This window comes from Semicossyphus pulcher, unplaced genomic scaffold (genome assembly GCF_022749685.1).
Source record: "Semicossyphus pulcher isolate SPU_LCO1_2020_fin unplaced genomic scaffold, fSemPul1.0.p SCAF_8, whole genome shotgun sequence".
In the NCBI taxonomy this organism is placed as follows: Eukaryota; Metazoa; Chordata; class Actinopteri; order Labriformes; family Labridae; genus Semicossyphus; species Semicossyphus pulcher.
This window is the reverse complement of record NW_027211759.1, coordinates 22,117,245-22,359,985: the sequence shown is the minus strand read 5'-3', so window position 1 is coordinate 22,359,985 and position 242,741 is coordinate 22,117,245. Positions and strand designations below refer to the sequence as shown.

General features: G+C 42.3%; 10 protein-coding genes across 18 annotated transcripts; 7 read left to right on the top strand and 3 right to left on the bottom strand.

Annotated features, from left to right (window-relative positions):
* Positions 1–4,396: 4,396 nt before the first annotated feature.
* LOC138613467 (tyrosine-protein phosphatase non-receptor type 5-like) lies at positions 4,397–32,557 on the bottom strand. 2 transcript variants are annotated; one of them, XM_069687151.1, is made up of 15 exons: positions 32,486–32,557; positions 19,436–19,542; positions 14,893–15,001; positions 13,278–13,554; positions 12,687–12,809; positions 12,490–12,585; positions 12,017–12,273; positions 11,116–11,308; positions 9,322–9,406; positions 8,927–9,006; positions 8,689–8,826; positions 8,465–8,575; positions 7,645–7,805; positions 7,354–7,467; positions 4,397–6,677 (listed from the first exon to the last, which is right to left on the bottom strand). In XM_069687151.1, exons 4-15 carry the CDS (start codon positions 13,545–13,547, stop codon positions 6,584–6,586), a joined length of 1,722 nt encoding a protein of 573 aa, XP_069543252.1. In that variant the 5' UTR covers positions 13,548–13,554; positions 14,893–15,001; positions 19,436–19,542; positions 32,486–32,557; the 3' UTR covers positions 4,397–6,583. The 2 variants fall into 2 exon arrangements, with proteins under 2 accessions (XP_069543252.1, XP_069543251.1); XM_069687150.1 differs by lacking the exon at positions 32,486–32,557 and having other exon boundaries at positions 19,436–19,704.
* A 2,541-nt stretch (positions 32,558–35,098) lies between these two features.
* Positions 35,099–55,497, top strand: LOC138612708 (receptor-type tyrosine-protein phosphatase eta-like). The gene is made up of 7 exons (XM_069686110.1): positions 35,099–35,173; positions 52,580–52,601; positions 52,748–52,942; positions 53,487–53,744; positions 54,568–54,828; positions 55,008–55,105; positions 55,489–55,497. The coding sequence occupies exons 1-7, from the start codon at positions 35,132–35,134 to the stop codon at positions 55,495–55,497; spliced, it is 885 nt and encodes a 294-aa protein (XP_069542211.1). The 5' UTR covers positions 35,099–35,131.
* A 1,880-nt stretch (positions 55,498–57,377) lies between these two features.
* Positions 57,378–67,620, top strand: LOC138612707 (receptor-type tyrosine-protein phosphatase eta-like). Its single transcript, XM_069686109.1, has 8 exons — positions 57,378–57,381; positions 57,494–57,591; positions 58,119–58,194; positions 65,228–65,488; positions 65,668–65,928; positions 66,691–66,951; positions 67,131–67,228; positions 67,612–67,620. Exons 1-8 carry the CDS (start codon positions 57,378–57,380, stop codon positions 67,618–67,620), a joined length of 1,068 nt encoding a protein of 355 aa, XP_069542210.1.
* LOC138612604 (receptor-type tyrosine-protein phosphatase eta-like) lies at positions 58,894–62,603 on the top strand. The gene is made up of 5 exons (XM_069685963.1): positions 58,894–59,636; positions 59,816–60,076; positions 60,839–61,099; positions 61,279–61,539; positions 62,302–62,603. Exons 1-5 carry the CDS (start codon positions 59,435–59,437, stop codon positions 62,601–62,603), a joined length of 1,287 nt encoding a protein of 428 aa, XP_069542064.1. The 5' UTR covers positions 58,894–59,434.
* A 1,534-nt stretch (positions 67,621–69,154) lies between the features above and the next one.
* ptprjb.2 (protein tyrosine phosphatase receptor type Jb, tandem duplicate 2) lies at positions 69,155–92,611 on the top strand. 3 transcript variants are annotated; one of them, XM_069687141.1, is made up of 35 exons: positions 69,155–69,273; positions 70,036–70,296; positions 70,476–70,736; positions 71,629–71,889; positions 72,054–72,314; positions 73,207–73,467; positions 73,632–73,892; positions 74,785–75,045; positions 75,210–75,470; positions 75,659–75,913; positions 76,669–76,929; positions 77,363–77,635; positions 77,824–78,090; positions 78,225–78,488; positions 79,093–79,356; positions 79,438–79,692; positions 79,984–80,241; positions 80,470–80,733; positions 80,827–81,081; positions 82,504–82,773; positions 82,863–83,111; positions 83,204–83,470; positions 85,123–85,272; positions 85,418–85,619; positions 85,744–85,859; positions 85,971–86,058; positions 86,144–86,188; positions 86,428–86,512; positions 87,154–87,244; positions 87,397–87,470; positions 87,619–87,753; positions 90,030–90,146; positions 90,393–90,553; positions 90,665–90,800; positions 90,881–92,611. In XM_069687141.1, exons 2-35 carry the CDS (start codon positions 70,095–70,097, stop codon positions 91,019–91,021), a joined length of 6,972 nt encoding a protein of 2,323 aa, XP_069543242.1. In that variant the 5' UTR covers positions 69,155–69,273; positions 70,036–70,094; the 3' UTR covers positions 91,022–92,611. The 3 variants fall into 3 exon arrangements, with proteins under 3 accessions (XP_069543242.1, XP_069543243.1, XP_069543244.1); XM_069687142.1 differs by lacking the exons at positions 69,155–69,273; positions 87,397–87,470; positions 90,393–90,553; positions 90,665–90,800; positions 90,881–92,611 and having other exon boundaries at positions 69,878–70,296; positions 90,030–90,119; XM_069687143.1 differs by lacking the exons at positions 69,155–69,273; positions 86,428–86,512; positions 87,154–87,244; ... (4 more) ...; positions 90,665–90,800; positions 90,881–92,611 and adding an exon at positions 86,281–86,332 and having other exon boundaries at positions 69,878–70,296.
* Positions 92,612–94,454: 1,843 nt separating this feature from the next.
* osbpl5 (oxysterol binding protein-like 5) lies at positions 94,455–138,739 on the top strand. Of its 2 annotated transcripts, XM_069686219.1 has the most exons (23): positions 94,455–94,620; positions 106,136–106,197; positions 121,173–121,328; positions 121,561–121,634; positions 122,847–122,927; positions 123,235–123,336; positions 123,556–123,759; positions 125,580–125,664; positions 125,775–125,937; positions 131,322–131,535; positions 131,687–131,871; positions 132,006–132,087; positions 133,479–133,577; positions 133,794–133,890; positions 134,074–134,172; positions 135,028–135,125; positions 135,243–135,332; positions 135,568–135,704; positions 135,898–136,077; positions 136,192–136,321; positions 136,582–136,696; positions 136,788–136,890; positions 137,010–138,739. In XM_069686219.1, exons 3-23 carry the CDS (start codon positions 121,193–121,195, stop codon positions 137,143–137,145), a joined length of 2,610 nt encoding a protein of 869 aa, XP_069542320.1. In that variant the 5' UTR covers positions 94,455–94,620; positions 106,136–106,197; positions 121,173–121,192; the 3' UTR covers positions 137,146–138,739. The 2 variants fall into 2 exon arrangements, with proteins under 2 accessions (XP_069542320.1, XP_069542321.1); XM_069686220.1 differs by lacking the exon at positions 121,561–121,634.
* Positions 138,740–157,845: 19,106 nt separating this feature from the next.
* Positions 157,846–158,852, bottom strand: phlda2 (pleckstrin homology-like domain, family A, member 2). Its single transcript, XM_069686620.1, has 2 exons — positions 158,310–158,852; positions 157,846–158,186 (listed from the first exon to the last, which is right to left on the bottom strand). The coding sequence occupies exon 1, from the start codon at positions 158,762–158,764 to the stop codon at positions 158,348–158,350; it is 417 nt and encodes a 138-aa protein (XP_069542721.1). The 5' UTR covers positions 158,765–158,852; the 3' UTR covers positions 157,846–158,186; positions 158,310–158,347.
* Positions 158,853–172,667: 13,815 nt separating this feature from the next.
* On the bottom strand, positions 172,668–184,305 carry nap1l4a (nucleosome assembly protein 1-like 4a). 5 transcript variants are annotated; one of them, XM_069686335.1, is made up of 15 exons: positions 184,259–184,305; positions 182,946–182,995; positions 182,724–182,799; positions 181,401–181,545; positions 180,750–180,836; positions 180,148–180,282; positions 179,990–180,061; positions 179,753–179,892; positions 179,374–179,519; positions 176,913–176,932; positions 176,664–176,783; positions 176,490–176,525; positions 176,252–176,305; positions 174,767–174,801; positions 172,668–174,402 (listed from the first exon to the last, which is right to left on the bottom strand). In XM_069686335.1, exons 2-14 carry the CDS (start codon positions 182,971–182,973, stop codon positions 174,796–174,798), a joined length of 1,065 nt encoding a protein of 354 aa, XP_069542436.1. In that variant the 5' UTR covers positions 182,974–182,995; positions 184,259–184,305; the 3' UTR covers positions 172,668–174,402; positions 174,767–174,795. The 5 variants fall into 5 exon arrangements, with proteins under 5 accessions (XP_069542436.1, XP_069542431.1, XP_069542434.1 ...); XM_069686330.1 differs by lacking the exon at positions 174,767–174,801; XM_069686333.1 differs by lacking the exon at positions 174,767–174,801 and having other exon boundaries at positions 182,958–182,995.
* Positions 184,306–198,952: 14,647 nt separating this feature from the next.
* th (tyrosine hydroxylase) lies at positions 198,953–205,375 on the top strand. Its single transcript, XM_069685952.1, has 13 exons — positions 198,953–199,036; positions 199,439–199,642; positions 200,416–200,590; positions 200,684–200,772; positions 200,879–200,946; positions 201,047–201,097; positions 201,391–201,536; positions 201,630–201,765; positions 202,309–202,378; positions 202,472–202,528; positions 203,328–203,423; positions 203,542–203,675; positions 205,216–205,375. The coding sequence occupies exons 1-13, from the start codon at positions 198,953–198,955 to the stop codon at positions 205,373–205,375; spliced, it is 1,470 nt and encodes a 489-aa protein (XP_069542053.1).
* Positions 205,376–207,509: 2,134 nt separating this feature from the next.
* igf2b (insulin-like growth factor 2b) lies at positions 207,510–214,088 on the top strand. The gene is made up of 4 exons (XM_069685712.1): positions 207,510–207,696; positions 208,579–208,733; positions 210,179–210,359; positions 211,718–214,088. The coding sequence occupies exons 1-4, from the start codon at positions 207,622–207,624 to the stop codon at positions 211,955–211,957; spliced, it is 651 nt and encodes a 216-aa protein (XP_069541813.1). The 5' UTR covers positions 207,510–207,621; the 3' UTR covers positions 211,958–214,088.
* Positions 214,089–242,741: the final 28,653 nt, after the last annotated feature.

The window sequence follows — 242,741 nt, the reverse complement described above, 5'->3', positions numbered from 1 at the left end:
TTGAGCCTGTGGATGAATGCTGTGTGCTCCACATTAAACTCCAATCAGCATGTGATATTTCTACCATTATATATTTTTTCCTATTTCAGGCATTCTCATTAGATATTAAATGGACTTCAGTGTAATTTGGTTCTGCCATTTGGGGTCCCTTTTAGCTGTTGCCACATATATATTGTACTACATCTTATACCTTATACCTCATATTATACTGTATTATCTCATACTGTTTCAATGCTGCTGCTATCACCCTTGCCATGCCACTTTATCTCGTAACTGTCACTTTAACTTGGCACTTACTCCTACTTGTATAACAGTCATTTAAACCTCTTATTTTTATTTTATCCATTTAACATATTCTTATTTCTTTATTGTATTTACTTACTTGCTGTTTTGTCTTTGTGCTGCTGCAACACTCGAATTTCCGCTCTGGGGATCAATAAAGGATTATATTATTTTATCTTGTCTCATCTTGAAGTTCTGCAATTGTTTTTAAGTTGACAGACGGACTTATTACATATTAAATGGATTTCTGCTATTTTGGGCCCCTGAAATTCTTGTGGCCTCAGCTGTAATTTGTGTTTAGTTCTTATTAGCAAACAAGAATGGTGAACAATTAAATCAGCATGTTAGCTTGCTGATGTTAGCATTAAGCTCAAAGCTCTAAACTGAGTGCAGCCTCACAGAGCATCTAACATGTCTGCTCCCTCTCGTAACCTTTTGACCTCAACATAAAATTTGCAACATAAGTATCACTTCATATGTAAACACATCTTAACCACCTATTTATGTAAGACGGTAATCAGTCTATTCAACTGCAACAACAGTTTTATTTGGCTAAATCACATGACAACATAAAACAAAGTGCAGAAGAACATTAAAAAAGGGATTTGAGGATGCCGCAGCAGCTCCTCAATTGCAACAGTCGTTCTGCTGGGAGGCATGGCTGGCTTGTCTCGCCTTGAAGGAGGTCCATCGGGCGTACTGCTCCTCAGCCTTGAGCTTTTTCTTCTCCTCTTTTTTCTCTCTATGGTCCCGGTATTTGTCCACCCAGTACCCAACCTTCAGTTTGTCTGGCAGCCGTGACATTGGCTCGCTGGGTTTGGGTGTTTCTGTATTTTCTTAAGACAAAGGAGATATAAGTTTCAGTTTGACATACAAGACACACCTAAGGACTTTATATGTTCAGAATTAAAAAAACGGAAAGTATGTTGATAATATCAGGAAATATGACCTGAATACAAACCTTCAGTCTTTGGGACTTCTCTTGCAGTAAAGAGGAGGTAGGTGGAGCTGTTTGGCAGCGGCTTCTGCACTCGAACCCAGTTGTTGATCAGGGTTTCCTTTTTGCCCTGCTGCTTGTCAGCCTTCAGGTCAGAGGTCATGCGATCATCGCTGGCTTTGTCTTCCACTTTTGGCAGACAACAGTGCTCAGCCTCCTCTCGCCTCCTCTGCTGCTCCTCTTTCAGAGCCATGATGGTGTACCTGGACCTTTGCACAGACTCCTCCTCCACCTGCATCACTTCTTTCCAGTGAAGCCTCTCGTGCTTCAGCTGGTTTGTTCTGCTTTCTGCTGGGCCTGTAGCTCTTTGGCCTTCCTCTCCTCATCCTCTCTTTGTTCGGCCTCCTTCAGCCTCCTCTCCTTCAGATGTTTTTCTCTCTGTCATCTCAGACCTTCTTCCACTTTTTCTCTCTCCTCTCTTTCCCTCTTGGGGTTCTTCATGAACTCACAAGCGACTCTTTCTCTGCGCTCCATCTCCACGCCTCTCAGCTCATCATACATTACTCTCCTGGCCTCCTTCTTTCTTTCTTCAGGGGTCAGTTGTACAAAGCTTTTCACAAGCTCCATTTGAGTAAAGAGGGTTCTGTTTTGTCTTGAAGACATCTTTGTTGGTTCTTCTTCTACTTCGTATCTGTTTGCTAACTGTGAACTGAGATGTGATCTCTTCAACAGGTTTGCGCGAAATGTTCTTCTCAGGCTGAAGAGTTCTGTAACTGCTAATGGAACAGTCAGTCATCACAATTAGCATCTTAATGTAGAACATTTGAACTGAATAGAGTTTAATGGAACTCCAGGAGGCAACACACTGTAGTGTACTGTATTATACTTTAGCTTCATGTTGTTAGCCCTGTTAGCAGCATGGCTCTAGTGAAGGAAATGTTCGTCCTTCAGTTGGTGAATCACTTTGGCCAACACTGAAACATGTCACTATCTGCTGAATGGACTGACATGAACACTTTGTGCAGATAATTCAACTTCCCCATAAACCCTACTGACTATAGCAAATCTATTCAACATGCAGCGTATTGGCCAAATGTGGCGCTTTAACAACCACAATAGGGCCCTTAAGTCAATTATAAAAATATATAATATACTAATAATAATAATATAGTGCACAAAGTGAAACAAACAAAAAGTTATATCATTTCAGTTCTTTCATTTAAACAAGCTGCTAAAACTTCATATTTAGTTTATGGGGGTAACATTGTAAGATCATTAGAGGTGTAACTAAATTCACTCATTCATTAGTTTGGTCTATTGTTTGGTTCAGAAATACACATCTTATTCAATAATATTAGAACAACAACCGACCCTTAAGATGAAAGGGGCTTTGATAACACATTCCTGGCTTTACAGGTCAGATAGAGAAAAAAGTAATAGGCCTTGAATATGGTGACCACCTGACCTGCCCTCTAGTAAGATTTTAATGTTAAGAGGTTGTCATTTTGGGCTTTAAATGTTATGTCTTGATAACTATTGAATTTGGTACATATAGTATATCAATGGTGGAAGGGAGATGAATCCCAGTGGCCTACAGTTTTCCTTTAGTGCCACCAGCTGGTCAACGCTTCCTGTTAAACAATTAAGTAAACATTTGAAATCATGTCAGTTGGGGGCCAAAACAAAGGTAATAGTCGTCCTTTTCTTCTATGCCGTTCCTTTTTCATATATTACGTTGAACCACAAATTGTTGCATTACATAAGGATATGACAGCACAAAGAAGTTCTGAGCGCATGGGGCAGGGTGGTTCTGAGACCCCAGAGCTAACTGTTGAGCCTCCCCGAGGTGTCGTGGGGCTAACTTGGTGCCCACTTGATAACCCTGTGGCTCTCGCTTCCCGTCTAAGTTTGAGAGGTGGGGGTCAATAGAAGCTATGTGGTGGAGTAGGTAGTATGTCAATACCTGGAGCTCTCATGAACCGAGCCTGGGTTTGTTGAAGGTGGCAGGGATGCTTGGGTTGTGGTGACCCCTATGGGTCATGTGGTAGGTTAATTATAAGTATTGGGTTGAGGGCACAAGGGGAAGGGTATTATGCAAATAAGCTTTCTTGTAGAGTTTTTTGTAGCATTTTTACTGTAGGAAAATAAATATCCTAAAATAATTTGATAAAAAAGCTATTTGAGAATCACTCTTTGTTTCAACAATTTGCAACCTGAGACTCATGCTGATCAACATGTCAACTTGTCATTTAAAGGCCCTGCACACCCACATAGGTGTTTCCAATTAGCCTGACTGATTACACCTCTAATCAGGTGGCAGTTTGAGTGAAGTCCTGCTGGGACATGTATGACCATCCATCCATCCATTATCTATACCGCTTATCCTGTTCAGGGTTGCAAGGGGGGCTGGAGCCTATCAGCTGTCATTGGGTGAGAGGCGGGGTGCGCCCCAAAACTGATTGCCACTCACACCTCCTGGCAATTTTAGAGTCACCAATGAACCTAACGATGCATGCACTGGGAGAACATGCAAACTCCACACAGAAAGGTCCTCTTCTTCCGAACCAGGAACCTTCTAGCTGTGAGGCAACAAGGCTAACCACTGCACCACCATGCAGCCAGAGTAGGATCAATGAGCCATACCTTGTGAGTATTGAGGTGAGATGTCAATCAAATAAACAAAGTACAGCTCGGCCCTTAATCATAAATGAACAGTGATATATCCGCATAGCATTCTTGCTAACCACAGAATAAATCAGCTGTAATAAGTGGCTGTTGGGTGTCAGTATCATGAAGTCTCTTTTGTTCGACTGAAAGCCTTTGTTCTGTTGCTCTGCCGTCTAAATGTGCTGGTGAGAAAGCAGATGAATGCAGGCTGATGGCGCTATTGGAGGCTATGTGCAATTACATTGTAAATACTGACACCTAGTGGTGCAGTCATTAAACTGCATTTTATTGTGAAAGAATTTCTAATGTGAACGAAAGCCCAATTTTGGCTTTGACACATTCCCTTGAGCTTTGAATCTCCAATCTAGCTCATCATTGTCACCTTTCTTTCAAAATAAAAGCTCTGTCTGGTTCAGTGTAACAAGATTTACTGATGCTCTGGTTTTAAAAGTGTGTGCGTGTTTAAAAGATAGAAAATCAGGCACAGACTGCGACACAGATTCATGAAAATCTACCTTTATTTGGATGCAAAAACTCACAACTGAAAGCGGTACTGTAGCAGAGGAGAGGAATACTGATTGCTGGTTGGTTGTATGTCTGACTGTTTGGCTATTTCATCGTCCCCGTTCTGATCATCAGAAAACGACCAGGTAAGCATTGAAACAAGCACTTTAAATAAAAGCCTTTCAGTCCAGTACGATGGACCTTATCAGAGGATTTAAAAGTCCGACAATAATGTTATCTTTTCTTACCAATCTTAGTCCTATTTCCTGTAAAAATTAATGTGGCAGTTTAATTTGCTAGTTGATTTGATGTGGATAAATTGGTCCGAGCCCTCACAGGTGATTCCCTCCTCTGATAATGTCCATGACTGCTGATCTGAAGTCAAGACAGAAGTGTTTTGAGTTTTGATACATAGAAAACTGTCTTCACTGTTTTAGCTGCCTTTACACATAGCTATTATATCTCACGTTGTCAACTGAGAGTGGCCTAAAAGTCACAGATGGAATCGAGAGGGGACTGCGTAAAAAGTCAGTCTGAGGTAAAATTCTCCAATAAAAACGATAAAAACGTACACAGGAAGCAAAGCATATTAAAGCAAAGCCTAAAGGCAGAAAGTAATGATACCGAAGACTGAACATAATCTATTTATTCTCTGTACTGTAAGGTAACTTAGGTAGTTGTCACATTTTGTTCTGTCAAATCTCGCGATAAAAACCGATGGTTTGATCCACAGTATGAGCTACATTCCATCATGGTGTAAACGGAAATATACACAAGGCATCTACTCGAAAGGATTGTATCAAAATGTTCTAAAAATATCTCTGGTTGGTTTCACAAAAGCAAACTGTATCAAAAGCATTGGCCGAGAGCAAGCAATATAATATAACGGGCTTCAAACCCTTTTACACAACAAAAAGCAGGACAACCAATCACGTCGCTTTGATTGTGGACCTATGGAGTCCCATACAGCACATGCAATCCATTAAACTCAACACAATCAAAACACAATACGGAAAAGAAGAGAACTGTTACGGCTGAACATCAGAGACAACCTTAGTTGGTCTATTGTGCTTCATACAGATTAGGCCTGGCCTGTCTATACAACAATCATGGGCTTCGTACTTCACGGATGTGTTCAAGCTACTGTTGAAAGCAGAGGCGTCACAGAGCGTGTAACTCAGAGGGCGACGAAACTCAAGATAAATACGGGAATCTACAGCTCTGATTGTTGTTTGCATTGATTTTTCCGATCATTCGACTCTATTTCTGGCCTCTGTCCCCTCAGCGCCTCCGGCTCTGTGACGCCTCCGCGTGTGTGTCTATGTGGCCTTAATGCAGTTGAGGTGTTTACTGTAAACATCATGGGGCCATGAGGACTGCACAGGCAGCGTGGTAAAACTGTAATACTGTAGATTGCACAGAAATCCTAATTAGTTAATTAATAACCTAACTGTAATACATTCCTATGTTCCATAACATTGCACATGCCTTTAATGAACACTTAGCACCATGCAACCTGAAGATGAGGTGGCTCCTGAATGCATCACAAGTAGAAACAGGCCGTCTGTGATGATGTCTTTTTACATTAAAAGTGAAATTCAATGAGAGTCAATGAGAAAAAATGTTGGTTAACTTATGTTATGTTAAGTTTAAAATCTGTGGATTCTTTAGTATTAGGCTGGCATTTGATCGTTCATGTAGATTGACATTATGCTGGCACTCATCCTGTAAAAGGCCCTTAATATTAACGCTAACTTTGGGAAACTGAGCTTGAATTTCCTCTGTGCAGCTAGCTGACACAGCTGCAGGTGATCTGATTATATTTCAGCTCCAGTTTAACCTTTAGATAACTGAATATACAGTATAAGAGGGGGCTATTTTAGTTAAGGTACTAAATGAGGCCTTGATGATTAAGACTCGTGTTCAGTAACTTGATATAAACCTCAGCAGTGCAAATGATAAGTCAGGAATGCGGGCTTCACTTTCACAGACTGTGTGGATCTCCTTTCTCCTTTGTTCTGCTTAAAGATAAACAATAAGCAAAGCTTTGCTGTCTGGGGTGAAGAGATAAACATGGTCAGAACGTGTTAAAGGGTGAGATTGAGATGATGCTAGGTACAGTGGTGCGTACCACCAGAGGCGGTACAGTGTACAGTGGTGTGTCTCGGTCTGGGTGCATCTGTCGCGCTCACTCTACTCCTCAGCCGTGTGAGACAGCTGCTTCTCGTACAGGCTGAGGACGTGATGCACAAACTGGTACTGCTCGCTCGTCTGGATCATCCCACCCCTGAAATACACACACAAGCAGGATAATTCAGAGAGGGCAAAACGGTTAGAATTATTTTAAGCTAGCTAGTAGTGTTGCTCTGTATGGCACGCTAAAATAAGATGCATCAAGGCTGTGTTTTGATTATATAAAGATGGCTAAACATCATACCTGTCTTACATCAGCATGCTAGCATTTTGTTTGCGAGCATGTTAGCATTTAGCTAAAACCTTCACAGTTGCTAAGTGCTTCCTCACAGAGCTAGCCGTGTGGTTGTAGACTCTTATTCTTGTTTAGATAGGGTGTAAAGTATGCTTGATTTTTGCTAGCTTCTATTAAAAGCCCTTTCAACATGTGTCTGTATACAGAGCAGATTTTTTATTGCTCTTAAAATGTAGCAGCATTTGTAGCTGCTTATTTCAGCTTGAGTCATAACTGCACTGAACTGAAGTAGGCAATTGAATTAGCCCTCATTTCAGCTTTATCTTTTATTAAAGTAAAGTTTATGTTGGTGACCTTTGTGGCGTATGACACCGGTTGTCACACAGGGGTTTTTTTCCTGGTAAACAATCTGAACTTAAGCTCACAGCGACTTTCTGTAGCTCGTGATTTGGAACGAGATCATCTGAATCTTAAGTCATGATGCCAGGGACTAAAGATAGTCACAAGCATGGATAAAGAGCTGAGAATGGCTCACCTGTCCAGACGGAGCTGGCAGGTGGTTCTCAGGATGTCAACCACACCCTCAGTCCTCAGCTGCTTGCACAGGATGGAGGTGGCGATGAAGCAGCCGGTTCGACCAATTCCAGCACTGCGGATAAAAAAATGAAGATGTAGAGGGATGGAGGAGGAGAAAAATGTATGGATCAGTAAATGATTCAAGCATTAAAATAGTTCCTCTAATATGAAACAGGGCAATTTCTACTATAGGCTTTCGTATTATTTATATTGTTTTACAAAGGGTCTTGTGGCTCATCGACTTTTGTACCTGCAGTGGACGGTTGTAGGGCCGCTGGAGGGCGGGGCTTCCTCTCGGGCTCGTTCCACTTCCTGCACCAACTCCAGCAGAGGTGGAGCCTTGTCTGGGGTCTTCTGATCCGGCCACGAGGTGTACCAGTACTGCCGCAGACTGCGCTCCTCTCCCTCACACTGGTACACACACACACATTAACACACAGATGGGCGGTCAGGGTTATCAAACAGAGCTTTTTCTGTGTTTCCTATGCGGTAATATAATCAGATCCATCAGCTGCCTGTATTCCCTGAGGGTCTGACAGCGATCATTATTCCAACAGATAGACAACATTAACCAGAGGGGTTGAATAAACAACAAGCTTTTAACTCACAGCACAGTTATATAATGATCCCTGGTGATTAGTAATCAGATTCAGGCTGCATTTACTGAATGATCATGTTTGGTTTGCTCAGTGCCACCAAGACCTCAATTACATACAAAACATCCATCAGGAACATGTGTCGTGAGCCAATCCATGACAGTGTGATAAAAACATTTACTTTGGCAAAAGGAAAACTTGGGCACTGTTTGTCTGGTTTGTTGAGAACAGGATCACAATCTGGTGTGAAGGCAGACAAGTCAACACTACAGTGCTGCTTGTTTTTATTACATGGTGTAATATTAGTCTGCAGATCAGAAGTTTGGACAAAGTGTTAATTTCATCGTCGCAGAGTCGATGGTTTGGCAAAGTCCTGCAACAGAAATTGTTTTCATAAATATAACCCTTCAACATATTCTGTAGCAATGTTATGTTTACCCTTTGTGACACATTAACAGTCTCTCTGCGTCTCACCTTCAAAGTAAACACCCTCAGACTGTAGTCATCCTCCTGGGTTACCGTGACAACAGTGATCTCAATACCCTCGTGGGTCACAGTGTCCTCGGGCCAGTACTCCGCACATTTCTGCAAGACATCATGGACACTCAAGCGGATATTCTATTTAAGTTTGATCTGTCCATTCATACATAAAAGCATCCATCATCATCATCATCATCGTCATCATCATCCACACTCACCTCGTTCTTCTCCTCCAGGTTGGTGATCATCACGATGATCGGGCTCCTCTCCTGCCACACCATCCTCCAGAAGTCCCCCACAGTGTTCACAGTGGGACCCTGGGTGGCAATATATGCTCGCTCCTCACCCCCATAACCCTGCAAACACACACACACACAGATCAAACAAGAACAGGTAGAATATAGTCGCCACATCACACTGTAGACTTTGCTCATAAACGCTCACGATTTCACTCACTTTGAGATAATTAGCATTGATGTAGGTGGTGAGGAAATCCTCTTCATCCAGTGAGTGTAAGATCACTCTGCTGTGTGTGTCTGCGCGTGGACAGGAGGAGAATATGAGAAACAGATGGTTGAGGTTGTTACTCAAAGAGATGAAAGCAGCAGCAGAAGAAGAAGGGAAATAATATTTATGCATACACAGTTTTATTACTCGGCTGTGTGTTATTGTGTGCCATGTCTCTATCTATATTCTTGGGCACAGAAACAGACCTTTTATTAAAATATAGGAGTAAAGTAGTGATATTAAAATAGCGGCAGCATTAACAGCAGCCTTTACAACACAAAATAAAAATAAAACTGCATAATCTCATATTTAGCTGTTCTTAATCTTGTTGCGGCCGTACTCACTGGGTAGGATGGTTTTGTAACGGTTCTTTCTCACCAGCCCCGGGTAATTGTACTCCTTAGGGTCCACAAAGTTCATGGGAGTTTCCTGCCGATGGACACAGAACAAAGCAATTAGGCCTTCTAAATCTGTGTTTCCACCAAAAGTACCCGGGACCCGTTAGTCCCAGGAGGTACTTTTCAGGGGATTAAAAGGTTCCTCCAGCCTATTAGTGTCTGTGATTCCACGAAAGTCTAAAGACCCGAGAAAACTAGACAACTAAGTCTGCTCACGTGTGTGTGCTGGACCAATCAGAAAAGGTCAACCCTGCAAGTCCCAACCATTAGCTGTGTCCCAATCCAGAGGCTGCAGCCTTCGAAAGCCGTATTTGAAGGCCAATTGCGTCACAGCGGCGTGTCGAAGGCTGTCCCAATTCAAAGCCTGCTTCAGACGCAGCCGACAAATGCGTGCTCCGTTTCCCGGGCCGCGAAGGATCCATCGGGTGCATCCTTCACGGCCCACCGTATCCCGAGATGCATTGTGCGCCAATTCAAACGAAATGGCAGACTTTTATGCGGCCCGACGAATACACTTTAAAATGTAAAAGTTTTTGGTTTCAACTCAATCGAATAGCTAGCGTTACACATGTTTAGGAAGAAGAGCTTACTCAATGTTAGTTGTTCAAGCTAGTTAGCCCGCTAGCTACCTGTTGCTATGCGACAGGAGCGGTGTTTGGTGACGCATGGGTAGACCAGACCGTTTCATTTCCATTCAGCTTTAACGGTGTACGCAGACAATGAATGGAGCGTCCTCCGTGGACCGCCTCCTTCGAAGGCTTCAACCCCTGGATTGGGACGCAGCTATAGACTGTATAAAAAGATGGACGACATGACAGCTCCCAAAAAGTGAAGCCACCCTGCTGACTGGCTGCAGTACAGGTGATAAAGCCCGCCTCCTCCATGTTAACAGATGGGAGATTTTATTCGATAAAAAGAGGTACAAAAGTCATGACTGACAGCTCTGTTGACAAATACGGCTTCTGCAGCCGACCTGTTGCTGTTCTGATGTTGACTGTGCCGACAGGCGGGATCTTTGCCGTTTTGTCAGAAACTTAAATGTGTGTCTTGGTTAGATGAAGAGGCGGTACGTCAATACTGCGGCTCCACCAGCCGATCTCTGCTGCACAGACTCTGGCTTCCAATGACGTCATCAGAGCAAGACTGCAGCGCCCGTCTCAGGGGTATTTTGGCTTCACTTTTATACAACGAGAGGAGGTGGAGATGCATTGATCGGCTCCACCCTAAAGTTATTTTATAAAGTATTACCCTCCTAGCAGGAACCTGTTGGAGGGTTAAATAGACCCTTTTCCATGCATCCTAAGTACCCCCTAAAGTCCCTAGTTCCTGTGTAAAGTTCCTGCAGTGGAAACATTTAGAATCTAATATCCAACATTACGTCAATCACTGCACTTTACTCTAAACCGTTGCTGTCCAATTGTACGTGATTGAAATTCAATGGGTAATTTATTAATGATGTTGAACGCTCATCTCTCTGCCTAGCAGACACCAGAATCCTCAGTGGGGTTTTGTATGCAAATATGCCTGCATCCATCCTGCCTCCGCCCACTAACAGACAGTGAAAAAGCTTACGGGTGTGTGCAGTGCTCCGCTGGGTGTGTGTGTGGGTGAGTGCATTTCTGCCTCTGTCTGTCTGTGTGTGTTTGTGTGTGTGTCAGTGAACGTCTCTTCCGGTGAGTCTCTGTTCATCCCTGTAAATCTAAAGCGTGTAGGTGTTGGAGCTGCTGTAGCTGCACTCACATAAAACTCTGCCTGCAGGCTCTGGTCGTCCATGGCCCGTGTGTGTAACATAGCCGGGGTCAGGGTGTGCGTTCCCTGTCGGAGGTACTCCTTGGCCGACTGGTCTCGCGGGGAGAGCTGGGCTCCGTAGCCATAGGGCTCAGTGCAGCCCGGTGTACACATGTCCAAGGTCAGGGAGACGTTGGAGCCCCTCCTGTGTGATACATATTAAATCATTCAAAAGTATGTAGACGTGCTGTATGTGCGTACCAATCTGCTAGGTGCAAACATGCCTTCAGATTGCTGAATGAGTAGGTAAGTGAGTCAGTATGGGTTTATTTATATAGCACTATTAAAAACACACGGTTACAAAGTTCCTCACGAACACAGGGAACTAAATCACAGAACAAAACACAAGACGCAGATGGAGATCTACAAGAAGGCTTGTCTTTACAGATGATTTTTCAGAAGCCTCTTGTAGCAGTCCAAAGATTTAGCAGATCTGATCTATTTGTGGATGACGATTTCAAAGGTTGGGGCCAAAAGAGCAAAGGTGCGTTCACCTTTTGTTTTGCAGTTTGAGCGTGGGATGGAAAGAAGGCCGAGATTAGATGATCGGAGAGGAAGAGAAGAGGAAGAACGGAAATGTATCGGTCATGCAGGAAGCCGATGGAGGTTGCAAGAACAGGGGAGATGTGCCTAGTTCTCGTTAACAATGTGGCACTACAATATTACAATGATTTAGACCGGAGGAAAGAAAAGCAGGAATAATAGTTTGAGATCTGTAGAGAACAAGATTGTTCAGATTTTCTAAGCTGAAGGAATCACAAATGGACATGCTAAACTGCATGATGATCAAGTAGTAGATGCCTTCCTGCAGATCCATATAACTACATTTAGTTCATCTGCAGCCCATTCTCACCTCTCCTGGAGCCCCACAGGTGTGACAGTGAGGGTGGCTGCGTCTGCCTCCATCCTGGTCTCAATGCCCAGGTCAAAGACCGGCGTCTCGGGCACAGGGTCCATGTCCAGCAGATCCTCCTGAGCATCCGTCCACTCAGACAGCGTGAAGGACGGCTGGCGGCTCACAGACTGACGCCGGTCACCAACGTCCCGCAAAACTGGTACTGGCGCCAACATGCCAGAGCCGGTGCGCCACTTCCACACCATGTGGACGACCTGAGGAGAGACGAGTGGGAGTTAGGACGCTGTGTATGGAATGAACTATCCAATCTGCACACAAAGACATCAATGATCTAGTCAGTCGAGTTGCTTTCAAAGACTATGGTGTTCCTTCAGGCTAATTTACAATAATGCAACATCCACAATAATCTCACATTCATGCAGAAAAGCAATCAGTTTTTCAGGAATGGAATGGTCCGTCCAGTGTTTTACCATGATAACACAGATGGCCACACCGACGCCTGCAGTTCCATGCACGATCCAGTTGTGCTGTGTGGAATTCGTCACCTCCGTCATCAACACCGTGGACTGCAGAGAGAGAGAGAAATGGGAAGACAACACTAGATTCAGCATATCTACGAGGTTTTTTTTTGCAGCGTCCATAAAAACAAGCGTCTTACGTCACTTACGTCCGTTCCAAAAATGGGGTGACAGGGTAAGACGAAGCTAAGGTAGAAATCGATGACCTGCAGGGCTTTGTAGATGGAAGAGAGCGGTCCATTTCCCTCCAGCACGAAAAACACCCAGTACCCCTGGGAGGAGAGAGGGAGGGGAGGCAGATTGTCACAGTGCTCTCTCGGCTCATTCATGCTGCAGCAATCAGGCGAAAAGCAGGTGAAACGCGAACAGAGAAGAAAAGAAGACGGCCTACTCTGCAGGCATAGAAAATATGTAAATTGAGGACATGCAATCAATGCTGCATTTAAAAGCTTTTTCTTTTTGTTGCATATGGTTACGTTGCACCTGTCCTTTTTTTCTTGAATGAAGTCAACAGAGACGGCAACGGGAAGAGAGAATGATTTCTAAAGAGGTGTCCTATTTTATCCCCCAAATTTCGCCTGAATAAAATACACAGCCTTTAGAAGGACGACGCATGAGTCCACACATTATATTCTGATCTGGAAACCAAAGCTTGTGCAGGGAGTTCATTTTCACTTAAAACATTAAAAATCTACAAACAATTAACCCACTTTACTCGATCTTTCTGGTTTCAAACTGACCGTGACTTGGGAGACGACCAGCAGTGCGGCCCAGCAGTGGATCTCGATCACCAGCGTGTACACCTTGTGCAGGAACACTTCCTCTCTCTGTGGGCTCTGGCATCCCGCAGGTCCATCTTTGCAGTTTGGGAGCAAGTCTTTTTTAAGGTTTCTGTCGCCTGTTTTTTCAGCCTTTGTGGGCTCATCCAGCCAGACAGGGTCCTCGTCGGGCCTCAGGAAGATGGAGTCCTCGGTGTGGGATCGGGTCGAGCTGCTCAGTCGGCGGGTCATGATTTCCCTGTTAAATGAGGATTCTTTGTGTTAGAGGTATTTGATCATCACGCTTCTTTCTGACCCTGGGTCCCTGTTCTGACATTTAGTTACCTATTATTTGTAAGTCTAACAAAATATTGAAAGATTAAGAGCCTGTGATTATGAAGAATGTTCAAATAAGAGAGGAAATATGAAATAAGCACAGTGTGTGCTTTTTTCTCAAGGCACAACCTTTTGAACAACATTTAATCTAATTTAATCAAATAAAGTTTTAACATGCAGGCATACTTCAAACTCCTACAAAATAAAGGTTGAACCTTTATGCATACTTCAGACTCCTACAAAATAAAGGTTGAACCTTTATGCATACTTCAAACTCCTACAATATAAAGGTTTAACATGCAGGCATACTCCGAACTCCTACAAAATAAAGGTTTAACATGCAAGCATACTTCAAACTCCTACAAAATAAAGGTTTAACATGCAGGCATACTAAAAACATTTTTCAAAATAAAGGTTTTTCTTGGTAATTAATCACATCTCCACTTTTTGTATGTTTCTCTATTGATCATACACATAATAAAATTTAACACAACTACACACTGCTATCCAGAGCAATTAAGTGCTGGCTGTGTTTGTGTGTGTTGTGTGTTTTTAAATGAGCGTGTATATGACAGAAAGGGCTGCGTTTATTCCACAGGCCTATTCAGATGTATAGCTAAGCGGCTTGGAGAGGCTCTCATCTCCGGATCCTCTTGTCTCCCTCAGATTGGACTCTATTGTGTGAATGCGTGTGTGTGTTTGTGTGTGTGTGTGTGCGTGTGTGTGTGTGTGTGTGTGTGTGTGTGAGAGAGAGAAAGAGAGAGAGAGAGAGAGAGAGAGAGAGAGAGAGAGAGAGAGAGAGAGGCTCTATTGTGGAGAGATGAGTCAGGGGTAGCGTGTTTACAGCCCCGTCCGTTGCCTTGGCGACAGAGTGGCTCTCATCTCTCTCATCCGTCCTGAGCATTATCATCTACACACACACACGCACACACACAGCCCCTGTATCAGTCAGCAGTGTATTCAGAGCCCTTTTCCGCCCTGGTCTTTTGTCCTTCAACCATTAATAAAGGTGTTTTGTACATTTGGCTGATTACCGCCACGTGGTCGGTGGCAATGTGTGAAAGCGGGGGCTGCGCAGTGTTTGTGTGCCGTTTGCGCACATATCACTTTATCTGAATGTGTTGCTGATTTCTAAATTGGTTCCAAGTGAGTTTGGAACAAGTTTTCATCAATGACTACCGACCAACAAAGCGGAAGAAGATCATTTCCCAGTTGGCTCTCTCGAAAAACAAATATATGGACAGCCGGTCACATGACTCACCTATGAAAGATGGCGGGAAGAGGGGGAGGGAGTCAGATCACATGATCAAGTAAAATCCTGTATCCTGGGGCAACCAACCGTTGTCAGCCATTGTAAGGCAGAGTGGAATCTGAAGGACAGAAAAGACATAAAGCTACATCTCATGTGATGAAGATCAAAAACAAAGAGAGGAACAAAAAAAAGGTCATCAAACACAATCCCAACTGTTTTCCAAAAGGTCACTATATGAAGCGTAAAGCAGAGACACCACTGACTCCAACAGGTTTGGTCATCAGGGCCCAGTAGTTGAAAATGTTTCATTTGGATCAGACGATCTGAAAATAAAAAATGTTTGCTATCCAGGATCAGCTAATCCATCTTAGCTTCGTCCTGGTTTTTCAAAATAGAAACTGGATTTGATCAACGTGATCCAGATACAGAGTTTTTAAGATGCAAGGTGCACGGTGGTGCTGTCGCCTCACAGCTAGAAGGCTCCTGGTTCAAATCCCAGTTTGGACGTAGTGGGCCTTTCTGTGTGGAGTTTGCATGTATTCCCCGAGCATGTGCATGTTCCCTCCGGGTACTCAGGCTTTCTCCCACAGTCCAAAGACATGCTCGTTAGAACTACACCCGTAGGTGTGAATGTGAATGGTTGTGTGTCTCTATGTGTCAGCCCCGTGATTGACAGTCCAGGGTGAACCCCACCTCTCGCCCAATGACAGCCCCCTGTGACCCTGAACAGGATAAGCGGTATAGATAATGTATGGATTTATGGGGCTAGATACATGCTTTGTCCAGAGGGGGCGCCAAATCCACACAAAATTAAAAATTCCTTACAGTTGCTTTAAATTAATAGATTTTTTGATTATTTAATGGGGTGAAAATACTAAAAAATGTCTACACTATAAACTACATTGTATAAATGTTGTGTTAGTTCACCAATTTAAAAGTTTAATTACATTTTGTTCGAATCCAGCCCGAATCCACCCCTCTGCTGGGCTCAGGCTGATCCTGATTTTGGGATCAAAGTTATTCCACTGCAACTCAAAAAGTTTAAAACTCATGCAGGAGGTTTTATCCAGATAAAAACCTAATCTAGATTACCTGATCTAATCCGATTTCAGAATCTTTTTATCTTTTTAACAACCTACAGTCAAGATTTGATCCAATCCAATCAGACTACTTATCAACAACTGGGTCCTCGTCTTAAGTAGAGCTGGATCAGAGTAGCACCCTGTTAGCTCCCAGCCGTGCGGAGGATGGTGATGTAAGGTGACACAGAAAACTGTCAATATTTCTCCCCCCTCTCTCTCCCTCCCGCTCTAAGAAGGGAGGGATGATTGGAGCCAGACGCCCTCAGAAATACATTCAGATTGCTCCCGTCACATCAGTATGCATGAAGTCAACACTCCTCTCTCTCCTCCTCCTCCTCCTCCTCCTCTTCTCCTCCTCCTGTGCCACTGGACCCTGTTGAACTAACGAGGTGAGCTCAGCGGAATATGAGACCACACCAGAGTCAGGAGCTGTGCGTGTGTGTGTGTGTTTGCTTCGAAGGTGGTTTTGAAGTGATGACGCCAGCGAGACGCTCCGTAGTCATAGCAATGTGCATACATACAATGTACACACACATCTAAAGTTCACACACACACACACACACACACACACACACACACACACACGGATTGTGTTGTATAAGAGAAGCTGCTTCCGTTCTGAAACAATAGCTGACAGGTAGATGAGCGGATGGAGGGATGAATGGGAGGAAGAGCAGCTCTTTTTTTGTGTGTGTGAAGGTTTTCTGAAGCAGTGACGCAGTGAGGTTGGCGTTTCTGTAACTGTGGCAACATACTGTAGCGTGCCGTACACACACAGACACTTGAGGTGAGATGAAAAAACACAAACACACATCTGCACTGGGAGAGCGGGGACAATATTCAGGTTTGTCTAAAAGATGCTGCCTCTCTTTGCTCTCAGTCTTTGTTTTTCTGTCTCTTCTTCGGCTGCTGAGGTTGTTGGTGATTGTCTGGAACATTAAACCAGCGCTGTAGCTCTGGTGTTGGATTTACTGCTGTCAATAGTCCCCCCATCCTAAGGAAAGTCTGACCAGAGATAAAAAATAACCATTTACCATTAGAGTTCATTGAATACAGTGCCTCATTGCCTTATTTTATTAGCAGATCATACCACAGGATTACATATCATTTGACCAGTGGATCCACATGTCGTCCATCCATCCATTATATACACCGCTTATCCTGTTCAGGGTCATGGGGGGTACACCCTGGACTGATTACCAGTCAATCACAGGGCTGACACAGAGACAGACAACTTTTCACACTCACGTTCACACCTACGGACAATTTAGAGTCACCAATGAACCTAACGAGCATGTCTTTGCACTGTAGGAGGAAGTCGGAGGGAACCTACACGTGCATGAGGACAACATGCAAACTCTGGGATTCAAACCAGGAACTTTCTAGCTTCCAGCAGCCCCCTCTGCTTAATCACTGTTTGATGAGTTTGCATGTTCTCCCCGGCTTCCTCCCACAGTCCATAGACATGCTCGTTAGGTTCATTGGTGACTCCAAACTTCCTGCAAGCCTGTGTGTGAACGTTTGTCCGTATGCGTCAGTCCCATGATTGACTGGCGATCAGTCCAGGGTGTACCGCCTCTCACCCAATGACAGCTGGGATAGGCTCCAGCCCCCCCCCTGACCCAGGATCAGCGGTATAGATAATGGATGCACGGATGGGTGGATGCTGCAGTCTTGCAGGACTCCCTTAAAAAAAGGTTAAAACACAAATAAAAATTATCTGTACTTTATTGCTGCGTCAAAGTATTTTGTCACTGCAAGGAATTCTGGGTAGGGAAATACATTTGTATTCATAGCTAGCAGGGATTATATTTTGTAGTACAGAAAATACTGCAACACAAATGGTGGTGTCCCATGAGGACACGACGTACGAGTCCTCGTGGGCATGTACGCCCCTGCATTTAACCATTTAATTAACCCTTTCTCTCCCTTTAGATACATTAAATCACCTAATTTCACACTGTGTCAGTTTCCTGTGTATTCCGCCTCAGCTTGCTCACTCAGTCTGATAATTAATGAAATCAAATTAGCGTTAGCATCACTGTGTAAACAGAGAAAAATGAACAGCATGGCCGGTTGTAGTCATGCCGTGTAAGTCAAACCTGACAGCTGATTCAGCCTCACTCCCCGCTGTTTGTCTTTAAATAGCGTATATGTTAAGTGTTTCCATCGATCTGACTCCATTTAAATCACCAATTTCAAGCTAGCTGACGCTAAACAGAGCCATATATAATAATAGGTCTGCGGCCTGTGTCCCAGGGGAACCACAAGAGGAGTGTAACAAACAGAGGATAATTAATGTGGTCCCTTTTTTTTCTTATAGTGACAGCTGGCCCGTGTTTTAATGGACACCCCCGATGGCCCCATGTGTCGCCGTCTGGACAAATAATGTGTTTAAATCTGCTCTATTTTTAACATATGTCAGGATGTGTTAAATCCCAGCAGCATTTCCAGTTTCCAGGTGGATCCGAAGTATCGAGCGCGCTGTTGCTGAAGTGCTGAATGTGATGGGCGACGAGGCGAGAGGAAGCTCTTGTTGAAAGTGATGATGCGATGGTAACGTGAGATGAAGTCACGAGGGCCTCGGCCTGCCTCATCAACCTTTCTTTGTCACACAAACACACACACACACTTTCACAGATTAACTCTTGATTTTAAAGCGCACATGATTTCACGATGACCTTAGATTTAAATACCCAGAAGGCCCGCAGCTTCCTCCTGTACATCACACAGACACATAATCAATCAGCCCTTCTGTTTACATACACTCCTACAATCTCCTGCAGCAGCTCCAGGGGCATTTCAAAGAGAAATTTCATCAGCACACGTATAAACTTACACTTCAGCCGCAGCTTTACCGCATGAATTATTAAAATGTGCAGCTCAGAGAATTGATCACATTCTGATTTCCTGGTGACAAAAAGACTGAGTTACATGATTGCACTGCATCAAAACATCAGCAGCGCAGGATCGGCTCTCTCTGGCAGTCATTCATGCTAAGACAAAACATCATTCATATCACGTACACGGCTACGGTGAGCCAGAGCGACCACACAGTGCAGAGCTGCATGGATTAGTAATGAATCACCCGGGGAGGTGGACTGTTGCATCTCTCTGGTAACTCCCACATTGTCACATAGACAAGAGAGGAAATCAAGCTTTGGATGGTAAAAGATTAAAGAGGAAACACACAGAAATAAACCATCGAAGGACAACCTGTTGGCTCGTTATCATGTTTAAATAAGGTTTAAAATAAATACTGAGGCTCTATCACAGATCCCTACCTTTTCACAGCCAGGAGAGCGCAGCAGCCATATGCACCGTTGGGGCTTTGCTGAGGAATTGGTATTCACCTCATGTCGCACAGGAGAGAGGGAGAGACAGAGGGAGTAGAGGAGGAGGAGGAGGAGGAGGTGCTGGAACAGTCACTCACCCACAGCCTTAAGTCTGGTTAGGATAAGTCCTCTTACCTGGCTGAGCCCGTCTTCACATCGCCATCTGCCGCTCGGCTCCCTCCGAGCCAAGGACCAGGAGCCAAACACCAACAACCACGCCAATCCCTTTACTGCTCCTCTGTCTGCGAGGAGAGGAAAGGAGGAGTGTGTGTGTGCGTGGAGGAAGGAGACAGACGGACAGTGAGAGGAAGAGGATGTTAGTGATGATCTGTGAACGTGTGTGTGAAAGAGAGCAGGAGGTATAAAAGTCTGCTGGGTTTTTCTTTTGTTTGTATCCTGGAGGAGAGAGCGATCCACAGGCGGCAGCTTCGTCTAGGTATATGCAGCAAGAGGCTGTGCGGTAGCCTTGGCAACAGAGCCAGAATGAGGAAGAGCGAGCGAGAGAGAGAGAGAGAGACTCTGTGTATGTGTGTGTGTGTGTGTGTGTGTGTGTGTATTAATCACATTGTGGGCACATAAATCCGTTCATGCAGGGACATTACAGGGACCAAGAGATGGTTCCCACTTCCCACATGGTGAAACATTACACTTAAAGGTTAACAGATAACAATGTTCTAAAGAAAACACTGCACAGAAAATAAATAAAAAACAACAAGAAATCTATCTTACTGACAATAATTGCGTCACCAAAGCCTCATATAGCTTCTTCCCCTGTGGAGAGACCTCGCTTGTTGCCTTAAAAGTATAAAAAACACACTAAAGAGCGACGATGCGGTCGCTTATTTCAGTCATTCCCACATCCTGATGTCCTAAATACTCACTAGAGCATTGAATGCATATTATTCCACCGCTGAAAATAGACCCCAATGAATTCACAATTTCCTCCTGTTTGAGAAATATTTGCAACAAATTGCAGTGTTACGTTGTTTCAGTAAATTATTCAGCCTGTTTAAAAAATTATAACATGAATTTATTTCTGTTTTTTGAAGGTTTATGAGAGTCGCAGAAGGAGAACGTAAGACTGACAGCATTAGAGGTGGAATAAAACAGGAACGCAAATCTTCTCCTTTTTCTGTTAATGAATGTAAGTCAATCCGATGTCCTCCTAAATACCAAAAACGTGTTCTATTGTGTAAGTGTGTGTCTGTGTGTGTGTGTCAGATCATAACACATCACTGAGCACGTCCCCCACTGTCACCTCCTCTGCTTCTCACTCGTCTTACTCTTCTTCCGGTGTCCATCGCTTTTTGTCGCTGCTCTCGCTCATCCTCTCTTGCTTCCTACGCTCTCCCCTCCTCCCCTCTGTTACTCTCTCTCTCTCTCTTTCCTTACTACCTCCTGTCATTTCATGTCCCCCCCCTTCAGTGTGCTGCTCTCTCTCCCTCTCTCCCTCCTTCCTGTCTGGCCATATGGTAGCCCTCAGCCTGTCAGCTCTCTGAACTCACCAGCAGGAAACAGCCACTATCAGATCAACATGAATACTACATCAGATTCTTTTAATTTTCTGTAAATTTGCTTTATTGGCATCAGTAAAATCATTTTCTGTAAGCTCTACAATTGTAATATAATTATTCTTGAGGAAAAAGACAACACAACACATTGCATGCATGCACATGTATTCTACAAGTGTGCATTTTGCAGTATATGAAGTTACTGTAATGCGATACTCAATATGTGCAAACAAATTATTTAAGGCTGAATTAAGGCACTTGATAAATTATCACCATTTGAGTTAATATGCCAGACAATTGCTTATATTTACCCATGATATTAAAATTTAGGAAGTTGCAGAGCAACATTAATACTCAGTTGGAGTTGCTGGGTTAGGGTTAGTTATTGGTGCGAGCTGTGTCAAAACAAGGCTGATTAAAGCAGTCAGAGGAATGACACATTAATGTTTTTCAGCTGTGACTTCAAAACAATGAGCATAAAGACGCTTGAAAGTTCAGGTTCATAAGGGGGTACTTTCAAAAGCACTTTCTAAAAGCTCTTGGCAGAGGATTGGAAGACCCATCTATCACTTCCTGTCCCAGGCTAGCTTCAACAAGTCAGATCAACAAACCTTAGTAAGACGTCATTCATTGAACAAATACTCCCCTATTAAGATGTAATCTTAGAGTGTAAATTAGAAGTGGATGTAACCTTTTGGTTTCAAACGTGAAACCAGTGTGTAACAGCCTTAAACCTGCACTCTTTCTAAAGCCCAGCAGGATGCAGCTCCTTATCCTTATCAAATTAAAGTCCCAATGGCAAGTTTAATGGGTTCTTCAACACAGCATGTTGTTCATTTTTTAAATGATGGTCCCATTTAGAGTACAGTATACAATAGCAGTGTATGCTTTTTGGTGATGCCAAATGAGATTGAGAACCATGGCAATCTGTGCACCAGGATTGAGGCACAGTAGTGTGAATCCACCCTGTTGCCCAAATATGGTCACTTCTGGTTCCAAAAAACCAAGTGGTGTGTGAACAGGAATTCACAAACCACTAGCTGACGTCACAGTGGCTACATGTACTTCTCCATACAGCCTGTAGATATAACTGATGCTATAGTAGCATTTATGCTAAAGGAAGCTCATTTCTTGTAGTCTGGCAACATGGATTCTCTCATGGACTCTTGTTTACAGCTATCTTTGTAAGGCAAGAGTCTGTAGTAACTCACAAAATGTTTAAATGCAATTTAGCACTGTGCAAACAATAACAAATGTGCAGATAATCTGGGCAATGCGAGTGACACAAAGACTAAACACAGACTGACTGTTGAGGGTGGACACAGAAAAGCTTCCAACAAGAGGTAGACAGAGCACACCTTTCTCCTACACTATGGACTGTATAAAGGCAGAGCAGCCACGTTCACTGTAAAAATAAAACGTACACATCAAACATTTAACATGGTTTATGCACTGGCCTCCACAAATAAATCAAGGCATGACAAACACTGAAAGAGCTAACAAGTTATTTGTCTGATATTTGAATGAACATTTTTTTTAAAAGGCACTGACAACACAAACGTGGGCTCGAGGTTAAAGCTACTGTGAGGGACTTTCGATTTGTGTCGATTTTGGCGCCCCCTGTGGACAAAGCCACACCTCTTATCTCAGCTTATTTTGTCCTGTACATACAAGTTGTGGTTTTTAACAAAAAATCTCACCCTGCTTTCTTTAACAGTCATATGTATCACTCACTTTACATTTTAGGTCTGGAAAATGTAAACAAAGGCAGCGTGCAGTTAATCGCTTCATCTGACACCTACAACAGTTTCAGGCATTACAAAACAACTGTATAGAAATAATCAATCTTGTCGCTGATGGTCTGCTTTGCATTTGTAGCTTATACAGAATAATCAGAGTTAATCTCTTACCTGTCACTCAAAGCAGCAAAGCACTAATTATGCATAACTTTAAATCTTCATATAATTAAACTGACCTCACCAGTTGTCATGAATTAAACATTTCAGCAATAGAGACCAAAACTTTTTTGCAACAGGACTCATTAGGGCCTAATGGGGATTGACTCACTTTTGGAGTCAGCCTCAAGTGGCCATTTGATGAACTGCAGTTTTTGGCTCTTCGCAGCCACACTGAAACATCAAACTATTATTTCCTCCGATTCTCTTGCTTTTATACAAATTGACTCTGCATTCTCTGAAGCCATTTACTATAAATTGCAGATTTATTTTTTTTTATCCTAAATTCGTAAGTTTCAGAGAGGGAGGCAACAGCAGTTTGAATACACTGAGCTTCTGGGAAATTAAGTTATAAGGATACAGAACCTTCACAGTTATGACAATGTCAGCAACCCTATTTTTTAGAGTAAAAATTACAATAATGGATCATAAAAAAGTCTCAGTGTATGTGACTGACACTTCAGGCAAGAAGCATTCAACTGGTAACAAATGGAGGCATCTAGTGGTCTGAATAGCTCACTGCTGGTGTCTTTAGGAATGACTCGTCCACAGCTGAGTCTCTCTCCTTACACATTATTGTAAGGATGTAATACTTCATGTGGTGAGTTTAGACAGGCTCATTCTGCTAAAAGCTATTCTGTCAGTTAATAAACTAATGCTGATCTCAGGTGTGACTGTGACTCATCATATCACACCCTGACGAGGATGCCAGCTTCCAGTCTGCCTATCTGGAGCCATAAAACACCGTGTGACAGGCCGGCTTATCTCATTGGATATTTGCATTGGTGGGAATCAGGGAGCTGTTAAGTGTTCATCTAATGACCGCAGGCCTCAGTAGTCAGCTTGTTTCCTGTAGACGCACTGTGATACAGAGCTTTCGATCATGGGAAACAGTATGAGCTGCAATGCTAAATGAAATATGATGAGACATATTCAGTCACAGGTTCAAGTAAAACACGTATCAGGCGTCAAATAAAGGGAAAGAGCTACTTATTTATGCAATGGTGACAATATAAAGTACACAAGTATCATTGTAGTCTACTCAATACAAAGAAATTAGGAACTTTTAAAAGAGGAAATAGTTTAACACGTAAAGATCAGGTCTGATTGTAGGAAGTACTGCTGAGGCAGGGAAACAGTCATATTGTCCCACTGCAATGGAGCAAACTTTTCCTTTTTTAAATCTGAGACTATAAACACCATGTGTATCTAAATTTGGGCCTGAAGACCACATATTTTTAATAAGGCTTTTAAATTATGGTGAAAACTTTAAGCAATGTGTGCATGTGCTTTATGGGAAATGTAGGATCCACCATTATTGACACTTTACATCCATATAAGGATTAAATCTAGGAAATGTTGCCTCTGCTGCACTGATGTCTATTCCAAATAAGTCTCTTGTGAGTCCTCTTTTTTATGTAAAGTGTATACGACAATTCTTGTGTACCCCTTTAAGGAAAAGCTGACTGGTACTTCCAAAATAACTGATCATGTGTTTTATTTCTGAGGGTAGCAGATGACCATTTGAATGTGTGTGAATAACTACTGTAGTTATTGTTTAAAGGTGTACGTGTACGTAATGCTGATTCACATTAGACACGCTGAGTAACTGAGACAGTATTGTGCTATTAAAGCTCCTGTAAGGAGTTTTCATTTGGGTATGAAAGAGACTTTAATTAATACTGACGTCTCTATATGAACTACAAAAGCAGACAAGAACATGAGTGACAGGAGCGACTACTTCTGTTTTAATTTTAACTGCCTGTGACTGCTGCCTGCGGGTCCGTGTCAGACGAGGTGATTAAAAGCACGCACAAAGATTCACAGTGAGTGACTGGTTTGACTCTTAAAAGACAGCAGGAGCGATTTTTTGTCAGAAAACTATTTATGCATGTGCAGGACAAGAGCAGCAAAGAGATAAGACATAGGCTACCGCTTCGTCCACAGAAGCAGGGGGCGGATCCAGACTTTTTTGACTGGGGTGGCCCAACCGTGGCACTGACTTATGCGGGGGTGACATGAAAAATATGTTGTAAACATTAAAGTATCTAAAAGATGTTATATCCTGTGTATTTTTTTGACCTTACAAAGTGGCACAACAGAGTGGCATCATATACATCTTCTGAGCTTAATTCTTTAAGGACTCCAAAAGAGGAAGAATGACCAGTGTGACCATTTAAAGTACGAACAAAAGAAAATGTGCCACATTGAAAAGCAAAGAAAGCTACTAGCAGCAAATTGCAACACAGCCCGAATAGTTTTAGCCAAGAAAAACTATTAGGCCAAATTTGTACATGAATAGCCAATCATAGTTTAGAAATTTGGGGTGGCCAATCAGATTTCAAGGAGGGCCTTGGCCACCCCTCTGGATCCGCTCCTGCACAGCACACAGGTCGCCAACATCGACACAAACTGAAAGTTCCTCACAGTAGCCTTGAGTAACATTCAGTACAATAACTGTATGCAGTGTTATTCAATCACTTTGGCACTATTTGTTTTCATCTGTTAACAGTTAGCTACTAATTTATTCCTCGCTCACTTCTGGGTAACCACTTCCCCAGGGAAAAATGTCACTTTTTTAAAAGCAAATCTTTTATTTTTTACTTGGAAAAAAATAAATTCTTAAGGTTTAGCATTCTGTTCTTGAACTAAAATGACAGTAAGGCCTTAATATTTGTAAGTAAATGTAAGTGAGTCAATAAAACAAGACTAGGTCAAAACCTAGTATGTGGCTGACCACATCAGGTCAATGTGCGCTTTTGTGGCCAATGTGTTACAAGGACTGTCCTTATGAGGCCGATGACAACCGGTGTGTCCAAGACCGCATACTATCATACTAACCGTGACGTAAAATTGAGTATGTCATGCGTTCCCATCTCATAGTATGCAATTTTGTGTAAGCGAGAAATGCCCGGATGTATACTAGATCGGCCCGGATATTTGAGTATGAGACGGGAGCTCACTGGTTGTACTCACCCGTCCCAAAATGCATTGCGGCTATTCAGCTTCTACTATGGCAGAGATGGACCGGAGATCAGACCGGACACACGTAAATGATTAAGTCACGTGATACGGAGAAGACGGCTCTGAGTATGATGCCAACGGCATCCTAATAGTCAAGTTAGTAGGCAGTATGCAGTACATACTGTTTGAGTATGTAGTAGGCAGTACGTTAGTATGCGGTTTCGGACACAGCAAACGTGTTTAAAAGCAGGTGCGCGCTGTGGACGTAGGTGAGGAGCGGAGGAGCAGTGGAGGAGCTGAAAGTGAAAGTACCGTCGCTCACTCAGTCAGTCAGCCACATACAGACCCATGTGTAGGGCTGTGTAGGTCTGCCAAAAATCAGGACCACATGTGAACTTTATTGGGGAAAAAGTGCTACAGCTTAACCTATAGTATAATTAAATTTGTAGTTATGTACTAAACTATCACAGGGAGAAGTACAGAAACAATTAGCAACTGTGTTACCCAATACTGTTGTGATACATGCGATACAATGAAAGCTGGAACAAAGGTTGAACGAGTGTGTGTGATGACATGAGTGGAAAAGTGACAGCATCTTAGTTTGTCAGTGTTCATGTGCTGCTGTGCTGGAAAGGACGCAACAGGGAGTTAGTGTTATCCTGTGTGCACTTTCAACCAAGAGTCTGTTTGTGGAGTGTGGGAAATTTGTGGGAACTATTTTATGTATCCAGCAGAAATTACTGAGAAATCAAATGTCTTTAATAGAGTAAAATTGTGCAGCGATAATGTCTTCTCAGAGCATCTCCGCCCACAGTGACCTCTTTTCAACATAGTGACATCCCACTGGAGAGATATGACTTCAGCCGGGACAATTTGAAACGCTAGATTAGAAGTCCCTGTTTACTCCAAAGTTGAAATCTAAACAACAATGAAAACACGCATGTTCATGGGTCATAGCAGCAATTATGACCATTTGCGGAACATAAACAAAGAGATGAGAGAGAGTTATGCAGATGGAGCGATGGAGAGCAGAGTTACAGTAGGAATATCCTGCTCTGATGATGTTTTCCCCAAATGTAAACACAAATTTAAAGGGTTTGTTGTGATACAGAGGGAGTGTGATCCTGTAAAATATGAAGCCTCTGTGGTACTGTGATATGAAGAGTTGGAGTTGCATGTTTAGGTGGTTGTAATATGGAGAGAACATAAGAATATTTATTGCAAATGGAGTATTAACATTACTGATGTGGCAGTAGAAACATAGATAATGTAGAGTGCTGTTTAAATGTGTCTTAAGAAAGATGGTTGCTAATATGAGGCAAACTGACACCACAGAGTTTGTCGGTGATGTGACGTTGGTGATGTTGAAGTCTTACAGACTAACGTTGACTTTTTACATCTTTATAGAAATGGTTTTCATATGTGAGATGACTTTGCTGAACAAAGTGTGCTAGTATCTTTTACTCTTGTTCACCACAGAGCTTTGTTTCTTCTATAGCCCAAAATCCAATGAAAAAATCACATTGACAAGAAAACCAGGGCGATGTTTACCCAGTGAGCAACAAACGGAATTTCAAGAAGAAATTCAATGTTTTCACTCTGTTATTAGAAACACGCTACCCATACATAGGCCTGAAATACACACATGCATGTGGATTCTATGGACAGGCATTAATGGAGAGATGTCAGAGTAAGGGGGCTGCACGTGGACATGCACCCCGAGCAGTTGGGGATTCGGTGCCTTGCTCGAGGACGCCTCCACAGTGCCCAGGAAAGGATCTGGCACCTCTCCAGCTACCAGCCCCAATTCCACACTTGGTCCGTACCGTGACTTGAACCAGCCACCCGGAGGTCTACTGTTAGCTACTGTCTACATTGAAATTTTGATAATTTGTTCATTGTAACAATAAAGGGTGACGAAAGTGATGATTGTAGCAGCATTTCTCCAAAAATCATTTTGCAGCGGTTGGTGAAATCTGGTCTACACAAAGGCAATTTCAACACATACATTTTTCTTCCATTGTGGTGAAAACGTTGAAAGCTTACTGTATTATTTTTTATACAAACATCATAATCACAGCGCTTTCTGGGCTGTGTGATGTGAACAAGGTTCAGAGACATCATAAAGGGAGCAGTTTTAAACATTCACCACAGAAGAAGAAAAAAGAAGGCATGCGCATGCCCAGGTACTTTAGTGCAGCTCTGACTGCGAAGGCACAATGACCCCTGGATGCTCACGTAGTTCACCTGATGGGATGCCGCTCCCTCCGAGACCTCGGTGGTCGACATGATCATTGCTGGACTTGAATGCAGCTCTTGTGAGATAAAATCCAACTCCACTGGTGTTCGCAATAATTTATTTGACTGGCGACTGTGATGCACTGCTCACTTACAATCATTTTGGCCGCCATGAGATGCGACATGAATCTTGTGACAGAAGCAGATTTCTTTGTGAAATCTGGTCTAAACATAAACGTCTTTTCAATGGAAAAATCCTCACTGGGTACTTTCGTGTCGGCCTTCAAAAATACATCATGCAGGAAGTTATAAAAAGTCGTCCTTGAAATGACCTTCTTCTTTTTGTCATTATTCAATTTATCTTGTTATCTCAGAAAACAGGACCAATTTCACAACACAGAGACATTTGAATACAGAATGATGCTGATAATTGCTCCAGTTATGGGTTACTTACCCTCAGTTTAGGACTTGTACTTGAATGAAAACAGTAGAGTATGTAATTTAAATGAAGACAGACGATTAATTTGGTATTTCCTGGGTGTGTCCCTTGGAACAGTTCTCAACTGGCAGCAGATTGTGTGCACAAACTTCAAACACTGAGTTTATCTATGTTTTTGTTAATTCCTGTAAGTTCAGGTCCATTTTCAAAGGCAGGGATTTATCATATCAGAGAATTGTCGTTTTGTCACACAAATAGAGGAAAAGGTGTGGCTCACTTGGATTGGAACCATCTAAAACAGGGGTCAGGACACGACAACGAATGTGAAAGATATGGCTTCATATTTTAATGTGTATGTAACCTTTAACATCCCAAACTATCAGCAGTCATTTCTACGTCTAATACAGAGTTTTTAACTGGAAAACGTCTTTATCTCTGAGTCACCTCCAGTTTGAGTTTATGGATGCCAGCCAGTGTATGTAACCTCCTTGACTTAATTAGGAAGTTCCTCCATTGTCTTCGTTATTTGGTCTGGAAGACGAAAAAGCTTTCCTTTCTTTCCTGCTTATAACTTCTTTCAGGCAGAACAAATATTCAAAGGATCGCCTTTTGAGACTGATGTTTGAACTCAGACCAGGTCACTTTGTGTCTGTCGTGCTGTTCTTTGAAGCTCTTCCCAGCTTCTCTGATTAAATGTGTAATCGAAATACTCTGTCAATCATCATAAAGGCACCATCTCTTGTAATCACGCTCCTTTTCTTTTCCATTCTTTCCCTTTTACTTGTTCTTTGATTATTGCCTACATGCCTATCATGCTGTGTCATGCTTCAGTGTCTAGTCAACAGTATAAATGACATTGCGATGTTTTGAGTTACCTGAAAACACAATTTACATAAAAAACTGGATCTTGTCTCCTCATGGAAATAATATGACTCGAACTAGTTTGCATTCCGTCTATTTGAGAATACGTTAACGTCACACATTAGAGACAACTCTTCACTTTATTTGCTGATAATAACGGAGACTCATTCATGTCAAATACAGAAAACGTTTATGTCGTATTTGCGTCATTAATACTGGCATGAGAAACGGTACACCCTTTCCAGATAAAACAGTCACGCACACATTACAGCTGTAAAGCTTTACAACTGAGCGCTAAAGAGAGAGTTCAGCATTTTCGGAAATACATTAGCTTCACTTGTTTTCTTGATGCAGAGAGTAAAATAGATTGAAGCAGACTAGCTGTATCTCCTATTCCCAATCTTTATTCTACACTTATCTAACCTTGCTGTAGTTTTATATTCAGAAGCTCTGACTTTGTGATCATTTCAAGTGGCCACAAGGCAAATTTTGGAAGTAAGGCAGACTAGTGATGTCGTATCCAGATATGGACATACTTTCATTTATAAAATACGAGGGTGGGATCAATTTTCTCATGCAGTTTATTTCCCAAAATGTCAAACTTGTACTTTAACATTGCTGGTACTTTTCTATTTTAACCATTGCTAGTGGTTAGCATTTTGGTTAGCAAAACTGTCCCCACAAGCCTCTGCTGTACACTGCGTTTAATGAAGATTTGCAAATATAAGCATGCTAACATGTTCAACCAAGATGGTTGACATGGTAAAGATACCAGTATTACTTCAGCTTTTTTGGCATGTTTAGCATTTGCGCGAAACCACCACTCAAAGAGCTGAGCAGCTCTATGGTCATATGCTAGTGCTAGCAATGACCATATTCACACAGTGGCCATGTTGATCGCTGAGTCCCTGGTCATACCTTATCAAGGTGCATTGTGTAAAATTCTGGATATGTTACAAGTGAAAACAACATATTTCAAGACTCATTAACTACGGCAGACAACAGCTACTGTTAGCATTCAGCCACTTGCTAGTGACGTTAGCCAGGAAGTGGTTGAAAGCTAATATAAGCCTTTGCTAGCGTACCAGTACAGTACAATAAGGGTGCATACATTTAAAGCTTGTGTTAGATGTGGACAAATAACTAGCCAACGTACCTCCTAGCTAACAAAGAGTTAGCTAACGAAAAGTTAGCAAGGAAGTGCCAATGGAGGGAATTGTAAAACCGTATTATAATTCTGCTTCATTTAAAGAACTATTACTTAATTTTATGACATAATACATCGCTACACATACTTGTTTATATATTTAAAATAGATTTGCAGTTTTGGTTAATTTAAATGGTTTGAAATGGCAGATGTTTATACTGGCACTTCAACATGACATGAAGCAATGTATGACTGCCAGTTCACTAATTCCGCATGAAGACTGCATATCTATGCAACAGCTAATATAAACCGCCGAGGACAAAGAGGGAATGAGACTGATTAGAGGGATTTAAGTGAGGATAAAATGCCAACAGGATAAGTGGAGTTCTGGATGGGGCAATTACAAATGATGCTCTACATTATCTGAACAGGATCGTTGACATTTTGAAGAGTACTGTTAAAACACGAGCGGACAGATCTTGAAAGTGAAGCAGACAGAAAGAGCGGGCCTCTTAGCCTATTTCTGCAAATATTCAAGAGGTCAACCAAAGCAAACCAGGTGAGGGTTTGAAGGGTTTGTCTCAAGTTCTTTCATAGAAACTTGCAAAACCAAACCTGACACCCTCAAAAACATAGTTTCAGTTATAATTTGATGTGTCTTCTCCCTGTTATTACGTGAGAAGTTAATTGTTCTGACAAGTTACATTTCACATTAATTGCATAGTAAGTTATGACATTATGGGGTGAAAAATGTCACATTTTTACAAGATAAATAGTGCGTTTCTATCCAATAAAACGTTTTCTTTTGGTGTTAGTGAAGTGACGCTTTGATGTCGTAATAACATAAAAAACACATTCCTCTAAGTCCCTCTGCCTGCGCACTATCTTCATCATCTCACATATGAAACTACTTCACTCTTGATCTCTTGACAGATCAAAGTGGGAAGATGGCCCAGACAAATGTATACTGTATATGGCAACAACAGCACAAATGAAGAGAGCAAGGTTGCAGAAAAAACAAACAGACAAACACGCTGCAACAATCCCCAAAGGATTACATAACATTTCCTTGGGAATGGTGGGTCACAGTGACCACTTTGCATCAGCTCTATCTCCATTAGCCATCAGCGGCAGCAGCCAGCAGGCCTCTTACGACAGCCAATATGAAAGTGTCTGTCACAAAGCAGTGGCGACTTTGGCTCCCAGTGCACTTTTTAAATCACCCACTCAGCACCCAACACATCTTTGAGAAAGCAACACAAGAATTAAGAAGTGTTAATGTTGCATGAACACTTCATAGTAATTCACTTGCTATATAAGCTGTTATGAAGTACTGCTACATACAGTGGCCTACAGCTAACAGCTCGGAGTCTCTACTTTTATTTTGTTGAGGAAATGAAAGCAATTTAAAATTGCCTCGTACATTTTTTGACCCCCTCAGTATGAAAGTAACTTTAGAAGCAAATTGTTTTACAGTACTATCCAAGGTGACCTCCGAGGCCTAATTCCAAATGTATTTCATTAAAGACCAGCTTCAGTCCCGTTTTAAGACATATAAACTGCTCTGCTTGAAATAATAATTGTTTTTCTAATTCTGCAAAATACGTTTAATTACCTTGTAAAAATCCTCCCAAGGCATCTCCTCCTTCACCTTCATTAAAAATTCCCCAATCTGCAGTCCTCGCCCACTATGCAAATTTCCGACCGCCCCCTCCGTCGCGACAAAAAAAACATGTCTCTGCCATCGTTCAGTGGCAATTAGTAGTAGTAACGTTAACATTAAGTGGTTGCCAAAGGTAACACATAATGATATGTAATGGGACAGCTAACGGGATTGGCTCCTTAGGTTCGTGACAACTCAAACCTGCCAATCTGAACACGTGTTGTTCAGCCTGTCCTTGGTACACTGCGGTTTAAAAGCAGACAGGCCCAGCCATTGAGATGACTGCTTATGCTGTCCCTGATATGTCTTGTAGCACATGAACACCACATGGAGATGTTTACAATGTTAAACACTTGATTTTCACTGGAGGGGGTCTTTAATAAATAAAAAATAGAACTATCACGTACCTGTTTATGAGAATGATTGCAAATTCAGGATCTGTTTTGACAAAGGTTCTCTTGTTCTCTCACTGTCCAGTTCTTCAGTCAATTCTCTGCTTTTATTTTTCTTTACCGATCCTGCCCTGAATGTTGGTTAACATCTTCTAAAGAATAATATCCCCCTGCTTCCTTTTAAGATACTACCCACTGGAAACTTTTCTGTGAAAATATAAATAACGGCTCATCAGTCAGATGACGTAAATTTGCTTATCAGAATTCAACATGCTGACAGTGGTGACGAGCGTTAAGAGGAATTGCTTATAATAGTCAGTCTAGTAGCTGTTGGTCTGGTCTGCTTTTTTAGTTGATACAGAGGCATCAGTTTTAAACTGAGACTGTAGTTAAAAACTCCTCACATTAGGTTTAAAGGTTTTAACACTCAAAGGAAGGTTTGATGCTGAAACGTCTGTGTTTTTAAGATCTACATCAAACAAGAGTGTGCCTTTTAGTTCCAATGTGATTTGATGTCTACGTGTATCCTTCACGCAGCTAAAACTATCTCATTTTGAAAGTCATGTCAAAGGTCTCTCATCAGGTAGTGTCTACGAAATGTATTAAACCCTTGAATCCTGATTGCTCGGAAATGTCGTCCACTCCAAAGCAAAGGGAATTGAAACCGGTGAAAACACTGAACAAGTCAGTAAGCAGCAAAAACGAATTTGACTGACAAAATTCTGACTCTGTGTAAGTTTTAAATATCACCACAGTTTCTTAAAATTGCCTTTTTTTTCTTCTCTTGGTGTTTCAAAGTCAGCCATCCACACGAACGGGCTGTAACTTCCTGTACAGCAGTCTGTGTCAAAGCTGATAAAAACGCTCTATAAATAATCTTAACATGACCAGCCCCTATTATGCACACATTATTACAGTGAACAGAAAGGAGGTGCAGACACAGAGGAGGTAAAGTCTCTTTATTTTGTATTACTTTTATTTTGAAATAAAGCTTGACAAAATATGAAATATCGCAAAGAACAGAACAAGTTGGAAAAGCAAAATTAAAATCCAATAAGCAGTTGAACAAAAATATCTTCCCAGAATAAACAGTTACAGTATCTCGCATGATGAATAGTAATGACCCAGTACTTTGATTGGACAAGAGGCATTCCATGAGCACTGATAAAGAGTATAACAGCACTTGGACTTTTAGCTATGTGTATCACGCTGTCTCATTTGTTCTGAATACTGTTAATTAACATTACAGTCAATTGTTTTTGTCAAGATCAAGCTGGTACCGCATAGTCACAGGCCACCATCAACTGTTGACGGATTGTTATTTTACTGAGTGCAGGACAAATGGAAACAAGCAACAAAACATTTACATAAAGTAAATAAGTAGCTGGTCTGCAGTAAAGTGTAGACACAAAGACACAGTGTCTGGTGTCAAGGAAAAGGTTTACATGATGCTTGGCAACAGTTTGGTTCTAGTCACGTTGCAGCACTAGTTGTGTTGGTGGAGTCAAATGAATGACTAAATTCTTTATTATTTGCTACTATGTTAGTTGTTATTATTGTTAACTAATAAATGCCTATTTTTGAACTGTTAAAAGCAATGTCCCACTTAAGGTTGTGCTGTTGTCCTGAATATCAGCACAGGTTTGATGATCTTTGACTGCATCCCAGCCATGCTGATATTCAGTACAACAGAACTCCCTCTTATGTGATATTACTTAAATAAAAACTTACTTTCCGAGGCCGATGCTCTGCTCCTACTACTAATACTATTACTAATTACTTACTAATAATCTGGTGATTTTAAATTTAAACAATGTTATTTATTGGTGTTAGCATCTTTGGGCTCTTGATGTCTTACAAACAAGTAAAAAAGACACTGCTGGGTTACTTTTTCATTGTAAGGTGTACATAGTGTATATATTTATTATTAATATTATCATTGCATTTTATTTTATTTTCGTCTTGCCTTTTTTTTTTATTCAACACTTGTTTTACCCTGTCCTTTACTTGAGCTGTATTGTGATGCTAGCCTGAGTGGCAAGGGATGATTAGTCAGAGTCTCTTTGGGCGTCACATGACAAGCACCGAGACACCATTTGTCCCCCCCTACGCAGTAACCCATAATTCCTTGCTACGGGACTGCTCATCGCTAAAGTCACCTGTTGGAAGCAGTGAAACAAGGTCAGTTAACTTCAGCGAACTTCCCTAAAAACATCGTCTGCTCGTCTTTGTGCGGTGTTAATAGAGAGATCCACCACGGAAGCATTCCTTAACCGTGTGTGTCCAAGTTATGGTAAGAATGTAGGGGGACTTTTTCTCTCTTCTGCTTGACCGGGCAGCCCTCTCCTCTCAGTCCACACACCAGACTGAAGCTGTGACACATCGGTGTATAACGGTGGAAAACACTGTTTAAAATGGGCTGAATCAGAGGGGGGTGATGCAGTGATGAGAGGAGTGGCAGACTTGTCTTAAAACTTCCCTGATCGACGCGCCGGGCAGCCGCTCCTCCCCGTTAACAGCGAGAGAGAAAGTTTCCTCCTCTTGACTTTTAACTCTCCTGATGTAGCGAAAGTTTGACGGAGCACTTTCAGAGAAGTTTGGACATGAAGGCACTCAAGTGGTAGAAAAGTGACTTGAAACTTTCCCCAACCGTGCGGCATCATGACGCAACACGCTCTGTTGGTCTTCTGCGCTCTCCTGAAGGTAAGACAGCTTACTTTAATTTAAATTTGGGACAGAAATAAAGGAGGCAGGATTGCTTTATGCGTGTGAAACTATAAGAGTGCACTTTGTGTGGATGCTGAAGGTCAGGTCTTACCGAACAACACGGGAGTGAGTGCACCTGTTGCGCAGGTAGCTGCTGTTAGCTAACTCACGTCACTGTGGTAATTTGGTGAAGTTTAGCATTAAATAAAGATAACGTTTATGAGGAAAAATATCTACAGTTACAAAAATGTTTCATCCAGGTGTCAGCACAAGGTTTGGTGACCACTTTGAGATGAATGGTGGTGCTTTGAGAGTTTTAATTTTGGATTCAAATTTATGTCAGAAACTTTACAAAGGTTTAAAAATGGAGGAATATTTATTGGAAGACGTGGCGAGAATATAAAGGTCTAACAATGTTGCATTTTGGGAATATGCGTTTTTCAGTTCTTTTTTGTAATAATGACACTATTTCACTATGACGACTGTAGTATCTTAATTGGTCAGTTATTTGCAGGATTGCACACCTCAGATTCCACCGATCTGACCTGTGATGTGAAATGTGTGAGAAATGCATCCCTCCCCACAAAGCTTACATAACACAACGTCCAGCAGCCACAGACCCACCTGTCCTCGTCGCACTGGTCTTTCAGGAGAGAGAGAGAGAGAGAGAGGGTGAGAGAGGTTGAGAATGGCATGTGAGGATGTGTGTGGCCAACACAAAGGGGTCAGGAATGGAATGAGGTGCAGCCCAGTGTCCCTGTCACTCCCGCAGATCTCTAATAGTCTATACAGCAGGGACTCGCACTAACATATCAGTTTAAAGCTGTTGAGTGAGGGTCTGATGTACTCAGGCAATTTTGAAGATTTTCATTAGTGGAGGTGGTTCATCAGACTTTATTGATATAGAGTACAAAAAAGTTCACATGACAGGTCTGCAAGAGGCCCGATTCTGAGCTTTCACACCACTAATAACCTTTTTTATGTTGTAGTCAGGAGGTTGTTCCTTGGATGCACAGGTCCACTTCAAATACACCTCTACTAGGTATCTCTTTACCGCAAAACTCACCTCATTGTGTCGGACACATTGGCTGTGTTGCGGTGGTGGATAAAGGACCTGAAAGCCACACTTGAGTAAGGCGCAGATATGATAACAGAAAATGACGTGAAAGTCAGCTATTTTATTATCACTCAAGTAAAAGTCTTAAAGTATCAGTTATTTACTGTAATTAAGTATCAAAAGTTTATATATATAAAATTAATATGTAGGCCTACTAGATACTACAGTATCTAGTAGGCCTACAAATTAGTTGTACTTCAGTATTGAAAGTGAAAGTACAAGTAAATGACAAAAATAGGCCTCAACAACAGTCAAACCAAACCAAGTCAAGAGGGCAAAACTCAATCAAAATGTGTATAAATATATATGTGTGTATATATATACACTACCAGTCAAAAGTTTGGACACATTTTCTCATACAAGTGAATGGGAAAGTGTGTCCAAACTTTTGACTGGTAGTGTACACATATATACACACACACATATTTAGCTGTGAACCACTTTGAAAAAGAAGCCACTTGGTCACTTGAAAAAAGACAATGTCTTCACATCTTAAAGGGCATTCGTTGACCCGTCCATCTTCGTCACTACAGCCACCACCGGCATTACCCCACTGGTAGATTGGCAGTATTGGCATTGATTGGTACAAGTTGTTTAGTAAATATTCTTGATTGATTTCCAATTCACTCTGCTCTACTCACAAGCCCAAAACACCCAAAACACTATATTTTTTTCTTTTAAGGCCATGAGTGTCCGCTGTCAAAGCAAAGGCAGAAGTGGCGAGACGGTTTAATACCACAAAAACAAATTGAGTTGATAATGATGCAAAATGTGCAAGTGTGACACCAGAGGCTGCGTTTCGAGAAACTTCTCTTGTGAAGAGTCAGCACGACTTCCTTTTACATTAACCACAATTTGTGGCACCCTTTACTGAGAACTTCATCAAAGAGCTCCACAGAGTCCTGACCAGCATCCTAAACGTGCTTTTGGGTATGACGACTTGTTAATGATGTAATGTCTTAACGTCTTTCAATCATGCAGAGGAGCTTGACTATAACAGGCCCGCTACCCAAATCCTTTTCAGAAATCTACCAATTAAATCCCGGTATGAGCAAAGTGTGCAGCTTTATATCTATAAGTTGTTTAAATGTAGTGTTATTGTGAAACACTCCTTTATTCTGTAACCAAATGGCATGACAAGGGCATTTGTTTTAAAGAGGAAGTAAAGGTGCACTGGCCCATAAATTAAAACAATTTCTATGAAGAGTACACACATTGAGCAGAGATGAACACGTCCATGGTCCGTATGCAAATGTCACTCCTCCCTGAAACAGCTGTTTTGAGCACAAAGACAGATTCTAAAGGTTTTTCATACGTTTTTACTGCACAGTTAAAGATGAAAGACAATTTTCAGACACTTTAGAGACATAAGAGTCTGGACTTCCCCATTTAGAGACACAACCTGCTGCTCCCACAGCATCTTTGATAACAGGAGCGATTAGAGGCCTTAACTTCTCCTTTGCAGCCTGAGGGCACCTGAAGTGTGCCCTGTAGGATGTTAGATAAGCGACCTGCCTGTTGTTAGTACATTTTAAACACCTTATGTGCTAATTTGAATGTTTAGCCTGTTTGTGATAACATCTCCAGTTTTTGCTGCCCTGAAAATCTTTTACTGGGTCCAGGAGTCGCTCACACTCAAATGAAGGAGCAGTTAAAAGAAATTTAAGGACAACAGCATTTTGTCTTCATCTGGGTTAACCATCAGAATGTATTAGATGTTAGATCTAGTTTCTAACAGTCTGATGAAAAAAAAAAAGTATTTTGATGCTTGTTATGGGTAAATGCAAAAAGGAACTTGCAGTAGAAAAAGGAGAAATAATGTTGTTCTCCTAAAGGACATTTTTTGCACACTGACATTTTCCATACTGTACATGTATTATTTCAAAAAGCAAAAGCGTCTGTACATGAACTACCTGTTTCAAGTGAATGTTTCTGGTGAGGCGTCGTCTCCACTTGTCCAAGTTTCAGTTCCCCTTTAAGATGTTTTTTCAGAGGGCAACAAGCTTTTCTGCAACTTGACTGTCTTTAGTCTGCATCTTAAAGGCAGACTGTTGAACACCCTCACTTCTACAGCTCATGATGCTGTCTGAACAGTGTAAATGCTTTTGTGTTATTTTAGTTTCTTAGGTGTCAGAGTGTAATATGTAGTTTACTCCTATCTTTTTAGACATTAAGTTAAACTTAATGAACTCATTGTCAGTTTACCTAAATTTAAAGGGCCTTGTAGTATATTCATTATAACAATTTATAAATGTTTATTATTATGACAAGGTATAATAAGTAGGATTTTTGCATTTTGTGAACACCACAATGTTACAATCTTATTAACCAGACGCTTTTGTCCAAAGCGACGTACATCTGAGAGTAAATACAACACAAGCAACGATTAAGACAGGAGGGAACGAAGTCAGTAAGAGCCAACAAACAGCTACAAGTGCGACAACACATTCAACACCGACAGCATCGCGGTTAGCTTTGCGCTAACTGTCCGTTAGCTTGTCCTACCCGGTTTGAGGCACCTACCTGTCGAACAGAAGGAAGGCCAACTCTGCATCGCACTTTCGCCATGTTCGCCCGTCTGAATGGGGCCCAGTTGCTAATTTGAACCACTCTTACACTCACCTATACGCTGTGATTGGCTCAGGGAGCCACAAAAGTGCCCCTCCTGAAAACGTGCAAAGCAAAAACACAGAATAGATGCAGAGGGAAGGGCCTCACAAGGGTCTGCACACACACTCACCAACGCACATGTATAGAGGCCCATAAGTGATGATTTTTATTATATTATATTTGGAAAAGTCTACATTCTAATTTTTCTAGGAAAATCCTACTTATTATACCTTTAACTTAATTTTCAAGGAGAAACGTTTTTTTAAACAATGAACTCTTGGTTGATATAAAAATTGATACTTTGCTCACGCCTTTCTTTTTACATCGTACAAAGTATAGTTTTAAGATGGACACTTCTATCAACTTTTTTTTACAGGGACAACACAATTGTTTCTATTGTATTTAACTGATTAATCTGTTACCTGTTCAATCAAATATTCAATATCATTGCTTATTACATGGCTGTGTTAAATACTTGATTCTGATTGGTTATGGATTACGAGGTCTGCTATGTCTCCATAACAGACTGTTGCTATGAATAACAGACCGTTACTAGGGATGCAGCTCAAATCACACAATCTGGAGGACTAACTGTAATAATATTAATTCGCTGGAAGAAGTCCGGTAATAATTAATTCAGAATTAATTGATTTTGTAAGTAAAAAGCTGTGTAATAAACGGGATAATGTATAGTGAGCGGGTTGTTATCCTGGAATGGAACTCCGACAGGGTGAGCAGGTGTTATCTCACCCCGAACGGGTTCCTCTGCGATAACAACCTGCTCACAATACATGATCCCCTACATAATGAAATGACAGACCCTGTGGGGACCATTAAAGTTTGTTATATAAGGCTTTCATAATAAATGTGTTAATAAGTTTAAGTTCTGATTTGTTTTAGGATTCTGTCCCTCCTCGAAGCCTCACATTCAGTCGAGACATATAGCTCTTCTACTTGAAATTACCCATCCTGGTGAGCACAATATGCTCACCATGTTTCATTGCCTTTTTTCAAGACTTTTGTGTAACACCTTCATTACATAACACTAGAAATCAGTTTGAAATGAGATTGAAAATAGGTTAAAAAGCGTGCTGTGTAAGTCCAGATGATAGAAATTGCGTGCAAAGTCACAGCTCGACCCTCCGCGTAACTGACCCAGGAAAAGAACATCACTTTGCATGAGTTTGTCATGGTATTGAACCTCTCTCTGTTCCCAGCCTCTGTGTCTGTTTCTCTTTCTCTGTCTGCGGCCTCCTGCACACATGAGAGAGCGCGGTGACGTTGCTATCTGTGGGAAACATCTTGGAACAAGGAAATGTGGCGTTTTCTATCCCTTACAGGAGCAGGATTTCTATTCTGATGCCTTGCAATATAATGAAATATATACAATGACGAGTGAGGAGATGATGACGTCTGACATAGATCTGAACACAAGTGTCTCTCTCCAAATTAGAAAGCATAAGCCTCCTTATACTCTGCATCTCATTATTGATCTAAAGAGCAAAAGTCACGGGTCAAGTCCTCCTTTGTTGGAGGCTGCCCCCTCCTCCCACTCCTGACCCTCCTTTTACTGTATCGAGACAGTCCAGTTCCAAATTATCGTCCCCAAACATGCTGCCTTCGACCATGGCTGCGACTGGAAGCGTGTACAAGCTGAGCTACAAAGAGTCACAGTTCCCCAGTGCATGTAAATGAGACCCAGGCTCCTCTCTGGGCCTCAAAGGCCTTATTGTCAACAGACAGCTATCGTTTTACCAGCGGCCTCTGAGCGAGACGGGGCTGGGCAAGGCTGTAGAGGGGAATGAAAATTAATATTTTTCACATTTGCACAGGCCTCTGTATCAGTCAGTGATACTGCTTCTTCAGATTGACTTGTGACGAGCTATCTGTGACAATTTGAATGTATTATTGCTCATAACGCATGAGAACTAGTTGCTGAGGTTCTTGTTTAAAAAAAGGCACCTTTCTAAATTTCCGAAGTTTTTAACCCTCTTAAGACGGAGCAAAACGTACGATCCTTTGAAAGCCTCGTCTATCAGAGGGGAAAACTTATATCTTATAATATCTGAAGCTAGCTAGTGAGCTGCAGGTCTCACAGTCAACAGACTGCGCACCAGTCTAAGCCCACAGCATGTCGACAATGTGCTATGTCCTCACCAAAACCAGCAGACAAACTCCTACATAATAAGGACAGGTGTAGGCCTGGCCTTTTTATTTTAAGTTTCCATGGCCTGTTGTTAACGTGTTGACTGTTTTTGAGCAGAAACGAAACTTAACATTTACGCATGAGGCACAGCCGCGTAACTCAATGTACCCCATTGCTTTATGAGCTCTTGTGACTCTTTCCAAATGTATAATTTGTAATAAAATTCCTCAACAGCTATTGACTGATTGGCGGATATTCGATAGATATTCATGTTCCCCTTCAGGTAAAACTGATCTGGTTGTGCAGGGTCACATTGGGCAGGAACCTTTCACAGCGTACATTGTTCCTCATAGTCTGAACATCAAAAGAAAAGTGATATGTTTAGTCATGATAATTTAAAGGCTGTAGTTACACCGTTGAATGCGGCACAAAGAAGCTAAAAGTACTAAACGTACAGCCTCCATTCTCTGCTCATACATCCCCACAGATGACACACATCACACCCAACGCTTCACTTTCACACATTTCAAACATCACGCTGACCACACTTCTATGTTCATTTTCCTCTTCTTTCACGCCCGGCAGTATAAGGAGGAAGTTCTAATGGTAAGTGCATTGTACTCAGATGGGTATCTGCTCCTGCAGCTCAGCCCTCTGCACAGCACTGTAGCACTACGTCACTCATTTCCATAGTCTGTGATGTGGCCCGTGATAGCGGCAGCAGGACTGTGGTGTGGGAGGCGGATACTGTACCTGGAGACAAACACACTCAGAGCTGAAGCCGTGTTGCGCTGGGACTATTTGGAGGCAGTGGATATATTTAGACCCGGCTTTCAACCTTTTCTATGATTCATGTTCCTATAGTATTCTACAGGAGGAGACGAGGAGTTTTGTGCCACTCTTCTGAACCTCAAATGCTATAAAATAAATTATACAGATAATAATGCATTAAACAAAGACACCTAAAAGGGGTCCTTGCATGTAAAGAGAGTTATCTGTGTCTCTTGCACTCTTTAACCAACGAGAATACTCGCTAAAGTAGTTGCCTACGTCATTCGTAAAACAGTCGCAGACACATTGATATGATCTCTAATAAATGGATGGGCACATTTTGATCTTAAAGGGTGGTGAAACATTTGGAGGAATTAGAAATACAGGACAACAGTGGGGGGAGTAAAGCTGTGTTCACAAAAAGGAATGCAAATATTCCCCATGATTATTTGGACCGTGGGATCATTCGTGTAATTCCCGTTCGGTTTTACACACCCCATGTAAATTGGCCCCTCATGATACGTGCTTTCATGAGGCCCTTCTCAAGGAACAGTGTCTGGATTAACTTTACTGCTGCTTTCAGCTACTTGAGGCTGAAGAAGTACCAGTTTGATGTCCTGTTAGTTAGGTCAGGCTCAGATTGGCTAGATATAAGGATTTCTCAGAGCCAGATAGCCCATTTGAGCTGCGTACGCCTGCTCATCTGACTGCGATGAGTAGCATTTTCACCCCAGCTAGTGAGTCAGAGGAGGCGCTGTCTTACTACAGCGGTTTGAAGCACAATTAGACAGATTTTCTTTTCATTTAATAGTAATAAATTGGGTTAAAAACTGCTGAAATAACTACATAATGATACAGAAATGCACTTTCATGCTTTGTTGGGTCTGTCTGCATCAGGACATAAGAGGATAAATATCTTTTAATTTGCTTTGTGTGGTCTGGTGTGCGGAGCTCACATCCTTGTAACTTCAGTGAGGTCAGAGGTCAAATGTTAGGCTGACATTCTGAGTAAATCAAATCAAAGGATTGTAATGTTTAATTTGACACATGATCAAGTATGGTAATGTAACTCTTCAGTTAAAATCAAGTGTAATAAATAAACCGTCTGAATTTTAATAACAGAACAGGGGGTTAAGCTTTGTGCTTTGGGGAAAAGAGATGTTGCTGACAATGGAAAAAAACAGAAAGGTACAGACTGGCGTGAGAGAATTACATATCACACGCTGCAAAGGAAGGAACAGTACAGTTTGTCAAGTGATGTTTTGGCAACAGCAAAGCTCTTAGACAGGTGTTGATTTATTAGCCAATATTGTGTGACTTTTTCTTCCTTTATTTGACCTTAATGAGCTGGAGGTATGAAGTTAATCTCAAGAGCGCTGTATATTGTTTCAATGTGTTATCAGGGGTCTCTGGGTGGGCTCAGGAAGTGCCAGGAAGTTCTGTTAGAACAGAAACAATTGAGCCGCTAAGGTAGTGAACTTAAAATAGAGAACAAGCTGCCAAGAGTTGGATCTTTCACAACCATGAGAGACCAGAAGAGAAGAAATGTTAGTTGAAAATATTCAATATGTCGTGTATGTGAGAGTCTTAAGTCTTTTTACGTCTCACTTGGTTGGGTTTTTTTTTTCCCAAATTGTATTTTAACTCAGGTTCAACACAGGATGGAACGCCAGCTAATAATACAGTGGTAAATTGTATAACGTGAGGATTCAGTATTCACACTCAAGCAGCGGACCGTTCCCTAATTTTTATTTGAATGCATCCTTTACATTATAACTATACAGTTTATATTTTAAGGCATTATGCTGATTTCAAGCTTCCTATTTCAATCTGTGATACCTGTAGAGTGCCTTAGCATCATCATCATCAACATTTTTCTCACACTGGTGCTCTGTGCAGGCCCTCATACAGCCTCTGCCTGAAATGACTTTGGCCATGTCTACACGTACACAGGTATTTTTCAAAACACAGTGAGAGCTGTGACCGAACCCTCGGCACAAAGCCAAACACGTTCCCGGTGCGTGTTGGCCTCTGCCAGGGTTGTCCCTTGTCACCGATTCAGTTTGTGATTTTCATGGACAGGATCTCTAGGCGCAGCCGGGTAGAGGAGGGTTTTCAGTTTGGGGACCTCAGAATTTCATCTCTGCTTTTTGCAGATGATGTTGTCCTGTTGGCTTCATCAAGCTGTGACCTCCAGCAGGCATTGGGGCGGTTTGCAGCCGAGTGTGACGCGGTTGGGATGAGAGTCAGCACCTTCAAGTCTAGGGCCATGGTTCTCAGTTGGAAAAAAAAGGATTGCCTCCTCTGGGTGGGGAGTGAGTTTCTGCCTCAAGTGAAGAAGTTTAAGTATTTTGGGGTCTTGTTCACGAGTGAGGGTGAAATGGATCATGAAATTGACAGGCGGATCGGTGCAGCATCAGCAGCACCGGACGGTTGTGGTGAAGAGGGAGCCTGGAGGTAAAGCTTTCGATTTACCAGTTGATCTACGTTCCAACATTCACCTGTGGTCACGAGCTGTGTGTAGTGACCGGAAGAATGAGATCGCAGATACAAGTGGCCGAAACGAGTTTCCTTAGGAGGGTGTCTGGGCTCAGCCTTTGAGATATAGGGTAAGGAGCTCTGAGATCCAGGGGGAGCTTGGAATAGAGCCGCTTCTCCTCTGCATCGAAGGAGCCAGTTGAGGTTGTTTGGGCATCTGGTAAGGATGCCTCCTGGGCGCCTCCCTTTGGAGGTTTTCCGGGCAAGTCCAACTCGGAGGAGACCCCGGGGTAGACCCAGAGCCCGCTTGAGGGATTATATATCCCATCTGGCCTGGGAATGCCTCGGTATCCCCCAGGAGGAACTGAAAAATGTTGCTGGGGAGAGGGACGCCTGGGTCACCAAGCTGAGCCTGCTGCCACCGCAACCTGGCCCAGGATAAGCGTAAGATAACGGATGGATGGACAGTGTTTCCCTTCTTCCTTTAAAAAAACCCAAAAAACAGTCTTTTACAAAAGATCTGTTTCAGTGACCTAAAACTGCGTCAGTGTGTGGACGAAGGCCAAAATGCAGAGAAAAAGCTACGTTTTGACATATGGACAAGTCTTTTTACTTTGCCACATGGTGTCACACCTAATTCATCAGCTTGGTCAGCAGCCCTACACTTTGCAATTTTTGTACCTCTGTTTGGTTCCGTTTACGCTCAAAAACTGCTTGGTTTGGTTTAGGCATTAACAGTGAATAGTTTGGGTTCGACATTCTAATTATTGTTACTTCACAACTAAAACACATAGACGGCGGAAGGCGCCCAGTCTAAAGCTGAGTGGCATGGCGCTAAGTGATTTAGGGTGTGTCTGACGCACTTTTGCTATTTAGACGGCGCACAATCTGGGCGCAAACCAAGGCGCAAAGAGGTTGGCTTAAGACCCTGGATTTACGCTCGAGGCACAGCATTAATGATTTAAGTCTCCAGACGGACAGGATCTTATGTTTATCAAAGTTCTGCTTACTGACCATCAAAGAAAGGTAGGCTTTAAATGTTTATTTATTTGTTGTTGCTGCTGGATCACACGGCTGTATTCTGTCTGTGCGTAATGGACACTGGACAGTGTTTAATATCTGTGGGCACAATTGTCGGTGCCACAGGTAGTTATGTTTGAGTATGGTTATTAATTTACCTCCTAGTTGCGTGTGTGTGTGTGTCTCGGTTTCTGCTGTATTATAGCGCGCATTATGGAGAGCTTTGTGTCGGTCTCAGTAGTTTTTGGCCTGTGCGTCAGGAATCTCCCTGAGATGAAGCAGGGGTGTGTGGAGGAGAGCTTGTCCACGTCTTCCTGTACGTCCCTTAAACAACGTTTTTTATCACTGTATCTGTAAACACACTGCTTTGTGTGAGTAGAAGCACTGCTGTGCGTCCCAGTGTGAGTGACAAGCAGACTCATGTTGTGAACTCGCCAATTTATGTCCATAATGCGCCCTCTAAATAGCAAACAAAGATTGCGCCATAGACTCCAGACTATAGACTGGGTTTTTGTTGGTCTAAGGCGCAGTCGCTTTCTGCGTCCTCTAGATAGCAATGCGCCACTGGTTTGCCTGGCCACACTTCATATCAAAACCAACACGCCCACAGGCGCTAGCGGTGGCGAAAGATCAATTGCTATTTGTACAGCATGGGTGCTTGGTGGAAGATAGCAATGACACTTGTGCTGCGGGCTTTGGCGCTTTGCGCCAGGTGGACGATAGGGCCCCTAATGTTACTTATGTCCGTGTTTTAAGTACCTTACGTGCCTTACGAAACTTAAAAAGAAGTCAACTTCTTAGAAGGAGTGAGAACGGACTCAGTATCCAACACTCAAGGCTCATGAAACTTCATCTCTGCCGCACAGACTGACTTCCTTTTGCCAAAAAATAAAAAACAACTTCTCTTGTGCTGTTATCCACGACAACAAAATCTATTCAAGGACAGGACACTAAAAGACACAATTACAGCAAGAGGAAACAACAAAGCAGAACGTAAAATGTCATTGGCAATGACATGTTCTAAAAAAGCATCTACTAAAGACCTAAAAAGGTCAAATACAAAAAACAAGAAAGAAGAATAAATAACAGAAATAAACAATACAAACTATGTACATCTATTATGAACAACTTCTGTTTTCCCTATCTTACTCATCAAACTTGAAATTTTTTGTGCTGCTTATCAAGACACACACTTGAACATGCGCACAGTGTTTTATGTGGTTTGAGTCAGATAACGTGATTCTGCAGAAACTCCAGTTCTAGGGGAATCGGCTTTCTCCACTCAGCAAGTCAACAAGGGCACCACGACCGGCCCCGCTTTGTGCAACCTGGTGTAATTCAAGAAGCAGAAATGGTTTTTTTCAGATTATGAGGAGCTAAGGTTAAACGGGCTGATCCCTGAGCAAACAGCTTTTAACCTGATTTCTTGATTGTTTTGGGTCTGGGAGTGTTATTATGGAGGAAGGAACCGGGGTGTTATCATGAGGCAGACTGCGAGGAATGAAAGGGAATTGAGAGAGAGGCGGGCTGCCTTTAGGGTTGATGTAATGTTTATATAGTGGTCAGTACAGCCATTTCCTCCTCCTCCTCCTGCAGACAGGGCCAGTCAAAGGGCACTGATTCAGAACACAGGGCAAAGGGGTCACTTGTGGAGTCCCAGCCAAGTATGATTCACCATGAACATTAAAGAACACATATTTTATAATTTTCTTCTGTTTGATGTGATGTTCTGATGGCCATAAGAAGAGATGTTTTATGGTTGTAAGTACTTAAAAATCTTAGTATAGTTCTCCATCTCCTCTTTCTGGAGTCTGAACTTAAACAAAAATACTCTTTTACCACTGTTTAAGGGCCTGTGTCCACTAACCTTATTTTTGCGCTAGCAGTGCCTATTGCAGTTTAGCGTTTTCAGCACACAGTGTCCTAAGCGCAAAAAACGCCCTTGGCGTCGTGCAGCTCACACCACTCTGAGTTGAGAACAGTTAAACTTTTGGAACAGTGCAGCGCTCATCAAAGTTACTTCTCCCTCACCGACCAATCAAAATCAAGAAGGGGAGGGTAGAAGAAGACAAGCTTATACTTTTGTCTTTTGTGAGGGTACAATTTCCAGGTGTAGAGCTGCTGCTAATGTCAGGACACTTTCCATTGTTTTCTTTGCAAAATTTCCTTGAATAAAAGCAAATATTAAGCATACAGAGCAATTTATAACAGACTCTACCATCACTATCAAGGGAAGCGGAAGTGCTGCGAGACATCTGTCGTAACCTAGCAACAGTTAGCATCAGTGGGAAGCACTCTGAAATTGAGGTCAGGGGCGCAACCAGCGCAAAATATGCCGTAGGTGGACACAGGCCCTAAATGTCCCACTGCTATATGGGACACTTAAAAAAATGCTCCTCATGCGTTAAGGGAAAGTGTAATGGCAGCTTTTACACAAACACCAGCACCATATCATGATCATTAAGGCTGGAGCTAATGGTCAGAGCAGAGAGGGAGGATGTACAGATGGGTGGAGCTCAGTCTCAGTGGATATATGTTAAAACAATTACGTCAATTATTTGAGCTCCAGTATTTCTGGGGCAGCATTTCCCAAATGGGACTTTTATCTCGGGTTATTTCTGCTCACTGAGTCACTGCCAAGGCATAATAGCTTGAGACGTTGTTTTGTTTATTTAGTCCGCAGAAAATAAGTGATACTTAGGAAGAGCGCCAAGGGAAATAGAACATTTTAGATTCATAGCTCAGAGAAGTCACAGGCCCTTAGGTCAGTTTAACATGAATATTTGTATAAAAAAACACGAGGTTGTCATAGTATTAAAACTCAGCTTTCATGTACTGGTATTTGACCTTCACCACATTGTTTTGAAGCTGAAAGAGGTCAAGTTTGTCAGATTCTGTGAGCAGTTTTGTATTGGGATCCAGCAACAGCTCTTCTCTAGTTCAAGCTTGGTCTAGTTGTTATGTGTTCACCCAGATTATGTAGCACTAAATTAAATGTCTTTCACCACACAAGCTAGTTAAAATAGAGCTTACTAAATATAAATACCAAATCTGTTGTTGTGGTTTGAAGTTCATTCTTGACCTCGCACACAGCGGATGAGGAAACAGTCTCACCACCAGGTTGTATTGGTAGCTCTTGTGATCATAGTACATGATCTTTATAGATTTACTTTAACCAGTTGATGTTTAATTTATTTTTAAAGATTGTCAACACTTTAAGGACTCCTCATACACGTTAGCTTAAAAGCTGAGGCTCAAAGTTAAAAGAATCTGTTGTTTTCTGTGCAAACAAGATAAAATGTCTGTGTGAAAATGGTATTTTATTCCCCTTTTAGCAAACATTTGCCTCTATATATCTAGTTAACACTGTGAAATATAACCATTCATTTTGAGTCATGTTTTTATCCAGTTTTTTGGCCTACACCAACTTCTGAGCTGCTAGTTTTACATGCTAGCTAGCTTGTCTAAGTTTGGTGCTGGACATTTAGTTCATAATAGTGTGTTTATAAAAGATTAAAGCTAAAAATAGCTTGTTACTTTAGCTCCATTGTAAAAGTAGTTGAAGAGAGATGAGACTGAGCCATATAAATTGTAGCATTAAAACCCAAATAAAGCCAATGACTGGGTTGGCTAGCTAAAACTAGCCAGCGCTGCAGAGATTGGGGATTCTCTGTTGGTTTATTAAAGACAAAGCTATCTGTTGCATGTAGCTACACCGATTTTATCCATTTTAAACTCTCTCTATTAAACATGTTATATTTCGGAAGTTTATTTAGGTGCTCATGGTTTACAGTTCGACTAGCAACCTGAGAAGCGAGAATGTAGTTAAAGTTTCATACTTAAAAACCTTATACTTTGGTTGTACTATTTTGGTCTATTTGGTATAGTAGTATAAGTAGGTGTCGGGAATTCAGAACTGTAGGCTTTATAAAACATGTTGACACACCCTGTCAGGGTGTTAGTGTGAAGCTAATGCTAACACCCTGCACACACTTCCTCATACAGGCTGTTCATCCCCACTCAAAGTGACCATTATTTTGTCATACTACATGGTAAATGGTAAATGGACTGTACTTATATAGCGCTTTTCTAGTCTTTGCGACCTTTTACACTACATATCACATTCACCCATTCACACACTGATGGAAGAGGCTGCTACGTAAAGTGCCCAACTGTCAATCAGATATCACATTCATACCCGTTGGCTATGCCACCGGGAGCAATTTGGGGTTCAGTGTCTTGCCCAAGGACACTTTGACATGTAGCCTGACGGAGCTGGGGATCGAACCTCCGACCTTCCGATTGAAAGACGACCGACTCTACCACTGGGCCACCGTGATATTTTACATGATATTTTGGTTTATATTTGAGCTTTCATGAAGTCTTTCCAATACTGACTAGTAAAAGACAGACCCTCACATATGAGTAATAATTAATTTAACTGCATTGTCTTACTGACCCTCTCGTACACTATGTAAAAACCCCTCTGCAGATCCTCAAAGAGTAATGAACCCTTGAACTCCTCAGGCTCAGCTGTGTGGCACCACTGCACTTCAAAAAGAATAGAGTCCCAGAGGGCCGGCAGGAAGGGAAGGGTCACTGCTGTGAATAGAAAAGAAAAGCTAAGGAGAGGACACCCGTCTCAGGGGACGGGTTGGTGAAAGGGACAACATCTAATACAAAGTCGACCTTTTTTTCCCTGGTTTCCTGGTCTGACCACCAACTGTCACACCTATTCTAATTTTTTAGTATTACAATTTTCTTCATAAACATAACAGTTATAAGGAACAGTATTGTCAACACATGCTGTAAAGATCAAAGGCGTACAGTCTAATGCACATCACTGCATAGGACACAATTATGAAAGACGAATAGTTGCAAACAAAATGTTTCAACCAACAAAACGAAAAAATTAACACTCTGCTTATACTGTATATGATATATATAAATAAAGGTACACCTTGCTAAAGCTAATGATAAACCTTCATAACAAGCTATTTGTAATTGGAGCTGGAAAGAATAATTGACAAGTCAATTTTCAGCGACTTTCAGGACCAGTTTCAACAAAAACTAAAACATTATTACTTCATATTTATTGCAGAATTGTTGTAATGTATTAGTTTTATTAGTGTGACTCAAATAGACGCCACGATTCACCTGTCTTTTCTGTTTCATAATCTCTGAGAGTTATCTGTTATAATGATCGAGAACTGCATGTGCCCTGTCATATTATTGTCCTGTACAGCCCAACATTTTCATAATCCATCAATTTCCAAGTATAAACCTGATTAGATCTTATGTAATGCGGGACTGATATGAAGTCTTTCCATTGTAAGCAGGAGTCAATGATTGACTGTCTGTGCTCTGTGTGGGGGAGAGAACTATGCAGGTTTGAGCAATGATGCCATGTGTTTAATGTTTAGCTGTGTGGCAAACACACTGAAAAGAACATGTCACACTTTCTCTGGACTGTTTAAGTTTTGGCTAATGAGTAATATGTGATCAGGGCTGTTTGTTTAGTCCTGACATCAGGACATACAGATGATAACAACAGTGGAAATACAGAGCTGGAGTTGTATGTTTCCATGTATACGTGAATGCATTCACATACTAATTTAACCCTCCTGTCGTGTTCAGCTTGATTTACAACTTTCATTAGTCCTAAATATTGTGTTTTACAGTTGATTGCCTCAAGATCTTATGATATCCTCCACACTAGGCATTTGAACACATTCAATTGCTGATCACCACTTTCATTGATATTTCAGTGGTTTAGTCAACTTTGTAACACCTGTGGTGTTCTCGGTATGTTCATCCATCAGACGGAAAACGTCCCCATTCACACCCACACGTTCCCCCCTACATGACCCAACAATTGGACCGATTTTTTGAACCAGATGAAGAGGAGATTAAAGTTGAACCAGAGATAGAGGAGGATGTCTCAGAAATGGAAGACAACAACGATGGATTTTTGAACATATTTCAGTGTCTATTCTTTGTATATTCACTGCAGTTATTCGGGTTAAACGATGGTCTTAGACATTGTTTACAGCTTAAAAAGGTGTTTGGTGATGATTAATGGTTTTTGTGTTCATGTAACAGCGGTTAAAACAGACCAGTGAAATTTGAGCGGGAACACCAAAGTAAGGGGGGAGAAACAAACACTTTAGGAGGGTTAAGCCCTTTTGGAGCATGAGTGATGATGTGTTTATATGTAATCCTACAATGAGGAAGTACAGTATTTTCAATAGCAGTTCCCATTATTTAAAAGAACCAAACACCGCACAATGATTACCGATGGTTGGGTATAACCAGGGTGTACTTTTTTTTCCATTAACTAGCACGCAAACAGGATCTTTTTATTAACAGACAATGGGACTTTATCCTGTTATACTGCACCTTGGTGTGTACATATGCAAAACGACAAGGAAGTGTCCTGGTGAAACTAACCAAAGCTTTTTTTTCTCTTTATGGATCTATGAATGCAAAGTTTATTATAAGCTACATGCGGAGGTTATTTTACAGGTGGATTAAAGTATGTATTTGGGCCAACACATGGAACGAAAAAGGACTAGATATCAATATCTGTACTTGTGTCTTTTTAGGAAATTAAGTTTCACATTTCATATACGTTTGACTTAAGTAAACAAGTAACAAAAGCAAATTTAACTTCTTCATAAAAAATGTGCCCTAAATAAAAACATAAGCCCATGAGCCTGTGAGTTTCATAATTTGTCCAACCTTTGATGGTTCACATGGCTGACAATTGATGCGCTCCGAATATATTAATGTTGTTATGTGGCTGGAAGGACAATAAAGTTACACTTAGACCCTCACTTGCCAGATTGAATGGAATATAAGAGGTTGCAGTGGAGTCTAAGTCTTTGACAATGTAGTTATATTGACTTGCTTTTTCAGAGCAAAGATTTGGCTGCTATAGATTTGTATCGCAACACTTACAAAGCTGGTTGTCCTCCTATAGTATGCATCACATGTAGTTTGACTGGAGGAAGCAGAGCCCACCGCATGAATGATACAGGGTTACAAACCTTACCAACAGTGATATTCTCGTCAGTTGCAAATTAGGTACTTTTAGTTCAGCTGTTTTTTACTGTCAGATGTTGCTCTATTGACTGATGCACTGTGACATTGAGAAGGTGGTTTGGACCCTGGCTGTGGTTTGAAGCTGTTTTTAATTCAATGCTGACCTCTGCTGGTGCCCCATAATTCACTTTGCTTGTCTTTGTCGTCCTCTCCACAGATCTCTCAAACAAACTGTGACAGTAAGTATGTGTTGTTTAGTTAGATTATTAAATGTTCAACTTTTATGTTGTCTCTGTATATTTTAACTTTAAGTCTCTCACAAAGCTGTATGTTGTGTTTTTTAAAGTCCTTTTTTGGTCATTTCTGATTGTTTTTCTTCTCTTAGATAATGAATGTACCAGCAAGGACACAGCTACATTAACGACTAACACAACAGCTGTCAAGTTCGAACCACAACCAAACTGTACCTTATCCATTGGGAATGACAGCTCTGGACAAGGATTGATAACTGGTTTGACTCCTGGAGCAATCTATCCGATCTTCCTCAGATGTTTGAACTGCTGCAAAGAGGTCACAACCAGTAAGTCTTTCATTTTGTGAAATAACTTAAACTCCGGCGGTTGCCTCACAGCTAGAAGGTTCTTCATACGAATTCCAGCGGAGACAAAGTGGGCCTTTTTGCATGTTCTCCCCGTGCATGGGTTCTCTCTCCGGGTACTCCGGCTTCCTCCCACAGTCCAAAGACATGCTCGTTAGGTTCGTTGGTGATTCTAAATTGCCTTTAGGTGTGGCTGCGAGCGTGAAAGGTTGTCTGTCTCCTTGTGTCAGCCCTGTGATTGACTAGCCATCAGTTCATGGTGTTTCCCGACTCTTGCCCAATGACAGCTGGGGTAGGCTCCTGCTGCCCTGCGACCCTGAACAGGGTAAGCCATATAGATAATGGATGGATGGATGGAACTTAAATTCCAACTCTACAACAATGAGTTTACATACTATAGTACCAACAGCAAGCTGCAGATTCAGCATATCGTAAAACACAGATATCAGATAGATTTGTGAGAACACTAAGTAACACTAATGTTGAGTGATGTAAACAAAAAGTGCCCTCTCTCTTTCACTCACAGAGCCTGAAGCTGTCAGTATTCTCCGTGTCACTGAAACCACAACCTCCTTGTATTTGACATGGACTGAACCAGTGGGAAACAGCTCCCTCTACAGAGTTCAGTGGACTGATGGAAAAGAGAATAAGACTGCAGAAACGACTGAGACATCTAAAAACATCACTGGCCTGACTCCTGGGGTCAAGTACACCTTATATGTCACTGCAGTGGCAGATGATAGCAGTACCGAAGGAGAGAAAGGCTATATTTCTTGGTACACAAGTAAGTACATGTTTAATTTTGGCTTACATAGTCAAACTAAATATGAGATGTTAGTTAAAAGAGATCATCTGTGCAGTGAAAGTCAATATATATATATATTTTTTTGGCACAGTTCTGTTTTTGTTAATCAGCTTTGGCCAAGTCTGTCCACGTAAAGCCCCTTTCACACGTGCACTCCTGACAATTTCCAGAAGATTTCCAGACAGTCTGCCCCTCACATTTTCCGGAGTTGTCCTTTCACACATGTCCCGACAGCGGGAGATTTTCCCTGTCGGATGTTGGGGGTCTCATAAAGCAGGACATGACGTAAAAAGTAGGCTGCAGAAGTATGGAGCAGCGTAGTTATTTGGTCATTGGAAAAATTTTGGCATCAGCCTTCACAGCCAAAAACTCCTGAATCTCTTAAGCGCTGCAATTTACAGACATCTTTGTTATTGTCGTCTTATAAATGATCCTTCTTCTTCAACCTCGGATGTGTTTCATTCATCCTGTTATGTGTCGCTCTTTTGGTTTCACACTGGCCGCATGATATCACCTTCATCACCCCCGCACACTTGCTCACGGTAAATGTACTTGACTACTACCTGCTGCATTCACACATTGGCCCAACCAGACTTCTTACATTTTTCTAGGAGGCTGGCAGGAAAAAAGTCTGCATAAAGTCAGGGTGATAAATTTTGACTGATTGCGTTCACACATGCAGCCCACCCTGACAATATCGTGTGTGAAAGGGGCTTAAGATTAAGCAGTTAGAACAAGGTAAAACGGAACAAGGTATGGATGCATTTTTAAAAATTAACATATAACACCTTTTCCGTACCAGAGCCTGATGTAGTCAGGAACCTCACTGTCGGCCAAGTCACAACCTCGTCCATCTCTCTGATGTGGGCTGAACCAGAGGGAGAGAGCTCCTTCTACAGAGTACAGTGGACTAATGGAAGAACTAACTGGAACATCAGTGTCACTGAAACAAACATAAATATCACTGAGCTGACGGCTGGAGTGCAGTACAATTTTACTGTGATAGCAGTGGCTGGAGATAACACCACAGAAAGTGCAATGGCTGAGACTTTTCACTTTACCAGTAAGATGATGGATTACCTTTTTCATTATAACAGTGCTTAGAGTCAATTATTGTGCCACATCTTAGTCTGATGTTGTTCCTCTTCTATATATATTTCTACTTGCCACAGTCAATAGTTTTTTCCATTGGTTCTATCTGATTTTCTACTTCCTCATCCTGCATTCATCCTGCACTCACAGAGCCTCAAGTAGTCAGCAATCTCTCTGTCCTTAATGTCACAACATCCTCAATGTTTCTGACCTGGACTGAACCAGAAGGACAGAGATCCTTGTTTACAGTACAGTGGACTCATGGAGAAATACACGGGACTGTAAATGTGAAACAACCACATATTGACATTACTAACCTGACTGCTGGTGTCCAGTATGAAATAACTGTTACTGCAGTAGCAGATGATCAAAGTACTGAAGGACAGAGTACCACTGTTTCCCAATTCACAAGTAAGTAATCATCTAAATGTGGTTCATACGGTCAGGTAGTGAGAGTCTGAAGAAGATACCCTTTAGAGCAGACTGTCTGCAGTGATCACAGGCAGGATGATACTCAGGGTCACTGTAAGAATGATCTCTATAAATAGTTAGCTGCATGTGAATGAAGAGTCTGTTGGTGAGGGACAAGATTTTGGCGTCAGTTCTGTTTGGTTTTGGTTTGTGTTTGTAGTGCGAGTAGCATTGACCAATTCTGTTTGAGCAGGCTTTGGTTGCATCCAGGAAAACAATCGGTGTAGAAAGCAAAAGTCTGCGTTATTTTTAGGTCCGGTTGTGTTTTTGTAAATCAGCTTTGGACACAAACCCTGGTTGGGACAAGAATGAGGTTGTTACTCAGCAGTTGGAAAAGGTTTCCCAACAAGCTGGCTTGCCTCAGCTTTCATTGTAGTGTGAGAGGCTCAGTGATTCATGGAACGGTTCACATCAACCTGTAGTTACTCGCTCATATCAGAAGTCAGATGAGGTGCTCAAGATGACTTTGGGTGTCTTTGTTAAGAAGTGTGGAAACATGAAGAACTGAAAGTGGATCCCATGACACAAAGAAGCTGGATGAACTTCCAGCAGCAGGGAAGCAGCTCAACAATGTAGCTGGGGCATCATGGGTCTAGTTGCAGTGTTGCTGTTGTGACTTTGACTGAAATAAAAATTGGATAGATTGTAAATATGGGTGCATTTCAACACGTTTCCCCCCATAAAACACCTTCTCCCTCACAGAGCCTGAAGTAGTCAGGAACCTCACTGTCGGCCAAGTCACAACCTCGTCCATCTCTCTGATGTGGGCTGAACCAGAGGGAGAGAGCTCCTTCTACAGAGTACAGTGGACTAATGGAAGAAATAACAGGAACATCAGTGTCACTGAAACAAACAAAAATATCACTGAGCTGACGGCTGGAGTGCAGTACAATTTTACTGTGATAGCAGTGGCTGGAGATAACACCACAGAAAGTGCAATGGCTGAGACTTTTCACTTTACCAGTAAGATGATGGATTACCTTTTTCATTATAACAGTGCTTAGAGTCAATTATTGTGCCACATCTTAGTCTGATGTTGTTCCTCTTCTATATATATTTCTACTTGCCACAGTCAATAGTTTTTTCCATTGGTTCTATCTGATTTTCTACTTCCTCATCCTGCATTCATCCTGCACTCACAGAGCCTCAAGTAGTCAGGAATCTCTCTGTCCTTAATGCCACAACATCCTCAATGTTTCTGACCTGGACTGAACCAGAAGGACAGAGATCCTTCTATAAAGTACAGTGGACTCATGGAGAAATACACGGGACTGTAAATGTGAAACAAACACATATTGACATTACTAACCTGACTGCTGGTGTCCAGTATGAAATAACTGTTACTGCAGTAGCAGGTGATCAGAGTACTGAAGGACAGAGTACCACTGTTTCCCAATTCACAAGTAAGTAATCATCTAAATGTGGTTCATACGGTCAGGTAGTGAGAGTCTGAAGAAGATACCCTTTAGAGCAGACTGTCTGCAGTGATCACAGGCAGGATGATACTCAGGGTCACTGTAAGAATGATCTCTATAAATAGTTAGCTGCATGTGAATGAAGAGTCTGTTGGTGAGGGACAAGATTTTGGCGTCAGTTCTGTTTGGTTTTGGTTTGTGTTTGTAGTGCGAGTAGCATTGACCAATTCTGTTTGAGCAGGCTTTGGTTGCATCCAGGAAAACAATCGGTGTAGAAAGCAAAAGTCTGCGTTATTTTTAGGTCCGGTTGTGTTTTTGTAAATCAGCTTTGGACACAAACCCTGGTTGGGACAAGAATGAGGTTGTTACTCAGCAGTTGGAAAAGGTTTCCCAACAAGCTGGCTTGCCTCAGCTTTCATTGTAGTGTGAGAGGCTCAGTGATTCATGGAACGGTTCACATCAACCTGTAGTTACTCGCTCATATCAGAAGTCAGATGAGGTGCTCAAGATGACTTTGGGTGTCTTTGTTAAGAAGTGTGGAAACATGAAGAACTGAAAGTGGATCCCATGACACAAAGAAGCTGGATGAACTTCCAGCAGCAGGGAAGCAGCTCAACAATGTAGCTGGGGCATCATGGGTCTAGTTGCAGTGTTGCTGTTGTGACTTTGACTGAAATAAAAATTGGATAGATTGTAAATATGGGTGCATTTCAACACGTTTCCCCCCATAAAACACCTTCTCCCTCACAGAGCCTGAAGTAGTCAGGAAGCTCACTGTCGGCCAAGTCACAACCTCGTCCATCTCTCTGATGTGGGCTGAACCAGAGGGAGAGAGCTCCTTCTACAGAGTACAGTGGACTAATGGAAGAACTAACTGGAACATCAGTGTCACTGAAACAAACAAAAATATCACTGAGCTGACGGCTGGAGTGCAGTACAATTTTACTGTGATAGCAGTGGCTGGAGATAACACCACAGAAAGTGCAATGGCTGAGACTTTTCACTTTACCAGTAAGATGATGGATTACCTTTTTCATTATAACAGTGCTTAGAGTCAATTATTGTGCCACATCTTAGTCTGATGTTGTTCCTCTTCTATATATATTTCTACTTGCCACAGTCAATAGTTTTTTCCATTGGTTCTATCTGATTTTCTACTTCCTCATCCTGCATTCATCCTGCACTCACAGAGCCTCAAGTAGTCAGGAATCTCTCTGTCCTTAATGCCACAACATCCTCAATGTTTCTGACCTGGACTGAACCAGAAGGACAGAGATCCTTGTTTACAGTACAGTGGACTCATGGAGAAATACACGGGACTGTGAATGTGAAACAACCACATATTGACATTACTAACCTGACTGCTGGTGTCCAGTATGAAATAACTGTTACTGCAGTAGCAGATGATCAAAGTACTGAAGGACAGAGTACCACTGTTTCCAAATACACAAGTAAGTAATCATCTAAATGTGGTTCATACGGTCAGGTAGTGAGAGTCTGAAGAAGATACCCTTTAGAGCAGACTGTCTGCAGTGATCACAGGCAGGATGATACTCAGGGTCACTGTAAGAATGATCTCTATAAATAGTTAGCTGCATGTGAATGAAGAGTCTGTTGGTGAGGGACAAGATTTTGGCGTCAGTTCTGTTTGGTTTTGGTTTGTGTTTGTAGTGCGAGTAGCATTGACCAATTCTGTTTGAGCAGGCTTTGGTTGCATCCAGGAAAACAATCGGTGTAGAAAGCAAAAGAGGAAGAACGCATTGGTGGATTTGCAATCTCGGAAAGTCGTTCGTATCTTCTGAGGAAGATAGAGCTTTTACTCAATCTCTATGAACAGATGTCTACTTCTATATGACGGTTACTTGTGAAACAATCCAGTTGCAGATGTTTCCTCTCAACTGGAACGTCCATTTCCGTGTCTCACGTTTCTGGTCGGACTGTGAACAAGCATGATTAAGAGAAAGTCTGGGCTTGGATATCTGGATAACTGATATCTGCTGGTAACATTGTCACCAGAAGAAAGCCATGATGATTGCCAGATTGATGCAAGAAGAAGGTTCAGAAGCAGAATAACAAGTTCTCTTGTGGTTGTTGACTGCAGCCACAGTTATGCTGCTGTTTTACTGGACAATGGTGATGACAAGAGCGATAACCTGTGTAGTAAAAGTCAGCATTGATTTTTGGTCCAGTTTTGTTTTTGTAAATCAGCTTTGGACACAAACCCTGGTTGGGACAAGAATGAGGTTGTTACTCAGCAGTTGGAAAAGGTTTCCCAACAAGCTGGCATGTCTCAGCTTTCATTGTAGTGTGAGAGGCTCAGTGATTCATGGAACGGTTCACATCAACCTGTAGTTACTCGCTCATATCAGGAGTCAGATGAGGTGCTCAAGATAACTTTGGGTGTCTTTGTTAAGAAGTGTGGAAACATGAAGAACTGAAAGTGGATCCCATGACACAAAGAAGCTGGATGAACTTCCAGCAGCAGGGAAGCAGCTCAACAATGTAGCTGGGGCATCATGGGTCTAGTTGCAGTGTTGCTGTTGTGACTTTGACTGAAATAAAAATTGGATAGATTGTAAATATGGGTGCATTTCAACACGTTTCCCCCCATAAAACACCTTCTCCCTCACAGAGCCTGAAGTAGTCAGGAACCTCACTGTCGGCCAAGTCACAACCTCGTCCATCTCTCTGATGTGGGCTGAACCAGAGGGAGAGAGCTCCTTCTACAGAGTACAGTGGACTAATGGAAGAACTAACAGGAACATCAGTGTCACTGAAACAAACATAAATATCACTGAGCTGACGGCTGGAGTGCAGTACAATTTTACTGTGATAGCAGTGGCTGGAGATAACACCACAGAAAGTGCAATGGCTGAGACTTTTCACTTTACCAGTAAGATGATGGATTACCTTTTTCATTATAACAGTGCTTAGAGTCAATTATTGTGCCACATCTTAGTCTGATGTTGTTCCTCTTCTATATATATTTCTACTTGCCACAGTCAATAGTTTTTTCCATTGGTTCTATCTGATTTTCTACTTCCTCATCCTGCATTCATCCTGCACTCACAGAGCCTCAAGTAGTCAGGAATCTCTCTGTCCTTAATGCCACAACATCCTCAATGTTTCTGACCTGGACTGAACCAGAAGGACAGAGATCCTTCTATAAAGTACAGTGGACTCATGGAGAAATACACGGGACTGTAAATGTGAAACAAACAAATATTGACATTACTAACCTGACTGCTGGTGTCCAGTATGAAATAACTGTTACTGCAGTAGCAGGTGGTCAGAGTACTGAAGGACAGAGTACCACTGTTTCCCAATTCACAAGTAAGTAATCATCTAAATGTGGTTCATACGGTCAGGTAGTGAGAGTCTGAAGAAGATACCCTTTAGAGCAGACTGTCTGCAGTGATCACAGGCAGGATGATACTCAGGGTCACTGTAAGAATGATCTCTATAAATAGTTAGCTGCATGTGAATGAAGAGTCTGTTGGTGAGGGACAAGATTTTGGCGTCAGTTCTGTTTGGTTTTGGTTTGTGTTTGTAGTGCGAGTAGCATTGACCAATTCTGTTTGAGCAGGCTTTGGTTGCATCCAGGAAAACAATCGGTGTAGAAAGCAAAAGTCTGCGTTATTTTTAGGTCCGGTTGTGTTTTTGTAAATCAGCTTTGGACACAAACCCTGGTTGGGACAAGAATGAGGTTGTTACTCAGCAGTTGGAAAAGGTTTCCCAACAAGCTGGCTTGCCTCAGCTTTTATTGTAGTGTGAGAGGCTCAGTGATTCATGGAACGGTTCACATCAACCTGTAGTTACTCGCTCATATCAGGAGTCAGATGAGGTGCTCAAGATAACTTTGGGTGTCTTTGTTAAGAAGTGTGGAAACATTAAGAACTGAAAGTGGATCCCATGACACAAAGAAGCTGGATGAACTTCCAGCAGCAGGGAAGCAGCTCAACAATGTAGCTGGGGCATCATGGGTCTAGTTGCAGTGTTGCTGTTGTGACTTTGACTGAAATAAAAATTGGATAGATTGTAAATATGGGTGCATTTCAACACGTTTCCCCCCATAAAACACCTTCTCCCTCACAGAGCCTGAAGTAGTCAGGAACCTCACTGTCGGCCAAGTCACAACCTCGTCCATCTCTCTGATGTGGGCTGAACCAGAGGGAGAGAGCTCCTTCTACAGAGTACAGTGGACTAATGGAAGAAATAACTGGAACATCAGTGTCACTGAAACAAACAAAAATATCACTGAGCTGACGGCTGGAGTGCAGTACAATTTTACTGTGATAGCAGTGGCTGGAGATAACACCACAGAAAGTGCAATGGCTGAGACTTTTCACTTTACCAGTAAGATGATGGATTACCTTTTTCATTATAACAGTGCTTAGAGTCAATTATTGTGCCACATCTTAGTCTGATGTTGTTCCTCTTCTATATATATTTCTACTTGCCACAGTCAATAGTTTTTTCCATTGGTTCTATCTGATTTTCTACTTCCTCATCCTGCATTCATCCTGCACTCACAGAGCCTCAAGTAGTCAGGAATCTCTCTGTCCTTAATGCCACAACATCCTCAATGTTTCTGACCTGGACTGAACCAGAAGGACAGAGATCCTTCTATAAAGTACAGTGGACTCATGGAGAAATACACGGGACTGTAAATGTGAAACAAACAAATATTGACATTACTAACCTGACTGCTGGTGTCCAGTATGAAATAACTGTTACTGCAGTAGCAGGTGATCAGAGTACTGAAGGACAGAGTACCACTGTTTCCCAATTCACAAGTAAGTAATCATCTAAATGTGGTTCATACGGTCAGGTAGTGAGAGTCTGAAGAAGATACCCTTTAGAGCAGACTGTCTGCAGTGATCACAGGCAGGATGATATTCAGGGTCACTGTAAGAATGATCTCTATAAATAGTTAGCTGCATGTGAATGAAGAGTCTGTTGGTGAGGGACAAGATTTTGGCGTCAGTTCTGTTTGGTTTTGGTTTGTGTTTGTAGTGCGAGTAGCATTGACCAATTCTGTTTGAGCAGGCTTTGGTTGCATCCAGGAAAACAATCGGTGTAGAAAGCAAAAGTCTGCGTTATTTTTAGGTCCGGTTGTGTTTTTGTAAATCAGCTTTGGACACAAACCCTGGTTGGGACAAGAATGAGGTTGTTACTCAGCAGTTGGAAAAGGTTTCCCAACAAGCTGGCTTGCCTCAGCTTTCATTGTAGTGTGAGAGGCTCAGTGATTCATGGAACGGTTCACATCAACCTGTAGTTACTCGCTCATATCAGAAGTCAGATGAGGTGCTCAAGATGACTTTGGGTGTCTTTGTTAAGAAGTGTGGAAACATGAAGAACTGAAAGTGGATCCCATGACACAAAGAAGCTGGATGAACTTCCAGCAGCAGGGAAGCAGCTCAACAATGTAGCTGGGGCATCATGGGTCTAGTTGCAGTGTTGCTGTTGTGACTTTGACTGAAATAAAAATTGGATAGATTGTAAATATGGGTGCATTTCAACACGTTTCCCCCCATAAAACACCTTCTCCCTCACAGAGCCTGAAGTAGTCAGGAACCTCACTGTCGGCCAAGTCACAACCTCGTCCATCTCTCTGATGTGGGCTGAACCAGAGGGAGAGAGCTCCTTCTACAGAGTACAGTGGACTAATGGAAGAAATAACAGGAACATCAGTGTCACTGAAACAAACAAAAATATCACTGAGCTGACGGCTGGAGTGCAGTACAATTTTACTGTGATAGCAGTGGCTGGAGATAACACCACAGAAAGTGTAATGGCTGAGACTTTTCACTTTACCAGTAAGATGATGGATTACCTTTTTCATTATAACAGTGCTTAGAGTCAATTATTGTGCCACATCTTAGTCTGATGTTGTTCCTCTTCTATATATATTTCTACTTGCCACAGTCAATAGTTTTTTCCATTGGTTCTATCTGATTTTCTACTTCCTCATCCTGCATTCATCCTGCACTCACAGAGCCTCAAGTAGTCAGGAATCTCTCTGTCCTTAATGTCACAACATCCTCAATGTTTCTGACCTGGACTGAACCAGAAGGACAGAGATCCTTCTATAAAGTACAGTGGACTCATGGAGAAATACACGGGACTGTAAATGTGAAACAAACACATATTGACATTACTAACCTGACTGCTGGTGTCCAGTATGAAATAACTGTTACTGCAGTAGCAGGTGATCAGAGTACTGAAGGACAGAGTACCACTGTTTCCCAATTCACAAGTAAGTAATCATCTAAATGTGGTTCATACGGTCAGGTAGTGAGAGTCTGAAGAAGATACCCTTTAGAGCAGACTGTCTGCAGTGATCACAGGCAGGATGATACTCAGGGTCACTGTAAGAATGATCTCTATAAATAGTTAGCTGCATGTGAATGAAGAGTCTGTTGGTGAGGGACAAGATTTTGGCGTCAGTTCTGTTTGGTTTTGGTTTGTGTTTGTAGTGCGAGTAGCATTGACCAATTCTGTTTGAGCAGGCTTTGGTTGCATCCAGGAAAACAATCGGTGTAGAAAGCAAAAGTCTGCGTTATTTTTAGGTCCGGTTGTGTTTTTGTAAATCAGCTTTGGACACAAACCCTGGTTGGGACAAGAATGAGGTTGTTACTCAGCAGTTGGAAAAGGTTTCCCAACAAGCTGGCTTGCCTCAGCTTTCATTGTAGTGTGAGAGGCTCAGTGATTCATGGAACGGTTCACATCAACCTGTAGTTACTCGCTCATATCAGGAGTCAGATGAGGTACTCAAGATGACTTTGGGTGTCTTTGTTAAGAAGTGTGGAAACATGAAGAACTGAAAGTGGATCCCATGACACAAAGAAGCTGGATGAACTTCCAGCAGCAGGGAAGCAGCTCAACAATGTAGCTGGGGCATCATGGGTCTAGTTGCAGTGTTGCTGTTGTGACTTTGACTGAAATAAAAATTGGATAGATTGTAAATATGGGTGCATTTCAACACGTTTCCCCCCATAAAACACCTTCTCCCTCACAGAGCCTGAAGTAGTCAGGAACCTCACTGTCGGCCAAGTCACAACCTCGTCCATCTCTCTGATGTGGGCTGAACCAGAGGGAGAGAGCTCCTTCTACAGAGTACAGTGGACTAATGGAAGAACTAACAGGAACATCAGTGTCACTGAAACAAACATAAATATCACTGAGCTGACGGCTGGAGTGCAGTACAATTTTACTGTGATAGCAGTGGCTGGAGATAACACCACAGAAAGTGCAATGGCTGAGACTTTTCACTTTACCAGTAAGATGATGGATTACCTTTTTCATTATAACAGTGCTTAGAGTCAATTATTGTGCCACATCTTAGTCTGATGTTGTTCCTCTTCTATATATATTTCTACTTGCCACAGTCAATAGTTTTTTCCATTGGTTCTATCTGATTTTCTACTTCCTCATCCTGCATTCATCCTGCACTCACAGAACCTCAAGTAGTCAGGAATCTCTCTGTCCTTAATGCCACAACATCCTCAATGTTTCTGACCTGGACTGAACCAGAAGGACAGAGATCCTTCTATAAAGTACAGTGGACTCATGGAGAAATACACGGGACTGTAAATGTGAAACAAACAAATATTGACATTACTAACCTGACTGCTGGTGTCCAGTATGAAATAACTGTTACTGCAGTAGCAGGTGATCAGAGTACTGAAGGACAGAGTACCACTGTTTCCCAATTCACAAGTAAGTAATCATCTAAATGTGGTTCATACGGTCAGGTAGTGAGAGTCTGAAGAAGATACCCTTTAGAGCAGACTGTCTGCAGTGATCACAGGCAGGATGATACTCAGGGTCACTGTAAGAATGATCTCTATAAATAGTTAGCTGCATGTGAATGAAGAGTCTGTTGGTGAGGTACAAGATTTTGGCGTCAGTTCTGTTTGGTTTTGGTTTGTGTTTGTAGTGCGAGTAGCATTGACCAATTCTGTTTGAGCAGGCTTTGGTTGCGTCCAGGAAAACAATCGGTGTAGAAAGCAAAAGTCTGCGTTATTTTTAGGTCCGGTTGTGTTTTTGTAAATCAGCTTTGGACACAAACCCTGGTTGGGACAAGAATGAGGTTGTTACTCAGCAGTTGGAAAAGGTTTCCCAACAAGCTGGCTTGCCTCAGCTTTCATTGTAGTGTGAGAGGCTCAGTGATTCATGGAACGGTTCACATCAACCTGTAGTTACTCGCTCATATCAGAAGTCAGATGAGGTGCTCAAGATGACTTTGGGTGTCTTTGTTAAGAAGTGTGGAAACATGAAGAACTGAAAGTGGATCCCATGACACAAAGAAGCTGGATGAACTTCCAGCAGCAGGGAAGCAGCTCAACAATGTAGCTGGGGCATCATGGGTCTAGTTGCAGTGTTGCTGTTGTGACTTTGACTGAAATAAAAATTGGATAGATTGTAAATATGGGTGCATTTCAACACGTTTCCCCCCATAAAACACCTTCTCCCTCACAGAGCCTGAAGTAGTCAGGAAGCTCACTGTCGGCCAAGTCACAACCTCGTCCATCTCTCTGATGTGGGCTGAACCAGAGGGAGAGAGCTCCTTCTACAGAGTACAGTGGACTAATGGAAGAACTAACAGGAACATCAGTGTCACTGAAACAAACATAAATATCACTGAGCTGACGGCTGGAGTGCAGTACAATTTTACTGTGATAGCAGTGGCTGGAGATAACACCACAGAAAGTGCAATGGCTGAGACTTTTCACTTTACCAGTAAGATGATGGATTACCTTTTTCATTATAACAGTGCTTAGAGTCAATTATTGTGCCACATCTTAGTCTGATGTTGTTCCTCTTCTATATATATTTCTACTTGCCACAGTCAATAGTTTTTTCCATTGGTTCTATCTGATTTTCTACTTCCTCATCCTGCATTCATCCTGCACTCACAGAGCCTCAAGTAGTCAGGAATCTCTCTGTCCTTAATGCCACAACATCCTCAATGTTTCTGACCTGGACTGAACCAGAAGGACAGAGCTCCTTCTATAAAGTACAGTGGACTCATGGAGAAATACACGGGACTGTAAATGTGAAACAAACAAATATTGACATTACTAACCTGACTGCTGGTGTCCAGTATGAAATAACTGTTACTGCAGTAGCAGGTGATCAGAGTACTGAAGGACAGAGTACCACTGTTTCCCAATTCACAAGTAAGTAATCATCTAAATGTGGTTCATACGGTCAGGTAGTGAGAGTCTGAAGAAGATACCCTTTAGAGCAGACTGTCTGCAGTGATCACAGGCAGGATGATACTCAGGGTCACTGTAAGAATGATCTCTATAAATAGTTAGCTGCATGTGAATGAAGAGTCTGTTGGTGAGGGACAAGATTTTGGCGTCAGTTCTGTTTGGTTTTGGTTTGTGTTTGTAGTGCGAGTAGCATTGACCAATTCTGTTTGAGCAGGCTTTGGTTGCATCCAGGAAAACAATCGGTGTAGAAAGCAAAAGTCTGCGTTATTTTTAGGTCCGGTTGTGTTTTTGTAAATCAGCTTTGGACACAAACCCTGGTTGGGACAAGAATGAGGTTGTTACTCAGCAGTTGGAAAAGGTTTCCCAACAAGCTGGCTTGCCTCAGCTTTCATTGTAGTGTGAGAGGCTCAGTGATTCATGGAACGGTTCACATCAACCTGTAGTTACTCGCTCATATCAGAAGTCAGATGAGGTGCTCAAGATGACTTTGGATGTCTTTGTTAAGAAGTGTGGAAACATGAAGAACTGAAAGTGGATCCCATGACACAAAGAAGCTGGATGAACTTCCAGCAGCAGGGAAGCAGCTCAACAATGTAGCTGGGGCATCATGGGTCTAGTTGCAGTGTTGCTGTTGTGACTTTGACTGAAATAAAAATTGGATAGATTGTAAATATGGGTGCATTTCAACACGTTTCCCCCCATAAAACACCTTCTCCCTCACAGAGCCTGAAGTAGTCAGGAAGCTCACTGTCGGCCAAGTCACAACCTCGTCCATCTCTCTGATGTGGGCTGAACCAGAGGGAGAGAGCTCCTTCTACAGAGTACAGTGGACTAATGGAGGAACTAACAGGAACATCAGTGTCACTGAAACAAACAAAAATATCACTGAGCTGACGGCTGGAGTGCAGTACAATTTTACTGTGATAGCAGTGGCTGGAGATAACACCACAGAAAGTGCAATGGCTGAGACTTTTCACTTTACCAGTAAGATGATGGATTACCTTTTTCATTATAACAGTGCTTAGAGTCAATTATTGTGCCACATCTTAGTCTGATGTTGTTCCTCTTCTATATATATTTCTACTTGCCACAGTCAATAGTTTTTTCCATTGGTTCTATCTGATTTTCTACTTCCTCATCCTGCATTCATCCTGCACTCACAGAGCCTCAAGTAGTCAGGAATCTCTCTGTCCTTAATGCCACAACATCCTCAATGTTTCTGACCTGGACTGAACCAGAAGGACAGAGATCCTTGTTTACAGTACAGTGGACTCATGGAGAAATACACGGGACTGTGAATGTGAAACAACCACATATTGACATTACTAACCTGACTGCTGGTGTCCAGTATGAAATAACTGTTACTGCAGTAGCAGATGATCAAAGTACTGAAGGACAGAGTACCACTGTTTCCAAATACACAAGTAAGTAGTCATCTAAATGTGGTTCATACAGTCAGGTAGTGAGAGTCTGAAGAAGATACCCTTTAGAGCAGACTGTCTGCAGTGATCACAGGCAGGATGATACTCAGGGTCACTGTAAGAATGATCTCTATAAATAGTTAGCTGCATGTGAATGAAGAGTCTGTTGGTGAGGGACAAGATTTTGGCGTCAGTTCTGTTTGGTTTTGGTTTGTGTTTGTAGTGCGAGTAGCATTGACCAATTCTGTTTGAGCAGGCTTTGGTTGCATCCAGGAAAACAATCGGTGTAGAAAGCAAAAGAGGAAGAACGCATTGGTGGATTTGCAATCTCGGAAAGTCGTTCGTATCTTCTGAGGAAGATACAGCTTTTACTCAATCTCTATGAACAGATGTCTACTTCTATATGACGGTTACTTGTGAAACAATCCAGTTGCAGATGTTTCCTCTCAACTTGAACGTCCATTTCCGTGTCTCACGTTTCTGGTCGGACTGTGAACAAGCATGATTAAGAGAAAGTCTGGGCTTGGATATCTGGATAACTGATATCTGCTGGTAACATTGTCACCAGAAGAAAGCCATGATGATTGCCAGATTGATGCAAGAAGAAGGTTCAGAAGCAGAATAACAAGTTCTCTTGTGGTTGTTGACTGCAGCCACAGTTATGCTGCTGTTTTACTGGACAATGGTGATGACAAGAGCGATAACCTGTGTAGTAAAAGTCAGCATTGATTTTTGGTCCAGTTTTGTTTTTGTAAATCAGCTTTGGACACAAACACTGGTTGGGACAAGAATGAGGTTGTTACTCAGCAGTTGGAAAAGGTTTCCCAACAAGCTGGCATGTCTCAGCTTTTATTGTAGTGTGAAAGGCTCAGTGATTCAGGGAACGGTTCACATCAACCTGTAGTTACTCGCTCATATCAGGAGTCAGATGAGGTGCTCAAGATAACTTTGGGTGTCTTTGTTAAGAAGTGTGGAAACATGAAGAACTGAAAGTGGATCCCATGACACAAAGAAGCTGGATGAACTTCCAGCAGCAGGGAAGCAGCTCAACAATGTAGCTGGGGCATCATGGGTCTAGTTGCAGTGTTGCTGTTGTGACTTTGACTGAAATAAAAATTGGATAGATTGTAAATATGGGTGCATTTCAACACGTTTCCCCCCATAAAACACCTTCTCCCTCACAGAGCCTGAAGTAGTCAGGAAGCTCACTGTCGGCCAAGTCACAACCTCGTCCATCTCTCTGATGTGGGCTGAACCAGAGGGAGAGAGCTCCTTCTACAGAGTACAGTGGACTAATGGAAGAAATAACTGGAACATCAGTGTCACTGAAACAAACAAAAATATCACTGAGCTGACGGCTGGAGTGCAGTACAATTTTACTGTGATAGCAGTGGCTGGAGATAACACCACAGAAAGTGCAATGGCTGAGACTTTTCACTTTACCAGTAAGATGATGGATTACCTTTTTCATTATAACAGTGCTTAGAGTCAATTATTGTGCCACATCTTAGTCTGATGTTGTTCCTCTTCTATATATATTTCTACTTGCCACAGTCAATAGTTTTTTCCATTGGTTCTATCTGATTTTCTACTTCCTCATCCTGCATTCATCCTGCACTCACAGAGCCTCAAGTAGTCAGCAATCTCTCTGTCCTTAATGTCACAACATCCTCAATGTTTCTGACCTGGACTGAACCAGAAGGACAGAGATCCTTGTTTACAGTACAGTGGACTCATGGAGAAATACACGGGACTGGAAATGTGAAACAAACAAATATTGACATTACTAACCTGACTGCTGGTGTCCAGTATGAAATAACTGTTACTGCAGTAGCAGGTGATCAGAGTACTGAAGGACAGAGTACCACTGTTTCCCAATTCACAAGTAAGTAATCATCTAAATGTGGTTCATACGGTCAGGTAGTGAGAGTCTGAAGAAGATACCCTTTAGAGCAGACTGTCTGCAGTGATCACAGGCAGGATGATACTCAGGGTCACTGTAAGAATGATCTCTATAAATAGTTAGCTGCATGTGAATGAAGAGTCTGTTGGTGAGGGACAAGATTTTGGCGTCAGTTCTGTTTGGTTTTGGTTTGTGTTTGTAGTGCGAGTAGCATTGACCAATTCTGTTTGAGCAGGCTTTGGTTGCGTCCAGGAAAACAATCGGTGTAGAAAGCAAAAGTCTGCGTTATTTTTAGGTCCGGTTGTGTTTTTGTAAATCAGCTTTGGACACAAACCCTGGTTGGGACAAGAATGAGGTTGTTACTCAGCAGTTGGAAAAGGTTTCCCAACAAGCTGGCTTGCCTCAGCTTTCATTGTAGTGTGAGAGGCTCAGTGATTCATGGAACGGTTCACATCAACCTGTAGTTACTCGCTCATATCAGAAGTCAGATGAGGTGCTCAAGATGACTTTGGGTGTCTTTGTTAAGAAGTGTGGAAACATGAAGAACTGAAAGTTGATCCCATGACACAAAGAAGCTGGATGAACTTCCAGCAGCAGGGAAGCAGCTCAACAATGTAGCTGGGGCATCATGGGTCTAGTTGCAGTGTTGCTGTTGTGACTTTGACTGAAATAAAAATTGGATAGATTGTAAATATGGGTGCATTTCAACACGTTTCCCCCCATAAAACACCTTCTCCCTCACAGAGCCTGAAGTAGTCAGGAACCTCACTGTCGGCCAAGTCACAACCTCGTCCATCTCTCTGATGTGGGCTGAACCAGAGGGAGAGAGCTCCTTCTACAGAGTACAGTGGACTAATGGAAGAACTAACTGGAACATCAGTGTCACTGAAACAAACATAAATATCACTGAGCTGACGGCTGGAGTGCAGTACAATTTTACTGTGATAGCAGTGGCTGGAGATAACACCACAGAAAGTGCAATGGCTGAGACTTTTCACTTTACCAGTAAGATGATGGATTACCTTTTTCATTATAACAGTGCTTAGAGTCAATTATTGTGCCACATCTTAGTCTGATGTTGTTCCTCTTCTATATATATTTCTACTTGCCACAGTCAATAGTTTTTTCCATTGGTTCTATCTGATTTTCTACTTCCTCATCCTGCATTCATCCTGCACTCACAGAGCCTCAAGTAGTCAGGAATCTCACTGTCCTTAATGTCACAACATCCTCAATGTTTCTGACCTGGACTGAACCAGAAGGACAGAGATCCTTCTATAAAGTACAGTGGACTCATGGAGAAATACACGGGACTGTAAATGTGAAACAAACACATATTGACATTACTAACCTGACTGCTGGTGTCCAGTATGAAATAACTGTTACTGCAGTAGCAGGGGATGGCCTTACTGAAGGACAGAATACCATTGTTTCCAAATACACAAGTAAGTAGTCATTTAAATGTGGTATATACTTTCAGGTAGTGAGGTGTTAAGTGTGTCAGAGGTTAAACTCCATAAGCATGTGTGGTCACAGCATCCACTGTGTTCCTGAGCTGGACTGAACCAGAAGGAAAGATGTGTCAATTTTCCCATCTCAAGTTTCTAGTCAGGCTCTAAACAACTTTCAGTGCAGGGAGGAGGAATGGTAAAAGGACTGTACTTATATAGCGCTTTTCTTGCGACCACTCAACTGCTTTTACACTGCATGTCACATTGACCCATTCACACACTCATTCACACGTTGATGGCAGAGGCCTAAGTCAATCTCCAATCAGATCAATGCCCATTCTTACCCTACGGTTATGCCACGGGGAGCAATTCAGGGTTCAGTGTCTTGCCCAAGGACACTTTGACATGTGACTTTAGCAGTCGGGGATTGAACCCCCAGCCTTCCGATTGAGAGATGACCGATTCTACCACTGAGCCACAGCTGCCCCCAGGAAGGCTTGGCATGAATGTGTGACATCCGCTGGCTGCATCCGAAGCCTTACAATATTGGCCACTGTCCCCAGAGGGTTAATTGTTGTCAGACAGTAGGCTGATGAGTTCTGAGGTGGCTATAAAAATGCTCCAGATGCAAAATAACAAGCTGTGTTGACATTGTCGACTGCAGCTACAGTGTTGCTGCTGTGGTAATGACAAGAAAGATCACCTGTGCAGCTGAAAGTGGCTCCCATGACACAAAGATGCCAGATGAACTTCCAGCTGCAGTGAAGCAGCTTGAAGTTGTTGCTGGGGACATTTGGATCTCCTGCTCTGTCACTGTTTTGATTTTGACTAAAAGCTGAATTCACTGTTACTGTCATGTCCCCATAAAACACCTTCTCCCTCACAGAGCCTGAAGTAGTCAGGAACCTCACTGTCGGCCAAGTCACAACCTCGTCCATCTCTCTGATGTGGGCTGAACCAGAGGGAGAGAGCTCCTTCTACAGAGTACAGTGGACTAATAGAGGAACTAACAGGAACATCAGTGTCACTGAAACAAACATAAATATCACTGAGCTGACGGCTGGAGTGCAGTACAATTTTACTGTGATAGCAGTGGCTGGAGATAACACCACAGAAAGTGCAATGGCTGAGACTTTTCACTTTACCAGTAAGATGATGGATTACATTTTTCATTATAACAGTGCTTAGAGTCAATTGTTGTCTAATGTTCCTCTTCTAGATATGTTTTTAATTGACACAGTCAATAGTTTTTTCCATTGGTTCTAACCTTTTTTTTTTTTTCATCATCCTGCATTCATCCTGCACTCACAGAGCCTCAAGTAGTCAGGAATCTCTCTGTCCTTAATGTCACAACATCCTCAATGTTTCTGACCTGGACTGAACCAGAAGGACAGAGCTCCTTCTATAAAGTACAGTGGACTAAAGAAGGACTACATGAGACTGTAAATGTGGATGAAACACATATTGACATTACTAACCTGACTGCTGGTGTCCAGTATGAAATAACTGTTACTGCAGTAGCAGGGGATGGCCTTACTGAAGGACAGAATACCATTGTTTCCAAATACACAAGTAAGTAGTCATTTAAATGTGGTATATACTTTCAGGTAGTGAGGTGTTAAGTGTGTCAGAGGTTAAACTCCATAAGCATGTGTGGTCACAGCATCCACTGTGTTCCTGAGCTGGACTGAACCAGAAGGAAAGATGTGTCAATTTTCCCATCTCAAGTTTCTAGTCAGGCTCTAAACAACTTTCAGTGCAGGGAGGAGGAATGGTAAAAGGACTGTACTTATATAGCGCTTTTCTTGCGACCACTCAGCTGCTTTTACACTGCATGTCACATTGACCCATTCACACACTCATTCACACGTTGATGGCAGAGGCCTAAGTCAATCTCCAATCAGATCAATGCCCATTCTTACCCTACGGTTATGCCACGGGGAGCAATTCAGGGTTCAGTGTCTTGCCCAAGGACACTTTGACATGTGACTTTAGCAGTCGGGGATTGAACCCCCAGCCTTCCGATTGAGAGACGACCGATTCTACCACTGAGCCACAGCTGCCCCCAGGAAGGCTTGGCATGAATGTGTGACATCCGCTGGCTGCATCCGAAGCCTTACAATATTGGCCACTGTCCCCAGAGGGTTAATTGTTGTCAGACAGTAGGCTGATGAGTTCTGAGGTGGCTATAAAAATGCTCCAGATGCAAAATAACAAGCTGTGTTGACATTGTCGACTGCAGCTACAGTGTTGCTGCTGTGGTAATGACAAGAAAGATCACCTGTGCAGCTGAAAGTGGCTCCCATGACACAAAGATGCCAGATGAACTTCCAGCTGCAGTGAAGCAGCTTGAAGTTGTTGCTGGGGACATTTGGATCTCCTGCTCTGTCACTGTTTTGATTTTGACTAAAAGCTGAATTCACTGTTACTGTCATGTCCCCATAAAACACCTTCTCCCTCACAGAGCCTGAAGTAGTCAGGAACCTCACTGTCGGCCAAGTCACAACCTCGTCCATCTCTCTGATGTGGGCTGAACCAGAGGGAGAGAGCTCCTTCTACAGAGTACAGTGGACTAATAGAGGAACTAACAGGAACATCAGTGTCACTGAAACAAACATAAATATCACTGAGCTGACGGCTGGAGTGCAGTACAATTTTACTGTGATAGCAGTGGCTGGAGATAACACCACAGAAAGTGCAATGGCTGAGACTTTTCACTTTACCAGTAAGATGATGGATTACATTTTTCATTATAACAGTGCTTAGAGTCAATTGTTGTCTAATGTTCCTCTTCTAGATATGTTTTTAATTGACACAGTCAATAGTTTTTTCCATTGGTTCTAACCTTTTTTTTTTTTTCATCATCCTGCATTCATCCTGCACTCACAGAGCCTCAAGTAGTCAGGAATCTCTCTGTCCTTAATGTCACAACATCCTCAATGTTTCTGACCTGGACTGAACCAGAAGGACAGAGCTCCTTCTATAAAGTACAGTGGACTAAAGAAGGACTACATGAGACTGTAAATGTGGATGAAACACATATTGACATTACTAACCTGACTGCTGGTGTCCAGTATGAAATAACTGTTACTGCAGTAGCAGGGGATGGCCTTACTGAAGGACAGAATACCATTGTTTCCAAATACACAAGTAAGTAGTCATTTAAATGTGGTATATACTTTCAGGTAGTGAGGTGTTAAGTGTGTCAGAGGTTAAACTCCATAAGCATGTGTGGTCACAGCATCCACTGTGTTCCTGAGCTGGACTGAACCAGAAGGAAAGATGTGTCAATTTTCCCATCTCAAGTTTCTAGTCAGGCTCTAAACAACTTTCAGTGCAGGGAGGAGGAATGGTAAAAGGACTGTACTTATATAGCGCTTTTCTTGCGACCACTCAGCTGCTTTTACACTGCATGTCACATTGACCCATTCACACACTCATTCACACGTTGATGGCAGAGGCCTAAGTCAATCTCCAATCAGATCAATGCCCATTCTTACCCTACGGTTATGCCACGGGGAGCAATTCAGGGTTCAGTGTCTTGCCCAAGGACACTTTGACATGTGACTTTAGCAGTCGGGGATTGAACCCCCAGCCTTCCGATTGAGAGACGACCGATTCTACCACTGAGCCACAGCTGCCCCCAGGAAGGCTTGGCATGAATGTGTGACATCCGCTGGCTGCATCCGAAGCCTTACAATATTGGCCACTGTCCCCAGAGGGTTAATTGTTGTCAGACAGTAGGCTGATGAGTTCTGAGGTGGCTATAAAAATGCTCCAGATGCAAAATAACAAGCTGTGTTGACATTGTCGACTGCAGCTACAGTGTTGCTGCTGTGGTAATGACAAGAAAGATCACCTGTGCAGCTGAAAGTGGCTCCCATGACACAAAGATGCCAGATGAACTTCCAGCTGCAGTGAAGCAGCTTGAAGTTGTTGCTGGGGACATTTGGATCTCCTGCTCTGTCACTGTTTTGATTTTGACTAAAAGCTGAATTCACTGTTACTGTCATGTCCCCATAAAACACCTTCTCCCTCACAGAGCCTGAAGTAGTCAGGAACCTCACTGTCGGCCAAGTCACAACCTCGTCCATCTCTCTGATGTGGGCTGAACCAGAGGGAGAGAGCTCCTTCTACAGAGTACAGTGGACTAATAGAGGAACTAACAGGAACATCAGTGTCACTGAAACAAACATAAATATCACTGAGCTGACGGCTGGAGTGCAGTACAATTTTACTGTGATAGCAGTGGCTGGAGATAACACCACAGAAAGTGCAATGGCTGAGACTTTTCACTTTACCAGTAAGATGATGGATTACATTTTTCATTATAACAGTGCTTAGAGTCAATTGTTGTCTAATGTTCCTCTTCTAGATATGTTTTTAATTGACACAGTCAATAGTTTTTTCCATTGGTTCTAACCTTTTTTTTTTTTTCATCATCCTGCATTCATCCTGCACTCACAGAGCCTCAAGTAGTCAGGAATCTCTCTGTCCTTAATGTCACAACATCCTCAATGTTTCTGACCTGGACTGAACCAGAAGGACAGAGCTCCTTCTATAAAGTACAGTGGACTAAAGAAGGACGACATGAGACTGTAAATGTGGATGAAACACATGTCAACATTACTAACCTGACTGCTGGTGTCCAGTATGAAATAACTGTTACTGCAGTAGCAGGGGATGGCCTTACTGAAGGACAGGATACCATTGTTTCCAAATACACAAGTGAGTAAGCATTTCACTGTGCGGTGAGCACCTGGTGGATAAGACTGCAATGATTTCAAGTCTCACCACTGAGGTGTATCGGCTGGATCTGAGTTCTGAGTGTTGATGATGTTGCCTACCTTACGTGTGGATTGTCTTCATATTTGTGTCCTTATTTTAATATTTTTTCTTTCTTCTCTCCTCTTTAGAACCTGGTATAATTGAAAATCCTGTCATGTCCACAACCAACTCCTCCATTTCTGTGAACTGGACACCACCTCCCGGTGAGGTGTTCAGGTACAGGGTGGAATGGCATGATGGTGGAACGGTGATGTCCAACTACACAAACACTGCCTTTGCTGTGCTATCAGACCTGATCCCTGGTACTACCTACACAATCAGCATCACTGCCGTTAATGGAGATAATGTCACAGGAGAGCCTTACACATTCACTTCCGTCACAAGTAAGCCACTCGTTCAGTATTGATATAACAAAGCTAGTTAAAAACGCACAATTTCTTATTCATTAAGTCGTTCTCGTTTACAGGTGAGCTATAATCAACATTTTTATGTATGTGCATTCACAGGACCAGTACCACAGTAACTAAAAAGTATAAAGTGCGTCTCCACATGGTGTGAATGACACGAGCAGGAGCTGTAATCGCTGTCAATAAATGTTTATATTACTCTTAAATGTGGCTCTGACACTTAAACCTAGTCATTTAAGAGGGTTACAAACATTTATGAGTTGGTTATCCACAACATATAACTGATTATTAGAAGGACTTTAGGTGTTGCTGTTTTGTTGAACCTGTAATTGCATCATTAGATTTGTGGGAAATAAAATGTCAATAAAATGCAGCTTAAAACATAATTATTAACAAACAGGTATGATGCATGTAGAGTTGCACCAATTCGTTGATTTATCAATTATTTAATTAACGGAAACTTAACTTTCAACTTTTTTGATAATACGTGTTTTATTTAACATTTTGGACTCACTATGTTCTGTATTTTTAAAATAGGTGATATAGATTGACAATTTGGAGTATGGATTAATTACATATATGCTCACCTTGTTCTTTGTTAATAAAGTTGGCTTTTAGAGCAAATACATGTACTTTATTTCTGTGTTTCCATTTCAAATTGTGACACAACATAAATAGATGTTTTTTTTCCACAAAAGAACTTAATAACCTTTTCTAATCTTTGTGTTTAGGGCCTGTGAAGCCTGTGAACATTACCTTGGGATCTCGGGGAACTGATAACCTGAAAATCAGCTGGACTTTGCCTGAAGGAAGGTTTGATCAGTACATGGTGAAAATCGTAAATGACAAACTGATGTATTCGAATAGCAGTACAACAACAGACACCACCTTCCACTTCACTGGTTTACATCCCGGGAGAGTCTTTGTCATCACGGTGAGCGCTGTGGCCGGAGGCTTCAATGAGACGTCTGATCAGTCTTCACTCGCCACTGGTGAGTTCAACAACTTATGCTGATTTTATAAAGCTCAAAATGGGGGTTAAGCTTCTAATGTTTGTAAATTGTAGAGTTAAGTTTATTTGGATTATTTTTTGTGCTTATTGTGCATATTAAAAATATGTTTAAACCATCAAAACTGGGACTTTATTTACAAGCTTTATGTTTGATAAATCAGATTGTGCGATCGTCAAACACCTGATGCGTTTATGCAAATCTGTACCAGAAATCCTCAAGTATTGAATAGTGGCAATGTTTTTGAATGTGTGTTTGATCTCCTCTCTTGCAACATAGGCATGTCAGCAGAATGAGATCAGTCAGAATGTGGACTTAAAAATGTTTTCTTTTTTAATATTTGTGCACATTTGTTGTCTTGTCTGACTCATTATTAAGTGTCCTTAATAATGTACTTGTTCTTCATACTTTTTAGATCCCACTCCTCCTGGTCTCGTCAGCGTCAGTCTCAGGACAAACTCTTCATTAAATCTTGCATGGGCGACTCCAGCTTTGATGGAGAATGCTCCGGACATCAGCTACCACATCGCCTACTACACGTCTGGGAGTGACGTAAAAGATAAAACTGCCACTGTCAATAACACAGAGCTGTCATTGCTTTTATCTGGAACTCAATACAATATAACTGTACGGACAGTTGGACCCCAAAATTTATTCAGCTCGGCTGTCAGTATTTCTCCTTTCACCTGTAAGTACATCCAGGAGACAATATTGTAGTTTTTGCGTTATTTAATAATGTCCCATTGTTTTTTTTTGGTCACCTTTCAAAGTGTGTTACATAAAATACAAATATTTTAAATGTCATATTTGTCTGTGAAATATCTTCTTTTAAATTTACGTTTTAATTAAATGTTCCATCATTTGTCTTCTTTCTAGTGCCCAACCCTGTGTTGAACCTGGTAGCCAGCCCTAACTCCACCACCTCTGTGGAAGTGCGTTGGTCATCGCCGCAGGGAGCCCAGGATCATTACTCATACTTGGTTCAAACCTACAGTACTACAGGAACGCTAATAAACAAAACAGTCAGCAGTAACAGCGCTGTTTTGTCGGAACTGGAGCCGGGAACTAGATACAATATCAGCGTCAGGACGAGAGCAGCACCTGGAAGTGAATCAGCGGATGAATTTACACTGAGTTACACATGTAAGGCCTACTTTTTAAACACTTAGACTCTTTCTATCATATATACTCTAAACATTTTACACTCTAAAAATGTAAAATACCTCTTTCTCCTGTGGTCTGTGGTCTTACTTAACCCTCTGCTGTGTTTTCTGCAGTGTCTAAAGCAGTGACAAACCTCACAGTGGAAAATGTGACCACAACCACCATCCAGGTGTCGTGGTCCAGGCAGAGTGATCATAAGCACTCCTACTCGTACCGGGTGATGGTGCTCCGGGGTGCCATGGAGGTTTACAATAATTCAACAGAGAAAGAGACTTACACCTTCTTCGATCTATGCCCTGGAACTCTTTACACCTTAAAAGTGATCACAGTTGTAGATGTGGTCGAGTCGTCAGCGGCGACCACTTCGAGCTACACAAGTATGTCTTACAAGTTTCTTATGTGTTCATATTCGATTTTTAAATGGCTAGAAAGATGACCGAATCTAAATAACATTAATTTTGCATTTTGCATTTTGATTTGGCTGTTTGTATGTAAAGATAGTTTGATTCATTATTGAGTAAAACTATTTCTAGGAGACAAACCTTTTGATATGTCAAAATGGGCTTAGTTGGGTGCCAGTGCAACATTATTTTTACTCTCTGCAGATTAACTTCAAAATCCAAATCGGTGCGCTGGTGAAGCTCAGTCGGCAGAACAAGCGCCCCATATATAGATGCTACAGTCCTCTACATTTCTATGTAGAATCTGTAAATAGAGATTACTGCATGCATAATAAAAGTGGTAAAAATTGCAGGTTTAGAATCTGTTCTTAAGGATTTGTCTGTGCTGTAATACTATCTAATGTAACTTCTGTCAGAATGCGCTTTAATTTTGACAGAACTTAGACTAATGTTACTGTTATTTTGTTACAACCCAACCCTGTATATTAACTTAATTTGATGTATAATCATTAGCTCAGGCACAGCTAAACGAAGGATTTTCTAAATGTATTAAACATTAAATATAAATCTTTATTTACAGAGCCTGCAGCTGTCTCAGACATCTCAGCCACAGGGAACACCACCAGCCTGTCAGTGAGCTGGACTCCAGCAGTTTGTCAGGTTGACTCGTACACTGTCCAGCTGCACAGAGACGGGGAGCTGGTGGGGAAAGACACAGATCTGAGTAACATCACTGTATACAGACTGTTTGGGAACCTGAAAGCAGGAGTGCTGTACTGTGTGCTGGTGATCACTAACAGTGGACCTTTTAAAAATGAAAGTTCAAGAGTTTGCAACGCAACATGTGAGTTAGATCGCTGATATTCGATATTTCAGATATGCCTGTAATGTTTGATAATAACTAAGTTTTCCTCTTCCTGTTCAGTCCCTAACCCTCCTGGTCCCATCACGGTGGAGTCTCAGACTGTGGAGTCCATCAACTTTACCTGGCCCATACCTGAGGACATGGACCACAAGCAGTATAACTTCAGTGTGTCCAGCTATAAAGGCTCCTTTCTGACCGAGAACAACTGGTTCCTGCTGGACAAGCTGCAGTCTGGGAGTCTGAACAACATCTCTGTTGTTACTGTAGGCGTGCTGAACTATGAGAGCACGGCAGAGATGGCAGAAAACTACACCAGTGAGTGTGACAAACACACGTTATTACACCAGGGTTATGTGGATGTAAATGGATATACTACACATTTTTTTCTTGTCTTTCTAGTTTTAAAGTGGGTTTCTTATTTATTGTTCTTTTTTTTTTTTAAAGAAAGAGATGTTTGGGCTTTCTGGTGACATGTAAGGGACAGCAGAGACAAGAGTCCTGCTCACCCTGTCGGGGTTCCATTCTGCAATAACAGCCTGCTCACTAGTTTTCATTATTCTGACACACCTCTGTATATCCACTGTGTTTCCTCTGTCTCTTCATCAGGACCACATCCTGTAACCCTGCTGGCAGAAAAGACAGAAATCACCACAGACTCAGTGACCTTGGTTTGGGAACAGCAAGAGAGCAAATCTCACTACTCATACGTGGTTCAGGCCTCCAACAACGCTCCCTCTGATACAGTCCTCGACACCACAAAGAAGATCAGTGGTCTTCTCTCTGGGAGCAACTACAGCTTCACTGTCATTACACAGACAGCAGATGGCACTCAGGCAGCTCCTGTGACTGTGTCCTACTTCACACGTATGTATATACAGCATGCTGAAGCTAAAGGAGCAAATCAACTACATTTTTTTCCGGTTTTTAACATTAAGTATTCAGCAAACTTAACATGAGCTGTGTAAATGGTATGCTCCACCACTGACAGATGTTGTGCTAATCGCGTTTTGAGTTTGTGACTACAGATCGGACAAACCGATGTAAGTGGTTGTATAAAAGCATGATAAGAAACTCTTTCTGTTGTGTTTGCAGGACCATACAGTGCCAGACACCTGGAGGCTGAAACCTTAAACACAACTGCTGTTAGTCTGTTTTGGACTGAACCACTGGAGTACAAGCTGGAATACACATACAGGGTTGAGACAAAAGGCTGTGACTCCTACAGAAACAAAACCCTCACAGGGAACATCACAAAGATCTCCCAGCTCACCCCCGGGACTGAATGCACCTTCTGTGTTGCTGTAAGGGCAGCGGATGGCATCGAAGGGGAAGCAAACTGCACCTCTCAGTACACTAGTAAGACTCAAACTCTTGATTCTCAACTCCTTCTTTCAAACACTAAAGTTGTTTATCAGATGTAACCCTTCTTTCTATTCCACACATTAACAGAGCCAGAGAAAGTGCAGCCCAGCATCTCCAGTCAGGGCTCCAACAGTTCAGTCTTGGTGTCGTGGACAGCACCTCCTGGGAAAGTGGAGCACTATAAGGTTCATCTAAACGGCACCTCAGAGTCGTCAGTGCTGAACCCCAGCGACACCTCCTTCATGTTTGAGGGCCTGTCTGCTGGAAGGATTTACACTGCCTGGGTAACCACATGTAGCGGCCCCTTTAATGCACCGTCTGGATTTGTTACTAATGCAACATGTAAGTACGATAAAGTTGTTTTCAGTGAGTTTATATTCAGGAGTTCTCAGCTTATGTATCAAGCAGGTGGTTTGGCTCACTATTCCCAATCACGACTTCCTATGAAGTTTTCCAAAGCATACTGTGAAGTGTGTAATCGTAATTAAACGAAGCAATTAACTGCACGCTGCCTTTGTTTATATTTTCAGGTCAAAGATTTTAAGTGAGTGATACATATGACTGTTAAAGAAAACAAGATGATATTTTTTTTGTTAAAAACACCACTTAAGCATGTACAGGACAAAATCAGCAAAGAGATAAGAGGTACGGCTCTGTCCACAGGGGGCGCCAAAATCAACACAAACCGAAAGTTCCTTTAGCTTTAATGAACTTAACATTTTTTGTCAGTTAAAGACCAGTTATATAGCACCTTTAATACATACAAGCATGCAATCCAAAGGACCAGGTACCCAAAGGAACCAACAGACAGAAAATGAGAGCAGAAATTGACAATGTATAACATTTTAAAAGAGAAAAAAAAGAAATGAAAAAATGAATAAATAAATGAATAAATCACTAAAGTAAAAACAATAAAATTTTAGAAATCAATTAATACAAATCTGATCAATGTAAGTAATAAAATGAATACCAGAGATAAAGCTTTGTAAAAAACAAACAAAAAACAAAATTGCTCCAAAAGCCAGATTAAAGGCAAGGCAGGGCAAATTTAGTTATCGCGCACCATTCATGCAAAAAGCAATTCAAAGTGCTTTACACAACCAAAAACAGAGCTTTAAAAACATTCAAATAAATGTGACAATGAGCTAAAATTATAATATATAATAATATAATAATATAATATATATAATAATAATTTGATTAAAAGAGTCGAGTACAAATTTACATAATAACTTTCTGGAGTGCAGCAGTACAAAAAACTAAATTAACAGGACAGTGTGACGCTTTGATCATTTGAATAATGTCACTCTTCAGCATCCATCAACTTATTATTAAATCCACATGTCGTAGCTTTGCCTGAAAGCTAGTTCAGGCAGGTAACTCGAGCTGCATTCATTTCGACATGCGTCATTCTCCACAATCACCTGACAAACACTTCACCTCACAATTCAGCGGTCTACTTGAGCTTTAAGATTCCCTCTCTCTCCCCTCTACTCTGTCATCGCCACCGCTGCCCTGCACCAGTACTGCGCTCATACTTTCAGCCCCACCACCACCCCAGCATCCACCTGTAGGCTCCAGCTAGGGCGAGTTTACGATATTATCTCATCACTCCTCAAATCTCTCCATGTAAAATAAATCTGAGGAGTGATGAGGTCTGAGCCGAGACGCCAAACACAAGCTGAGCAATTAGAGAATTTCTACAATTTTTATAACCATATTACTCTGATTGTTAAAGTTCACTTTCTGCATCCCTCCCTCCAGTCCCCAACCCTCCTGGGCCGATTGAGATCCTGTCAAAGACGACCGGCTCCATTCACATCAAGTGGGATGAAGCTCCTCAGATGACTGGTGCTTCATTCTCCTACCAGCTGACCAACATATCAGCAGAGGGAGGGGACTACATCTCTACCAACAACATCAGTCATAACTTCACCTCCCTGCTGTCTGGGACCTCCTACAACATCTCTGTGCTAACAGTGGGCGTGATGGGTTTTAAAAGTGAGAAGGTTCAGATCCACATGGTCACCACAAGTAAGACAAGTATTTCTTTAGCCAAGCATTGTGCAAGCTTTCCTGATCTGGCTCTGCTAAGCTTGACTTCCTTTCTTTCACACCATCAGGACCGTTCAGTGTGAAGTCTCTCAGTGCTTCTGAAGATGAGGAGAGCATCAGAGTCGCATGGGACAAGCCTGACCAATACAAGGAAAGCTATCGTTTCATACTGACCCAGCACAGCCTCTTTATTGACACTACAAATACTACATTTACATTTGATAAGCTGGATCCTGGCACCAACTACACTATAAGTGTCACCACAAAGACCTCTGATGGAACGAAGGGTGATCCAAGACCGGCGTCTAAATGCACAAGTATGTTCATTACACTGTTTCATTTGTGTCTGACTTTTTTCATTCATTCATGGATTATCCTTAATTTTTTCCATTTCTGTTTGACGCTTCAGGGGCGAGCCCTGTGACAAAAATTACATGCCATAGTCCAAACGACCCAGAAGCTGAAGTCAACCTGTCCTGGACCTGTCCCAAAGGGCGACACTCCGGCTTCCACGTCACCGTAAACAATAGCGATCCCATCATCTCAACAAGCACCGACTGTAATTACACTGTGCCCAAGCTGCGTCACCATACTCAATACAATCTGACTGTGGAGACTCAGAGCTGTGGACGAGCCAGCACTCCTGTGTCTGTGCTCTGCTGGACCGGCATCACAAGTATGAAATATGAAACTGATTTTATACTTAAATGCTAAAGTTTTCATACCGAAAGCTCTTATGTATGTCGAGTTCTTTTCTGCTTTAATGTCTACTTCAACTTGAAAATGGCTTAAATGACACAGAGGACATGTACAAATCAACCCTCCTCTTCCTTCAACTCTTCTTCTTACTGAAGGTTTTCCACATGTCATACAAGTGCAATACATTTGGTTGAGGTCTGTCAGGTTAAAAATGTGAAGTTAAAATATAGGGAGAAAAAGAAAACTGACTATGTTTAAAAAGTACATCCTGGATTTGTTGTTTTTCTGGCGTCTCCACTTCCGCTGACCACAACACACACTTAACTTAGGAAAAAAACGTCAGAGATTCCGCACGTCGGAGTGTTTAACAGCAGAACAGCTTCTTTGTGTTGGTCTGAAGCAGACGTTCACAGATATGGAAACTTCAATGACTGTAGTGATTGTTTTAGTTACGTTTCCTCTCGCTCGTTCCTCCTCTACTCTGCTAATCTGGAACAGATCGGCTGCAGGAGCCGTATTTGTCAATCATCCTTTTGACAGCCTCAAGTAACTAATTTAAAATAAACTTGTCAGAAAAATGAACACTTGGACGTAAATCAGTATGATAAGAACTAACTATTATGACAGAAACCATGTTTGAGAAACATTTATTTGGTGTGTGTTTTGATTTCATAGTTTGACTCATGTCTCATCTGTTAACATGGAGGAGGCAGGCTTTATGACCTATACTGCAGCCAGTCAGCAGGGGGTGCTCGAAATGTTCTATGGAGCTGTCATGTCGTCCATCTTTTTTATCCAGTCTATCGTCCGAACTGGGACTCAACCTAGGAACCTTCTAATCTGACATGTTATCGGTAATTCTAAGGAAAAATAAAAGTAGTTTTTTATATGATTATGTTTTTGTCATGACATTATGCATATTAAACCCTGTTTAAAGTGATGCTACCTTAAAGCCCCTGTGAGGAGTTTTTACCCGGTTATGAAACGGAGTGAAATTAATACTGATGCCTCAATATGAGCGACCATCAGCAACAAGATTGATTATATCTTTTAGTTATTTTTAATGCCTGTAACATCTCCCGTGGGGTTGCTGTCAGACGAGGCGATTCACTTCTCGCTGCCAGATCTGCCTGTTTTATTTTCCACTGCAAAGATTCACAGCGAGTGATTCGTTTGACTGTTAAAAGAAAGCAGGATGTTATGCTTACATATGTACAGGACAAGATCAGCAAATAGATAAGAGATGGGACTTTCTTCACAGGGGTCGCTAAAATCGACACAAACCGAAAGTTCCTCATCGGCGCTTTAAAGCAGCAGGGTTTTTCCTCACACCAGTTCATACCATTACACTACACCACCAAACAGAAATACAAAAACAAATTATATTTGAAAAGAGATAAATTACCACTTTTAAATATTGTCCTTTGAATTTTGTCTTAACATTACATCTGGTACCAATGAATATCTTTTTTTTTCTAATTCTGCTCAAAGACGTCCCTTCATTTCATTTTATTCCCATTCTGTATCTTTGGCAGTTTCTTTGATGATTTGTTGTTCATTGAACACGAACAACAGGTTGCCATTTGCCATTTCTTTAACGTAATCTTTCTCTGTCGTATCTGTTCAAAGATCCACCCCCTCCAGAGGACTATAAATCACTGGTGACAGTTAAGGAAACTGAACATTACAGGTTCTTGCTTCAGATTGAATCCAGCCAGCTGAACAGCACCAACGGGCCCATCACACATATTGGGGTGCTGGTGACGGATAAAAACATAGGTGGGTTTTTCTCTTCTGAATGTCAGGAAGTGCTCGATTTAACCATTTCACTGCATGTATGCCCAGTCCACGTGTTTTGTACAGTTCATGATTTTTCTGTACAGCGGCTCATCACTGCTTTCTGTAATTCCTGTCTTTCCACCAGACACCTCTGATTTTAAAAATTACCTGGGGAAGACTTACAATCAGTGGACTGCGGGGGAAACTCTAGCATACCTGGCAACAGTCAAAGAGATTAACCCTTCCCAGTCACGCAGTGCGGCGACCCATCTGAGCCTAGAAGTGGGAGACGATACCAGATGGGAGGGCTACACTAACGGTGTTCTGCAGGCCAAAGGGAAATACCAGTAAGAACTGGAGCCATATAATCTGCAAATAGATGTGCAGAATCAGATGATTAAATCATTAGTACCGTACAAATATGTGCAAATAAACTACGATTGTTTAAGTCTTATTTGTTTAATCCTGCAGATTTGCTGTTGTGTTGTTCACCAGTCTGAGTCTGCATAACGGCCTTGTGGACATTAATCTGTCACTGGTCTCAACAACACAATTATCTGACGTCCTCAGTCTTCCACAGAACCCAGGTACCAACCACATCACAGCAGTGATTCATTATGAAATGTGTCTATAATGTGAGAAAATGCTCACGAATCTCATTCTTTGTCTTTCTTTCATAATCTGCGCCAACATGTTAGTTGTGATTGGCCTCGCTGTCGGAGTAACTTTGGGCATCTTTTGCATTCTCTTCCTCGTCCTCATCGGCTTCATTATCTACTGGAAAAGGTGAGTCATAGCCGTCATTGATAAAAGAAAATAAAGTCACTGCAAAGGGGATTCATTTTAAACTCACCTATTATGTGGCCTGTAGGATGTCCAACAAAGAATCACCAGACATCCAGATTCATTCAATGAGGTAAGGATTTCATTTTGACCGTGCTGACAGTTTAAACTATTGTTTCTACAACTGTTGATCAACGTTGCTTTTTCCTCTTCTTATTTTTCCAGAGCCAAATCGTAAGTATTAATTCTTTAAAATTCTGTCGTATAGTTTGTCAAATGTTACACTTTATGATAGAAACAGACCAGTCTAAAATCCAGGCACATCACAGTGTCTCAGATTAAAACTCTCATGTCTGACCTCCTGTGCCTCAGTGTGGCTGTGAGCGTTGAGGACTTCGAGGCGTACTACAGGAAGCAGAAAGCAGACTCCAACTGTGGCTTCGCTGAAGAGTTTGAGGTGAAACATTAGCTTCAATTTGCATGGCTCCAACTCCTCATAGCAGGAAATCAAAGCAAAAATATGTCATCATCATTTGGACCAATATAAATTTATAATTTTTATTTGTATTTTTACTTATTTTTGAAGTTGTATCTGTAGTCATCGATCTTTTCTTTGTTTGTTCAGCCATAGTAGATTACTGTTTACTCGCAACACTTGCAGAGACCGGAAAAGCAGCCACTTAGCTCCGCCTACCCTCTCTGGCAGACCAACCACTTGTGGGTGATGGAAAACGCGTCACTAACTGGGCGCTGCTTGTGATTTTTTCATGAATGTCGCCACAGACACCCAGTCTGTAATTCTGCTAAATATGCAAAAGCTTTCATCAGTGGGCCATAGGCTCAATCACCATTGTGTTACCTCATTCAGCGAAAGATGCTGACTTAACAGACATTTATTTACATGAACATTTTTGAGATTATATCTTTATGGACAGTTAGACATAAAGCAGTCTTTTACAAGGACTTTAATTTGTTCAAACTAACAGTACGGCTGTTTTTTAATACCCCTAACTGTTACAGATAACCATACACCACATTTTTGGCATAATGTGAACCATCCAATCATCAATTACCTTTTTCCTTCTTCTTTCGTTAAAGGACCTGAAAGTTGTCGGTACAGGACAGTCGAAAATAAACGCCCTGAATGTGGACAACAAGCCCAAGAACCGCTACAACAACGTGCTTCCCTGTGAGTCACCTTCACAAACCCTCCTCTACTGCTTTCAGCAATAACAACCGTCACTCTTTAAACCATATCATGCTTATCATACTGTTACCATCATCCCATTTCCATTCAATCTAAACTATCATACATCTAAAACAATTGTTCTCACCTCCTAGATGACTCCTCTAGAGTGAAACTCTCTGTCCATGGGAGTCCATATGACGACTACATCAATGCTAACTACATGCCGGTGCGTACTGACAACATCAATGCTAATTCTTTTGCTTAATGCTACTTCAACTACTCCATCTTCTACATCGAAGTTTGATACACTTGAGAATCTCCTACAAAACTGAGCAGGATGTACTTTTATGTTCTGGGGCTGTTTTATTTTGAAGGGTTACAACTCCAGGAAGGAGTTTATTGCAGCTCAGGGTCCTCTGCCGCACACAGTCAAAGATTTCTGGAGGATGATCTGGGAGAAGAACGTGCATACGCTGGTCATGCTGACACGCTGCAATGAACAGGGACGAGTGAGTGTGAACACAAACATGTTTATGTCTTTAAGTGTTAGCTGTGATTACTGTATTGTACATATTTCATCCTAAATGCAATCAGAACAATTGTGCTCGAGCTTGAACATTATATACCGATTCTCTTTTTTACTTTACGCTTCTCACTGTACAAAAGTGAGGCCGAAATACCACCTAGACGGGCGCTGCCATCTTGCACTGGTGACATTATTTGAAGCCATAGACTGCGCAGTATAGCGATGGCCCATCCCTTCCTCTAACCATAACACATACTTAACTTACCACAAAAAACCGCAAGGATTCCGTACGTCGGCGTATTAACAGCTTCTTTGTGTTGGTCTGAGGTTAACGTTCACAGATATGGAAACTTCAATGACTGAAGTGATTGTTTTAGTTGTGTCTCCTCTCACCATTCCTCTTCTACTCTGCTCACCTGGAACTAATTGGCTGCAGGAGCCGTATTTGTCGACAGAGCTGTCAATCATCCTTTTTACAGCATCAGATAACTAATTAAAACTAAACTTGTCAGAAAAATGAACACTGGGATGTAAATCAGCATGATAAGGACTAACTATAATGACAGAAACCATGTTTGAGAAACATTTATTTGGCGTGTATTTTGATTTTATAGTTTGACTTATGTCCCATCTGTTAACATGGAGGAGGCGGGCTTTATGACCTATACTGCAGCCAGTCAGCAGGGGGCGCTCCAAATGTTTTGGTTTGACTTTTAGGGAGCAGTCATCTTTTTATACAGTCTATGTTTTACGCTTGTCAACCTCCTGTAAGTAAAGATGGTCTGGACAGTTGCTGCTTATCATTACTTGTTTTATCAACGGTCCAGTTGTTCATCTACTGATGCAGGGGTTTATAGAACTACAAAACGTGTGTGTGATTTATGACCTGACCACCAAAACGGTTAAATTAGAAAATAAAAGAGAAAATTATATCAAAGATTAATACATTTCTACATCTTAAGAAATCCTGTTGCAACCTTGGTAGAAAAATAAAAACAGATCAGTATCACTTTACAATGTGAAATAATTAATATTGTAAAAAAGTTGTTTTTTAAGTAGTAAGACATTTTCATGTTATTACTACATACAGAATTATTTTAATTATGTGCTAAGGTTGTGTGTTTTTTGTAATAATGTGAAGATATCTTGTAAAAAAAAAGAAACTAAAAAAGAAACTTTTAACTTTATAAATTGATTTGATTGACATTAAAGTATTCTTTAACATGTTGTTATGGTTGAGGGGGAAACAAGCCAAGTCAATGCATTGGCAGAGCATGTCTCAACAAAAAAAACCTATTTCCTGTTAGCTGATTAACACCAGCTTCTTTATAATGCATATCAACCACTATAAAACGCGCTGGTTTAGCGCAGTTGGTAGAGCAGGCGCCCCATGTATAGAGGCTACAGTCCTTGACACACTGATCACAGGTTCGGCTCCCGGTCTGCCGATCATTTGGTGCATGTCATCCCCCACTCTCTACTCCCCACACGTCCTGTCAAAGGCAAAAGCCATATATATAGAATACCTCAGTGGTCTGAAGACAGACACTGCTCTCAGAGTACGTGGTTCACCCTTATGTATATATAACTCATGATTCAGCTTCTAATCCACCTCCTGCTGCACTCTACAGCAACCATATGTTAAGATCACCTGGAGGAGGTGTAGTCTCTAGGTGTATCTAAATTTAACATTACTATCGATCATTTCTATATTCTAAGAATTAAAGGTATCATAAGTAGGATTTTCCTAGAAAAGTAAAATATAGACTTTTACATATATGACATAAATAATCACTTATGGGCCTCTATACATGTGCGTTGGTGAGTGTGTGTGCAGACCCTTCCCTCTGCATCTATTCTGTTGTTTTGCTTTGCACGGGACGTTTTCAGGAGGGGCGCTGTTGTGGCTCCATGAGCCAATCACAGCGTATAGGTGAGTGTGGGAGTGGTTCAAATTAGCAGCTGGGCCCCATTCAGACCGGAAGAACGATACAGAGTTGGCCTTCTTTCTGTTGGACAGGTAGGTGCCTCAAACCGGGTAGGACAAGCTAACTGGCGGTTAGCATGCTAGAGCAAAGGTAACTGTGATGCCGTCGGTGTTAGCTCGGCGGGGTGGGCGTGTCCTCGCACGAGAGAGTGAGAGTGAGCTGCTGGTGACGAAGGAGGGGCCCAGTTTGAATGTGTTGACAAAATGCAAGGAAAAATTACTTATTATACCTTTAATTCTGAGTACCTGGAGTGTGTTTATGACTTTTCCAGGTAAAATGTGAGCAGTACTGGGACAATGGCACCAAGCACTATGAAAACATCATTGTGACAACAACCTCTGAAATACCACTTAAAGACTGGACCATCAGGGACTTCGACGTTAAAAATGTAAGTGGCAAGATATAACAAGAGAAGCATCTTTTTAGGATGCTTGTGTCATAACCTAAAGTTTGGACTACTTGTCCCACAGCCATAAGCCAAAATCTTAAGCCACTAGTTACCTTCTGAGCAAAGGAACTTTCACCTAACTTGTAGTCTGTTTCCTGTGTCTGTGATTTAATACAAAATACAGTCTGTATGCTTTCGATTTCTCAGTTATAACTATTTTGAGTTTGTGTGGTGTTTGACCTTCAGGTGAAAACTGCAGAGACCCGCTCTCTGCGTCACTTCCACTTCACAGCCTGGCCGGATCACGGGGTGCCGGAGACCACCGAGCTCCTGATCAGCTTCAGACATTTAGTCAGAGAGCACATGGACCAGTACTCCACACATTCTCCTGCTGTGGTCCACTGCAGGTCTGACACCACAGGCACACAAACACACACACACACACACACACACACACACACATAATCTCGTCTTCAAATGAATCTAATATTCTGTCTGTGCGTCTACGTTCTCTGCAGTGCTGGTGTTGGACGAACTGGCACCTTGATAGCCATCGACCGTCTGATCATCCAGATTGAAAGGGAAAACACTGTGGATGTGTTCGGCATCGTCCACGATCTGCGCATGCACAGGCCCCTCATGGTGCAGACAGAGGTAGGACACTGTGGTTTTGTCTTACTCTACATTTAATCATAAGTGTGTTGCAGCTCAGTGATCGTTTGTTCTCCCTGCAGGACCAGTATGTGTTCTTAAACCAGTGTGCGATGGACATCATCCGATCAAGAACTGGAAACAACGTGGATCTAATCTACCAAAACACGGCTGCGCTCTCGATTTACGAGAATGTGGACAGAAAAGGGTACTACAATGCATAGAGCTGAGACACCTCTCTGCTCTTCTTCTTCTATCTTTACTTTCTGCAAGAAGCTGAGCGGACATTTGTAAAAGGGAACACCCGTAACAGATTGTGCTGTATTTGTTTCTTATAAGTGTCGCACTTCTGTTAAGCATATTATTAATTTCAGGATTTAAACCTCTATTTTGTGGTATTTATTTGTTCAAAATGTTGAATGTTTGATAAAAAAGGGAAGTGTGTATAGAGATATAAAAGTGGACATAATCACTGACCAAAAATATTCGGAATAGATGTAATCTTTCTCTCTTGTTTCTGCAGATTTTAGTATCAATCAGCTGTTTATATTTTCTACATTTTGCCTTTTTACTACTGTATGTGTCTTACTGATGATTACTGTTTATGCTCAGGTAATATGCTGGATGCTGTATAGGTATTATTACGGACACTTTTGAAGAAGAAATACTCTTGTTGCCTTGTATAAAAAGATTTACTGTTGTGAACACTGCCTGTATGCTTTGTTACCACTTGGTGGCACTCTATGAGTTTTAAACTGAAAACAGGCTGTTATTATCTTAATTCAGGAACCTTAAGATGAAGTTTCTTGGTATATCGTGTTTTATTTCATGTTTGTACTAATCATATGGCCGCTATTTTTGCACCTATTAAGCCAGTTTGAACTGTGCAATGCTTTTTAATGAAGGAGTTGTGTTGTTGGTTCTAAAAATGTTTGTATGTGTATGCACTGAAGCAAATAATGCACTGGATGCATTTGTCTTTCTACACTGTCCACTTTTTAAACTTTAGAGATGCATTTTTTACGAGTAGCGTTTATTACAATTTGGCAAGTGCTTTGTGGAACTGTTAGGAACATTATGCTTTCTTCCTTACATTTAATTTTTTACAGTTTTACTGTGATTATGCTTTTAAGAATAAAGAGAAGGTTCACATGAAACAAAAACTCAGGAAGTCAAACTATGAAAACAAAGCATTTTACTGAATCCAGTGTGTAGTGTACTTTAAGAGGCCACATTCATTGTTTTTGTTTTGTTGATTTCCTTTTTTCCTACCCTGTACATTCCTCAAAGACACAGTCTTTTGCTGCTGCATATCTATGTCCATATATGGACATTTCCTGTGATGTTCAACTCGCCAGAGCACAGGCTTTATTTTCAGCTTCTAAAGGGCAGAAGTTTCCATGAGGAAGGTACGTTTAAGATCATGGATACGTGTGGTCTGCCAGTAGTAGTTTTATTGTATCATCAAGTACAGAGGCCCTAAAGGTAAAAAAAAAAAAAAAACATTTCACAAAAAACATTTCAGATTTCAAAATGTTGACTTGTGAAATATTGTGGTGTTTTGTGAAACGTTTTGTTTTTCCCAGAAATGTTGACTTTTGACCTTCAGGGCCACCATAATACTGTACTAAATGATGGAAAGCACTTTTGTTTTTGATGAAAACAAGCAGCCGTTAGTCACAACACTGAGGAGGTTCTTGAAATGCTTAAAGATATGCTTGCTGGTACAATGCAAAAATATAATAGCAGCAATAATTTCATATTATACTACCTGTAAATGAAAAAAATGGGATTAAAGATGCTATTACACCTTTGCCCCACATTTGTGTATGGTTATGTGTGCTTTGAATCAGTCTGTGAGAAAGTGCAGCCGCAAGCCCAACAGCTTACAGCTATTTACTCAGCTGTACTGATTTCAGTTACAATCATGAGTTTTGTCACAAATCTTCAAACTGTTGTGACGTAGAATGTGTTTTTTAACATTAAACAAGCCTGTGTCATTAAAAAATACATTGCACAGTCTATGTGACAGCTACTTTAGACACTGAACTGCTGTTTATACCAGAAAATGCTGATTTGTTTCCGTCTAATCAAGAGATCAAAAGGAGCAAACAACAGAATATACTGCATGGTACAGAGGAGGACCGAGCTGGTACACCTCTGCATTATTCAGAGCAACTTTGAGGGTGCATGTAGCTAAGTGCGCCCTCAAAGGATGAATAAATAATGCCATTTCTTCACGAGGGAAAGCTTTTACACAGAGACTTCAAAAAGTTCTAATTTTACAGCTTACATCAGGCCTACACCTAAGGGATTTTGCACGACATGGAGGTGTTTTAAGGGCAGTCATTTCCACACAGTACAGGGGGCAGTCCTGGCAGGGTGAAAATATCAGAATTTGTTGGCATGTCAGCTTCAATAAACCTTATATTTCTCACGTCTTATACAGTTTGCCCTCCACCCACCCCCACTTCCTCCATCTCTGCCCTCCACCCCTCCTCCTCCTCGTTTTTATTTCATGTCTCAGATGCAAACGTTGGATCTAAAAAAAGATTTTGCATTTGAACGCCTCTCTCCAGTCTCCTATGTTTCAATAAACAGTGCACAGAAAGCTGGAGCTTGTGAGAGCAAGCCAACCTGCAAATACAAATTAAAATAGGACAAAAGATAACTCGGTGATCCAAATTTAATGATGAGCTTATGTGATGGTAAATCCACCATAATGGATTACACCGGGGTATTTCAGCTGCTGATGGAAGCCACATTAGTTGTTTTTTTAGCTGTCTAAAAAAATATATAAAACCGTCTACAATGAGGATTTGTGCCGCACTATTCTTAGCTTTGGGGGGGTCATGCCTTGACCTTTGGTTAGTACCTGTAAAGTTGTCAGACTTGACACTTAAAGCCTACTTTTAGCTGTTAATGCCTGGCCTGGGGTGCAAAATACTTGTGCCATTACACAGCTCTCACTGAGCTGAACATCATTTGAAAACTATGTTTAGATCAGTAAAGCTATGGGCATTTAGCTTGTGTGCAACAGGAAAAATACTCACCATCGCACTGCTAACAACAGAAAGGGTGAAGAAGATCCAAATAATGAAATCACTTGGTAAAAAAAATATGAGTAAGTAAGTTATTTAAGTAATTTTGACAAGCTGTAAATGCCTGATTAGTTCTCTGTAAACAAAAGGGCTCATATTAGGTATGCACGATATTGGATTTTTTGCCGATATCCGATATGCCGATATTTTCCAACCCCTTTTTGATTTCGATACCGATATATTCGGCACGTTTTTTTCCACCTAATTGCAGAGAACATTAAGTCTCCCCTGTAGTGGAATTGATATCATGTCTGGTCTTATTGTAGTGGCCCATTGGCAGATGCAGAAATGTATAAATATAAAAACTGAGAATAATTAAATACTGAAAAGTAAAAGAGATGTATTAAGGGCAGCAAATATAAGAGTCAATCAAGTGAGACAAAAAAATATTTTGCTGTTAAAAAAAAGTAGTTTCCTATCTGCAGCACAGTACCATGCAGCAGGTGTTGTACGCTGCTGCGGCCACAGGTGTCGCCTGGGCTGCGCGTGCAGCAGCAGCAGCAGCAGCAACCAGATGAACCGCAGCAGGAGGATCCAGTCCGCTCCACACTCTCCATGTTGAAACGGAGGAACTTCTCCTTCAGCCGACTCTTACCGTCCGCCACTGCCCGCGTGCTGCTCCTCGTCACCCCGCTGTCTCTCCACTCAGCACCGTGCTATGATGCTGGACTGGGAAGTAAGCTCGGAAACAACTGTATGAGCTCCTCGCTGGTCGACACAGAGTAAGTTTACATTTTTCTGCTGTCTTACTACACCACGCCAACACGGCGAGGAAGATAAGTTGCTATTTTTAGCGAACGTTTCTTCAACTAGAGTATTTTTTAAATGTGCTAACTTACGCTAACAGCTAGCGAAGCTCACGTAGCTTTAACTGGAGGAATGAACAGGATTTGATTTTTACAGACGGTGTTTTTTGAGCATTGAAACGTCACAATAATTGAAGGAATTTGGTCAGTGGTGGTGTTAACGTTATCTGTGTCTGTTTGGTGTGGCGTCTGGCTGGGTAGTGGCTAACGTTTCAAGCTAGCTACATAAAGTAAACCCTCATCTCCACGTTAGCAGACCGTGCCCCATGCGGCGGCTGCGGCTTGGCTGTCACTGGTTTGCATGGCAACCATGGAGCTAGCCGATGTGTAGGGTGTTGACAAGCAGCCCTTTTACCTCTGTGTGATCGATTGCCTTCCTGCTGTCACGTACTTCAAGTTCAACAATGAATTGGATTCAATAAAAATGGATTACCTTTTTTTATAACAGCGCATGGGGCAGAGCTGTCACTGGGGGAATAACCAAAGCGATAAATAGTACTTACTGTACAAACGACCTCCATTACTCCAATGAATCATGATGCTAATGCAGAGTCCTACTGACATACAGGGCACGACATGTTGCATGCGATATGTAACCTTAAGACAAAATGCAGTGTACAGTTATGAATAATTCAAAGGTAATGTTAAATATCTAGCGTGCAGTGCACCAACCCTTAGCATGCTTCAACTCCAGTGTTGCTGGTGTAAAGCCAAAGCTCTAACCTTTGGCATGTGTTCACACCCAGAAAATTATGACTGTCAACAGCAGCCTCCTCTGCAGAGAGAGATATTTTTGTAACAGATGAAACAAAAACAAGCTGAGTATTTTTCTTTTAATGACACAGGGTTTATAATGTGATTAAAATGTTCTTCAAACATTTTGTGCGCTTGTGCTGAGAACTAGTCCGATAAATCTTCCTATATTTGCTACTTACAGCAATCACAAGTATCACAATATGTGTCGGTAGCTAAACAACAGATTTGGAGTACAGAAATCCTTAAATCTTTTCAGTTAATTAATAAATAGTGTCACCATTACAGTACATAGCTCATCAACCAGAGAGAACAGAAAAGTTAAGTCTTGCTCCATAAATATGTAGGTCAGTGACATTGGAAAATGCCAATAGAAGGGATCCTTCACTCTAAAACTGACATTTGTATCCGCATGAGAAGTCCAGTATGGGTCGGTCTGTTCTTGTGATATTTGATCTTGATGACTAAATGTGAAGTTTGTACAGTGCCACTTTGCGCCACCCATCCCTTCCTGTTCCCACTGCAGACAAAGATAGAAGAGCTCATCATCTTTAATCATTGTGGTATTATGTTGAGTCGGAGAATAGCGCAGAAGTGCACTTTAGTTAATGGTTAAAAGGGTTACTGGAATGTGTCGCTCCAAACGTTGGGAAAAAAAAAAAAATCTCAACAGAATGTGATGTGAGCACAAGAGGAAATGATTACCAGAGAGCTAGAAGTGAAAGTCGGCTGATATTTTGGAGAGAGAAAAGATAGTTTCACTGTCTGTCTGTTGTTCCTCACTTTCTCTTTTTTTTCTCAAAGCCCTGCAAAGTCCTGCTGTCCTTAGTTTTTCCGTGATCTGTCTTCACTTTCTCTTGACTCCACCCTTCTAACTGGGTTATACTAAATATTAAAGGTCTGTTATCCTCTGTGCAGATTCTCTATCAGCTGGCACTGCACTAAAATTGATCTCATATTGAGTGACCGCAAAATGTCTGGCTGCAAGTGGTGTCAGCGGCAGGGATGGTAACATATAGGCATTTGAAGGTCATTGATAGTGCGTGGCCGCTGGAAATAGGTCATGAGATCAATAACAACAGACACCACTCTGACGGTGCATCTCTGCTTTTAATCAGTCTGTGCTGCTTTAAAAATACCTTTCCAATGGCCTTCATTAGATTGAGCCTTAATCCTCAGTAATCAAACAAATCAACATCTATTCCATGCTCTCCTTTTTAGTTAGTTTTTAAGCTTTTTTAATGATGGGAGGCTTTCAGTGCTGATTGGTTAACACCCAAAGTCAGTTCGTGCCATGTGACAGTCTACCTTGCACTAATCAGGTGGGGATATTTAATGGTGTTGGTTTTAAGCCTATCAACTAGAACTGTGGCTTTGCTCTGCCCTGAATGACACATCAGAGAGAGTAGTCGAGGAAAAAGGGAGAGAGAAAACGGTGGTGAGAATGTGAAGAGCTGTTTGAGTTGTTTATGTGGGTGGTTAGTGGCGTTTCTTTTTTTTTCTTCTTTTTAATCGCTGCTTTTTCTAGCAGGAAGACTCAGCAACAGATGTCCCAACTTTCATGCTGTGCTGTGGAAAAAGACTCATGTACAACCACATGACCCCATAGGACAAGCCCCCCAAAGGAGTCCTGGTGACCTACTGTAGGGGTTTAAGATTAAATTGCAGTGTGCCCGGTTTGAATCCAGCTGGGGACTTAAGTAAGACTGCATCTCTCCCCTCGTGTCCAGTCTAATCTCTTACGATTCACTATGAGAATACAGGGCTCCCCCCAGAAAAGATGTTAGACCTGTTGGCAACAATCTTTAGACACCAAAAACGTCAAAATGGTCAAAAGCTATCTCCATTTTCCAGCACTTACTAAGCGCCATCCAGCGATCAATTGTAAATGGGAAATGGGCTGCACTTTTACAGCGACTTTTCTATTCTTCCGATCACTCAGAGCACTTTACGCTACATGTCACACTTATCCCACTCAAACACACATGTACACAATGATGGCAAAGGCTGTCATCAAGGTGCCAACCTGCCCATTAGGATCTTCACACACCAATAGCTGTGCCTTCGGTAGAACCAAAGGGTTCAGTATCTTGCCCAAGAATACTTCTACACGCAGACTGCGGAGCCGGGGAGCTACCACTCTCTCCGTATTAGTGGCTGACCTGCGCTAACTCTGAGCCACAGTCACCCCCAAATCACCAAGCCAAAAAGTGCTTCAGGCTTTTAAATATTAATAACACCACCAGGCGTATAAAAAGCACCGCTCCCTTTTATTTAGATACCTGGTGGTGTCATCAAAGGTCGGAGATCAGTTTAGCTTTTTGGACCTTGTGATAGTTCAAGTGGCAATTCTGAAACTTAATTCTACCCACCGTAACGGTAAAGAGCATGGATCTCAAACCTGTTTTTTTCCTTAAGTGCATTCATGCTTTAACTCACAGTCAATGGTGACCTCTCCAGCCATTTTATTCCAACTGAGCCGCCCACTGTAAGTGTAGTTTAAAAAAACATTTTAAAAATACATGATTTAAAAAAAACCCTCTGATGCTAAGGCCTGTTGGGTGGTAAATTTAGACTGTGAGGCCACCAAACTTAATACACTAGTGGAAACCCAGCCGCTACTGCTAGCTGGCAGCCTACGGTAACTTTGATTGTTGGTTTCGGCCGTGATGAAGCGTTAGCACAAATCAAGATAGTTTTCCTTGCTTTAAACGGCGAGGAAAACACTAAACGGCACTGCGACATATTGTAAATAGGAGACATTGTAGCAGCTTGGACCTGGAAACAGTTTAATGTGGAGGTGTGACATCACCACTTAATAACTGAATAGCGCCATCGCCTGGATAAAATACCGTAACACAATAAAATACCTTGCTCTGCATTTTATACTTGTGCACCGGTATATGGAACGCAGCTCACTTTTTAGGTGAAAAAAAATTATTAATAGTGCTTCTTATACACCAAATTTTACAGTATTTAAATTGTGAATATGTAAGCCACTGACAGATACACTATCTTAAAATTCTTATTTAACCAACATTTTGAGAGTACAATGGCATGTGACAAAGCAGACCTTTCTGCTGGAATCTATCCTGAATGTTGAGCTTATGTTTCAGTCCTTAAACCATTTACCACCACATCGCCCAACCCATTGTATCTGTCATGTTTCCTGAAAAAGTATGCAGGCTGTAACTGGTGTGTCCTTGGCCTTCTGACTTGTTGTTGTCATGTCGTCATGTAAATTCTGCTGCCTGTTGAATATTTAACTTTGCACTAGGTGAGTCTCACCATTGATTGCTGCAGCTACAAGACGAGGTGAAGCCACCAAGAAGAATTGATTAACAATGAGTACCTTTAGGTAAAACCAGCCAGCCAATCTTGGAATTATACCGAGAAAATACCAAACACCCAGTGCAAGGTGGGAAAAATGTTCTGAATGTACTCTATAGGCTGGCTATATTTCAGAAAGATAGTGTCACTACCCTCAATGAGGGATACTTGAGTGACAGTATGTGACGAGTGAAAATTCCTCCTTCTACTTTCCAAAAGATACTGAGCCTTGTACGCTATAAGTTTAACTCTGACTGCTGTTAACAATGGAAACTTCCTACTCCGAGGTTTGATAAGTGACTCGGTGCTGCACCAGCTCCCCTGAGTAAAATGCTTTCCCCGACATCTAGTGGGGGAATCTAGGCTAATACTGCTCCATATTGAATCTGTCTCTCTGCCCCCAGAGAGCAAACGCACTTTTAGCAGACTCCTTTGTGCCAATACGCCTTTCCCCTCCCATAGTCTTGAGGTTTTTTTTGTCCCAAGTCACTTTACAGCTGTAAGACGGCCTTTATGTCTAAAAACAGAAGGAAACTTATAATTTACTAATTTAGTTGCATCATTAAATTGGGAAAAACAGCACAAAAGGTGACATATATTGTATTGTTGTGTGGTTCCATGCATACATAGTGAGACGTTTAAAGCTATTAGCCACATGGACACATAATTTGTCAGATATCACACAACAAAAGCCACATTACAACATTGTGAATGTTGTTGCACCTGTCTCAAGATGCAAATCCCCTCTGGCTCTATTTTAACTGCTCTGTGTTAGCTGTTCTGTATGGCACCAGCATTATAACATCCTGTAATGTTGACAGTAGTCACAGACCTTCATTTGGGGAAGCAGCTTTCGTCATTTCTCATTTCAAAAGTCAGGCAAAGACAAAGAGTAACTTTTTTAAGACATCTGAAAACATTATGACTCAGTCTGACTTTCAACTGGAAGCTGGATTCTTCTTAGAGACCTCAATGCAGATTGTGGTGTGTTGGTAATTTTAATCTTTCTCAGGTTGTTTTTCTGTCTTAAACGCTTTAAGTGGGGTCACTTGTAACAACATTTTTTTCAATAGTTTATTAATATTTTTTCTATTTTTATGCATTTTCTTTACTTTGACAACCTGTTTCATGCATGTCAAATCGTTAAACAGAAAAAAAAAACTGTGTACCTCATAACTCCTCATTCTTTGTCTGTCTCTTGTTATCAATATCCATCAATCACACAGATTGACACATACACACGCACACTAATTTAGGGTTTGCAACTAACTGCCTGACCCCTTGACGTTTGTTCCTGGGCTGCTGGGTAGTTGCTTTGTGTATTTATAGGCGAGGTTTGACTTTACAGATCCACTGCTCTTCTTCTCACAGAGGCATTGGCGACTGGAGTGTTCTCACGGTATCTAGCGCCTCTGCAATCGATATCCACCTCTCACTCACCTCCAGCTTAATGTATGGAGCTGCTGCTGCTTGTGTGCATCCTTACTCAGGACTCTATGTTTTTACTTGGTGGAAATATACAGTTACAAAATTGAATGCAAATGGAAATACTACAAAACTATATGATGTGAAGAATAGTTTTCTGTGTGTATAAGAGATGGTTGCGTATTTTGGGTTTTTAGATGATGCAAAACGGAGGGGTTGATGCCTCCTGTCTGTGCTATGCTCGTGTATAATGTGTACGTTTTGTTTTGATGCTTTCCTGTGCAGTTATCAACAATATACCCAAAGTACAAGTAATAAGCAGTGGCACGTACAGTATGTCCATGTCATGATCTCAGTTCTAAAGCTGTTTCTGAGTGGCAGGCCATGCACAGGGACCTCGTCCAGTCCCTGAAATGATTGGCACTGTGTAACCCCCGATGTCAAATGCAGATAATCTGCAGTTTCAAGGGATAAGCTGCAGCGTCTGTGTCGAGTTCACTGCAGGGTTGTTGTATGTTGACATACATTTATTATGAAAGAGGTGTTGCTGAGAGGATTCATTACGTCATGGTTTTATCATTGGCCTGATGAAAACCTATTTGTAGGGTCGTCATGGAGCTCTGCGCAGACTGTGTCAGACTGGCTCTAATTTTGGCATCTGCCTGCTGTTGTTTTCATGTCAGGGCATTTCATTGGCAACAGACAAATCAGCTGATAACTAATAAAGTAACGTCACAGCTGTGTTGCTAAACGCTAATGTCAACATAAGGCGGTGTAGTGTGTGCTTCTGGTTTCCCGACAAAGTGGTCAAAGGAAAGGAGAGAGTGGCACCCCGTTAGATGACACCCAAAGGAAACTTGTGACACTCAGGTGAGGCTGCCTTTGCCAAGCAGCTTCACAACAGCATGTAAACAGTTGAGCTGAGACACTGACGGGGTTGCCTGCAACTCAGCTTGTGGCGGGGGGGGGGGGGGGTTTGAGAATGTTAAACAAGTCGCATCAGCCAATCAGCTTTAAGCGATGTCAGCTGGGCAGGTCAGTAGCTGAGTGTCAGCTGGTGGAAGTGGGACCAAAAACCTGGGGAATTTGACACAAACAGACACATTTAGAGCCGAGCAACACCCAAACAACTGCTCTGAGTCAGGAGAGCAACAGGAGGGAAGGTTTCTGAAAACTATTGAAGCACTTTTATGGATTAAGTGAAAAATTCAGACTCTAACCAATGATTTTTTTGAACAACTCAAACAGTTGTTCAAAACCTCCTACCAAAGGTTGCTGTAAACGGTTTTGAGCTTTGACCTTCACCAATAGAGGCAGTTGTTTGTTTTGTTGGTAATGGGTAATGGTGGTTCCCAACAGTGACAGGGCAAGGTGTCGTGCAGAAAAGAACTCAAACATGTTCATAGACACTTCTTAAACCTCTGCAGCAGCGTTTCCCTCTGCTCCATCTCTCCAGAGTTTGTGTCTTCCTGCCTCTAACATCCCCTCAGCTTCTGTTCTTTTATACTTCAATAAACACTTCTTGGTGTACTCTCTCTATGGATACACAGACAGGAAATAGTCATCTAAGTTAACTCTCGGTACGGAAAGATTATTTTTCTAAAATGTCAGAGAATCATTACAGTTTTGTTGATGCAGGATTGCTCACATTTTGCCGCTGGGATTTAACATAAAAGCTTCTTTTAGTGATCAGTGTCGTTCAAATCACGTCATTCATTTCCACACACAGCCAACAGGTGTACAGAAACGAACACAGTCGTGTTTTAATGACTACGCCACTTTATATCCTATGTGAAGCAGTCATTTAAATGAGGAAGTCCATCAGTTTGGCGAGGAATACTCTGCTTTTGTTTGTCTGAGGCTAACAATAATATAACATTTCTATACAGGCCCATCATATGTAAATTGTGAAGGAGTGAATGTACAGCAGTGCATTGGAAAAAGAAACCTTACTCATTTAATGAACAACCTGGGGAGCACAGCCTTATTTAAATAGGCCATCCAACGCCACAGTTCACTTATGAAGATGAATTTTCAGCCGTGGTTAATATTATTAATTATGCAGAACGTTGGGCTTTTCATCAAGTAAAGACTAATGACAATGGACATTTAGTTAACAGCAAAATCTATTTTCATGATTAGATTTTGGCAGGAAAAAAAAGCTCAAAAAGGACTTAAAAAGGTTGTTAGAGAGCAGCGTAGAGCAGGGCATTTTCATAATCAACACACCAGAGTGACACAATACAGACACCTTTTACATTTAGCTGGAGCTAGCAGAGTATGTAAAGCTGCACAGGGCAAACACAGTTAAATGTATAAGACGCTTCTCTACACTACAGGTCCTTTTGTTTTTGTAGCCCAACAAATGTTTCTTTCTACAGGGCTATTTGCTTCTTATACTAGCCTACATAAACATCTTCTGTATCATCATCATCATGATTTGATTTTCTTATTTTTATTCTAGTTTTGTGTTAATTGTTCTGCACCAAAATCACCAAAACAAATTCCTTGTATGTGCAAACCTACTTGGCAATAAACCCTGATTCTGATTCTGATGATTAAGAGCACAGTCATTACATACCAACCAGGTATTGGGACATAGGGCCCATTTTGATGGATCCCACAGACCAGTTGCTTACCAGTTTGATTATGCTAAAGTTAAACTTACTGGTACAGATAAAATGTCCTAGGGTGGGAGTGCATGTGATGAGAAATATTAAGTCTGTAATGCTTTAACTTGACATAATGTTAAGTGCCCTCAGACCCAGTGCTGTTCCTGTAGAGTGCTCACTTTGTATCCCTGTGTGTCTGGCCTCTGATTTTTCTAAGTTCATGCAGGGAGAATGATGAAGTTTAATGGTCTGTTTGTCTGTGTGCGCTGGCTTAACTGGACAAACAATCCCCGTGCTGCCTGAGGGCCCTTGTAAATATCAGCCCCCATTATCCACTTGAATTAGAATCTCAGATCCAGGCGCAGATGAATGACTTAGTCTGGTAATCACTTAATTGAAAACACTCTCCCCCTAAACAGACACTGACTTCATATTTGGCTTTGACAGTTGTCTGGCTTCACAGCAGAGCCATGTGTGACCTGCTTCAACCTCGCTTAAGATTGCATTAAGATAAATGGGCATGCATGGAAGGAGAGGAGGGTGCATGGAGAGTGAAGGGGGGATGGCTCTTGGGAGGATTTTTGACTTCTCATCATAGAGGACATGAATTGGATGTTGCTGCCACTGTGGAAGTGCCTTAAACCTGCATTCTCAGATTTTATGGAACCAGATCAGAAAATTAGCTTACTTCTCCCTTGATTTATTACCTCAGTTAATATTTTTCTAATACGTTTATGGTCTTAATTGCTGCTATCAAATGTTTAACAATACAGCATGATGGTCATTCAGTAATGAACGCCCACATTTGTAGTAAAAGATGAAACATGGTATCTTTTAGGGCTGTCTACTTTTGACTGACAAGTCACTACCACATGATTTGCATGTCAGGATAAACGTAACAATATTTATCCGCCCTGTCGTCCAAATAGACCAGCGGGAGAGATAACTGTTTGCTTTTAAGGAGAATAATTACACCCCTATGGTGTTTAATTGATATTAAGTAATAGAACTGACACCATGGAGGATGGACCGATGTGGATGTGCAACAACTTTGTGCACATTTTTGGAGTTTTTTGTGAATTTCGTATAGATTAATACCGTGTAATGTCAGTTAGAGTAATTGCCGGTTGTTATCAGTTTTGCCTCAGTTTCTAACCACTACTATATTCTCAGTCAGAGCGCCTTCCTCTAGCCTCAAGTTATCCTTCACACCCTTCCTATTGTTTCCCTTAATTGAGCCAGAGACACAACTATAAATCAGTGGGCCGGGCCGGATCTGGCCCGGACTCCTTCTATGAGTCAGACTTGGCTCTCTGCTGGGAAAATTGGCCAGCTCTCTGTGTTCTTATGTAAATGTTACTTAGTTGTATGCCTGCAAAGAAGCATGCAGAGTGCTGGTTATACAATACGCATGTGGCAGTGTTTCACCCATGAATAGACCAATTTAAACTTTCAAGGCTAGCGTTGGTAATCGTTCCCTTAATGTATTCAGACCCAGTTACTGGAAGTTACGAGGCTTTGGCAGACCCATAATTCTCTACAGTAAGTGATAGTGTTGTAAATCAGGTTGTCACTGAATGTCATTGGAATCGATTTAAGAGCGATAAATCAAGGTTAGTCCAACACTTTGCAAAGGTTTGAAATTATGTTATTGGGGGTCTAATTGCTTTTTACAGCGTAGTCGAGGTAGAAAGAGCTTAATGCAGACCATGTGGTGAATGCAGCCTTGTATTCTCATAGCGGCCACTTCTACATGGCATGTAGATTATTTTATGGCACTGTGAGATTGTCATTAGATTAGATACTTAAACGTCTCTGGTCTGAATGAGAAAATGTAGGACAGCTTAGAGTGAGCGTTAGAAAGAAGTGCGGTTCTGGAGCCCTTCCATCCAAACCATGCCACTTTCTGGGTCACAGTGTCTTCCTTCACTTCTCACTTTTTGTGCAAGAACACTTCGTACATTTCACCACTCTGAGCCCTATGTCCAGCATCTAATACCAATCTTACTTTAGTGTGGGACAGAGTGAATCCATGTATAGAACATGGTGCCGTTTGGTTATTTGGAGGATTCTGTGCCCCTCTGAGAGGATCTTAAAGCACCCCTTCCTTCCCTCTCCTCCATTCCTCTGTGTTGTCTATGTTTGGCTCGCATCTCCTCTGCCCTGCCTCCCTTCTTTGTCCTCGTCCCTCAAGCGCCGTCAGCTTCGGGATTCTCTCTCAGTTCACTTCTTATTTAGGTTAAAAGAACTCGAGTGTTGTGGCTTCCTCCTTTTGCTCAGTGACGACATTTAAAGGCATAGATTCTATGTTTACTGCCTAAGCCCTTTACACGCTTGCTGGTTTGTCATTAGATCATAAACTGTGTCATCTGCAGGGCTCTGTGCCAGGAATTGTGCTGGTTTACTGAAAGGTAAAAACATCAGAGAGAAATCTTCACTGTGCAAGTGTTTAATTAGGCCTGTATTAAAGAGGTACGTATTGAATATTCCTTCAATTTGATAGTGTTGTTTTGGTTTTTGGATTTGCTTCTTATCACACGTCCCAGCTGTTTGAGAATTCATTGTTCTTGCACAGGCAGGATTAAGAGGCATTTCAAGGAAAAACAAAAGTCAGATCATAATGGGGTCTTGAGAACTGCATTTTTGCTGTAAACAACACGGCACTTAGTATGTCAAGCACAACCAATCAAAATGAGTCAAGATTGAATTTAAAATGAGACGTAGGTTTATTAAAGATGGACACCACAGTGTCTGCTGGCATGAGATTGCTCTAGTCTTCTTGATTCACATCCTACTTGGTATTTGTCTAGTGTAAGAGTGGTAGTCGTCCAAGAAGCTGATGGTGTGTTAGTGTTTGAGTATGGTTAGCTGTAATTGCTGCCGTGTTACTGTTGACTGAGTAAATACACAATGAATTAAGTCCTGTATCCTGAATCCTGTAAGCATTGAGTGCTTTATCATTCTGTTACTTCCAATAAAGATTTCTATTTATAGATTGGATCTGTGATTGGCAGCTCAGTAGTTATTTTGCCCTAAATCTCCATTAGCCGTAGCCTAGCTGTAATGACTGACAGTGGTGCGTGTGTGTGTGTGTGTGTGTGCGTGTGTGCAGGTGGCAAACAGACTCGGCCCAGAGAGACGTTGGCGGCTCCCTTAGGAGTGGGACCGGGTGGGTTAGGGCCCCGCCCTCCTCAGCACAAGCACAGTGGTGTGACCAGGAGGAGCATGGGAAGGACAGACACGAGGAAGCTTGTCTGTTTGTACTTTTAAGAGTAAAAGTGAAACCTTACTCTTACTTTGTTTCTCTGCAGGTGAGACAGGCTGCTCCCACAAAGGCCTCTGGATGCGGTGTCTCCTGCGGCTCAGGTGAAAGGTAAGCTGAGCTCTCACCTGGTGACCCTCTCTTTAAAGTCTTAATAATGCATATGCTTAGTTGAATAGGCTGCCTGTGTGCTAGCTTCAGTTAATCAAATGGTTTGTATGTGCCATTTAAATGTTACAGTCCAATTTGTGAACCTGTTTTCTCTCAGGGGTCAGTCTACTTTTAAAGTTTGACACAAATCAGAGCACATTTTGAGTGTTGCCAGGGGCGATAACTCACTTTCCTTTAGCTAAATAGAATTAGGGCATGTCCTATAAGGTGGGTTTTCTGTTTTATTGTATTTTAGGTATAGTGTAGCTGTTTGAATACAGTGTTAGTTAGTGCTGTTTTGCTTACATGTGTGCTGTTCTGATTACTTCTGCATTCCATGGTAGCAGTTGTGTATCAGTGTTGTTGTCACAGTTGAAGCACAGTGAAGAGAAACTGTTTGGCAGAACTGAGATCAGTAGCTTACAGTGTGTGTCAGATTCATTTGGGTTTGAAGGGAGTAAATGTTTGGGGTTGCACAAGGACAGTTGGCTACTGAATTATACTGCAGAGAGAGAAGCAAAGCCTTAAAGCAGGCAGTTTGCCTGGAGGACATGTTGATCTTTCATACAGTGGCAGAGAAATTGTAATGACTAGTTACTATTTCTTTTTTCAGCCTCCCATACTTAGTGCACTGTGTATTTTGGTCTCTCCTGGAAGGTTAATGTATAAGTGTCTTTATGCATGTGGGTTAGTAGTATAAACAGATTGGAGGGTCCATGCATGGAAACCATTACTACATTTACTGACTGCAGCCCTCATTCTGTAAAAATAGATCTATTTGTTGTGGTGGAATCAGACTGATAGAATTGATATGTCACTGTCTCTGTGTTGGTTTCCTGAAACTGTGTTGTGGTTCTGTCATTTAGAAATTGTGCTGTTACGTACAGCCCTCTGATGGTTGCAGACTGTTTGTAGTCATGAAAAAGAACAGCACTTTTCTCGCTCATATCAGTCAGGAAACGTTTGGACTCAGCCTTGCCCAAGCTGTTTATCTTGGCATGTGCTCGCAGCACAGAGACGCATGAGATTTAACAGCAAATTACACATTAACCAGGAAAAAATGTCTCAACCGGTACGCTGCAGCGCAAACAAAGGCTACCCACGTCTCATTCATAGGCCGCTTGAAAAGCCACACATCCAGGCTCCATACTACTATGTTAAAATAAAGGATTTTAATACTTTATAGTTTATGTTTATGTTAACTTACTGACTTGTTACATAGCTCCCTTATCTGTTCTGCACTCTATTGATAAGGCTTAGTGTGGTGCACACTATGTAGTGTGTATCAATGTCTTTGTTTCTGTCACCCCATACCAGCTGAGATAGTTCTGTGTTTACAATGATACCCCTTTCCCATCAAATTTAGCGTGTAAACGCAGGTTTGGATGTCAGTGGAGTATACTCGTTTCGGTCTCTTTTCTGCTGCATCACCATCTGATGTCACTAACACACCGGAAACAGTGTTAGTAAACAATAGTACGCTCAAAGAACTTACATTATACTCTTTTGGTAAGCAGCATAGAGGCCACTTTATTGTATCTATTACTCATTCAGTCTATTTATCAAACTAGGCGGCGACAAATTTGGAACGATGTTCGGGCGGAGAATTTGTAGCTGTGCACGTCATAGCATCGAACTGGAAAGGGAGCAGAGATTAGCGTGTCGACCTGGGTTTTGTGTTCCCATCATTGCCGATCGGAGCCGAGGCGATAATTACCCGGGTCTACTACAGAATCATTTGACCTGGGTCTGAATGCCGATTGTAACCTTTCCCACTAAGCAAAAAAGCCGAGTGTTAGCGGTTGTTAGCGGATTTTTTGGCCAGTGGGAAAAGGTCTTTAGGTTAAAACAAGTGAAAAGTACAAGCCAAAAATGTGTCATATCCGATATCTCCCCGAGCTCAGCTTTAACCTTGTTTTCATCTCTTTGTGTGATTAAATGAAATGTCACCTTCATGTCTGTGTCACTCGTCTGGTAGACTCTTTTTCTTGAACATTAAAGTCGAACAAGGTTTAATATTATCTCATGATTCATAACCTGCTCAGTAAAGTGTTAATTAAATTTGAAAGAATGATTAACCTGGCTGATCTTTCATTTCTGTAATGATGAATAACAAGGTAAATAGAAATATGAAGGTTGGTGTTAATAGCTGAACTGCTCTCCTTTCCATATTCAGTCTTTAATAAAACTCTAAAGCTTATCATTTTATTAACCAATTACTTCATGTATCACTTTTTAAATACACGATTAAAGGCGCTTTGAGAAGAAACGGATAGGGCAATGAGATGTATGGGTCATACCCTTACTATAAATTTTACTTAATGTTATATTGGCGCCAGGTTATGAAAGACTAGTCATACATTTAGGGCCTGACCTTGTAGTAATGGATTTTGTTAGATCAGATTGGATGCCAGGCAGAATACAAAGAAGGGAGTTTGAGTAATGCTAAATAGCATCTGCACTTAAGCCTGCCATTACACCACCTCTATTCTTTTACACTGGACCACACAACAGCATGATATTGCTGTCAGGTGTGTGATTTCTACACAGCGTTACGCTGTTGTGGAAGCAAGAGAGGCGTGACATGTAAACAAACATTTTTACACCGATGCCGTTTCTCCTCTGTTTCGCCTCCGTTAGTACCACAGCTGCAGGCTCAGAGACGGAACGACTTCGCCCCACCATTGACTTTTACACAGACGGAGAGGCGTCACATAGGTGTAAGCTGTGTTAAAGGAGCTTTATTATTGTTTAACTCCATTCTCAGAGTACCCAGCAGTCTCTTTTGATAAGTGTAGTATAATTAGATCAACACTGAGGCAGCCAGTGTGAGATTAATGTTTGTTTATTGTGTTCCTGGTGGGAGGAGAGTGGCTTTATCCATCTCTGTTGGATTTGAGACTCTCCCTTTGTATTACTGACACACTGAAGCCAATCTGGACTCTCCTATGCTGTGTAAAACATCATAATGATAGAAAAAATTACAGACCACTTTCGAACTCCATTTTATTAGGGTGCAAGAGAGGGGTGGTGGGAGTCTCATACATTTAATAATGTATGGGGATGCACGATATTGGATTTTTTACCAATATCCTGATATTTTCTATTTTATATTCTACCGATAAATCTGTTTTTTCCCACCTAACTGCAGAGAACATCAAGTCTCCCCTGTAGTGGAATTGATATCATACTCTTATTGTAGTGGCCAAAAACTGCCATACTGCAGACACCTTGCACCCTTCTTCCCGCTTGACAGAAGAGGCGAGGTGCAGGCAGTGCACAATGTTGTTAATGTCGTAGCATTAAGTCAAGCTTTTTTAGGGAATCATAGAGCGTTTGGGCATTATGTGCTTATCACTAATAAAACCCTAAAAGCATAATAGACCTGCTTCACTGACATTCAGCTTAATGAAACAAAGCCGTAAATGAGAAAGCACTTTTATACATCAGTTATAACCGGATTGAAACTGTTGGGCACTATGTAATTATGTACAAACGTATAAATATGTACAACACACTCCATGAATTGTTTTTGATTTCCCTATTACCATACAAACAACAATTGTTTGCTTTAATCCAGGCAGGAGTGTAAGTAGAGCACGCTTGCGGCTCAGTCATCAGACCTATAGAAAATATCTGCCCTCATTACATGACATTAATGAAGCTCTTGGGCTGTCATGTGACACGACTATCAAGTGACTGCTCGGACAAAGGGCTGAACTTGAATCTTAGCAGGTTGACCCACTTACCTCTCTGTCAGTGTTTTACAAATCATGAGCTGCTGCAGCAGTATCCTTTCATCTCAGGTTTGAGAGCACCCACAAACCCTATACAGAGTGAGGGCCTACACTAGCGGATTGGTTAAAAGTTGCACTAATTTGACTGTTTTTTTTTAGCTGTTTTAGATACATTTTCTAAAAACTGACACTGCACTGAAGATACAGCCCTCACCTGCTTCCAGCAATAACAATGTTATGTGCTAAATGTGCCTCTGTAGGTGTGTGATTGCCCCGTCTCTGACTCATTCCAGCTCACCACGAGCTCTGCTCTATTGCTTCTTTTTACCTCCATCCTCTGCTTTTCTCTCTAGTTTGTTCATTCATAAAGTTCTATAGCTGCAGTACAAGCCAAAAGACCTGGTTTTATAGTGGGGTTTTGCACCACAGTTTAGCTTACAAAGCAGTTTTATATTTAGAGCAGCAGTAATTTATATTCAGCTTTTCAAATATTCTGTCAGTGTTTTGTCCAACAGCCAGCTCAGGAGCTGATTAGAGGGTAGAAGCAGCGGGTTTCTGTTACCAAGCAGAGAATTTGAGAAACAGACATATGTACTTAAAGTTGCCAGGTAAAATGCCCAAATAAAATCTAATCTAATTTCAGATATGATCTGTAATTTATTAATTTTGGCAGCTGGTCAGTGAATAAATGTTGTATAACAATCTGAGGAGGAGTCTGTAATGGGCTGCCAGCCTCTGCCTCCCACTGGGCCGCGCTTTACTCTCGCATCATTAATTTAAGTCATCTATCCGACACCTTGTCATCCGCCATCCTTTGCTTAATGACCCTCCTTCTGTCCAGTCACGATAGGCAGCCTCCAGGTCTCTGCTGGTAGACATCTTCCTCCCAGCCTCTCACACCTCCACTCTTTCCAGCAGACAGACCAAAGATCCCCTGAGAGACCACGCTTTGCCCTTCCCCTGCGCTGGCTTAATCAGACACAGGCTCATTATCCGCTCCTTCCTTCTCTGTCTACTTCTTTGTCCAAGGACCCTCCACAGCTTATTATTTCCTTTTCTGCCACCGAGGTTTCCAGCTCTATAAAAAGGCCTTGTCATAATGTAATAAGGCCCTTAAATTGCTGCAGCGACTTGAAGTAGAGCACAAGGAAGAATCCAATCTGCATAGCCTTTAAATATAATTTAAGGTGCACTGTGATGACTGAAATTGGCTGATACTTTGCTTTTGCACGCCTTCACTTGACTCTGCTTTTTGTTGTAGAAATGTTGAAGTGACATTTCAGAGTTGAAGGGACGGTAGATAGGGCACAAGGGGTGCCTTAGCTTGATGAATTAGATGAATAATTTTCATACTTAACTGCCCCTTTGGCGTATAAGCTCAATCAAGATACAGTATTTAACTTTAACCTTATGTTATTCCTAGAACGTTTACTCATAGCACCACTTGTCTTTAAGCAACGTCCTGCTACATTCTCAGACAGGTACTCCCTTGCTGCAGTTTAGGATGAAGTGCCTTTCGGAAGCGGGCGCTGTTAGACAATACATTGTAAGAATCAGATCCTCAAGGCCAGGCAGGATACTCGGCTCATCTTTCCTTAGCTAGTCGTGCCACTTTGAGCATTTCTCTGTCTCTGCTCCAGCATTGTCTCCACAATCCACTGCCTTTCAGTTCTATCTCACTAGTAATAGGAATAATATTTAAGGTGGTGTAGGGTTAGGGTTAGTCATTGATATGACGTATACAGTTTTTACTAGCATATGTAACACACAGCACACAAAAATACTATCATGATGTTCTCAGACATTAGTCTAATGCTAAACAGCATGCTATTTTAAGGATGGTTGGATGTAGGATACTTTCATAATGGTGATTAAGGAGGGGATATAATGTTGTTTCACATTTTAAGACATATATAATGTTACAATGTTGGATGTCCACACTAAACGTGGGTGAAGGTTCAAATCTGTAGGTAAAAGTAAGTTGGAGTAATCTCCAGGCTTCTCAGCTCAGTCTGCTGTGAACGGCAGGTTTAACACAGTTTGTTCTTTGTGACGTCACAAAGTGCAGCCTCAGCAGGCATCGGAGAGGTGACCAATCAGAAGAAAGTGGGCTTGTAGGGGCGGGGTTTCTTAAATGGACAGAGCTGACTTTTTAACTGTAAATTATGCTAAGCTACTCCACAGGTATAACAGAGTGAAATATGAAGCTTGAAATTAGCATAATACCGCCCCTTTAAATAACCTTTTTCCATTATTTACTGCAATAAATAACAAATATTATTATGCCATTTGTTTTTGTGTGACCATGTGCCATTTTATAAAGACAAGACCTACTTCATTTCTCTAATATTTACTTACTCCACATGTTCTCTTGTATGATTACTTGATGAATAATTAGAAAAATTAGTTGAGTTCTTCATTGATAGCTTTGTCCGTCCATGTTTGTTGACATTAAATTCCACAGGTGACGGCTGTACCTGAGTTACTGGAGGTCTGCGTCAGTATGTTTTTGTGTCTGATTGTCATGCAGCAGCACTTTCACATCGGTTTCAGTGGCAGGCTCACTCCGCTGACACTGTGATGATCTTAAGTGGTGATGCTCTCACACTGTGCAAGGATTGTGTCCTTGATGTTCAGACAGAAGGAACACATTGAAAACGAAGCGAGGGAAAATGTGTCAGTGCAAGTCAGACTCATGGCTGCAGCCTCTCAAAGTCTGTTGTTAAGATCCTCTGAACATTTAAATATTTAGGGAGTCTTTCTCTCTGTATACATGTGTATGTTCTTATGTGTCTGTATGTTAATACAGACACATAAGAACATGCTCACAAAGAGACAATGTTTGACACCACTGCATTCATCAGCACAGCCTAGCTAAGGCTGGTTCTCACACAGAGCCCCCCCTGGCCTGCATCCAACCGTATAGACTGCCAGCTGGCTCGGTCTGTCCACCAGGTCAAACATGGTCCAAGTGTGAGTGGAACCACTGTGGAGGTTTCAGATTTAAAGTTTACATTTGAAATGTAAACTTTGCAAGTGCTTACTGGTGCGCTAACAGGGCTCGACTTTCACTTGGGAGATTAAGACTACGGGATGCGATGTGTTACATTGCACATGATACAATACAAACATGATAAAAACATTTGAACAACTAATTGTTTTGTTGTATTTTATGCTAGGAATGGATATTATGCACATTGTAGTTGTATAAGTCTTTGTGTAATTTAGTGTAATTGTGAAATTTTGTTTAGTGTGATCATTTGTTTCAGGAAGTTAAACACTCAAAGAAGGTGCATGTTGAGTGAAAGTTCACACATTAGATATTAGAGATCACATTAGATATCAGAGATCAGAAATACAGATACTTGAAGATATTGCTTTTGATATACAGAATATGTTTAAGATCTGTGCTTGTGTTTTGATGTAAGTCTTTGTTTTCAGAGACATATGGGTTCATCATTGCACCCCTACTTTTAAGAACCTGTGCTCCTTCAAGCTCCTTCTGATTTACATTAGTCTCGTTTTCAGGCTATGTTTGACTTGCTCTTTTCACTAGCTGACGCTCTCAGTTCACAGGAACCAAATGTGTGTATGAAGGGAAGTTGTGTCTTCTCCCAGTCTAACGTGACGCACAAGGAGCTGTGGAGGAATTCTGCTCACTGAACAAACCTTAGACCCTTCAAAGCTCTAATCACTGCTGGGCAAGAGCTCTGATTACCTTTCTTGACTACACACAAGCTAAAATCTTCCATCGGATGAATCAAGACCTTGAAGAAAGTAAAAAAATAAACTTCAAATAGTTACACGATGTTCAGTCGTTGACATTAGCAGCAGAAGGGAGGGAACATGCTGGCTAGATCAGGGTGTGGTGAAGGTTCACCCTATGTTTAGACCACCACAGCCCCCACACAACAAAGGGGCTTTCCTATTTTAGGAAAGATCAAATGGGAAGTCTGGCTGGAAGGCATTTTCTCCATGTGAGCTTCTTAAAATACACCTGCACCCCCCGCAAGCCGCAGAATAGAAGAACTAAACCACACATCCTCCCACAGTGACTCAGAATTAGCCTCCTGTGTCTCCGTAGTTAAACATTTTACAGTAGACCTACTTCTGCCTTCTGCCTGTCCTCTTACACTGTAGTTATTTAATGATTTTCATGTGTTTTTAAGTAGATTCTTCAGATGCTTGACATGTTTAATAGTTCAGTAAGTTTGATTAGAAGGATCCTTCTTTCGTTTCAGCTTGATGGAACCGAGAGTTTCAATATTATTATTGCCCAAGCTTGGTCCATGCTAGCTATAAATGACCTCGGGCCGGTGTTATGATCATTGTATAAATTAGATTTCGAGGAATGGACCAATGTTTTACTAGTTTGCTCTGTCTATGTCTTGACCTGATTTCTGAATGATTTCCAACGATGCTTTATCATGCTAATCAAGCACATTTTAGTATGTGCAGTTTACTGTTGATGCTTTTCTAATTCATTGAAGGATATTGTTTTGGCACCCATGGTTAAAATTGCCTTCTATTGTTTGTTGATGACAATAACTGCGTGTGGAAATAATATAATTACCAGCTGCCGCTTTTTCATTTATGATTATGTTCCCTAGCAATAATTTGTTGCACAAGATGTCACCGTAAAATAATAAAGGCAAATGAAAAGGTGACACGATAGGATAGAAATGCTCTCGTGAGCTATCCTGCCGCAGCAGTGGAGGAGACAGCGTTTGAAATGCTCTGCACACGAGCACAGGGAGGAACACACACGTCTCTGCATCTTGCTTCTGTGTGCGTGACCCCACCCTCCCCGTTTAACCATTAAAAACAAAAAGAAGCGGTCCGCGTGCTACGTGATGTTGCAGTGGTTCTTGTTGATGTACATACTGTACTTGGCGGCAGCCGATTGGTGTGTATGTAGGTCATATGGCCATCCATTAGTGCCGTCGTCACTGGAGACAGGGGTTAACAGGGTTGGGGGTGCTGAAGGGAGCACAGATGGAAGGATGCAGGGAGTGTCTGGACTTAATCTGTGCCATCATATTAGCAACAGCTGGCTTAATACTGGCTGTAACACTCTCACACATAAGCTGAGCATCTACTGCAGTGTGCACATATATAGGCAAGGTTTCCCTTTGAGACAGCTTTGAGACTGATACTGGGTATTGTTCTTGAAGAAAAATGGTATACTACTGTTTTTTATTTTGTTTTTCTTGTGACAAACTGTCATATATTAGGTTAAATAAAAATGTTGGCTCGGTGTTCAGGACGAGTGTTCTCATTTTGATAAGGTATATTTATGTATCCGTTCCCAAAATGTGCTGTAGGTCAGAGAGTAAGTGTGTGTGCTTGTGTTGTCAGCAGCCTCAGCACTTTAAAAATCAAACTCATGATGTGAAATCGCCCAGCCAACAGTTTGGTGGCAAATAGAAATGTATAAAAGTGCTTTAGTCAGGGCAGAAGTTGTTGAATTATTAATATGCATAATATTATCCCAGATATAGCTCCTGGCAGAGCAGGAACAAATGACAGTATGTAAGCTGAAGATCCGTAACGAACCCTTCTCACCCTTTTTCTATCATAGTTCATGTTATACATACGTTTATTGCAGACCTGCAGGCGTGAGGGGGTCACGACTGTAATAAATGCCTAACATTAAATAGGTCAACGCCACATTGAGCTTTCATCCACCGTCCACTGAAGAAACTGTAAAGTTTTCTCAGAATCTTAAAGGGCCACTTTGCCGATTTTCAGCCTCAGTCCTATCATGCTATTATGGAGAGCTAATGCCATTATGGTAGAAAGAAAATGCCGTTTGGCTCTGTGCCTTTGGAGGACGCTATCTGCATCTCCAATGGGCCCTGGAAAACCTCCACCAGACTACATAAAACGCGTCATCTGGTGGAGGCCAAGGAGCTCGCTAAACTACACTTCCTCAATCTAGGACGCCGGCCTCCGATGTCATGTCTCGTTCAGAATCGTCAGGTTTGAAATGTATGACGATATAATAATGACGATCCACTGGTATATTCTCGTCGTATTTCGGATTCTGTACCGCTGTACTGTTGCCTGCAGCGATCAATATCCTAGACTGGAACACGGTAGTATTTCACAGCATCTCTCGTTGGGCCAGGGACACAATGCACCCTGGATTTTGTAGGAATGTAGAATGGGCAAAACCACGAGCTGTTTGTACAGCTTTCTCCACAGCTATGGCGCCAATTTCAAATATTGTTGCTTCTATCGATAACAGAGAACACCAGCTTTGACTGACAGCGGCTTTTTCCAGTGGAGAATTGCTCCTTTAATACTTCTGTTGTTTGCTAATGTCAGCTAGCTAGTGGCAACAATCATATCTCCAATGTGAAATGTTTTTGTCTGGTCTAAACTGACCTTTAGCTGACTCACACTGAGGGCCTCTTCATCATGGCCATGTGTATGTCTGTGTGTGTATTTGTGTATCTGCAGAGAGTTGGGGGTGAATGACTGCTGGGACAGAGGGTGAAGGGCTGGCATGAGTGCTAAATCAGGGAACTTAAACTCCATTTGACATCTTCCCGCCGTAAATAGCAGACGTGTTGACGGATTGGGAGACGCTGTATGATTTAATAGGAATACTGAACATTATGTAAGCAAAAAAAGGAGCCTTCTTTTCGGTGTGAACTTGACCCGAGCGCAAGAGCTCTTGGCCTCCCCTCTGAGATAAAAAAACAGAGTTAAAACAAAGACCCAGTCTGGTTATGAGGCTTAGTCTTGTGGGTTAAATCCCAGTTGATAATCTCTGTCGTTCAAGTTAATCAACAACAAAATGTTTATATTCTCATTTACATTGACAAACATGATTTTATTGTAGCAAACCAGTGCACACTACCCAACTGTCTTTGAAGGCATAAGGGAAACAGTTAAATATGTCCTCTTTATGATACTGGAACAAATCTGCAGTTAAGCCGTGTGTGTCCCTGAGACAGACTGAGATTGATGCTAGTTAGATCAGTCAGGCATATTAACTTCATACAGGTTACAACATGTCAGTGTGTTTCCCTCGCAGATAACTCCCTCTGTTTTCCCTCCCTCCATCTACCAGTTGGTGTAATGATTACCAAAAACAAGCATGCCCCACGTGAGAGCAAGGCGAGTGCTTTCACCTCCACAGGGTAACTGTGGGTCAGGCTTTCTGTTGGTGTTGTACCTGCCTCTCTTCTCATAGTTCAAGGTTAATGTATAACACAGGAATCTGTGTTATTGACTGGCTTTACTGTTATCTTCTCCCTAAGATGTCCCCTCTCACTGGGTAAATATTTAGCCTAGCACCTGTGCAGCATGACTGTGGTAAATGAGGTTATTGTTAGCGTAGCCTGGCAAACTATAGGTACTGTTTATAGTGAGTCGAGAGAGTTGAGCCTGAGCATTGTTGCATGTTATAGAAGGTCAGGCAAAGGACAGGAAACAGCTTGAAACAAGAAAACTGGTGCTTGAAATCAGCTTGGGCTCCCTGTGGATAACTTCCTCTCACATTTTCTCACTTTTTCAATAGAACTAATGTAACCTGTAAAACTGAGTAATTTCACCCACTGAGAGTAGAACAGAGGTCCTTCTATTTCTGGGTTTTTCCTAGCCAGGTCACCCAAGGTGAAGTGTCACTTATGATGGCTGATTTCCTACTTGTTGTGAGTGTCCTTTTACTGTTGATGTCCAGTTATGTTCCCCCTCGCAGCGGCACCTTCTCTGTAACACACGCAGTCTTTTCTTTTATAAAGGCCGACTCTGAACTCCTTAACCTCAGAGGAGCCATCTTTCCTCCATATACACTCTCTGGCTACTTTATTAGTTACACCCCCTTTTTGCCGTCAGAACTGCCTTAAATCGTTGTGGCGTAGATTCAACAAGGTGCTGGAAACATTCCTCAGAGATGTTGGGCCATATTGAGTACAGTGAACTCATTGTCATGTTCAAGGAACCAGTTTGAGATGATTTGAGCTTTGTGACATGCCGCGTTATCCTGCTAGAAGTAGCCATCAGAAGATGGGTACACTGTTGTCATAAAGGGATGGACATGGTCGGCAACAATACTCAGGTAGGCTGTGGCGTTTAAACGATGCTAAATCAGAAAGGGGCCCAAAGTGCGCCAAGAAAATATCCCCCACACCTTTACACCACCACCACCAGCCTGAACCGTTGATACAGGGCAGGATGGATCCATGCGTTCATGTTGTTTACACCAAATCCTGGCCCTACCATCCGAATGTTGCAGCAGAAATCCAGACTCATCAGACCAGGCAACATTTATCCAATCTTCTATTGTCCAATTTTGTTGAGCCCGAGCTTCAGTTTCCTGTTCTTAGCTGACAGGAGTGGCACCGAAGCAGTCTGGCCATTCTCCTCTGACGTCTGCCATCAACAAGGCATTTTTGCACAGAGAACTGCAGCTCACTGGATAACGTCTCTTATGGACCATTCTCTGTAGAGATGGATGTGCGTGAAAATCCCAGTAGATCAGCAGTTTCTGAAATACTCTGACCAGCCTGTCTGGCGGCAACAGCCACGTTCAAAGTCACTTTAAATCACCTTTCTTTCACATTCTGATGCTTGGTTTGAACTTCAGCAGACCATCTTGACCATGTCTACATACCTAAATGCATTGAGTTGCTGCAATGTGATTGGCTGATTAGATATTTGCGTTAACAAGCAGTTGAACAGGTGTACCTAATAAAGTGGCTAGTGAGTGTATGTTTTCATGTAGTTTTAAAGATGCTCTTTTGTCCTAAACGTTGGATGTAAAATCAGGATATAGAGTAATTAATATAGGTTTGATTTTATGAGATTGAGCACCTCTCCCCTAACTCACAGTGCAAAATGTCTGTGTATGGCCTGCTCCGCCACTGCTGCTGAGACCGGCTGGTCGTGAGGAGCATTTTCTCTCTCTTTAGCACTGCATCATGGCCATGTGTAATTCTCCTTTCAGTCTGCAGCAACAGGGCAGGCACTCAGTCACGTATGCACATCGACACACTCCTTTTTTACACTTACGTCATCCACGCGCACACACACACACACACACACACACACGCTGTTGGAATGGCCTCCGTTTATGCTCAACTGACATGCCCACACGCAGCACATTAAGCATGCATGGATTCCACACCCATGCTCCGTCTAGACTGCGTAATATGGTCATACACACACACTCTTCCTCTCATCCAATCCTGCCCTGCAGCTGTGAGAACCAGCTGTGATTGGTTTGTCTTGTCAGTCTGCATGTCTGCCCACATCTTGACTGGCCTCAGGGCCCGTACTGTAAGTGGTATTAATTCTCTGCGTACATCTGTCCCGGTCCACTTTGGCAGCTCATTGTGTTCACTGTTGTGTAATGCTAAAGCGTCATGCTCTTTTCCATGCAGCCTGCACCGCACTCAGGGTTGAGCTGTGTTCTAAACATGCACACATGCACTGCAGCATTGGAGTGCTATTTATAGACATGCTCCACAAGGACAAATAAGGCTCCTTTTCGGGAAGAATAATTTTACCTTTTCACTCTTATATGTGAGTCGCTCACCGCTGCCTCTGTGAAAGGACAAAGGAGCAGAGTGCAGGAGGAAGAAATGCACACAAAAGATCAGAAATAAGAAGGGAGGCAGGAGGAATGAGTCACAGAGGCAGGGAAGAAAACGGATGGGAGCAGGGAGTGGTGTGATGAGTATACGGATGTGTATTTTTAATATCTGCATATATGTAGAGGGTGGGTACAGTTTGTTAACTGCAAAGACTCCTCCAGCACTTTATGTGCTCTTCAATTGCCAGTCAAATCCATAGTTAACTGACAGGTTTTCACATATGTCACTTCCTGGTTTGACACGTTGACATAGTGCACTTGCCTCATGCAGCAGTGTTATGATGACAGTTGAATAATGTGGGAGGGTTAAAAAGATGAATCAGTCTGTGAAAATGTTCTCTGAATGAATTTTATGTAACGCGCTGTTCTTGGAGGTTGTAATGGAGGGCTTGTAGGCGAGACTGCTCCGTAGGCTGGGAGTCAGAGGGTCTTCTTGTCTACTGTATGTGTTTGTGCACTGAAGGAAAATGAATGGGATCATATTGATCCCAGCGCAGCACAGTGTGGCCGTCCAGACAGACCCAGGTGGTAACAGCTACGCTCCATTTACCTCACTGTTATACCGTCAGCTCTGATTTGCTGTGATCTGCTCGCCACTGGTTTGAACAAGTGCAACGATCGGTCTGAAAACAGCAGTGACCCTGGGCAGTTGTTAATAACATGCTATTAATAGTTTGCAACATGTCAATAGTTACAGGGATCAGTACAGAAGAGACGGGGCATAAAAGAGAGGAGAGAACAGGCGATGTGCGACTGAGTGCTACATTATGGCACCGCTTACAGAAGAAAAACACGTCTTCCAAGACACAAGACAAGATTTAAAGTCTTGACACAGTTCTGTCTCTGTTGCATACAGTATGTGTTTTCTCGTATGCGTGTGTGCTCGTTTTTGTCTCCTTCATGTGGGCATTGTGGCCTAAAAATATGACTAATTCCCTCACTGCTGTAAATTAACAATAGCACAATGAAAGCATGAGGCTGCAGAGCCACAGCTTTATCCCGCACACATCTGCAGCAGCCCTGTCGGTGCGCAGAGATGTGCATCTCATTAGAAGATGGGATCCAAGTGGATATTAGAGGATTGTATGAAGAAGCGGCATTATTTTAGAGTGAGGCAGTTTGTGGAATGATGCCCGTTGAAGCACGCAGACATGGAGGATGGAGGAGTCGTGGTAATGGCGTCGGGGGTGATAATGGACAGTGGGTGTCTGTGGACGGAGTGACTGGACTTCTGTCACATGCACAGACAATGTGCAGTCTTAACTGCTTGACACTGCCATGCACAGAGCTATTATGTGGACAGGCTGACATATTCTGCTACAGTAGGTCTTTGTTGGTGTTAGAGAAGAGAGAAAGGGTGGGGGGTCCACACCGTCTAGATATACACACAGAGAAGGAGTGAGGATTGAGGAGGAGAAACAACAAATAACATCCTTTTTAAGATAAGAGCAACAAAGACAGGATCACTAAATCTGGTTAAATCTTATGTTAGATGAACAAACGCATGCGTGCAGAAATTTTGAATGTGACATTTTCTTCCATTCCTCTAATTCCTCCTTCCTCTCCCCTCCCTTCCTTTCTTCCCTCTGCAGAGGACGAGCAGGTTGTCAGGATGAAGGAGGAGAACTTGTTCCAGCGGAGGTTCTCTCTGTGCCCCAATGCCACCTCCCCACCTAAAATTGACCCTCGCTCCCTCACCCGGAACCTCTCTTATGGAGGAGACAACGACCTCTACAACCTCAGCCCAGGTAAAATGCCATGAGATCACAAATAAAATGTGTTTGTGACATAATGTGATATTTAAGTGGCATTGACTGTAAAATGATGGCACACTGATCTGTTCTGTTTAGTCCATACATCTCATTAACCTCAGCTGCTGCTTATTAGCTGCTTTGGTGGCTGCCATGCTTTAATTGTCTGTCTGCAGGTTTATTCAGGGAGTTCATTTGTATGTGACTGTGTGTTGTGGGTTCCCACCAGGCAGTGACACAGACAGGAACGGCCTCTCCATGCTGAGTAATGAACTTAGTCCTGCCCAATCACCAGGCAGCAAGGTAAGAACACAGCTCCTGATTGGGCGGCTCTTGAACGACTCACTGTAATTCCCTCATTTGATTTGTTTCCCTTTGATTGCTGACAGTATCAGAAGCCCGGAACCAAAATCTAAAGCAGAAAAAAACAACAAGTATTGAGGCTTTGTCTTTAGAGGAAGTCAAATAATATCAGGGAATTTTTCAACTGCATCATGATTGGGATTTCCGCCTTGTGAGATGGACATTCGATGTATTTTTTGGAGAATAACCGCAAATAAAAAATGAATGAATACACTTTAAAACCTAAGAAAAGCTATAGCCGTGGTGGGAACTATGCTTCAGCACCAAGAGCCAATTATTTGGCAACCCTGATGTTTATTGTCCTGATGCTGCCTCTGTTGCCTTTGTTGTAAGAACCTGTCTCCAGTCCTTAGTGATGCACATTAGGAGTAGTCAATTAATGTTTCCAATGGCAACTAGATAATGTCATCTTGTCTTGTCTCCTCTGCTCTCTTGCTTTGCCTCGTGCTGCGATATTGCCTGTTAAGGGGGGAATATATGCAGGCGCAGCTGCATCTGTGGCCTTTTGTCCTTTCCTCCATGTTAAAAGCCCTCAAGGGACAACAGGAGAAAGAGCACAGCCATATTCCCGCATGTTGTCATTAAGCCAGGCTTGTATTAGTGCACTATGCTTAAAGAAAATACATAAGACTTGCGCGCCTGTGTGGGCTTACAGGATAATATTTTGAGTCACATTGGCTTAGTGCATACTCAACAAGTGGTTATGTAATTACATATCAGAGTGAAATCACAGCTTAATTTACCACTAAGATTTTAATCTCCACTCGGTGATCAGTGGAGACCATCAAACAGTCAGGGCCCTTTAAGTCTTACTGAGGAAGTCAGTGGGTTTGTGGTCACAGCAGCAGATCTGACGGCCTATGACGTTGCCCTGCTGATTGAAAGGACCACCCACTTGCTACATACAATCTTGTGGTGGATTAGATCTGCTACAAAGGGAGCCATTAAACAATGTGGTGTTTAATAATGCAAACATGTAAGCTCTTGTGGCTCACTGTGTGATGTCAGGGTGTTTCTTCTACAACATAACCTCAGAAGTTTGTTCAAATCCAGACGATCACAGAAACATTTTAAACAAAGACTGAAGGTTTTAATATGTTGAATCTCTCCTCTTCATCCTCACTGACTGTCTCTCTCTCCTCCCTCCTCCAGTCTGAGTCCAGGATGTTTAATGGTGTTGAGAAGGACTGCCCCTCCCCAACAGAGAAGCTGGCCAGGAAGGAGTCTCTTAAGGTACACATCCCTCCTCACATGAGAAAGCTAAACATAATTATGAAATTCTCAGCTCTGCAGTACCTCTGTCAGTCTAAGCTCAGTGGGTTAAATGTACACAAACCACTTGGAAATACATTCATATTCTGTTTTTAAATGTGTGCTGTTTTGTGTGTCAACAGTAAATCGTGTTAATGGGACAGCAGCACATCCTGTTGCATGATTGTTAGCGTTTGTTTGACTCTGCTTCCACCTAGTGTTGGTCCTCTCAGATCAGTCCTCTGACCTGTGAGTCTGATGACTCACTCGTGTGATGTTGTTTTCACAGGTTCAGAAGCAGAATTACAGGCAGGAGAAGAAACGTGCAGCTAAAGAGCTGTTTAGCGCCCTGAAGGATCCCAGCGTTGTCATCATGTCCAACTGGCTAAAGGTGTGGGGGTGTGTCTACTAGACACATTTACTACTGTGACGCTCAGGATACTGATATTACATGAGCTATTCAGACTTTGTATCATTTTTGTAACACCTTTTGCTAATAAAGTTAGCCTCATTTTTGTCAATCCTGTAGCTTCTTGTTACATGTTATTGATGTTCCCTGCTTTACCATCATGTTCTGATATCATACTATTTCATCCCTTTCCTTCTGTAGATCCGCGGCTCTTTAAAGAGTTGGACCAAGCTGTGGTGTGCCCTGAAGCCTGGAGTTCTCCTGATCTATAAGACACCTAAAACAGACCATTGGGTGGGCACCATCCTGCTCAGTGCATGCAAGCTGATCGAGAGACCCTCCAAGAAGGACGGATTCTGCTTCAAGCTCTACCACCCGCTGGACAAATCCATCTGGGCTGTTAAGGTCAGACATGTTTGTAGGCTCGCTGGCATTTTAAGATGCACAGTAATAACAGATGATCAAGAAGACTTCAGCAAGAATGGTGTGATATTTAGAAATCAATCTTATTTTGTTTTTGCAACAAGCAGATACAAACACTGAAAATGGCCCCGCATCAAGCAATGGAAAGTTGTGACTTTAGTGCCTCCTATTGGTGTCAAAAAAGACACTGTGGTGTGAATGAGATTAATGTGTAACTGACCCTTGGCTAAGTCCCGCCCCCTTGGTTACTGTTAAGGTGGTCGAGGTGAAATGAAAAATGTCATTTTAATCCTTCTGGATCACATCCCCGGTAATATTGTGCATCTATTTGACAATATAGGCCCAAAAAAATACAGAAAATCAATTTCTTCGTATTCTTATATCAAAATCCGATCATTTTTTCTTCCGGTAAAACTAAAATTCACGCGTGCTTACGTAAGTTAGCACCAAACAATTTCAACCAATCAATCTGCAACATTTAGCCGCCGAGCACCAAGAACGCTTGGTCAGTTAGCTAGCTACTGCGCTGTGGAGAACGTCTGTCTACGGCCACTTCTCAACGATCAAATCAAATCCCTCTGATGACATGTCCCGCCTGCACGTCCTGTTTCACTCGGAAATACGTCACGATACGGAAGCTAGATACTCTCGAAATGCCGTTTCAGCTCGACTTTAAGTTCGTCAAGCTCTCGCACTGGCATGTAAATATTATGGCCTTTTCAACTATAACAGTGAGAGATGTTCCAAGGGAAATAATAGCAAATTTCTGTAAAAAATAGTTCCCAAATATCAGAGAGAAATAGACAGAAAGTACGACATTTGAAAGCTACAGTGTTGTGAATGAAGAGGACATAAAAATCGAGGCAAAGCTCACCGGCCCCAATGCAAGCGTCAGGCACCCCACGTCTTGACAATTCATGATTAAGACAATCATATAGGAACAACAATGTTCTTGCACAGCAGGGTAAGTCAATATATTGCTTTATTTTAAGCTAATGTTTAGGTATGACTCACTATAACTGTCATTATCTAATATGTTTAGCCCATTGCTAGCAAAACTAAATTATTACCACTTTTTCATTTTGTTTAAAGCGTGTCAGGATATTGATATCTATACATATATATCCATATTAGTTAGCAAGCAAAGGAGTTGTTGTTGATCTTCAATAGATTAAGCTCCATGTCCGACATCTCTCCTCTTGAGTTTTTGGCTTCAGAAAAGTGAAAAATATGACACCCCCCTCTAAACTTTCAGCATATCTGCTGTCGGACTTGCAGATTCCATCTTCACACCGTTTTGGCATTTCTCCTTGTTCTGAAAGCTTGAAAGGCCCCCCACGCCTAGTTACGGTTGCTAACGTAGGATTGCACAGTGGCCGTTTTAGGGAGGGGCTTAGTGAAGGGTCAATTAACGTGAAAAGCACATTAGTACTTACTGTATATCAAACGGTGTAAACAGGGTCGATGCTGCAGAAGAGCTTTTTTTCCAGGGTTTCTTGTTGTTTGCTTGAATACGAGTTTTAAATCAAATTGTGGTTCAGAAATGCTGAGTGAACTAGCTCCTTGTTAAAACAAAATCATTTTTATCTGTAATTATATTTCCTTTTATAGTGAATACTGATGTTCAGTTTTGTCGTTGTTTATATTGGAATTTGTACGTTGTTTATATTGGAATTTGTACGTGATTATCCTGTTCACTGCTCCTTTTAGCCTACAGCCCCTGAGCGAGCCATTTGTTTCTGTTGGTCCAACATGATTAAAGTGGCATGAAGCGTGACTCACTGTTTCATCCATATGCTCAGGGTCCCAAAGGAGAGAACGTTGGCTCCATCACGCAGCCTCTACCCAGCAACTACCTGATCTTCAGAGCAGCGTCTGAGTCTGACGGTGCGGCTGCTTATGTGTGCTTGTTTCAATTCAGGAAGCGTACACGCTTGTGCTTTTAATGAATTATAAGGCCTTCCTACCCATCTCTAAAAATGTGTCTGTCTCTTCAGGTCGCTGCTGGATGGATGCCCTGGAGCTGGCTCTCAGCTGCTCCAGTCTGTACAAGCTGACAGCCAAAGCAGGGAGAGAGGCCGATATCAGCACGTCTTCAGAGTCCTCTCATATACTCCACCTGCTGCAGTCTACGGCGCTCACTGAGACAGAGCTGTTACAGTAAGTGTTACACTCAATTAGCAGCATAATGCAAGCCTCTCCGATATAATTAATCCCTCTTATATTCATCAGTTGTTCTTAGATGATCTTTGTTTGCTGTAATCACACTCCATGTTGTTGCGCTTGCCAATTCACGCACAAAACTGTTTACATTTATACTGTCTTGTTGATGCGCAAGTCAGAATTCCCCAGATGGTACATCTAAAAAAACAGTCATTAAGTTATAGAGTAACAGCTGAGGAAACATCAACTCTTTGAGATATTCTTCTCGTAATTCAAAATACAGACCCTCAATGCAACAAGTACAGCTAGCTGCTGTAGCTGCTGTATGTAGGTCGCATCATTTAGTAGAATTTTGATATTAGGTTAACAATTTATTCATGCAAGTGTGATTTGAGGTCATGCAGTGCTAGAAAACTTAACTTGAGTGTATTTAGAAGGGCGCATATTATATGAAATGCTGTGAACTTCCTTTTTGATATCATATAAGAACACCTCCTCATCCTGGATAAACCAAAGTAGTAGCTGGATTTAATCTGCAACACTGGAAAATGACATATGAGAAAACATCAAGTTTTACACTTCTTACATGAACCAACACATTCCATACGATCATTAAAGATAAACCCTCATAGTTAGAATTACAAAGTAGAAGGCTCCATTCAAAAGAAAAACAAATATATGTAAACATCTCTGTGGGTCCGGTGTTTCAGAGACTGTAACATGACACGGTAACAGCCTCGTGTCAGATACGGGCATACTTCAACAAGGCGGTCATGGATACTGGTGGGTTTGAACAATAAGAGCAATTATGAGTGCTCAAACATAACTAAATGTCAACACAAACACGTGGTCAGCATAAAAAGTGAAATCGTGATCCTGCAATTAGTTTTCATACCCAAGCCTTGGTAGTATCATTTGGCCAGTTGCTACTGGCAACCAGCTTTGAACAACTGTTAAAGATTTCATATATAGAGGCAAACAGACTGAAAGATGTACAGAAGACTCATAACAGACTCATCTCTTCATAACAGAAATGCATCAAAATAACTTTTCAACAACACTTACTTTCATCCTCAAAAACAAAAATCAATTTTCAACTCTCAAATGACTCTTGAACATCTGTCACTGCCTCTGATCGTGTAGGAGGGAGTTGCTGAAGCCACTCTCTGTTGTTGCTAATTTATCCTCGAAATCAATTGCCCCACCTGCACATGGAGTCTAAATTTACTCAGCATGAGATAAAATTAGCCTGCCCCTGTTTTATTTTGCTTCATTTGTAAAGCTGATCACGCCATGTGTAGCCCTACCTGTTTGCTGTATGTGTGTGCATGTGTTTGTGTGATGCATAAAGGGAGGTGGGGGACCCTAGAGAGAAATTGTGCTTTTCACAGTGTGTCATTTGTCACTGCTGAAATTTGGCGTATAATTACATAGAAGCAGTGTGACTCCTTTCTCCTGTGCTGGCACAGTGTGAGCATAGAGTGGTGTTGCCCTAGTTTATGCCTCTCCAGTAATCATCATTTCTACATTTAGACATTGTACATTTAAACTTCTGGTAGTCACCTGTGGTTGGTAGAGAGAATGAAGCGGCACCCTGCGTGGTTAACAATCTTCTTTAGGGGTAAACGGTAGCTTACTACCTGAAGGGTTTGGGAACCGTAGGGTGGCCGGTTCAAGACCCAGTAAGGACCAAGCATGGAATTGGGGCTGATAGCTGGAGAGGTGCCAGGTCCCTTCTTGGCCACTGCAGAGGTGTCCTTGAGCAAGGCACTGAATCCCCAGACTGCTCAGGGCGCTGACATCTCTCCATTAATGCAGGCTCATAGGGTTCTTTTTATGCATGCCTATTTCATAGGGGTGGGCGATATATACATTTTGTGATAACGATATTCATGACGATATAAAAAAAAAAGAAAACGGAGTAATCTTTTGTATGTGATTTCAGGCAGCAGCATTTATTCATGCAAACAAAATAAAGTACTTTGACAATTTTCCTTCTTTTCCAATGAACTACTGTAGGGAGGTCTGGGGGGAATTTTGTCCGTAAAAGCCCACATGTGGTCGCTTCTGGCACATTTTGAAAGGAGAATTAGGCCTTTTATACGTGTTAGCCCACTCTGTGCCCACCCAGTCAGTGTTCACGTTTGGATCTACATGACAACATAGAAACACTACTGTAGCTGCTACTGTAAGCTGTGATATGCTTAGACTCTCTTCTTAGTTATTAATAAGAGGTTTTTGATCTGCCACTGCATCTACCGTCCCTGTATGTTGTTTATCTTTAAATCAGTAAATAGCGAAGCTGCCCACTTTATTACTCTATATATATACACTACAAATTTCAATTACATGTTAATCTGCAAGAGACATAAAGAAGAAAAGTAAAATGTAGGCTTTTTAATGCTGACTGTGCAGGCGTCACGTCGCTGCCACCGGTGTTTTCAGAAGCAGCACGTAATGACAATGGCCGCTCTCTTTGCATTAAAATGAAGCTGTTCTTCTTGTCTACAATTCTTTTGCTAATATCTATCAAACACTGAAGTCTGCTCTCTGCCAAATGCACTCTATGCTCTCAGCTTAGCGCCCCCGCCTCTCCACACTCACACACTCCGAGCATGCAGGGGCGGGGCTTACACGTACAGACAGGCATCTCTCATGCTCGTATTGATTTAAAGCGGAGGCAAGTGCTCCTCAAATGAACAGGAAAAGCAATACGCAACTTGCAGATATACATCTTTGATATCGCAATTTTACACTTAAAAAATGACACCGGCATAATCTGAACGATATGATATGGCACAGCCCTAGTGTTTCAGGCCTGTGTGTGTGTGTGTAGCATGTTTGTACTAACAGTGTGAAAAAACACAATTTAATAAAGTCTGTCTTCTTCTTCTTCTTCTTCTTCTTCTTCTTCTTTACTGGACAAAATACCTGTTATGCTACAAGGATAGAGAATGTCTTTAAAAGGTGATTTTGTATTTAACTATAAATACAAAAAATACATCTTTAATCTCAGGGTGCTTCATTGAAATATAGATTCTTGACTCAATAGTGACGATGCTGAAAGGGAAAGTGAATATGCTTTGATGTTTCTGTTAGCAAGGCAGCGACCGCCCAGGAGACGATGTACAGTTGGAGACTGTAGATGTACTGAACTCTGAATGTGGAGCAAAGTGAATGTGATCAAAGGAGTTACAAGGGAAACAAATAGAGTGGCTGTCTGTGTGTGCATGCTTCAGTTTGGCAATCCATTAACTGTTGTGTAACAAGAAAGCTGTGAAACTATCAGCTGTGTGTAGTTTAATTTTAATAGATCTATTTATTGGTAATACTTCACTGTTTTACATCTGTGATACAATTCAATTCATGTTTATTTGTATATCACATTTCAAACACAGATAAACTCCGTGTTTGAAACAGTACAGTAAATCAAAGAATAACAACACATAAATATTTAGAAAAGGTGCTTCCGCTTGTGAGCTTGTATGTCTGTCTCCCTTCATACATGTTGGTACTTTTCCATCACGGTTATTTTCCCCTTTTCTTCCTGAAAGTCTTCACCTCTATTCATACTGTTTACATCCTACATTAGACATCCCTTTCCTCCCCAACCCCCTCCTCTCTCCTTCCCTCCCTCGAGCCATCCATCCCCTCTCCTCCCTCCTCCTCTGCCAGCCAATCACAGCAGCCCGTACGATCACATGACTGACAGAGGAGCAGGAAGATAGAATAGAATGAGAACCATACACCGCCCAGAAAGAGACGGCAGCAACACGGCCGTTAATCACACACACACACACATTGGCACACAGACAGATATATGCACACAGACATCAGGAAGCAGGCGTGCTGGAGTCGAGGAAACAAAACTGCATCTTTTAAGATAAAAAACATCCACGCGCACAAAGGAAAGGACAGGCAATAAGGACGGACTGAGCCTGTGTTTGGATTTGCTGCTAACATCATCTGTGCTGTTTTGATTCCTGAGGAAGAGTTTGTCTCGATGCTGTTTGTCTCTGAGGTAAGGAGAGCTGCAACTGTTCCAGGGCGTGTTTGGGTTAATATATAACAGCACTGGTTGGTTTGAGTCTCTCAGAGTGTTCAGGAATGTGATCGTTCTGGTTTGACAAGCCCTTGGGCGTTATGAAAATTGAACTGGCTTTCATTTGTTGTTGCAGCATAAAGGCTTTATCCTTGTTCTCTGTAACTGTAATGCCTGTAAGATTAAGACATGATACAGTTACCTTCCCCTGTCCCACTGCTTGTATGTGTTTGTTAAAATGAAGACCTTTGAGTATGGATATGACTTGGCTTTAACTTCCGTGTCCATCTGCCTGTGTGTCCCATTGAATGTGTCTGTTCAAGGGAAGTGTGAGAACACAGACGTCCACTGTCTGACTGGTAATGTGGCTCTGAGATTGGAACCATAATGTTCCCCTTTAGCTATTGATTTGGACTCACCCCTCCCACCCGTGCCTTCCTCTTCCCCCCTCTCGTTCTCGCTTCTTCTTTCTCTCTCCATTTAGAAGCTGATGCGTGACTTTCTTCACAGTGTTTCTCCTTTTTTTTCTATCTTTCAACTTTGTTCTGGTTATTAGAGTGCTGACAGATCGGGGTTTGATGTGTCGAGACTGCAGAATTCCACATCAAGGAAATGATAAATCCAGTTTGAATTAGTTTTCCCTCAACACAGTGTGTGTTTGTGCACTTCTGCCTGCAAACATATCTCTGAAATCATGTGAGTGTCGACGGAGGTGTGATTGTTAAATGCATGCAAATACATGCATTGCCCTGTTTGTGTCCTCTGATTGAGGCCAGTCACATTCAGAGCAGGTGAATGGGAGGCGGAAAATGAGGGAGGATGCAAATACATGCACACCCTCCAGGTCAGCCAGGATGTTAACATGGATAGTCTCAAACACAGTGGATTTACTAATAATGCCATCACAGGTTCAACACATTTAACGACATTTTCGAGCCCCATGATGATTTCTGTTCCTCACAAATCTGCGTCATGACTGAGCTGTTTTTAAATTTCCTTACTCAAGAGGCATTCACTGAATCGTTGGCAGCATTGAAGTAAAATTATGTAAGACGTTTTTAATGTCACAAGACATTACCCATCTTATAATGCCTAATGATGCTCATTAAAACGTCCTCCAGCTTCCACTCTCCGTTAAATTATCCCTGGTAATGACTTGCCGAGGAAATGAGAGCCGCTTCTGACACCACTTTAAATCTATTAAGATACAAACAAAAGGCAAAGATCAGTGATTATTTGTGATCTGTAATTATTTACATAACTTCCTGAATGTTTTAATATCGAGGTGATTTAATTTCGTTGTAAACCCGGCTGTTCTCTTCTCCCCTGGTATCTTCAGGTTAAATGACTCTGTGCTGCTGGGTAATCACCACATGGAGCATGACGGTTTCTCTGACAAATCTGAGCGGGATGCTCATGATGACTGGGACACTGCAGCCAATGAGAACGGTGGAAGGCTGACGGAGGAGAGCGACATGGACCAATCGGACGAGCTGTCCCCCGGCCCACAGGCCACAGCCTATGTGGAGCAGAGCACCGAGGAGATGGCTGAGGTGAAGGGAAAACAAATACGTCTTTATGTTGAACGTCTGAGTATTCTGCCGTGTAAAGATAGACCTATTTACTTTGTGCTTGGACCAGTCGTCTTGTAACAATAAATCTTCGTTGCTACACCTCCTCATGTTTACTTGTGTCTGTGTTCAGGCCGGGGAGGCGTCCCAGGTGGAGACAGTCTCAGAGGAGAACAAGGGTCTGATCTGGAGCCTTCTGAAGCAGCTGCGGCCGGGCATGGACCTGTCTAAGGTGGTGCTGCCCACCTTCATCCTGGAGCCTCGCTCTTTCCTGGACAAGCTGTCTGACTACTACTACCACGCTGATCTGCTCTCACAGTCAGTACCTTAAAAACATTATACTTTGTGCATGTTCGTCTATTAGAGTGTGCACCTTTTCCCCCTCAAAGTCAGGCAAAGTAAAATTATTATTGTATTAATCGTGTCCGTCTCTCCCATCTTCTGTCCCGCAGAGCTGCACTGGAGGAGAGTGCATACGGTCGGATCAAGCAGGTGTTGAGATGGTACTTGTCTGGCTTTTACAAGAAGCCCAAGGTAAGAAATACAGTAAAAACTAAATAACAGTAAAGAAGACTATTTTTTAATGAATTAATGAGTCTTATTAAGTAGTAAAAGAAAACATCATATGGTTTATTGGTCTTTGAAATTCCATTTTAAAAGCCTGAAATATCAGCTCTTGTCAAGCTGTTGAAGCAGTCGTTCTAGGAGTGGTAAAAGTATTTCAAATATTTTAGTTCCTTCAGGGCTAACCGTCTTCTAACCAATGTTAATTTTGTGAACAAAAATAATGACGATAATGTTTTTCAATTATCTTTTTTCCATGATGAAGACGAGACGTTGACGAGCTAAAAAAAAGATCGTTCATAATAAAATCTCTGACAACACGTATGTTTTGTTTTCGTTAGCGAGATGGGACTAAAATGTTGGTGGGCTGCACATTTTCCCCCACTGCATCTTACCTGTCTGTCAAAATACAAGCAATGCATTCCTGTAACCCCCTGGGTTAACCGGTTGGACGGGTATCACGAAGATGGTTACTTTCTGTGTTAACTCAGGCTCTTCAGGCTCTGTGCACGCTCACAGAAAAAGGGGCGTTTTAAGTGTCATTTGATGCTTCTTCTGCACAAAAAGGAGCAATCATTGGCTGTCTGTTTAAATGAGAAGTGATGATGAAAAGTAATCTTCAGCTGCTGTGCTTTATCGTCTTTTACTGTATGGATGATCTGCTGAAATTTAAAGTCTTAATTTTACCTGAAGCAAACAGATGAAAACGAGAAGAAGGAGACTGGAGGCGTGCTCATATTTTCTCAAGAGAGAAAACATTTTGACTAAAAGTAAAGACTAAAATGTGACTTATTATTGACTAAAACTACAAAATGTAACTTAAACTAATAAGCATGTTCATTTAAAGATTAAGACTAAATCTAAAATAGCTGCCAACATGAACACTGCTTCTAACATGACGTTCTGTCACACTGTATCTTCGACAAATGCCTCTGCCCTGGGTCTCTACTCCTGCTGTAAAAGTAGTGGACACGCTTGCCTCACTTTTCCTCTCGTTAGGTTTTTATTTCCACGGTGGCAGCAGAACAGCCATCATGAGCCAGCAGATAACGCCCGTAGATTAAACTGGGCTTGCTCAACACTTTTTGGGCTGACTACCTCCAAGAGACTCACTGGTGATGGATGGGTTGCAACCTGATATCCTTTAATTATCTGTAGGACAGTTGGCCTGTTACACTGTGCTGTATTTCCTGCTGAATTATTGAGCACAGTCAAGTGGTAGTGTGCTCCATGGGGATGCTTACTATCTGGCAGTGATCTGTAAACATTTTCTGCATTTGACCTGAGAAAAAGAGTTCCTGTCAGGAGATGCTAACATTGAGCCTGACTTACACACTGCTTCATGTTTTTGTGTTTTCCAGGGTCTGAAGAAGCCTTACAACCCGATCCTGGGGGAAACGTTTCGCTGCTGCTGGCTTCATCCTCAAACCGACAGCTGCACTTTCTACATAGCTGAACAGGTTAAGTCAAATTCATAGCTAGAACATGTAAAAGCACAGGACGTGATTCATCTTGTGTGAAAGATATTGCTCAATTCAGCACACACACACACACACACACACACACAGAGCGTATGCCTGTGAAATGCAGAGAGTGTAAAATATGCCAGAGGGGTTCTGACACCTTTTTCTCTCCTCCTGCTGCTCACATGTCTCTCCGTCTCTCTCCTCTGCCAGGTGTCCCACCATCCGCCCGTCTCTGCCTTTTATATCTGCAACAGGAAGGATGGTTTCTGTATCAGTGGCAGCATCCTGGCAAAGTCCAAGTTCTATGGTACATATCATACTACTGTGTTTTGTCATAGGACAATATACCCGCATACAGTATAATTAAAATTGTATCTGTGCATGTTGATATATATTCCTGTCAGCTTATGTTTTTAATTTTTAATCTACAAGGAAAATGGGATACCTCTGTTCTTTAATCAAGTGCTCCTCTGTCCCTCTGCTTCTGCAGGAAACTCTCTGTCTGCCATCCTGGATGGCAAAGCCAGGCTGCTGTTCCTGAGCAGGGACGAGGAGTACGTCATCACCATGCCCTACGCCCACTGCAAAGGTAATAGAGCCACAGTAAATGTTGATGACCATCAATACTAATTAATCTAATCATGTCCTTGTTGCGAGGTTAGCATTAGCAGTAGGTTTTCATATAAGTGTTCTTGGGCAAGACTGAACCCCAAATTGCTCCGGTGGTGTAGGCATCGGTGTGTGAATAGGATGAGTAGTGATTGACAGTTGGGCACTTTATGCAGCAGCCTTTGCCATCAGTGTGTGAATGTGTGAGTGAAAGGGTGAATGTGACCTATTGTAGTGTGAAAGCGCTTTGAGTGGTTGCAAGACTAGAAAAGCGCTTAATAAGTACAGTCCATTAATACCGCATCATCTCTGTGGAAGAGTCTATTGTGTACAGGTTTTTATTGACATAGTCTAGAGGTTGATTTTGGTGCTGACGTCCCTCTTCATGCTTTTAGACTCAAAACAATAACATTTTCCTTATTGAAAGCTTAACGGTCACCTTCACTCTCCCCTTAAATATTACTGGATCTCTTTGCCTGCAAATTAGTTGGTATAGAATATATTTAGTGCTGGACTGCAGATCATTTAAATACATATGTAAACTACTTAAAAAGGGACAAACACTCTCACAGACTGTAGACACTCTGTATACTACAGAAAGAACATAAGCCACCTAACAGTCTCTGGAATGCAGATGTAGTGTTGTGGGTCTATAAGGTGCCTCGCATCTAGAGAAGCACCTGGTACTACTCTTCAATTAAAGTAAATCCTGTGATGCTGCCAAATCTTGTGTAATTACTGTTTATATCTTGTCTTACCGTCTAGTGAGGAATCTACATTCGGTTCATTGATGTGCTGATTTGATGCTCTAACTCTGTGTCTGTTCCTCCTGCAGGGATCCTGTACGGCACTATGACACTAGAGCTGGGAGGGAAGGTAACCATCGAGTGCGAGAAGACAAAGTGTTTCACAGAGCTGGAGTTCAAACTCAAGGTATATATTTTACATCAGTTATGTACTTTTCACTGCTTGTTTTTCCCTTGAATTTGACTGCTCAGCCGTGCACTCTGAGGTAGCAGCAGTTTTCAGTAAAGGTGTTTCTCTTTGCAGCCTTTCCTCGGAGGCTCCTGCTCTGTGAACCAGATCAGCGGGAAGATCTTTGTTGGAGAGGAGCTGCTGGCTACTGTGGATGGACACTGGGTGAGTTGTTGTCACTTTGGGTCGGCCTGCTGTCTCAACCATCCTCTTAAGTTTATTTTTCAGCATCCTTCTCTGACACTTGCTCACTGCTACTCAGAGTTAATTAGGCTTTAGGTGAGCTCTCAAAGAAGGTTAAAGGATCTGAAAAAGAAGAGGAAAGAAAAAAGAGATGATCACTTCACACAGGTATTGAGAGATTTGTGTGATTGATTGTGATTGTCTTTGTTGTGTTCAGGACAACGAGGTGTTCATCCACGAGAAACGCTCGGGCCTGCAGGAGACGTTGTGGAACCCGAGCGCTGACATCCGCAGCAGCCGCCTCAAGAGACAAGTGGTCCAAATAGAGCAGCAGGGAGAGTTTGAGTCTGAGAGGTAAACCACTATTCATTTATTTAACCTACAGTATGCATGTCAAACCCTGTGTTAACTTCTCACAGCATACATTGTTTGGTATAACACTAACAGGTGTAATTCATTGATTTAGGCGTGTCAGGATGTTACGGCATTTCAACATTAACCCTGCTTACTCCAATGACGCATTGCAATATTGATTTGCCTTTGACAGACTGTGGCAGCATGTCACCAGTGCCATCATGGATCGGGACCAGATGCGGGCCACCCAGGAGAAGTTTGTTCTGGAGGAAGCTCAGAGGAGAGAGGCCCGGGAGAGAGGAGACAAATCCTGGAGCCCCAAACTCTTCCAGCAGGACCCCGTCACCTCCGAGTGGACCTACAGGCACATGGAGTAAGAACACACTCACACACAGCTCATAACCCACAGCACATGACATGGAAACAATGACATGTTCAGATGGCAGTTGCTTGCATCCTTATCTTGATGTACGCTGGTGTTTGGCAGCATGCAGCCGTGGGACCCTGAGCGCTGTCTGGTTCAGTTTGAGAAGGACGGCGTGATTCAGACGCACGAGAAAAGCCAGAGGCAACACAACGGCCTCTCCTACAGCCACAGCTGGGCCAGCCAACAGAAGGTTAGCGAGAACAGTCACACACATCCAAACTAAAGCTACATTAATATATATTTGATGTGTGTCATTTACATTTAATTAAAGTGAAAGCTGTACTGTCATGCCAGGATACTCAGGTAATCAGGATCAGCTCTTTACTCTCTCACTTCTCATTCGCTGCAGACCCATTCTTTCTTCAGCTGTCATCATGTTGCATCAGCCTGCAGTTTAATTTATCTGCAGTGAAGTTTGACTGACAGTAAAACTCTTCTTCCTCCCTCCAGGCTGAGGTGAACAGGAAACACAGAAAAGCCAGCAGCCAGCCGTCCAGCTGCAGCCAGAACACGGAGAGCAGCAGCACCACACCAGAACCCACACACGAGTCCTCGGACAATGAAGGTGAATCATACGTACACACACTAACAGACGCAGTCAAGAAAGGAAACACACTCGAAATAATGCGTCCTAAGTGTTATGTTTCTGCCTGCAGGGTTCTCAAATCAGTGTGCACGGTGCAGTAAAGAGGTGAAGGACATCGCCCTGATTGAAGCCTCCATCACATCCATACAAAAGACACAGCAGGACATCCAGAGGTGAAAATAACACAAACAACAAAAATACCCATTAATAGACTTCTGTTGTAAAAGGGTTGTTTAATGTGTTTCATTTTTACACATCTTTAACACTTGTAACTCCTTCTCTCTCTCTGCAGGAACCTGGTGGCTTTGAGTCGTCAGCTGTCTCGTCAGAGGGCGTCAGACGACAGCCTGTCGTTGACAGGCCGGCACTGTCTCATCCTCTGCGTTGTTCTTCTCTCACAGCTCCTCCTCAACTACGTCTTCACCTGAGCCCGCTCCTCAGGGAGGAGTTTCCCTCCGACACTGATCTGGCACTACATCCCCTTTGAAAAGCACAGACACTAATCAGCAGAAGAGGGCAGAGACCTCAGATCAGTGCTCGGAGGGCAACTTTTTTTTTCCTCTAAGAGGGGGAGGAGCGCGGACATTTATAGCAATAAACACAGCCACAGCCACCGCCTGTCAGTCATCTGCAGAGAGGAACGGCACCCCCTTGTGTAGCCAGACTGAAACAGCACCGGCACCCACGCACTTTGGACAGGAAGGAAGGATGAGAGACGAGCACGGCTGCAAAGATTCAGAATAAAACGATGAAATGTATGACGGAGATGAAGAATGATTTTGCAAAAAGAAATGACAGAGAGGATGTTTCACCATTCCTTAGTGTCTTTTTATATTGCCCTGCAATACTGTTTGTCTGTTCGTGTGCCTGTATGTGTGTTTTCTTTGTACCTACAGAACAGTAGGCCCTGTGGGTGCAGGCAGATCACCACTCGGACGTCTCCTACTCCCCTTCCACTCCAGATTTTTGGGCCTTAACGCTGAAGCCAAAAAGAAGAAGAAAAACAAACATAGAAGGAAAATCTTCCAACAGTGCAATTCTGTGTGTTTTGTATTCATGTACGCTCAAATACACTCGGTCTCGTCTTTTAATGATGATGATTTTACCAAAACAGTATTTATAATCCGAAAGGACAAAGAGTACTTGTTTACAGGGAGCACTGTGTGTGTTTATAGTGACACATAGGAGGGAAAGAGGCAGGGCAGAGAGCCAAACAGAGTGTCTTTGTATTTGTGTGCCTGTAGTGCTGTAACAGAAGGGATAATAGCTTAGCACTGCTACGGTCTAGACCAGTGTGTACAATCAGTTACGTACAGAAGCGACAAGAGGAGAGGGGACAGAGTGAAAACAAGACAAACGGAGTACTTTGGCCTGATAGAAGGGGCTTGTGTGTGTATCTCGGTCCACACCATGTTCAAGTGACCGTTTTAAGATGTAAACACTTAGCGATGAGTTGTTTGTTTTGTCTTTTAATCAAACTGTATATATTTGTCTGGAGGTCTGTGTTTCAAAAAGAGATTTCAGAATGTATTTATTGGGTGATTAACCTTGACTTCCTAATCTAATTCAGCTTGGAGGATGGAGACCAGGGCTGACAATCGCTCTCCCAGGGTTGTGTGGGTTCGTCATGTTCGTGTGTGCATGTGTGTGTGTATGTATGTGTGCGTGACTGTGAGGGAGCACATGTGTGCGAGTAAGCCATTATGGTCGTGCTATTCAAAGCCAGATCTGTGATCTTGACTTTTTAACCCTTGAATTTCAGTCTCCACAGCCAGTACTGATCTGCCCGGTGGGAGAGAAGTGGCACAAGAAGGAAGTCGACTCTTTGAATGCTTTTATTTACACCTTAATTTGTTTATTCTTTTCATTATTTTCCTGTTTTTCTACTCTACTGCCATGTTGTGGGGACTCTACATGCCAGATACTTTTGTCATGAAATGAAACTACAGAGAACATGATGCCCGATGTTTTCATTCATACTTGTTGCGTACTGTAGCACTACAGTAAAACATTTTAACCCTGCAGCTGCCTCTGGCTCTTATTGTCTTGTGATTTAAAATAGTTTCATATGGGGATCAAAACAAAGTGAGAAAACGTCACTTCACAGAAGAAACTAGTTTCCTCTGTGGTCAAACTTCTCCACTAGAGGGCGATGTTGATGTGTGCAAACTAGGCCTCGTAACTTGAACTGGGATTCCCCTTTGCATAACTGGATCGCACCAGTTAAGTTGGAAGATATTCCAAGCATTGGTTACAAATTAAAGACAATTTTAAACTAGACAAAACTACAGGTGACAATCCTTCGTTAAATACAAAACAGAGACAGGCACCCACACAGAAGACTTATCAACGTTGGTGGCAACATTTTTGTACAAACTACAGAAGAACTTGGACGCAGGGACCTCACACATGCTGAGAGGTGAACCTGAGCAGGTGAAAATCTCTCTGTAGACGCCACATGGATCAACATCTCTGCCACACACAGATGTACGCCTCAGAGAGGGCAGTAGGAACTAGTATGGGAGCCTCCACACAGTGCAGCAGGCCTGTTTACCTTCTTTATATCCCATTACTTCTATTCTAAGCAGAGTAAAATGACTGGTTTGATAAAAGTAAAGATGAGGGAGTTATCTCATTACTTTTTGTTAGAGCTTTGTTAGATTAAAATGTTGGAAATTACAAAGAATGCTTGTAAATTATTACATATTTGTATTTTTACAGCCTTGTATTAATCATGATATCAGCATATATACATACAGTATACCACACCGTTATTCAGATCAAGAGAAATCCTCATTATAGGGACAAAAGTCAAATTTCCCCTCATGTCTGGCTAAGTGTGATCGACCCTTAAGCTGTCCACTCCTTGATGCCGATTAAGAAAGTGACAAAAGAATACTTGTGCCTCAATTATAACAAAAAATTACTTTACATTTTTTTGCGATTCTTGGGCGAAATTACCGACCTGAACAGGCCACAAAGGCTGAGCACACAGAGGTCAAACTCCAGAGTGCAGTGTGTCTATTTTGCCTTTTAAACCACATAATTTAATAAGAGTATGGGATAAGACTCCAAAATAACTGATAACTGTGTATTTCATGTGAAATATCTGCTGTCACTTTCCTCTTGATCCTGCAGGAGACAATGTGAATGATGGCACCGCAGAGTCTCGTTCCAAACCGCTCTGCAGCGAAAGCCTTTGAAGTGTGATGCGTTGAATACCTGACATATCACAGTGTCAAGTTTATCCAAACAGAGATCATTCTGCAGAAGTGGAACTTGTTTATAGTTACATGATCTCTGCAGCTATGTGCGGCTCAACCTGAACGGAACTCTCCCTCTGTCACTAAAACATGCAGTGAAACTGGCAACCCGGTATCATACCAAATACTATCGTGATAATCTGGACAATACAGTTTCCTCTAATGCTTTGTAACATTTTTAGAAACAGTTTTAATCTTCTCTGCAGTGAAGATACATTTCCTGAAACGGCTCATACATGCAGCAAAACATTCAAGTTTACCTGCAAAAGGCTGTAAGACACCTGAAAAAATACAACGTGTCAAAACGAAGTGTGTGTACAAAGCCACGTTCCTTTGACATTGTGTAAAACCAAGGTGGTCAAACTGTTTAGATGTTTCACAATGACAGTGGTTGAATTTTGTTTGCACATGGTTTGTTTTCTATTGAAATGAAGCAGCAGAGTGGGCAGACTGGTAGCAGAATAAGGATCAAGGGGTAATCTCCTCCCCCGTGGCTTGTTTCTGTTCTCCAGTTAGCCTGATGTGTGAGTGGGCGCACACTGGACCATTGTGTCGTCTGACTGTATGTGTGGGCCTGACGGAAGGAGCCACGGCCCAAATTAGGCCACAGCAGAGTGTGTGTGTGTGTTTGTTTTCCAGGGAGTAAGCACTCCATCAAAGGAGTTTCCCCGCTCTTTGTCTCCATGTCCTCGTGTGTTTGTTTCTCCTGGCTCTGGACGAGCAGAGGGTGTAAACTGCTCCGTGGTCAAAATACAGTGTCCCACACACGGCCAGCATCCACCAACACACCGAGGGATCATTTAAACCACAGTGAGTCAGATGGAAGTGAAGGAGTACCACACAAAGAAGACGCATGTTAGTCAAACTGTTTCTTATACGTCTCAGAATAACTAATTTCCTATTGCTAAACACTTAAAGAACAAAGTTTAACATTGGGTCTGTTTTTGTGGCAAAGGAGCAGGTAATTTAGCTCTCTGGAAAATACTTTGTTTAATGCTACAAAAACCAGGAAATAGCCTCGTCCAGACCAGTGCATTAACCCTCATTAAAGTGGTAATCTCAATGATTTCAGTTTCGTTCTTTCTGGCAGCACCTGTGGATGGTCACTTTCCTTTTTAGACTGTTTGCCTTCATCTAAGCGTCAAATTAGTTTCTTTTTCTTTGGATTGTCACTTATTTTTGAAGTTGTATCTGTAGTCATCGACCTTTTCTTTGTGTGTTCAGTCATAGTAGATTACTGTTTACTCGCAACACTTGCAGAGACCGGAAAAACAGCTGCTTTACGTTACGTTAGCTCCGCCTACCCTCTCTGACAGATCAACCACTGCTGGGTGATGGAAAACGCGTCACCCACGTTGCCACAGTCGCCATAGACACCCAGTCCATAATAATACTATATACTGCAAATGCAAAGGCTTTCATCAGTGGGCCATAGGCTCAATGCACGCTGGGTGTTGTAGGAATGTAGAACAGGCAAAACCACAAGCTGTTTGTACAACTTTCTCGACAGCTATGGCGCCAATTTCAAATATTATTGCTTCTATCGATTACAGAGAACACCAGCTTTGACTGACAGTGACTTTTTCCAGGGGAGAATTGCTCCTTTAAGTTTCACAGCGCTAATAGATGGACTTTAGTTAACTTTGGACAGAGCCCAGCTAGCTTTCTAGCTAGTTTCCTTCTGTTATGCTAGGCTAAGCTAACGGCTCATCTTTACTATCAATATCTTATCTAACTCTTGGTAAAACAAGTAAAAAAGGCCAACGCATATCACTTCCCAAATGTTTAACTTGTCTTTTTTTATGTAAGCTAACATACAATTGATCCTACTTAAATAATAGATTTGAGTGTGTAGTATCAAACTGTAATGTTAATTCTAACAGTAATGTGTTTTTCTATGAACGACTTTCTCTTCAGAAATCATTATGAGCTGTCATGTTTTTTTTTAGCTCCCCACCTTTCAAAATGACTGAGCCGTACTTATAAATAATCCCTTTGTTCTCCCTATGATCCGTGGCCTCCCCACCCTCTCCTCCTCTGTATGTCTCCCCAGGTAAGCGAGTGAGGACCAGCTGCAATGAGGCGTGTCCTGCTTGTGTTGGCTGAGGGGCAGAGGGACTCAGGTTGGATGTTTACTCTGTTGGAGATCAGGCCTGGCCCGAACAGGCAGGAGGGAGACAGAGACGGAGGACTTGTCTGGACTTGCCCACAGAGAGCGCGGAGGAGAGGGAGAACAGAGGGAGGGAGTCTGTCAGTCTGGTGCACCCTGAGGCAATGTGTGTCATGTCTGTCATGTGTCTGTTTCTTTATCTTTTCTGCAGGAGATCAGAGTCTGTCGGGCCGACTCCACTGAGTAAACCAGTAAATCACTGCTGACTGATTTTAACTAAAGTCCTGTTCAGTAGGTGAACTTGTAGCTCCCAGCAAGTCTGGCTCTGGCACTGAAAGGAAGTGACTAAGGTACACACACTGGTGTTTTAATTAACTATTTCTCTTCATGAGTCTTTATAGTTGCACAATAAAAGATCTACTCTCATGTTTGTGGAACTTTTCAGCCTAACACATGGTCTTCATCAGAGGAAGTTTGCCTCATCACCGCTCATCCTTCACTCTGACTATGAGCTCTTACCTTCTGGCAGACGATACTAAGTCCTTCAAAGCGAACTCAACCGTTCCAAAAAATAAGTTTTGCCAACCATGATTACATTTTAAATGTTTCTGAGGCTGAAGGGTTGTGCAATAGCTCCATATCCCTTTCACTCATCACTGTTGTGTATTATGTGGAGCATGTGCAATATCATGCGCAATATATGTGTGTCATTGTCCCTGTTTACATGTTGATTGTTGTTTTTTATTTATTATTACTGTGGAGCTAAATGTATGCAGGATGCGAGTCCAAGACATGGACAGGGACAAAAAAGTTTATCTCATCGTATCGTTTCGTATCGCTCCGTATCGCTCCGTATCGCTTCGTATTGTTTTGTATTTTTTCGTCTTATATCGTAACACTTTGTATCATTTCGTATCGCTTTGTCTCATATTGTATCGCTTCATCTCATATTGTATCGCTTTGTATCGTTTCGTATCGCTTCATATTGTCATATCGCTTCGTATTGTTTCGTATCGATTCGTCTCATTCTGTATCGCTTCGTCTCACATCGTATCGCTTTGTATCGTTTTGTATCACTTTGTATTGCATTGCTAACTTAACATCATTCTAACCTTTGGGACTTCTTGTCATTGTTAGCTGTACTTTAAACTTGACAGTTTAATTTTTCAAAATGTATCATCTCCAGCTTTTGACCATATTCTATCACATGGTGATGATGGTGATGAAGAGTATGTGATACTGCTGTTTCAAATATCTTTGTACTGTAGGCTACTTAAAACTTGTCCATTACTAGATGTCAGGGGGACAGATCTTTTTATTCTTTTTTGCTTGATGTAGTCATTATTTACTCTGCAGAATCACACATACATAAAAGATCAGGTTACAAAACAGTATGCACATTTATAGATCCAGCTCTTCAACATTTAAAAACAGAGCTATTTAATGGGACCAATTTTTGGTCTTTAAAAACACATGATTTGCAGTCCTTTATCTCTGACTGCTCACTGAGGTCAAAGCTAAGACCTAGTTCTATTAACACCGATACCAGTTTATATATATATTCAAGTTGTGTGGCAATACATACGCCTGCCTGTAGGTATAGTAATTTGTACTTCAATGGCAGGGTTGTATATTTGACCTGGTTTTTCCTTTTTTAAATGTTTCATTGCACAAGAAACACTTTTTACTCAAAAGAAAAGGGTGTTAACAGTCATCTGATGAGCCCTTTCAGTTGACTCAAATGAATGTTGATTCAGTCGCATTCACGCTACTATTCTTCAAACCTTCATTCTGCCATTAGAACCTTGATATGGGTCAGTTTATGATCATCTGACTAACTTCATTTGTATTTACTTAGCCTGACCATCTCTGTTTCCTTTGTGAAATAACGAAAACAAACTCCAAGTTTTTGTTTCCATCTTAATCGCCCCATAAAAACCTGGCCTTTGATGATTCAAAGGATGAGTACTTTGATTTCACTATAAAAGGAAACGCTGAGTCCTGACACGTCTGCTGCAGCTCCAGCACGGCCCTGCCTGCATGTGTTGGCTCTAACCACCCACTGCAGTGTGATGTCATAACCTCAAAAAGGAAGCGGGTGGTCTTCTTGCGCAGACAGGTACCCAGACAGAGCTGCATTCTTAACCTCCCAGAATGCAACACTTGGTGTTTCACGGGTGAGGTGATAATAACCAGTCTCTAATTTAAGTTCAAATGTGAGGAAATCACCACAAACCACCAGTTATATAACCTTTAAATACAGGTATTACCAATCACACCGTGTGCCTCTCTGGTTTGTTGCCATTGTGTCGGCGTTGCTCACCTGTGGCGTTTCCATGTTTAGCTCCTGCTCTTGTCGAGTCTTGTCCTGGTGCACCCAGCCTGTCATAAGGTTTCACACTACACAAACACACACACACACACACACGGGAGTCATCGCTACACACCCGTCGCCCTGATTCAAGTTCAAACCACACAAAAGAGACATTAATCTCTGAAAAGCGAGAAGTCATCATTTATACCATGTGTCTTAATCATTTATGAACGGTGGCGTGACCTTTGACATTTACTGCATGCACTCATTTCTGCACCACATTAGGACGTATGGTATCTAAATATAATCGTGGTATTTATGTCTGAAGTGTGTTTGATCCTCCTCCTCTGTAAATCTTCTTTACATTCAGTATCCTAAAAATTACTCCCTGCTTTCCGTCCGTCCCTTTCACTTGTCCCTCTGATTTGCTTTCACGCAGCTTTGTTCTCCTCTCGTTTCCACCTGTCAGTCAAGCAGTCACGCGTGATCTAATAAACGGGAGAGTGAAAGCTGTGGCATGAGATCACAGCTGGTGTTTCTATGTGTGTGTGTGTTTGAAATCCTATACAGACGTCACGCTCGCTACCAGGATCAACATCGGCATTAACACAGAGATGGGACACAAAGGGGAATCTCATACAACCCCACTTCCAAATAATATGAAGTATCCCTTTAAATAAGTATGTTACAGATACACACATACATATAGTGTTATAACAGCTCACTATGGAAAGATAATAAATGACATTGCACTCACACTAAGTAAAAACACACTGTACTTGCACCCTGCAGATATTCTACAGTCTTTGTTGCGGGGGGCACATCCTCTGAGGAGAGATCCTAACCCTAGTTAGAGAGACAACAAGTGTGTGTATGCACGCTGTATGTGTCCTGCCCACTCAGCTCTTCCATCCATAGGCCTGGATTCCTGCAGACCTCCCTGCTCGGGTGTCTGAGGGGGCGCTGGGGTTGGAGAGCAGGCTTTGAAGGAGGCTCCAGTGACTCATTACCCAACAATCCACCCACCCTCCATGTCCTCTACAGGCCCCTCAAACATCTCCATCCTCGCCTCGGACCCTGCCCCTACCCCTTGTTCTGTAGACACACACACACACTCGACGATCGTTTTGTGAAGAAAAGAGATTCTGTTTCGGCGGGATGGGGAGTGTGTGGACCGAACCACTGTGAAAGACTCCTCTGTGTGTGTGTAGATGTTGTCATTCATACACACATTGCGCCACTCCTAATATTTCCCACTTTCAACATGTGGAACGAGTTTTATCAGACGAGATCTCAGTTTTCATACTGAATGTTTCAACCTTTCACAAGTCAATCTGACATCCTAATCTCTCCGTCTCTCCTGCTGGACTCATTTCTTCATGTTTCCTCGGGGGGTTGTGTAAACCTACACCGCAAACTCCTGTTCCCACAGCTCACACAGGGCTCACCCCCACCTTATACTGGTGTGAACACACATCTGTGCACCTCATGGGGACACAAAACTCCAGACATCTGCGGCCGTGTTTTAGCCATCGGTCCAGGACATGCGTATGATTTTAACATGCGGCTGGGCCTCTGTACGGTGGGTTCATTAATTATGACATCCAGAGGAGATGACATCATTGGACTTCCTGTCTGGAGCACAAGGAGCAAAATTACATTTTCAAATCCATACTGATTCACAAAACTTAAGAATAATGTTTGTAAAACTTTGTAAAAAAGAGAGGCAAACAAAAAGAATCAGTGAGGCTGCTAGTACCGATGGATCATGGGAAAACTTGCAAAGAGTCCTCACAAATATTTTTACTCAAAAGCCAAAACTTAAGCCATATTTTAAGGTTTAGTTGCATATAGATTACACAGTTGTGTGATGTAAGTAAGTCTGGGAAAGCCTGAGGAATGACAGATGGAACGCTTCCACGCAGATGTCCTCTGCATTACAGCCTGTGTTTACATTGCTGAAGTGTGCTTGTGCTGCATTTTAAGCGTGCTGTCTCATTTGATTAATGCTGACCTCCAGCACAACCGTGGTCCTCTTGGCAAAAGGTTGCCCCTGTGCTCGGTCTCAGCAGCGTGCGGACAGAGAGGACCATTGTGAGCTCCCCCTGCTCCTTGGGAAAGACCCTTGAGCCATGACAAACAGGATTTCCTCTTATTTCAGGCTTTGGTCCTCCGTGTCCTTCCATAGGGGGGCAACAAAGCAGCTACTTACAGCTCTGTAAGCCGCATTAATTCAGTTTAACGAGGCCACAGTGTTACTGTGTCCGGTGATACCAGTTCATGCTTTTTTTTTTTTAAATTCCATTACATTAACAATTTTTCTAATTTGTACCTTTGAGGTTTCATCTTGTGAAAAGTACATTGATAATGAACTTGCTAGCTAAACCGAGCCATGGTTAAGGCTGTGAAAAGTGCTATTCAATTCTTAATTGGTACCCTGCATGGCTTAAGTTACCCTGCATTCATGTGGTGTCGCAGTAAAGGGAATAATTTGTTACTGAATGGAAAAAAGTTTACATACGTCCCTGAAGTCGGAAAAACAATACAGAAAATTGGAGAAATGTTGGTACCTGACTCGTCATATTATGCAGAAAACATGGCGGATGAAAGTAAATGTGTCGATGGCAAAAAACTTTCCATCAACTCATGTTTTGCATTTGTATACATTTTTGCACACATGTTCTGTGTAGGCCGCACGTTGGTGCAGTGGTTAGCGCTGTCACCTCACAGCTAGAAGGTCCCTGGTTTGATTCCCTGTCCGGACGGAGTGGGCCTTTCTGTGTGGAGTTTGTGTGCATGGGTTCTCTCCGGGTACTCTGGCCTCCCACAGTCCAAAGACATGTTCGTTAGGTTCATTGGTGACTCTAAATCGGCCGTATTGTGAATGTGAGCCTGAAAGATTGACTGGCGATCAGTGCAGGTGTACCCGCCTCTCACTCAATGAGGGCTGGGATAGGCTCCAGCAGGATAAGCCTCATAGATAATGGACAGATAGATGGATGTTCTGTTGGGCTGTAACTGTAAATTGTTGTACACACAAAGATTAGTTCTGAGCAATAAAAAAACACATTGTCTTTGTAGCATCCATGTTGTTTCCACTTTACCACACAGACGTTGGAAGAGCGACTTCCTAACTTGGGAACTCTGGGGATTCACGTGAATGCAGGGTAAGGGTGAGGTTTGGTTCAGGTTTGGTAAGTGAAACACATTACAACACATTAGAAATGTCTTCAGCAAAACGGTGTACAAGAGTGCTGCATGTTCTTTGTCCAATTTGTATTGCCATACTCCAGCAAGTTCTCTTCTGTTGGTGGGTAGAACCAATCTCAATCACTGACTCTCAATTTCATTACTTTCAAATGTTGCTAAAAGAGACGGCTGAAGGGATTTGAACCTGGGCTGCTGCAGTAATGACTCAGCTCTGAATGATGAATGGTACCTGTTCTACCAGAAGAGCTACCACGGCGCCGAATTAGCATCCCTCTTTAACCACAGTAGGCAATGTGTTCCAGCTGAAATGTTCTGATAAATCTACAGTACACTACCTGCCCAGCACCAGCAGACACACAGGGTAAGCAAAGGAGCTGCACAGTGAACTTAGCAGAGCATTTAGCCAAATACTCTGTCTCTCTGTTTCCTTTGTGTCAGCCCTTCGTCCAGCCGTTCATTCACAGATCCACCCACACAGGCGTCCAGCTCCTGCTGGGAGATCACATCACCTCAGTGAAGGTATGCACACTGGGAAACACAAGCACACACCCTGAACAGGGTGTTTAAACACTGTCTGCTATGCCTTTGAACAATACACCTCTGTGTGTCCTGCTATGATTGATGGACACATTTGTTGCCAGGTCAATACCTCAGTGCTGAGGTGATGGAGAGCTGGAGCCAAGCAGAGAGACAACACATAGGATGTGGGACTGCAGGAATGCATTGTGTGAGAAGCTGCGCTCCTATAAAGGGACTTTCCAGTGTCTCTGGCCTGGAGCGTGTGGTCCTATCACGCAGAGGACGTTTCCAGACCAGGTCCAAGATAAGGTCTTACACATGTGTCCAAAACTCTCAAAAGACTCTTTTATGGTTTCTCCATAACCTGAACTGAAATTACTATACTGTTATATTGTAAGATTTGCTAAATATTCTGGACAGGAATAAAAACAGACTGACAATAATGTAAATTACTTTTTTTGTGCACAAAATGACAAGACTGCGTATTTTGCATTGTAGGAGCCGTAGCCGCTAAGATATGACTCTGCGGTAGACCCGGGTAATTATCGCCTCGGCTCTGATGGCATTGATGGGAACACAAAACCCGTGTTGACACGTTAATCTCGGCCCCCTTTCCGGTGGCGCCGAGTTTGCTAAACAGACTGAATGAGTAATAGACACAATAAAGACCTAACCACCGTAACATCTTCACTGTTTACTAACCTTGTCTCCGGTGCGTTTGTGACGTCAGACGGTGACGCAGCAGAAAAGAGACCGACAGGAAGATATTATACTCTGAAATTCGCTTCACTTTTGATCTGAACACACGGTCGCTTCTCAAGTTGCTAACTGGACTGTAAACAATGCAGCGCACAGAAATCAAAGTCTTGGCTGGAAGTCGTTAATCGCTAGCTGCTGGCTACACGCCCAACATGTTCACTGTTGTCCCCAGAGGCTATATCATTGTCAGAATTTAAGCTAGCCGATGGGTTCCCAGACTTAACATTTATTATTAAGGAAAGATTTTGGACAAACTGAGATGATTCAGATTGAAGTGTTTGGTGCCAAATTATCTGTAAAACCTGCTCTCACAAGATTTATCGTTCTTCATACTGTGTGACGTTTGATTTGTTTGCTCATGTCGAACCCTTTCCTCAGAGACAGTGAAAGATGGATTGAAAGTGATTCAGCTGAGTGTTTGTGCAGGGTGCAGCCTCCTGTTCAATGCCAGTTGATTAGATCGTACCTGGTACGTTGTTGGCTTTGGTGTGGCACCGGGGAATTCCTGCATCCATTTTTTTTTGCCTCTCAGCAAATAATCTTTTGTTAATTGTTATATTCTCTGTGCTGAAAGTTCTCCTCTCTCTCTCTTTATGTGCTCGTTTATCTTTCTTTCTCTTTCACTCGCTTCCCTCTTGTGTAAAATGTACCGTGAACTAATTTCCTCTCGCCCTGACAGCAGCTCTGGACCAGCTCTGGAGGTCATCATTACAGGTTATTACAGCCATTCATTCCACCTTCAGCTTCGTGTCGGGCAGAGCTGATCGTGTTGCACCAACAATCTGATGTAACTTAGCGCAACTCATGTGAGAGCAATCAGCCACCATGGAGCTAAGTGGCACCTTGAAGAAATCACATGATTATCAACCAGTGCAACAAGCACTTTGCCCTCAGACTTCCTGCTGACTTTCTCTCTTTGCTCTCATCTGTGAAGCCGCTGCAGCTATCACTGCTCCTGCCAGCTAACCCTTAGTTATCGTGCTAATTGCAAACAAACTGTTGTTGGTGCTTCAAGAAAAGTAAAGAACAGCTTGTTTGACAATAATAAAAGCTTAAATGAGCGATAGTAATATTAAATATATCACAGTTGCCCTTTATATAACGCTCATAAAGTCTGGAGAAAATGACCAACATGGCTGGGATGAGTCTTCAGTCTGTGCAGATGATTAAAACAGACACATTGTTAAAGAAATCTAAGAATATAAGTTTTGAAAAATGTCTTATGTTTCACTTCCAGGCTGGGAAAAGTTATGATGTTATTGTAATCTGTTCGTGTTCATCTCTTCACACACCCACTCAGGCAGGTGCTGGAAACTGAACTCCCCCTCAGGAGGCCGCTTACAGCAGACCATCAGCAGACTCCAGAACTCCAGCTGCTCCACAGCTCACACTCCCATCATCCACTGTGATCCACATTGCTTTGTTTCTGACAGTCAAAAGGATGGGTTCAACAAAATAACATACGTTTCTTCATTGACTCCGACACAATGGAAGTCAAAGAAATATCACCTGTTTTGCAAACGTATCATTCTGTTTGCTCAGGATAATCTGCTAATTCACTTTTCTAGACTCAAACATCTTGAAAACTATCAGCTTGTCATTTTGTACATTCACATTTCCCCGGATGATCAATCACTATGTCTTTGGTTTTCCCAAAGCACCACCAGCAGGTCAAAGTTTCACTTATCATGTAAAATATCTCAACAGATGGAGAGGCAGACATTAATGGTTTCCACATGAATCCTACAGACTTCTTTCAGACAGCCTCAGCTGTGCTTTGTATCGAGTGCTATTAGCAAATGTTAGCATGCTAATATACTAAATTGAGATTATCAACATTTTACCTTATAAACATTGGCATGTCACCATTGTAAATGTTAGCATGCTCACATTAGCCTTGAACTCATAGAGCCACGAGCGTGCCTGTACACTCTGAGTACGAAGTTCCCGACGTACAAGGCTGGAGCGATATGAGGAAACTCTGATATGTGCGATAACATTGTTTTCATATTGCGTTGACAACATGACGTGCGATAATAATTGAAATTAGTATATTTGCAATAACTTACACTTCCTATGTCTGTAAGCACCTGCTGTTTAACATGTTTAACACTGTAGCTGTGCTTGTAACAAGTTTTCTCCTAAAAATTACTTCCAAAAAGATAAAGGTATTTTTTTTTGCCTTCATGTTATCTAATTTTTTTTGTGAGTGAAACTTACAGCTGGTGCTACAATGGTGTGACTGCATGATCCATGTATCCAGGGCTCCTTCTGATAGACCAAAGGTTCGCATGCAGATGTAAAAACACGATGTGTGCACATGAAACAGTTTTTCTTATTCATCGCCATAAATGCAGTGTTTTGTGATGTGTTGAAGGCGCATGTTCATATCATGATGGTGATGAAAATGTGACTTACTATGCAGCCCTAATACGTACTGCATATCAGTACATTTCAACAGTATGTGACATTTATAAGCATGTTGTGACGTCCTGCCCTCTCTGCCTGCTATTGGTTTGCTTGACTTCCTGGTTCAGGAGCCAATAGGCAGAGTCGTGAAGGACATCAGGAAGCTGCCTGTACCTGAGTTAATTGGGCCTCAGCTTATTTAAGTGGCTTCTACTCTGACCTCTGTCTTCAGTCTCTTCCTCCCGGGCCTCCACCAGCTGGTTTGGTTTGTTCTGTGTTACATACATCCATAATTATATTTACTTTATCTAGTTTTACAATAAATAAATATTTTTGTTTTACAAAAAAAAAAAAAAAAAAAAATCTTTGAATAAAACTAAAGTAAGGGAAATATTACAGAGGGTAATCACTGGACTCTACACCAGCATGGACGATACACAGGTAAGCTATCTTTTAACACCTGCATAAAGATCCCACAATGCAATGCAGTAGGGATGAAAACAGCAACATTAAAGGCTGCTCTAGCTAAATGCTAGCAATGCTTCAACTTATAGTAGATAAGTGTGATACTGAAGTCTTTGCTAACGGTTCATTACAGTTTGTTCCCTTATTTTGTCTCATAATTCTATGAAGACACACTGTAGTGTTTTCCACATGCTAACATGGTAGCTGATTCCAACTGGCAAAGATACTACTGTGGATCCACTCATCAACTATAGTATAATGGGCATGTAGAGCAAAGTATGTTATTTGAGATCATGGCTATATTCAAATATCTTGTGGGTGAATAAACCAAATTTGTTTGTAGATGCTACAGAGGGATGTTGACTATAGCAGCAACTGTGAGTTAAGCTGCATGTGTTTAAAGTGTCTTAATGCTGACTGTTAACGTGACACTGCATTACAACATTGTCTTATAAAGCTTGTTAATAGTCCTGTCATGAGACTACAGGGCTAGTCCAAACAATCAATCCATAAAGATGTGAGAGGTAAGACTATTCTATTCATTCCTGTAATTGTTTTGGAAATTTACATGGTAATATCTTTGCTTCCTCCTCAGGTCTCAGAGCGCACATGGAGCCCTCTGGTCCGGCTCCGTCCGCCCCCTCGCTGCCCTGCAGACATTCCTGATAGCGTCTCCTCTCTCTGTCTGAGGCTTCTCTCCGGACAGCTGGGTCTCAAGCAACATGATCCCCGCTCAGCAGCTCCGGCCCTGCCGACGCTTTGTGTGTATATTTACAGCGTTTGTGTGTGTGGTTCGTGTACATCCGATACACACGCATGTCTTAGATATGAGAGGTGTCACATTCGTTGGATTCTCATTGAAAAACAGGCCCACGAGGAGAGAGACTCTGTCTATAAGGGGGGAAATATCACCTTACTGTGACATGTGTTGAGTTTGCTTGTTGTTGAAGACGCTTTTTATCTACATTTGAGAAGAAGCGGATGTGCTCTGGACTTAGAGGGATGATGTTGCATAAAGGGAATGTGTCACAAGCTGAAAACAACAAGTGAACGCTCTGCTGAGGTTTTGGCGCTGTACTCTCTGTTCAATGTGTTCTAATGAAAGGTGTTCAGCCCTAGTATAAGTGATATTCCTTGTAAATCCAATTTTCTTCAGTGTTGCCCCCTGTCCTCCGAGGTTATCTAAGGTGCAGGTCTGTGGCTGTAACCACCGCAGCATGAGGGTGGGCAGACAGAGCCGAGGATGCGGATCTGGGGAGTTCTTTCCTCATGACTCAGCAGGCAGAAATGGATGCTCAATAAAACACAAACACTGTTGTTATGGCTACAGACGATTAGGAGAATGACGCCTTTGTGGATAAGATGAGGGAGAAGGGGGAGCGTTCGCCAATTTATCCGCAAGTCCAGATCTGGATCCTGGGAATCAGATGACCTTTCTTTGGATGGAGGAGTGATAAATGGGAAACAGAAGGGGAGCGCAGGGAGCTGGATTCTGGTCAAACACTCAGATTATTTTCTCCTGTTTCGTGGCCTAATTTTAAATTGTTGCGTTCACTGTGAAGAAGGGGTTTCTTCATTTGCCCTATTATGGCCTGAGGGTGTGTGCCGGCTCAGTATTTGATAACGCATGAGCTCAGGTATGCGCTCACCTGAGCCATGCGTCACCAGGTGAAATACCTGCAGAGTTTCTTCCAGTAAAACGAGCCTGTGAATAGTTTAACTCTGAGATAATCCCATTCCTGTGATTGAAAAGGTTTGAAGGTCGTAAGAGGGGCCAGTGACACAGATCCCGGATGTTGTTAGTAGTCAGACTTGCCCCCGCCGCCTTGCCTAATACCCTTGATGTGTTTGGGTTTTAGGAGGTTTTTATTTACTCGAAGCACTCGTGTTGTGTCCTGCTGGCGTCAGATTGGACTCTGACGGGAAACAGAGAGCGTGAGGGAAAACACAGTGGGCTAAAGCGAAACAAAGACACAAGCTTGTACATAACGGAGTTTCACGGGAAGCAGCGATGTGACGCATGACTGAACGAAGTTACGCTGTAAAGTGAAGTGCCGGTAACATGACATCAAACCAAACCCTGGAGTGCTTCTCTCTGAAATGCCCAGACAAGCTCTTTATGAGAATCGAGACCACACAAAGACTTCATGTGGAGACAGGATGTCATCACTGCTCGTCTATATTTAGACTATACAAAATAAAGGTGCTTTTCATTTTCCGATCCGGAGACAGATGATTCACCACGATCAATACTTCCCTCTTTTATCCTGTTGCAATCAGGTAAAAGGTCACGGGTCACTTTATTAGTTTTTCAGAGCTTTTATCCTCATTGTAAAGTCTTCTGTAAGATATGAAGAGAGCAGGTGTTCTCTTTCAATCATAGGAAACAAGACTAAAGGCTGATGTCATTGACATCTATTAAACGCAAGTAAGCGGACCATTGCGCACAGAATATTTGGACACGTGTTATTTCCACTGGTCTGGTTTGAACTTTCATCTAAATATGAAAACTGGAAAAATAAAGGCTGTTACTGAGTTTTAAAAGTAATAATAAAAACACTATAATTACAAATTCAAACCAGATTTAGTTTCTGTGTTCTGATTATTTCCTCCCACAGTCCAGAGGCATGCTCAATATGTTAAATGGTCATCTGTATTTACGTAATCGGATAGTAGTACAAGAAATGTATGTAGTTAGAGTAATATTGATCAATCACGTATCAGCAGGCTGCGGTGTCTGCAGGAAAAACAGTCCGTGAGGAGAGCAAAAGCAGGCGGAACATAATCCGCCGCAATGACATCCCGGCTCCCATCAGCGGCTGTCTGACGATGATTTAGCTTATATAGCTCTATAAACAGACATCTGCATGCTAGCAGCTAACAATCGGCTCTAGATCTAAAATTTAACTTGGGATAAATTCCCTTGACGCTGTGTCACGAAAGCCGATCAGTGTTTAGATTTCCTGACTTCCTCAAATGCATCTGAACTGATCGATCCAACCTCCGTTCAACAAACAAGCATTTTAAAAGTAGTTTTCTTCTCCTCTTGAGGACAGACCTGACAAAGCTTCATTTTACTAATTTGCATCATGTTAATTAGAGTAAAAAAAAAAAAAATTCCCAAAAAATTTCTTTTTTGGGTTCATACCGCTGAAGTTAGCCAGAGTGCAGCCTCTGTGTAACTGACTATTGACAGTGAAACTGACACTCACCAGAAACAGATGAACAGTTGCTCCTCCGGGGGATTTAACGAACCAAAAAATTATAATGTTTATTTTGCTGACATATCTGGAGGGGCGAATTGCGCTTTTGATTTGACACTGTCGCTTCTCGAGTTGCTAACTGGACTGTAAACGATGCAGCGCACGCAAAAGGCTTGGCTGGGAGTCGTTTATCGCTAAACGTGGCTAAACCAGAATGTCAGAAAAGTGCACCGTTGCTCCCAGAGGCTGTATCCTCGTCAGACTGTAGCCGATGGGTTCTGAGACTTAAATAGTAACTCTGAAATTGTGTAGGTGTGAGTGTGAAACGTTGGCGACCTGTCGCATGCAGTGACAGCTGGGATCTGCCCCTGCCCCCTGTGACCTAAACAGGATAAGTGGTACAGATAATGCATGAATGTTCTTTCTCCAAATAACAAGAACATAAATTTGGCAGCAGAAAAACTAAAACCCTTGTATATATTTTTACTGTTTGTTGTTGTTAAGAATAGATAAATGTAGTCATACGTAGTCTTTGAAATATCAACCATTTAACCCCACGTGTCATTTCAGCAACTTAATTCCCTGAGCACATCACCACAGCGTCCACAGATGCTGCGAGGAAAGGAATAGCTTAAAAGCAGATGAAAAATGATCTGTACTGGTTTTTTTACCGTGACTCTCCCAAGCATATTATTTGCGCCATAAAAAGCATCAAATCTCCATCACAGCCTCTAACATTTGTGCTAGTTTTCCCTCTGTCTTATAGTTTCCTTCCTGTCAATGTTCTGGCCTCGATAGTGCGCCGACAGACTGAGTCATGTTTCATGCTGAGGCAAAATTCTCCATGAAGAGGACGACGTGACGGATTTATATCTGCATATCAACACAGATGAACTTCTTCAGAAATAGCTGTTAAAGTTTGTGACAGGAGTTTGTTGAAATACAGTGAGACGTGTTTCTTCTGGCCTTCACCTCACAGCACCCTGCACACACACACACACACACACACACACACACACACACACACACACACACGGCTCCAGCTCTCATGTTTACAATAAACTCCTCTGATTGAGACATTTTGTCCTGCTCAGCCTGAAAACTGAAGATGAATTCAAGATGTGTGTTCAGGTCACGGCCCTGTACACACTTGTCTCACATCCCCTCTATTTATTTCACTTATCTTTTCCTTTAACAATGTGCTCAGTGTGTCTCAGTCGGGCTCGTCCACATAATGATGGCCTATGGAGCGATGACGCCAAAGCTGCAAGTAGGGCCTGAGTGTGTGCGTGTGCTGCGTCACAGGATGTTTATAAGATGCAGTGTGTGTGTGTGTGTGTGTGTGTGTGTGTGTTACTCTAGTTAGTGGAGAAAAAGAAGACAACCTTACATTTCATGGCCATCAGCCTCTAAAAACAGGACATAGAGAGAAGAGAACTCCTAGGCATTGAACTGTTCATAAATAAAGGCGCACACTGGTGTCACAACCCTCTGTGCATCCAAAGGTGTGTGTATATGTGTGCGAGATTAAAGCGGTGCCAATTTGTGAGGCAGTATTTTTAGGTCGGACGCTCCGGTAATGCTCCTCAGATCAGCCTTTGATGCGTTCATTGTAGTGTGATCCCACTTCAAAGCTGCACACAGGCACGGGACAGGGAGGGGAGGGGGGGCGCGAGGGGTGTGAGTCCACTATACACTTCATTACTGTAAGGCCCCGGAGATTCAGCTTTCGGCGACCCCTGGCCTCTGGGCATTTGTGCTCATAACACACTTCCAGTCCACTAGAGCCTCAACCGGAGGTATTTATGTGAAGGGGAGCTCGAAGGTTTTATTAACGTCCACACAGGTTGACAGGAGGGTTTTATCAGTCCGCACTTTGTTGGGTTATTTTATATCTGATAGAAACTTTTGAGTTTGTAGTTTAAAGGTTTTCTTTTTATGTGTTTTATTTCCTCAGTTTAGTTCTTTCTTTAGTTCTAGTTCTCTGCACTTTGAAACTCTTATTTTGTTAAGTTTTCTTTTATTGTGTAGTTATGAACACTAAGATCTTTAATTTGATCTTCCACAACTATAAAAATACTGAAATAAATGAGTCTTAATAAAATAAATATAAATAAGTCTAAATCTTTGTAAATGTAAGAATCTGACTGAATAAATGGGTCAAACCAACATCTGACTAACAAATCATCCCATCACTTTATCGCTCTGCATTCGGAGTATGACTAAAGTCATCCTCACTGCATTTCTAACAGTAATTATAGAGGTGTGTGCCTGGTGACACATTATACCGCCTGTAACTGCCTTTATTTAATGATAACAGGGCTGTAAAGTTCCCTTCCTGTGCGTTTTATCTGCCCTGTGAAGAACAGAGGCACCTGATAAGGAGGCTGTGGAGGAATTCGTCATCTGAACACCTGTTTGAAACTTGCCTGAATTTCAACAAAAACCAAGTTCAGCTTTTGCGAAGCTCAGTCAGAAATACAACAAATAAAATGTCAGTTATTAAATGTTACTTTTTAGCATTTACACCACAACAGCCACCTTCAAACCTGAACCACACCTCAGAGGCAGTTGAGGTGTGTTCAAAGGCACTACTCAATCTTTCAAGTGTCCCGAGCTGATGACTAAATCTGTCCTTCTTATCAGCCATGACTCAGGCCCGAAACCTCCCAGGGACAATAAAGAGGCACATTCCACCTGACAGCGGAGAGGGACTTTCCTGTGCTCCACTCCCTTTTTACTGCTGCATGTCCGGCATTTACCGCTCGTGAAAAGTGTCAAATATAAAATTACAGACTATGATGACCCTGGCAGACCTCAAAGTATACATTTGGTAGCTGATAAATGATAGATAAAAAGTAGATGAGAGCCAAAAGTTATGTCAAAAATTCATGAATATTTATTCAAATAAATACACTCAACACACATTGAAATAGTGAATAATTTAAACAAGCTGTTTGCCAGTAACACCTTATCCTGGAAACAAATAAATTAACATCATGGTTTTAGGAGTCATTCCTCCAGGAGAGTAAACTTGAAATAGTTTTGACAATTCAAGGGTTCAGTCCTGTGTGTGGATCTCTGTCTGTCTGTCTATCCGGTTAGATCAGATGTCTCCTCTCCGAGAGCTCAGACCCCAACAATCCTTCATCTCCGGACCGGATGACCTCGTCTTCCTTTTGGTCCGCGTTTTCTGTCTGTATGGTCCACATTGACACTAGAAGGAGATCAGATTAACACATTAGTCATTAGTTTTAAGATTCTCCCGCTGCCGTGACTTTATTGTAAGTCATTTTCATTCATATATCATGTCAGCAGTATGTCACGGTGCGTCTCTCACCATATTAGGAGTGTGTAAGTGCCGGAGTCCTCGTGCGCTCAGGGCGCCCTCGCCATGCGTCTCTCCTGCTGTCCGGGCGACGCGCTCTCGTTGTCCTGCCGCGTCTTAAAGTCCTGGATCGCTTTTCTGTTCTGGAAATCAATCAGCGCCATGGTGATAACCGCATTCCAGCAGTTCTCCTCCCCGGAGCACCGGAAGTCGATCTCCTTATTGTCCGTAGTTACGATGGTGAAATAGACGAACTTGCCGGTGCGCTCCACGCAGTCCACCTTCTTGATGGACTGCAGCTTGAGCTCCTTTCCCTTGGAGCGCTTCTGTGTGTCGGCGTAAATGTTGAGGCTGTCCGTGGTCAGGACGCACGTCTTCCTCTTCCAGAACTGGAGCAGGTTATCGCTCCTCTTCTCCAGCTCTCCCTCCTTGAGGACCTGGCTGATCTCCTCCGCGGACATTTTCATTTTCCACGCGGGCAGGTTTGTGAAACTCCCAGCTCTTTTCTTCCGAGGAGCCCGAGGAAGCAGCCTCTTTGTTATAGCGTGTAGTAATCCAGACTGACGTTGTGAATGAAAGAAGGTAGACGAGGAGTTTTATAGTCCGCCGTGACCCGAGCCCTGCCCACTTGACGTCAGATGATCGGGGGAATGCATCAACAGTTGCCAGTGGAGTAATTCAGGGCTGTGTGGGCGGAAGTTAGAGCGCAGGGCGGGCAGAGGGCGGAGGAAGTCCTAACGTGGACCTTAATTACACTGCAAACATGTTAATTACTAATCCACATCCTGCTGGGGAGACTAGTCCAAATATTTGCCCACTCTGCTGCCAGTGATTCAGGCTAATATGTTTGATTATGTGGGCTGAGTGCGCTGAGCACGTGCGTAAAAATCTGTCTGGCCAAGTAAACCCCTTATACCAACATTTATTTTAGAGGCATTTCAGAATCCCCTGATAAAGTTCACAATCCAGACTTTTTCCATGACAGCCTGGTCATTCACTCCCTTTATAATCCTTCACTGTGTCGGCCCGCCCTGCTCTGTGCGATTCTTTTCAAAAGGTAACACTTTAGACTAAACCTGTTCCATGTCAGCGGGATTTTACATAAACTCTTCTATTCCTGTCTGTGGAAGTCAAACAGCCCACAAGCACAGTTTCCATTTAGAGCAGAGGGTTCATCAGAGTGTACAGCAGCAGCTACATAAAGAGAACATGAGGTTACAATGTTGAGAAAGAGCACGGAGTCAGAGAGTTCAGCAGCAGTGGAGAGCCGGGTCAGGGTCTTTCAGATGATTCAGATGAAAAAGGTTTATGATGAGATGGAACAGCCACTATTACAAACATGGTTCCTTTATGTCTGTTTTCTACAATTACAAAAAAAGTAGAACCTTTGGACTGATTTAACTCACAATCAATGCCTGATAGGAGGTCTACTAATATGCTAATCATGTCTGATTAAAACATTGTATTCAATTTGATGAGTGTACTCTCAGTAGTTAATTCATTCAGCTCAACATATCTATAAAAAGGCCTCGAGTAAGATGGAATTAAAATACAAGTAAATATACAAGACTTATATATTAACATTAATCACAAGAGGTTAGCTGCATTGTCTTTGTTCCCTTGTGTTTTAGAGCAAAGAGTGACTAAAGGCAAAAGACAGGCCGGCTATGATTTGTCCTGATTTGTGACTCCGACATGAGGTGTCATGACGGAAAATGAAAGCTTTCTTGGATGAGTCAGGTGCCCTTTGATATCGCTGTATAGGTGTGTCCGCTCTCATATCAGCTCACATCTGCTGCTCTGACCAGCGTCACATGCCCTGCTCATGTCAGAATGACAAAAGAAGACTTTAGATGTATTTCACCGAGCTTCAGTACTCCTCCTAAGTAGTATTTATACTTCTTTTGAGTCCCTTCTTAAAGCGTACTTTTATTGGAGAGCCTTTCCTGATGTGTATTTGTCTTTAAATTGTATTTAAAGAGAGGGTATAATGCTGTTTCACATTTTAAGACATATCATTTTAAAATGTTGGATGTCCAGCCTTAACGTGGGTGAAGTTTCAAATCTGTAAGTTAAAGTATGTTGGAGTAATCCCCAGGCTTCTCAGCTCAGTCTGCAGGCTGCTGTGAACGCCAGGTTTCTACACGCTGCACTTTAACTGTGTCCCAATCCAGGGGCTGCAGCCTTCGAAGGACACGGTCTACGGAGGATGAGTCATTTGAAGCCTGTGTAGACCGCTAAGGCCGAACTGAAATGAGACGGTCTGATCTATGGAAGATTTCCTGTTTTCGTCACCAGCTGTCTCTGCCCTTACCCTTGCGTCAGCGTGCCGCTCCTGTCGCCTAGCAACTGGGAGCTAGCAGGCTAACTAGCTAGCATAACTAATGTCACGTAATTTAACCTTTCATTTAAAACAAATATTTGTTTCAAGGGCTGTTTTGGTTCTTTTTAACATGTGTAACACTAGCTATTTGAGTTGAAACCAAAAACTTGAACATTTTAAAGAGTATCTCTTGGCCGAAGAAATCCGCCATCTTGTTTGAATTGGGGCACAATTACGCTTGGGATACGTTGGGCTGCGAAGGATGCACCTGATGGATCCTTTGTGGCCTGGGAAAAGGAAGACGCATTTGTCGGCCGCATCTGGAGGAGTCTTCGAAATGGGACAGCCTTTGATGTTCCGCTGTGATCGGCCTTCAAGTACACCCTTTGAAGGACGCAGCCCCTGGATTGGGACACAGCTTGTGTGACGTCACAAAATGCAGCCTCTGCAGGCTTCAGAGAGCCGGACAATTAGAAGAAAGTGGGATTGTAGGGGGCTGGGTCTCTTAAAGAGACAGAGCTGACTGAGTCGTTTCAGGCAGAGGCTGTATGAGGGCCTGCTCAGAGCACCAGGGTGAGAACAATGAGGAGTTTTTTATAAATGTAAATTATGCTAAGCGACTCCACAGGTATCACAGAGGGAAATATGTAGCTTGAAATTAGCACAATACCGCCCCTTTAAAGTCTTTTAAATAGCTTTTTCATTATGTTTGCATAAATTGTATCTATTTTATGAACTGATTTATTTTGCTGCCTTTGTGAAATCACATACCAGTGACCCTGGCCCTTTGTATTACATCAAACCCAGACTTTTTGGTATCCCTCACTCTTCCTGGAAGGAGGAAATAAAAGAAGGCAGATGTCATCAACTTGTTCCCACCATAAACCACACAAACACGACCCTGACTGGAGGGGCAGTGTCAAGTTCAGACGCACCATCCAGGGTAAATCAGCCTGTGAGCTCAGTGGTGAACGTGCATCAAGCACCCACTTCAGGCTGTCCTGTCTGCCTCGCTATCAGTCTCCTCTCAGACGTTTTGGAAACATCTCCCCTCAGGAAGTGAAATGTCACACACACACACGCACACTAACACACACGAGTTATCCTACAAGTAATTGTGTAATACTGGGTGAGTTTATGTGGATCAAACCACTTTGTGCTTCCATGAGTTAGAGAGAATCACCCATAAGTCTTCACACATCAACACTACTATGATTGTACAGACAGTCTTGGGGTGTAACCATGGTGAATCACTTTCCACATCTCATTGAGCAGTGTCCTGAGCATCCCCTGCTCGAGCACTGACACTGGAACGGGATGTGACTTCCACTTTAATCCTCTGATTACAAAGAAAAGGAAACCACATGTGTGCGCAGCTTCTGTCGAGTAAAAAAGTTCCTCCTCTTCAGGGGTTTTTCTCTTTGTTGCCAGGCGATGTGTGTGTGTGTGATGTGTACACGCGTGCATATACAGGATTTTGTTTGGAGTATTGCCGTGGAGATGTGCCCGGGCGGTGACTCAGCATGTGGCGAGGTGCCTTACTTTGGAGGAGTTTGCTTGCCAAAGGAGGACCAGGTGTGTGTGGGGCCAGACGGCGTGTGTGCACGCTTATGTGTGTGTGGATGACTTTGTTGTGTCTGTCCGTGTGTAAGGATTATAATTCATTTTGCCAGGGAGGAGGGTTGGAAAATAATGACTTGCATGCTGTGGTGCAGTTTTTGTGTTTCTAAGCAAAGAAGAAGAGAAAAAACAAAATATAAAAGTTGGAAATCGACACATTGAAGTTTAAAGACGCAGCAAAAGGTGACATTTTGAATATATGAAAATAAATATGGTCCATACTGAGTCACAACACCCTCTTTTGGCCCTCATAATAAGCTCTCCACACCTCACACGCTGTACACAGTGATAGTTGTGTCGACACGAACCTTACCCTGTGATTTCACAGCAACCGTTGATCTCCAGTGTTCCTCTGTGTCTGTTTTTCAGGCTTGTGGGAAGGTACGAGTGTTTCTGCAGGGAGTCACACTGTGCATGTGACAGATCTCAGGAGATGTGTTGTGACAGCCTTGGGTTCAAATCAGCACCCTGCGGTTCTCACTGTGTCCGCGCAGACGAAACAAAACCCCCAGAGACACACACAAAGATACAGAGAGGAAATGGGATATCTGCAACAATAAAGCAGATAAAATGTGAGAACAAGGGTAAAACTACACGTCTGTAGTTTTTTTTTTCACCTTGTTTACCTGTGTGTGATGGAGTTTTGCAGCCGTGGGCACTTGGGTGTGACAAACAGCAGGTGGAAGGACCAGAAAAGAGTGTGTTAGTCGTGTCAGGGCATGAAGCTGCTCAGTGTTTACTGTGAGTCACAAGAACCTAAAATACAGAGGAAGGCTGCGGACTGAATCCTGCTGGAAGTCTGTTGTTTTGGTTGAACATAGGTCGTTATGAAATAGAGATTAATATTCTGTTCATTATGAAATAAAAGATTTTTGGGAGGGTTACATAACGCAGGGTTGAAGAAACCTGATAGAAACAATAGAAATCAGCTTTATTAGAGACATTGAGAAGAAGTAACTATACGTTTGAACAGGGTTTACTTGTTTAGGATCTGATGAGTCATTTTTGGACAATTAAATTGCCTTTTCAAAAATTTCAAATAACTTTTTTCATACAGGCCTGCAGCAGACAAGGAGAAACATTAGCATTTATTCAAAGTGGTCTTTTCACAGGCATGTACTCTTGTTTACATGTGGATGGTGTTGGTTTCTATTGTTATTGGAGTCCGAGACAAATTTCCTCAAGGGGACAATAAAGTGTATCGTATCGTATTCTGATTGGCTAATTACGGCATTCCGAGGTCCGTTATTTCTCGATAACAGACCATTGTTATGAAGAACAGACCGTTGCTAGGGATGCGGCTCTAATCACACAATCCAGAGGACTAATGGTAATCATATCAATGGTCTGAAAGAAGTCCGGTTAATTTGACGTGTTTACAGAGGGAGAAAAAGAAAAGAGACGAAACAGCAGAGAGGAAGCAATAGAGTTTAAAAGACGAAAAACCTGTTGGCTACGACAGAGAGATCTACAAAACTAAAGACGGCACATGAAGTAAACATTAAACGAAACAGTATGGGATACAGTGGTGTTTACAGACGGTGAATGGAAAATAAAATGACTCTTACAGTGATAAGACAGAAAACCTCCATCAGATGATGTGCTGATTCCTGCGGTCCCGTTCCCCGTGTCTAACTTCACAATCAGTGGAAATGTTTCCATTTAATGTTAAAAGTAAAAACAGCTAGCTTAGCTCATTATGATGTGAGTTAAAACAGCTAGCTTACTTCACTTTAATGTGAGTAAAAACAGCTAGCTTAGCTCATTTTGATGTGAGTAAAAAAAGCTAGTGTAATGAGCCTAATAACAACCTGCTCACTTTACATTATCCCTCACCTATCTGTTGTTCCGTTCTGGTTAGCTCAGTTAAGCTTTTTGCTCAACACAGCTGATAGCTCGACTAAAAAAAAGACGCAATGAGAGCTGTAAAAATCAAAAGAATGACCTGGAAAAAGTTCAAATGTAAGAGGAACAGCAGGGTCAAGGGATAATTATATGTAGATTATTGTTCCATTTGATCCACCGTTAAACTAAAAGTACAGATTACAGCAGCTGTAACCTCGTAATTGTTCTCGTAAAGATTGCCAACCTCTGATGAAAGAGCAACCTGGCCAGGACAGCAGTGATAAAGTGTTTATAAAGGTGTGGACTATTAACTGTCACACCCAGCAGTTACACTAACTACACACATAGGTCAACGACTGGAAAAAGACCGGAATAAACTGGTCATAAATGTTTGACAAAAGCTAATGTAAAGGAAGATTAAAATGTTTAAATCAGGTGAACACGTTGTTGTGCACCTGGCTTTTGCAGCATGCTTATTTCTTCAGAATAGATCAGATAAATTTATGTTGCATTGTCCATTTATGTACTTTTGTTTATGTACGTTGTGTTTATGTACGTTGAAGCCTCCCTCAGACAGTGAACTAAACATAGTCAGCCTAACAATGGGGAGCAGTATGGATGAGCTGCCTGTGATGAGCCGCTGACAAGTACAGCAGAGCCCGCAGGTAACAGCTGCATACTGTGACACGTTTATGACTTTGGCCTCTGTCTCGCACACACACACACACACATGCACACACACACGCGCAAACACATCCTCTGCTGCTCTTCGGTGACATGCCCTTGTGATGAGCCTCGGCAGCTATTTGAGGCATTGTTCTGATAAGCCCTGTGTGTGTGTGTCTGTGGCTGCGCTGGCATTCAGCAGCGTGGGAAAAAGAACAAATGGCTGATGAGGGCAGCGCGCAGTCAAACACAACAACACAAAGCTGCAGGAGGAACCGCTGCAGAACAATGACAACAGACGTGGCTGCTGACATACACTCTACTGTCGTATAAGGAACTGGACAGTCACTGTGTGAGGACAAAGAGACTTGGAATCTTCGTCACATTCTTCAAAATCAGGTCAAAGAAGTATTCTTGCAATGCACAAGTAGCAATGGAAGAATTTAAAGTACTTACTTAAAAGGATAGTTTTTCCGATATTGATACCAGTTTTGGTCTTCAGTATTCAGTAAAATGGTATTGAAACATTTCTATTAAAGACCATATTACCCCTCAATAACATTGCTCTCCCAGGATGCAGGCCTGTTTGCGGTACCTAAAGTCTCTCTATGGGAGGTAGAACCTTCAATTATCAGGCCCCTCTAAAATAATATAAACAATAATATAACAAAGAGTACGGTCTACACCTGCTCTATTTGTCTTTAGTGTTCTTTAAATGCTTTTAGTGTTTTTTTTATGCTGCTGCCTGTCTAGGCCAGGACTCTGTTGAAACTTTTTCAGGAATTTTCCTGGTTAGTTAAAGGTCACAATAATAATAAAAAAGAGATTCCTTTTATTATAATAATAATAATAATAATAATAACCTTTATTTATAGAGCACTTTTCAAAATCAAAGTTACAAAGTGCTTTACAGAGGCAGCAAAGCAAAACAAACAGGTCATGAAGTAAAACAGACAGGTCATAAAATCAAAGGCAGATATTAAAATAACAATTAATTTAACAAATATATAAAATTCATTTAAAAGAACTCCAATGACATAAAATTCTCCTAAATGAATGCTAAAAAATAAAATTCAAGTAAAATCCGAAAGGCTCGCCAATAGAAGTATGTCGTAAGAAGGGACTTAAAAGAGATCACTGATTCAGCTGACCTGACCTCCTCGGGCAGGTCGTTCCAGAGCTTCGGAGCCCTCACAGCAAAAGCTCTGTCCCCCTTAGTCTTCAGTCTGGCATTCGGTACACACAGAAGACCTCTGCCCGAGGATCTCAGCGTACGTGTCGGCTCGTACAGTACTAAAAGGTCTGAGATATAGCTGGGAGAAAGGCCATGGAGACACTTAAAAGTAATCAGTAAAATCTTAAAATCAATTCTAAAACATACTTGGAGCCAGTGTAAAGATGCTTAAACAGGAGTGATGTGGTCGTATTTTTGGATTATTATGATTTGGCACTATAGAAATAAAAAAGATGATAGATTGTTTTTTTTGTTGAAAAGAATAATCCAAAAGTATTTTCAAAGTTGTTATAATCTAAACAGTTCATTATGCTGATATATTAAAATGAATAATTACTGTTGCACTGACATATCAGTGGCATTTGATTTTGTAGCTGACAGAGAAACGGTTTATTAATCGTGAGTAGTTGAATCTATAATGAATCATATTTGATAAATAGCAACCTGCACAATAAATAGTAAATTCAGCTGTTAGAAATGTAGAACAATATTTGTGTAACATTTAGTGAAATAGGAGCACAACGTGGTTAAAATCAGGTATGCTTCTGTTATGTAAATGAAGTACTGAACTTGTGTGAATGTATTCAGTCTCATTCCTTCATCGGCCTCATTACTCTGCTCTGAATTCCCAGAATGCTCTTCATGCCGCGCAAACAATCTCATAAATGTCACTGCATATTAAAACACTCTAATGGCCGTGTCCAACCATCATTAACACATACCTCAGCACAAAGGTGTGCGATACACACACTTCCTTCACACACACAGTGCACAGTCTCAGAGGTGAGTTGAGATCCAGCGCGTCGCTCTGAGAGTCCAGCAGAGCCTCATTCTTGCCAATCTGACTCCGCGGAGTATGACAGGTATGCAGGTCTGCGATCCTTCTCCCTGCCAGGAATGTAGAGTTCACTTTGCAGCCTGCATAGCTTCAAGTTTGGCTTATATCATAAACCGAGAGTCTTTCCACTGAACTAAAACTAATCTGTGATGGGAGCAGGGTCACGGTCCGGACTTTTAGCTTTATGGTTTGACATCTTTTCGGCCTGTGCCGCCCGACTCCAACGTTTGCTGTAATCTATCTGTCGTGTTGTGCAGAAACACTGAGGTGTAGTAGTAAAACTCTCTTTGTCAGATCATTCACATAAAGCCAAGAAACCAGGTGAAAAGATGATGAATTAGTCAGGAAATTCTGAATGTTTGATCATTCATGCAGCAGTGATTCAGCAGGTCTGGATTTGAATGGAGGTCATCAATCAAAGTCTTTGAATCTATTTCAACATAACCTTGAACTTCCTCTTTCTTACAGGAATTTTAGAACTTGTGGTGCAATGTTTTGGTGGCAGCCATGGGAGTCTGTGCTACTTTAAAACACATCCGAATGCCCTGAATGCAACATTTACATATATTCAAACCAGCCCTGCCCCTGATATTTTTTCTTATGTAAGCGAACACCTGTCCATGTGGTCCAGGTCTGACGGACAGCTTTATCTGTGCTCACAAGCCAGGCAGCGTGATTCAGGTTAAACACGCCGCACCCAATTCCTGGTTCATTCACAGATTCATTCATAAAACCAGACAGAGGTGTGCTCAGCGTTCCCACACATACCATGCAGGTAGGGCAAAGTAGCTGGTGATAATGCAGTAAAGCCAATCAGATTAGCCTTGTTACAGCGACCTTTGTTTATAGTCACTCATGTTAAGCACACAGAGATTATGAAAGGAAGTAAGAGTGTCTGTTTGACAGGACACTTTAATGGCACTGCGTGACTTTTGAATGAAAGTTTCTTCAACCTTCTCTAATGTTTCCTAAAATATATATTTTTTGTGATACGATGACTACATGCTCTGATTCCACGCCCTTGTCTGTTCTGCATTTAGTTTACTCATTCATCCCGTATTGCTTTTCCCAACATTTCCCAAGACATGCCAGTCAGGTAGACTGGGCATGCTGGAGCAATAAGCAAGTCAAAAACAAGAGAATACATGGATTATGTTTTGGCCCACAGCTGTCAAAATCCCTTCATATTTCCATTACTGGAAGGGCCGGAGGAATTTGGCCTGAGTCAGTGGAAAACACATTGTGAAACCCACGCTGAAGTTTAAGTCACAGCCAAGCTTGGTCTCAGTGCTGCAGGAGATTATGAACCGCTTGGCGCAATTTGCAGTTTTGCTCTCAATTCTTTGTTCAAGGCACTTCTTTGTTTTCCAATGTGATTCAGTTATGGCTCCAAAAACTCCACTGGAGTTTGAAGACCCCCAAACGTACATTCAGTCGCCCCCCTGACGGTGGTCCAAACAGATGCTCAAAATATGTGCATTAGAAACTATGATAAAAGCTTTTAGCAACATATTGGTAAGTCTTTTTCAAACTGCTGTGGTTACTTGTCTTGGTGGTTTTGTGCTTCCGTCAACTTCAGTGGAGTTTCAAGTGAGTTAGTTGGGAGTCCATTACACAAGAGGATCTACAGCTATGCTAGCTGTTGGCTGTTCTCAGTCACAGTGGTGCTTTGAGCTAAATGCTAACATGCTGAAAATGAGAATTATTTTCATTTCAATAAATGTCTGTTAAGTCACTATCTATCGCCGAATGAGGTTACACAATGGTGATTGAGCCTATGGCCCACTGATGAAAGCCTTTGCATTTGCAGTATTACAGACTGGGTGTCTGTGGGGACTTTCATGGAAAAAATCAGAAGCGGCGCCCAGTTAGTGACACGTTTTCCATCATTCAGCAGTGGTTGGTCTGCCAGAGAGGGTAGGCGGAGCTAAGCGGCTGCTTTTCCAGTCTCTGCAAGTGTTGCGAGTAAACAGTAATCTACTATGGCTGAACAAAGAAAGAAAAGATCGATGACTACAGATACAACTTAAACAAAAACGATGATTATTTATGACCTTTGACCTGATGATGGAGCTGTAAAGATAAAGGGATCATTGAAGTCATTACAAGTCATCATGAGGGAAACATGAATCTCTGTAGGACATTTAAAGGGAATCATTCAATAGTTGTAGAGACAATTCACTCAATATCAATGAATATATTAATAGTGGTGCGTCAGGAAGAAGTCAGGGATTAGGGTTGATGTCTGTATAAAATTTGATTGAACGATTTTGTGCGGACAAATTTATCCAGTGGCTGTTGAGAAATGTAAGTCTAAACCAAATGTGTGGACGTACAGACTGACTGCGGTTTATAGAGCCATATACCAGCTGATTTTGAAACTGACAGACGAATTAAAACGTCATAAAAGCTGTGAGTTCAGTGCCGAGTTCAGTGTCAGTAACATGATCGAGTCAAAGAGGTAATAGGCTCTTTATCCAATGCCAGTTTAACTCTTAGTTCTGCACATAAAGAACATCTCTGTCCCCTCTTAGTCTGCAACTCAACCCAGCTCACATCACTTCCGACCGGGAGACGCTGATACAAAAGAGCCCTCACAGACAGACTCATTCACGAACACTCATGTGTGCTCACGTATACGCGTAGAGCTTGTGCCAAAAGCACCTTTGAGGCCAAGAGTGGGACAGTGGGTGCAGCTGCAGCTGAGGAGGCAGGAGACTGAGCCCTCACACGTCTGCTGGATGAGGATGAGACGATGGCGGAGGGCGTCATTTAGGGATGATCCAGCAGTCTAAATACGTTCCTTTGTTCTGCCATCAAGCTGATTTCTTTATCTATTGTTGATGGATGTAAAACACCCGCCCTGTCCATCAACACACATATCCAAACAGCAGACAGCTGGGAAGAGTTGCACAAATCAAGCTTTAATGTAGCTTCATTTTCTTACAGCCTCCGGTCTTTCAACATGATCAAATAAGCTGACTTGAGATCTGTCTTATGAACGGTCTGCTGAGTTTCAGAGATCCCTCTCATTCTCGTGATGTCACCTTTCAATACTGCAGGGCGGGACTGCTGCTTCACCTGGGGAACATATCTTTCATAGTACAGACAGGTATATTGTTTCTCTGACACACTTTTCTATACACATGGATTCACCAAGTTTAATAATGAGAGGTGAAAGTAGTACACTGAGTAGAAGTAGCAACAGGGCTGCACGGTTGTTCAGTGGTCAACATCTTTTTGTTGATTATATTTTGTGTTTTTAAAGTCAATCAGCAAAGTAATAAATGGAGCCAAATTAGGAGATAGTCTTATTTTGGTGTACTAGAGTTGTACATCGCACAGTGACATTTGATATACATTCTCTGTGCAAACTGTAAGCAGGCTAGTGAACATTTCCCTGGCCGTGTCACAGAAAGCACTGAAATGAGTTTTGAGACACAATTGGACTCCTTGTTTCGGTGCAGCGATCCTAAACCCCCACACAGCAGCTCGGCATGAATAGAGTCTTGTTCCCAAGTCTGAGGAGCAAAATCCCTAAACTTGGAGCCGTACAGTATTTCAATTTGTTTTTTTGGCCTGTTGTGGAGGAGCAGAGGACTAATATTCACTGCTGCCCTCCAGAAAACCCTCATACATTTAATAATGGATAAAAATAAAGGATGAATTGGATTTAGTGTTGGCAGGGACCCTGAACTTATCATGAACTTGATCTAATCCTGACTTCTGTTTTCTCACACTGTCACAGGTTGTCACCTCTGCTCCCATGTAGACAGAAGCATCAACACACACGGCTGGACGTGTTGCAGGACGAGCTGACAGGATAAGAAATCTCCCGTCTTTCAGCACTCGGCAGAAATCCTGGGTTGCTACGAAACAGAGCCGGCAGCCTCCTCCAGAAAGTTCAGAGCACTCAGCCATTATCTCCCATAATGCATTACAAGGGTCTCTCAGAGGAGCGTGCATGCTTTCTCTATCTGCAAGACTGAATTCCTGACATTCTGGTTGCCTTGCCTGATGTTTGGCAGAGGGTTAGCAAATTCCTGCAGCCTGGAAATCACCACGCTGGTACAAAGTCACCATGGTGCTGGTGAGGAAGGAAAGGGTCAGCTCCTGCAGTCTGAGGCCATCGGGCCGAGGCTGTGACCGCATACTTAGCTCTAAGCTCCTGCTAATCATTTGCAAATCATCACCTGATGCCTAACAGTGGAGTCAGTGTGTGTGGCTATTTAGTGTGCAGTCAGTCTCTCAGCATGTGCATAATAACACAAGGAAAGCTATCCGAGCACATAAGCGAGACCTGTCTGTTACAGGGGACTACTTGTCGAGCACAGCAGGTCCTTTTCACTGAAGACGTGTTGACATGTCACAGAGGAAAGAGCACAGGTGTAACAATAAAATTAATGGCTGAATTCAATTTAGCTGCTTCATTTTCATGGTCCCGATACTACGCATTCACTGTTCACTGCTACGCCTGATTATATCATTACAATGTCCCCTGTCAGTGGGTGGGATATGTTATGTAGCAAGTGAATATTTTGTCCTTGAAGTTGATGTGTTGGAAGCAGGAAAAATGGAAGTGTCAGGATGTGAGCGACTTTGACAAGGGCCAAATTGTGATGGCTAGACGACTGGGTCAGAGCATCTCCAAAACTGCAGCTCCTGTGGGGTGTTCCCAGTCAGTACCTACCAAAAGTGGTCCAAGGAAGGAAAACCGGTGAAACATCGACAGGGTCAGCTGCAGACAGGTCACGGAGCCAATGCTGACGCTTGTCCAACTCCGAAAGTGCCTGCAATGGGCATGCGAGCATCAGAACTGGAACACGGAGCAATGGAAGAAGTTGGACTGGTCTGATGAATCGCATTATGTGGATGGCCAAGTGCGTGTGCGTCGCCTACCTGGCGTGTCACCAGGATGCACTATGGGAAGAAGGCATGCCGGCGGAGGCAGTGTGATGCTTTGGGCAATATTCTGCTGGGAAAACATTCATGTGGATGTTATATTGACACTAACCACCTACCTTAACATCGTTGCAGACCAAGTACACCACTTCATAGAAACGATATTCCATAATGGCAGTGGCCTCTTTCAGCAGGATAATGCGCCCTGCCACTCTGCAACAATGGATCAGGAATGGTTTGAGGAACACGACAAGTTCAGGGTGTTGACTTGTCATCCAAATTCCTCAGATCTCAATCCAAACAAGCACCTGTGGGATGTGCCGGACAAAAAAGTCCCATCCATGGAGGCCCCACCTCAACTAACAGGACTTAAAGGATCTGCTGCTAACGTCTTGGTGCCAGATACCTCAGCACACCTTCAGAGGTCTAATGGAGTCCATGAATAGACGGATCAGGGCTGTTTTGGCTACAAAATATTAGGCAGGTGGTTATAGTGTTAAGGCTGATTGTTGTATAAGACAAGTCAGGATGTCTGCTGTGTAAAAAGGCCAGTAGATCAACTACATTTAGTTGAACTGTCTGTTTTTAGTTTTACAGGACTATCTCTTGAGCCGACCAAAATCATACACCAGTGGTTTCCCTACTGGGGGTCAAAACCACTCCAGGAGGTCACAGGATTATTTCATTGCTAATGTTTTTTTCTTTTCTAACATTAGCCTTTACTTAATGTTTATTTATTTTAATTTTAGAAGGGAAAATCACTTCTTCTAGAGCTTTTAAGACAACTAACTTAGCTAGTAACTTTGACTTTAACTCTGTAACCTGTGAGAAGAGGCTAAAAGAGACATTGGGAGACAGAATAAAAAACAAGAGCTCCTGAGTGTTGGTAAATCTACAAATGGCACACATAAATTAAAGTACAAAGGTCACACAATAAACACATTTCCATGTCGCACAACTTTAATAGAATATTTTAACTAACTCTGTACAAATTGAAAAGAAATATTGCGCAAGTAACAAATTGTGAATAAGAACCAGTTAAGGCCATTGCTAGCACACGGTCCAATGTGGTAGATTTGAAGATGACAACCGTGGCTCTGAGAGATCAGTCAAGATTTACAATCGTTCTTTTAAAAAGAGGAGGGATGGGTTATATTTCGCTGTAACTGCTGTCGCCGACCGGCCACCAGGCAAAGGTGTCCGACCGCACAACCAGAAATCCAGGTGCAGTATATAAAATACATTGGCAACCTCTTCTTTTCGTTTCCACAGACATTCTACTGAATCATTATACAATAACAGAAATATTTATATATTCTTCAACAACTTTAAACGCTGAATTAGATTACACTGTGTTAATGACAATTGGCAAACAATTCAATAAAAGAGGACGGCGTGTTTTATCGTTCATTTTGGCTTGTTGGCAACAGAATTTACATTTGTTCGAAACCTCCCGCACACTGTCCCATCAGTTTTAATGACATTTGTTAATAACCAGACAAAGGTGATGTCTTCTGAACAGCAAGAGACAGTTGAAAGTCACCCACTGTGTTGGCTTAATGTATCATCGTTTTTAGGGGTATTTTCACCAGCCTGCTTGGGCTGGGAAGTCTATAAAGCTAAAATTGATCAATGTGGAGACATATCTGTATTTTTGTAATGTCTTGATATCAGGTCGTTCTTATTGTCCTTGTTAGTTCAAAGAGCATTTCAGGCCTGATGGGGCAAACAGGGAGGAGCTCTACATGACAGTTCTGAGGTATAACTGCATGCCTGTCGCATAGTCTTATTTAGTATTATGTGTCCATTCAAGTGCTCAGTTTAAATGCTTGTTAAACCCGATACGCCTGGGCAGGAGTGAGCAGTATTAATGCAGAATATTTATGTTTGAACTCACTTTGATAATAAAAAACCATGACTTGGCAGTATTCACGTTTTGCTGACCTGCGAAGCCCAAAATAAGATTTGAGCCAATGAGAATGAGCCTTTAACAGCGGCTGGGTCTAAAGAGTTCCCAAAATGCACCACTTCATACAGCTGCATGACACCAGAATAAATAGTCTAATGACATGACAATGAACATTTAAAAAAGTAAATTAAATTCAAAATGATACATTGTATGCCTCTTAAAAAACACCATAACAAAAGAAAACACTGCAGCAACCCCAGTGAAAGATTAAGTCAAACTTGTTCAGCAGTTTCCTGGTAAACTTACGCGTCGCTTGTTGGCATTAAAAAACCCTGAGTAACTGATTTATCTCCGTGAAAACTAAAGTTGGGATCCATTCCTTTCCTATCTTTATACCATGTGATGATGTTCTGAGGTTATTGGCAGTCGTAACCTACTCCATCTTACTAAAGGAGAAGACTGTCCCTATGTGATGTCGTGGTATTTTAATCCGAGTCAAGTCACTTCCTGCTTTGAGTTTGAATGAAGCCAAATAAAAAGGGGTGAGATGGGCGCAAGACAAAAGAAAAGGAAGTCATGCACATAGTAAAAACGCAGTTTGGTTTGCGTTCTATTGCGTTCAGATGAGAGTTCATAAAAGGGCGGAGCCTGCAAGAGTAGGAGGACTTGCTGATTGGCTAAGAACTGATTTGACGGACAGCAGGTCTCCACCTCCGCTGATCATCACGGTTACTGCTGTTTGCATTCGGCAGGCTGGGGCTGTTCTTTCTGTGCGGAGAGAGAAACCAGTTTACATAACAGGAAGACAGACAGATACAACAAGAAGAGGCTAACAAGGAAGCAGATGTAAACTAGAGAGATAAGGCTACTTTTTCTAACCAGGTTGTTACAGAAAAGGGGAAAGTGTTAGAAACCTGGGATGGGACGACAGGAGGAAAAAGGATGGAAAGAGTAGTAAAGGGAGAAAAGAAGCTGTGTCTATCCAAATTGTGAGTTTAGGGTCTTTAACACCTCAGACTACTGGGAGAATCAACGATGTAGAGGAAGAGAGAGGCAGCCAGAATAATAAACCAAAGCCAATTGATTATACAGTGAATTATATATGGGGAACCCCGTCCTTTTTCTCCCTTACCTATAAATGCATGGGGTGAGAATGATTGATTATGCCTGTAATGGAGGGGAGTCCAGGGGAGGGAGAGACAACAACATGCACAGGTTTAATTAACACATTCAGAAATGACATAGTGAGCACAGTGAGACATTGCTGACGTTTGTGAACGAGCATCCTGAATAAGTGACGAGCTAACAGCAGGTACCACGAGAGAAAAACTCAGCTCGTAAAGAAAGTAATTCACAAACAGAGCATCATTGTTGCTCCCTTCTTGAGAAACTGCTTACAGTCAGGGTATGCACTTAATCACTATCAGACTGGAATAGCTCATAATGGAGCAGTCAGCTAACTGAGCACTAAATAAACGGCTCTTTCACTGACAGCCTTACATAATAATTTGTTACCAATGGTCTGAGAGTGTGAGTGCAGAAGAATAAAACACCTCTTAAAAAGTCTGCCATAAGGTGCTGGAAACTGGAGATACAATAAAACACATACTCGAGCGAGAGAGGCTTTACACTGCAAGGTTAGATAAAATAAGCTCTTTAGTTTCTGAACGTTAAGGACACTAGAAAGACTGGAAATCAAGTGCAGATTTCCTTAAGATAAATGCTGCTCTATATATCAAGACAATCTTTGGTGGGGTGGAAAAAAACTTTTAGGTGCAAATCTTTCTTACCAAAGCGCTCGAGGTTAAACCAACAACCAACACCGTAGGTGCTGCAGATATGTTGCATACTGTCATTAAGAACTTGAAGATCAAGGTGATAGTTACAAAATAACAGTAAAAAAAAGGACTAATGCCATGCATTAACATCTGCCTTTTGTAAAAATGTAAGAATGTTCATGTAAGTGATATATTGTATGTTTGCAGTGTATGTATCAGTGTCTACTTTATCCTTTTCTTAAAGAATTTTGCACATAACTTGTTTTTCCCGAAACTTTAAACACTATTTGTCTGGTGTTGCTTTTGTCTAAGCTGTCATTTCCTTGTAAGTGTGTGCGTGCAGCCTAGAAAGCAATTATTGTTTCAATCTGATATTCTTTATCAAATCCAACATCATTTTAAACACGCTGCACAACTTGGAATTTCAACACTCGAGAGGAAGAACAATAATGAAGCTGAATCTAACTGAATATCCAGTGCACGATGGCACCTTCAATAAACTCTTTGATGGAAATAATGTTGGCCGATTCTCACACAGTGAACATGCAGTAATAGTTTCAAACTGTTCTTTCAGGTGTGCAAAGACGCACATAAAACCCTCTGCCTCTTCCTGATATGCAATTTGACTGGCTTTGAAATCCACAGTAAACCCTAATGGCTACAACAGCGTGTAGTTTTTTTTCGTGTGGTGTTTATTATCCACAAAGTATTTACTAAACTGGCAGAAGGTCATGCTGCTAAATAAAAATCATCCACATGAAACATACAAAATAATAAAACACATCATGAGCAGAAGCACAATCAATGATAAGCTCAGAAAAAAATTTGTTCGTACTGACCTTGGGTTCAAAGTCTCCCTCATCGTCGTCGTCATCCCCCTCCTCATCCTGCTCCTGAGACACAAAGACAAGATGATTATACTGTATCCATAGAAGCCATGTTTTCACTTAATATGCACTAGAGCTGCTATGATTATGTGGTTATGCAGAGAAGTTTATGGAGGCAGAAAACGGTCATGACCAGCCGTCTGGCATATCAGAACAAATAGAGTTTGTGACTGAAAGTAGTTTTACTAACCTCTTCATCTCCCTCTTCCAGCTCCTCCTCTTCAAACTGCATTAACAAAATTACATTGTGAATTAGAAACACACAGTTGACGACAAGTTTGACTTATATGTCCTCTTATAAATGTTTTCTCTGCAAACTTCCGATGTAGTGGCTTTTTCTGTGCTTGAGAGGAAAAAGACTCACGCTGTCGTCATCCTCCAGGGCCTCTCCAGTGAAATACAGCACCGCTCTGGGAACTATTCTCTCACGGAAGAAATGACCAATCTCAAAGTCTGTGGCTAGGGTGAACTCAGAGTCTTCGTCCTATAAAACAAGAACACAAAGAAACCATTTTAATGCAGCAACAAATCCCAGAGACTGATAGTGCTGCAAAACAATAAAATAAATACAGTGGGTGCTGATTTAATGAAGAATAAGCAACAATTTACTCACCATTTCTCCGTCTGGAGAAACTGTAAGGGAAAGGACATATGAGAGTTAAACAATACGCACCTCAACACACTGTTTAACAATGACTATTCAAGGGAAATAAAAGGCATGATGAACAGTTGAAAAATCGGGTTTTAAGAGGCACAGTCAGTTTATAATTACCAGTTAGGCCAAACAGTCACATTACATTTGTTTTATAAAAGCTTTCACGGGGGCAGCTTTGGGGGCAGCTGTGATTCAACCAGGATCTGTAAGCCCATTTAAGGCAACAACTATGCTTATTATCAATGACCTCATGTCATGAACGGCAGGTCACATCATCCATAGAAAGTGACAGGATGTTAGCCAACAGCTGCGTTCCACCTCCCTGGCAATTAACTGACTAAAGGTGACATCATCCTGTCCTTCCTCTTCTTGAAACAATACGGTTTGCGGGGAAACTCTTTTGTTCGACTTAGGAGGTAATGGACAAGGTACATGTACAGTATGAGCTTCACAATTTCATCTTGTACTCTTCAATACAGAAAGAACGTCAGCTTCATATGACTCATGCTTTCTTTGTACGGTTACTGCCGGGGCAAATGCGTTACAATTACCTACTGAGAGGAAGAAGGAGATTGTCGTGCGTGCATTACAGCTGGTTTCCACTAAGACTTAATATTAAAATAAGACAGTTCTTTATTTGTAAACAATATTTGAAGCTGTAAACGTTTGGGATAGCAGCATTTTTTCTGGGTAATTAGAAAATCCTTTCTGGAAATTCCTGCTTAGCTGGTATAACACTTCAACTGCCATTGCTCTGGTCAACTGCTTTCATTTCAGCTTTTAACTTTTAGCTACACTCACAAAATAATAAGCACACATCAGACTAGAATGAGTAATTTTCATGGTGCAGTCTACATCATGGCTGAACCAAGTGTATTTTAATGACAACATTTGACTTTTTTTTTTTTTTATCCAACATTTTTCATAAGGATTCTTTTACGTTTTTCTGTGTTTTTAAGAACGGAAATTAAAGTTTCAGCAGGTGTTTGAGTTGAAGAATAAACTTCCTCTCTGCCAGAAAACAGAGACTCTGCAACAGAGACATTTCATGCAATAAGCCCATATCTGTCTGGCTGATCAGTCATCTCTTCCAATGAAAGATTCCAATGAGCTTGTGCAATGAACAAAACAATGTTATGTTCAGGATTTGCACAAAAACATTCTTATAATACTTTCTCACATATCCTGAAAGAGGAGATGCAACCGGTGACAAAAAAATGCACTTCCTCTGAGGTCACGTGCAGACACTGAAAGTCGTGTTTGGGTTGATTTGCTGTCAATGCCAAGGTGAAAAAATATCAAAACCCAATTCCCTTTACAATTCTATGGTCTCATTAAAAATCTATATAGACTCTACAGCAGTGAAGTGTGCTCTTCAGCGTGTTCACATGATCAGCGAGTGATGGCTTATTCACTAATGAACATCCCAACACAGCTACACACCTGAACACACTTGACAAAGAGCTATTTATATTCTCCTCTTATATAGCGAGGCTGTGACTGAACCAGTAAGACAAACATTTGCTCAGCCAATCGGAGATCAGGTCAACCTGTCAAAGTCTGAATACGCCCAGGCATGTCTGCACGGCACCTTGACTACACAGGAAAGAGGATGCATTAAAATAACTTCTCTTACTGATGCTTTGACAGATACACACCTCATCTAATTTAAGGGGTCTGTCGCTGATTTTAAAGATTACACACTTCTTAATTAAAGTCAACTTCATGTTTGATGGGGAAATGGTGCCAGTAAGGGAGCATTTTAAAACTTAACAAGCTAAGACCTTTTAAAACAAAAGACAGCTAAACACAAAAGCAATTATTTTTTAAGCACTTTGAGATGTTCACACTTAAGATGTGCTGTATAAACCCTAAGCCTTAAAGACAACTTTAAAGCCTCAAAGTCAGTCATTAACAGTCCAGTGCCACAAAAACTTTCAAACTCTCAAAGCTGGAAAATAATGGCAAAACCAGAGTTGATGGAAAAGCAGGACAGTCCATCGAGCACAGCTTCTGTACACTATCAGTGAAACATGGACATGCTGACTAATCCATCTACACAGAGCAGAGCCACAGCAAGATCTAACAAGAGTCTGGCGCCCCTTGCTGTTGAAGTCAGCTTAATGCAGTGAGGAATGGTAAAACCACACGACATGCGTGCTAACATGTTGCAGCCCCGCCTGCGGATTAACACAGACATGTTGACTGTCGAGCAGAATTTGTTTGAGCTTTCAGTGATTCAGGGTTTACTTAAGGAGTTTGTTTACAGCATGTGTACACAGCTAACATAGCAAAGCTAAGATTTAAAAAGGTTACTGTTATGCGAGATTCTCACACCAGCTGGTGAAAAGAAGTAGGAGTGACGTTAAATTTAGACCTTCAGAAGTAAATGCTAAGGTGTGTGCGCGTGTGTTCTCACCTTTAACAGGGTTAAAGAAGTTGAAGAAAGAGTCGTTGGGAACCTGTTTGGTAACCGTGCGGACGGTGCCACGGCCTTTATGCTTCTGCTTCTTCTTAATAGTTTTCACCGTCACATCCTTCCCCTTGTGCCAGTCTATCTGACAGCTGGAGAGAGGAGATGTAAAAAGAAGTGAGAGGCGGCGGAAAGCAGGGACGTAAAAAAGGTAAATGTTGGAAGAAGTGCCAAGAGGAGGCCGATATGTGGGATGCTAAATCAAGAGAGATTATTATAGAAAGAGAGCAGAGGAATGCTTTACAAACCACACAATCTCTATTTTTTCCTTAAACCTCAGCCTCATATGAATTTAACAAACATGTCTGCGTGCTCCAGCTCTCACCCTTCACAGTCGATGATCTCTGGCCCCTCGAATGAGAAAGGATCTGAGGTGTCAGGCTCCGACTTCATCTTGTAGACTTTAGTGAGGACTGCATTGTTGAAGTAGCCGTTGGACTCAAAGTGAAACTCTAATGTGAAACTCTGAAGGACAGGCCAAGAGAGATGAATCATTTCACTCAGCCCTTTATCGCTTTTTCTTTATTTATAAATGTCTTTTAAAGAGTATGAGGATACTGACCATTGGCTGTCCTGGTTCAGAAAACTTGACTTGAATATCTTTCAGGTGCTTTAGGATGGGCTCATCATGTTCCTGTTGGTACATGAAGAGTCAGGTCAGAACACTGTTCAGATGGGTAAAACGTGTATAAGGCTCAATGAAAGATCATTGAAGTGTACCTGTAGCATGTCACTGAGCATGTCCACGCTCTTGAATATGGTGAGCCAGAACTCTGGGATGCCTTTGGGGTCTTCCTGTGGTGTGGCTTCCTCTTTCTTTGAATCCTCAATAGCAGCCTTTTCCTTTACCTCCTCCTACAAGCAGCGGGGCAAAGCGTTTAAGAAGTCTTTTTGAGATTAAGATCTTTTACAGGAAACAGATAGTGTGAGTGCAACGAAATCAGTTATAAACAAGCTCAAAGCAAGAATATTCAGTAGGAAAAAAATATGTTGGACACACCCCATTTGCCCCAAGTTGTTAGTTTTCCTCCTCGTTTGCTTTACAGGACAAAGTGTTCTGTGCTCTGAAAAGACCCCTTTTACTTGTATTTAAGTAATTTGTGAGATTTGCTGCAAAAAAACAGCCTCAAGATAACAGTCTGGCTTCAGGTGCAAACCTACTTGGCAATAGTCTCATTGGTCTGTTATCATTAAGTAGTGGATTTCACATTGATATCATAATATTGATCCATTCCTCCAGACTGATAATAAAAATAAAAATCTCTTCTCTGCTGTGGAAAAAGCAGGTATAGTAGAATTTGATTAAATCAAAGTGTACTTACAGCGAGCTCCTCCTCTTCCTCTCTGTCACTGTGCCAATCACACTCTTCGTCTGTGGGTTCCACTGTTCCTGTGACTATATCTCGTCTCTATGACACACAGACACATGTAACAACAAGTTAATCATATATTGAGAGTGATTTGGAATATTAGCATTAAAAAATGCGTATATGAACAAGCATTATTTCAAAAAGGCTGAATTATTTTCAGCTAGCACACTGAAATCAACACCATTTGAGAGAGACTTACACGCATGCACCGACATATATATGCACACACACACACACACACACACACAGACAGGTGCAGTAGGATTACAGCTGTCACTCTTCGGGGAAACTAAGAATGGCAGAGTTCTTGTCACTAGCTCTGGAAATAGCCTTGACTGACAAAAGAACAGTTGACTACTCGTTGTAGCAGTTTTCAATTTAGCACTAAGGATGCGTCCTCACTGACCTCAGATCAGGCCAGAGAGAAAATTCAGCAACCATTAGTGCAGGGAACAAGAGAAGTGACTCTCAAATACAAATAAGAAACCTTTATTGTTGTCTTGTTTTTGTAGTCTTTGCCTCGCTTGATTTAACATAAAAAAGATTCAGGGTGGCAGTCAAGTAACAACAAGATAGTTATTTTTAAACATTTATATACTGTACCTTCTCAAACAGTGGCTGATAGAGGGCAGCATACTTTCTCTCTAGCTCATGGACCTCCTCATAGAACTTAGCCTCTATGTTGGCACACTGCACCTGTAGCCTTTTCAAGGCATGCACTCGCCTCTTTACTACTTTGGGAAGCATGCTGTGGGAGGAGACAAACATAATAATTAATGTTAATTTAAATATTCATGAAAACATAATATTATAACCTATTAAATCTGTTATCTTGAGACAACTTGTCAAAGTCAGAATAAGTCCAGGCATGTCTGCAAGGTACCTTGACTACACAAGAGAGAGGATGAGTCATTAAAATAACTTGACTGAAAAATAACTTACTGATGCTTTGAGAGAGAATACCTCATCTAATTTAAGGAATCCAGTGTTTCCCACACTTTGACTATACCTGGGCGGCCCGTCAAGGTATATTAATGGCCGCCCAAGTATATTTGCCAACCAATTTGCGCATTCGTATTTTTTTGATCTGTCAAATAGAACTACGCCATCTGTAATCAATAATTAGTGGACTTCTTGCCCTTGCATACCTGTTGCATGGGAGACACACATGCACACAGACATGTGCCCTCTGTTGTCTTAAAATCTAGTAAACAGTTTGGTACGTTTGTTTCGGTGCGCCACGTTATTTAAAAAAAGCCTCCTCCATGAGCGGCTAACCTGCAGACGTGACAATAGAGTCAAATTTGACAGAATTCAACACACGGTTGAGTTTGTTTTTTAACCTTATAAAACATACCGCAGATGAGAGTTATCAAAACAGACAGGAGGAAAAAAGAGAAAAGAGGTGAGCAGATTTCAGTTGTAAAGACAGTAAATAATAATAAAAAAAAAAAAGGACAAAGAACAATTGAAATGATGACATATGGCAAATGGCCTCCCCGTCATCGCTGCCTCCAATGAGACTGTCATTCTGTGAAAACACTGGGATCTGTCACCGTTTTTAAAAGATTACTGAATTCATGTTTGACTGGGGAATTGTGCCAGTAAGGGATTATTTTATAATGACCTTGAAAAAAACAAAAAAAAACCGAAAGCATTGCATTTGTGATTAGCTGTCATTTCTTTGTGTTATTTTCTTAAAGCTCTTAGAGATCTTAGCACTTGTAAGATTTGCTATATATAACCGTATGACTGACTGATCTTGGGTGTTGGCTAGATAGATGACATTTTAAAGTTTTGCCCAATGTCATCTTAAGTTGTTCACCAACTTATTCCAAACAATGGCATGTTGTATCCACGAGAATCTTTCAGTTTTTACCTTGTTACTCACACAACTCAAATATATTATTAATGGTCTGCACTGACCTTTCCAAGAAGTGGAAGCTGACAGGTTTGTCCATCTGCCCACCGGGATTTTGCATCCCTTGCTCCCCTTTACCTGCTAAAGCAACAAAAATCATTAATGCTGGTACCTTATATTTTACATTTAAATTTTTTTTTTACATGCAACACTTGATTTTATGAAAGCTAATAGAGTAAAAAAGATTTAACTTTTCAGACACTGTATGGGGGAAGCAATTGTTATACCTTGGTCTTTACCTTTAGTGGCGTCCATTACCGAGTGGCAGCTCCTTCCTCTAATAGAAACAGATCCTTTAGATTAGACAAGTACTCATATTGACTCACAGACAGTGAAAGTGTAAATACCAACAGAAGCAGTGAGAGAGTGAATGGGGGAAATAGTGTTGATTGTTTACACGAGCGAGCGCGGTTTTGTGCTTGTAATTTTATCGCTTTAAAAAGTGGTGAGGTGTTTTATACATTGTAACATTTTAGATATATGTTAGTTTTTTATTTCAGATTCACTTAAGTATGTTTACTTTCAGATATATGTTAGTTTATATTTTAAAGTATTATAGTTGAGGTTATTATTTATTACTAGAATTTCTGGATGTATGTATTCCTTTCTCTCTTTTAGTGTTAGGCTTGTTACTGTGTATTTATTTTCTCCTGTGCTGTACTCACTTTGTTAAACCTGCTGCTGTAACGTCACAATTTCCCAGTTTGGGATCAATAAAGTAAATCTATCTATTACATATCAAGTGTTAAAGTCACCAATGTTAAATAGATGGACTTCACAAGAGGTACAACCTGATAAAAGCGTCAACTAGCAAAACATGGTGACATCCAGACCAGCTGTGCTATAATCGACTGAGCAGCAGCACACTGCTGTTGAGCACGCGCAGGCCGATGACGCATTGGCATGCTAACGGCAGCTAGGCTAGGCTGACAAACAGTTAGCATCTCTTACATTAAGTTAAATGTCTAACACTGCCTTTGACAGCCACAGAGGGCCCCTGATAAATCAATATCAAATCGAAGTACACGCTTACATCAGTTTACAAACAAGTGCGTCCTAATAATCACGTAGTATGGGCGGTGCCAGAAATCTGACAGCAGCTAACCGGGCTACTGAGTTAGCATCAAACTACGAGCCAACGTGCTATGAACAATGCTTCAGCTAACAGTAAGTACAAAGGTTAACACTTTACATTAACCCTTTCTAACCAGTACGTAAAGGACAATTGGGATAGTAGATGTTAACGTGTGGCTGAATTAAAAATGCTTTGACTTTGTAGTTCAAACTGGCCGTTAAGGCTGATGTTAACGTTAAAGCTACTAGCCTACAGCCAGCCGCATTGACAAGCTAACATCAGCTAGCCACCGTTAGCTCGCGGGTTAATAAAAGCAACAAGAGTGAGAGCAAAGTGAAGACAGTTCAGTAACAGTCTGTCGAGTAAGTAAGAGTAGTCGTAACGTTCATGATAAATAGCCCAACATAGTACCAACTGCTCTTTTTAACGACATGTCTGTGCTAAATAGCTGTTTAGCAGTCTTACCTCTATCTGAGCGGAATCCTTGCTGGTCGCGTCGCTCACGCGTCTTCGCTTCAACACCCACGCGCGAGCAACACACGCGCTCCAGCATCCTGGATTCTCATTGGACAGCTGGTGACGGAGAGTATGATGCTGCATTCAAAGGCTGTGTTGCGAAAATGTCATTCCAGGAGACACCTACTGTATTGCTCAATCATCTCTTCCCTCCCGAAGAAAACAGACAAAGCAAGGATAAACAATCAGTGTTTGCTAAAACAAAATCTAGTTCAAAGTTGTTACAGCGGTCCTTTAGGATGTAATACAAGTTCTAGTGAAAAAATAAAACACTTTTATTTAAAAGATCTCAATTGTGTGATATTTTGGCACCACTACGTTTTATAACTTTTTAATAACTTTGCTTTCGTCTCCATTTGAGAGAAGAACTGCTCAAACCACTGTAATCTTCATCTACTGAATTCAAAATATATAATTCAAAACAGTGACCGGTATTTTTCAGATAACAGCTTTATTGAATAGCGTAATATTTATGCAACATCAGAAATCTTAATGTCAACTTGTGATCCACTCAAACTCTTTTATTACTTCTGCTATCAGGCTGTGAAATGCTGACAGCAGTAATTAATATATTGGCCAGAATTATCTGTAAGGCGTCAATATTTATCTATTAATGTGATAGGCTGTGAAACTGAACTGCCCTTCTGGGATAAATAAGGTTGTCTAAATCTGAATCTCAATCTGAATCCATATTGGACAAGTACTTTTACTCTGTGGTGGTATCAGCCATATATTTCCTGCTGACAGAAAGAGACTGAACAAACTGGTGAAGAAGGCCAGCCCTGTCCTGGGTTGCCCTCTTGACCCTGTGGAGGTAGTGGCTGACAGGAGAATGATGGCCAAGCTGTCGTCTCTGATGAACAACATGTCCCCCCCACCCCCAAACTTGCAGGAGACCATAACACCACTGGGGAGCTCGTTCGGTGACAGGCTCCTTCCCCCGCAGTGTCTAAAGAGGAGATACTGCAGGTCTTTTCTTCCTGCCGTGGTCAGACTCTATAGTCAACAGTAAACACCAAAATGGACACAAGAGGGCTGCAACTCTCCATAATCTACATGTGCAATACTTATTTTTATTTATTAATGTGCAATGTCACTATCTCACTTCTCAACCTGTGCAATACTTCTCTTTTATTATTACATCAGATGGTCCATTTGTCCATTCATTCATGCTGTACACTTGCTGACTTTAGGATACACTTGTTTAGTTACTTATTTTTATATGCCCTTTATTCTAATGTACTGTCCACTTTGCTGCTGATACACTGTACATTTCCCCGTTGTGGGACGAATAAAGGATTGTCTTATCTTAAGTAATATTGATTCCTTCTTAAAGCATCTTAAGCTTTATGATATTTAGGACAGCTCTTGAAATAAAAGAAGTACATGCAGCAGTTGTATGAGCAGGCACTACAGATTTCGGTCCATAGCCTTATGTTTTGAGGTCCTATCTGAATTAAATACATTTATTTTGACAGTTTTGTCCAAAACCTTCAGAATAAGACATAATATGTTTCGACCACAAGAGGGCTTCATATGCCTGTGCTTCGAAGAGACTGTGGCCAAATCCTCCAATCTCCACACTCACGGACTCACACTCACGCACTGCACGTCTGATGTCATTAAAGTCCGTGAGGGTTCAGTGCTTAGGCTTTAGGGTGGAGACTGGGACTAGGCTAATGACTCTATTTATGTTTGTACACTAAAAGAGGCTCTCATCCTGCATACATGTGTAGATAAGTCAACAGGTGGTGTGGTATCAATTATTATTTACTCTTTATTCGTACGCCACATGATAGCCACATCTGTGCTATGAAACATCACTTTCTGATAATAAACAAAAAGCCATCTTTGAGGATAGGCATCAACAAGTGCTGATAGCTGTGCACGAGTGAGGCAGTAGGACAAGAGCTATCATTCACCTGCTCTGTCAGATTACATCAGTGTTTTTCTGGATCCAAGCGATTATAGTGAAGGAGATTTTAAACATGTGTGACGGAGCGGTTTCAAAGTGGGAAATGGTGACAGCTTTGAGTCATTCTCTGTCAGCAGCCACAATTGGAAAGACATGTTTCTGCCAGTGAGGAGAGATATATTTCTCTTGTCTCTTGTCTTGATTAGTTGTGATCATCTGCTCACATATATAAGTATTCCCCTGATCCGACGTGAACTTTTTATTCCTGTTGTAAATGTGCTTTTGGCAGTTAGCTCTTTGGCTAACAGACATAAAAGCACTGAAATCTGGCTTTCTCTCTGTTTGCTATCAACCACTGCGTCGTCCCGCACGCTTGAGAGGAAGTGACAGCACCGGAGCCCCTCAGGGTCCGGTTGTGGTGGCCATTCTTTGTGCCTGTCACAGTGTGACATTTACCAGCAGGGTCTGTACCCACAGAAGAAATCAAATGTGATTGTGTAGCATTTAGGACGATGATGAGATCTAGAAACAACAGTACAGTAGTCGCTAATTCTGGAAATGCAGCACTGTAGTGTTTTATTTTTGTTTTTATGGAAACAGTGGCTGAAGGTCAATGAAGGTCAATCTGCATGTTCACCTCAGTGCGATGAGTGGCTGCTAATAAACCACAGAACAAAAATACTTTAAATTCAGTCATTTGAAAGCCTTTGATAGTTTTGCGACCCTCTCCGGAAGTCTGTGTTGGCCTGACTGTGGAGACAATGGTAACACCTGCAGCTGTCGCACAAAGCTGTACTTTACAGCCTCAGCCCGTCACTGAGTCCCAGATTACCCTCCCCAGACGGGTGTATGAGTGGGCAGAGACACACACCTGGCTCTCCACGTTATGTGTACTGATGCATCTCCACTTGTCTAGCCACAAGGCCAGGCCCAGCTGTGTGTACACACTTTATTGGGTGATAATGCAGCGTGTGTCCTGTATATGTAGAAGATACAAGATAAACTCTTATCTCACTTGAAGCCGGACATTTTTAACGATGTGTACCGTTTATACAATGTCTGAGAATGATTAAAGAAGCACTACAACTTTAATGTTTAAAAGGTATTTTTGAATAGCAGGTTGTCGGAGGCCTGAGGAAGAGCAGAAAATATCACAACTTCATGACTCCTCTGCCTCGATTATGTAATGTTACGTGCAGCCCAGAGGCAAATGTGCCTTCTCCCTGACCCGAACCTGAAGGGGTCAAATGCATGTCATCTGTCAGTAAGAGAAGTTCAAACTGTCTGCTCTCTCTCCTCACTGTATCCTCTGTGTTTTTCCCGTTTACTGGCCGCATGATCCAGCAACTGGCTTGTCCAGTTTGTTTCCTGTCTCTTTATATAATATAATATGTTTCGTACTTCTGTCTCTATGTTTTTCTGATGCTCAAAGATGCCCCTCTTCTGCTGCTTTTACTTCCTGTTTCTCCAGTTAAACGTCTGTATATGTTTTCTTTCTTATCCCATTAGAAAAACTACAGATAAAAGGCTGACTTTTGTTGGTCAAATTGTGAAATCCTCTGAGACATATATTTGATTTTGTGCTATAAAACTAAATTGCCTTGACTGGAAGAGGCTGTCTGTATAATCCAGCAATCTCTTGAGTCCTGTCTTGATTTCTTCCTGCTTCTTCTCAGTTTTAACTCCATTTCAGGCTGACTTTTACTGCCGTATGAATCAGCGCTGATCACTTTTAAATCTATACTATTTCTGCTTTTGCATGTTCTTTCCATCTTTCCTTTTGCTTTCCCAGGTTTGTCAGGTATACATGTGTTCGCAGGGCTGTGCACAGACATATTTGGGGGCAGGGGCTCAAGCAAAAGAAAAGGGCACTTGCTCCACCAACATGCACAGGAAATCCCTGATGCTGCAGCGCTGCCATCCATAATCACACATTATGTGATAACATGGGAACTGTTTATATTCTACTGAACCACATTATTCCACGAAGAAACCACATTTGCATGTTTTCATGAAAGTAATGCAGTCAGACAGTGTTCATTTGTTTAGACTGACTCAGTCTCATTAGATCAGAGGTTTCTTTGAGAAAGACAGTTAGGAAGGATGCAATTATATGACATTCAAACAGATCATACCTTCCCGGTATGTACACTTCCTAAATGGTTCATGGTTCAAAATGTAACTACCTGCTTCAGAAATGAAGTGCATATTTGTATGGCGAAAACGTTTGAATTAAAATTAGACTAGCTTGTGAATAGATAACATAAAAAGTAAGTGTTGTTTTGGTTGATGTCATAATAAAACAGTGCCTACCTGAGTGATTTCATTCACTGGAACCGAACTGGGGTGGGGCTGGAGTGATGTCTGCTTTTCATGACGAGTCAAGACACGTTGAAAACGACACGTTTTGTTTGTTTCAGTGATGCTATACAGCAAAGCTTCAGGAGCAGGACCACACCTCAGTCACGCCTCTTCCAGCATTTTCATAAATTCCAACCTAACCCTCTCCTCCCTTTTCGCTCTCGCGTTCCGCACCCCTCCCTCTCATCCCTCTCTCTCTCTCTCTCTCTCTCTCTCTTTTTCTGTCCTCATATTCGTAGGGCCCTGAGGGGCTTCGTCATGCCCGGATGCTACAGCGGATCCCAAAAGAAGCTTCCGCAAAACAACGGCACTAAGAAGTTTAACAACACTTAATTCAACATCAATTCAATAGTAATAAACAATAGTTAAGTCGCATTCTGTTTATGGTGTGGTCCTAGTGAATTAAGGGCTGTAGCCCCCCTTGGGTCCTCTCTGTGCAGGTGCCTGTGTGTTCGTCTGTTTCTGTGTAACCAACTGGTGAAATGATGATGTGTCCCTGCCCTCTCCACATGCATGCTTGTACATTCCCTGTGACCATGATTAGAAATTAGTGGGTAAAAACAATGAATAAATGATTAAGCCTTTGTCATTCATTGATGAGTCAAATTGTCAGCATTGATCGGTCGAATGTGGACAAATGATCCGGTCTTCATTTTAAAGCTCTGATCAATACTTTTACCTCTGGAAAGAAAAGTGAACATTTAGTTGCCTGTAGGGGTCATGGTCTTGAATTTATAGGAGTCTGGGCTCAACAAAGGTGGTCCTGTAAACGCCCCTGTTATTATTTATTGTTCTTTGTCTTTTCTTTTCGTTGTCCTCGATTCTCACTCGCACAAACACAAAAAAGAAACATAAGAAAAGAATTGAGCTCCTCCTGGAAGTGGATGTCATGATAGCCCTGCTCTTGTTTCCGTCAATTGAGCACGTAGCAACAGCGTCCGCGTCGGCCCGTCTCATCCCACCCAGGTATTGGTTTTGTGAATGAAGTGGCCAAGCTCCCAGATGGCAGTATTGATATGGCTGCGAGGAGAGGCCGGTGTGCACGAGCCACCCTGCCCCTGCATCCTCTGCCGTCCATTAAGCCCCTCTCCTGCTAACGCATGGGTAATGGCCTATCTGTACACCATAATCAGACACACACATACACACACACTGACTGTAAAAAGCCATCAAAATAAGACAAGCGCACACACGTCCAGCAGCCACATGGACACAGCTGCGGTCATGATTCACAGGAGGAGGTTTCAGGTGGGGAGGGAGGGATGAAAAATGGCAGGCGGAACTAGTTTATCTGCTCAGAGGTGGCTGCGTCACACGGCCCTGTGTGCGTAACAAATTCAGCAGGTCCATCGATCCAACTTATGCCACGGCCGAGCCTCTGCTCACACATTACGCGATTTGAGAGCAATTTACTTTCATCTGCACCGATAAGCAATTTCCGCCATGACATCTTGTTTGTTTGTTTTCTGCTGTTTGTTGCCCTCTGCTGTCTCCATCATCTGATTCTGCAACGACAGTTAAACCTTTTAGTCACCAACAAAAACAACTTATAACACCTACGATCACACGCGCAGACACAAACACACACACATACACACAATAATAGATGTTATGTGTAGTCAAATAAGGAATGCCTGTTTTTCCCCCCTATAATTTAACCATCAAAGCTTTGACAACGAAAAGAGTTTATTCAAATTCTGACAGTTAAGGTTTTTGGTCGAGGGCACACTGACTTTCATTAGACATAATTATTCTGCAAATATAACAAGTTTTGAGTCGGTCAGTTGCATGCACCTTGCGTTAGGCTGTCCTCTCTGCAAAGTTATTGGAGCAGTGATGAGTCACTCATTGACAAAACTTCCAAAGTCATGAAAGATGTCACCTTTTATCTTGTGGTAAAAACAAATCTGTGTTGGCAGCAAAAGTTGTTTCCTAGAAGACACAAATAAGATGCTCTCAGAAGCATGCTTCTCTACCCTGCAGCTAATCTCTATGTACAGTAGAATAGTCTACATAGCAGAATCTGTAGGCAGGGACATAGATTTCCGGGATGTCAAGTGTTCTGGTTTCCGCTTGAACTACGCTTGAAGTCCGAGTAATATTGACCAATCACATATCAGCAGGCTGCGGCGTATGCAAGAAAAACAGTCCGTGAGGAGAGCAAAAGCAGGCGGAACATAATGTGCCGTAATGACATCCCGGTTCCCATCCGCAACATCTGACAATGAATTAGCTTCTTATTAATCTTTATAAACAGACATCTGCATGCTAACAGCTAACAATCCGTTCCAGATCAAAAATGTAACTTGAGATGAATTCCCTTGACGCAGTGTCACGAAAGCCACTCAGCGTTCAGATTTCCCAACATCCTCGAATGCATCAAATCGATCCGACGTCAAAGGCATTTTAAAAGTTTTCTCCTCTTGAGGACAGACCTGACAAAGCTTCAATTTTTACTTCTTACAAATCTGCATCATGATGGTGAAATTTCAGCAAAGGTAAGACCTGTTAATAAGAAGTAAATCACAAGAAAACGGAGCATTACATCACGCCAGAAAGGGGAAGGAGATTAACGTGTTGACACAGGTTTTGTGTTCCCATCAATGCCGATCTGAGCCGAGGCGATAATTACCCGGGTCTTCTGCAGAGTCATTTGACCAGGGTCTGAATGCCGTTTGTTACCTTTCCTGCTAAGCAAAAAAGCTGGGTGTTAGAGCTGCTTTACATTAATTAATCCTGAATAAAAATTTTGTGCCAGTTTTTTCCACAGTTACAGTATAAAATAATAACTCAAATACAAGTGAAATATACAATATAAAAGAGACTTGAGAGTCACAAAGGAACAAGACGAACTGGCACAGAAGGAGAGGAACAAGTGACTTAGGCAGCTTCTCAAGTCTCTTAAATTGCATCCATGAATCCCTCACTTGCGTCTTTCACTTGCATCTTATTCCCTCCCACCAGGGATGCACGGAGAGACGTGAGGAAACCAAGAGAGGAAAGAGGAAACCAAATTTATCAAATAAGAGGCCTGAGATCCAGCCTCAATACTCTGGGTGAGTGAAGACAGGTGAAACACATTAAGGCAGGGTGGGAAATCACACAGGCGGGAAACACAGGAGGACAGGAAGTTGAGGATTTGAAATGACACACAAGGTGAGTATCAAAATAAAACAGGAAACACAAAACATGAAACATGAGGGTAACAAAAAGGAACTTAACTAACTGCAGCAAACTGAGAGAACATTAAAGGGATATTTTGGATTTTTGGACACCAAGTTGTATGAAATACTTGCTAGTAGTGTAGTGGATGCAAAGCTATTAGCTTACTCACCCCTCAGCATTGCAGAAACCGGCCTGCAGCAGGCGGAGTGATACTGGATTTGTCAAGAGAGAAAATAGTGCCAAAAGAAATCCTAGGACGGTGATTTCATATTTCATACAATTTGGTGTCCAAAAATCCAAACCATCCCTTTAAAAACAGATACAGCAGTAAGTGAATTTTCTTTAATGTCAGTGTTTGCTTTCAGCTATAACAGACCCATCACATCTTTTATACTGTACATTCATTTGGGAGCTTAACCACATTTGGATATTGCCACCGTAGCAGACAGTAAAGCACCATACTCGTCCTTATAGTTCCTTTATCATAGTGCTTTTGTTATGATTGTATTTGCAGCGCAAGACATATAATGCACCATTTGGTATGTTTTATGTGTAGTTTTAATACTGTATTTTAAACATGATCTATCTAAATTATGAGCGGCCAACACAAGCAGCAGAATTAGACTGTACATGTATATATACATGAAAAGCAGAACAGGCAATGTAACACTACAGGTGAGTTTATCTGAGCTCCAGCTGCTTGATTTTCATCATGAGCTGCGATAGTTGGCCCTCAGGCTGCTGAACGACAGGGGCCCATTAAGGGTTAATGTGATTAGGGCTCTCTGCAGCCACAGAGCTGTGCGCCACTGCTGCAGGGGGACTGCATGAGCGATGTGACAACGTCATTATGCTGCCTCTGTGACCCCGGCACAGGGCAAATGGTTGGATAAGAGTCTAACATGGTTCTTAGACCACTTATCTACAAGGGTCGTGTTTGTGCACTCTCGGCAGGTCAGAAGTGAGAAGTGCTGAGTCGTATGAGACGAGAGTGGACGCTGTTCTCAAAGCATATAAATAGTCCCGTACTTCAGCAGATACTGACATTAAATCTGGTTGTTCTTCTATCCGTCCTTCAGCCCCTAAGCCAGAAATAAACGTATTTGTGCTATTTGTGACCAGTTCTGAGACCACTTATGTTGTTTGATGGAAATCGTTGTTGAACGACTTCTAACTCCTGATGCGAGTTTTTATCCTGCTGGGCATATCCGACACAACACACAGAGTAGATACGTGGATGCATCCGGACCACAATCAGACTGATCAGATATGACATTTAGAGAAGCACAGGCCGCTTGAGAAACAAAGAGCATGAGAGAGGAAGGACACATGTGGCCTAAAGCTCTGATAATATATGTCAGAGAAGCGTGTAATTGCCTATAAAGTCAAAGCCGCTGCTTCCAATCATGTTTGCTTTTAATGAACTGGTGGGAAATGTTCAGTTTATCATCCCTTTACAATTTTGTGTCACAAATGTTCTTGTGTTTTTCTCTAAATACCCTCTGTTCCTTTGTGTGCAACCTTTAAAGAGAAAAAGTAGATCCATTTATTCTCTCTGAAATCCTAAATTAACTTCAGCTTTATTGTAATTGCGTTTAATTACATTTGACGACCTGAAAAACCGGTCGATTTAAAGTATGAATGAAGAGACTGGTGTCACAGCAGCCTGTCAGGAAGCGGTCGTGTCTCCGCTCTAGATACAGACCACAGTGTCACCATCGCGACGACGGCAGTCAACATGGACCATTGAGCATCTGTCCCTCCACCACTCGCCCACCCCGGGAACACTTTATGCCACCGCTGTCAAATTACACATGTAGACAGCAGCACTCTGTGTGATTAGTCATTCCACTTGGCAGCTGTATTTTGACACATGCAAAAACAATCACAGTCATCGCCGGTCACAGATGCTCTGATGCTGTTAAAAAGAGAGCGAGGGAGAGAGAGAGAGGTAGTTTATAGAGACCCAAAACAATCAAGTTAAACTGTGTATGAGGACTTTGGTTTAGAGTTCACATTTGATCTTGTTAAGCTCTTTTATAAGTACTGAATCTTTCTAGTGTTGCTAACACAGACCCGCAATAGATGGGTGGCAAACCTGCAGAACAACTTCATACTCCATGAACACCATCCTTCCAAAAGACACTGTTGCTTTTGGTGTGTTGATGATGGTGTTGGAAACAGTGGCAGTCCAACATTGGTTGGGTTCTGTTGACTGAAGACCATAGGGTATGTTTTTATATTATGTCATGCTATGTTTTATGCAGTGATCCCTCATACTCAGTGGGTAGAGCAGGTGCCCCAAATACAGATGCCACAGGTCGACTCCCACCCTTGGCCCTTTGCTGCATGTCATTCCCCGCTCTCTGCTCCACAAATTTCCTGTCTCTCTTCAGCTGCCCCCAAAAAAGAGAATGCTTTGGACTTGCTATGGGGCCTTATATTAGCAAGTGGTCTCACGCACTTCCTCTTAAATGTACTCCCCATCATGTCAGTGGTTTCCCAGCATGACAGCTAAACAAGTTGCAGTTTTGCACCAAGAAACGCAGCAATGTGACTGATGAAAACAATGTGTGTGTCATAATGTTGAAAATGTCTTAGTATGTTTTATGAGAATAAAAATGAAATACACAGGTTTGTTAAAGTTATGCATTAAGTGTTTTGGTGCGTCAGCTGGTCAAGACAGACGGCCCTCCATTAAAGAGTCTGGATCTGCTTGAGGTTTGCGACTGTTTCTTTTCTGCTGTTGCCAAATACTTCTTCATGGTGGATTCTGTTGAAAATAGTACAAAGTACAGTCTGGACCTGCTCTGAATGTTCCAATCCAATCCAATCCACTTTATTTATATAGCGCATTTTAAAAACAACAAGGTTACCAAAGTGCTGCACAACAGATAAAAACAGTAAGTAAGTAAAATTCAAATGTTAAAATAAATATATAAAAAGTAAAAGATTAAAAAACACAGTAAAATAAAAGCATATAAAAGCACTAAGAAATACATAAAACACAAAACAATTGTGAATGTTACGCATCATGAGATATATTTTGTTGTGATTGTGAATAAACGCTTGATTGAATTTATTGAGCAACCTTCATGCAATCACAGATGTTTCACAACCTGTCATTCTAATCTGCTTTAATCATATATACACTATTTTCTCACTGTACAAATAAATCAGCAGCTATTCCTTACCTGCAAAATAAACAACACATCCATCAGTGTCGGTCTAGGTGCAAAAGTTCCCATTTCTGTAGCTCCTCTAAAATTCAGTCCTCCAGTACGGCCTGGATATCACATATACATCAGCTTTGTGCAGCTTGCTGTGATCTGAAATTTGATCGGACAGAGTATTTAATTTCAACATGCAGGCAGAATAGTCAGAATGCTTTTTGATGCATATGTAACAGATTTATAGACATAAGTTCATGAAGGCACCGCTCTACTAGTCACACTAAGCACTACTAGCTGACATGCTAATTTTGAGGCTGTTTACCCAACATCATTGCGATTAATAGGACTTTTATTTTGCGTTTCCTCTTCTCTTCATCAACTGGATGAGTCTAATGACCCCCACAAAGGTGACCGGCATTGTTCAGCAGCCACACAGAGAAAAGAAATGTGGAGGATGATGAATAATAGCCCAGCTGGTCGCGTTAGCTGCAATTAGCCCGTCTGAAGTCCCACAATTATGGCTGACACTCACAATGCCACAGTGCTGCCGCTGAATCAATACATAATTGTAATAATTATCATCGCGGTGTCATTTGTGGGTACGTCCAACACTTCCAGAAAAGAAGATGGAATTGGATAAACAGAGGGGTGAGTGGCAGACGGCTATCGCCTCTTCAAGTGCAACATTTCACACAAAAGGTAGCTCGATACCTCGTGTGAGCGGTGATGGGGGTCGACTGGGTGGTGACGATGAGTCAGCCTGAACACATGGGGTTAGAAAGCAGCCTCCCCGCCGCCACAGCGTACAACTGTACACAGGAGTCAAGCAGGAGAGGGGGCATGTCGTGACCTGCTAAACCTCAAAATCAGAGCGTTAATGAAGGTAATCTCTCGCATGCTCATTAACTGAGTGGAATGCAGACAGATTTAGGGCTTCACATCAGGGACATTTCAAAGCAACTAGCTTGAAATTGTTTGTTTCTCTCGCCTTGTGAGATACAATTTTGGCTTTTTTAAAACACAAGACGGTCAGTATCATACACACTGTTGGTTTTTGTTCCCTGAGGTTAGTGTCTAGCGCATCCTTCCTGACAACATTGCACAGGTTCGTGAAAGTTGGCGACGTATGATGGGTTGGAGGAAATTTGGTTGCCTGTCCTGTCTCTCAACCTTCTAATGGTAAGAATTCAGGACACAATAAGCGCTTTATCTGACACAGTGATTTAACGCGCTTTAACAGACAGAAACAGCAAAATAGAAACAAATATTGAATATATTAGAAGCTACATTAGCCAGGGCGCTAGTTTAGCTCAGTTGGTAGAGCAGGCGCCCCATGCACAGAGGCTACAGTCCTCAGCGCACTGATCGCAGCTTCGACAGCTTACCCGTCTGCCGATCATTTGTTGTATCCCTCGCTCTCGACTCCCCACATTTCCTGTCCCCAGCTAGCAGCTAACATCGGCTAACATTACCTACACGTTCTAATTACGTTTGAAAGAAAACGTTTTAATCTAATATTCAGAGAACTTTTTAAGGATGTTTCAAATAAAGTTCTTGTAATGTTAAAACTTAAAGACAAAACCTTTTAACTGCAACATTCTGCAGATATTTTCAGGATGTTATCGAGGCCTGGGATGTCAGAACGCCTTATATAAAACATTTGCTCAATGTTACATAAAAACAAAGGCAGAACATGCTCACTGCAACATTGTGAGGATCTTTTCAGGATGCTAGTTCGACCTGAACTATCAGAACATGATTTATAAAACTTTGCTGAAATGTGATTTGAACATTCTCACTGCAACTTTCAATAGTAGGAGAACGTTCTCCTACTATTAAAAACATCACACGTAGCATTCTCAAAACAAAACATGTCCAGCTGGGTCTCCCTTCAGCTGTCTTATGTAATAAAGGCAAAGCCAAAAAAAAAGAAGCTCTTAGCCAATTACCAAACCTAAATTAGCCAGCACAGTAAATACCAAATCATAGTTTTCTGCTTTTACTCCAATGTTCTGTGTTTTGTGGATGTTACACTGCTGTTATAGAGTTTTAAAGCATCAATCACCTTTAAGAAGTCATGCCACCTGCTTCCTTTTGTCGTCTTGCCTTACTTTCCTCGTCTTAGGCCCGTCTTCATTTCCAGAGCTACTGTCCCGAAAATCTTCGCACATCAAGGGAAATGCTTCTCCGCGCTACACAGGACTCCATCATGTTACTGTAATATTAAGCGAAGGTAAACACATGCATCCAGCTTATCATGGGTAAAAATGTAACACACCCCTGATCACTAGAGATGAAGCTTTTAGAGAAAACATCAGAGAAACAATGTTTCACATTGTCACATCATTGCTAAAAACAAACGAGGAATAGCAGTGTTGAGAGTCCGGTTTCTTTGGCAGAGGAAGCAATAAAAGTGAAGGGCAGGTCAGTGAGGGAAATCTTTTTCTCTCGTGGTTTTGAATAGTAAAAAGCTCTGGTTTTGATAAAGTGAGCTGACACTGTAAAGCAGACACTCAGAGGGAAGAGAAGTATTCGTATCAGCTCATCCTGATCCTGATTCGACCTGTAGCTCTGCTGCTCTTCCTCAGACTCACAAAATCGGGTTGAACGTCAGTAAAGCTGCGCTGCTCTGCTGTTATTGAGTCTCTTGACGTTTGGATTCAATTTTTGCCCTGGAAAAAAATTAATTTATCCACAATTAAGTCACATGTATTTTTAGCCAATGTTTTTTGGGGCTTTTTCCAAATGTCTGAACCTTGATACTTGTGAAATCCTACATTAGTCCTATCATGTCCATCAACCAGATCTGACTCTGGTTGCTTTAAAAGATAGTAAACTGAATGAAAGACGTGGATGGAACAAACCATATCATTGATATTTGCTCCTGTCTTTAAATAAATGCCAAACTTCTGCCTCTTTTTCCACTTAAAAGGTGCATTTTCCTGAAGAAGTATAAATGTCCTGTTTCCATGCAGAAAATAGACTTAAACAAGGAGGAAATGTGATTTCCATCCTATTGTCTGTTTGCTTTATGTCCCTGTCCACATACTCACTCTGTCGTCCCCTAATAAAGGACAGAACAGCCGTTTTCTGTGCCCGGGGCCACATCAAGTGCTCTTTAGCATTTCAGCCTGTGTGCTCAGGTTGGGGGAAGAGTCACACTGGGGCTCATTTGCCTCCTCTGCACCCGTGCAGGGTTGTTGCAGTGGCAGCATGTGTCCAGAGGTCCACTGATAATCCTTTTAGCTCTGCTTGCCTGTGGGCACCGTACATCACTCCACAATCATGTTAGCCACCAAAATCTTCAGACAAAGGCGCTGCAAATTCACTTGATGTGTTTGTTGGTGAGGTAAGAAAGAGACAGAGTGGCCCTAACAGGAAACAACATGTTGTTCTCTCTCTTTCCTTGATGTGTGTTTGCCTTTTTCTCCCCCCCACAATCAAATCTAATTCATGAAGAGCCGTGGGGATTCGATTGTGCTGATAAAGTGACTTAATTTTCCACAGTTGACTTTTCTCCGGTCTAACCTTTATGTGAAGCCCTGAGGTACAAGCTTTAATTTAACGCTAAAGATTACTTCTGTGCATCCAACTGGTGGTTGTGACCAAAAAACTTTACTAAACTCACAGAAATATTCATCAAATAAACACGAATTAAACAGAAATGTAAAATAAAACGACATGTTTACATATTTACTGTTAGACAGATATAAAACAGTATCAAAACCTTCTGCAGGTTCCTTCAATTTTCCAATAAAAATATGAATCAGAACAATCATCTTAAACGCTGTAAATTCAACAGGCTTCACAAAAGGTCACATTATACCAGACGGCTCCAAGTTGGGATGCGTCTGACAGATTCTGTTCATTGATTGAACAGAGCGGAATTACCGAGTTTGACGTCAGAACCTGCAAACAAATTACCCCATAAAAAGGTGGAACCTGTCTGAAAAAAAGGAAAAGCTCTGGCACACAGCAGCACCGCGCTGTCACTTCACTCACGGAGACAAAAGACTTGTGCGCGTAAAGATGCCGCTTTCAAGCAGCTCCACGTCCTCCACGAAGAGCATCCGCAGAGCAGCATCCGAGCTGGAGAGGTCTGACTCCATCACGGTAGGAACTTAAGATCAGTGTTTCTCTTAATACATTTCCTATTTAAGATATTTTCTGAGGATCAAACGCTTGTATTGCGCGCAGAACTTGGCCAGGAGACCATTACGCAGCAGCTGATGCGCACTAGATCACAGCCATTTAGGGAAAAACAGTTAGCAAATAACATGTAACATCAGCTAAAAAAACGTGCTGTGACAGCTACTTAGAACAGCTCTGTCGTAGAGTTAGCTCGACTGTGTTGGTGTTCTAGTGCGCATTTGGAGATGTAAAGCGCCCCTTTAAAATCCAAAAAGATGACCAAAAGGAAATAATTTCCCAGCTGTCATTCAGCTCTGTCTGTGTGTGCTGATTTATCAAAACATCAGCAGTACGTAAAACTTTGATCTGTGTCTTTACAAACAGTCTCCAAGGTTCCTCGGCAGGCGGCAGAGCTTGATCGAGGACGCGCGCAAAGAGAGGGAAGCGGCCGCTGCAGCGGCAGAAGCGGCGGAGGCCACTGAGCAGATCGTGTTTGAGGAGGACGATGGGAAAGCGCTGCTCAACATCTTCTTCTCTTTACGGACCTCGAAGACACCCGCGCTGTCGCGGACACTCAAAGTTTTCGAGGTAAATAGTAGCTGTCAACTTATAATACTTGACATTTTTTCTTTTGTATTTCATAACCAAATTTCTGCCAAAATGGAAAAAATTTAAAGGGTGTAACTCATGACGCGAAAAAGTGTATATGTTGTAACGTATGGTTTAATTGATGGTTGATATTTTATTTATTAAAAATAATTACATAATTCTTAAGAGCTATTTTGGAGGTTTAAAATAATGCACTTATAAATGTGTAGTAATAAATCATAATGCTTATGGATGGATTTTCCACTACATGATAAGCCATCAAACCTGTGTTTTAATTAATCAAATGGAGTTTGGTCTCCATCATCTGCCTGCAGCCCTTTTTTAAAAAGAGGGTTTTTAAAGACCTGGCAACCAAAGAGATGTTTCTATTAATGACTGGTGTGTTTGGGAATGATAAGTAACTAATTATTGCTGCTTAAGAAAGAGGTCCCAGATTGTAAGCAGCACCTCATTTACTGTACAGTGATGATGACAATGTTTAATGTGCATTAGTTTTTTTATAACAATAAAATATAATAGAACACTGTACATATTTTTGTACTTGTCATGTGGCTCAAACCTTTGTAAGAGCCACCTCCAAGTACTTTACATTTTAGAGTAAAAGAAACGGTTCCATGTTTGTGTCAGAAAAAGAGGAACCTGCAAATCAAATCCTGTGGTGCATATTTGTATCCCAGCTTTGTCATACCGTGCATGTAGTCCAGTATAAGGGAGGAGTTCAATCTTAATGTGTGTTGATGACTGTGTTTCAGACATTTGAAGCTAAGATTCACCATCTTGAGACGCGGCCACGCCGGAAGCTGAAGGACAGCCTGGAGGGCCTGGAGTACTTCGTCCGCTGTGAGGTTCACCTGTCAGACGTCGGCACTCTGATCAGCTCCATCAAGAGGAACGCAGAGGACGTGAAAACCTCCAAAGAAGTCAAATGTAACAACCTTACACTGCTTTAATATCCTAAATGTCAAACTTATTCTATATTTTAGAGAATTAATCACACAATCACTGAATCTTTCTCCACAGTTCATTGGTTCCCAAAGAAAATAGCAGATTTGGACAGATGTCATCACCTGGTTACAAAGTTTGATCCAGACTTGGATCAAGACCATCCTGTGAGTAAAGACGAGAGACAATCCTCATTATTAGTCTGGTTATGTTTGAATAATAAACCATGTCAGGGAACATGTGATCAGTGTTTGAAATATTGGATTTGAACAGGGCTACACAGACCCTGCTTACAGACAGAGGAGGAAGATGATCGGAGACATCGCCTTCAGATACAGACAGTGAGATACTCGCTTTCCCCCCTCGATACTGCACAAAACATCCTTAACAAACAGACAACTTGATTAATCCTGATGCATCTGTTCATCTGTCTATTCTCAGCGGGGAGACGATTCCCAGAGTGGAGTACTTGGCGGAGGAGATCGGCACATGGTGAGAGCTTGAATCATTAATTTCACTTGGACAATTAGACCCAGAAGAAGAGTTCGCCCTGAAGAACAAATACTAGGTAGAAGTGAAGTGAATGTGTAAAGCAGTTTTGAACAAAGAAGCAAATGATAATGCTTTACATAAGACTCATACAGATTTAGACGCAATTTAAAAGAACCACAAGGTTTACAAATACAGATGTAAATAGGTTTATAGAACGAGCTTCAGAAGGACAAGAGGAAGAGTTTGTATGAAAAGAGAAAGCAGAATAATAATGCAATAATATCTCTCATCAGGAGGGAAGTCTACTCCACCCTGAGGGACTTGTACACCACCCATGCCTGCACCGAATACCTCGAGGCCTTCCGCCTGCTGGAAAGGCATTGTGGGTACAGTCCAGACAACATCCCCCAGCTGGAAGACGTGTCTCGCTTCCTCAAAGGTAAAGACGGGATAAGTAAACATTAACAGCAGAGCAAATGTTCAGTTCATACCTACTTGCCTCTTCTTTTATTCTGTGTATTGTTTTCCACAGAGCGCACAGGGTTCATTCTGCGTCCGGTCGCAGGCCTGCTCTCAGCCAGAGATTTTCTGGCCAGTTTGGCGTTCCGGGTGTTCCAGTGCACCCAGTACATCCGGCACGCCTCCTCTCCGATGCACTCCCCCGAGCCGTGAGTACCTCTGTGACTCCTCACGCCTACTCCTGCCTCATCGACAGCTATGTGTGTGTGTCAAAGTCAAGACTCCCATCCTTCAGTCTCTACTGTTGTTGCCTTTTTCTTAATTTGTCTCTCAGTTCAGCTTCATGAAACTATATTTTCATGTAACTTCAACCAAAATGATATTAAAAACAAAGAAAGTAACAGCTTCATATACATTATGAAAAAGCAGAAATATGAAGCAACTAGTCAGTGAAAATAATTAAAGATCAAGTGAAAAATAACACAAAACTAATAAAATAAAAAAAGACTTATTGCAAAATTAAAAAGTCCGAAGTACAAGGTTTTAAAATGTAAATAAGCTCACTTTTTGTGGGAGAAAAGAATCGTCTGGATTGTGTTCTTTCTCCTGCTTCACATGGGCACATAATTATTTTCACTCTGTAACAACTGAACGCCTGTTTTTCAGTCTGAATTTAGTTGAATGTATGTGAAAGTTTTTTACTTTGGATCAAATCTGCTTCCTGTTCAATCCTTTTTTCCCTCTCTCCTAAGGGACTGTGTCCACGAGCTGTTGGGACACGTCCCCATGCTGGCCGATCGCACTTTCGCCCAGTTTTCTCAGGTGAGCAGGAGAGGCTTCAGCAGAGCTACTGATTATCATTGGCCATGCTGTGCGTTTTATGTTTGGTAACCATGTGTTGATGATTTGCTGCAGAACCTCGGACTGGCATCGCTCGGAGCGTCAGATGAAGACATCGAGAAACTGTCCACAGTAAGACTCCAGCACTAACTCAGCTGAGGGGCTGTACGGAAATGATTAGGAATATTACTGTAAAATTTGCATTGAACTCTCCCACTGATATACTAAAAAGATAATTCCTGCTGTTGTATATTTTTGACAGTTTGAGAAAATATCTCAATAACTATTCTGAAATGATGTCTGTAAAATGAATATCCAATTCACACACATGATTCCTGTCCTCTTCACACAGCCAAGCACACCTTTTTGGACCCTGACGGCACACAAATGACATTTTCTGGACGTTGATTTTCATTGACATATTCAGATTTCCCAGAAAGCCACACACCAAAATGAGGAAATATTATACAAATCTGTTGCAAGAAATCACTCTAAAAACTCCTCTGCTGTCCCAGAACAATGAGACTACCCTCCCTCAAACTATAAGACCACATGAGTAATTTTTTCCTACCCTCCAATACGACCAACAGGACTGTAACCAAAGCAGTGCCCCTACAGGTGACGCAACACATACTCAAACCTAAACCATGGAAGAGGTTGTGCAACAGGCGTAGCGGAACAAATAAGTGCAACATGTAGTTAACTCTGGTCCCAGTTTGTTTAGGTTTGTGGTCACATGGGGCTGTTAGGTTAAGGGTAAGATAAGGTTTTGGGTTACATGCAAGAAATGTAACGTATGCAACACAAGCCGTGTGTGTGTCCGTCCCTCGTCCCTTATCTAAAATAAAGTATGACACATACATTTTAGATATTTCTTACAGCCCCAGTAGCTTTGTTGTTCTCAGACTGTCTCTTTATGTTTTCCCATCAGCTGTACTGGTTCACTGTGGAGTACGGTTTATGTAAACAGAACGGTGAGGTGAGGGCGTACGGAGCAGGACTGCTGTCCTCTTATGGAGAACTTGTGGTGCGTTCCTGCAGGTTTTCTCTCTGTCTGTTTATTCATTATGCAAATAAATCAAACCATAAGTCAAAGCTAACGCCGTCAGCTAATCCTCCATCTTTTTCTTTTACCTCGCCCGCAGCACTCGCTGTCTGATGAGCCAGAGACGAGGGAGTTCCATCCCGAGGCAGCGGCGGTGCAGCCCTATCAGGACCAGAATTACCAGCCTGTCTACTTTGTTTCTGAGAGTTTCTCTGATGCCAAGGAGAAATTCAGGTACTAAACCACATTTTCTTTCTTTTTCAAACATACACATACACAAGAACTTACAGAGACAGAGAGAAGAAAAAAAAAGGTTATGTAGGGACAAGGTCAGAGAACAGCCAGCCAGGCCCTGAGGCCACAAGCGTTTGTAGGTCAGCCATAGCAGCCAGAAGACAGCTGTTACTAATGTAATGTTTCTTAGCAGAGCAAACAGATCAAATGTTGCAAAACAAGAAGCTTTAGTGTGTGTTTGAACAGTGTTTAGTAGAATACAGAACATAACATCCCCGCTACACTGGATGAGAAAACATTAGCAGGGGACTGTTTGTTAAGAGAACATGAATATCTTTATAGTGTTTGTCTCTTTACAAGCAGGATATTATAGTCTCTATGTGAGCCATAATGACCAATGATGTTGTCCATTGTCAGGTTTTTATGGACGATGTGGAGGCCAGAACTGTGTGACACTCAACAAAAGACATTTCTTCCCGTATGGTTCTAATGCCGTCAACACTTTATTTAATAATACAGTAAATAGAACAGATCTGAGCAACAACTAGGAAACAGGAGCACAGCTCATGGAGTGATTCGGCCCGGCGATAATTCTGAAAGCAAATGCTATGCTAGCAAGATTAAAAGTCAATGAGATTGTGTACAGTTGACATAAAGTAAATATAATGTGAGAGCATGATGAACAACAAGACTAGCGAGCTAACCAGCCATGTCGCTGCCCTTAAATCAAAGATTTTCACAAACAAATGTTTACTCTCAGCCGAAAGTTTAATAGCGAACGGGAGGTAGATGGTGGCTGACGTGATCCACAGAATCACAAAATTCAAAGGGATTGAAATTAATTTTATTGCACGTGTTTTTTTGCAGCTTGTGTGTTACAGGCGCCATCCTGTGGTGTTCAGAGGTTGAGGCACTGAATGATTACACTCTGTGTTGTAAATAACAAATGTTTTGGCCTCTGTAACTCTCAGTTTCTCTCTCTGAAGCTGCATCACAGTCATCAAAGTTGTCATTATTTCCAGATAGTTTAAAACAAATGTTTAAGTCCCTCATTGTTTTAACTTAATGTCAGTTAACGACTTGCATACGTCGTTAACGAAGACCTTGAATGCATCCCTGTTTCTATGGCCCTCATTAAGATACAAGCTGATACATAACAGACAGTTTCACCAGAACTACTTAATAGATGTACAATTCTCAGGTGTTAATCGATACCCTCCCAGCCAATCAGATTTGAGTATTCACATAAACAACAGGCCAGACTACACCTGTGAAGATGTTTTTTTCTCAGTTTACTGTCTTCCTCTTTGAGTTTGTTTTCTGATCTCTTTGTACCGTATGGGTAAGATACAAGATACTGTCTTGGGGTAGACGGTAGCTCAGTCTGCAGGGACTTGGCTTGGGAACCGGAGTGTCCATTCTGTCCATGCAGTCCTGTTTGTGCATATGTATTTCGGGCCTATGTGTGCACTAACAGAGTGAAAAAAATGTAATTTCCCTTCAGGGATAAATAAAGTATCTCTTCTTCTACTTTAAAAAGGGGGTATGTGGCTGGAATCAAGCGCCCCTTCTCCGTGAGGTACGATCCCTTCACCAGCAGCATCGAGGTGCTGGACAACCCGCTGAAGATCCAAGGCGGCCTGGAGGGCGTGAAGGACGAGCTGAAGATGCTGACAGACGCTCTCAGTGTTTTGTCATGATGCTGCCCCCCCTCCACTCTGTGACCATCCCACTGTTGTTTGCTTCCTCTCTGCGACCTTTGACCTCCGACCACACCGATGTGTTCCCTCTTTCTGTGCTGTACCTCCAGTCTGATGCTGTCTCTGATCAGTTGTTGCTTGTTGTTGCTGCTGGCTGGTTTTGCCGACGAGGTTGCAGCCCTTGATAACCTCAACACGTGCGAGTGCAGGCAAAGATGTTTCTAAAGATGTTTAACTCCTCGCTGAGTTTGTGACTTGATGGGGTTTCACTGACATTCATGCTTTAACAGCAAAATGTGTTGTTTGAGAAATGTGTCAAAACATGAACCAAAAATAAAGGGAACAGTGATAATGAATGTATTAAAGAAAACTACATGTGTATGGTATAATTATTGTAAAATCAAAGAAACATAAATAAAGATTATAGTGTATATTAAAATTTTATTTTGAAAAAATAAGATATATGCTGTGTTACAAGCTTTATTTTAAAAAGTCAGCATTTTAGTATAAAGTTGCTGAGCTTTTCAGTTTTGTCTGCGGTGTAAATGCATTATAAAAGATATAATAAAACATAGTTTCCATGTAATTTACTGTTGTAATAACAATCTGTGAAATAATAAAGAATTGCAACGAAACATCTTGCTGTCATGTCAATAAATAAATGAAGTTTGGATCCTGTAAAACTTGAAAAAATCGAAGACCGAACATTTTATGATGCGTTGCTGCTGTAGCTTACAACTGTCTACCACAAGAGGGGGCTGTCCAGCAGCGCGAGCCTCCCTGATTTTAAGCAGATTCATATTGATCCCAATAAAGTGATCAAACTCCTTAATGTTCTTCTCCTGCCGTCCTGTTGCAATACATTGTATTGCAACGTTATAAGATGTTAAAATCAAGCTATTCATCACTTCAATGAGCCCGTAACGGCTGTAAAAGTAGAGGAGAGCGTTTACAATTACTAACATTCAAATCAATTATATCGTCTGATATCATTAAAAAATACTGTTGCATGTTCACCACTTATATGAAAAGTTCAAACACGTATCTTCAATACTTTCTCTCTCCAAACTGATCGAGTAACTTCGGACAATATAGAAATGCTCCGAAACAATAAAGGCATGTTACATTTATTTTGAAAGGACGGGCCTCGGGGAGTTTGTCCGGGCAGAGCTCCGGGTGGTCAGGTGGCAGGCTGTCAATCAGCGCACTGAAGCCCTCCAACCTGCTGAAGAGTCAGACAAACAAGCGGAGGTTCGCTGCTATGACCACTAGGTGTCAGTCTCAGTCTGAAGACATGTTCGCATCCTCACCTTCTGCAGGAGCTACACTTACATAAGGGAACCCTCTCACAGTTTTATGAAGAAAAAAAAACAGCTTACTTATTTTTTAAAATCTCATTTTGAGCTGCTTGTATTCATCTTCTCTTTGTGCATGGTGAAGCTGACTCTGTAACATCTGGATGAGCCTTTCCTGCTGGACTTTTAACAGGTCAGAGTTCACTGTTCGTCATCCACACTGTACGGGTGACGTCATTATTAGCTTTTTTTTTCACTTCCTCCTGCTTCTTCATCCTATGATGCTGTTCATGCCTGCATCAGTCAGTCACAGCTGCTGCATCCTCATCTGCCTCAGTATCAACCCCAGCTTCTGCCCCCCTTCCAGGTAGGATGAGATCAGCCTCCCCCCCTCCTGTCAGACATGTTTTGCCCCTGTGGCTACTTCTCCACCTGAGTCACAGGAGAGCTGACAACACTGCTTCCACTCTGGATGTTAATCTTAATCACAGCAGGGCGGAGACTGACATTTTTCTTGGAGTCTGAGGAATTACGTCTATTCTTGTTCAGTCTGCGTCCTGTGCGTAAACATTGTGATTGTAGGTTACCGTGCGTAAAGGAGGAAAATGCCTATGGAATTGTTCCATATTTGTGACTCTCACTCTCTCCCTTTCCCTCTCTTTCTCTTTTTGCTTTTTCTCCCTTTAAGCACTTTTCCATAAAACCTCTCTGGACCGTTTCTTTTTTTTTCTTCTTAGCAGCCGTGAAGAGGAGGAGCGAGGGGGTGGGGTGTTGGTGTAAGGGGCGTGTTTTGGTATATAATACTTCTAACCGAGAAGTTTTGCCTGTCGCCTGCCGCCTGGTCTTTGGGACAGCATACATCATCCCTATAGCCGCTCCAACTGGGAAACTAACTCACCTGCAATCTCTCCAACCAAATAACCCCCAACCTTTTGACTACTGCCATCTGACATGGAGACCCAGCAAAGACACGGACACCACTCACTTTGCCACACCTGCCGGAGAACGGAGAGCAGCAGAATGAAGGTAACCAGACGGAGAACATAGTTTTATACTCTCCGGTTGTGCTGTGCGGGTCTTGACAGACCTCTTGCTGGGTTGTAACGATGTTTTCTTGGCTTTATAAGTGAGGAAACCGCTTCGGGCTGAGCAGATGCATTGAACGCATCATTTTTTTTGTGCAGAAAAAGCAACCGGACATCTCTTAAATTGCATGCAACGGATAAAGTTCAACATGCATGAATGACATTGGAAGCACCTGAAGCTTTGAAGCATCTGTGCAACAGGTTACCTCGTAGAATAGAAGAAAAACAGTTGAGAGGCGTTTTATTCTTCTCTTTTCTGGATGGTGCGTCCCGTTCGCTGGAACTTGGAGCAAACAGCTGGTCTTTTTGTCGGCAGATAGGGGGCGGTAGGACTGAGGGTCAGTGAGCTCATCTCAGGGTGAGCAAGGGGAAAATATATGCTGAGTCTGGCTTTTCAGATAGTTAACTATCGAGCAGCCGGTCTTGCAACTTCTGGAGAGTTGTGTAAGAGCGAGAAAGCCAGAGATACTGTCTACTTTTTTCCTCCAGAATAAGCACTTCTCCCAGGTGCGACGCGGTGACAGCGGCTGATTACAAGTCCAGGGGGGTGGGGGGCATTATTTGTATCACGCAATAAGCTTTTTCTGAGTTACTAGGTCAATACAAAGAAACAGCTTATAACGCTGGGGATCGTACATGTTGTACAAGCCTGCGAAGAGTGTGCGTAAAAAGTGGATCCTCTTATATCACGCTGAAAGGCAACATCTGGCTGTCATCTGGGACTTTTTTTTTTTAAGAATTTCTTTAAGTCATCACTTCTGACATGTGTGCCTGCAATTGTTGATCAGATGCATTATGTTGCAATGTGTGTTTCTGTCTGCAGGTCAAGAAGATGTCTTCGTCCAGTCGCGCGCTGCTCTTTGCACTGGCCCTGACGCTCTACGTTGTGGAAATAGCCTCGGCGGAGACGCTGTGTGGGGGAGAGCTGGTGGATGCGCTGCAGTTCGTCTGTGAAGACAGAGGCTTCTATTTCAGTAGGTTTTTAAAGCGGCACAAGTTCTCACAATGAGCTGCGCGAATGTTGCTTGGCTTTTTTTATGTCCCTCTGTCGAGTCTCACATCTGTTTGGATAGCTGAGACTATCGCTCTGTCTGTGGCTGTGCGGTATGCGTGTTTGGTATTTGTCTTTCTCACACGCACACACACACATACGCACACACACTGAGTAAGAGTGAGAGAGATTATAGCCAGCTGTGTGTCTCAAGACCTGGTCCAGGCTGCTCTGCTGAGTGTGCGCATTCTGCCTGCAGCCCATACCTCTCATTGCATATGAAAGGCCGGCGAGCTGTGAAGGCACACACGACCCCGCGCGACACAATGGGCCGCTTGTTTACCAGTAAAGTAATAGCACCCCAAGAGGCATACCAGTCACCTCAGCACCACTGTTCCCAGGCCAGGCGACCATGCTGATGACTCGGAGGGGGGAGGAGGAGGAGGCAGGAGGAGGGAAGGGGGGGTGTTTTTGATGTCAGGTTAAGAGGACGGATCATTAACATCAATTCTGATCATTGCTTCCATTGTGGCCATGATGGGAATAGCTGTAAAGCATTATGGGAAAGCATTGTGGTGGCTGTTAATCCTCAAATGGATAAGCTTCTGTTTGCACAGTGTTTGCCTCAGTCATACCTTGCCTCTGCAGCGGAGACACACTTCTTTTGAGACGTTTTATTTTCCAAGAAGATGTTTGCTAAGTCACCCTCTGCTTTTTCACCTTTCTGTCAGTTTCTTCATTATCAAATGTAGGCTAACATAGATCGCCTTCTTTGCCTTTCCTCCCCCTGGATCAGCCTCTCTTCCCCTCTCATGTTCCTCTTCCTCCTCGCCTCCCCTCTCATGGGATTTCTCCAACATTATGTGAGGCACGGGACTTCAAACAAGGCCTTTATTAGTCACAGATAGTGTTCCCCTTTGCAACATGCTAACCGTATTCTTCTTCACCTTTTTTTTCTCTCTCTCTTGTCTTTACTTTCTACCTCTTTGTTTTGCATTCTTGACCCTCACACACCCTCTCCCTGCACTGATCTCCTTTCTCCCGTATTCTCCACCTCTCTGCCCCTTCTCTCTCTCTCGCCCTGCTCATCCTCTTTATCTCTGCTGACTCGACAAAGGACAAGGTCACAGAAGAGTTTCCATTTTATGTGTTTGCTCTCCCAAAGGTCTGTCTGAGAGCTCAGCTGTGTGTCTCTTCTGGGTGTCTACAGGACAGCGTGTTTACTTGTGTATTCACTCATTAAAGGACTTCCAGATAGTCCTAATCAGATTATCCTCTACAAACAAAAAGATTTGTTGCAGTTGGTCATAGATTTCCTTTTATCCTCTTTGGGCTGCTTCAGTTATCAAAGTAATCCTGCAAAAACAACCTAGATTCATTCCTGTCAGTGTTATCGCCTTCCTCATCCCTTGTTGTGTTCCTCCTCAGGTAGGCCAACCAGCAGGGGACACAACAACCGGCGCCCCCAGAACCGTGGGATCGTAGAGGAGTGTTGTTTCCGTAGCTGTGACCTCAACCTGCTGGAGCAGTACTGTGCCAAACCCGCCAAGTCTGAAAGGGACGTGTCGGCCACCTCTCTACAGGTCATACCCGTGATGCCCGCACTAAAACAGGTACGTCTCAACAACAACAACAACACGCCAGTATGGGAAACTCTGCTAATCCGCGTCACTATCTGTCCTCACATCTCCTGCGCCTACATTCACCTCTGATCCTCGCCCCCATGTCCCCGACACAGAGTACACACTCAGACCCACGCAAAGACAGGTTTATCTTGTTAAATGGCCATTGCTAAGCAGTTACCTTCCATGCAAAGTGCTGACCGCCGTGGAAAACGTGGAGACAGTTGCAGCACATTGTGCTCAGGAAAAGGCAGAGTCATACTCACAGACTGAGACAGTGAGTGTGTGTGAGAGAGAGAAAGTCTCAGGGACTGCTGGGCCGTAACAAAACAGTGTGTTCTGAGTGTGTGATTATTAGTCACGGAACAGCAAGCTCTCTGAAACGGGCATCCATTTTGATCTGCGCGGTCAGAAACACCTGACCCGGACGGTGGAGCTTCTTAGAGATATGTCACAAACACGCAGAGAACTGGCAAAGCGTTTCAGGCTTTTTCACTGCAGTCACAAGACCGAGCTGTGGCTGCTTTCCAGACCCTCAGACCCTCCTTTAGACAAGCGGGGAAGATGTTTTTAATGCTTCTGCTTTGACTTGTTTAAAGGGTTTAAACTGTCAGGAGAAAAATAATGTAGCTTCTGTTTGAAATGCAGGAAAAAGAGGCTGCAGGGGAATTAGTTGGGACATGTCCCTAGTTAGTCTGGGCAGGGAGAGTTGATGGGTACAGCCTGCTCTGAGGGCCAGCTGTTCTTAAGGCTATTGAGCAGGCCTGCAGTGAATGAAGGGGGGTAAACACTCCTCAAGTGGCAGGACCAAAACAAGCCATTCAGACGGAGCACTGGCTACTCGCGCATAAATTCTAGCCTCGTTGCTACCACTCCCACTCTCCCTCAGTCAGTGGTGCTTAGCTAACAGCTAACGCCGCTCGATGCTGTGTGTTTTTGAATGATAATGTGTTAATGTGCGGTTTCATTGGGTCCGTGGAGGTTAGGCAGTTCAGCGGGTCGTTGGGTGAACGACGCTGTGCTCCTCATATGTATATGAGGCAAGTGGCCGCCCTTCCTTTGACAGTATGTTAAAGAGGCTGAACTAAGCACTTGTTGACAGCTTCTCTCAGTCGAGGAAACCAAAACAAGAGCCAGTCGGAGGCAGGGCGAGTCTGTTATGACGCTCAGCGCTGTAAGAATGACATTTGATTTCCATTTGAGCGGCCCAACAATGACTGAATGTTTTCACAAAACAAACAAGTTTTTCCTCCATTGTAATAAGTACATGCACAGCATCTTATCACTTCTAATGAACTCACTCCCTCTTTTCCCTTTTTTCCTCTATTTTCGCCTGCACGGCACAATAGGAAGTCCAGAGGAAGCAGCATGTGACCGTGAAGTATTCCAAATACGAGGTGTGGCAGAGGAAGGCGGCCCAGCGGCTCCGGAGGGGTGTCCCCGCCATCCTGAGGGCCAAAAGGTTTCGGAGGCAGGCGGAGAAGATCAAAGCCCAGGAGCAGGCGATCTTCCACAGGCCCCTGATCAGCCTGCCCAGCAAACTGCCTCCCGTCTTGCTCGCCACGGACAACTATGTCAACCACAAATGAGCCCGCTGCCAGCCCTTTGCACAGACAAGAGTTTGGAGGGAGAAAAAAAGACTAGGGGATTATAGCTTTGTCTCTGACGTCATTTCTGTGGCAGTCCTCTTTGACCTCCCCTGCCTGTCCGAGCCCACCAATCCCTCCCCCCTCTGCTCTCATCCACTACTTCTTGACCCCCTCGCCCTATTCTAATGCCCCCCCCCCAACCCAACCCACCCACCCTCCTCTGGCACACAAACATGCCTTCACATTCTTCCCGTCTGAACTCCCTCTCTCTTTCAGTCACTGACACAAAAGGCACAAACACAAATGATGAACAAAAAGTTAACAATTCGGCTGAATGCAATTCAGGTGGATCCTTAAGCAAAAGAGAAACGGGAAAAGGAGAAAAGAAGATGAAAGAGATCTGGGCTCTGCAAGTGTCAAGAGGACACCCAGCGGAATGTTTTTTTGTCCTTGTGGAAGACAACCGAGAGTGAAGAGCAGCTTGCATGAAAGAATCCATTCCACTTCATCTTTCCTGAGGCAAAAAAGAAAATCTCTGTTAGTTCTTTTTCTTATTAGTTTGCACCTCTACCTATAAAGGGACTTCCACACTGTAAGGAATTATTTTGTAAAATTAGATTCCTGTTCCAGCACCTTTTGATCACAAACAAAAAGCAGAAAAGAGTCTGCAAAATTGCACATTGCCACGGATTACGTCAAAGTAAAGAAAAAAATGGCACTATTTTTTTATGAACAATGAACGTGTAGCTTAAAAAAATGTCATGGTGCTAGCTTTGGGAATGGACTCAAAGAAGAGGTTGAAAAGCACGTTTTTTTTCTTTGAATGAATATTAAAACTTTCCGTTTTAAGGAAAGTGTGACTTTAAAAAGAGGAAAATAAAGGATATGGGGTGCTCCTGACAGTGGCAACGTCAAGGGGGAAGTGTCACTGAGAAAAGATTCGGGCTGTGTCGGCGTCTCGGCTCACAGCGAGTGCTAGCGGCTGCTCATCACTAGCTTGCCAGCGTAAGCGGCAAAGAGGGACCTGTGACCCGGTCCCCGTCCCTCCCGTCCCTCTGAGGCTGCCACACACAGGGAGCAGTGTGGGGACACATACGGGACACCGTGGACCGCCTGGATTGGGACAGTACTACAGTTCTGGGACAGTACTTCCTGTTTGCCATGGCTTTGCAGACTGCTCTGACAGGAAGTAACATGGCATGGACAAAGAGCAAGTGGGATAATGATGATTATATTTTATTTTGTCTTTTTTTTTTTCTGTTTTCTTTTCATATCAATGTTTCAATGAAAAAAGGAAAAAACCCTGTCAGTTTCTGGTACCGTGACATTCCTGTTTTTCCAAGTTAGGCTTTTTTTGTTTCCATGGTTGTTCTGATGTTATTTTACAGTTCTAAAGAAAGGCACAAAATTTCAATTCAAAGGGAAAAAAACAGCAATAATGTCAACTAACATTTTATTTTTATTGTATATCAGTAGTATTCACATGCTTTTGCCTGAAAACAAATACTTGAATATATATATATACATCTATATATATATATAAATATAGATATATAATTAGTTTCCAGGGACATTGTGTTATTTTCCTTTAGTCTGAGCTGTATCTTGCGTAATGAGCCGCCAAGCTTTTTTGTTTGTTTGTTGAAATACAAATAAGGGCACTGTATAAAGGCATTATTTATTTTGTTATAAAATATATTTGAAAAATTGGTCCAAATAATATACGTAGCACTGATGCTCAACTGACGGTTTTACTATGTATGATCTCTGTTTTCCAATTGGAGTTGTAAGGCTTTTTTGTAGATGCTTTGTACCAAAAATAATGTCTTTTTTTTTTCTCCTTTTTTTCGTCTGCCATAGTTACTTTAAATTAATATTTTAACAGCAGCATAGCCTGGATTGCTTAGGCATGTGATGTCACAGAAATAGGCACATACTCTGAATACGTTGGTCTGCATGGATGTCCAGAAGCCTGCCAGGGTGATCTGTGAACAAGGAAAAGCATCAATGAGTGAAAAATAACTGTTCAACATTGATTGTACTCAAACCCACTATGTTTTTGAAGCCACTTTAGTATTTGATGGCGGGGGGAATGATCAGTCCTTCATTAAATCATGTCTTTGTAATTGTGCACGGTGTCCTATGGTCTTCTGAGGAGCATCCTGCCCATGTGCCAGTGCCACTCATGTTGTTGTCGGTTTGGGTTCACACGGCCATTAATGTCCGGTCAGTTGTAGATTTAGGGTCGAGCTTACATGTGTCTTACACAAGTTATTATGTTGATGCCTTAATTGAAGGTTATGATGTTGCTGTGATGCCATCAGAGGTCACGTAAAGGTCGTTGTCTATCATGGAGAGAGCGTATCATCGAATCACCTCACTGTTTTCATCTCTCTCTCTCTCTCTCTCTCTCTCTCTCTCTCTATCAATCTATCTCTCCTTTCCTCTCTGTTCGCCCCTGATTTTATGCATCAACAGTGTGTTTGCATGGCGAGGGGAAGGGAAGCAGGGTTGTTCGCCTGCCTCTCACCCCTCGACAATCTTCCAATCATCCATCCATTATGCATCTGATGAAGGGCTATCACGCTGAAACATTTCTGAAGCACTCAGGAAAACAAAACAGAACAATCTATGCTCTCCGATGGAGAAGTGGAGTAAGTGCTGAGTGTAAGTGATAATCGTGTTGTGGAAGGGCAGCCACAATGAGACAGCTCTCTGTGACAAACCACTGAAGCCCATGTCAGAAACAAGGTCATTTAGCGCCACGTCATGCTTCCTCCTTATGTCACGTGTCACCCATGAAGCGGAGACGTAATGGATACTCGCCCCGCTGCGGTGAAGACAATACTTTATATCTCAACCATCACGGCTGCGTCCTGTCTCTAATTATATTCTACTTCAGTTGTGCAACAAAGCAGGCAGTGCAATTACTATTATTATTATTATATTATATTATTATTATTAATATTATTGTTATTATATTATGTTCTATTTTATTCTATATTTTCCTGCTAGGACTGCATTCATCCACTATTGTAATGTTCAAACAGGCGACTCTAGTGTTCCTATGAATGGCGTGAAAGACAACCACTTCTTCTCGCTGAATATGAAGAGATACCTTTTGCCGAGCAATGGCAACTTTTTCTGTGTCAGTAGCTCACTCAGCCTGTGTGTATTTTATTGATTTAACCTCTGCACGCTAGAACGTCCGAAATGCACAATTCATGTACTTTCATTTTTAATATCAATAAAAAAACATTTTATCAAACGTACAATGTCTAAAAGGTTTACTGCTTTGTGTTCGGCCCGTCCTGGATGTTATGCCTGACGTCCATTTTTGAAGTCTTTTTATATCAATTAAACTTTATGTACCCTGTGAATGATTTATTGCATCTCGAGGCCTCCAGTTGCTTTTAGCACCCTCTCACCCATCCTCCCACTTCTCCCTCTCTGCATCTCATGCCTGTCTGTCTCTGTCAGCCTGCCTGTCTGCCTCCTGCTCTGTGATATGACGAGGTAGAAACCAGCAGCATGCCACACTAAACCTGACCTGTTCCCACCCATCCGTACATCCATCCTTCTATCCTCCAGCGGCTTGCTAACTGCTGGAGCAAGCTCCGCTCCTGCGGCTAAGTTTAGTAACCAACATGTCTCAAATTATCACGTGCATATTCCCAAAATGGCTCGACCTTTCATTGTTGACATGCATGCGCACACCCACTCATGGGAATGTTGTTACCGGGCAGATTTTCAGTTTAGTATCTTTGTTCCCAGAATAAAGCCGTTTTGGGCGCTGGGGTTTTCTTGGTGCAGCAGAGTTTACAGAAGCTCTCTGTTGTGTTTTTAGGTTGGCATCAAAGAGATTGAACTTTACAAGCAGGAGAGGCAAAAAAAAATCTGTCTTTTTTTGGCTTCAGAGTTAAGTTCTGCCTGACAGTGATGAAATGCACATGAGCAGCTTCTGGGAAAGTGGAGAGACCCGTTGGCTATCGCTGTGAAGGAGCTCATGTTCTGTGTTTTATGGTCATAAATCGCTCAGTTGAAGCACCTTTGCCTGTCTCTTGAAACCTTTTTGGACTACTAAGGAGTTCGTCTCTTGCAAGCAGAGGGGGAAAACATGCTGGTAGTGCACGCCTTAAAAGACCTCTGAGGGATGTTTGAGGCTGCAAAAGTTACTTTACACGCTTGCAAACAAGCAAATTCTCCGCATTTCGCTGCTTTCATGAAGTGAATCCTGCATCATTAGTTCATTCCCGTCTTTTGATAAATGCATTATTAGAGAAGTGTTTTTTAAAGTGTCACTCCCAATAAAACACTTTGCTCGCGCTGACTATTTTGAACATGCAGGTGTGTGTGTGTGTTCTCCAGCAGCCGCTCTGGGACTGAGCCCGTTCCCTGCAGGTGTTTATACATAGAATAACTCTCTGGAGTTTGGTAATGAGATCAGGGACTCTCTGTCCCTCAGGGCTCATCACGTCACCGCTGAGCCTGACAGAACAGTGCCTGGCACAACATAAGTCAACCAAAACAAGCCAAAGCGGGCCACGAAGCGCCAAATCATTTACTTGTTTTCCTGACTGGTTGTGTTGGTTAGATCTTGTTGGGATCATTAAAGCTGATGCCGCACCGGTGTCCTTAACAGACCTGAACAAGGTGGAAGGCTAAAGCTTTTCTCTTGTAACCGAGGCAGGTATGTACTCGCTGTAGGTGCAACTCACATCTGCATCTAGTACAAAATTGTAACGTAAAGTAATGCCTCCTCAATCTAAGCCTCTGTAGCCAATTTAACCATAAACCCATGCACCCATCCTCATCCGAGAGGCCTCCTGAACTGTGGAGCGGGGTGTAGCTGTGGGTGGCACAACTCTCCCAGGCCTGACATTGGAAACTGCCAAAGAGCACACTAGAGTTAGTTGTGGTTGGCCGGATGCACGGGATGCATGTAAGGCCAGGCCAACTATTGAGGCACAGGGTTTGGCAAGCCCAGACCATCACAGCCCAGCGTGGCCACACAGGCCAATTAAGACGGTCCTTCTCCTCTCCTTTCTTCTCCTCCCCCTCCTCTCTGTGTCTCTCTCTCATCTCTCCCTCTCTCTTTATCTCTCACTTTCTCTCTTGTACTCCCTCTCTCTTTCTCCCGATCCTCACAAAGCGTGCTCACACATTCCTCTTCTCCCACTTTGCCTCCCTAATTGCCGCGGACTGAAAAGAGGGATGGAGAGAGGGGAGTGAGATTGAGAGAAAGAGACAGAGAGAGGGAGAATCGGAGGGAAAGGGGGTCACACCAGAGAACCGCTACGGCCAGGACAAACTGTACTGTCCCCCTGGAGTAGTCAAAACTCCTGTGTGTGGTGCGCTTGGCCTCCAGCTCTCTCTTTCTCTCATTAATTGCACCAAAACATAACCATTTGGCTAATTTCCGCCAAACAGCTTGATTTCATAATATAAAATATGATTCAGTCTACATCCTACTCCGGCTCTGAGGTGGTTAAAGCAGAGCCAGAGCATAAAGAGGGGATTGTGTTTCTTCAGCGCCCCACAAAACTATCTAATTGTTGATTCCTAATCAACCAGGAGCGGCGAGGAGGCTTTCCTAATTATGTAACCGTAGGTTCTGACACATTAACAATGAAGTGGAAGTTTTGGTGGTTTCGGGTTAGGGGGCATTTTCTCCTTGGAAAAAAATCTTGAACTCTATTCAAAAATGTACATGACGTACATCACAGTTTTTAATGGGCACGACGCTAAGACAAAAACAAACTATTTGGGCACAGAAAAACAACTTCACAACGTCTGATAGCATGAGAAGGATCCCTGCAGCCCACGCACGCACCAAACATGGGCCGCTTCGGATGCCACATTTATAAACTTTTGCAATTTTGAGGCTTTTGGTGTCTTTGTCAACATAGCAGTGAGAGGTCAGAGATGGGAGAAAAAACAACAGAGCGATGTGGATGTGACAAGATGTGTGGGGTAGACTTTATTCTGGAGGGGCCAGTGCGAGGGAAATGAGGTGGTTAAGCCATACAAAATCATAACAAAGGGGGAAGTGGTTTTCGGTGTGGTCACTGGGTCATTGCACGACAATTTCCTTTTACTGGAAAACAAGGGGGTCACAGCTTTACACTGAAATATACTCTGTGTGTGGTGTGCAGACCGCCTGGGCTCCACTTCACAGGGGTCAAATGTCATTTTTAAGATTTCAAACCATCCAAAGACAACGTCAGCTGGCGTTTTCACGCGGAGTTGACCTCGATCACTTTGTGAAATATTCATGGATTTGTTAAAGGCTAAATTTAATTGGAGGTGTTGCAGCAGGAGTGAAGTGGGTGGCAATAAATGTTTAAAAGCAGAACGCTGCACTTAATTAAACAAGGAGGTCAGCATCTTGTAACGTTTAAGGTTTCGCACTTTTTCACTCTAACATTATCCAGGTGTGTCCTTACTTCACTCCATCAGGGCATTCATCATTGTTGCACGTCGGTGTCACTATGCCGAGGTCACCGGGGCACTACCTGGGACTACACACACACACAGGCAATGCTTTCCTGCCGGTTTCCATGAGATCGAAGTGAAGAGTGCAAACTGTTGCAAATATACAAATGTGTTGGGTCGACACGTTTATTCTTAATGGAAAACTACAAAGAATCAAAACTGTAAATCCAAAGGCAGACAATCAGCGATGCTGGCACTTGTTGTGGTGGTAAAGCAGCCTGCACAATAACCAGGGACACTCCCCTCTATGTTTGAACAACATATAATTACAGATCAGGATAGGAGAGCCCATTCTTTGGGGAAAATAGCAATCTCTCCTAATTACAAGGCAGGCCATGATCCATACCTATCCGTCACTTCAAATAACTCTGTTGGATAACTCGCTGCTGGAGCGGCTGGCGATATTATTCCTGTTCAGGTGGAGATAAACAACACGAGCAGCGCTGACAGGGCCGTCGCCTGAACTCAAATATACGGACTAAAAACTGGAAATCCAGCTTTTACGACAAGATTTTTTACATTTAGACGTCTGTAAATATAAAAACGTAAATGCTTGATTGTTTTATAAGAAAGTAAAGCAGCAGAAGTCGAAGCAACCGCATCCTCCGACTCCTGTTCCTCATGTTTTCCCGTTTTCACAAACCGTACACAGATCCCTGCGGATGTTATTATGTGCTTTTGAATGACAAGTGTTGAGTTGGATTCTGTGCAACAGTTGAGCGAGTGCCAGCGTGTGTGTCCAGCTGTCATGCTCACACACACAAACAGGCCTGCAGTCTCCAGTGAACGGTGTCAGCGCACAGCTATGGCGGAGGCCAGATGAGCATTCTAGTTATCTTCCTCGCATAAACAAGATAAGCTCCTTTTCTTTGGTCCTCGCCAGGGCCCGGGGGTTACAGAGTTCTTCCCTTCTATCGCTCTCTCCCGCTTCCTCTCCTCAACCTTTTTCCGCCTTGTTTTTCTGCAACTTCTGTTTTCTGCAGGATTCGGAAAACGGCAAAGATCTTCTGGCTCTGGATAAAAAAAAGTATCATCTGGTGATGAGATTACCAAATCCCCTTGATATTTTACCAGGAAAAAACTCTCAATTATACTTCTCTTGATGGAAATTTGCTACCTTTTAAGAATGACAGACATTTCTGCTATTGTTGTGCACCAAGACACGCAGACACACACACACAGCACAACACAGGAGAGCAAATATCTGCGAGGAAATTGCTCGAGAAGGACCTTGCAACTGTGCCATTTGGCTGCCCTAAACCATTGTCCGCTGAGACTTGCCATGGAGGCTGGCAGCAGTTGTTTGTGTCTGCTGTGCCATCCTTCAGCCCGAGACTGTCAATTTCATTCTCATGCTTCAGTAACGCAAACGGGAAGTTGTCCAGAAATGCTACAACGGACTATGTACATATGTGTGTGCGTTTGTGTCTGTGTGACCACTTAAATATAATGGCCTTTGCCACCGGTCTGGCACACCGGCGATGACATCATGTTCTCTGAGTAAATCCAGGCAGAACACAAACATAAACAAACAGTCATGTATACGAGAATATACATGAAAGCACACGTGCAAATTTGCACTCATCCAAATATGAGCACAGGCCCACACGTAGGAACCAACACACACACACATTAGTGTTCACGGAGTCCCTGCTAATGATGGGTGGCAGTATGATGTTTGTGTGTGTTCCAAAAGAATTGGCATTAGTACTTGGGCCAAATCCGCAGCCAACAGCAGCAGGCTATTAACAAAACTGTTTCTTTGTTTGCTTTTTTCCTGTTTTTTTTTTTTTCTTGAGAGGCGCCAAGCAATTAATGGTCTGCCTATGGGAGAGCAGTAAACTGTGCCACGGTGCAGAACATATGCACAGTGATGCAAGACGTGACGACAAAGAAGAGACGATATTACGGCCGTCGTCAATGCGATCTTTATGAGGAGACGGATCAGAGGAGAGAGCATGTTCTGATGTCAGACAGGCCGACACGCACTTTTAACCATCCTGGCAACTCTTACTGAGTCTAAAGCCTCCAAGAACGTACGAGGAGGAGCAACTGTGGTTGTGTGTGTGTGTGTGCGGTAAGAGGATGGATTACCATGTTGAATGAATCCCCTTCAACGTTTAGTAAAGAAAAAAAAAAACGAGGAAACTTGGAGTACAGTTTGTTACTTCTTTCTCAGCCAGGTCTTTCTAGGAAAAGTGTAATTTTTGATCCTATTGGTGCAACATACGGTTTTCATGAAGGTCGGATAAAATGAGCAAAAATAAGGAAGAGGCGGGGGGGGGGAAAGGACATGAGTCAGGGTGGTAAAACTGCTGCTTTCAAATGTAAACAACTTCTGTTGAAGGGCTTTTATCTGCTGTTATATTGTAGCACTTAAACAACGCTGATAAGGAGAATAGATACACTGATCAGGAAGTAAAGAGCATTATGAACTTTAGTATTAAGCGCCGCAGATGTATCCCATTAAACAGTGTTGTTTATTTTGAAATGTTAAGGCAATGATTGCGCAAGTATTTACCATAAAAATGAGCCTCTTTTGGTCTGTTTGTCTCCAGGTTGACTGCAGGTGGGGGAAGGTTAGAGCCATCAAGGCGGATTCAACACTCCTGATCACAGCTGATCGACCTGCATTTAGAAAGGCTGCCGACCATGCTCCCTCTCTCATTCCTCACCATGTGACAGCCAGGAACTCTTCAGCTCACCCCATGAACTTTCAGTTTTATTCTTATTTTACACACACATCATGACTAATAACACTTGGCATTACTGAAAGTACAGATGTTGCATGTGTTGGCCAAATAAATCATTTGAAAGGTGAATAGTTTGTTGACTTCCTCTTTTGTTGACAAGTAGGAGCCATCTTGTAATATATATATATATATATATATATATACTATCAGTAATGTCAAGAGTGTTTATTGTTTGATTATATATTATTATTATTATTATTATTATTATATCAAGTGACAAAAAACTGAGGGAGAAATGAGGGTTGTTCCAGAAACAAACACTGTTTATCTTTTTGTTGCAGGAAAAAAATTAATTTAAGCAACATTTTTATCAGCTATTGACGACAGTGATCTTCTTCTTTATATGCATGCTACCTCATCTTCACTGAAAATGTTGGACTCAGTGTACCATGCGGCGATTTGTGTCTGGTTTGGGTTTTCCCGCATTTCACTGCATCATTGGCCTTTCTTAATGCTACATGAACTGCCTTCTTATTTCTGCTGTCTAACTCCTGAAACCTTCGATCACATGTTTGTCATTCCTCATTCTCCATTTGTCTTGAAAGTGCTTTAAATGTTTTCGCTCCTTCATCTCGGTCTGAGCTGCAGCGTCGTCTTAAACTGGAGCGATTTATTAGCTTGGAAGATAACAGCAGAATAAAGGCTCATTTGATTAGAGCCGAATGCTGAAGTCATTGTTAGATGAACTTCCTGCTTGTTTTAGGCTGTTGTCTGTTCTGTATGTGAAACTTTTTATGCTGCTATACACATATACTGTTCAAGTCAAGCTGTGTTCTTAAGAAAAGCAATCTTAATTTTAAAGTGATTTTTGGCCACTAGTAAAAGTTTTTCCTTTGCATCGTGCCATCTGTCTCATCTATACGCAGCCCACCTTCCCCAGACCTGCCCACATTGCATTAGCAAAGCGCCGAGTGCACACGTCCAGAGGCCCCGCCGGACACCAGTCCATGGTTCAATATTTACCCCCCCCCCCCTCCCATCTGATAGTTCAAAAATCCCGTCCACCGGCTTCCCTGTGGAGAAAAGCAAAGAGAGAGAAGTGGGGCGAGTGTGCAACGAGGAAGGGCCCGATTAATGTTCAGCCAGGTGATGCTAAAAAAGAGGATATTGCCGTATTATTACCGAGCCATAAAAGTGACAAAGAGTCAGATAATGATGCCGATTTACAGCCCTGTGGTGGAACTGAGTACACAGAAAGAGATCATGTGACTGTTAGATAAGTTTCTTAGGAGTGATCCTTGTGGTGTGCGTGAGTGAGAGCCCAGTGTTGTGTTCAGGGAATACAAGGAAACACAAAGACTCTCAGTGTCCGGTGGAACGATTGCATCTCCAAAATGTTGCTTTAATTATATTTTATTCTTTTTTATGCTGAAATGGATACATCTTCAAAAAGTGCTCTTTATGCATAGATGTATCTCATGTATCCAGGGAGTAAAAACCAGCTACCATCCTGCTCCAGATTGGATGTGGGTGATCCGGGGTTATAGCTCGTACAGACAGCTGCCTTTATTACAAGAAAGTCATAAAGCCAGAAACAAAAAGCTACAAAAACACCCCAAAATTGCCTTTGGTTTATTGTCCATTAACGCAGAACATCATCAGTAATTTCCTGTTACTCACTGCATGCACATATCCTCAGGGCTTTCGAGTGACCCCTTGAGATGAGGTAACAGCAGCGGTTTCACCTTAACTGCACATTTCAGGGCTGGAAAATTAGCAGCAAATCCACATTTGGTTCCCCGTACACATTTGGCTAATTCATATGTGCAGTGTGTGCATGTTCCTAAATGCACGTCTGTGCTCATGTGTTCATACCCATCCAAGTTTTCTTTCTGGTATTTGTGTTGTCAGTGTGTTTGTGAGCAGCGGCTGTGACAGGTAACCAGGAATTATCCGGTGGCTCGCTCCCCAGACAGACGGTGTGCGTACGCAGTGTGCCAGGCTAGTAATTGTGGGCTCGCAGGGAGAGAGGCTATAGCATGTTAGCCTTATTATTATCATTAAAGCGAGAGTTAGCTGGCTGTCTGAGGCAAGGTCCAACTGGGAGATGCTTCTCCAGACAAACTGATGCTTACAACACTTCTGTTTGTCCGTGTGCCCCGTGAATCAACCGCTGCTGGTAGCAATTACTGCCCGGCCGTCGCTGCAAATAACAATTTGTCTTTATTTGACATCCAGGGTGAAATTAATTTCCAAACATTTCAAAATAAAAGGTTGATAGTTTTACAAACCTCCTGTCTTCAGTGGTGTGATGTGTGTTGATTAATAATGTCAGTTATTAGCCTCGTGTGTTGAGCCACCTGCAGCCACACAGTCTGATCTGAACAATGAGAGCTGCTCAGCTCGTAGCGCTTACAGCCACCTGTGAGTGAGTGTGTGTGTGTGTGTGCGTGCGTGTGACAGACTGTACCTGTGCATCAGCTCGGGACTCATTTAACACCTGTAACGGCTCTGACAGCTGCTCAGGTGTATGTGACTGTAATGGGACAGATTAGAGTTGTTTTCTTGCTTAAAGCTCCTGTGAGGAACTTTTGGTTTGTGTTGATTTTGGCGCCCCCTGTGGACAAAGCCGTACCTCTTATCTCTGCTGATTTTGTCCTGTACATGCTTAAGTGGTGTTTTTTAACAAAAACTCTCATCCTGCTTTCATATGTCTCACTCACTTTAAATTTCTGCCCTGGAAAATGTAAACAAAGGCAGCGTGCAGTTAACTGCTTCGTCTGACACCTCCCCCCGCCAGCATTAAAAATAAATATTGTCGCTGATGGTCTGGTTTGCTTTCGTAGGCCATATAGATGCATCAGAATTAATGTCAGTCTATATCATAACCAGCGAAAAACTAAATTTGCAGACATAACCAAAAAAATATGGCAACAGATACAAAAACTTTAAAAGGCCAAGAAAGGACAAAATTTAGCTTCGAGTCATTTACGTTTAAAGAGTATCAGATATTTTGCTATTTCAGACTGCTGGAGTAAATGGTTAATGGACTGCATCCACCCATTCACACACTCCTTCACACACTGATGGCGAAGGCTGCTATGCCAATCTCCAATCAGGATCATCGACACATTCACTGTGCAATTCGGGGTCAAGTGTCTTGCCCAAGGACATTTCAACACGTGGACTGTAGCAGTCAGGAATCGAACCACCAACCTTCTGACTGAGGCGGCCGACTTTCGGTGATCAGATGTTGTTTCCTGTTGTGTCTGCTAGTTCTTGTTTTTTAGTTTTGTATTTAATTTAATCTGTGTTCCTGTCATTTAGTCTTGTTTAGTTCTGTATTTCATTTGTGTTTCATTTGCGTTTCATCATTTCCTGTTTTACTTTGTCACCTTGTCTCTCGTGTTGATCCACTTCCTGCCTTTGCGTGTTTCCCGCCTGTTTTATTACGTGCCCTGCCCTGATTGTTTTCACCTGCCTCTTGATTGTCTCACCTGTGTCTGATTAGCCTCACCTCCTCAGTTTATTCAGTCTCTGATTGTCAGTTCGTCGTCGTCTTTTGTCCGGAAACTTTGTAAGACCCTTATTCTAGTTGTGTTTTTTCTCCAGTGGATTTTATTAGTTTGATTTTGGGACTCTTCTGTTTTCTCCTCATGGCTCCTCATGTTTTCCCTTGTTTTGCATTTACAGTTAGACCTTCTGTTGGATTTGGTAACCTGGAATTAGTAAGCCTTTGTTCTTCCTCTCCTCCCTTTTTGTTTCAACCAGAAACGTGACAGAAAGAAATAGTGAAAGAAAAGGCGGCAAATGAAGATCCTCATGTCAAAACTGAAACAAGGAACATCCTGTAGTATTTTGTGCTTTCATTTTTAAAATTCCATTAACTAAATCTTTGAAAACAAACACTGTTTTCTTCAACAACAAAGATATCCTTTTTACTATTATGTATCTTCCAAAGGTCTGGAGGGAACAGAGTTCTCGCCACGGACTGGCAAACCAAACAAGAAAGCGAGCAAAACAGCCCCGGACAAGAGACAAAGTTTTATCAATAAAGATGTTCTTTCTGTGAAAATAATCAGAGCGGCCAAACTAAACATGGCGCAGGATCCAGAGACGTTTGCCAGCAGACACTCACGGAGGAAACGGAGCAGCAGAGGGGACAGAGATGACGCCACGGGGCCTTTTCAACCTAAACGTCCCCCCTCCACCTGTCCCAGGCCGCATTCCTGCAGTATGACCTGCTCCTCGGCGTTCCCTGCAGGGACGGTCCGGAGGGTCCGGGGGTCTTTCCAGCAGTCTGATAATAAGGGATGATGTGTCTGCCGGCTCAGCTCCCATGTGTCATGGAGTGGGGGAAGGGTGAGGGGGACAACAGCAGAAAAACAGAGAGATTAAGGAGCACAATAACACTTTTTTATCATTTGCTACGTCCAGTCTTCGTGTGAAAGTGAGCCTCGCGCGACCCAAAGACCCTCGAAAACAACACCGCGGAGGAAAATAACACCCAGGGGTCACTTTGTTTTCCTCATTTTGCTTGCGCTCTTGTCTTCCTCTTTACGAGCAGCTCACGTGAGAAATATGAAGAAAAAAGTGGCACTTCCTCATCAGCATATCGACCTTATTATTTCCCTGGATTTAAAAGTGTTTTCACAAAGTTTTAGGTACTTTATAGATCCTGTGGACGCTTATAAATAGCAGAAATCCCAATACTGGAAAAGTATGATGAAATATGACCTCAGCTCAGAAGTGATAAAGGACTTATGCCCGAGAACTCTGTTGTGGTCTTAAAGACAGGAATGGAAAGAATTTCGATCTCTTCAATTTATTAATAGCACATGGCAAAGAATGAGTGTGTGGGAGTGTGTGTGAGCAATCTGTGTGTGTGTCGAGCACACAACAGGTGCCAAGCATAACAGAGGAGACGAGAAAAACATGGTGGGGTTAGCTCACAGCCGGGCTTCCCGCTAACACCGTGTCACAAACAAAAAATGGGACGGTGCGTAAGTTTGAGCGAGCCGGTGCGATTTTGTGACTACGTGTGATGTTATGTGTGTGTGTTTTTGATAGATAGTGTGCCTGAGAGGATGCACATGTGTGTGTGTGCGCGCGTGTGTGTGACTGCAGCTGTACGTGTGCAATAAGCGAAAACAGTACAGGGAAATGAATGAGGTATGTGTAATGGCTTGCTGCTCTGCTATGTTCATTAGGCTGAAGCGCATGTGAACAAGTGTGTGTGTGTGTGTGTGTGTGTGTGTGTGTGTGTGTGTGTGTGTGTGTGCCGGAGTGTGTTTGCTTTGCTTAAACACAAATTCCTGGGAAACAGTAGGAGGCATGGAAAGTGTTCCCTTGCAGCGTTTGAGGTTGGGTTGTCAACATTGTCAGCAGAACATCAGTGACAGTAACAAACGAGACAGATGCTGACACTGTAGCGGATTACCCTACATTTGTTTGGCTCGCTGCGCTGATAGATCACATTTCTCATTTCTCTGCTGCCTCTGCGGAGAATGACATAAATTTTGGGCCTCGCTTGTTTTGTGGCGAAAAAACTGTTATTCGGGGGAGGAGTGAGCCAGCGTTTCCTATCAGAATGTCCTGCAGAAATGTGCTACATCCTCATTTCCTGTGTATACTGTGTGTGGGCCCATTTCCCAGCATCCATAGCGTGCAAGGTACATCATCTCCTGCCTAGTAACTCTAGAAGGTTCCTTAAAGCTGCTCGGACCCAAAAAGCTGTCTATCTGCCGCCTTGTATATCACTTCACTCCTGAATATTACCTGCTCCTTCACACCTAATCATAAAGTGTGTTTAAGGTAATGAGAGATATATCGTACGTGTAGACTTTATAGTGCAGGAGAGCTGCGGCAGAACAATGTATAAAACATAACTCACAACAGAAAGAGACTTTTCCCAGAGATAAAGTGGACATAAATAAGATCCTAATGCACTGTGACACATTTGGCAAGGCCTGTTGTGTATACAACACATATATTTCCATAGAACAAGCAGAGACACTCTTTGAAAAGCTGTAAAAAAACACTGATCTTGTTTGCCAGATCATATAATAAACACCCTTTTTATGGCCTCAGAACCAGGTCGTCCTTACATCATGAAATGTGTGGTCCTCGTTAGCCACTATGTTGGGTTGTTTTTCATGCACGTTGTACATTTCCCCACGTACCCCGGGCTGTCCTCATATGGCTGCGCTGAGCTGGCTGACCCCCAGCACAGTTTACTAGGAGTTTCACTTCTACAGCGGTTCCCAAAAAGCTTCCCGACAGACACATCATTGCAGCTGCCCCCCCCGTCCTCCTTCAGCTGAAATTTACAGCAACCTCTCATCTGATGGTGATTCACAGCATATGCTTACAGATGTATGGAAAACCACATGCAGTGGAGAATTTGTACAACAACCCAGACATCATTGACGAAATATGACACTGCACACAGCAGGTGAAGAGGTCAAATGGGCCGTAGGACAGTGGGGGACTATTTAATTTTGGATCTGTGCTCTACATTTAGACATTAAAGTCAAAGCTAACTTAAATATGGAACGGATAGATGTCAAATAAGGTCCTGCAGATGGAAGTTTACTCACCGTGACTTGAGGTTAGTTTAATGTCCATACATGAGGAGCAAACAGAACATTAGTTCATCAGAACAAGATGTGAATATAAGTTGTTATTTTACTATATTCATTTCTAAGTAAGTGACATAAGTAAGGGATAATGTGCAGTAGGTGGGTTGTTTCATATCGGGGTCATTCCATTCTGCTATAACAACCCGCTAACTATACATTAACTATTTGTTAAGTGGCAATCTCGGATCCCATCAGCTATAGTCTGAGACGATAAAGCCTCTGGGGACACCGGCGAACGTGCAGGGCGGTAAGCGATAATCGACTTCCCGTGCTGCATTGTGACAGAAAGAGAAACCGTTTTTCTTGTGATTCACTTAACAGGTCTTACCTTTGCCGAAATTTCACCATCATGATGCAGATTAGTAAGAAGTAAAAATGGAAGCTTTGTCAGGTCTGTCCTCAAGAGCAGAAGAAAACTTTTTAAATGCTCGTTTGTTGAACGGAGGTCAGATCGATCTGATGCATTTCGAGGAAGTTGGGAAATCTGAACGCTTAGCGGCTTTCATGACACAGCATCAAGGGAATTCATCTCCAGTTAAATTTTAGGTCTAGAACGGATTGTTAGCTGTTAGCATGCAGATGTCTGTTTATAGAGATTAATAAGAAGCTAAATCGCCGTTAGATGAGAGCCAGGATGTCATTACGGTGCATTACGTTCTGCCTGCTTTTGCTCTCCTAACGGACTGTTTTTTTTGCATACACGGCAGCCTGCTGATACGTGATTGGTCAATATTACTCGGACTACAAGCATAGTTCAAACGGACACCAGAATACTTGCCTTCCCAGAAATCCACATCCCTGTGTACAGATTCTACTCCGTAAATTATTCTACCATGAATCTGTAAATAGAGATTAATTAAGTGGTAAACGGACTTTACTTATATACTACATGTCACATTCACACACTACTATGGCAATCTCCAATCAGGAACTAGCTACATTCATACATTGAAGGCTTCGGCAACTTAGGGTTCAGTGTCTAGCCCAAGCACACTTCGACATATAGACTGTAGCGGTCAGGAATCGAACCGCCAACCTCTCAATTGGGAGACGACTCACTCTACCATTGAGCCACAGCAGTACATGGCTACTTTCAGAAGGAATCTATAATATGAAGCAAAGTTTTGATTTGGAAAAGATTGTATTGATTTAGAAAGGATTTTTTCCCCTTCCGCTTAAAAAAATAGTCCCTTAGTCTTTTGGTTGGAGCTGCTGTTAAAGGCAGCGGCGCCTACTTCGCTGCTATATTTCCACTGATGGTGAGGTGAGACAAGGTGAACGGGACCGCACGAGTCATCATGCCTCATCACTGTCAAAGTTTAGCTTTTCCACTCACTGTCTTTAAACACTGTTGTGCTCTGTTTGGTGTTTACTTCATGTGCCTTCTTCAATTTAGTTGAACTCTGTTTCAACAACCTTTTCCTGTTTTCTTCTCGTTTATATTGCAACAGTAAACGAGCAGACATTAAATTTACCGACTTGACTTCTTTGACTTCTTTCCGCAGATTGATATGAAGAGTCAGTCCTCCAGAGACTGTGATCAGAGCTGCATCCCTACCAACAGTCTGTTCTGTATAGAAGCTGTCTGCTGTCGAGACTGCAGTAATTAACCAATCAGAGTTGAGTACTCAACAAAGTAGTTTTCAGTCTCTCACATCTGATTTGTGGACCAGTTGCAGGTGAGTTTGCAGCCGACATCACCGAGACTCTTCAGCCTTCGGGCAATGCTATCACTGGATTCTGTAAAAGCCACATTTTTCACATAGTTTCGTGCAAACTGACCCTCAGCACCATAATTTGCATGAGAGAACTTGCGCTGCTCTATCTGATAGCTCTGTATCAGCGTGAATGATTGGCGGGGAAGCTGTTGCTGGCAGCAAATTCTTTTCAAGCCGCCTTAGCATATGAGTGAATACTTCAGCTACAGAAGCTATTTCCCTCCCCTGGCCAGCAGAAGATCAGAGTGTGTGCCTGTGTGTGTGTTTTGTGTGATAGTGTAAGGTGGGATTGCAAATAAAAGTCCTGACCCCGGGCCGTGGAATTCCAGGGTCGGCATTCGAGGAACATGCCCAGCCCTAAGAGAAGGCGAGCCCAGATCCCCCTCTGGGCAACTTCAGCCTTACACAACACGTCTGCAACACACACACACGCACTCCGGCACTCACACACACATACACACAATAAGCAGACAGTCCCCTACCCCCTTCCTTTTGTTGTTGTTGTTTTTCTCTTCTCCCCCTCTCACAATGGAAAGGCATCTCCTCTCTGTAAGAGGCCTCAGTGAGAGATCTGCTCGGCAGCAGAACAATAAACACAATAAATTCGGGCTTCACTCTGTGCCTACCTTGGACTTTAGTCGGACAACTGATTCTCAGATACAAGGCCAGATAAGAAACATGCAGGCAGCAGGCGCAGCAATAACACATGAAAACCCTCCCTTTCTGTCAAACACGGCGTTGATAAAACTTTAAACTCCAGGGACGGGGACGGTCCGTCGCTGAGGCCCCCGTGGCATTGAGGCACTCGGTGAGTCGCTGTCAATACAAAGCTCCTTTGAGCTTGAGCATTGTCTCCTCCCTGGCTTGTTCTCTATGATTAGTCAGCAATCTGCTATCATACAGGGCCCTGGCCTACTTCTGCACAGGAATTCGACCTATGACATCAGTCTGCTACAAAGAGGCCAAAGTCTGTCCGCCATGGGCCTTATAAAGTCCAGGTGGAACGTTTTGGAAGATTTGGGCTGTTTTGAACGTCAAACACGAGTGATCGACCCCATTTCTGCGTCTCGTTCGCGAACACACACCGACAGAGAACAAACACAGCTCCAGGAATTTTACTAAACAAGTCAAACGTGAGAAAAAGCATAAAAAGATGATGTAACAGGATCTTATGACTCGAAACAGACGAAATGTTGTTGTGTGAAGTTTTTCTTATTCAACATGACCCAAGGCTTTCAAACTCTAACCACAGCCATAAACCTAAACCATACAGCCAATTGTTTTACTCTCCTTCCCTTAACCGAACCTTTGACTGCTCAAACCTCCCACTAACCTTCACCATTAGGTAACCGTTCATGTGATCAACACAAGATGTCAAATCGGCGCTGTTGTCTCTTAATCTAATTTGTGGCGGAGAATTTTACCGTTGGCAAAACGTCATTTTCATGTCAGACTTTTTGCTACATTTCAGACATTTTCAAAAGGAACACACACACGCACACACGCAGAGAATTGTGGGTTCGCGCACTCAAACGCGGGGATGAAAAAGGCACTGATGGAGGAGGGGTTAGAGGGAAGAAAAACAGAAAACGTGAGAAGAGAAAAGGGGAAGAAAGACTGATTAATCCTCCCTTTGGTGGTGCTCTCAAGATTCAACCGCGCACGCCCCCCCCTCCCCAACCTGTCTGCTCCTCTGTGAGGTGGTTTGATGTTTCATTCTTTCTTATCAATAGCACCTTTGCATCAATTACCCAACAAAAACATCCTTCAAGGGGAAGGGGATGGGGGAGCACAGAGAGGGGGGGGTTCTCTGAGGGAGTGTGGGAGACAACCTCCTTGTAGCGCATTCCAGGCTTTTGTCATCCCTGGGAATTTGTTTCCTGTCAACGTTTTAAGCCAATAGATAATATGTTATCAGGGATGAGAGGTGCCTCGGACCCCCGCCAGCGATGAGAGAAGAGAATATATATACGAGGAAATGCCTTTTAAGTGAGACGTCTTTTTTTGTGATAAATGTCTGCTCTTTTTTTTTTGTCAGGCGGTGAAATTAAAGCAAAATAAGGAGATTCAATCTAAGCAGTCAAAGCATCAGAGAGCACAGAGGGGAGAGGAAAGACCTCATAGCCCCCCAGCCCCCCTCCACTTTGTAAAATAATTATCACGAGCAGATAAAGCCGAGGCTCTGCCAAGTTCTTACTCGAAGTGACATAAAAGATGTTTACAGATTTCTCTCTGTTATGCATGTTTTGGGGTATTATTTCATAGCTATTTGGCCTAATTTATGAGGTGCTCCACACATGAGCTCGTTGGCTTTTACGGCCCTGTGTTTCCAGTGTCTGCAAAGAGATGTGTGTGCCCTCTAGACGGCCGGCCTGGGGCCAGTAAACCTCTCTCTGTACAGGCAACCGCAGCCATTCTCTCTAAATTACATCACCTTTCCAGATCCCAGCAGTGAAACCGGCGCTCAGCTGCTGCTGGACTCGCCTCTCCTTTTCTTTCCTTTTTTGTACTTCTCTCTCATTATCCTCATTGCTTTTATTTATTTTTATGTTTGGTATAAAGATATGACACCATTCCTGCCTCTGCTGTACCAGTTTTCTCCAGCCTTACTTGTGCCAAACACCATCCTCTCCTTTTACGTCCCCTCTCCCTTTCATCCCTCTCCATCTCTGGGAAGGAAGTGACTGTGGGTCAGTGGTATGTCTGCAGAGTAAACAGTGGCTAACGGAGGCCTGGACCAGGCTTATCAGGTCGCGTCTGTCTGATTGACCCTCCACTCCTTCTTTGTTTAGACGTCCTGACAGGCGGGTCAGCACTCCACATCCTCCTCCACCTCCGCTCCATTATTCCCACAATTTCATGTTGTAAAAGTGAAAGGCCATGTTTTACTTCTTTACTTGAAGGGCAAACAAGCAGCCGGAGGTGCTTTTGGGGAAACCAAACACTGCAATAAAGGGACTGTGGCTGCCACCTGAGGCTCTGCGGGTCACGATGCTTAGACAGGCATCCCTGATATGTGGCTCATTCTGCTGAAACAGTAGGGAAAGGTAAAGGCATGCTGAGGGCCGTTGACAAATATTTACAGCTCGCTCGGACAACAGGAGGAATGCAGGAGAACGTCTCTATCTGAGGGGTGCTGACCCCCCCTCCACCTTCCCTTTTCCCCCTCTGTGTGTGTTCTTCAGCTGTTCCCCAGGTCTGTCTGAGGCCACTGCGGCCTGTCAGCCTGTCAGATTAAAGCTCCGCTCTCCCAGTCTTCCTTAAATGCCACACGCTTTGTTTTCATTGAGGAGGGGTGCAGAATGCGTGTGATCTCTTGTCGGCCTCCTTCTCATCCATCTCTGCCAGAAGCCGAGGGGGCAGAGGGGGTAAAAGGGGGTTCAGGCGGGGGCAAGGGGTAGGGTCACGCAGGGGGAAGAGCGGGGTCAGAGGTTAAGCTAGGTTACCCCCAGCCTTTGCACTAGGGCGGCGAGGAGCTGAAGAGAGGCCTACCAGACGCACACACACACACACACACACACACACACACACACACACTTCTCTGCCCACCAGTAATGAAGCCTTCCACTGACATTTCGCTCATGTCTGCAACACTGCCGTTATTCATGCAGAGTGTGGCCCGTTATTGAGTGCAGATGTGGGGCTGTAATGAGCAGCGGCTCTGGTACTGACTGCCCAGAGATATGAACAGAGAGCTGCGCTGTGCCCGGGCGAGGAAGACGAGAGAACGAGACGAGGGTGAAACTGATGGACTGAATGAGATGAGTCTTTTGGGGTTTGTTGCAGGTGCAGAAGGTGTTGTTCATGGTCAGCTGTGAGCTCTGAGTGAAGCAGTGTTGCTCCATCTTTTGATGTAATACCTGACGATGTTCTCATTCACCTGCGGACTTTTCTTGCAAATCATTCCCCATCTTTTGCCCCCTCATCTCTCTTGTCATCTATATTTTCAGCCATGCACAAACAGGAAAAATATTCGTCAAGATTTTGCAGCGATCTTTATATATGACCAAAAATATTGGCACCCCTGCACTTCTCCCAGAGAATTGTTGCAATTGCAAAGGCTTTGGTATTCACATGTTATTTCTTTTGTTTGCATTGGAACAACACAAAAAAGCAGAGAGAAAAAGTCTGATATCACTCTACACAGAACTCCAAAAATGGACTGGACAAAATTATTGGCACCCTCAACTTAATATTTGGTAGCACACCCTTTGGAAAAAATAACTGAAATCAATTGCTTCCTATAACCATCAGTGAGTTTCTAGCACCTCTTTTTTATTTGGACCACTCTTCTTTTGCCAACCGCTCCAGGTCTCTCAGATTTGAAGGGTGCCTTCTCCCAACTGCTGTTTTGAGATCTCTCCACAGGTGTTGTATGGGATTTAGATCTGGACTCATTGCTGGCCACTTCAGAACTCTCCAGCACTTTGTCTTAAACCATTTCTGGGTGCTTTTTGAAGTTTGCTTTGGGTCATTGTCCTGCTGGAAGACCCATGACCTCTGAGGGAGACCCAGCTTTCTGACACTGGGCCCTACATTGTGCCCCAAAATTCTTTGGTAGATTTCATGATGCCATGCACGCAGCCAAGGCATCCGGTGCCAGAAGCAGCAAAACATCTGTGAACCTCCACCATGTTTGACCGTAGGGGCCGTGTTCTTTTCTTTGAAGGCCTCACTTTGCTTTCTGTAAACAGTACAATGATGTGCTTTACCAAAAAGCTCCACTTTGGTCTCATCTGTCCACAGGATGTTCTCCCAGATGGATTTTGGCTTCCTCAGGTAAGTTTTTGGCAAACTCCAGTCTGGCTTTTTGATGTCCCTGTGTCAGCAGTGGGGTCCTCCTGGGCCTCCTGCCACAGCGTCCCATTTCATTCAGATGGCGACGGATAGTGCAAGCGGACACTGTTGTACCCTGTGTCTGTAGGTCAGCTTGAATTTGTTTGGAAGCTGATTGAGGTTCTTTATCCACTATTCGATCAATCCTTTGTTGCAATATTTTATCAATTTTTCTCTTCCGTCCACGTTAGCTACAGTGCCATGGGCTGTAAACTTCTCGATGACATTGCGCACAGTGGACACAGGAATGTTGAGATCTCTGGAGATGGACTTGTAGCCTTGACATTGTCCATGCTTTTCCACTCGGACAATTCTTTGCTCTTCTTTCTTTTCTCCATGCTCAGTGTGGTACACACAGATACACAACACAAAGGTTGAGTCAACTTTTCTCCATTTTAACTGGCTGCAAGTGTGATTTCTATATTGCCAGCACCTGTTACTTGCCACAGGTGAGTTTAAATACAAATTAAAGGATCATCACATGCTTGAAATACAATTATTTCTTACAATTTTGAAAAGGTGCCAATCATTTTGTCCAGTCCATTTTTGGTGCTCTGTGTAGAATTATATCAGATTTTTTTTCTCTGCTTTTTCTGTGTTGTTCCAATGCAAACAAAATAAATAAACATGCATTTTTAATTGCAACAATTTTCTGGGAGAATTGGTGCATTATCCGACAGAAGTGCAGGGGTGTCAGAGAAGTAAACAACAGAGTTAAATGAGGAAGATAAAAGCAGGAATGGGGGGGAAAGGGGAAGAGAAAGATAAAAACAGGACAAAAAAGCAAAGAGAAATGGACCCTGTGAGAGCTTGTTGTGACTACAGTACGTAGCGTTTTCCTCTGGACTGATCCACAGTTGAATGAACATCAGGTCTTACCCAATCAAGTTTCAGGGTTCACAGAACACTTATCTGAGAGCTTCATTATACAGGTCAGACACAATTTCCTGACATGATTATGTATCTGAAATAAATATAAAAATCTTCCTTTCCCGTTCATATAAACGAGCATCTTTTTAGTTAAAGCACTGAAGAGTTTTCTCGAAGCACATGAGACATGACTGTTCTGTTCCCAAAGTGAGGATATCCTCTTTTTTACTTTGTAACTGCACTTTTTAATTTGTGGGATCAGCAAAGCTAGGTTCTTGCAGAACTTCCTCAGCAGGGTGCAACGATTGAGTAACTATTGAGTGGCTATTTGAAAGTGTTTTCGCTTCCTTAAAAAGAGCCGCACTGGTGCAAGTTATGAAGCTAAAGATAGAGCGCATCATCCAGTGATTCATCATGTGAGTGAATGAAATTCATCCTGTTGCCGTCCTGTTTAAGCTAATTCTGCTTTCATATGAAGATGTTAGAACTGAATTTGATTACAATCTGAGAAATTCGAGGAACCTCCAGAGCCTTTAAAAGAAGGCAAATAAAAGCAATATGGGCCAAAAGCCTTGGCACGGAGCAGTGCTGAGCAAACAGCAGGCAGGGATGGACCGGTGTTCAGAATAAATAGCTTATCTCAGTCTGTCTGACTGCCTGGGAAATGTGCACATTACTCTCCCTGGGGCCATGACACACAGACTGTGCAGGTCATAATGCAATATTGGACTTTGGTTATTGCAGACTGTATATAATCATACATTTGGATGAGTGAGATTTTCCTTAGAGTTTACCCTGTGCGTGCAGCTCCACTCTGCCAGAAGAATGGAGCCCTCCTTGAAGTTCATTTAAGTAACTATTGTGACATTAGTGATGATGATGATGAGGGGAAGAGGGAGGCTCCAGCAGCAGAACAGCCAATAACAGACTGTGCACTTGTCTGAGCCTCTGTCCATGGTGCTGAACCACTCATCTACACCCATAGACCTATAGCACATAGAACAGCCTGACAGGGTGGCTTGTATAACAGGCTACTCACACTGTGTTTAGGTACAAGAAAGAAAAAAGTCACGATCTGATTTTTTATTTTTTATTTGTTGGACCCAAAAAATGGTGGAATGGCCTTTTTGCAATCTTTCAGATGTAACAAACGTTTAAAACCCAGAATTCTCAGATAATACTTGTGTCACATGTTCAGGCCTGACACTTTAAAGGGAAGAGGAAATGCAGGATGCTGTATACCGGCGAGGATCCTTCAGTGCAAAGACGTGCAGATTCACTTCAAACCTCATGAAAAATGTACAAGCTATTAAAAGTTTTAAAAGTTGAAAGTATAACGTAAACAGAGCAAGCTATCTCCCCACCGTCTCCTGTCCCTTTCCCTCGCCTGAGCATGCCATCCTGCTTTGTTTTCACCTTCTCATGCGCTCTCCTGAGATGTCAAAGAAGAAAGTGTTGCCGGGAAGAACAGAGCACTCACCTCAAATGGCGTCCGCTCACATAATGCATGAGGAGACGTCCTCAGTAAACATCACAACAGGAAGCGTTTGAATCTCCGAAACATCCTGCTTTCTGTAGGTTAAATGACGTGCTGTAAATAAGTCGCCTTCCTGTGTGTGTGAGTAATACGTGATAAGCTAGCAGGGTGCAGGCTCTGCTGCACACAGCGAAGACACAAGATGTTAAACTGAATCTGTTAATTAGACAATTTTTCACAGTTTTACAGAGTGTTGATGTTAACAGGGAGCCAGTGACTCGCTGCAGATGTGCGTATGTGTCTTACTCACCTCAAGCCACAGGCCATTAACCCTGAGAAGTCCTGCTGGGAGCTCCTGACCTTTCACCCTCATAACATCCTCCTCAATCAGACTCATTCCTCGTGTCTCACACACACTCGAACCCACTCCATCATATTTGTTTTATGCAGTCTTAATAACGAAAGAAAACATTTCGATCAGGAGAGACTAACTGACAAAAAGACATACATTTACGATATAGTGTGCACAGTAGACAAAGATGTCGAGGTCTTGGTGGACTGTACCTCAACATCGTGACAGCAATGCTCTCAAAAGACATGTTGAAGTTCAAGTGGTGAAGCCCTCTAGTGGTCGTCGGCGTCATGACTCGTGTCCATTGGGAGCAAAGCAGGAAGTAGAGTTACGCTGTTGTAGAACCACAAAGTCCAGAGAGTGAGGAGGTCAGGGTGGACGGACAGGTCAATGAACTGTTGGACCAGATAACAGGAGACCACTATCATTTACAGTTTCCTAGTGAGAGTCTTTTTAGGTTTTCTAACAATGACAGTGGTCGTTCCTTAACCAAAACCAAGCGACCGACTGCAGCAAGCTCCTACTGTTTCTCCTGATCGGCCAAAGTGAAAAGTGTCAACGCTCTCAGTCTGCCGATTGAGTTTGATGTGGGAAAGAATAAAATCCCAATAAAGAGACCAAGCGTAAAGATAGTCCTCCTGATTGACCAATTAGTTTGACTTAGAGGGTGCAGACCAGGGTTCTCCAACAGGTAGCTGGATTTTAGTGGCTCGCTAAGCGGTTCACAGACTCTGTACAAAAAATCAGACAGCATAACTGCACCCTGAAAGCCTCTTCCCACTTCAATTCATTCAAACACACAGATGTCCCACACCCTCCAATACAAAATAATATGACAGGCCGATGAGCTGTCAATAAAAAGTTTGTCAACGTCTGAACCTAACCAATGTTGCAGCAACCTCCATCAACAGGTCGGGTCACTTATGCTGTACGCTAGATGAGCTAAAGCGAGGAGTTCGGTGCTGTTAGCCTGTTTAGCTAGATTTATGATGGACAGTGAAGGTGGCCACACAAAGACAAAGCAGAAGACATCCACAGGGAGTGAATAAAGTTTTTATTCACCAATGCGAAGGACAAGTGTGTGTGCCTCATCAGTGGTACCAACGTTTCAATCGACAAAAGAATCAACATGGGGCGCCATCAATAATAAAGTAGCTCAAAGTAGCTCTCAGATGAAAAAGGTTGGGGACCCCTGATGCTGAATGTGTGTGCAAATCGGCCACCAATTGCAGGTTTCACACTATTTAAGAAATTCTCCTCCCTTTCGGCTTTATGGCTCGGAGCCTGTTTTGATCCAGACCTTTCTTTACATCTTGTTTTAGCCAGTGTCAAACGACCAGTGATCCGATTGTTTTCTTTGTTATCAGCACATAGTTGTGACACTCTATATGGTGGGTTCTTTTGCAGGTATTTAGCCATTTTTAACGACAGGGCTCACCTCCACACCTGGAAATGTTGCGACTCTATTTTGCATCGGCACCGTCACTGTATCCTGGGTTTAGTGCAGCACAGGACTATGTGTGTGTGTGTGTGTGTGTGTGTGTGTGTGTGTGTGTCTGTGATTGGTTTAAAGAAAAACAAACAAGTCAAAGTATTTGAAGTGCCCTTATTGCAGAATAATGATGGGTTCAGCCAGACCTTTCTCCAGTGCTGGATGTGGCTATGCAAGATTTTTTTTCCCCCTAAGAAAATAAAAAAAACCTCAATGAACTGTCCACTGAGCCCTGTCCCCAGACAGTGATTGTCCAATCATAACTAAAACAGCAGGCCTGCCAAGCTGGGGATTTCTCTACACTACAAAGTGGAGTGCATGGGTCTCTAATAAGAGTGATTGTCCTACTCTGCACCTACTGTAAGAGCTTGGAGCGTGGTAACTATTGTTTATCGCCAAAAGACCAAAAGTTTAAGGAAGAGATTAAACAGAGACTTTAACAAAAGCTGCATGTTAGCCTGCCTGTTTAATATAACTAACACTTATACTAGCCAATGACTAAAAGGCTATAGTTTAGATTATAGGCTACCCATGCATGTAGCCACCATGTGCATACCTAAGACTACTTTAGAGGCTTCTCATTTTAAAAAAAATCACCTGGAAACATCTAGAAGTCGGCCTGAGAGAGTTCTCAGAGCTTAATCTGGCTAGCTAAAGCTAACACAATCTGCTTGAGGCCTAAGGTCACTGCTTATATATGAAGAGTCTGCTTTTGTAGACGTCTGCTTGTATTTGCAAACCCACTATATGAACAGGCACTACAAATTTAAGGCGGTGAATCTTCAATTATTAATGAATGTATTAATTGTTGTGCAAGAACGGAAAGCTTGCCAGGTGTAGCAACAGATAAGGAAGGCCTGTAAATCTGCAGAGATTCACTCAGTGAGAGAGTGTAGAGGAGATTTCCATTTTCTCCAAATTAATATGAATTCTGTAAATGCACACAAACATATTCATGCACATGCATAAAGCATGAAGCATGCAGTCGGCTTTTTCAGCAGCTCAGTTTGTTTTAAGGCTCAGTATGCACTCAGCTCTATGGAGGCTCATACTGTACGTCCAACATCAGATGACTTTCTCAATAAACCCTTCCTTTAAACCTGAACCTCTCAGATCACTCTCTGATTTTCACTTGCAGAGCAACGCTAAGGGCTCAGCATCGACCTTTCCGGTATCAAAAGCTCCAACCTGCTGTGTCCGCTGGAGCTTAATCGTGTCACTGATTAACCCGAGCCTCGATAAGATCTGTTGGCTGAGCTGATAAGGCCTCTTGTGTCAAACACGGGTGGAGATCATTGACACTCGCACAGCGTTATGAAACATCAATGCTTCTGCAGCAACCTGACTTTTCGCAGAATAGGAAGGATGATTGATTCATTCTGTTCTCTCTCTCTCTCTCTGTCTCTGCGTTTCAATGTTCTACCTGACCATTGATCTGCACCTGTAACCCTTACCAGAAACTTCAACCAAAATATGATGGGTGCCTGATACCAGTGTGCAAATTCTGAGAAGGCTCTCTCTATGAAAAGAGTTGCACAAACTGTCCCTTTAAAGTTTGAATTACGGAGGATGATACCAAAGATAAGTTTCACATCAACCCTCACAAAACCCCAAACTGTTAATCCAGCATTGAAGTCACTGTATGGTGTAGGGTCCATATGTTCTAGTATGTTATACCTTTAAATCCACAAACATCACCATATTGACACTTTTTGTAAACTAAAGCAGTACTGCAACTTCCTCATTTGTAATGAATGGTGGCAGATTTAGGGACAGGGGTATGTAAGGGGCTGCACAGTGGTGCAGTGGTCACTGTCACAGCTAGAAAGCTCCTACGAAGATTCAGATGAAGTGGGCCTTTCTGTGTGGAGTTTGCGTGTTCTCCCCGTGCATGCGTGGGTTCCCCCTGGTTAGTCTGTGCTTCCTCCCACAGTCCAAAGACATGCTCGTTGGGTTCATTGGTGACTCCAAAATTGCCCGTAGGGGTGAGTGTGAGCATGTTCTACTGCCGATCAGTCCGGGGTGTGTCCCGCCTCTCGCCCAATGACAGCTGGGATTGGCTCCAGCCCCTCTCGACCCTGAACAGGGTAAGTGGTATAGGTAATGAATAGGTAAGGAAATGTTTTCTGTCTTCAAACTCATATGCCTATGTGTGCGTTACATTTTTTTTCTCATACTAGCCATGAAGAGCTCCCTTCTTAAACTGATTTCATTTTAAATCAGGCACTGGGTGGCCTGAATGGACAGGTTAGGAGCACACACATAACTGTGTTGAGAAAAAAAAGTGAACTTCTCCTTTAATCTCCCTGCGCTATTAATAGTTACATTATACAACTAAATAACCTGAATATTCTGGAGGGAACCACTAATAAATAATTAAACCAATCAACACCTTTGTTTAATTAATTTGTAATTTGATGAATAGAATCTGAAGCACATCTTTCTCCTTTACACTGCACAAATGTTGCATTTCATCTCCCATTGCTCAGCAGTTTTCTCTGGCTCTGTGCTAAAACACTCAGCACATCTGCCCCTGCAGCTCATGGCACACATTTACAGATGTCGACACCAGAAGTCAGGCTGTGATTCCCGGGAACAGGACGTGTGGCCGGACGGCCCGGCAGAGGAAGCTCAGACAGCGAGATGCCTGTCTGTGGGGCGGATGATTAAGAGAGAACCAACCAGCAGAGGGAGAATCCAAACCCCACCCTGAAGACGATTGGTGCAGAGAGAAGAGGACGCGGATATAAACCCCATGAACCTGTTCTGCTAACGGCCAACCCTGCCTACTTCTACACCTCTTTAACTCCACCTCCCCCCCCAGCACAGGTTTGATCTTTGATCAGATTTTTGAAGCCTTCATTCATAAAATCGGAAGAATTTCATTGATAAAAATGAATGAAAATCTTATGAATAAAGATATTTGTTATTAGTGTTTAGCATCTTAAATTTGTAGCACTTTTTAAGACTTGAAAACAAGATTTGACAATAAAAGTCTTTCAGAACAAAAGCACATCATTTTGATTATCACAGTCAAGACTAAACTAAGTAACTGCAAGACTAAGAATTACTATTGATTTAAGAGAAAACTAAAGTTTAATGTGGCTGAGGTTACAATCTATTAAGGTTACAATTCTGCTTTCTTTTTTAATGACAATAACTATGTAATGCTGGTTGATAATATAACACTGGGTTGTCTTAGCGTTAACTATAAACTTGATATACTTAATTTAATATACCTTAGGGATGTGGTTAAAGTGAAGGCACGGGGACAACTTCTTCTGTGTGTCTTGGTACACCTTTAATGTCCATCTTGACCGTAGGACAACTGAACACTCTGTGATAGCACAACTGTGATACATCACTTCACTGTTGTAAAACAATATCACTCCGCAAATCTTAATCATCAGTAACCTTACAGACAGAGTGCACCATGTCAAACAGTAACGATAAAAGGAACAGAATACCATGTTAATATAAATGTTTACACTTAATTCAAGTGACAAGAAAGAAGAAACATAAGACTTAAAGTTCTTGAACACCTGAATGTCTAATGGTTCAACAGTATGACTGTCCTACCTGCCTCTTTCTCTCACTCTACCTGTAACACACTTTCACACACATCGATGCATGCGTAAAGTCACGTATGCACACACATGCGCTCCGAAAAAAAAAATTACCTGCCGAGAAGCACATGACACACTCATATACATGCACAGGCACACTGCTCATGTACGTATACACGCACACTTCCACTGCAAACAGTTTCATGTGAATTATTCTTCCAGGCAGGGAGCAAAAAACTTTGCTTAGCACATGCTGCCCTTGAGCTGATAAGTGTGTTTGATTTGCGAGATTTTGGACTTTAGGTTCAGAGATGGCCTGGGAAAGAAGCGGTCTGAAATCACGTGGATCAACAGATTCGTCTCTTCATGATGTCACTGAACTGTCACCGTGCATTTTTTTTAAATAAGAGGTTTTAAAGATATTTTACCTTTATGTGCATTTTAGAGATTAGAGCAAATCAAATGCATTTTAAAGTTACTTTGCATCCATATAAAGGGATGGGTTTTTTTTATAAATGCAATTGTTTAATCAAACCACAGTGTCTGTGTTTGAAGGAGAATTCAAAGATGTTGAATTTCTGCAAAATAAGCAGAATATTAAACAGATTTCAGCAGTAGAAGAAGAGAGACACAGCTAAAAGTGT

What these genes read in the sequence shown, in the direction of transcription:
- LOC138612604 (XM_069685963.1), top strand. Translation starts at nt 59,435, where the DNA reads ATGTGGGCTGAACCAGAGGGAGAGAGCTCCTTCTACAGAGTACAGTGG. An exon ending in CACTGTTTCCCAATTCACAA is followed by an intron (nt 60,077 to 60,838) that starts GTAAGTAATCAT and finishes TCTCCCTCACAG; the next exon opens with AGCCTGAAGTAGTCAGGAAC. An exon ending in CACTGTTTCCCAATTCACAA is followed by an intron (nt 61,540 to 62,301) that starts GTAAGTAATCAT and finishes TCTCCCTCACAG; the next exon opens with AGCCTGAAGTAGTCAGGAAC.
- igf2b (XM_069685712.1), top strand. Translation starts at nt 207,622, where the DNA reads ATGGAGACCCAGCAAAGACACGGACACCACTCACTTTGCCACACCTGC. An exon ending in AGAGGCTTCTATTTCAGTAG is followed by an intron (nt 208,734 to 210,178) that starts GTTTTTAAAGCG and finishes CTCCTCAGGTAG; the next exon opens with GCCAACCAGCAGGGGACACA. An exon ending in TGATGCCCGCACTAAAACAG is followed by an intron (nt 210,360 to 211,717) that starts GTACGTCTCAAC and finishes ACGGCACAATAG; the next exon opens with GAAGTCCAGAGGAAGCAGCA.
- osbpl5 (XM_069686219.1), top strand. Translation starts at nt 121,193, where the DNA reads ATGAAGGAGGAGAACTTGTTCCAGCGGAGGTTCTCTCTGTGCCCCAAT. An exon ending in CCTCTACAACCTCAGCCCAG is followed by an intron (nt 121,329 to 121,560) that starts GTAAAATGCCAT and finishes GGTTCCCACCAG; the next exon opens with GCAGTGACACAGACAGGAAC. An exon ending in GCTTTTACAAGAAGCCCAAG is followed by an intron (nt 132,088 to 133,478) that starts GTAAGAAATACA and finishes TGTGTTTTCCAG; the next exon opens with GGTCTGAAGAAGCCTTACAA.
- nap1l4a (XM_069686330.1), bottom strand. Translation starts at nt 182,973, where the DNA reads ATGGACGCCACTAAAGGTAAAGACCAAG. An exon ending in CCCTGGAGGATGACGACAGC is followed by an intron (nt 176,526 to 176,663) that starts GTGAGTCTTTTT and finishes TTGTTAATGCAG; the next exon opens with TTTGAAGAGGAGGAGCTGGA. An exon ending in TGGAAGAGGGAGATGAAGAG is followed by an intron (nt 176,306 to 176,489) that starts GTTAGTAAAACT and finishes TTTGTGTCTCAG; the next exon opens with GAGCAGGATGAGGAGGGGGA.
- ptprjb.2 (XM_069687141.1), top strand. Translation starts at nt 70,095, where the DNA reads ATGTGGGCTGAACCAGAGGGAGAGAGCTCCTTCTACAGAGTACAGTGG. An exon ending in CATTGTTTCCAAATACACAA is followed by an intron (nt 70,737 to 71,628) that starts GTAAGTAGTCAT and finishes TCTCCCTCACAG; the next exon opens with AGCCTGAAGTAGTCAGGAAC. An exon ending in TCAGTCTTCACTCGCCACTG is followed by an intron (nt 76,930 to 77,362) that starts GTGAGTTCAACA and finishes CATACTTTTTAG; the next exon opens with ATCCCACTCCTCCTGGTCTC.
- LOC138612707 (XM_069686109.1), top strand. An exon ending in TGAGACTTTTCACTTTACCA is followed by an intron (nt 65,489 to 65,667) that starts GTAAGATGATGG and finishes CTGCACTCACAG; the next exon opens with AGCCTCAAGTAGTCAGGAAT. An exon ending in CACTGTTTCCCAATTCACAA is followed by an intron (nt 65,929 to 66,690) that starts GTAAGTAATCAT and finishes TCTCCCTCACAG; the next exon opens with AGCCTGAAGTAGTCAGGAAG.
- phlda2 (XM_069686620.1), bottom strand. Translation starts at nt 158,764, where the DNA reads ATGAAAATGTCCGCGGAGGAGATCAGCCAGGTCCTCAAGGAGGGAGAG.
- LOC138613467 (XM_069687151.1), bottom strand. Translation starts at nt 13,547, where the DNA reads ATGACCCGCCGACTGAGCAGCTCGACCCGATCCCACACCGAGGACTCC. An exon ending in TGGTCGTCTCCCAAGTCACG is followed by an intron (nt 12,810 to 13,277) that starts GTCAGTTTGAAA and finishes CTCTCCTCCCAG; the next exon opens with GGGTACTGGGTGTTTTTCGT. An exon ending in TCAATGCTAATTATCTCAAA is followed by an intron (nt 8,827 to 8,926) that starts GTGAGTGAAATC and finishes GTGTGTTTGCAG; the next exon opens with GGTTATGGGGGTGAGGAGCG.
- th (XM_069685952.1), top strand. Translation starts at nt 198,953, where the DNA reads ATGCCGCTTTCAAGCAGCTCCACGTCCTCCACGAAGAGCATCCGCAGA. An exon ending in AGAGGTCTGACTCCATCACG is followed by an intron (nt 199,037 to 199,438) that starts GTAGGAACTTAA and finishes CTTTACAAACAG; the next exon opens with TCTCCAAGGTTCCTCGGCAG. An exon ending in CGTGTCTCGCTTCCTCAAAG is followed by an intron (nt 201,537 to 201,629) that starts GTAAAGACGGGA and finishes TGTTTTCCACAG; the next exon opens with AGCGCACAGGGTTCATTCTG.
- LOC138612708 (XM_069686110.1), top strand. Translation starts at nt 35,132, where the DNA reads ATGACGCAACACGCTCTGTTGGTCTTCTGCGCTCTCCTGAAG. An exon ending in TCTTCTGCGCTCTCCTGAAG is followed by an intron (nt 35,174 to 52,579) that starts GTAAGACAGCTT and finishes TCCTCTCCACAG; the next exon opens with ATCTCTCAAACAAACTGTGA. An exon ending in TGAGACTTTTCACTTTACCA is followed by an intron (nt 54,829 to 55,007) that starts GTAAGATGATGG and finishes CTGCACTCACAG; the next exon opens with AGCCTCAAGTAGTCAGCAAT.